Below are 288,358 nucleotides of genomic sequence, written 5' to 3'. Positions count from 1 at the left end.
ATCGTGTACAGTGGCTACATTCCTGTCAAGTCTTTCTGCAGTATCGCAGAAGGAACATCCAGTTTCTCGTAGCCTTATTAAACTACCTTCTTCAAACACATGGTGTTTCTCAGGGATCAGTCACAGAGCCACTCCCATTCAGATTATATGTAAATGATTTGCTTTCAGTAGCTACTGATAATGTAATCATGTATACACATGGCACTAGTCTCATAGCAGGCAATGTTTGAAGTGAGTTTTTCTCAAAATATATGTCACCAATATATACTTCAGTGAAAAGAATCTAGAAATAAAGCATGCAAAAAAGCTAAGTCAAATGGGACTCCTCTTATGCTTTGAGATCCAATTATAAATTAAGTAGGTTGTCGTAAATTACTAGATGACACGGATCAAACATATGAACAAAATCTGCTTAAAAGTAAATACATGCTTAAGAAAGAACGTGTCCACAATCGAGATAATATGAACAATGTACTATGCTTATTATACTGACAACTATCATTTTGAACCCTAGTATGTTGAAATGTAGCAAACAAACACATACTAAGCTTTGTAACACTAGAGAACAAAGCAATTACGCGCATTGCGTATTTTCCACCATAAAAGTACTGGCATAAATGTAGTCGGAACTATGCAGCCGAACTCGAGTACCTACAAATATGAAACTAAATGTAACAGAGATCATATATACAGATAACTTTGTTTAATTGACAAGACACAGAAGTGATTATTACATGTTGCACAACCAACTTCCGAGTAACACGAAAAACATAGAAAAACACTACTATTAAGACATAAATTAAAATGTTATTTAGCAATATAGTGTCCATACAATATTAAAGAATATCTTTATTGCATTAGAATCTAAAAAGAGAGAAAAAATTCAGTTCATTATTCAAAGCAATTAGTCAGCAAAAATTTCTGTTGGTCGCTTTCCTTTCCTCATTTCGACTACTTACGGAAGCTAACACTGCTTTGAGAGGAGCTAGCAAAAGAAATAGTGGTGATATTAATCAAGATGTATTGATAATATGTTCATTGTGGGAGGTTCCACAAATATGTATGTATTGAAAACTTATTGTTTATTTTACCATCTCAGCTTTTTTTGCTAATAAATAAACACACAAATAAATGTGCTACTGAGATGGCAAAATAAACAATAAATTTTAATCAAGATGGTTATAAACAGATGGTTTAAGGGGAAGGGGGAGAAGTTGTTTTTATGGTGCTGTGTACTAATGCACATCTGCTTGCAAAATAGCATCTTTCTTTGAACAAAGTTTGCTTTTAATGTTGATGTATTGTAGGTTACCTGAAAACTGTTTTATATAATTTTGATTGTACCTATATAAATGTATGTTTTCAGTGCTTAGTATTAGTTGACATCTGTGTAGAAATAATGTTTTAGGCTTGTTAGAAATTTCCCTGTCCTGTGCTCCTGTACCGAGGCTTATCTATGAAACCCAACCATAGTTGGTTTAAATCTGTATGATTATTATGTGTATATATTAAAAAATTTGATCCACAAACAACCAAAACCACCAACACCACTAATACTGCACTCTCTTTAGTGACATATTCCTAGTCTAGTTGGGCTACAGCACCAGTATAACATGACTATGAGTATCTGTTTGCATGTTCTGGAGGAGGACCAGTTTGTAGCCTGAAGTACTGTGTTCCCGTTCATCTTTAGGTACACTTTTTGACATAAAACTCGACCGGTGGCCGCCCGCTGCAGAGGCTAAGTCCGCGCCGATCGCAACATGGGACAAATAAACTGGCCAACTTGCTAATTCTCTAAGTCCGGCAATCTGCACAATCTGGCAACACTGTAGACTGCGGCACTTCCTGGCGGAAGTCTTGTCCCATGTAAGAGAAACCATACACTGTTTACGCCCGAGGTATAGCGGTACCGTGCGTTGTTTCTGTCTACAACGTCTATGGATCGGAACTAGCTGCCGAAAATTTTTATAGCCTCTTCCAACTGAATGTTGAAGACACGAATGTAATGGTAATAGAGATTCAATCTATTTCACTTTCTATCACTCCGATAGCAAACTTTTATCCAGTAACCATTTTGCGGCAGATTTCTTGCAGAGTGTCCTCCTCTGGACGTCGCATGCGGCAAAGCTCCGGGATCCGCTTGCCGGCTACCAGCAGAGGCGGTGGCGACAGCAGCGGCGCGACACTCCCCCGTTCTTTATCGAAAGCGCCTGCTACCGCTCATCGATTTTGATAATTTAAAAGGCTTTATTATTATTAAATGTTACTCCATAGAAGATTTCTATGATTTCAATTCACGCTCGAAAGCAACATAGACCGACGCCCTGATTAGTAGATGGGTACTGTATTACATTCAGAAATGTTCAAATGTGTGTGAAATCTTATGGGACTTAGCTACTAAGGTTATCAGTCCCTAAGCTCACACACTACGTAATCTAAATTATCCTAAGGACAAACACACACATCCATGCCCGAGGGAGGACTCGAACCTCCACCGGGACCAGCCGCACAGTCCATGACTGTATTACATTAATCGGCAAGAGCTGCGTATGGACCGAAATTAATTTAACCGACTTAGACGAAATTAAACCACCGCACTACATTCGATGAATTTATAAATGCTTCATACCTCTTTCTTTTCCTTTCAAAGTCCATTATTTGTGCAACTTTTGGCCAATATTCGGATGTTTTTGTCAAGCCAGAGTAAGCGTCTGTGGTGTAAAGTGTATTACAGTTTTTTTGTTTCATTCCTTATGGTAAGTCTATGCGATAAACTGTGTAAATACCTTCCAATGCATGCTCTGTAGCAGTGCAGGAACACTGCACATTTGGAGTTCCATGTATGGATTCAGGAAGTATTTAATGTTGATCGGAAGTGATAGTTAAGGTCATCAGATTTAAACCAGAAAAAGTTATCGATTTTGAGGTTTCATGGAGTGGAAAGGAATTGCTAACGCCGGTGTCAGCAAACGTCTACAGTTAAATGCTATTGCAAAATTTAAGAGAGAGGAACTATATCTACATGTTCACTTCATAAACAAACTCCTGACATGTTAGACCTAAATGACGAACAAAGCTCAAATTCGAACCGTTGACAGTAGGTTTGAATCTTTTCGGAAACTATTTTACAGTGAAGCACCTTGGCATTTGCAAAACAGACATTCATGATATTAACAGAATTTACTAAGTCGAAATTGCGAGAAGATTTATCTGTAAAGCATCCTTCAGATTTAGCAGTTTGCAACTCCATTAGTTAAAATGGAAAATAAAACGTTGTGTTCAGCGGCCTTCACCGAGTTTGGAACTGCCATTTCATATAGCACCAGCATCGCAACGCATAAGGGAATCGCTGAGCTAACGACACACTGGCGGCGACAGGCGGACTAGTCATTGCGATATTGCCTGAGCCTCAAAATGCAACATTAAACACACAAACAGCTGTTACTTATGTGAAGAATGCCGTTCTTGGAGTCCAGAAATTAAATATACTTTCTATGTGTCTCATCTTACAGTGGATTATATCGTATGAGTCTTCGATGTGAAAAACGAATTCCAAGTAAATTTAGCGACGTAATGCCGGGCTACACCCGGAAGTAAATGCACTCTCACAGTGTTGACAAATACTTGCTACGACGCTGCCAATTCTCAGCTCTCTTACGAGACAGCTCTTTAGCGAAATGCTTGTCGTGATTGTCCGATACGGTTCTTCAGAGGGGAGACGCGCGTGCACGTTTGGTTTTTATGCGGCGTTCTCCCCTGATAGTTTCTGACGTCGCCTTGTGGGCTATGTATACATTTGAAGCATTCAATTATCATTAATCCAGAATGAATTAAGTTTCAGCTTCTGGCGTGGAAGAAGACTGTTGACGCCGACATTATATCATTAAAACGCAGGGAAAGCAAAACGGATGATTCAGTGTTTCTCATTCAGCATAAAGCATGTGAGAGAATTTTCCGTAACGTTCATAATCATATCAAAATACGAACGAAGTAAAAATACATCGAAAGCTTATTTTAACTGAATATAATGTAAGATATCAAACACTTTGCACCTCGATGTCGAATGTGTCCACGTGCAATCTTTTGCAGCATACATATAGAATGTCATGATTGCCACGAGTCTTAATAAATATGTTATTATGGATGGAAGTAACAAGAGAAGCAATCAACAAATTTTTAATTCCACATGGCATTCATTTAATTTGAGATTTAAGAAGAAGTAAAGCTAGATATTACTTTCGTTAACACGAAAGATATGCCGCACATATGGATAACGAGGAAGTTGTGTCTTCACACGTTTCCTCCTTTGTGTATGCTCTATTATATACTAACAAGGGAACCTCCCCATCGCACCCCCTCAGATTTATTTATTCGTTGGCACAGTGGATAGGCCTTGAAAAACTGAACACAGATCAATTGAGAAAACAGGAAGAAGTTGTGTGGAACTGTGAAAAAATAAGCAAAATATACAAACTGAATAGTTCATCACACGATAAGCAACATCAAGGAGACTGTTAACGCAGGAGCGCCGTGGTCTCGTGGTAGCGTCAGCAGCTACGGAACGAAAGGTCCTTGGTTCAATCTTCCATCGAGTAAAAATTTTAATTTTTTATTTTCAGTTTATGTGACAAACTCTTACGTTTTCATCACTTTTTTGGGAGTGATTATCAGATCCACACGAAAACCTAAATCGGGCAAGGTAGAAGAATCTTTTTACCCATTCGCCAAGTGTACAAGCTAGGTGGGTCGACAACATATTCCTGTCATGTGACGCACATGCCGTCACCAGTGTCGTATAGAATATATCAGATGTGTTTTCCTGTGGAGGAATCGGTTGACCTATGACCTGGCGATCAAATGTTTTCGGTTCCCATTGGAGACACACGTCCTTTCGTCTACTAATCGCACGGTTTTGCGATGCGGTCGCAAAACACAGACACTAAACTTATACAGTGAACAGAGACGTCAATGAACGAACGGACAGATAATAACTATGCAAAAATAAAGAAAGTAAAATTTTCACTCGAGGGAAGACTTGAACCAAGGACCTCTCGTTCGGCAGCTGCTCACGCTACCACGGGACCACGGCGCTCCTGAGCCCACAATCTCCATGATGTTGCCTATGTGGCCCATGGACAACTCAGTTTGTTTATTTTTTCACAGTTCCACACAACTTCTTCCTGTTTTCTCAATTGATCTGTGTTCAGTTTATCAAGACCTATCCACTGTGCCAATTTATAACTAAATCTGAGGTGGGTGCGATGGGGAGGTTCCCTTGCAAGTAGCCTAATCATTGTTTCCGTGATGTTACGCTCTTGTTTGGCCCCTAAACGATGAACAGATTCCAAATGCATGTCTCTGCATGAAAGTAGTTGTTCGAACCCTTCCTGAGCTGTTTTTTGTGTATTTGCTTAGAATTCATTAAGCACACCCCCTCGAGGGTTAGGTCTCCAAACTAAACCGTTTTTTATCCACTGGCATAATTTATTCAGACAGCATCAGCACAAGACATCAAACAAAGCCTTCCATTTACAGATGCAACACACTTAACCAGCAGCTGACCCAAGAGTAATTCACGGTCATGGTCCGAAATTAGCAGCTCTCTGCTACTGTGGCATAGTCTGTACTACATTTTCGATTCCGCAGCACCAGTTTATCTGGTAACACTGTTGAATCAACAGGAGTAGTTGCAGAGTTGTGCCAGCGTATCTGTCCTCCTATTGACATCTTCATGTATCTCCCTTCTCCTAAAGCGTTGATCACGAGGTGCCGAAGTAAATGAGTGTATTCTGCATGACGTAACATTCATTATTCCCTTCTTTCATAGCCACTCTTCATGTGCATCGACACCAAATAGGGATGTGAAAACTCTTGCGAGTGAGAGAATGACAATAATAATCGTAACAAGAACAAGCAAGTAATGAATGAAGTTCATTGCAATGGAGAACGAGAATAGCTGTGAAAATAAAAATCTATAAAAATAGGCTGATCGTTGAGCTGGCACAATGCAAATACCTTCTTAGCATTTTGTTACTGATTTAGTTCTGAATGTTTGCAGAGAAAAAGGAAAATTCGGTACTTCTCGCTAGTGTAATATAATGTGAACCAGCAACTACCCTTTCCTTAGAACACGACTCAAGCAAGTCCCAAGTAGTTACCAAGGTACTGCTGCATTCTGCTCCCTGACATTGTTCTGATGACGGTTAATGTAGATAGTTTTGATTATGAAAGACGAAACATATTGCTGGTTAGTTCCTAGGATCGCAATATTAAATTTGCGTTGTAGATGGTACTTGAACATGACGACTAACCAGATGACTCATCAATATAAAAAGACAATATTATGACAGTTTAGCAGGACTACTCAACATGAATTCTGAAATTGGGTGACTGACCGCAAAGGTGCTAAATGTTGTCAAGAATATACAGAAGTCTCAATCGCATTAATAATATGAAGATCGTCTTCGACAGCTCGCCATTTTCACATTGCTATATCCACCCCACTCCAGACAGCCCTCGGTGGAGATGCACTAAGCTGCCGATGTAATTGAAGGCCTTCAAACAGACAACAGACCACAGATTGAAAAATACAAGCGAATTCTCTTGCAGCGTAAGCTTATTGTAACTAAACCTCAAATGATTGTCCTATTCAAAAAAGTAAAATGTTACACACTGTTGACGTCAAACGGACATTTTCTACGTTCTGTCTTGTGTCCTACTCATCTATATTATCAGGTGTACTATCAAAATGATTAGGTATAATGGTTGCTAAGGTAAAGCGTTGATACCAGATGGTGGGTTCACAACAACATTGATGAAAAAATAAAACACAAGTTCGCAAAAGTGCAGTTGTGCATTTTCGTACGTTTTCACCTCCAGATCTACCACAGATAATGCATACTAACAAACTTGGTCACTGTCCCTGTAATTTTTGCCCTCTTATTTCGGACAGAGTTAATGAACAAAGTAAAATTCGTGACTCATAGATGTTTCGAATCCGTTCAGTAATTTTGATGTGACTTAAGATTAGTGAGGTCTACGAACATGGCAACTCCTGCCAGTTTCCTAGAACACACTTACATGTGACAGGTAGCACCTGATTTAAAACTTACCGAAAGGAATTGATAAGACACATCTTTTGCAGCAAACCTGGAATTGCTTTCGCAGGCAACTACCGTTTTATAAAGGAATTCCTGCATAAACTCACTCATTGCCATAATCGCGGCTGCAGTAGATAACTGATAACTCACAATGTGAAGGATGAGACAAGGGATACATTCTGCATGAAATGACCTTGTACTCACAAAATATTACTAAATCAATAAGATATCATCAGAGGGAATATTCACAGTATTTCATACAGATGACAAGAAAAGTCAGGCGAAATTAGCAGGATAAATCGGTCCCACAGCTGCAAATCATTGTTATGCCAACAGGGTTGCCAAAGGATGCCTACAACATTGCAGTCTGGACCACGCTGACAGCAAGAAGAACGTGTTTTCGTAGCCTGAATATTTCATGATAGGATCCAGACATCCAATCTATCGCGAGAGAGTCTGCTCTCCAAATTTTAGATATGTGGTGTGGCCATGTGCCTACAATTTAGTAAAAACCCTCTGACTGTTATTCCCATTTATGTGATTCGGATGACGAGAAAGCTCTACCATGGGTTATTTATATGTCTACTGAAAGCAAGCGACATAACATAATAGCAGGAAGCCTGTCGTATACTTTCAGATAAGGTTTCCTGAGCGTCAGATATATATGATATTAGCATCCTTATCCCATCAAAAAGGATTTCTTGTTATTGAATTTTACATACATTTTAATACTGAAGGACTCAGGTTTCTTGCTTCCCACATAGCAAACAATGGCTACCACTCTCGCTGTCGCATGTCATAACCTAACCTATCACCTGGTTTAACTTCGACTACAGTTCGTTATCCTTAAACATATGCCTTTACTTCAAAAACTACAAGTATCATCTCTAGGTAATGTTCACTGCGGGATTACTCAAGAAGCTATTCGAATAGAAGCGAAAATCGTTTAGCGGATGAGAATTATATTTCGGGGTACACCTCAGAACGAAAGAAACAAAATAACAGTAAGAGCAGCAGGCTCATCATATCGAGCGTGGGCACCGTCAACGCAGCGCCCTGAATTTGGCCATATTCCTCAGAATTTACTTCCTGATAGCCCAAAGGCGCTGTACTTCAGAAATATCAGCCTATTCGCACGGGAATTACTATCCACATGTAATTGCTAAAATATCTTGCTACGTCAGGTATCAGGTATCTGTTATCAGACGCTCGATCTGAGCTGCTGATTTTTATTGAACCAACCTGCTGTGTTTAGGAAACCGATCAGAGCAACTGGATGAGTTTATTATTTTGGTATAATGTATAAAAACCCACTTTTCCCACTTATCTTACCCTAAATAGTCCACGATTGGGTAGAGAGCAAGGCAAATAGTATGCATTGTGGATAGAATGGGAGTGAATATTGAAACGAAATTATTAGAATCATGGGAAGGCAATAATGTATCGATATGCAGTGACATGAGAGTTTTCTGAGGTACAGGTCTGTCTCTGACATTGGAGAGAAGGGGGCTAGGTTTGTCTGTATTCTTACGTTAAGCTCATTGAGTAGAAAAGCGCGGGCAGATTTCATTGTGTGCTGGGAAGAAGACAGCCGGGAGTTTCAAATGCTTGAAATTCTGGAGCCTTGATTCGCCAGGGTGCACACCACCGTCGCCGTAGGCAGGGGGACAGCGGTAGCGCGGTAAGAGAAAGGCACTTGCCTGGGGACGACTGAATCAGCCGGATGGACTGAGGAAGTGGCGGAGCAAAATGCTCTGCGCAAAGGGAAAGGAAATCAGTTATTTAAGGCTCTAACGTTCCACGTCCACCTTACGTGGTAACATTCTCTTTCAGAGTATATTTAAATATAATATTTTTGAGGGAACCAAATTGTTTATAGACAGGTAAAAGATAGGCCAATGTGAGAATACTATGTCGCGATTGCGAAGAGTAAGTTGAAAGTTAACGGAATTTGATATTTCGATTTAGTAATTCGGTAAACAGTAAAGTGTTAGAATTCAATTGCAAAGCAGGTACGACACAAATAAGATACATGTGACGAGCTAATATAAAGACCTGGCACTCACCACATGGGGCTGATGAAGAGTGGATGACAGTGCTAGGAACCATTAGTTTATAATTAGGAATGTGTTGATTTACCATAATTCTTTTTAGTAATGGTCAAGTTAAATTGATGATTCTGGTTAGTTTGTTTCAAAATCTGATCTGGAAGTGTAGGAAAATATTATCTCGTGACTTTAACTAATCAAGCTGCTAACAGAAATTCATGGTAGAAAGTAATGCTCTTAATTTTGATCTGAAAGAATTAGTTTTCAAAGAAGCCATTTGTAGCTTGTGTGTGTTTTAATTGACGAGTATCTGAACTTCATGGATAAAGGCAAGGTTGCTAATTTAATATGAAGGAATAAGAAGTCACCTTTTGTGGAATGAATCAGTAGAAATTTACGTGTGAAGCTGATTTTCAGAACAACTGGATTTGAAAGATACGTGGGAATCACTGAGATCGCTTTCCTGGATTAAAAAAAGGGGAAACAGTAATTCGTGTTGCCATGCTATACACGAACTGTAAGTACTGTCAAAAGTTCTGTGTGTGTATTTATGTATCTTTTGGAGGGGAGGCTTTGGATGGTATATTATTTAATGGTGCCGACATGTAATTAGGAAATCAGTCTAGGTAACCTGTGAAGGGCATTTTTTCAGTTGAAATAACGTGCCGCGCACGAATATGAGGGGAACTTAAGTTTCGGAATCGCGACCGCGTGAACTTTCCAGCCACGCGCGACTTAGTTAACATCGAGGCACGTCAATAAATGAGAGGTTTGATTGAAGAAGTTAGACTTTTTCTAGTACTGGTCCGCGTGGAGATATGATCATTGCTTTGCCCAATGGTAATAAGAGTGATAGTGTGTTGCTGTGACGTTATGAATCAAGTATTGTGGGCTATCCTCCATTCCTTCCCGTGGGTGAGAAACCATAGGAGTAAAATATCTTTATATGTGCTGTTACAAGGATCAGCTGTTAGGAAATTTTATCCCGTATCTTATTGGTAATACCGTCATTATGTTTGGAGAGATGAAAGTAAGACAGAATGAAGGGAAATAGCTTACAGGACGGAGGAGGAGTTATTATGCAGGCCTAGTTACGATTCCTGTTACGTATTTTCTTTAAACACAGTCGGGTGATTAACAGTGTACCAAATTTGGGGTTAATACTACAAAATTAAACATTTATCTGTTGCGCGTACATTTGTTTATTTATTTCTTTGAGTCAAGAATTTAATTGGTAGTTATGTGTAAGAATCACGTTGTGACACATTTAATGAGAATACACATGGACGATTTAGCATTAGTACGTTTCCGGAACACTTTAGGACCTCGCAACTGGTTTGGCTTTTATTTTTCTTTCAGTACCCTACCCATCCTCCCTCGTTGTCTATGATTGCTCGAAGGCGTCGGGGAAATGTTAAGGCTAAATTCATCGAGAGATTGTGATCGTTTATCTCCCATCATGTATTCTCTATATTTTCCCCACAGAGTTTCTGAATTCCTTGACCCATATGGTAACGACCTCGTAACCTCCGCCCACATATTTCCGCCGGCCGTTGTGGCCGAGCGGTTCTAGGCGCTTCAGTCTGGAACTGTGCGACCGCCACGGTCGCAGGTTCGAATCCTGCCTCGGGCGTGGATGTTTGTGATGTCGTTAGGTTAGGTTTAAGTAGTTCCAAGTTCTAGGGGATTGATGACCTCAGACGTTAAGCCCCGTAGTGCTCAGAGCCATTTTTGAACCACATATTTTCAGTGGGGTTGAGGTCTGGTTATTTTGGCACGAAAGGAAGAAGTTTTATTCTCTGCTGACCTTGGAACCAGTTCTGGACAGCTCTGCTATTATGAATCGGGCTATGGTCCTGTAAAGAAATGATCATCCATTAACTTAGATATTCTGACTAATACTATGAATTTGCATACTGTGAAAAAATTTGACTACTGCATTGGCTATGTAGTCTAAGCTACAGGTTTATATATTATTTGGAGGATTCCACATTGCAAAATCCTTTGCTGATAGCTGTTGACAAAAACCTACATTGACAAGGGGAGGGTGCTGGGACGGGGATCAGAATATAGTTTAAGGCATCAGTTATAAGACGCAGGTAGGACTTCTTTCAGAATACGCCATCCTCCTATGCTTTGGTAATGATGAGGTGGGGTGTAAGTTGTTCAATACAGTGCAGCAGTCTGTTGAACTGTTGGACTCTGTTGCATGGTTGTAAAGCTAATCTGCTTCGCTTATTCAAAATGATTGCTAGCCTTCACTATACAATTCTTTTTTCTATATTTCCACTGACAAAGATATATAGAAGAAAGAAATCTGTTTTATATCGATATATTCTCCATGGACTTTACACGTGCTCATTCACTCAATGTGTTGCATTTACGGAAGGCGACCGTGGCCGCTGACGTCGCCTGTTCACACCTCGTGTCAACGCGGCCCGCGCTCGGAGTAAACGCCTACAGTTGAGATAGACAGCTGATTTCATTAATGTTAGTGAAATAAGTCATACCTTCATATTAGTGAGAACTAAATACCACTACGAGTATGTATCTTTATGTAATGCTCATTGCTCAAGAACAATTCGTGTATGCAGCGTTGCTGTTATGACTCCGATCATAAAATTTGTAAATCGTAACCCAATTCATATATTTGCATGCGCCTATGGAATATTAAACATGAAAACAATTTGTTTCTTTGTCATATAATTTTTAATCAAGGCAATGCAGGCAGTTGTCAGCTGATATCAAAATTGAATGTAAAGGAGGAATTAAGAAAAAGATTTACGAGAAACAAATCTCTTTAACAACTGTGTACTATCTTGGAAACTTGCTGATGCGGCTATCTCACAATTTCAAAGGAAGAGAAAACCATCCTGTCCACTTTCTGAGGACGATATTTCCTGACAGAAAGCACACTAGGGTGAACGGCTTTAGGTTGAGACACCAGGAACCACAAACTAAGTCACCAGTACGTTCACTCTCCGATTCCTAGCCCCGTCATCAGGCACTTCCCATGTCAAAGTGGATGGCAGAAACAAGCGCGAATGACCGGGGATTAGGTGATACAGACCTCGCCTCTCCTGTTTGACAGATGTGTTATCATTCACCCATGCCAGGAGGTGAGGAAATACACTTACGAAACATTGAACACATTTTAGTTTTACATGTGGACATTACTGCGCAATTATATTCTAAGTTTCGACAAGTTAACTGGAGAAAAAGAGTGTATACCTTGGGGGATATGTCATAGTTCATGATTGTAATGTTAGTAAAGTACTGTAAAGTATATTTTATCTTATGCTTAACTTTAAAAGAAAAATCAGCCAAGGCATTCAACAGTGAAAAGTACAGCATGCCTCCAAGAAACATACGAATATCGTACAATTTTAATAAAAGGAAATATAGATCGGTTTATTGGGGCAGGCCTATTAGGGAACAAAATAAGAATAACTAAATCAGTTAAAGGTTTGTATGTGCTGCTATTTAAAAGAGAAGAAATGAACTGATAAAGAAATAATTCCTTCATTGATATAGGAATGGTTCGAAATGGAAGGTATAATTTTACTATTATAAAAAACTGGCCTGGACTGAGTTGATTGGTTCCAATTTTTGAATACATTAGACCCCAATAACAAATATAAACGGAATAAAATAGGAATATAAAGTCTGGAAATGAGTATGGGCATCCTTTATCTACATATCTGCTTCGAATACAGGGTATTAAAAACAAGTAATCCACATTTCGAGAGCTGATAGGACGGACAGAAACAAGACAAACATATCCACTAAACAAGAGAAATGAGTCTGAAATCAATATCTTAAGAGCACTGAGCACTTCTTCACCTTTACTATTGTCAAACACATCTGTTGTTCTACTTAAAACACTTCTCTTGTACTGAAGAAGTGCGTGTAGCTCCTACAATATGCAGGTTGTCTTCTTTTAGTCCATATACCGACTCGCAAAGTATGGAAAACCACTTTCCTTAACACCGTGTGCATCTATATATATTACAGAAGCAATGCAAGCAACAGAACAGGAAATATTAACAGTTAAATTCAATTGTGAAAAGATACGCTGCATCACATATGTCAACAATTTCCTAATAGTTCCAGATTTAGACAGAATAAACAACATTTTGCAGGTATTATCTGAAAATCGAGAAAAGAATAACACTGGAATGTGAGAACAACAAATGGTAATGGCAATGAGAAAAAGTAATAAACATATGAACACAGCAATAAAAACTGATGGCATTAAAAGTACAGCACTTCAGGACCAGAATGAGAGAAACAGATGCTTAACAAAAGTAAAGCGAAGAACAGAGATAACAAACCATTTATGTTTACAAATAATATTCTTTGAAGTAAACATACAAGTGATAGAAATATAGAAACACACTGCAAAATGGATGATGTGGAGTACTCTTCTTTGGAAGTGAAAGATGGGATCTGAAAAAATAAAGTATGGTCCGCCTACAGGTCACAGGATACTGAATGTAGCAGAAAATGACTAAAACAAGGTAGAAGGAGATACTCTTATAAGAATTAACTGTTGAGAGAAGCCTAAGAAGAGAAAATGTAATGGCTGGAAGCATTGTCCTCGTGGGCGATATACCGAACGCTAAAAACATTTGCGTGTTAACAAAAATATTCACAAATTCAAGGGTCACATTTATTTATCAGATGAGGGATGAACTACTAAAACCATGATATAGGGAACTGTTTATATTTATTATTTTGTGTCTACTACAAATGTAAAGTCACTAACTGCATAAACTGATAAATTTATGTAGAAAATTTCGTGTCTCACTTCAACAGGGGCGTCGCTACAGGAAAAAAAATTTTTATCATCCGATAAGATTACTCTACTCCAGTCAGTCGATATATTCTGCTGAAAAACCCATGCGGTCAGCCCTCTGATAATCAGTTAATTGCTGCTTTATAACAGCTTTCCGACAATATAATCCGACGTCTTTCAGTCTCCTCATAACAGTCTTTCTGCTGCCGGGAAACTGAGATAGCTATTTCAGGGCACGGCTACTGAGGAATGGATTAGCATGTATATTCGCCAAAACACGTTGATCATCTGCTGCGGTAGACACAATGAGCCGTCCACTTACTCTTTTCCGCCCTATATAGCCCCTTTCCTTGTATCCTTTCCACCAGCATCTAGCTGTTTTTGCCGGTACTCCACACCTTTCTCCAGGTTCTGATGCCGAATAGCTGCCTTGCTCAATCAGTGCAACCACACGCACACTACTCTCTCAATTCCACTGCGACTGCATTGCGACAGTTGCCCTTGTGATGCTACTACGCGTTTTATAAAGAGAACCATTTACAACTCAGTGAAGAAAGGAAGACTGACAAAATAAAAGAATATCTTTTTTCAGTTATCTGTCACATACAAACAAACTTCGTTAAAATACTTTGTCAAGGATCACTATTAAGAAAGAAACAACAGTCATTAGGCAAGATATTAAACGAACGGCTTGTATGGTAGTCTTGCGCTGATGCTGTATGAATAAATTATGCCAGTGGATAAAAAACGGTTTAGTTTGGAGACCTAACCGTCAGGGAGGGGGGAGGGGGGGGGGGCCACAGCAGTCTGCATCATGAGTTCCAAGCAAATACACAAAAAACAACTCAGGAAGGGTTCGAACAACTACTTTCATGCAGAGACATGCATTTGGAATCTGTTCATCGTTTAGGGGCCAAACAAGAGGATAACATCACGGAAACAATGATCACGATACTTAGTATATAATAGAGCATACACATTTCATTTCAAGGAGGAAACTTATGAAGACACAGATTTCCTCGTTGTCCATATGTGCGGCATATCTTATGTTTAACAAAAGTAATATCCTGCTTTACCTATTCTTAAATCTCAAATGAAACGAATGCCATGTGGAATCAAATATTTGCTGATTGCTTCTCTTCTTGCTTCCATCCATACTAACATATTTATTAAGACTCGTGGCAATCATGACATTCTATATGTATGCTGCAAAAGATTGCACGTGGACACATTAGACATTGAGGTGCAAAATGTTTGATATCTTACATTATATTCAATTAAAATAAGATTTCGATGTATTTTTACTTTGTTCGTATTTTGAGATGATTTTGAACGTTACGGAAAATTCTCTCACATGCTTTATGCTGAATGAGAAACACTGAATCAACCGTTTTGCTTTCCCTGCGTTTTAATGATATAATGTCGGCCGGAAGCTGAAACTTAATTCATTCTGGATTAATGATAATTGAATGCTTCAAATGTATACATAGCCCACAAGGCGACGTCAGAAACTATCAGGGGAGAACGCCGCATAAAAACCAAACGTGCACGCGCGTCTCCCCTCTGAAGAACCGTATCGGACAATCACGACAAGCATTTCGCTAAAGAGCTGTCTCGTAAGAGAGCTGAGAATTGGCAGCGTCGTAGCAAGTATTTGTCAACACTGTGAGAGTGCATTTACTTCCGGGTGTAGCCCGGCATTACGTCGCTAAATTTACTTGGAATTCGTTTTTCACATCGAAGACTCATACGATATAATCCACTGTAAGATGAGACACATAGAAAGTATATTTAATTTCTGGACTCCAAGAACGGCATTCTTCACATAAGTAACAGCTGTTTGTGTGTTTAATGTTGCATTTTGAGGCTCAGGCAATATCGCAATGACTAGTCCGCCTGTCGCCGCCAGTGTGTCGTTAGCTCAGCGATTCCCTTATGCGTTCCGATGCTGGTGCTATATGAAATGGCAGTTCCAAACTCGGTGAAGGCCGCTGAACACAACGTTTTATTTTCCATTTTAACTAATGGAGTTGCAAACTGCTAAATCTGAAGGATGCTTTACAGATAAATCTTCTCGCAATTTCGACTTAGTAAATTCTGTTAATATCATGAATGTCTGTTTTGCAAATGCCAAGGTGCTTCACTGTAAAATAGTTTCCGAAAAGATTCAAACCTACTGTCAACGGTTCGAATTTGAGCTTTGTTCGTCATTTAGGTCTAACATGTCAGGAGTTTGTTTATGAAGTGAACATGTAGATATAGTTCCTCTCTTTTAAATTTTGCAATAGCATTTAACTGTAGACGTTTGCTGACACTGGCGTTAGCAATTCCTTTCCACTCCATGAAACCTCAAAATCGATAACTTTTTCTGGTTTAAATCTGATGACCTTAACTATCACTTCCGATCAACATTAAATACTTCCTGAATCCATACATGGAACTCCAAATGTGCAGTGTTCCTGCACTGCTACAGAGCATGCATTGGAAGGTATTTACACAGTTTATCGCATAGACTTACCATAAGGAATGAAACAAAAAAACTGTAATACACTTTACACCACAGACGCTTACTCTGGCTTGACAAAAACATCCGAATATTGGCCAAAAGTTGCACAAATAATGGACTTTGAAAGGAAAAGAAAGAGGTATGAAGCATTTATAAATTCATCGAATGTAGTGCGGTGGTTTAATTTCGTCTAAGTCGGTTAAATTAATTTCGGTCCATACGCAGCTCTTGCCGATTAATGTAATACAGTCATGGACTGTGCGGCTGGTCCCGGTGGAGGTTCGAGTCCTCCCTTGGGCATGGATGTGTGTGTTTGTCCTTAGGATAATTTAGATTACGTATTGTGTGAGCTTAGGGACTGATAACCTTAGCAGCTAAGTCCCATAAGATTTCACACACATTTGAACATTTCTGAATGTAATACAGTACCCATCTACTAATCAGGGCGTCGGTCTATGTTGCTTTCGAGCGTGAATTGAAATCATAGAAATCTTCTATGTAGTAACATCTAATAATAATAAAGCCTTTTAAATTATCAAAAGCGATGAGCGGTAGCAGGCGCTTTCGATAAAGAATGGGGGATTCGATAAAGAACGGGAGAGTGTCGCGCCGCTGCCGTCGCCACGGCCGCTGCCGGTAGGCGGCAAGTGGATCCCGGAGCTTTGCCGCATGCAACGTCCAGAGGAGGACACTCTGCAAGAAATCTGCTGCAAAATGGTTACTGGATAAAAGTTTGTTATCGGTGTAATAGAAAGTGAAATAGATTGAATCTGCATGAACATTACATTCATGTCTTCAACATTCAGTTGGAAGAGGCTATAAAAAATTTTTGTGGCAGCTAGTTCCGATCCACAGACGTAGACAGAAACAACACACGGTACCGCTATACCACGGGCGTAAACAGTGTATGGTTTCTCTTATATGGGACAAGACTTCCTCCAGGAAGTGCCACAGTCTACAGTGTTGCCAGATTGTGCAGATTGCTGGACTTACAGAATTAGCGAGTTGCCCAGTTTATTTGTCCCATGTTGCGATCGGCACGGACTTAGCCTCTGTAGCGGCCGGCCGCCGGTCCAGTTTTATGTCAAAGAGTGTACCTACCTACAGTTCAATGCCTACTCTATACCATGAGTAGCTTCCTTTCTTTATTCCATTGTTCTTATTCTACCCAGGATTTCCACCTGAAGATTTCCCTAACACTAATGCTTCTCTTCCTGCCTAACAATGTATACCCAATCACTCTAGAAATTTCATTTGTATCCTTAATTCAGGTATTTTCATTTGCTTTTTATTTGTCTCCAATGAAATCATAATACTTTCTGTTCAAAACCTTGGAATTAACTAAATCCATGGAACTTTATAAAAAAAAATTTACAAACCCAAATTTCTACAACTGCACATTCTTTTAATACCCATTACTAGATCCACAAGGATATGCATATTAACCACATTCAACTGTAAAGGAAGGACATAAACCAAAAATAGTGCATCCATTCCAATTAATAGATTCAGCTTAGATTAATCTTGAAATCTGCTAGTATTTCATAATAGGAGAAATTTCAAATTTCAATAAAATAACTGCAGCAGTTCTACCTGCAAAATCTCAAATCCAAGAGTGTGTCGAGAATCCACTGATATTTGTTTGCATTGTTTTATTTTATTTTTCAAGAAAACCACTTTTCCCCTTCTGTGCATTTGAGTTCAAAACAGTAGAGCTGGGCTTTTATATGGAAACTTCTAGCTTTTATACTCATGTTTATCAGTCTCAAAGGATGTATGTATTTTTAGACAAACAAGATTCTAAAGATGTATTGGTAACCAGCATTGGAAGGGAGTTCTGCGATTTTTGTGTTGTTGGTATACAAATACAGGAACCTGCAGATAACAAAATTGAACTGTCATTTTTACTTACCACCTGGAAATATATTTGCTGACGCTATTTCATCCAAAGCTGTCTGAGTATCATACAGGATCTGGTGCAATTTGCAACGATTTCTTTCAAATTTTCTAAAGTCTTGAGGAATCTTGCTAAGCATGTCGAAAATTTTCAGAAATAATCTGGAAGTTCTAAATCCATCGGCACAGACCTCAATGCTTGTTCATTGAAGTACAACTCCAGTAACTTGATGAAACCACCACTGTGAACCTATACATGAACAGTAAACATGAACCAAGTACAATTTACAGTACCAATACAATCACAAGTACACAATAAAATGATCAAAGCCTAAAACACACACACACACACACACACACACACACACACACAAGAACTAGTGCAGCAGTGTGAGAATTTAACTACATTATGTGCATGAAAGTTTAACGACAATTCTAATCTTGTTTATGTGCCTGTTGATCATTATACGTGCAAACCATATGGTGAGTTTTAGCTTTGCTCCACCCATTATTTGCATTCTACACAGGACTTTGCAGCATCTGATTCATATCATCATCATCATCATCATCATAATCCTAGGATTTAAGTGCAGCTTGGTGACTCAGGGGATAAGTTACAAATGATGAATCCAATGTGATGCTTGAAGTTTTCCTGGCATAAAGAGTATTCCATGAAGTTTTGGGATTGCAGCCAGATGATGTCAACTTCTTGTCACAATATTTTGGCTGACAACCGTGCAACCATCTTCAGGTGAGTGTTTAGACTGGAGATTGCTAGCTCACATCACTAACTTAACTTTAAAAAAGACGCAGATTTGCATATGCAAAGGCAGCTGCTACATGAGCGATCTGTATCGAGTTTCATGCCCTCTTTGAGTATTGCTCCATCTACGGCGTGTGGGCGGATGCGTAACTGTGATACTACAAGTGCACTCTGTCGGTATGCAGGTAAGTGGAGTTAAATTAATAAATAAACAAATAAAAATAAATTTAGTTGCCACAAGACGGGTCACTAGTCATAAAATGTTTGCTTTCTGTAGGTATTAAATCACTTGCCTTTTGCAGCTGAGTATGTCAGCCATAGCTGAGCATTGTATATCCACATGACAATCCATGGATTATTCTGCCACAGAAGTCTTGGCCTTGACAAGATCCTTCTGTGATTCAATTACTATGAAACTGAATTCTTCATTTGTGTGGGCATATTGTCCGTAGCTGCTTTACAGTTCCTGAGGGTATTTTTGTTCTGCCATTGGAATTACAAGAAAACGCGTGGTTTTTTTTTTTTTTTCACTTTATCGAAGTAAAACATCATCAGTGATCCGTAATTAAAGATATTTATAATTTGATTTGTCTTTAAGATCAAAAAACAGTTCATTAACAATATGTTGCTTTTTACTTACTGTGCTTTCTGCTCAGTTTCTCGACTATATCAGGATATATAGCCCGCTAGCACATCTTTGCAGTTTTTCTTTCTTAGACACTGATACTTATAGACTAATTTTTAGTTTCTCTCTGGGACTATGCATTTCTCACATTTTACACAGCTCACTTCTTTGCACACCACTGTTTTCTGTTTATTTTTTATACTTTGAAGTGTGTATTGTGGTTTGTAGTGTTGCCTGCATAACATTGCCTCTAGTTTGTCTTTGACCTATACTCTTTTTTACTTTTTTGTATTTTATTTAATTGTATGTGCGTAATTCTAGTTAATTATGTTGCTGTGTATTTACATACTGTGTAAGAGTATACAGTACAAATAATTCAACATTTGCAGATCATCTAACACAAAAATGCCACAGACCAAGCAATATTGAAAAAGATATGAATATGGAAAGTAGACACTACATAAAGTAACTGAAAAAATTACATGAAAAAGAAAAGAGCCTGTTCCATTGTTCCCACCCACACAACAAACCCCCCACCCCTCTCTATATTTCATTTCACTTCTTGCTCATCACCTTCTCCTCCAACTCTCGCTCCATCACACTACTGCACTCTTATGTTCACACTCATCACGGCTTCTCCCTACCCTACCAAAAAAAAATTACTACTACTCCTTCACTACTCTTACACAGTATATAAACACACAGCAACATAATTAAATAGAGTTACACACATACAATTAAATAAAATAAGAAAAAAAAGTGTATAAGTCAAAGACAAACCAGTGGAAATGTTATGTAGGCAACACTACAAACCATGATACACACTTAGAAGTATAAGAATAAACAGAAAATAGTGGCATGTGAAAAAGTGTGCTGGGTAAAACATGATAAATGCATAGTTCTGCAGAGAAACTAAAGATTAGACTGTAAGTATCAGTGTCTAACAAAGAAAAACTGCAAAGATGTGCTTGCAGATGGCATTTCCCGATGTAGGCGAAAAACCAAGCAGAAATCACAGTAAGTAAAATGCAACATATTGTTACTGAACTGTTTTTTGATCTTAAGAAAAAATCAAATTATAAATATCTTTAATTACAGACCACTAATTATGTTTTATCTCCATAACGCAAAACGTGTCTGGTGCAAAAAAAGAACACATTTTCTTGTAGTTGCAACAACAGAATGAAAATACTCTCAGGAATTAAGAAATCAGTGGAAATACGTTTAGCAGAAGGTCGTATTGTGATGACTGCTTTCAACTGGATAAGGCGTGGGAACCGGTGATTCCTTTAATAGATACAGAAAGGAAACTGACTACTGAAACGTCCAGTGACAACTAATTATATTAATTTGACACCTGAATTTTAACTCTTAGCCCACATTCTAACAGAGAGCATGCATGTAGTATTATCATTACACACATGCCTTGTGCCATAGGTGGAGCAATATTCAAAGAGGGCGCGAAACTCTACAGATGTCACCCATGTAGCAGCTGCCTTCGCACAACTGTCTCCATATCAATTTTTTGGGTATAAAGTTTGCAATATGAGCTATCAACCTCCAGTGCTAAACACACACATGGCAAGAAGTCAATGTCATCCAGCTGCAATCTCAAAACTTTATGGAATAATGAATTCAGTAGTCCGAAGTTAAATCCCCAAGTGTCCTGTGTTTTTTGTCAACTTTTTTCACATATGGCAATGTTTTTTTAATGTAAAAATGCCAAGCTGCATTGTAGTTCTCAGTCCTCGTTAAAGTCGGCTTTAACAGCAAAAGAATGCAAGGGCATACCACCTACAATAGTGTCATGTCTAGTGAAGTACTGAGGTGTTCACAACAAAATTTGGGTTATGAAAAGCTCTACTTATGGGATTCAGTGGGCTCTACACAGGGATCTTGAGCAATGTCACTCAAATATGATGAGTGTTTAAAAATAGAAAAGTTTAAAAATTTCCATAAAAATTTGGAAAACCACACATGTACATGTACGCTTGTGAAAATGTGTATTATCTCGCTTATTAAAAACTGTAAAATAAGAACAATGATAAGAGAGATAAAATACCAGAGGAGAAATATTTGCCTTGTTGGTCACTAATCAAAAAGTGAATGATTAAGACAGCAACTTTGGAACACAACACAACACAACGTCCAACCAGAACATTTAGGATGGAGTTAAGACAGTACATGAAACTGTAAAATACATGACACACTTACATGCTAAAAGCTAAGACAAACACTTAAAATGTAGTATCCTGAAGAGTGTATGACATACTTGTCACAAACATATGCAGATTCCCACTGGAGCAGAAAACCCCAGATAAGTGCTCTATGTCCTACACACAGACCGATGAATGTGGCTTCATCCCACCTCTGCAATCAGAATGTGGAATACCACAGCCATGTTGTTGCTTTCACTACCTTACCCTAGCAACTGTAGCATGCAAAGGGAATCCTGTATGTTCCACACTATTTTCTCCATTGGTGTGATTGCTGAAAGGTCTGAAGACTACTAATGGAGTTGCAACAGGTGAGAAACATCACCCCTCATCATCTTAAGTGTCTTGAGATGAGGATAATTTGAGATACCAGCACATACTGAAGCATATAGACAGTCTTTTTTGTCCTTGTAATCGGACTGCACCTATGTGCTTGTGCCATCTTGACCACAGCATACAACACAGCACATAAACTGTGAAGATATCTAGTACATGGAACCTCAAGACACTGACAGAGTGCATCTGCATCATCTACATCCACATCTACACTCCACAAACCACCATGAGGTGCATGGCATAGGGTATGCTCCCACGGTACCAGTTATTAGGGTTTCCTCCTGTTCCATTGAAGTATGGAGTGCACGAAGAATGATTGTCTGAATGCCTCTGTGAATGCAGTAATTATTCTAATCTTATCCTCAGGATCCCTATGTGAGTGATGTGTAAAGGTTTTAGTATATCCCTAGAGTAATCATTGTTGACAGACTTTTTGGGATAGTTTATGTCTATCTTCAAGAGTCTTCCAGTTCAGTTCCTTCAGTACTTATGTGACACTCTCCCACGGTTTATACAAACCTGTGACCATTCATGCTGTGTTGTTCTGTATACGTTCAATTTCCTCTGTTAGTCCTATCTGGTATGGGTCCCACACACTTGAGCAATATTCCAGAACTGGTTGCACGACTGATTTGTAAGTGATCTCCTCCCTAGACTATTGTACATCCCCAGTATTCTAATGATAAAGCAAAGTCTACCACCTGCTTTACCCTGAACCTATGTGACCATTCCATTTCATAGCCTTAAAAAGTGTTACAACCAGGTATTTGTATAAGTTGGCCAATTCCAACAGGGACTCACTGATATTATAGTCATAGGATACTACGTTTTTCTGGTTTGTTAAGTGTAAAATTTTACATTTCTGAACATGTAGAGCAAGTTGCCAATCTGCATCATGTTGAAATCTTATCAAGATCTGACTGAATATTTATGCAGCTTCTTTCAGATAGTACTTCATCATAAATAACTGCATCCACTGCAAAAAGCCTGACTTTACTATTAATATTGTCTGCAAGGTCATTAATATACTACATGAACAGCACGGGTCCCAATACACTTCCCTGGGGCACACCTGAAGTAACTTCTAAATCTGACAATGACTCTCCATCCAAGATAACATGCTGTAACCTCACAACCAAAACGACCTCATTCCAGTCGAGAATTTCACTAGATATCCCATATGATCATACTTTTGACAATAAGTGCAGGTTCGGGACCGAGTCAAATGCTTTTTGGAAATCAAGAAATACTGCATCTACCTGGTTGCCTTGATTCACAGCTTTCAGTATGTGATGTAAGAAAAGTGCAAGTTACGTTTCACATGATCAATGTTTTCGAAATCCATGCTGATTGACACTGAAGAGGTTATTCTGTTCAACATACCTCATTATGTTTGAGCTCAGAACATGTTCTAAGATTCTATAACAAATCAACATCAAGGATACTGGACAGTAGTTTTGTGGATCACGTCTACTACCCTTCTTGTAGAAAAGTGTGATCTGCACCCTTTTCCAAGAACTGGGCATGGGTTTTTTCTTCGAGGAATCTGTGATAGATTATAGTTAGGAGAGGGGCTAACTCAGTTGCAAATTCAGTATACAATCTGACTGATTCATCAGGTCCTGGAGCTTTGTTCAGTTTTAACAATTTCAGCTGTTTCTCAACACCAATGACACTAAGCCTTATTTCATTCATCTTCTCAGTGGTACGAGGACTAAACTGGGGCAATTCTCCTGCGTTTTCCTTTGTAAAGGAACATTTGTAAACGGAGTTAAGCATTTCAGCTTTTGCTTTGCTACCCTCAATTTCAGTTACTGTCTCATTTGCTAGGGACTGGACACTAACTTTGGTGCCACTAACAGCCTTTACATATGACCAGGATTTCTTGGGTTCTGCGAAAGATCAGTTGACAATATTCGTCTTCTCCCCAATTCTATTCAATACCTCATTCAGCATATGGGTAGATCACATAACTAATAAGGAGGTATTTAATAGAATTGGGGAGAAGACGAGTTTGTGGCACAACTTAACTAGATCACCAATTTAGTACTGGAGGACAGCGTGGAGGGTAAAAATCGTATAGGGAGACCAAGAGATGAACACACTAAGCAGATTCAGAAGGATGTAGGCTGCAGTAGGTACTGGGAGATGAAGAAGCTTGCACAGGATAGAGTAGCATGGAGAGCTGCATCAAACCAGTCTCAGGACTGAAGACCACAACAACAACGCATCTCTATCTATAGCCCTATGCTTTGTTTTACACATATTATGCAGTAATCTCTATTTCTTTAGAAGTTTCTTTACAGTGACTGTATACCATAAAGGTTCCCTCCCATTATGAACTGTTCTACTCAGTACATATCTATCCAGTGTATGGTCAACTGTTCTTTTAAACTTGCGACAGAGTTCCTCTACATGCTCCTGCCCTGTGCTGAAAGTTTCAAGTGCATCACTGAGATATGACACTAAAGATTTTTTTTTTATCTGGGTTATTTATTGAACATAGATTTCTGCTTGTTTTAGTTGCCCTTTGCACTTAAGTAATCATTGTTATCACGACCACTGTTACTAGTTTCGATGTGGACATCCTCAATGAGGTCAGGTCTAATTGCTGCCATTAGATCCAATATGTTTCCACCATGAGTGTGGATCCTAACTATCTGCTCTAGATAGTTTTCGGAGAAGGCATTTAGTAAAGTTTCACAGGATGTCTTTTCATGCCCACCACTAACAAAACTGTAATCTTCCCCATTAATTGCTGGTTGATTGAAGTCTCCACTGATGATTATGTTATGATTGGGGAACTTACTTACAAGTTAATTGAGGTCTTCTCTGTTACATCAGCAGATGAGTCTGGTGTGTGATAAAAGGATCCAATCACCCTTTATACTCAGTCTTGCCCAAGCACTCTCTCATGTGTCCACAGCTCGAGGTCTAGTGACTAGTGTTGCTGCCTCTGGATCACAGGGTCTCGGGTTCAATTCTCGGCCGGGGTGGGGATTTTCTCTGCCCAGGGATTGGATGTTTGTATCATCATCATCATCATCATCTGACAGTGGCTAGATAGGACTGTGTAAAAATTGGCCTGAGTAAAAAATTGGGACTTTGTACGGGCACTGATGACCGCGCAGTTGAGCGCCCCACAAGCTAAATATCACCATCAACTTTCACATGTAGCTTAGATTTCTATCTCAGTGGATCTGATTTTCTTGTCTACTGTGACAAATATACACACTCCATTTCCCATTTGCCTATTCATTTGATAAACACTTAAATTTTCCCCAAAAATCTCACTGCTGTCAATTTCAGGTTTCAACCCGCTTTGTGTACCTTATTTATGTGAGCCTCGCTGCTTTCATGAGTGCTTTACACTCTGGCACTTTGTTGTGAATGCTTCAGCATGTTGAATGTGGCCTCCAGTCATACACATTGGTTGCACCTAGTATCCTTTCCTGTCCCTTGCTGCCATTTCCCTAGGGGGTACCATCATTCGCCATGCGTTCAAACTGCCAACAATTAATACATCCCCACCCTTTTGCATTTGTTGCCTACTGACACCCGACAAAACAGGTTTCCCCAAAACAGGTGAGGTTAGGTGAGTCCCACCAGCACAGTTTCAGTAAAAGACAGCACCTCAAATTTGTTGGTTAAAGGGATTGGTACAACACCCAGAGTCCTCCCTGGTCCCCTTCCACCCTGTACAGGACACCTAGATCTACCACTGACGCACCAGTAAACTGCAGAAGAGAACTCATCTGTATACACTATGTTGGAATATGCGAACTTTTAATATATGACAAAATAAAGCTATAAAAATCACATTTACATTGGTTTCCTCTCTAAGATTTGTCAAACTGGAAACAATTCTAGGCCTTCTAGGCAGCCAAGTCAGTGATTCATCTAGTAATACACTAACGCTCACCACACAAATTTGTAAAATTACCAACTTTTTGCCTAAGTTCCGATTACTCTCACATTACATAAAAGTTGTTCCATGGGTGGGTGATGAATGAAATTCAAGGCTGGTGCATGGGAAACAAAACTGGCCCTGTATTGTAGAAGATGGTGGTAAGGATGCAACATATGAGATGTCGAAAGACCATAGGAGTGACAGAGACCTTAGGATCCTGAAATAGTTTGATCCTAATCCGTGGTCTAAGCACCACCCAAGGGAGGTGTGGGAGGAAATATACAGGGTGCAGTCCAGTGAGTGGAGCTGGAGATCTCGACAGAGGGAAGTGAGGTGCATTCCAAACTGCAATCCCACCTGGGGGCGTGTATCAGGAGGGAGACATCCCTTGTGTGCAAAGAGGACAGGGTACATGGGATGTTCAGGAAATCGACAAATGATGACTGCGTAAGAAACCAGGAGTTGACTCCATCATATTTGTAGAGCAGGAATCCCCACTTCTGTGAGGAGACTGTCAACGGGACTAGTGCGAAAGGCGCAAATAGCTTGGCACACACCACAATGGTGAACAGGGTCAAGTATTTTCAAAGTGGAAGGAGCTGCTTAGCCATAAACCTGAGTACCATAATCTAGACTGGACAAGACCAGATCATGGTAAAGATGGAGAAGAGTAGCACAATCTGCACCCCAAGATGTGTTTGCCAGGAGGCAGAAATCATTAAGCTTCTGCATGCATGTAGCCTTCAGGTGATGAATATGGGGTAGCCACATCAGCTTTTTATCAAAAATAAGGCCCAAGATGTGAGACTGTGGTACATCTACAAGCTGGTCAAAACTGGAAGCCGTGGGAGATGGTCCATGGAGAGGCCTGTTGGATGGAAACGTTGACTTACAATGTCTGGGTAACCACAGGCCTACAATGTCTGGGTAACCACAGGCTCAACAGAAGTTACAAGCCCATTGATGGCTATGAGGAAGAGACTGACACTTAACACAGAGCCCTGTGGGATACAGTTCTCCTGAATCCAAGGCGTGCTGAGAAGTGCCAACTTGAACGCAGGAAAGCCGGTGGAACAAAAACTCGCAGATAAAAATCAGAAATGGGTTGTGAAAGCCCCAGTCATGGAGGGTAACTAAAATGTGATGGTGCCAGGCTGTGACATATGCCTTATGTAGGTCGAAGAAGACCACAATAAGGTGCCGGTGATTAGTAAAAACCTGTCAGATTGCAGTTTTCAATCTGAGTAAATGGTAAGTTGGAGACAGTTCTTCCCGAAAGCCTCACTGACAAAAGGACAAAAGGCCCTGAGATTATAGTATCCAACATAATTGGAAGCTAACCATCCTCTCAAGCATGTGCATTTTCAACTTATCATGGCATAACGAACAATCCATTAAATTTTGGGCATGCAGCCGCACAAATAAAATTTCTTCCACTGATATTTCTGCCATGTGTCACCTGGCCAGAATATCAGTGGAAGATATTTTATTTATGCAGCTGCATGCCCAAAATTTAATGTATGATCTTCTCAAGCAATTTACAAAGTACATTCATCAGGCTAATCGGGCAGTAGCTGTCGAGAGATGACGTGTTCTTCCCAGGTTTAAGGACAGGTATAACTATAATGTCCTGCCATTGCAACAGGAAAGCACCCGTGAGCCAAATGCTGTTGAAGACCGTGAGTAGATGTTGCCTCTAGGCAATGTCCAATTGTTGGATTATCTGGTTGTGGATGGAATCTGGGCCTTGGGCCATGTAATGTGAAGAGGTAAGAGTCTGCAAGAATTCCCACTCAGTGAAGGGTGCATTATAGAGTTCAGTGTGGTGGGGGCTGCAACAGATGGGTGTGTGCAACTCGGGATTTCTGCCGGAGAAAGGTAGCTGGAAAGGAAGAAGATGCTGATGCTGTCCCAAAGTGTCACGAGGTGTTCTGCAAGGACCAGTGGATCAGTACAAAGAGCACCTAGGAGGATAAGAGCCTGGACTATTGACTGTGGCTGGTAACCCAGGAGACTGGAGCTTGGACCAAAACTGTGATGAAGAGGCATATGTCCCCAGGGAAAAAACAAAGCAAGCCCAGCACTGCTTTTTACTCTGCGTAATAAGGAACAAGCCTTAGCAAAGACACACTTAAAAGTAAGGAGGTTGGTCTGTGAAGGATGTCATTTAAATCGCTACAGCATCCTTCCAAGGACCTGGACAGCAACTGCTACATCCTTGGTCCACCACAGTACTGGTTGACGAAGAGGGGGACCTGTGGATAGCGTGACAATAGTGCCAGCAGCATGAAGAGTAGTGGCAGAGATGCCCTGCACCACTGCTTCAATACAATTCGAGAGAGAGGTGTCGAAGCACACAGTAGACGTATATAAAGGCCAACTGGCCCTGCGGAATGAATAGTGTGGGGGCCTGTATGCCTGGTAGCAGCAGATGAATGATAGAATCACCAGAAAGTGGTCACTGTCACAAAGATTGTCAAGCAGTGACCAGTGTAGGGAAGCTACGAGAGCAGGGATGGAGATAGTGAGATCAATAGCAGCAAAAGGTTCCATGAGCAGCAGAGAAGTGGGTAGGGCAACCGTCATTGAGGAGACAACGTCTGTAATAAGTTGGTCAATTAGGAGACCCCTATCCGTGAAGTGGCACTCCCACACAGGGGAGGTTTCCCTCCCGAGGAGGGGAAATGAGGGCAGGAGTCGCTGTATTAAAGTAGATAGTTCAACATAAGGAAGTGGCCTACCTGGAGGGAGGTAGACATTACGAACGGTGATTGCCAGAGTCATTTGTATCATAACCACTATTGTTTCCAGGTTGGTATGAAGGGAGATCCAATCACTAACCACATCAGAATGAACCAAAGTGCAGACCCCTCCAGATGCTATCCCGGGGCTGGCACAGTTCCGACAGAAAGACCGATAACCACGAAATGATGGACAGTGGTCATCACGGAAGCACATTTTTTGAAGAGCAAGACAGAACACAGAATAGCAGGAACCAAGATGTTGTATTTCCTGTGGGTGATAATAGTACCCGATGCAATTCCACTAGAATATCATGAGGTGAGAGTCCAGGTTAGACACAAAGGAGCCAACGGGAGGTCATATCACTCGTTCAGTGGTTGTCATCAACAAGGACGGAGTGATTGGTAGGTTTAAAAAAGAGGGGGGGGGGGGGGGGGGGGACCAAACTGCTAGGTCATCAGTCCCTCGTTCTGATTAAAATAACTCCATGAGGGTAGGAGTAAAATAATCAAGGCATACAAAACACAACTAGAAGAAAGGAGAAAACCACAAGAATGACAGAATAGCAACAAACACTAAAATGGACAAAATCAGAGAAGTAAACCACACAGAGACACAAGAAACATGCAGAATAGATCAAAACAAAACAAGAGAGCAGATTACCATGGCTGGTTGATCATAAGAATAAAAAGGAAAAACCAGTCACTCTACAACACATTAACACCTCCAAGCTAAAACCATTGGGTGGAAGACACAAGAGGGATAAAGGACATGTGCTAAAACTTAGTTCAAATGATAAAACCCAAACTCACGAATAAAACATAAAACTAAATCAGCCGAAGAGGTATTGTCAGATAAAATTAGCAGCAACAAGTCCGGTAACCCAAGATTTCATCACAGGACAGTCAAAGTGGGACAGTGCACCAGAATATGGGCCACTGTCAACCGGGTGTCGCATCGAAAGTGAGGAGGGTCTTCACGGCACAAAAGGTAGCCGTGGGTCGCCCAAGCATGGCCAATGCGGAGCCGGCAAGAGAACCACAGAGTCCCTGCAAGAGACCTACATGGAGGACTTGCGCACATTCATAGTCTCCTTAATGACATGCAGTTTGTTGTACGTACTGTTATGCCGTTCTGTCTCCCAAAGCCGTAAAACTCTGCGGCGTAAGACAGAAGGCAGGTCAGTTTCGGAGATCCCAATCTCCAGAAGTGGTTTCCGTGTAGCCTGTTTGGCCAGCCAGTCAGCAAGTCCGTTTCCTGGAATTCTGACATGTACTGGGGTCCACACAAACACCACTGAACGACAGGACAGTTCCAGGGCATAGATGGACTCCTGAATGGACGCTACCGAAGGATGGCGAGACTAGCACTGGTTGACAGATTGTAGGCTGCTCAAGGAGTCAATACACAGGAGAAATGACTTGCCAGGGCATGAGCAGAGGTGCTCAAGAGCACAAGATATGGCCGCCAGCTCTGCAGTGTAATCACTGAAGCCATCTGGCAACGAGTGCTGTTCAATATGTCCTCCATGAATATATGCAAAGTCTACGTGACCATCAGCCATCAAGCCTTCGGTGTAAACCACTTCATGGCCCCGGTACATGTCGAGAATCAAGACAAAGTGATAGCGGAAAGCCGCAGGGTTAACGGAGTCCTTAGGGCCATGTGAAAGGTCCAGAAGAATCTGTGGCCAAGGTGTACGTGAATGGACCTCAAGGAAAGGTGGTAATGGGAAGGACTGCAGTTCAGACAGAAGGGACCGGACACGAACCTCAATCGTAAGCCCTGACCTGGGCCACCAATGCGGGGGATGAACCGCCATGGTTGGGAAAAGGAGATGGTAATTCGGATGTGCAGGAGAATTACAAACATGTGCATCATAACTGGCAAGCAGTTGTGCATGCCAAACCTCCAATGGAGGGATTCCGATCTTCCATCAGGACACTGGTTACTGGACTTGTTTTAAAAGCTCCCGTTGCTAGGCAAACACCACAGTGGTGCACTGGGCCGAGTAAATGCAACACTGGGGCGCCACCAAACCATAATCCAGACTCCCATAGTCAAGGAGGGATTGAACAAGGATTCTGTAGAGCTGCAGCAGCATAGAGCGATCTGCACCCCAGTTGGTGTTGCTCAGGCAGCACAGGGCATTGAGGTGCTGCCAGCACTCTCATTTAAGCTGAATAACGTGAGGTAGCCAAGTCAACCTGGCATCGAAAACCAGTCCTAAGAATCGATATGTCTCCACTACAGTGATGGGATCGTTATTAGACAAAGTTCGGGTTCCGGATGAACAGTACGATGCTGACAGAAGTGTATGACACACAACATCGTGTCTGAAAACTGGAAGCTGTGGGCTAGAGCCCATGACTGTGCCTTTTGGATGGCTCCGTGTAGGCACCACTCAGCAACACCAGTACTGGAGGAGCAACACGAAATGAAGAAGTCATGCACATACAGAGAAGTGGAGACCGATGGCCCTACAGCTGCTGCTAGGCCATTAATGACCAGTAAAAACAGAGATACACTCAAACGGAGCCCTGCAGAACACCATTCTGCTGAATATGGGGGGAACTATGGGAGGAACCAACTTGGATATGGAAAGTACGGAGAGGCAGGAAGATTTTGATTAAAAATCGGGAGTGGGCCTTGAAGACCCCACTCATACAATGTGACAAGTATATGATGTCGCTAGGTCGTGTCATATGCTTTGCGTAGGTAAAAAAAGATGGCAACCAGATGTTGGCTTCTGGAGAAGGCTGCTCGGATAGCAGACTTGAGGGACACAAGGTTATCATTGGTAGAGCAACCCTGGCAGGAGCTGCCCTGACATGGAGCCAGTAGGCCATGTGACTCCAGGACCCAAACCGACTGCTGACACACCATACATTCCAGCAGCTTACAGAGAATGTTGGTGAGGCTGATGGGCCAATAGCATTCCACATCAAGCGGATTTTTAATAGGTTTTAGCACTGGAATGATGGTGCTCTCCTGCCATTGTGATGGAAAGATGCCATCACACCAGATCCGGTTGAAGAGGACAAGGAGATATTGCTTGTAGTCAGACGAGAGATGTTTAATCACCTGACTGTGGATCCGATCTGGCCCAGGAGCTGTGTTGGGGCAATGTGCAAGGGCAATGAGGAGCTCCCAATCTGTAAAGGGTCCACTGGGGCATGTAGTGAACGAGAGGATTTTGCTTTCCATCCACCGTTTGAGGTTGCGAAAGGCTGGGGGGTAGTTCCCCGACACAGAGGCTCAAGCATAGTACTCAGCGAAGTGCACGGCAATCGCGCCTGCGTCGGTAGAGAGCACGCCACTGATGTTAATGCCAGGGACACCTGTTGGGGTCTGGTACCCAAAAAGATGTCTGATCTTCACCCAGACTTGGGAAGGTGACGTATGCCACTCAATGGTCGACACGTACCTATCCCAACACTCCTGTTTCCATCGTTTTAAAAGCAGGCGAACGCGGGCACGGAGCCATTTAAAGGCTATTAGGTGCTCTACGGAAGGGTGCCGCTTATGTCACTGTCGAGCTCGCCAACACTCCTTAATTGCCTCAGCGACCACCAAGGGACTGTCTTTTGCGGGGGGGGGGGGGGGGGGGGGGGGCACCCTAAAGAATGAGGGATCGCATTTTCCGCCACAGAAGCGATCATTGTAGTGATCACCTCAATCACAACATCGATGGCACCATGTGGGGGACATTCAACAGTGACAACAGAGGTGAATGCTACCCAGTCTGCCTTGTTTAAGGCCCATCTGGGTAGGCGTCCATGGGCATGATGCAGGGCAAGTGACAGGAAAATGGGGAAGTGGTCACTACCACACAGGCTGTCATGTGCCCTCCAGTGGATAGATGGGAGAAGTCCTGGGCTGCAAATTAATAAATCAATGGCTGGGTAACTACCACGAGCCACACTGAAATGTGTGGTCACCCCAGTAATTAAGAGGCAAAGGTCGAGTTGAGAAGTAAATTTTCAGCATCTCTGCCACGTCCAGTAAGCATGGTGCTATCCCACAAGGGGTTATGGGCGTTAAAACCTCCCAATCAATGCAGGCAATACGTTCAGGGGTACCACACCATCTGGAGGGAGATATACACTGCAGACAGTTATTTCCTGCATCGTCCACATCCTGACAGCCGCAGTTTCAAGAGGAGTCTGAAGGAGCACAGGTTCACTACATACCAACTTCAGGACATAAATGCAAACTCCACCTGACACACTATTATATTCACCATGGTTCTTTTAATATCCCTTTAGCCACAAAGGGCAGGGATCTGCATTGCCGGGAACCAGGTTTCCTGGAGGGCAATGCAGAAAGCAGGTCTAAAGCTTAACAGTTGCCATAGCTCAGCCAGATGGTGGAAAAAACTGCCACAATTCCACTGGTGGATGACGTCATCATGAGACTGGGAAGCCATGAAACACTCAATGAGGCAGTCTATGCCTCAGGGTCACCTGCTGCCACAGATTTATTTCCTGAACAGGCTATATCCATTGTGTCTGAGGGTCTGGCGAGATCTAGGTCCTTAGTGGATGCCAGAATCTTCATTTCATCCTCAGAAGCAGAGATTGTAGGCAGCAGTGGTGTGGGTGCCGCCACAATCCCCTTGGTTTTGGGGTATTCTTTCTGGATTTCTCTCACTGATCCTTGTGTTTCTCTGGCTGGGATCATGTCACTGATTCCGTGTCACTGATTCCGTCTCCATGACGGAGGATGATCGTGAAGCCCTACGACCAGCTGCTTTTGGGCGCTGGTGGATGTCATCTTTCCCACTAGCAGTAACCTGGGAAGGGAGTGACCCAAGGGAACCCTTCCTAGCAAGGGCAGCCAAAGAAGACTTATGCTTCTCCAGCTGAGAAGTAGAGACTGATGTCCCTGATGGTTGGGGGGGCCAGTGCTCCCGAGGTAGGCGGTGCAGGAGCAACAAGGAGGAAAGTTCCCCCCCACCATCAAGGGGGCAAGTGTAGTCTTCCAGCTCCGAGAGCCGACTAGAACTTGCGGAACTGATGGGGCTACAACTGTTCTCGTAGCAGCGGCATAAGAGGTGGTCCTAGCCACTGGATGTAGGTGCTCAAATTTCCTCTTATCCATCGGCCCTGTGTCTTGTATTCCATGATTTTCCTTTCTAGCTGTAAAATCCTGCAGTCTGGTAAGCAAGGGGAATGATGCCCTCCACAGTTGACACAGGTGGGAGATGGTGCACATGGAGTATTGGGATGGGGTGGACGTCCACAATCTTGACATGTGATGCTGGAAATACAGCAGGAAGACATATGCCCGAACTTCGTGCACTTAAAGTATCACCTTGACCCTCTCAGGTAATGTGTCACCCACGAACGCCAAGATGGAGGCACTGATGGCAACCTCATTATCCCTCAGACCCCGATGGATGTGCCAGACGAAATGAACTCCTCATCACTCTAAATTGGCACACAGCTCTTCGTTGGACTGCAAAAGAAGGTCCCTGTGAAATATGATACCCTGGATCATATTTAAGCTCTTATGAGGTATGAGGGTAATGGAAACCTCCCCCAGCTCGTCACAAGTGAGTAATGCCTGTGACTGGGCAGAGGATGCCATTTTTATCAAGACTGACCCTGACAGCATTTTGGACAAGCCCTCAACCTCCCCAAACTTGTCCTCTAAATGCTCTACAAAAAAACTGAGGCTTCATCAAGACAAAGGAGTCCCCATCAGCTCACTTACATACGAGGTACCGGGACGAATAAGCTTCGCTGCCATCGTTAGCCTGGCGTTCCTCCCATGGTGTGGCCAGGCAGGGGAACAATCTAGGATCATACTTCCTTGCATTGTACTGAGACTTGGAATGCTTAGAGACTGCTGGCATTTGATCAGCAGCAAGTGGTGACGTTGTACGCTTCATCGTGCGTCATCAGCTGCCACCCACTCCGACCAGGGGCCCTCCCCACGGGCGCCACCCAGCCTCAGCAAAGGCCACCTGGCAGGATGGCCATTGCTCGGAGTCCCTATGCCCCAGGGTGACAGGCATCTACTCCTTGGCATATGTGGGGAGTTAACGGCGCAGGCATCAGCACAGCGATCCCTGTGTAGTCAGGGGGTTACAACCAACAGAGTACATGACGGCCCCACCACAACAGACTGGCTACCGTGCTGTATATGAGGTGCAAAGAATTCCATGGTCATCGTCAGTGCAGAAAACAACACTGCATAGTAGGTGGAGGAAAATGCGTACAGGAAGGTGTCCTCACCCAAGAGATGGAGGATGAGTGGGACTGCAATGCCTTGATGAGAAAGTAGGCTAAAGATCTCAATGCACAATGGACATGATGCACCATGTAAGGCACCCTTCCCCAATTGGCTTGCTCTTCAGGAAAATTTTGAAAAATGGAGGTCAAACCCAACAGGGGAACTTCACATAAAGGTCGAAAGATGAGAGACTCCTTTTACTTGCCTCTTATGACAGGCAGGAATACCTCAGGCCTATTCTAACTCCTGGTCCTGCAGGGGGAAGGATGGCGTGTATTCATAAATGAGAGATCAGACTCAGGTTGCGAAGGGGGAGATTGCATCTCCAGGGGCACCAGAGGACCATGTCCTGGAACTTCTCCTCCTTCTCCTCCTCTTCCTCCTCCTCCTCCTCCTACAGAGGTGGATGGGGTAGAGCACAGAGGGAGTACAGGATTCTGTAAGATCAGGAACTGAAAAGGAGGGGGGGGGGGGGGGGGAGGCCATCACTGGCAGATGCCGAAGGAGGGGGCACTACTTCTGCAGGGGAAGGGGTGTGGCTCCCAGAAGGGAGGATGTGGGAACTGCAGGAGAGGGGGAGAGGAGATATAGACAGGGCTGGGGTAAGGAAGAGGTAGTAGGGGGTAAAAGCATGTAACAGAGGTAAAAGTTGAATAAAGTGACACTGGATGGAGTCTGTAGTGTTTTGGTGAGCCTCAGCGAAAGACAGGCGATCCAAGAACTTGGTCACTTGGATCTGGTGAGTGAGGAGAGTGACGTTCATGACAATTGACAAACACAGGCAGCGGAACAAATGGGCTTTGCTCATGGAGCGGGTGTCCACAGTCACCACACAGAGGGTCCATCGTACAGGGGAAAGACATATGCCCAAAACGGAAGCACTGAAAGCACCTCATGGGTAGTGGGACGTACAGCTTCATGTCACATCTATAACACATAACCGTGACCTCCTTTGGGAGGGTACCCCCTTGAAAGCCAGAATCTACGCACCAGTATCTGTACAGTTGTCTTTACGACCCTTCTGCACATGTCGAACAACATTAATGCCATGTTGCTCCAGATTAGCTCAGAGTTCCTCATCTGCAGGATGAGGTCCTTATGAAAAATCACTCTGTGGACCATATTCAGAGATTGGTGCGGGATAATAGATACTGGGACACTGCCAAGACAATGACAAGCATGACTGGGCGGCAAAAGAAGCTTTTATCAACTGTCATCCAAAGACGGCAAGCATGGCCCTCCTCCCATGGTGCAGCCAGGGAAGGGAAGGCTGCAAGGTCATACAAAGTAGCATTCAATGATTCTTCACCACTCAAGAGAGATGGCCATTTGAGAACAGCCAGATTTTTGCACCTCGATACACTTCGTGCACCAAGCATCCACCCTGATACTACCCACTCCGATCAAGTGCTCTCCCCATGTGCACCACCCAGCCACAGAAAGGGTCGCCTGGCAAGGCAGCCATTGCCAGGAGTTCTGATGCTCCAGGAAGACAAGCAACCATTCCTTGGCATACATTGGTAGGGAACAACTCGGGTGTCAGTAGTGTGATCCTTGTGTTGTCAGGGGCTCAGCCAAATGGGTACATAAGAGCTCCATCACACGGACTGGCTACATGTGCTGGTGACCTAGAGGGATGGAGAGGGCACTAAGCGGGGAAGGAAGGGGGAGGAGATGATGATGATGATGATGATGATGATGATGATGATGATGATGATGATGATGAATGGTTTGCGGGGCACTCAAACGCAGGGTCACTAGTGCACATACAAAGTCCGAATTTTTACACAGCCCAATTTCTGGATACATTCCAGTCTAACCACTGTCACGAATGGTGGTGATGAAATGATGAGGACAACACAAACACCCAGTCCTCGGGCAGAGAAAATCCCCAAGACGGCCGGGAATCGAAACCGGGACCCCGGAAGTAGGGAGAGGAATCCACACCGTAGACAATAGGGAGGGAGTTCTTCCCCAAATGGATCACACTAAAAAAAGAAAATTTAGACATGGAGGTCAAACCTCAAGTGGGGACCTAAATGCCAAAATGGATGAAAGAGAACAGGCAAGAGGAACAAAGCTGCATGCAATATTACAGGGAACCAGGTGGATAGCCAGATCGACATTAATCTGAACACCGAGAGAGGAGGAGGGGGCAGTGAGGAAGGACTGAGGATAGGGAGGGAGGGGCAGAATGAAGGAAATGCAGGCAAGAAAGGAAGAATGGGCTACTACAATAGCTTGGGGCTCCATGTGCGCCACACACCAACTCACAAAAGTACCTTGAGCCCTGGGGGGGGGGGGGGGGGGGGGGAGAGGGGGCTGAAAATATTGAACTGGTCCTAAATGCCCCTGTGGACAGCCTACTTTCTTCTCAACAGACTGCATTTGGTACCTTAAGGTATGATGGTCTGGCAGATCCATACATCATGCATCCACTATCAAACAGAACCTATATAAAGGTGTATAAAACTGGAGCAAACAACCTCAGTGTCAGCTCACTGCAAAGTTGGGAGAGTAACTAAAACCTGATGTGTCATTCCCAAAGAAAGAGTACTGAATGGGACCCTTCCGCATGGGTAAAATTCTATCTATAGTTATTACAAATACCATCACACCTAAAACACTACCATGAAGCACACTACTTCTTACAGGGAATCATCAATAATGAAGGCACCTACATGCCTCCCTATGCATGAAGCTGTCTGAGGTAATGGATTGGATTGTTTGGGGGAAGAGACCAAACAGTGAGGTCATCGGTCTCATCGGATTAGGGAAGGACAGGGAAGGAAGTCGGCCGTGCCCTTGCAAAGGAACCATCCCGGCATTTGCCTGGAGCAATTAAGGGAAATCACAGAAAACCTAAATCAGGACGGCCGGACGCGGGATTGAACCGTCGTCCTCCCGAATGCGAGTCCAGTGTGCAACCATGTGCCACCTCGCTCGGTGTCTGTCTGAGGTAATAGCCTCCAAGTAATGTCATACACCTTCTCCAGATAAAGAAATACATGTTTACCTATTAGGCGATGTCCGATTGAGGAAAACCTATTGTGTAGCTTTATCTTCAGACAGATTATCTGAGATCTTTCAAAACCACAATGAAAGCAATTTAGGACCCATTTGGAATTAATACAAAGACCAGATAGTTGACCATCTACTGTACAATGCTTCCTAAGTAGTTAATGTGGTAACTAACAGTGGCTTGGGGAGACTCAGTCTTTTCAGGCTTAAGAAGAGTTAAAATAGGGCAATTCTATGTCATTGACGGAAGTTATTCCTATTATTAAGTTAAAAATGTCAAGAATTTTGTCATAATTTCCAGTGAGGTGCCGTAAAGGTTGTAATGGATTTTGTTATGATTTGGTGTCATGTTATGAGTCAAAGGAAAGGCTGACTCCAACTCCCACATGGTAAAAGGGCAGTTGTGAACTTAATTATAGAGAAAACTGAAGTCCTAACCATCACTTAGCAGCCCCATGGAAGTTGCAGAAAGCTGTACTTTGCACAACAATGATGGGGATTCTGACAAAATGTTCAGCCATACTCTGGGCTCTATCTCCTTTCCTGGTCAGGAGAATTTCACTCTTCATTACAGTACAAACATGGCACCTCTGGCCTCTTCCTGAAATGGTCCCAATGGATTCGCACACATCAATTGACAAGGGTGGTTAACAGTATTCAGAAACTGTTGCCACACTATGACCTTGGTATTTCAACATCCTGGCACATTCTCTCAAGTCAGCCAGTCTTTCAACTAGAAATAGCCACCTACATGCCTCCAATTGCTGAACAGTATTTGTCACTCCACCAGAGGCAAACTGTCCTCCTCTTCCTCCTTAGAACTGTATAATTGTGTGATGGATGCTTCACCACCATGACTGATGTGTTGGTAATGTGATCCAACCTCTCTTGAACACAAGTTGACTATAGAACCCAGTACCCTGTTTGCCTTGATGAGCACCCATATTGATGTTTTTATATTCCACAGATATATGCACTAAATATGTTACTCCTTGCCTTTTTCTCTCCATTCAGTGAGATGGGGAATCTGTTGTGAGATCTGTTAGCTCACTCAAACTGATAACATCTGTATTGTGATCATCATTGTCGAAGAGGTGTCTGTCATACGAAATTTTACTTTCCTTAAAATTTATCATCTTCCTTACTCTTGCTCCTCTGGTGAGGGGCTATTGTGTGCTATTGCTGTTGCTTTCTTTGTGAGGCAAATGTATTTTGAAAGACCTTCAATTAATTACTCTGCCATGAAACATGAAGTGTTACAGCAATTTTCATGCACAAAAACATTGGTCTCTTTCACTGACTTCCCTGTAGCTGGTGCAAAACTTTTGCAACTGGCAGATTGTGCAAAGATATATGCTCCTCTAATGACACCAAAAGATTCTGTGGCTGACAGGTGCTACTTTTTTTTTATTTTATTTCTTAGAGAGAAACATGGACCTCTCTTCAACATGTGATACTTTCTTGTACAATGAAAACACATTTGGTGTAAAGGGTGTGATGTGTTCTGTATACATGCTGCATTTGCTACAGATTACTTGTTCCTTATAAGTCTGAGACAGATCAGAAAGGGCATATTACAGCTATACGTTTTATTGACTTCAAAATTTTTTGTCAAGTCGTTGAGGACTCTTCATATGTAGAAAGGGATCCCTTTCTCAAAATTTCCGATATGAGCCTTTTGTTTGCAATTTAATTTTTTTCCATGAACCTTCTTCGCCCAGTTCTTCTCAGCAAGGTTACAGTAGAGCCATGTCAGGCATTAAACAAAGGCAGGAATGCAGAGAAAGACTGCAAAAACGATGTAGTTCTCTTTCATGCTGTGATGACCTACATAATTCATACACTTTTGATGAACCTTAAAATTTTACAAATTTTCTGCCAATAAGAAAGAATTCATCAATTTGTATTCACTGCATTGGACAGATTAGATTAGATTAGATTATTACTTGTTCCATAGGTAATGAATACGACACTTTGTAATGATGTGGAACGTGTCAGGTTAATAAAAGATGTCTGTACAAGATATTACATTACACAAAATATTGCATGACACTAATGTTTAAGTTTCTTTTCTTTTTTTCCCCCTTAATTTATATCTAAAAATTCAGCCAATGAGTAGAAGGAGTTGTCATCTAGAAATTCTTTTAATTTATTTTTAAATGTTAGTTGGCTATCTGTCAGGCTTTCGATGCTGTTTGGCAGGTGACCAAAGACATTTGTGGCAGCATAATTTACCCCTTTCTGTGCCAAAGTCAGATTTAACCCTGCATAGTGAAGATCATCCTTTCTCCTGGTGTTATAGCTATGCACACTACTATTACTTTTGAACTGGGTTGAATTATTAACAACAAATTTCATAAGTGAACATATATACTGTGAGGTTACTGTGAGGATCCCTAGATCCTTAAACAGATGTCTGCAGGATGACCGTGGGTGGGCTCCAGCAATTATTCTAATTACACGTTTTTGAGCAATGAATACTTTTCTACTCAATGATGTATCACCCCAGAATATGATGCCATACGAAAGCAGTGAATGAAAGTAGACATAGTAAGCTAATTTACTGAGATTCTTATCACCAAAATTTGCAATAACCCTAATAGCATACGTAGCTGAACTCAGACGTTTCAGCAGACCATCAATGTGTTGCTTCCAGTTTAACCTCTCATCAATGGATACACCTAAAAGTTTTGAAAATTCTACCTTAGCTACAGACTTCTGTTCAAAGTCTATATTTATTACTGGAGTTGTGCCATTTACTGTACGGAACTGTATATAATGTGTTTTATCAAAATTTAAAGAGAGTCCGTTTGCTGAGAACCACTTAATACTTTTGTGAAAAACATCATTTACAATTGCATCACTTAGTTCTTGGTTTTTGGATGTTATTACTATACTTGTATCATCAGCAAAAAGAATTAACTTTGCATCTTCATCAATGTGGAATGGTAAGTCATTAATGTATATCAAGAACAGTAAAGGACCTAAGACCGAACCCTGTGGGACCCCGTACTTGATGGCCCACCAGTTTGAGGAATCAGCTGTTGTTTTAACATTACATGAACCACTTATTTCAACTTTCTGCATTCTTCCAGTTAAGTATGAATTAAACCATTTGTGCACTGCCCCACTCAAACCATAATGATTTAGCTTATCTAAAAGAATTCCATGATTTACACAATCAAAGGCCTTTGAGAGATCACAAAAAATACCAATGGGTGAGGTCCGGTTATTCAGAGCATTTAATATTTGATCAGTGAAAGCGTATATAGCATTTTCTGTTGAAAAGCCTTTCTGAAAACCAAACTGACATTTTGTTAGTACTTTATTTTTACAAATATGGGAGGCTACTCTTGAATACGTTACTTTCTCAAAAATTTTTGATAGAGCTGTCAGAAGATAGATTGGGCGGTAGTTGTTGACATCTGACGAATCCCCCTTTTTATGCAATGGTTTTACAATGGCATATTTCAGTCTATCGGGGAAAACACCCTGCCCCAAAGAGCTATTACATTCGTGGCTGAGAATCCTACTTATCTGTGGGGAACCAGATTTAAGTACCTTGCTGGAAATGCCATCAATTCCGTGAGAGCTTTTACTTTTCAGTGAGTTTATTATTTTACTGATTTCAGAGGGAGAGGGTGGTGGAATTACAGTTGTTTCAAACTGCACAGGTATGGCCTCTTCTATTAGTAGCCTTACTTCTTCTAGTGAAGATCTAGATCCTATTTTCTCCACAACATTTAAAAAATGATTATTGAAAATATTTTCAATTTCTGATTGTTTGTTAGTACACTTGTCATTCAGTTTTATGGCACAGGCTCTTGGTTGCCCTGTTTCCCTTTCAATAATATTCCAAATTGCTTTAATTTTATTATCAGAGTTACTGATCTCAGACATGATACACATGCTTCTGGACTTTTTAATAACTTTTCTTAGTACCGCACAATAGTTTTTATAATATTGAACAATTTCAGGGTCAGTACTCCCTCTTGCTGTTAGATACAGTTCTCTTTTACAGTTGCAAGATATTCTTATTCCTTTAGTTAGCCAAGGTTTTTTATGTTTTCTTGGAATTATGTTTAACTATTTTATTGGGAAAACAATTTTCAAATATACTTAAAAACGTATTGTGAAATAATTTATATTTGAAGTTTGCATCGGGTTCCTTATACACTTCATCCCAGTCTAGCAGCTGTAGGCTTTTCCGAAAGTTTTGCAATATTTACACTGTTAATTGAACGCACTGCTTTGAAAGTCTGATTTGATATACTGCATGGAGCTATGTCATGTACTGTAACTAGCTGTGCACCATGATCTGAAAGACCATTCTCAACAGGATAAGCATTTATGTCCTTAAATTTATCTTGGTCTATAAAAAAGGTATCTATCAAAGTACTGCTGCTCTTTGTTATCCGAGTAGGAAAATCAATGACGGAGCTCAAATTGAAAAAAACTGAGTAATACTAAAAGGTCATTCTTCCTATTACACTCTTTCAGGGAATCAACATTGAAATCCCCACAAATGATAATTTGCTTCCCCCTGTCTGACAGATAGCACAACAAAGCATCCAAGTTTTTTAGAAATAGCTGGAAATTCCCTGAGGGGGACCTATACACTGTTACAATTATGAAAGTGCCATCATTTAGTTTAAGTTCAGTGGCACATGCTTCTACACAAAAAATTTTAATTTCTAAATTTTTTACACTGTGGAAGCTTTTGATATCTATGGCAACTCCTCCTCTCATCATATTAGCTCTATTTACATGTGCAGCTAATTTTTACCCATTGATGCTAACCTTTTGCATATCAGTGACAATGTGATGCTCAGACAGGCATAGTACATCTATTACATTCTCAGTTTCTGTATCTTCTCAACAAAGCAGAAGCTCATCAATTTTATTCTTCAATCCCCCAATATTTTGAAGAAATATACTAACATTATTTTTCACTTTACTTTTGTGAGTATCTTGAACTTTTTTAACATCATTAGTACTTGCCTGGCTGAGTTTCCCACAGTACTTGCTGTAACCTCTATGGATTTAAAGACTGCCATAAGAATGAGGGTATCCATTGACTTCAAGTTCTGAATATTTACAAACACAAATCGTGTAGTTACTTGTTCAGTGTTTACATATTTGCATACAGATAATTGTTTTATTATGTGTAGAGTAACCCAAGGCACTAACATGCACCCGGAATCTCAGTTTTAGAAAAACTTATTAGTTACAAACAGGCAGGTTATTATAAAAACTTATTTTGCCCATCTGCAGGCTTCAAATTTTTTGCAGTGTACTAATTTTTCCACCAAAACGTTAACTCCATTTTGTTCTTTGGGCAAAGGTAAATAGGCTCTACAGTGCTGTTATTTCGTGTTTTGTGATGATTTGTATTAAGATCAATAAACCTTTAATCACAAAAAAGGAACCAGAACAATATGTTCATAATGTATGGACAGTTGATGCAGAAACATCAACAATTGATGCAGAAAATATAATACTAATACCGAAAAACAGAAACTCTGCAAGCACCAACAAAAGTCATTAAATTTGTGCATAAAATTATAGGAGACTCAATATTTATAATAATAAACCAATCTTTTAAATGTGGATGTTTCCCCAGATTTGCTAAAGTGCACAGAAAAAAATGGTGTTAGGAAAAGGGTTAAGAGAGGATATGGGAAATTATCATGCTCTGTCTGTCTGTCTCTCTCTCTCTCTCTCTCTCTCTTCTTCCAGTTCTGCCAAAAATATTCGAAAAAGCTGCTACTATCCAGTTCGAAACTTTACTGAAAATTATGAGATTCCGAAAAATCAATTTGGCTTCCAGCTTGGAGAAAAGCTGTTGTCATCATGGTCTTCAGTCCGAAGATTGATTTGATGCAGCTCTTCGTGCTAGTCTATCCTGTGCAACCTTTATCTCCAAATAACTACTGCAAACTACATTCATTTAAACCTGCTTACCGTATTCATCTCTTAGTCTCCTCCTACAATTTGTACCCCCCCCCCCCCTCCCCCAGCCCACACACACACACACACACACACACACACACACACACACACTCTCTCACTCTCTCTCTCTCTCTCTCTCTCTCTCTCTCTCTCTCTCTCTCTCCCCTCCCCCCCCCCTCCAATACTAAACTGACAATTCCTTGATCTCTCACATATCATCTCCTGTCAACTGATCATTTGAGGCACTGAGAACCATAAGGGTCTAAAAAACATACCACCGTTGGAACCATGTGTAATCAGATATCAGAAAAACCAGTCAGGCAGCTTTTCATGAATGTTCATATACATGTTGTGGACCTACAGCACAGATGAATCTGGATCACTGTAATATCAACAGATGTCAGGAGAACAGATACTTCCACAACCCCACAATCAATCACTGCTGTGCTTTAGACTAGAGATGGGTAGTTCGCAAACAAACGGGTTCCAAGGAACGGTTCACCAAGATGAACGAAAGGACCGAGAGGAATGATCGGTTCATAGTTCACTTCGGTCGCGGCGGTCTACTTATAGTTCCCGGGAACGAGGAACGATCAGTTCATAGTTCACTTTGGTCGCGGCGGTCTACTTATAGTTATCGGGAACGAGGAACGATCGGTTCATAGTGCACTTCGGTCACAGCGGTCACTTCGGCTGTTCTTGTTCCAACCTCGGTCCCGTGCTCATCTCAGTCTTGGTCTCCCTCGGTCGCACTCATTGTTCTTCGCGTGACCACCTGTCTCAGTTCCACTGCCGACTGCTCTTAGTTGTTCAGTATCCAGTTGTTCGTTTCGTTCACTGCGCTCGCCCATTTTACATGTGTTCCAAACTGTTCTTGCACTTGGTTCTGGCTATGCAGCGTCCACGGCCGGGAATTAAAAAGTATTTTATAGTTACGTAAATTACATAAAAATTACGTTGTATCTAATAGGTAGGTCTTTTCAGGTAACAAAAGGGCATATCAGCTCACTTCATTATATCAATGAACAGCAGAAGACATACTTATAACAAGGCAAGTTTTTTTTTTTTTATTCATATATTTTTTGGTTTCATCAACTTGATTTAGTAAGTAACTTTCAATAATTTGTTCAATTTTTAGTGTAAGAAAATTCATATAAAACGATTTTCGTGTATCTTTCATATACAAAACATTACATTTAGGAAGGCTCTAATTATTTTTAAGTTTGGTTGTTTCCAATTTGCATTACCTGCTAGTTAATACAAAACATTACATTTAGGAAGGCTCTAATTATTTTTAAGTTTGGTTGTTTCCAATTTGCATTACCTGCTAGTTAGGTGGGTTGTGGGTCATTTTGGCTCAGTAGGAAAAGCGGTGCCTCTCCATTTGAAAAAACATAGATTGCCATAAAATTGTATTTACTTATCATCTCAAAAACATTTGTTCAGAAGGAGCTTTCAAGCCAAAAACTTTATTACTGCAAACTTAAATATTATTATTATTATTATTGCTGCATTAACTTTAATAATGCAACATAAAAACCTAATTTTTACTAAGCGTGTGACGCAAGTATGATGAGAAAACCACATTTTATTTTATGCTTCCATAAAGTCTCTACTTGGTGCCCTGCATCCTTCAGTCACCTACACTACTAGTTTTCAGTTTTTCATAAGAACCATATACCAAACACAAATGAACGGTGAAAGAGTAAAAATGAACAGTTCCCAAAATAGAACGATCAGCAGTGAACTAGTTCCCAAGGATGAACGAGTTTGCCCATCTCTACTTTAGACCCTTACAGTTCTCAGTGCCTCATTTGTTTTAGTCAAGTTACACCCCAAATTTCTTCTCTCCCCATTCTATTCAGTACCTCCTCATTAGTTAGGTTATCTAGCCACCTAATCTTTAGCATTCTTCTGTAGCACCATGCTTCAAAGACTTCTATAATTTTCTTGTCTGAACTGCTTACCATCCACACTCACTTCCATACAAGGTTACACTCCACGCGAATACCTTCTGAAAAGACTTCCTATCACTTCAATCAATATTTGATAAATTTTTCTTCTTCAGAAACGTTTTTCTTGCTATTGCCAATCTACAGTTTCTATCTTCCCTACCTTAGCTATCTGAAAAGACTTCCTATCACTTCAATCAATATTTGATAAATTTTTCTTCTTCAGAAACGTTTTTCTTGCTATTGCCAATCTACAGTTTCTATCTTCCCTACCTTAGCTATCATCGGTTATTTTATATTTTTACCGGCCAAAACACAAAACTCATGTACTACGGTACTTTTAGTGTCTCATTTCCCAACCTAACTACCTCAGCATTGCCTGATTTAATTCGAATACACTCCATTAACCCTGTTTTGCTGTTGATGATGTTAATTTTCTATTCTCCTTTCAAGACACTGTCTATTTCATTCAACTGCTTTTTTAAATCCTTTGCTCTCCCTGAGAGATTTACAATGTCGTCGGCAAACCTCAAAGTTTTTATTTCTTCTCCCTCGACTTTAATCCAGTCTCTAAATTTTTACTTGGTTTCCTTTACTGCCTGTTCAATGTACAGACTGAATTACATCAAGGATAGTTTAAAACCGTGTCTCACTCCCTTCTCAATCACTCCATCCCTTTCGTGGCCTTATTTTAGACTTTTAACTGCAATCTGGTTTCTTTACAAGTTGTACATAACATTTATCTCAATGTATTGTACCCCTACCACCTTCAGAATTTTAAAGACCATACTCCAATCAACATTGCCAAATGCATTCTCTAAGCCTACAAATGCTATAAACAATTCAGTTCACAGTGTGACTGCTGTATGATGTTTAATTACTCACACTGTGCAGTTTACTGCTTGTTTTAGCAAAAGGGATAAAACATATATTTTGTTACAAGTCTTAGCATCAGTAACGCATTGTGCATTCCTACCTTTCTCTGCTACCCAAACAATTCCTCTCTCAGGTTGTCTTCCACAAGTCATCCCATTCTTCTGCACACAATGAATTAGTATTTTGCAACCATGAGATATTAAACGTATGGTTCAGTAATTTTCACATCTCTCAGCACCTACCTTCTTCAGTAGTGTGATTATAACATTAATCTTTAAGTCTGACTGTAATTCACCCTGGTCTAGTTTAGTTTTATTGAAGACATCTTTATAATCTGGACCCAAGGCCAGGACGTATTATTCTCATTCCTCCACAACCTTAACACCTTCTCTCCCATCCACTTCATCTGGTCCTCCTCCGCCCATCGTGCCACCTTCCTAGATGTTGATCTCCTCCTCTCAGATGACTCCATCCGCACCTCAGTCCACATCAACTCCACCAATCACCAACAGTACTTTGACAGTTGCCACCCCTTCCATACCAAAAAATGCCTCCCATACAGACTGGCCACCCATGGTAGGATGCATCTGCAGTGATGGGAACTCCCTCACCCTGTATGCTGAGGGCCTCACAAAGGCCTTCAGCAGACAACCAATACCCTCCAGCCCTAATTCACAAACAGATCTCCCATGCCACATCCTCTCACACACCTGATCCTCACAGCCATCCCAAGAACCAGCCACAATAGAGCACCCCCTTGTCACCCAATACCACCCCGGACTGAAACAACTGAACCACGTCCTTTGTCATGGATTTGATTATGTATCATCATGCCCTGAAATGAGGGACATCCTACCCAAGATACTTCCCCCTCCCTCTCCCCAAAGTGGTGTTCTACCACCCTCCCAACCCCCTACAACATTCTAGTCCACTCCCACCCCCAATCCCCTGCCATAGGGATCATACCCCTATGGAAGACCCAGATGCAAGACTTGCCCAATACACTCACCCAGAACCACCTACTACAGTCCCGTCACAGGCTCATCCTACCCCATCAGAGGCCAGGCCACCTGTGAAAGCAGCCATGTTATATACCAGCTCTGCTGCAACCACTGCATAGCATTTTACATTGTTATGACAACCAACCACCAGTCAACTACAATGAATGGTCACCACCAAACTGTAGCCAAAAACAAGGTGGACCACCCAGTGGCACAACATGCAGCAGAGCATAACATGCAAGATTTCAATAGATGCTTCCCCTCAACCCCCTCCCTGCCTCCCGCCTCTCTCCTGAGATTTATCTGTTTGCCTTGGTGTTCCCCATCTGCATTCAATATTTGCTTTCTTACAGCTCCCCATCAATCTCATATTGTAATTCTATAGACCATTTTACACAGTTGTTGCCTACTGCTCCCTTTGAAACTCTCAACAACTTCTTTTCGTTTCAACACATCCCTGTGCCTCTTTTTACTTTTCTGCCCTTCCATAGCTTCTTCAGGTTTAAGCTACATTTCATAACTAATAAATTACAATCAGATACAGATCTATACCTGGAATTGTTTTGTAGTTTCATACCTGGTTTCTAATTCTGCCTCTTACCATTATATAAGAATAACCAAGTCTCTTGCACATACTATTTTTTTTTCCTTAGTTCTTGAACCAAGTGTCACCAATGATCAAACTGTGTTCTTGCAAAATGCAATCAGATGGCTTCCCCTTTCATTCCTTTACCGCAGTCCTTCTCCTATTTTTCCTTCTCTTCCTTTCTGTCCAAATCCAATCTCCCACCACAATTTTCACCTCCTTTAATGAACCGGATCATTTCTCTTAATTCATCACACAGTTTTTCAATCTCTTCATTATCTGCAGAACCAGTAGGTGGAGGCCCATGACTGTGTGTACCTTGATTATGGCAACTTTTACACAATAATGATAATAGTTGCTCATTCAGGTTCCTATTTTCTTTTCCATTATTAATTTTTTTCGTCTCATCAGTCTTCTGAACAGTTTGACACACACCATGAATTCCTCTCCTGTGACAACCTCTTCACCTCAGAGTAGCACTTGCACCCAACTTCCTCAATTATTTGTTGGATATGTTCCAATATCTGCCTTCCCCTACAGTATTTACTTGTTACTACTCCCTTGAGTACCGTGGAAGTTATTCTCTGATATGTTAATACCTCTCCTCTCATCCTGTCAGTTTCTCTCATCAATATTACTCCTTAGTTAGTTACTTAGTTTCATATTCCATGGATCATTTTACACAATACATCATATTGATGTGGACTGAATAATTTTACATTCACATCACAAACTAACTCCTAAACATGGCTACATGCTTTTTTCCCTTCAATATACAGACGAGAGTTAGTAATTGTTAACCAGCAACTTTAACACATTATAATAATAGAAACTGTTCTACAGAATAGAAGGAGTTGTCAAGGAGAAACTTTTTCAGTTTGTTCCCAAATTTTACGTTGCCGTCTGTCAAATATTTCATATCACTGAGTAAGTGATGAAAAATTTTTCTTGTAGCATTGTGCACCTCTTTTTATGCTAGAGACAACATTAATGCGGAATAGTGAATGTCATTTTTCCTTCTGGTATTGTAATTATGTACATCATTATTGCTTTTAAATTGTAGTGGATTATTTACAACAAATTTCATGAAGGAATACATATACTGTGAAGCTGTAATCAAACTGCCCAACTGCTGAAACACAAGTCAACAAGACAATCGTGGGCAAGCATCACATATTATTCTAACATTTCTGAGCGACAAAGACTTTCTTAAAGATGAGGTGGCCTAGAACATTATTCCATATGACATTGTTGGATGAAAATATGCAAAATATGTCCACTTATTGATTTGACTCTCCCGAAGATTTGCAATGACTAAGTGCAAATATGGCTTAGCTAAAATGTTTAGTGAGTTCCAAAATGTGCTTTTTCCAATTTAAATTCTCGTCGATATGGACACCTAAGAATTTTGAAGTTTCCACCTCACCAAATGTTACACTTGTCATTGGTGTAGTACCCCTACATATTCAGAACTGAACATGTTTGAGTCTTTTTAAAATTGAGACAATTTGCGGAAAACCGTCAATGATACTTTTGAAAACATTGGTCACCATCTCTTCTATTTCTGTATGCATGCTTGGCAATCCAATACTAGTGTCATCTCCAAAAAGAACTAATTCTGCTTGTTATACAGGTGTTCGGAAATTCCCATTACAAACTTCTAGGACTTGTAGAGTGGAGTGAGTACATACCACTTTGAATAGAAAGCCATGTCCAGAATTGTACCATTTCCATTCTACAATGGTTTCAATTCAAATCTGAAACACGTCCATGGCTGCTGAGGGAAAGAGGAAAGTCCCAGAATTTCTTGTCTGGTATAATTGGGTAGACAGGATGATATATACTACGTCTGATGGTCACATGATATCACTTAATGTCTACCTTGTTGTGAGATCTATTCAATGCCTGTGCATCTCTGATACAGTAAACATGGTTTGGCACATTTTCAAAATACACAGACACACTCCTTGTGTATGGTGAAGCTCAAGGTAATGGAAGAGCTGCTAGTCGGCTGTATCACAAATGCTTTCTGCAATGCAGCACACCATCATACAAACTTTTTGCTCAAGTTATGCAGCAGCTCCAAGAAACATGTACCTTCACTGTGAGGATGCAGGACTGTGGTGCTCCATAGCAACATCGCACACCTGATTTTGACAAAGAAGTACTGCATTGCGCTGAAGAGATCCCCCTAACGACTACTCAAACAAAATCGTGTGCAATGGGTGTTAGTCACAGTATCATCTGGGACATTCTGTGTGCACAATGATAACATCCGTACCACTTACAAAAGGTACTCTCAATGGGTCCAGCCTATTTTCCAAACACATTGCCTACTGCACATGGTAGCTGCACCTCTGCATTGACACAGACCTGTTTCCACATTGAGTTCTGTTCACAGGTGAGTGTAAGTTCATTAGGGGCTGTGTTCTGTATTCACAAAACAGCCATGTAAGGACAGACAAAAACTCTCATGCCACACATCACAGCACCAGTTTGGTATTAATGGGGAGGGCAAGTATTCTCAGTGGTCATGTGACTGGGCCATAACTCCTTCCACTCAAACTAGCTGGTCCTGCACACTTGATCTTCCTAGAAAACAAGAAACCTGTGCCATCATGAAATGCTGTTTCAGCATGATGGTGCACCCCTTCACTCCTCACATGCAGTTCACGGGCATCTCGGCAGACAATATGGTGTAAGACGGATAGGCTGGCCACCACGATCATTATATTTAACTCCTCTGGGTCGTGTTCAAAGCTTAATTTACGAGACTCCTGAGGAGAGAGAGGAAGATCTGCTGGCACGAGTTTCAGCCACTGCACAAGAAAATGAAGAGACATCAGGTGGGATGAAGAGAGTGTACCAGAGTATGCTTCGTAGGTACATTGTCTGTAGCAATGCTGGTGGACATTACATCGAGCTGCTGTTGTAATGCATAAGTAGTGTTCTGTATGTACATAATGTTGGCTTTTTTGTTTTGGAATTATGTAAACACATAGAGTTTAAGTGTTAATACAAACAAATGTGCTTAAGTGACAAATGTATGCTTAATTATGTTTCCTTTCCAATTGTTACCTAGTAACTGTACTGCGTCATGCCCAGCTCAGTTCCTCAACCAGGAGTGGATAAGTTGAAACTGTCATGGAATGGAAATCACTCCCCTCTACAAGTCCTAGAAGTCTGTAATGGGAATTTCTGAACACCCTGTATATTTGACATGAGATGGTTTATACATATAAGGAACAATAGTGTATCTAAGACTGCTTGGGGAACACCACACATGATTTCTCCCTAGTCAGAGTAACATCCCAGGACTATATTGGCTGAACTACTAAGTACAATTTTATGCAATCTTTTTGTTAGATAGGACATTATCCATTGTTGGGTATACCCTCAATCCCATACAACGTTAGGAGAAAACTGTAATTCAGGCAGGCAAATTCCTTAGATATGTTACAGAAAATACCACCCGGTGCTATTTTATTTTTAGTAATTGTAAAATTAGGTGAGTGAACATGTAAATGGTATTCTCATTAGAGCAATTCTTCTGAACACCAAACTGTGATTTGCTGTAGATATTATTGCCATTCAGGTGAGATACTTGGAAAATGATGTCCGCAGTGAAACAGCTCTGTAGTGATTGACATCTCTGCTATTACCTTTCTTAAAAGAGATTTGGCAATGGTATGTTTCAGTCTCTCTGGAAAAATTCCACGAGTTTTTGATTAATTACAATTTCAGATAAGACCAGGCCTATTACAAGGAAACAAATCTTTTGCACTATTGCAAAAATTATCAAAACCAGATGAGCTTTTATTTTCACAAATTCTGAGGAGAACCACCTCATTTCTTATCTGTCCACCTAATTTTCAACATCCTTCTGTAGCACCACATCTCAAATGCTATGATTCTCTCCTTTCCTGGTTTTCCCTCAGTCTGTGATTCACTTCCAAACACAAATGTGATTAAAATGTACATCTGGAAGATACTTTCCTCAAATTAAGATCTACATTTGATATCAATGGCCATCTTTTGGTCAGGAATGCCCTCTGCCAGTTCTAGCCTGCTTTTTCATTCGTTTTCACCTTCACTGATGATAGCAACCCCATCAGCAAATCTTAACATTGATGCCATTTGAACCTGAACTTCAATCCCACTCTTGAACCTTTCTTTTATTTCCATCATTGTTTCTTTGATGTATAGATTGAACAGGAGGAGTGACAATCTGCACCGCTATCTTGTAGCCTTCCAAACCTGAGCATTTTGTTCTTCGTCTTCTATTATTCTTTTTCCCTCTTGGTTCTTGTACATAATGTACATTATACATCTTCCTTTATAGCTTACACCTATTTTCCTTAGAGTTTCAAACATCTTGCACCATTTTACACTTTTGAATTTCTTTTTCTAGGTCAAAAATCCTATGAATTGTTGTAATAGTTCTTAATTCTTGTTTCTATTATTAACTGCAATTTCACAACTTCCGTCTTGGTGCCTTTACCTTTTCTAAAGCCAAACTGATCAACAGATTCCCAGTTTCCTTTTCTATTCTTGTGTGTGTTAATCTTATCAGGAACTTTGAAGCTTGAGTTATTTAGTTGATTGATTGATAGTTCTCGCTCTCATCTTCCCTTGCTATCTTCTAGTTTTGGGTAGATGATATTTCTCCAGCTGTCAGATGGTATGTCTCCAGTTTCATAGATTCCAAAAAATAATTTGAATAGTCAATTTCAGAAATTCCAAAGGACTGTTGTCTATGATTACTGCCTTATTTGGTCACAATTCTTTCAAACCTAACTATGACTCTAATACTGGATCCACAATGTCTTACCTCCTCTTCTAGCAATTCTCCAAACAGTTCCTCCTGTAACTTAATGGTTGTGTACTGTGGCCTGTATAGCCATGAACATAAGCTGGACAACAATGTCAGTATCATTCTAAAATTCTCTGGTCAACATCAGTTAAAAATCAGTTTTCTTGATTGCCATTTTTCGTTTACCAGCCATAGAAACAAATCTTCATATTTACGTCAGTCCTAAGTGACATATTGCTGTGTTCCTGGCTTTTCCTGAACATTTTTGTACTGCCTTCTTTCACTGATCAGTTTAAGCATTTCTTCTGTTACCCATGGTTCCTTTGCAGTTACCTTCCTTGTAGCTATTTTCGTCTGACTTCTGTGATTTCTCTTTTTAGAGATTTCCATTCCTCTTCAACGAACTGCCTATTGTCATATTCATTACCACAATATCTACAGCCTAAGAGAACTTCAAATGCACCTCATCACTCCTCAGAACTTCCATATCCCACTTCTTTCCACATCATTCTCCTTATGATTCTTTTATACTTAGATCTACTCTTCATCATTACTGAACTGTGAGCCAAATCTGTATCTGCTCCTTGGTATGCCTTACAATCCACTATCTTATTTCAGAATCACTATATGACCATGATGTAATCCAACTGGAGATACAGGAAGCCATATCTAAAGGCATTTTCCAAGCAAACTTCCTCCTCTTGTGCTGCTAATCCTTCATTACACCTATTTGATTTTATGTTGATAATCCTGCATTCACCTGACTAAAACTCATGATTTCATAACACGAAATTTCATCAATTCCTACAATAATTTCAACCTACTCATTTCTCTTTCCCAACTGTCTAACCTACTTACACAGTTATGGGATCTAAAATTCCACACTGTGACCAACAGACCGCTATATTTTTTTTGAGGACAAGATCATCATCCTCAGCAGTGCCACATCAATTTCCAAATGGGGGACCATTTTACCTCATACTGTTTTAGCCACAAGGGTGCAATCACCATTGAAATAAAGTAGAAATATTACAGTTTAATGTCCTGTTGATGATAAGGTCATTAGAGGCCCAGCACAAGCTTGAATTGGGGAATACACTCGGTTGTACCATTGCATAAGAACCATGCCTGAATCTACCTTATAGGAATACAGAAATGGCAGAAAACCTAAATCGGGATGGATGGACAGAGATCTGAAGCACCAGCCTCCTGATTACAAGTCCAATGCCTCACCTCGGGTCAACAGAAACATCCGATCTCACGCGTCGGCTTTGACCCGTGACGTAAGGGTGTTGTGGTGTGTGACGTCATTACGGCGCGGAGTTTGGTTTGTGAGTGTGGCGTGTTTGTAGATGTCGTGTTGTTGTTTGTTGTGCCCTCTGGTGGTATGTTCATGGTTTTCGTTTGTTTGGTGTGTTGGGCTCAGTTTGCTGTTGCTCAGTGGTGAGTGCTGCGTGCGTCTTTTTGAAGCGGAATTTGTATCAGTGAGTTAACGGGTTTGTGTGATGGTTAATGTAATGATGATTGCTGTACGTCGGGTGAGTTTGTTATTAAGTGTATTCGGTTGTGGTTTTTTGTTCAGGAATGGATATGAAAGACCAGATTAATAGTTCTCGGTTGAGGGCTATGATGGGGGACACAGCTTTAGAGCTGATTAAATTCCTTCAGCAATTTGGCTTAATTGCCGAAGTCGTGAAGTGCGGTATGTGCCGTGAACCAATGAAATTGGTTAAAGTTCCGGCCTGTCGGTATTGAGATGTTTTTTGTGTTGCATTTGGTTTTTGTTTGTGGGTTTTTTATTTTGGGGTTGTGGGGGGGAGGGGGTTGAGGTGTGGGTGGGTTGGGTTTTTCATTTGGTTCAGTATTTTTTCGTTGGTTGTGTGTGTGTGTGTGTGTGTGTGTGTGTGTGTGTGTGTGTGTGTGTGTGTGATTGTGGTGGCCAATCTAGTTTGTGGGGCTGGAACTTTCTTGTGGTAAGTTCCCTTTTTTTTGTTTTTTGCGTATGTGTTGTGTATTGGGGTATAGGGAAGTGTTTCATTGAAATTTGTGGCTGTGAAGGTTGGTATTGGTATTCGTATAGGGAGATGTTTTTGAGTTACATAGGTCAAGGGTAGTGGTCGATCCTAAGCTGTTGAGCTATATAGTTGGAGGGAAGTGTTAAATCTCAATGTTTGGTGGAGTATGTTGATTTTTGTAATGGGAGATGGGATCGGGCGTTGCTGTTGAGCTATATAGGTCAAGGGAAGTGTTCGATCCCAATTTATGGGATCGGGAGCTACTGTAGATCTATATAGGTCAAGGGAAGTGTCCGATTCCAGATAATAATGTGTTTTGTGGTATTTGGTGAGTTTTGTGATGTCGATTTTTTTCGTCGTCTTGCGTGGTTTTGTATGGCGGTGGGTGGCTAAATTTGTTTATATTTAGTTTCTCCCCACCCAAAAACCCCCAATTTCCCACGCTTGTCCCGTTAGAGTCATTAGACTTTTTGTGAAACCTGTGTGTGTGTGTTTTTCTATGTATTTTCGTCTTTGTGATACGTATGCAACGTTTTTATATCCGCCATATTGGAATTGTCGTTTATGGTCGTTTCCGCCATATTTGTGACGTCATGGGTCAAAGCCGACGGGTTGGATCGGACGCTTCCGTATTTCCCTCACCTCCACACTCTGACACAGTGACATCATTAAACCAGAGATGCATGTTGTTGGGAAAGATAATGACCTAAGTTTCTCCTTTCTCTTGGCATTGACACACAACCAGCATAGCTTGCATTAAACTGTTCACACTTAACATTTGCATATCTTCAAACAAAGTCCCTAAGCATTAAGTTACTGCAAGTCAAACAAGCTGGTGGTTTATTAGCCATTATTATACAATATTTGGTATTGCTGACTGGAATATTCACCACAAGAATTGAATTTATGTTAGTAGGAACAGTTTAAGCTGCTACATAACATCTGAAGGTTTATTGACAGCATATTTAATTTGAGGAGAATACTGAATACAAATTTTTATTCCTGGGTCTGATATGGGTAAAGTGATGTACTTTTCATTGCTACTGTAAGAGTTGAAACTGTGCAAAGAAGGTGAAGAGTATAAAAGCATACAAAGTGTCTACTGGACACTTTTCTCAGATAATACACCCACAACTTGATTAGTGATGAAAAATATCGCCATGTCATTTCAGCAGCCTTCACAAATGCTGAACAGAATAATTATTAATACAACATTATCTGGAATATGGTGACATATTTTGTAAGTATTATTTTGTCAACATCACTGAGTTTTTCAAACTAGAATAGAGTGCTGATGGCAAGTTAGATCTAAAATATTACAATACTTGTGACATTATTCTCAATACTTCTATTATCCAAAAATGTGAAAGAAATATTACAGGCTTCAGTGTTTCATACATAAGCCTCATTTCCTGTCCCTTATAATTGACACCTAAGCAACAATAGAAACCCAAAATGTTCAGAAATAGCACTCCTTAAACAGTAATTATTCTTATAAAGTTTAAATTTGAAATGGAAGTGCAACTAAACTTGTTCATTCTGGATTCATCTTGGGTTCTTCTAATATCACAAGGTGTATCAAGTAGGGCAAAAACTTATAATTTGTGATCTAGTTAACAAATGTAGAACGAAATACGTTCATGATACCATATAAACTCTGCTTCGTGAGAATATAATGCTACACACTTGTTTGTTTCTAAAGAGCAATGCAGCCACACAATTTCAGGAACCATATTAGAGGTCTTTTTAATTATCAACAGTGTAAGATATGAGAAAAAAAACGTAAAAAATTTTACGATTTCAGGAGAGTAGGCTAATGGAAAAAGAAGCACACCACAACTTTTTGTGAGAACTCATCACAAATATTCGATATTCTCTTACATTCGTTTCTTGAAAAGCTGGTACTTAAAAAGTAACAACAAAAATGTGCAAACTGGTAGTGTGTCTTCTGGAAACTCAATGTACGTAAACAAATTATAATACTGGGTGGGCGAACGTGATGAACAAATGCGGAAGAAAAACACTGTTTGTTTCTCTGGGAGTCAAAACATATGAAATGGTTACTAAAACCATAATAACGTTAGGTCAAACGATGAGTTACTCATGTGATAAATAGTGCTTATAATCTATACAAACAGTGATAGTGTAATGCGTAATTGCAACTCACTAATACCAAGAGTTAAAATTCGTTATTCCACGAACATATCGCGACAGTTTCTCATAAAATAGACAATTTTAGTGAAACTGCACAAGGCAGTCTAGAAGAAGAGCATACACATCAGCGTAAGAACGTACAGCGAGTATACCAGTACGTGTACAAGAAATTTTAATACGGAGGAAGTGTCAACGCACGAAATTTGAAGTACATGCACAAAATTAAGAAGGTCTTTCAGTGCGTTGCATATTAATATAATACGTCGTAACGAATTGGAGTCAAATTATTATCACTAAATTTACATTTCTCTTCCATCATTAGTGCATTTTATCTTTTTGTCTGCACAGCAATAACTACAGGCAACATACACCTGGTGTTTGGCTTGTGTGCCCTAGACTTACGCACTTTAGTACACACTCTGGTATCCAGTTCCTGATCGAAGTGTTTAAACAAACTAAAACCATACAAATTACCCTCATCTACAATTGGGATAAATTTTGCGGAAATTTGAGTATACCGCATGCCTGGCACATTCTACTGTTAATTAAATTTTATACATTTACTGCAGTCTCAAATGCTGCGAATTATTAGAACCGACAATCTGAATCGTTCATAACCGGGTAAATTAGTCGCTTCAATCAATTTGTCAACAATTAAAATGTCTCAGTATATTAAACTGAGGTATCACAATGACTTTGTATACTATTAATGTATTACAACAGCAAACCTGAGGCTTCACAAAACAGCGAGACGTAACGATGCAATGCTAATATATAACCAGCCACACTCAAAAATTTAATGCCACAAAAACTCATCCCTCCCTACTAGCTTCTGTACACCAAATGTTACAAAACAAAACACAACACTGGTGCAAAGAACTTTAGCTGTCAGTGAAAGCTGTCAAACATGCAATTATTCTATTTTCTCTCTGAAAACGGCAAGTCAAACCTCGGACGAATGATGCAAAGTTCCCTATTTTCACCATATTGTTCAAATTAATTTTTGAGGAGACATTCAAAAAGTAGCCACTCCAGCAGTAACAAATACGGAAAATATTCCTCCCAGACACTTAAGACCAGTTCACACCGGCCGTCACTTCACGTCACGCCAAAACAATCCACAATGCTTATCAAATAGCATTATTCAGACAGGTCGTCAACAGACATGGCGTATGCACACGCTCTATATTTATTGACATTAGTCCCCAGATGGCAGTTATAAAGGCTCGTTTAAGCTGAGGCAACATCTTGCAACATTGTGACGTGCCACGGAAATGTGGCGTGCGTCGTCCTGTAGTATGCTGCAAAAGACAACATCTTGCGGCCTATGTTGCATGCGGCAGGTTAAATTATATAAAAGCAACAGAATTTGTGCCACACTGAGTAGGTCTTGCAGGAAAATGGGTGATAAAGTGATTATGGCAGCTGCTTACTTGGTCATCGCACATGCAGCTAACAATGGAAATGAAAATAAACGGAAAAGGAAACGATGGTGGAAGAGATGGATATTTAAAGAAGTCCCTCGAACGAGTATACCAGGAGATCTAGCAGCAGAAGATGGTGCATTATATTTTAATTTTACGAGAATGTCCAGTGAAGACTTCAGTTTTTTACTACAGTTAATTACACCTCATATTTTAAAGAAAGATACCAATTGCTAAGACAGTATTTCACCAAGAATTTGACTGGCCATCGCATTACGATTTTAAGCCACTGGGGATTAGTACAAGCCACAAATGTACTTATTCAAAGTATCATATACCCTCATAGTGCCAGAAGTATGTGAAGGTATTTCATCAGTGTTGAAGAATTACATAAAGGTAAGTACACAACATTCAATACTGATTTTATGTAAATAATTTTTAATTTCATTTTTAAGTAAGCAAATAATTGGTGCAAAGTATTTCACTTATTTTTTAAATCTCAAAAATTGATGGAGCTCTTCTGATGTACCTGGTACTTCAAAGAATTCTTCACTCTCACCAGTGTCATTGTCAACGTACACAATTTCGCTGTTAGCTTGTGGACAGCTTATTTCTGCACTGTTTTCCGATACGACAACCGGTAATGATGTGATGCTGGGAGTTTGCTTCTCATACTTCCCCCCAAGTTGCTTATTTCCAATGTTGTGGTTCACATAAGTTTGTGTTGTGTGGGAAAATTTTCTCATTTCATTGGCGATGAACGCTCCATACACACTCCATTCATCTCTGTTGTTAACAGCTCTTTAAATCTGGTAAGCTTCCTCAACTCGAGAATCTCTCTCCAATGGGTTTAGTAATTCAATTTCTCTGCGTTTCTCATGAGACGTAGTTGGTGTTTGATCCAGACTGCCTTCAGAAGGCTGACTTGCATCTTCATCTTTGGTCTCTGTGTCATCATTCTGAAGAAGTAGAGAAAGTAATGATAATGTTTTATTTTTCAGATTCCAAAGGATACTGAAGAACAGAAGAATATTGCCAGGAATTTCGAAGTGAAGTGGAACTTCCTTCTCTGTGTAGGTGCCATAGATGACAAACATATACAAATTATATATCCTTCCAATACTGGAAGTGAGTATATTAACTACAAAAAGGCGATTGCAAACGCAAATTACTGCTTTGAGTATGTGCATATTGGTTGTCAGGGCCATGTATCAGATGGAGGAGTTTTTAAGAACACTTTGTTTCCTAAAGCGTTAACGGAAAATAAATTAAACATTCCTCTCCAGAATATCTTTCAGGAAGAGAAAATTTGACACCATATGTTGTAGTAGCGGACGAGGCATTTCCATTGACAACAAATATAATGAAACTGTATGCTGGTCAGTAACCAAGGTCGGAGGAAAGAGTATTTAATTACCGACTTTCTCGCGCACGACTTACTGCCGAAAACGTTTCAGAATAATGTCCTCTGTTTTTAGTGTTTAGGAGGCCATTGTTACTTAAAGTTGAGAAACCTGAAACAGTTACAAAAGCTTGTACGTAAGTCCATAATTTTTGAGGCAAAGTGCAACATCCAGAACTATTTATTTGCCCCCATATAGTTTGGATACAGAAGATGTAGATAATGGTGTAATTACTCTTGGAGAGTGGAGAGAAGCTAGTCGCAACTATACAGTCTCAACGAATATATCAAAGGTATCTTGAAGACCTTCCTGTGATGCACAGGGAGTACGAGAGGAATTCAAATAATATTTTATGACACCACATGGAACGGTTGTGTGGCAAAAGAGATATCAATAGAATCATCATGCACCACTGTATATTAATTATGTTCGTACTACACTGTATATTCATTTGCGTAAACAAACAGAATTATCTAGATGAACTCAAACTTTTTAGTTATTTTTTTCCTACAAACGTGTTTGTGTGGTCCACTGTAGTAAAATAAAATTAGAAATTACTGTTTATATCTATCGATTACATACTTATTCGAAAGAATTTATTAGGAAGTACTATATGTAGCTTATTCATTACAACAATGTAAAAAATGGGACTTTTTAAGAACATAATAAAATTTCCAATTTTACAAATATACTTATTAATAATTTTGTTGCCATGGATTGGTGTAATACAGATCTCAGTTAAAAATATGAATAGTTAATGAAATCGAGATATTTACAATTGAGCTGTCCATTCCTGCACGTGGTTCCGTCACATCTAAGATGAATTTTAATGCTTCATATATGAACCTTTTTTTTCGTATTAGCCGCTGAGCTGCTTTTTTTAATTCGTCACGCGCGTGTGTTCGCGATGAAACGCGCTTCTCAGATTTTTAATCTTATTCCTTTCAGCGTTCTCATTGATTTCCTATTTTAAAGCGAGATTTTATGTAACGTCTCTTGTCACTACATTATTTTTATAATTACTTTCACGTATGTTCCACAGAAGCTCAGTTTGTCTGTAGTCCTCTATGAATGCTAAATACTTACGTTGATTGTTGTTCAGACATTTAAACGGAAAACGCGGTCAGATTTCACAGAGAGCAGCTTTACAGTTTGCGAATGCGACGAGACGAATCTATCGAGCAGTTGGCCGACAGAATTCGGAACATCAACGCTCAAACGTACCAGTTAGTAGAAGACGAAAATGAAAATCTCATTCAGTTGTTCGAAGCCGACCAGAGAGCCTTGGACACATTCATTCATGGATTGCACAGAGAGGAAGTAAGAAAAGCTGTTCGATTGGCACGATGTAAAACGTTTCAGGAAGCAGTAGAATCAGATGTTGGTTTCGTTGAAGCACTAAGACGACCGAATGAGATGCAGAAACAAGAACGCAGAGTTTTCAACGCAATAGTATAATGCTATAGATGCAATAAACTGGGTCACAAGCGTAAGGATTGTAAAGAGACTCGAATCTGCTATGATTGCAGGATGCCGGCTCATGTTTCAAGAGATTGTCGCAACAAGAAGAAAGGTAATGCGAACAACATATAATCTGCCAGATCTTTAAGCCAGTACGGGGACGAACGGGCCACCACTCCGCCCGCCCCTTGCCAGAGACAGTGATTCCTGTTAGTTCCAGTGAAAATCAGACCGAAAATGACTTCGTAATAGATGCTGTACATCGTGGGAGACACACCAAACTACTTATTGACACAGGAGCTCCGACCTCATTAATGTGGTGTGGCATAGATAAACGGGATAAATTGAAACCGCCGCTATTAAAAGTGCGAGGGTTAAACGGAGGAAAACTGCGTAACTGTGGTGAAGTTGATGTAGAATTAATTCTTGGCCAAGGCCAAGATGAAGGTGAAGATAAAGATAAAGACACAGCAAGGGTGCAAGTAATTTCAAATAACGAAACGCGTTATGACGGTGTACTTGGATTTGATTTCTTGTCCGCTAACGAGGCAGAGATATTTGTCGCAGAAAGAAAGATCAGACTAGGCCATAGCAACTACAACCTAGGAAATCGTTCTTCAGATCATAATCAAAGGAGCAGCAAACTGACGTCGTGGGAATGGACCGCCCAAACGATGCATCAGTTTAAACCTTCCGAGTCGATGTTCAAATTGATTAGCCTCAGAAAATTCCCAAGGGAGCAGGAAAGACAATCTACGTTGCAGTTAAGTCACCCAGATGCAAGGAAGGAACTTTGTTATTAATTGAGCGCTCCGAGAAAAGTAAGTTACTGGATACAATGCATTGTTACGTTGCTAGAAGTGTAGGTGTCGCTACAATGGTGAGACAGAATCTCGCAAAAGTCTCAGTTACAATAACGAATATGAGCAATGAGGATGTTATTTTGCCACGAGGAACAGAAGTTGGTGAAGTGTCGAGCGTAAGTAAAAGTGACATAATTCAGATTCCAGATGAGGTAACAAATGCTGCAGTTATAAACACAGATTTTTATACCAGTACCGCAAAATTGCAATGAGGAGACGAAGTTAATAACGAACTGAAGTGCAAGATTTGGAAGAAGATAAAACATTTGACAGCTGATGAACAGAAGATTTTAGCGCCTGTTATGTTGGAGGATGCAGATTTATTCCGAGATCGTTCAAATTTACCTGTCACTCATTTAGTTCAGCATTGTATTCATACAGGGAATGCAGCCCCAATCACACAGAAACCTGACAGAATAACATTCAGTCAAAGAGAGTTGCAAGAAGACATGATTAAAGATCAATTAGAAGCCGGAATTATAAAACCAAGAGATCCTTCAGACCCACCATGGTGTTCCCCTATTGTAATTGTAAAGAAGAAATCAATTTCTGAAGAACCACAGTTTCGTTTTTGTGTTGGTTACCGATCTTTGAATGCTGTGACCATACTCGACATTTACCCCTTACCAAATTTAGTGGAAACCTTGGATTACTTGCGCACATGTCGAATTTTTTCTGTATGTGATTTAACAAGTGGTTATCACCAGTTAACAGAGCATCCAGATGATCAAGCAAAAACTTCATTTGTAACAGCAACAGGAGTATACAAGTATCTTTGTATGCCGATTGGACTTCATAATGCTCCAGCTACGTTTCAACGCCTGATGGATTCAGTTTTACGAGGGCTCACCACAATACAAGCACTTGTTTACCTTGATGATGTAATAATTTTTGGTGAAAACATGAAGCAGTATACTGAGAGACTACAAGCTGCTTTTGAGCATATAAGAAGCATAACCTGTCTTTATCAATAGATAAATGTCATTTTGTACAAAGTAAAGTTAACTATCTTGGTCAAGTTATAACCAGTGAAGGTGTTCGACCTGATCCAAAATTAATTGAAGATGTGCAGAATTTTCCTGAACCACAGAATTTGAAAGAACTACAATCATTCTTGACATTATCAAATTTCTACAGACGATTTATAGCCAGTTATGTGAATATAACACATCCAATGACATAGCCACTGGTGGAAGAAGCCACATTTAATGGGTCAACAGAGTGCAAAACGGCGATGGAAGAACTTAAAACTGCTCTAACCACAGCCCCTGTGTTAGCCTATCTGGAGTTCAGTAAACCTTTTATCCTTTCAACAGATGCAGCCAATTTTGAGATAGGTGCAATCTTGTCTCAAGAAGCTGGTGGTCATGAACATCCAATCTCATTTGCTTCCAAACAATTAAACAAAGCAGAATGTAATTACACTACTCCTGAGAAAAAGATTTATGCTTTCATTTTTGGTGTAACACATGACAGATGTTTCTTAACAGGAAGAGAATTTACAGTTATTACAGATCATGACATGCTTAAATGGTTATTGAGCTTAAAGGATCCAAGTTCCATATTAACGAGATGGGTGTTAAGACTGAGTGAGTACCAATTTAAAGTTATTCACCGAACTGGTAAACAACATGTGAATGCTGATGCAATGAGTCGAAAAGTCAATGATTGTGTTACAGTAAGTTGAGAAGAAGAGTTAAAGGCAAGTAGAAGATCCACAATGCAAATTATGGAAAAATGATCATTTTGTCTCAATAGATGGATTATTGTACAAAATCACTAGTAAAGCAATCCGCCTAGTTATTCCAAAAAGCATGAAAGAGCAAATCATGAGATTCTTTATTATCAGGACATTGCAGTAAAAAAGCAACAAACATTAAAATAGCTCAAATGTTTTGGTGGCCGAGCCGCAAATCTAACGTTTACGAGTTTGTTTCAGAATGTGATTCCTGTAAGTGGCAGAATACTGTAGGAAAAAATGGAGCACCAATTCAAGAACTGACAGTGACAAGTCAACCCATTGAACGAGTACAACTAGATGTTTTAGGACCGTTGCCTAAGACTAAAGATGGAAACAAATACATATTGACAGCGTTGAATCATTTCTCTAGATACCTTCACATGATACCAATACCTGACCAGAGCGCTGAGACTATAGCTAAAGTATTTGTAAAAGAATGGATTCTTAAGTTTGGATCACCATTAAGTATAATAAGGGATCAAGTGAATTAGTTAAACAGACTTGTAAGGACTACACCAGCACACCCCGAAAGAAATGGAGAGTCGAGCAAGTCCACAGAACAATTATTAAAATGGTTAGCCATTATGTGAGCAGCAAACACGACAATTGGGATGTCTGTTTACCGTACTTGGTAAGTTGTTACAATGCCAAAATGCACAGATCAACTGGCCTAAGTCCATATGAGATCGTCTACAGAAGAAGAATGCATCCACCCTTGTACTTTGCACTATCGACTGCTGGAATCAGCAATGAACACATAAGGGATCTAGCACACAAACTAAAGGAAGCATGGAGGTGAGTGAAACAGCGAAATTATCAATCCTTTCTTCAGAAAGCAAGACAAAACGACAGCCAAGTGGCAGTGCCACAGTATCGAGTTGGAGATCTTGTGTATATGAGCAACGTGGTATTAAAGAAGAGTCAAGTCAAAAAGTTTAAGAAGTTTTAGAAAGGACCATATCCAATCTTGAAGGTGTTGTCGCCAGTCACTCTTAAGCTCCAACTGCCCTTTCGTTCGATTGTCGTTCATGTCAATCATGTAAAGCCATTACTGGATAGGTTTCCTATAGTATCAGGACCGACCGGTAGGCAGACCTGCTGTTCTCAAACATAGGAAGCGAGAAAAGCGAGGTCGCAGTCCAGACTTTCAGGCCAAGGCATCGCCACATTCTGAGCGATCCTGTTCCAGACACCCCTACAATTTGCGTAAACGTGTGTAATGTGTAAGAGTGCAATGCGTATCTTTATTTCAGCCATGTTCTTATGTGACGGTGTTGTGAAAATTTGGTATTGAAGCTATTACACGAGTGCACAAGTGAAACTAAACCTTTTATTCCACAGGTTACCACAAGAAACTCATTTTTTTATGTTCATTGTTAACTCTAGTATTCAAGACTAATTAACCATGTTCATTTTTATTCTAATGTTTGCTGAAGTAATAGTACCACAGAGTAAATGTGTTTTGTTTAAATCACGAGACATGGTAGTTTCAACAAGTAATGCAAAACTTGTCCTCAAGTACAGTCTGAGTGAAATCCAACAACAGTTCAATTCTGTAAAGAAGCAAATTGATCTAATTTTGGAAATGGGTACATCTTGGTATAATAACTGTACCACAGCCAAAATGCTGGTAGAGTCTACATTTGCTAATCATGAACAAGAGATTTACTGTTTCTTAAAGCTTTTTCCACACAAAACTTTAATTAGGCGTACATGTGCCTGGTTTGATTTTGGAGAGAGTATCCTTCATACTGTATTTGGTACTGTAACTAGTCAAGATCTACTGGAAGATAAAGGCAAAATATTAGCTCTTGAACAACATTCCAGTACAGATTCAACTAACCTCTCTAATGAAATCATCATGTTAAAGAATATGCAAAGAACCATTACTAACCACACAGTTTTTATTGAACAGATTGTAAAGCAATTTATCTAATATTTCCACGTAATTTGTAATGAAACGATGAGCACTACACTAACCCACAATTCCTAAATTACTATCACAGCTATAAAAATATACAGGAGGGAACTGCTTGTGGAAAAATTTCAATGAAAAAATAATATGTAATGCAGAATATAGAAGCAAGTTGTTTGGTTGTTATAAAACACAAAACTGGAAGGACAGACCAAAATATACACTACTGGCCATTAAAATTGCTACACCACGAAGATGATGTGCTACAGACGCGAAATTTAACCGACAGGAAGAAGACGCTGTGATATGCAAATGATTAGCTTTTCAGAGCATTCACACAAGGTTGGCGCCGGTGGCGACACCTTCAACGTGCTGACACGAGGAAAGTTTCCAACCGATTTCTCATACACAAACAGCAGTTGACCGGTGTTGCCTGGTGATACGTTGTTTTGATGCCTCATGTACGGAGGAGAAATGCGTACCATCACGTTTCCGACTTTGATAAAGGTCGGATTGTAGCTTATCGCGATTGCGGTTTATCGTGTTGCGACATTGCTGCTCGCGTTGGTCGAGATCCAATGACTGGTAGCAGAATGTGGAATCGGTGGGTTCAGGAGGGTAATACGGAATGCCGTGGTGGATCCCAATGGCCTCGTATCACTAGCAGTCGAGATGACAGGCATCTCATTTGCATGGATGTAACGGATCGTGCAGCCACGTCTCGATCCCTGAGTCAACAGATGGTAACGTTTGCAAGACAACAAACATCTGCACGAACAGTTCGACGACGTTTCCAGCAGCATGGACTATCAGCTCAGAGACCATGGCTGCGGTTACCCTTGACACTGCATCACAGACAGGAGCGCCTGCGATGGTGTACTCAACGACGAACCTAGGTGCACGAATGGCAAAACGTCATTTTTTCGCATGAGTCCAGGTTCTGTTTACAGCCTCATGATGCTCGCATCCGTGTTTGGCGACATCGCGGTGAACGCACATTGGAAGCGTGTATTCGTCATCGCCATAATGGCGTATCATCCGGCGTGATGGTATGGGGTGCTATTGGTTACAAGTCTCGGTCACCTCTTGTTCGCACTGACGGCACTTTGAACAGTGGACGTTACATTTCACATGTGTTATGACCCGTGGCTCTACCCTTCATTCGATCCCTGCGAAATTCTACATTTCAGCAGGATAATGCACGACTGCATGTTGAAGGTCCTGTACGGGCCTTCCTGGTTACAGAAATGTTCGACTGCTCTCCTGGTCAGCACAATCTCCAGATATATCACCAACTGAAAACGTCTGGTCAATGGTGGCGGTGCAACAGGCGTATCAAGGCCGTTATTGCGGCCAGAGGTGGTTGTTCTCGGTATTGATTTCTCAGGATCTATGCACCCAAATTGCGTGAAAATGTAATCACATGTCAGTTCTAGTATTGTATATTTGTCCAATGAATACCCGTTTATCATCTGCATTTCTTCTTGGTGTGAGCAATTTTAATGGCCAGTAGTGTAGTAATATAAAGACCGAAGACAGGGATAAAATAACAGAAATCGCTCAGGAACTGATCAATTTTGTAAGTGACTATTTATCTGACATAATGGAGAAGTTGCAACAAAAAGTTCGTAAAGCACAAAAAACATTCACAAAGAATTACACAACAAGCACAATGACATTATTCCCCACAATAGGGTTTCTAATCAGGAAGATAGTTCAGTATTTAAAAAATAAGAACTGAGCATGCATATTGAGAAGATGCCACCAAGTGGAAATTCTTAATGTAATTATGTCTGAGTTTCTTTAAAAAGTGATAATGCTGTTTGTAAAATCTGTGTAAAAACGGTGAAAAGCGGTATCCTGTGCGTTGACTGTAAGTACTGGTATCACAGCAAATTTGTAAAAGTAAATCTGAAGTATGTAAACGGCGAGCATGACTAGACATGCCGCCAGTGCTTCGTAAATATAGCGAAAATCAAAATAATGAGTACCCTAAAATCAAAAGAAAAAAATTATTAGTGTGACAAAAGATGATTTAGAGTTAATCAGTAGAAAATATCAAGAACTTCAGAAGAAATATCAAGATCTGAAAGGGAAATATAAAGCACTAGGTTGGTATTATCGCCAAGCCAAAAACAACGTTGTTTTTAACGGTCGTTGCTCGCAGAAAACATGGTGTGTGTTGAAGAAAACAAACAAGCAAGCACTACATGCAAGTACATGTACAGTCCCAGTGATACCGCTACCAAATAAATTCTCGGCTCTAGACAATGATTATTGCAATACAACAAAAAAAAGGCGAATCAAAACGCAATGACAAAACTTTCGATAAAGGGTCAAAAAAGAACGTAAAGAAACGAAGATGCACGAAAGGGCTCCTCCTGAATGACGACAGTGATAGAAAAGATCTATCCACTCTTTTCGTGAAAATACATATTCATTACTTCACAATAAGGTTGTCTGTAGCACAAAAAGCGGTGCACAAAGCTGTAACAACAATTTTTGATCACATACCCAATTATATAAACTTTGTGACAGACAGCAAAGTAAAATTTGAAAACAAAGTGAGACATGTTCTTCTTGACGACTCTTTCTTTTCTGTAGAAGAATTTCTGTTACTATAATGTGTACAAGATGGCTGGTAGAAATTACTAACTCTTTCATTATATCTTTTCTTTGCAAAAATGCTTAGAAAAGTTCACAATGTAAACATATGTACAAATTAATTTGCGATGTAAATATAAAATGATTCGATCCACAACAGTACGAGATATATTGCAAATTGATCTATGGAACTTGTAACTAATTCGTGAAGATCAAAACTGGAGCCACTTTAAATGTAGTAATGGAGAATATTTCAACATAAACATGTCAACTAAAACAAGACGATCTTCTAGTGATTTTAGACCGTGGAAACAACGTGTATAAAAACGAAAGCAAGACAGCCCAGTGCTGTTTTCAAAACATATTGCCAAAAGTGTTTCATACAAACATCATCGTCATAAAAGTTCCAGTGCTACATGATTTGTGTCACTGGTCGTGTGTTAATAAGGAATTTCGGTATTACAATTGCGAGCTAGAGGCACTGTGTAATGAGCTCAACTATGTGAATATGCTAGAACCAAGTACAAGGCACCATGATGATCACAGAGTCCGCAGACTATACTGAAATAGAAAACCAAAGGACAAGCTAGTTTCCCAAGTGAACTGTCGAAGAAAGATAATAATGAGGAGAGTCCAATTGTCTTTATTACAACCAGAAGACTTCTTTTTAGGATAGATGACCATAAGAATAGTGTTCAGCGATGTAATGCGGATTAATATGAGCCCCTTTCACATGAAGAAAAGTAAGACTGTGAAACAAGGAATCAGTTAACAAGGCAGACGACAGATCTCGTGTTCACAGGGAAATTAAATTAAACAGAAAGTGCAATAACGATAGTGATAAGCATATAAATAGTAACAAGCGTTTATAATCAAAACAAAAGGTGGCTAAACAACAAATTAGATTTACTGTCTGTCGACATAAATGATGCTGATGCTATTAACAATCCTCATGTATTATGTTTCAGTGAATGTTGTATGAGAGGTGAGGTCGAAAGAATGTAGCTGAGTGGTTACTGTATAGCAACACATTGTTGTAGAACTATCTTGGGGAAAGGTGGTGGTGACATTTATGTAAAGAACCATTGTATGGAGAAACATAGTGACATCTGTGAAGTAGAGAACAGTATAAGTGAATTATTAGTTGTTGTTTTAGAACTTAATAGCTCTACTAAGAGAAACATGAATGTATCCCTGAGGTGGCTACATTCCCTTTTCTGCCAGCTGTGCTGAAAGTGCAAGAATTTAATAGTTGCATGTGATTTTTAACGTCAATTTCCTAAACGAGAGCAGTAGTGAAGTAGATTTAGAACATCTAGCTGAGTCTTTTAACGTGGTGACAGTGCTAGATTTTCTGACAAGGGTGACTGATAACTGTGAAAGTATGATTGACAATATATTTATAGATAAGTCAAGAGTCAACAGTGTCAGTATACATCCAGCAGTTAATGGTATTTCTGATCATGATGGTCAAATGCATCAATCTGCGCAACAGTTCTGTTCATTCTTGGAAATAATTTAGGAAAATAAATAATGAGATACAAAGAAATTTCAATTATAGCCTGCAAGAGGTAGACTGGAGTCCAGTTTTCAATTAAACAAATGTAAATAAAAAGTATAATATGGTTTTAAATTAATTGATGTTGCTTTTTGAAACGAGCTTTCCCAAAAAATGATTAAAAACAGCCTGACAACAAGACATGACTCACTGCAGGAATCAAAACATCCTGCAGAACAAAGAAGATACTATATAGTTCTCTCACAACTTGAAATGACCCAAAGATACAGCAGTACTTTGTTGTAGCACCTTGAAAATGTAATAAATAAGTTTAAGGGTATGAATATAAAAACTGAAATTGAGAAATCAGAAAACAAAATCATTTGGAATGTGATAAAGAGGGAAACGCAGAAAAACAAGGACATGATGCATACAGAAATAAATAAAGTGACAATATTGTGAAGAAACGTGAAATGGTTGCATAAATTTTAAACAAACGTTTTTTTGACAGCAGTACAGTAGGCTGTCTGTAAATGATCTGTTTATGAAGCAAAGGCTCTTCTACTGAAAGTTATTACCAACAGAACACCACAGATTTCTGTGTCTCATGTTTCAGCAAACGAGATAGAAAGAATAAGTAAGTCAATAAAAATAAAAAATCTCGGGGTGTGACCAATATTTCTGGTAAAATATTGAAATATTGTTATAAATATGTAAGTCTAGTCTTATGTAACATATTCAGCACATCACTGTTAGAAGGAATATCTGAACTATTTAGCCAGTTGTAGGGAAGCAGCCTACTCACGCCGTAATAAACTCACATCAGTCTTTCCATTGTGTGCCAGCCAGTCTGCTGTAACTAGCTCTGACGTCATAAATGTTGCGCAATACTTTAAAAATCAAGCAAATAACCTAAAACTTTTCTAGCATGTCAGAAGTAATACTAAATTAATGTGTGTTGAATATCAGTTCGATAACTTAAGCCATTTTCGAAATTTGGACGTTTTTCTGTAAAAATCATTGGCGCAACAGAAAAGAGCTAGAGACTTCAAAATTTATATTTAAATTCATCTTTCATAATAATTTAATAAAAACAGTACTTTGGATTACACAAATTAAGATTTTAGTGGAAATTCATGATTTTCTGGTTTTCGTCTCAAAACTTAAGGAAGCAAGATAGATTAAGTAGGCTAATAAATAAGGCTAGGATGTTTATATTTAAGTAGGTTGGAGATCCGTTATAACTATGAAGATGTGAAAAGTTTCATTTGAATACCTATAAAATTATAGCGATAGCGTATCTCCAAAGGGCTAGTTCACAGCTCGTCTACTGCGTGCAGTGTAATTAAATTAATTCTCTCGCCCAAAATATTTAAGTTAGCCACGTCAAAATTTTATATCAATACTTACCTGCGTGCTGAATGCACATTTAAATTAAGAGCTTCATCGGCCATCAGCTAGAGAAGCTATGATTTATTTGGTAACTTAAAGTGGTGCACTACTAGCCCAGCGGCTAGTCGGGAGAGCCGATTTGATCAGGCGTTCCCTCAGCCGTCCACACCGCGGCTTTATATATCAGAACGCTGCGTGAGGAAAAAAGGCCCCAGTTCTCTCCAGATGCTGAATAACACGCCATCTGTGTCGGGAGCCGCGTCGCGTCGGTATCACTGCTACAAACAGCCTCGGATGCCGTATTAAGTTACTCGAGATGCGCGTAACCAGGAAATCATTTTCAAGTGAAGTATTAATTCTGGGATGATTTTCATTATCTAGCTTCAGTTTGCGTATTGTCGTATTTTCACGTGCTGTCGCGGGACAGACATTCTACCAATTATTTAGCGTGGCGTTTGATGAAATATTATCATCAAATTATGGCGAGCATTCATTTTAACATTTAATTCGGACATTTATAGTTGCATCAGCGCATTAGACTCTGAACTGCTCTGTTAGTTAGGTTGTATGGATACTTGTGTTTTTCATCTGTGACTTTCAGAATATACTCAACTATTTTAGAAAATCGTTTTTGATTATAAATCCCGGACAATCTCCTATTTCCTCAGAGCTATAAGCTGCAGCTATAATTGTATTCTCAGATGAAGTGGGCACTAGGAATTCTAATTACAGGCTTCATATTTTGTTAAATCACTTTCTGGTTGCTAAAGTGTAATTAGAGAGCCAGTGTTGAGAACGGCGAAAGACAGCATAAATAACATTCTAAATAATAGGAACTGATTCAACATATGCTCCAAACATTTATACAGCAACCATATTTTTCCCAAAACACGCCGCCCTACATATGGTGCATCGGCCAGGAAACAAGCTGAGTAAAAGTGAAAGTGATTTTAACTATTCGTATTCGCGAGTGAAATGCGACACACAACTGAGCATAGAACAGTGGAAGTGTTACGTGTGCATGTGGACGACGCAATTGGATTAACAACGCATCTGGATTGACGGAGCTGGCACTGAGTCTAGCGGCATCGCGAGAAGCCAGTTTCGCCGCACCGCAGTCGTCCGCCGGAGCAGCCGGAACCGCGCCTGCAATTGCGGGTCACGCAATCCCGGTACGCCGGTACGCCGCGCAGACAACGTCGTGCAGAAGGAACTAAGTTAAGTGAAAAGCTGTTAAAAATTTTACTAACCTGCACTAAAAGACTGTCGGCGATGGAACCGCCAAAAGAAACTGAGGTTAAACTTAGATCAGAACCTATGTCTGTTGAGGGAACTGTAAATCCAGACAATGGTTCAAGTGTAAACATGCATGAAAGCAGTAATGTTAAAGTGAAATATGAAGTATTGTCTCCTGACAGTAGTGTAAAAAGGGGCAATGATTCAATAGTAGAGACCCCTGTAGTAAAGCAGAAATTAGAAATTGTAAATTTATTGGATGATAGTTTCTCTGATGAATTAAAAATGAAACAGTCATCAGAGATGGTAGAATTTAAGAAGGAGCATTTAGATATGACTAATCAATCAGAAGTTTCATTTAGTTTTGATGATTCTGGTGTTGGAGCTAGTTTCTCGTCACCTGAGTGTGATAAAAAGCCAGCTGGTGAGCAACCCAAAGATATTGGGGCTGTTGATTTAAATGTTATATTACAAGCAATAGCTGCCAGTAATGCAAAAATGACAGCTGAATTAAAGTCTGAAATAAGTGAACAGGTCAAAAGCAGTAACGCTGAATTAAAGTCTGAAATAAGTGAACAGGTCAAAAGCAGTAATGCTGAATTAAAGTCTGAAATTGTGGCCAGCCAAACTAGTTTTAATAAACGATTGGAGTTAATGGACGATACCTTCAAGGCTGGTTGCAATAAGTTGAAAGAGGATCTAGACAGTTTGAATTGTAAAATTGATTACAATCATGAGGATATTAAGATAAAGGTTGCTCAACAATTTTCTGAAATGTATAAAACAGTAAAATCCGAAGTTGTTGAGGTGCGCAAAGACTTCCAAATGGAAGATGCGAAGCTGGAGCACAAGTTAACAGAAAAGATCGAGGCGGAATCTGAACTGTGCTCAGATAGGTTTAAAGATGTTAATATAAAAGTAAACGTATGTCAAGCAGACGTAGATGCAATCAAAACTGATACTACTCATATTGTACAGAGAGTAGATAATGTTGAAATGAAATTAGAAAATATTAGAACTAACATTGCTAACATTGAGAGTAAAGTAGCTTCAGTAACTTCTGGTAATGGTAGTATACAACAAGTTGTAGCTGCAAACGCCGCTTTTATCGGGTGTCGGCAGTTCTTGCGGTTCGATCCAGATAAAAATATCCACCCGCTAGATTTCTGGAACGATTTTGAAGATGTGATTCCACCAACTTGGTCTGAACGAGAGAAATACTCATTTATTAGAAGCCATTTAGCAGGTGACGCCATGCGTTGGTCAGCTGATGTTATGTTGAAGTGTAAAACATTAGCGGAGTTTAAAACAGCTTTCATTAATGAATATTGGTCTAACAATAAGCAAAATGAAGTGTTGAGAGAATTTTGGAGTGGAAAACGCTTCAATGCAGGCAAGGAATCAATTAAAGTGTTTGCTAGGTCATGGATTTCACGTTTGTCACATTTGGCGGAAAAGCTAAAACCAGAAATGATTATACTAGGTCTTGAAGCCAAACTGCCATGGTATTGGCAAACTAGAATTATATCTGCCCCTAGAGACAATCTGGATCGTTTCATTGAATATTTGGAACGTGTAGAACGTGTTGCTGCCAATGAGGAACAAGCACGTAATAACAGAAATGCTAATAACAATAGTAGTAATTTTAGGAACGAGCAAAATGGCAATGTAAACATCAGGACAGTCGGTGTTCGCCATCCTAAGAGAGGTAGGAATTGGGGAAATAATTATCAGAACCAACAATGGCATCCAAATGACAGTAATGTTGTTCCAAACAAAATTATGCAGGTAAACAACAGTGCGGAAGGCAATGCTGTGACAGTTAATTATAATGGAAATAAAGGAAACAGTAGTAGGCCGAGGCAGGAAAACTAGTTCCCGTCTATGAGGACACTGGCGCTCACCAGGCGGTTACTTTTCCTAAGACAGTAATTACAATAATTGGTAAGACAAATCAGAATACTCAAACTGAACATGTGGATGAAGAGTCGGTAGCATCTAAGAATACAACAGAAATATTAGATCACTCACAGTATTTGATAGATACCGTGTTAGAGACGCTTTCTAAGTGGGAAGAGAAAGAGAAGGCGCAGCAGTGTAATGGGAGGGAAGAGCTACAAAATACTGAATTGTCAGGTGAAGAAGCAGAAGAAATTCATGCTTATATTTACGATGAAGATGATGTGCTCTTATCTAAAGTGCCTGTGCAGGATGTTGATAATGTACTAATAGATTTAGGACAGGAGATAAGTGAGAATGTAGAGGGTAGGCTGTTGGGGATTGATGAACCCAGTAGCTGTGACCAGTTGTCACTTGAGAAGGAAACCGACGATAATGGTGAAAGTGGTTTAGCTGTAACTAGTGTTATGCCCGGTCTGGAGGCACAGAATCGCTCAGACTACAGTAATTTGGGTCATGTTCAGCAAACTAAATGTAATGAAGTCGTGCAGTGTTTCGATTTAAAATTAATAGACCGACTGGATAAGGCAGCTGAAAATGTAATTCAGGAAACCCCTACACACTGTGACCTAAATGTAATGAAGACAGATGTCGATCACTTTAGTTGGAGACAAATCCAAAAGGAACTATTAGATGAAGTTGAGGAACCACCTGTACAACCTAGAATAAGCCACCCTATAATAATAGTGAATATGTTGGGTATCAATGTACGTTGTCTCTTAGACAGTGGAAGTGAGGTGAGTGCAATATCTCAGTCCTTCTTTGATGCATTACCCGGTAAAGACAAGCTTACAGTAATGAGGGTATCAGGACTAAGAATAATTGGTGCTACTGGCAAGGTGTCAAAAACGGTAAAGCAAGAAGCTTTACTGCCCTTTAACATTAATGGTAATTTAATTGATCATCCATGTTTAATTGTAAACAATCTCAGTATTGAGGTTTTAATTGACATAGATTTCTTGTCAAAATATCAGAGTGTTGTTGACTTTGAAAGAAGCCAGTTAAAAATGGTCTTGCCAATAACCGGAGTAATTATAGTACCTTTTAGTGATAAACATGTAGTAACTACTGATGAAACTTGGGAGCTGCCTATACGAGTTCTGAAAAATAGGAGGTATTGGGATGAAGGTGTTAATCTTAGTACAAGTAAGCTAAACACAGAAGAAGAAGAAGAAGAAATTATTTTGGACAAAATAGAAGCTAAATTGCAGGAAATCGATAAAATTTCAGCTAATCAGAAAGAAGAACTGAGACAGGTTCTAAAAAGGCATCATAAATTATTTTCAGATCGACCTGGACTGGTCAAAGGTTATGAATGTCAATTAAAGGTGAAACCTGGCCAAGTGTTTTTCAGGAAGCCATACCAAATACATGTAGCTAGGAAGGAGGCAGTTCGAAAGCAGATACAGAGAATGCTAGAGTGGGGTGTGATTGAAAAAGCGGTCAGTGAGTACAATAATCCTCTTGTTGTTGTACCCAAAAGAGACGGGAGTTTCAGATTGGTCTTGGACGCTCGTTGGTTGAATGAAATAGTGGTTAGGGAAAGTGATAGACCGCAGAACATGGACGAGTTATTGCAAAAGTTCCGGGGAGTAAAATTCTTAACTTCTATGGACATCACGTGTGGATATTGGAATTTGCCACTGGCGGAAAGTTCAAGGAAGTACACAGCTTTCTTGTACGAAGGAGTTTGTTACCAATACCGTGTGGTACCTTTCGGACTTAATATCTCTGTTTGTGCCTTCGTAGGTGTGATGTGCCATGTTTTAGGACCAGCTTTAAGTAATAAAATAACAGTCTACGTAGATGATCTGTTAATAGCAACTCCTACCTGGGAAGAACACATAGCTTTATTAGAGGAAGTGTTAGAGGCTATTGAGAGAGGTGGCATGAAACTAAAGATTGAAAAGACAGAGTGCGTTAAAGAGGAAGTAGGTTTCTTGGGATATAGGATAAGTGGAAAAGGTATTCTGCCTGACCCAGGCAAGCTAGCAGTCATTGAAAAATTGGAGGCTCCCAGAAACAAGAAGCAGTTGAGATCGATGTTCGGTCTTTTCGGCTTCTATAAGCGTTTTGTTAGTGATCAGGCTTTTAATGCTCCCTGTCTTCACCTCCTGCTGAAAAAGAATACCCCTTGGGTCTGGACAGCAGAATGTCAACAGGCGTTCGAGGTGCTTAAACAATCTTTAATTAATAGTCCAATTTTACATCATCCTGATTTTGAAAAACCATTCTGTATGTCTGTTGATGCTAGTGGCTATGGTATAGCTGTGGAGATATTCCAAGTAGAAATAGAGAACGAACAAGAAGTGCACAAGACTATAGCTTTCGCAAGTCGATCTTTACAGGCAGCAGAGAGAAATTATGGCATCTCAGAACTAGAGGCATTGTCAATTGTATTTGGGGTACAGAAGTTTCAGCAGTATCTATTAGGTCACAAGATAATTGTTTACAGTGACCATAAGGCGTTGACCTTTTTAAAGACCTGTAAGTTGAGGAATTCTCGTTTGGTAAGATGGTCATTGTATCTCCAGCAGTTTGATCTTGAGGTTAGATATATTCAAGGGAAAGACAATCTGGTAGCTGATGGGTTATCTAGAAGTGCGGAGCTCTGTGATGACGCGGGAATTACAGCAACAGACCTAAATGAAGTTCGAATGTTTGCATTGCACGAAGTAAAGGAAGAAAGTGCATTAAAGAGAGTGATTAAGAACTTGAGACGTGAGCAGAATGCAGATGACCAACTGAAATTAGTGAAGAGCTATTTAGGAAATGCGAACTATCCTAAGGTTTCGCAATACTATTGTCTGCATAAGGGTATTCTGTTTAGGAGGAAAAAGGTAGGTGTTTCTGAGTGGAAGCTGTGCTTTCCCTCACAACATGTAGACTTACTAATCGACTATGTACACCTGAGGTATGGGCACTACGGTGCAAAGAAGTGCATTGCAAAATTAAAAGAGAAGGTTGTGTTTGACAACATGTACCGCTGTGTGGCCAAGCGTCTAGCATCTTGTGTAGTGTGCCAGAAAGTACATGCTGCTAACACCAGAATACAAGGAGATATGCATTCAGTAGAGCCAACTGAAAACCTAGAATTACTGGCTTGTGATTTGTTTGGCCATCTTCCTGTTTCGAGAGGTGGTTGCACCCATGTTTTTGTTATTGTGGATGGATTCAGTAAATATGTTAAGCTATACCCAATTAAAAGAGCAAATGCAAAAACATTGGTTGAAAAGTTGGAAAAAGATTTCTTCGTGAACGTTGGCGTTCCGAAGAATTTGCTGTCAGACAATGGGCCTCAATTTACTTCTGATAGATTTAAGGAATGTCTAGATAAGGCCGGCGTGAAACATCTGAAAATATCTGTGTATTTCCCCCAAGGAAATATGAGTGAACGTATTATGAGAGAATTGAATAGGCTTTGCAGAACTTATTGTGCTCGGAAACACTCAAGTTGGGCAGAGCACATTAAGTATTTTGAGAATGTAATTAACAACTTAAGACATGATGCAACTGGTTTTGCACCTTGCGAATTGATGTTTGGCCAAGAACCGCACAATGTGATTGCAGATATGGTAGAATTCCCTATTCTAACGCAAATATCCACAGACGAAAAGAAATTAAAGGCTAGGGCAAATATAAGAAAAAGAGCGTTGGAAAGGAAGAAGCGTCATGACGCAAAAGCTGTACCTACTAGCTTTGAAATAGGTCAATTAGTACTTGTCAAAACCAAAGAAAAATCAAAGAAATTAAATGCAGAAACAAAGAAATTCATGTTCGTATACCAAGGACCTTTCAGGATCATAGGAAAACCACATGCCAATGCATATAGGCTAGAGTACCCTAAAAGTAAGAAGCTATTAGGTCTCAGGAACGTGATCGACCTAAAGAAATTCATAGGTTATGAATGAATGCTGTAGGGAGGAGGTTTTTCTGTAACCTCTACACAATGTGGCAGCTGTGCAGTCCCAGCTGTGTGAGATCTTCTTTCCATTTCAGGTCTCACTCATTCTTCATCTTTCCTATCTACAAAAATTTCTACATCTTCTTTCCAACATTAAATTTTCCGGTATGAATATCAAGCCATGAGTTCTGGAACCATTCTATCCACCGATTAGTGAAGAACAAAACCTGATATGACAAACCTAACAGTGAAATAAACAACAGAGAAGTATGACGTAATTATGATAAAATGTATTTGAGTAACAATTATGTATAGAACCATGGTAATATTATAAGTACAAAGTTGTTGTTTTATTGGAAATGGTCCCACAATAATATTTAAAAAGATGTACAAATCCGTGTACAAGCAGGATCTGAAGTGGTAGTGAAACCTAGTGTTTGCTGTAGAGCTAACTAATAAATAGTAAGAGAGAGTGCTTAGTGTTATGAAAAATATGCAGATAATTTGTAAGAATAAACTCACCTTGTGTAGCAAGGAATAGCAGTGTAATAGAATTGAGCAGTGTTTGTGGTTGAGACATGAAGGACACGTCCCTGAAGTATTTATAAGGTTGGAGCTGGCCATTATTTTGGTGTAGTGTGTGACAGGATACACCTACACGTATTGAGGTTATGAGTTGGAGGCGTGAATGCGACCATAGGTACCCTTATGTTAGATGAGACAGAGCAGCTCATGCTGTCCTATAGGTTTAAGGAATTTGGCATTACGCTCGTCCATAATTACTTGATGCAGTTTAGTGGTAGGTCGAGAGAGATTACCTGTGGTTTCAGCGTCCGATCGAGTGGAAATGGATTGCCACGTGAGCAAACTAATCAGCTGCAATACACTATGGATATGAAATAAATGTGCTATCCTATGCTTTAAATATTAATAGAGTGAATGTTAAATAAGTACATACACTAGCAAAGTAAATAAGTAACATAATGGCAGGCGTGAAACATTATTTTAGCTCAGCATAAATACACTTCGAGTATGTAAGTACCTAATTGCAGATGTGGAACTGACACAGCAGCAGAGGACCAATAAGTGGATTTTGTAATCAACTAAACGTAGTGTGTTTTGAACACTCAGAACTGTACTATTACCAAAAGTCACTCACATGTACAAAGAAGCTGAGAAAACAACTACTAATCAAATGTACTCATACTATCTCTGAGAATAAGGTAATCAAATATGAGTCAGCTAAGTGAATAAAATACAAATGTATCAGGAATGTACCGAGCATTGGTTCAGTGTTCCGACCCAGAAATAATAAATTGAAATTAAATAGGATTCATGATTGTATGCCTTGAGCATAGATTTTCTCTAGTACATGACTAAAGGCGTTTTGAGCCATTTGTTTAACGATTTTATGACAGTTAAGTAACCATAAGAGTAAAATTGAAAAGGTTCTGTTAACTTTGATCCAGAAAAATATTGAAGGATTAAATGTATATATCCCCATTTCATTGTGACCCACCCTTAGATATTAAGTGAACAGAGTCTGAGGCACTCTTTTTGTTTGTTCTACAGGACAAACCAGATAGTGGCAGCCTGGTAGCTGCGTGAAAGCGTGGAGTGACTTGGACACAACTCACAGTGACCCCTCCCCTTTCCCCATGTAATTTAGAGAGAACGTGAAGGACGCACACCATAGCAACTCCCCTCCTCTACCCTTGTGAATGGAAGTGTAGGACGCCAGTCAAAGCGGCTACAACCACGTGTGTAAAAATTATTTGTAAATTTTCTTTCAGGTTTAGAAAAGACCGCTAAGAGATAATCATCTGTTTATGTATCATGTTATTTTCTTTGAATTTGTGTATGTAAAAATGTATTTAATGGAGTTAAGATTTTCATAATTTTACATATTTTTATGTGTTTGTTTGTCTAAGGCAAAATGTATGCCAAAGTATTTCATGGACTTTGCTTAAAAATTTGAGTAATAATGTTGCTTAAGAGGCAGTGAACATGCCCGCAATTTAAATAATTAGTGTAGGTAATCAGTTTTCTTTTAGTGTTTCTACATGTTTACTTTTCATTTTAAATTTTCATAGGAAGTTAAGCTGTACTCTTGCTTCCCTTTTTGTAATTAAATTTTTTTTTCATTCATTAACATTCAAAAACAAAAAAAATTTAAGTAGAGGGTGATCTAGGGAAGCAGCCTACTCACGCCGTAATAAACTCACATCAGTCTTTCCATTGTGGGCCAGCCAGTCTGTTGTAACTAGCTCTGACGTCATAAATGTTGCGTAATACTTTAAAAATCAAGCAAATATCCTAAAACTTTTCTAGCATGTCAGAAGTAATACTAAATTAATGTGTGTTGAATATCAGTTCGATAACTTAAGCCATTTTCGAAATTTGGACGTTTTTCTGTAAAAATCATTGGCGCAACAGAAAAGAGCTAGAGACTTCAAAATTTATATTTAAATTCATCTTTCATAATAATTTAATAAAAACAGTACTTTGGATTACACAAATTAAGATTTTAGTGGAAATTCATGATTTTCTGGTTTTCGTCTCAAAACTTAAGGAAGCAAGATAGATTAAGTAGGCTAATAAATAAGGCTAGGATGTTTATATTTAAGTAGGTTGGAGATCCGTTATAACTATGAAGATGTGAAAAGTATCATTTGAATACCTATAAAATTATAGCGATAGCGTATCTCCAAAGGGCTCTTACCTGCGTGCTGAATGCACATTTAAATTAAGAGCTTCATCGGCCATCAGCTAGAGAAGCTATGATTTATTTGGTAACTTAAAGTGGTGCACTACAAGCCCAGCGGCTAGTCGGGAGAGCCGAGTTGATCAGGCGTTCCCTCAGCCGTCCGCACCGCGGCTTTATACGTATAATAGAACGCTGCGCGAGGAAAAAAGGCCCCAGTTCTCTCCAGACGCTGAATAACACGCCATCTGTGTCGGGAGCCGCGTCGCGTCGGTATCACTGCTACAAACAGCCTCGGATGCCGTATTAAGTTACTCGAGATGCGCGTAACCAGGAAATCATTTTCAAGTGAAGTATTAATTCTGGGATGATTTTCATTATCTAGCTTCAGTTTGCGTATTGTCGTATTTTCACGTGCCGTCGCTGGACAGACATTCTACCAATTATTTAGCGTGGCGTTTGATGAAATATTATCATCAAATTATGGCGAGCATTCATTTTAACATTTAATTCGGACATTTATAGTTGCATCAGCGCATTAGACTCTGAACTGCTCTGTTAGTTAGGTTGTATGGATACTTGTGTTTTTCATCTGTGACTTTCAGAATATACTCAACTATTTTAGAAAATCGTTTTTGATTATAAATCCCGGACAATCTCCTATTTCCTCAGAGCTATAAGCTACAGCTATAATTGTATTCTCAGATGAAGTCGGCACTAGGAATTCTAATTACAGGCTTCACGTTTTGTTAAATCACTTTCTGGTTGCTAAAGTGTAATTAGAGAGCCAGTGTTGAGAACGGCGAAAGACAGCATAAATAACATTCTAAATAATAGGAACTGATTCAACATATGCTCCAAACATTTATACAGCAACCATATTTTTCCCAAAACACGCTGCCCCACACAGTGTTCGTTAATAGAAAATATGCTACAGCTAGTTTGTTCAAGCCAGTACTGGTGTCAATTAAGTAGAATTCTCTCATTTGTGGTACATTTAGGTACATTCCCTTTACTGTACATTTTGGTTTTTTGTTCATATCTCTTTATAAATTATGTGTTTCATTTTGCTTATCGAATTCAACAGTCGTTTGTTCTAAAATAGTGGTGTATATAAGTGCCCACAAATTAATAGTGCTGAGGAACAGTACTATTTCTTTCATGATTTTTGCTATTTCGTTGAGCACTAAATTAGCTGACAATTTCTTTCTAAATCATTTACATGTAAGATGTCAGAAATTTGCAGCTTACGTCATTTATATACAGGGTGAGTCACAAACTATTGCCACCTAGAATAACTCTTAATGTATGATAGTAGCAGAAACGTTTGTGGGACAAATGTTGCATTGGACAACGGGGTGCATAAAACGACGTTGTTTTTTTGTTGCTAGGTGGGGTCGCATTAGAGATACGAAGGTCAACTTTTTAAATGGAATGCTATAGTTTGGTACTCATTTTCTGACAGCAGCTATTGAGGCAAATCCAGTGATGTGAAACAGTAAGGTCTTTGAAGACCAACGAACGTCAGAAAGGTGGCATGAACATCCATTTACAGAAGTTGTTCGAAGTGATGACCATTAGTATCAATGCAGTGCTGCAGTCTTCTTATCATGGATTGAGTGGTATTCCTTATCACTGTGGCACTTATCGAAGCATGCGCTCTCACAATTCTCTCTCGTATATCGTGCAAGTTGTAAATATTCGCCGAACACGGCGTATCCATCTAACGTGCCATTGACATGTAAACACCGTTCAACGGTTTCGCAATACAATACTAATAGGAACGGTAAGACTAATATCGTTGAATCAAGCTAAAGTGATTGATGTATTCCTTCGAAGAACAAGTCGATATGCTTCTCACTTACAAAGAATGGCAACAAAATTCGGTGAGAGCTAGAGACTTTACACTGAAAGACATCCTTAACGTACTCACCCTAAACTTCGTGCATTTAAATAAGTGTATGATAAATTGAGAACAACTGGATCTTTAATGCATCGGAAACATATCTGGCAAAGGAAAGTTGCTAACGAGGAAAAGGAAATTGGTACTCTCGCCACTGTGTTTCGAGGTCCTTGTGTTAGTTCACGTTGAATGGCAAGGGAATTTGGCATGAGTCAGAGTAGTGTTGTTCGTGTTCCGTATTGCCATAAATATCACCCTTACCATATCAGTCTCCACCAAGAATTAAATGCTACAGATTGTATGTGTCGAATTGAATTCTGCTGATGGACTCAACTTGAGGTTCATAGGGATGAAACATTTATTACTTTAATTTTATTTACTGACGAGGCTACTACATTCACGAACCATAGAAATGTTAATTTGCATAACGTGCATTATTGGGGAACTGAACATCCATGTTTGCCGTGGCAAGTTGCAAAGCAAAAACTGTGGTCAGTGAATGTATGGTGTGGGATTCTGGAGGACAGAATTATAGGCCCCTATTTCATCGAAGGAAATCTTAATGGTAGGAAGTACACCACATTCTTGCAAAAAACATTAGGTCTGTTATTGGAAGAAATACCTTTGGGAACAAGGAACAGAATGTGGTATCAACACGATGGGTGTCCGGCACATTTTTCGCTGATGGCTAGAAATATGTTGCAGAGACAACTACGAAGTCGTTGGATTGGACGCAGAGGAGATGTGCCGTGGCTGGCTCGTTCGTCAGACTTGACGCTTCTGGATCTTTTCTTGTGGGTATTCATAAAAGACATTGTTTATAAAGACGTTCCTAGTACACTTGAAGATATGCAAGAGAGAATTGTCAGAGCATGTGCTTCGATAAGTGCCGATGTGATAAGGAATACCACTCAATCCATGATAAAAATATTGCAGCACTGTATTGATACCAATGGTCATCACTTCAAACACCTTCTGTAAATGGACGTTCATGCCACCTTTGAGACCTTCGTTGACCTTCAAAGACCTTACTGTTACACATTGGATTTGTCTCGATAGCCGCTATCAGAAAATAAGTGCCAAACTATAGCATCCCATTTAAAGAAACAAAGTTGACCCTTATATCTCCGAAGCGACACCACATAGCAACAAAAAAGCCAACATCAAATTATGGGCCCCATTGTCCCATTCAACTTTTGTCCCACAAACTTTTCAGTTTCTATTATACTTTTGGAGTTATTCTTTGTGGCAATAGTTAGTGACTCACCCTGTATAGCAGATACGTTTTTAAAATGTCTGAATATTTTCTTATTTATTAGTTTGTTGCACATATTTTCTGGTTTACACAGGACCACTTTGGTAAATCATGTTAACGAGGAACGTTTAACGGAAGTACATGGGCATGAGTTGGCAGACTCAGACATTTCTTTAATTCTTAACAGGCAACAGGCGGTTAGTTTTTGTAAACATTGCATGAGTCATCAGACAGCACAATGAAATACTCATAAATTCCCTGAATATCTTTTGGCAACTTCATGACTTCACGAACTTTAGCTAATGAGGCACCTTACTAGATGAATCCTGCTACACTCACACTAGGTTCTTCACTTATGACATGGCTGTCAGTGCGAATTATAAGTATTCTTTATTGTGATTCCTGATAGTATCGATATTGCATGTCATTGTCTTGAGGAACTGGTGTGAAATCACATTGATTTTGTCTTTCTTCTTTAGTAATCATTCAAAATTATTTTATTTAACTTCAGTTGGGAAGCGTGGCACCAAATCACCAAGGTCATTAAAAGTGCTTTTTCACAGAAATATCAGACGACCTCTTAGTTACAGTACTGATCTCTGTAATCCAAGGGGGCACAAACGACTGCTATCTAGCTGAGGTCTGCATGACTCACATTTCTGACGTAGAAAGTAATCAAAAATATTTTTCGCGAAAGAAACCATCTGCCCACACTGACAGTGTAACATTTAGTTGCACTGCATATACACCTTACCAGTCTTTGCTGTTTTCAAACTTTTTTGCAGAACTACACTCTCTCACTTTCGTGGGTAGCAGTGATCACGTCTCTGTTTTCTTAATGTTGGTTTCACTAGTACCTGTACTTGTAACCAACTCCTTTTTAGCTCATGTTTCAGGAACATTTGTTTTAAGAGCTATACCAGCCAATTTTCACTGGACTTCACTGTAGACGAGAGAAAGAATCATGATCACAATTAAATACAACACTACTGATGCTGCAAGGAAACAAAGAACTCTGATTATTTGTATGCAGAGCGATTATGTATTACCTATTTCACTCTGGCTCCTTGGCATCGCCTTCATCTTCTTATGACCATGAAAGTCTCTCTCCATATCCTCCACCCACTGTGGCATTTCGCTCTCACCTCAAGCACTGTGGATTCTTTGCTCCAGCTCCCCTATATGGCCTACAATATAATTATCTAATAATAAAAAACATATACACACAAAAACGACGGGAAACAAAAACATTTTTTTAGAATATACACTTACATGAGATCTGTGATAGCTCCTGCATTCTCCAGCACATATCCCTTCCTGTCCCCTTCCTTTGTATGCCAGGAAATCATCTACATCTACATGGATACTCTGCAAATCACATTTAAGTGCCTGGCAGAGGGTTCATTGAACCACATTCACAATTCTCTATTATTCCAATCTCGTAGAGCGCGCGGAAAAAATGAACGCCTATATCTTTCCATAAGACCTCTGATTTCCCTTTTTTTATCGTGGCGATCGTTCCGCCCTATGTAGGTCGGTGTCCAGAAGAGAGAGTTGGTGATTGCAATATCGTGAGAAGATTCCGTCGCAACGAAAAACGCCTTTATTTTAATGATTTCCATCCTAAATCCTGTATCATTTCTGTGACACTCTCTCCCATATTTCGCGATAATACAAAACGTGCTGCCTTTCTTTGAACTTTTTCGATGTACTCCGTTAGGCCCGTTGCACACTTAGGCTCGTTGCACACTTACGCGGATGGTCCGCACTCCGCGTTCCGCGCGCGTTTGGTAGTCACGTATTCCAATGGGGCACCACACAGTTACGCGGACGGTCCGCAAGCGGCGGAGCCGTCCGCGAAACCCTTGCGTGCAAGGGCTTCGCGGACCGTCCGCGTCAGTTGAATACACAGAAACAAGTTGGTGCGTGCACAGTCCTGCGGATACCGCGCGCAGTAGGAGCAGAGCACCTCATTTCAGCCATAGCGTTCGACTAGTGTGGTAAATACGGGTGTGATTTAAGAAGTTTCCAGAATGTCTTGTGAAATCGATACAGACATGTTAATTGCCGAAGTTGAAGGAAGGCCTCACCTATGGGATCCATCGCATGGGGACTACAAGAACCGTAAAATGCGATTGAAGGCGTGGCTAGACGTCTGTGCAAATATAATATTCGGCTTTGAAGGTCTGAACGAGGCAGATCAGAAAAAGTGTGGTAAGTAGAAGCATATTTTCCTTGTGTTTTTATTTTAGTTCTATACAAAATACAATGATTTACAATTAGGCCTATAGAATTATAGACATTCACAAGTTCAGTTTATGCACAATACAAACATTTATTATGTAGAAAAACTGTACACAAGCGCAAATGTCTGTCATTGAGATAAGTGGCATGTGTTCAGTGAATTTTTGATTCCTGCCAGGGCACAGCTCCTCTACCGACAAAATATTCTGCAAATTTATCTCGTACAGTATTACCCGATTTACTGACAGGTGTAGTTCCTGCCACATCTTCGAAGCCGGTAACATACAGGGTATCTTCAAAGTTGTATCCGTCTCTTACTCGAACAAAATTATGCAAAATGCAGCACGTTTTGACAATAGGTACTGCTAGATCGAGCATGTCTTTCTCAGTGGAGAGAAGTCTTCCGAAGTAAGAGTAATTTCAGATGTGCCACTGGGGAGTGTTATGGGATCGTTGCTGTTCACAATATACATAAATGACCTGGTGGATGACATCGGAAGTTCACTGAGGCTGTTTGCAGATGATGCTGTGGTGTATCGAGAGATTGTAACAATGGAAAAGTGTACTGAAATGCAGGAGGATCTGCAGCGAATTGACGCATGGTGCAGGGAATGGCAATTGAATCTCAATGTAGACAAATGTAATGTGCTGCGAATACATAGAAAGATAGATCCCTTATCATTTAGCTACAATATATCAGGTCAGCAACTGGAAGCAGTTAATTCCATAAATTATCTGGGAGTACGCATTAGGAGTGATTTAAAATGGAATGATCATATAAAGTTGATCGTCGGTAAAGCAGATGCCAGACTGAGATTTATTGGAAGAATCCTAAGGAAATGCAATCCGAAAACAAAGGAAGTAGGTTACAGTATGCTTGTTCGCCCACTGCTTGAATACTGCTCAGTGGTGTGGGATCCGTACCAGATAGGGTTGACAGAAGGGATAGAGAAGATCCAACAGAGAGCAGCGCGCTTCGTTACAGGATCATTTAGTAATCGTGAAAGCGTTACGGAGATGTTAGATAAACTCCAGTGGAAGACTCTGCAGGAGAGACGCTCAGTAGCTCGGTACGGGCTTTTGTTAAAGTTTCGAGAACATACCTTCACCGAAGAGTCCAGCAGTATATTGCTCCCTCCTACGTATATCTCGCAAAGAGACCATGAGGATAAAATCAGAGAGATTAGAGCCCACACAGAAGCATACAGACAATCCTTCTTTCCACGAACAATACGAGACTGGAATAGAAGGAAGAACCGATAGAGGTACTCAGGGTACCCTCCGCCACACACCGTCAGGTGGCTTGCCGAGTATGGATGTAGATGTAGATGTAGATTGACATTCAGGGGCCGGTGAAAAACCCTCCACTTGTGGCTTAATATTCCGGAAGTACATTCAATAAACCTTCGGGCTCGGGTAAGTCGGTAATTGAAAATCTTATTTTTGTGAGTCATGTTTTTTCGCGCATACGGCCTTAACACATGTTGTGTTAATGCGAAGCCTTCGTCTGCCACAAGAACATATGGTACTGGAGTGTCGTGTGTACCTGTCAGTGGCTTTGGTGGGGGTAACGCTAATTTTCCGTTTTCTATTTTCCTCCAAAAGACGCTGTTTTTAAAAATATTTGAATCACAGTTCCTTCCGTATCCTCCTACATCAATGAACGTGAAACAATAGTTAGTGTCACAGATGGCCATAAGAATAATGGAGAAATAATTCTTGTAACTGAAGAAAAGTGATCCACTTTTGATAGGTTTTACTAGACGAATATGTTTTCCATCCAGGGCTCCGATGCAATGATGAAAATTAGCGACATTTTGGAAACCATGCAGGCATGCATTCTTCTCTTAACGTAGTCCAAATAGTGGCGCTCACCTGCCTTGTAATCTGTCGAATTGTTGATGCACCCATTAAATAAGAGTAATGGAGATCTGTAAATGTGTTTCCCCTTCCAGGATACCTGTAACGTGTAAAGCATATATTTGATACTTACGTACATTCACAGAGGAAAGTAGAATTAATTCTAGGTATTACGTCGGCTACGCTGACATAAAACCTTAGATGTATTCCTTCTCAAAATAATATATGTACGCGTCCTTCGTAATAAAAGACTTATCGACCTTGTTATTTCAGTTGACAAGGTCCAGACGAGATGGAAAACTGCACGGGATGCCTATTTTAAAAGCCTCACTAGAATAAAGCAAACGAGGTCCGGATCAGCAGCAACTAAGAGACCAAAATACATCTACCATGAGCAGTTACACTTTCTTGACCATCTCCGAGTTGCACCGACAGAGAGTAACTTTGACTCAGTATCGGTCGTGCAAGATAATCTGTATAACAACAATGCACTCGCAGAAAACAGTCGAGACGAACCCTCTGAAGAACAAACCGATGATGTCCGACTGAATTTCAACACCGAAAAACAATCCTTCCAGAGGAAGAGGCCTATCAAGAACACAACATTTGAAGATAATTTACTTACATTATTAAAAGATGGTAAGGAAAAAGAGGAAGACGACGACCGAGCAATCTTTGTTTCGCTGTTGCCCTCTGTGAAGACATTAAATATTGATCAGAAGCTATTATTTCGTACTCAGGTACTTCAACTGCTTATGTCGATTAAGCACACAAATCAGGCTAATTTAAACATACACCCCCCAGCTCCCATCAGCTCTTTCCAGTATCCACCGACCTCTTTTACCTACGCCCCACCTTCAATATCCCAACAGCATCCTAACCAATCAATGCCGTACCGCGAGGATCCGTCCGTACAGACACAAGTTGCGACTCGCCATCCCTCTCCAGCCCAATCAACGTCATCATCATCTTGGGAGATGTTATAAAAATTATTGGAATTCAGTAGTAATACAATACAAATGTAAAATTGTCTATTGCCAAACGAATGTAATACATAGCTGTAGCAAAGCTTTGAATGATTAAATATATTATTAAAGTAATCGTCATCCGTATACATATTCATATTCTTACCTTAAGGTTACTGCAACTCGTTCTGTCTGAGTAATAGGTATCCTTCTGAGACTTTCAATTGTCAGGTTGTCTTGTATTTTGCCGACAAGCTCGTCAAAGCAACAAATAGACATACGAAAATATGTATGTATTGTCTTCGTCTTTGCGCAATTCGGAATACAGTGTGACGAACGCTCCTTTCGTACATCTTCGTTCCACCATAGGCTGCACCCAAAACCGTCTCTCGCGCGTGGAATTTCTCTTTTTGTATATCATATAGGCTGAAATGACTTTTACTTGCAGCGAGCTCATCTCTATAGATCCGATCAAACAGAACGATGTGTTACACCACAGATGAGATGCAGCACAGTGCAGGGAAGACCTTGTTCACTCGACTGCACAGAACCGCGCGCATCCGCTCGACTGTGTGAACCATGACGCGGGTCCGCCAACCGCGCGCGGAACACGGAGCGAGGACCATCCGCGTAAGTGTGCAACGGGCCTAAGTGTGCAACGGGCCTTAATATAGATAAGTCCTATCTGGTAAGGAGGATGGACATGCGTAGTGTAGGCAGTCTCCTGAGTGGGTCTGTTACATTTTTTTAGTGTCCTGCCAATAAAACGTAGCCTTTGGTTAGCCTTCCCCACAACATTTTCTATGTGTTCTTTCCAATTTAAGTTGTACGTAATTGTAATACCTAGGTATTTAGTTGAATTTACGGCTTTTAGATTAGACTGATTTATCGTGTAATGGAAGTTTAACGAGTTTCTTTTAGCACTCATGTGGATGACCTCACACTTTTGGTTATTTAGGGTCAACTGCCACTTTTCGCACCATTCACATATCTTTTCTAAATCGTTTTGCAGTTTGTTTCGATCTACCGATGACTTTATTAGTCGATAAACGACAGTGTCATCTGCAAACAACCGAAGACGGCTGCTCAGATTGTCTCCGAAAATCGTTTATATAGATAAGGAACAGCAAACGGCCTATAACACTACCTTGGGGAACACCTGAAATCACTTCTGTTTTACTCGATGGCTTTCCGTCAGTTACTACGAACTGTGACCTCTCTGACAGGAAATCGCAAATCCAGTCACATAATTGAGACGATATTCCATAAGCACGCAATTTCGCTACGAGCCGCTTGTGCAGTACAGTGTCGAAAGCCTTCCAGAAATCCAGGAATACGGAATCGATCTGAAATCCCTTGTCAATAGCACTCAGCACTTCACGTGAATAAAGAGCTAGTTGTGTTTCACAGGAATGATGTTTTCTAAATACATGTTGACTGTGTGTCAATAGACCGTTTCCTTCGAGGTAATTCATAATGTTCGAACTCTATATATGTTCTAAAATCCTGCTGCATATTGACTTTGATGATATGGGCTTGTAATTTAGTGGATTACTCCTACTACGTTTCTTGAATATTCGTGTGACCTGTGCAACTTTCCAGCCTTTGGGTACGGATCATTCGTTGAGCGAACGGTTGTATATGATTGTTAAGTATGGAGCTAATGCATCAGCATACTCGGAAAGGAACCTAATTGGTATACAGTCTGGACAAGAAGACTTGCTTTTATTAAGTGATTTGAGTTGCTTCACTACTCTACATTACTCATGTTGGCACCTGTTCTCGATTGTATTCTGGAATATTTACTTCGTTTTCTTTTGTGAAGGCATTTCGGAAGGCGGTGTTTAGTAACTCTGCTTTGGCAGCACTGTCTTCGATAGTATCTCCATTGTTATCGTGCAGATAAGGCATTAGTATGTGAAGTAATAGAGCATGGATAACTTAGAATTTCTGATCTGGATCAACATTTAAAATTAAAAGCATTGTACTCACCATAGCAGCAACTCCTTGCCTTGGGAAGAGAGCTTCAAAATAATTAGTAGGAATGGTATTGAAAATACGTTCGTCATTCCTTCTTGTTGGCAAATAAATCTATCACTCTTGAGCTGACATTTACAATTTTGCACACAACTGACCTTTCACAGGGTAGCTTTCCTAAGGCACTGAGTCGCTTTTCTTGCATAGTGTTTCGTAGAAACGTTTTAATTTTCTTGAGCAGTGAAAAGCAATGTCCAGAATGGCAACGATATTAGCAATTTCAAAGCTTTAACAGTCTCTTCAAAAGTATCACATAGCTCATCTTTTAGAATCTGCAAAAGAAATGGAACTGCGCAGGAAACTGCTCTCATCTCAGTCCTATCATAGGAGACATGAACCTCTCTCTTCAACTTTCTTTTCTTCAAAAGTGAATGTGTGTCGTAATCACAAGCGAATTGTCTGGCAAATTTGTTATGTATTTGTCAAACTGATTTATATCAAATAAGTTGGTTGCAATAAGGTGTCCAGTGAACTGAAAATGTAATTTTATTTTAGAACAGATGTCACTGCATGCTTCCAAAGCATCTCTTTTTTATAACTATCAACAATCTGTGGTCTCTTGGCAGGCGTTGTTTCCTCATTTTCAAAACTAATATAGTAAATGATGAGGACAACGTCACCTCTGACGTTTTGCATTCCCATTTCAAAGTACTGGATGTCTCGCTATGCTTTAGTCATTCCAGTTACCTTCATATGAAATTGATTAAAAAGTAGCCCATTTGCCTCGCCACTCATAACGTTCGCGCTGTCATAACTCTGAAATATTACTTTTGCTCCATTATCGCCAATTAAGTGCTCAGTTTCTTTCAGGATATTCTACGACATAGCATGAGCTTCTTACTTTATGTATTAACAAGGTCATAATCTTTCAGTTACGAACTTCGACATGGTACACTTCCAACAGCAGTAGTTCATTCCGAACGGTCATAGAAATAACTTTTTAACACTGATGTTTGACTGAAATGTTTGGAGTTCTTTATCCAATTCTGCACTAAATTGAATTAGCTCACAAAAACTTCCTGTATTTTGATAAGTATCAAATTCATCGTGGCCCCTGGTAGCCAGTTCAAAGCAACACAGAGCTAAATACAATTAAATTCAATGTGTATCAGTTCTATTCTACTTGTTTATTGTGGCTGTTAATGTTTGCCTATATTGGGAAATCAATTTCTGCTGAATGTTGGTTTTGCTTGGAAATGAAGGACTCAGAACGTTATTCAAGTGTCACTTTGATGTTTCATGTAGTTCCATTTTAGTCCATTTATGACAAATATCAGTTATTCTGGAATTACTTCAATAAACATCTCCCTGAAATAACACGCAAGGTAAACAGAATACAGCATCGTTTTCTTCACAGTCACAAATTCATTTGTTTTTTTTTCTTTGGTAAATTTCTGGATTTATTTTGTTTGTTAGTACAGATTCAGATTCGGGAGTGGCCTAGCTTGCGTTTTTATTTTATTTTTTTCACTTAGTCTCCTGCTGGAAAATGGAATTTTTAATAGTGCGCTTACTTTGTTCATGTTTATATTTTCACAGTCAGATCAATTTTCACTTAAAGAAAACACACTGTAAACAGCTATGTTGTGAAATATACAAATACAAAAATAATGCCTCTGATGTGATTCAGAATCTAACAGCATAATTATCTTCGAAATCATATACTTTATTTTCAATAATATGTAAGTGTATTGTTTCTGTATTCGATTAAATTACACATTAATTTGCGTTTCGAATTGTACTAGCATTAACTTGCAGCAAGATTCTAACACTGCATAAATTGAATTTTCAGCCCCGAGTGTATTCTACCATTGTCGCTAGGTGGCAGAATCGTGCACCGCAGGCTCCGTATTGTACTGCTGCCTAACGAAGGGAACGGAAAGCTCTGAGTCAGAGCAAGCTTGGCGCAACTGACACCTTAGAAACTGATAGCTTAGCCTTTTACACAGCGCTTGCGAGCGTAGACAGTGTCAATCTGAAGTTGGCTCCACGCTTCTGAAAACTACCGGGTGGAGCGCGCGCATGCAGCTTGACGCGCCTCTTCAAATCACGGACCACATTCTCGGAAACACTGTTTTTTACGCAATTTATATCGGCTTCTGTTTCTTTCGTTTTCATATAAGTGGGGCCGTAACGCAGCGGTACTACCATACAAACCGCCCCTGTCGCACAGCCAGTCTGTGCCGAGACTTCTTTGAGAGACCTCGGGATTTTTGATTCTTTGGATAGTGATAATCTCGCTAAGCTGCCTGATGTCGGGATATCTGTGCAGATGTTAACTTTGCTATAGTTAGTGTATTTACTATGTAGCATTTACTAAGTTGAGCAACAGCAACAACTACAGCAGAAGTTGAAGTAGAAGTAGAAGCCGAAGATGAAGATGAGTTTACGGTAGAGCAGGGAAGTGATCCTATTCTGTTCGTGATGATAAATAGTAAAATAAGGTGAGCCGTTAGCATCGTGTAGTATTAGTTTCTGTTACAGTGTAATTAATCAATTATATTGAGGATTATTTGATTTTAACACACTGTTGTTGACAGAGTTTAGAAACTGGGAACCTGGATGACAGATTTGATTCGCTGATAATTGTATGCATAGAATCCCCTTTATTGCAGTCTGATATCAAAGTACACATTCGCGTCGCGTGTCAATCGCTAGTACTTGCTTGTATGGGAGAACTCATTCTAAAGCTTGATTTGAACTGCTGTGCTCGGACGATGTTTCGGGCCATGTATGTATTCCATAGGTGTGAGGGGTGTCTACTGTCATTATTCTGTAATTAAAGTTTAACTGATCTAATACTGTATATTTGCAACTTGTCTAACTTCCACTAGATTATTTTGACCGGAGAGCGATGGGCCCTTTATCGATAAAAATGCAGGAATCACTGTTGTATATTTATATTTCTAAATTGGCATGAATTGATTGTTAGTATATCTAGAACGACAAGTACCAACAGCTTGAGTCCTGAGCATAAAGATAAACATATTTGGACATGGACTAAAGTTGTCACCGTTCAGCCCAGCGCTACTTACGATCATCTAGTTATTTCATTTCACCAGAATTATATATAATCCAGGTACGGGTGTATGTGACAAATCCATGGATTTTTTAAAATATATAGCTAGGGTGCGGTCAAGTGTTTTGTTTGTTCTGTTGGTTGGCTGTCAGACGTTGGAATGCTGCGTTTTGGAGTGTAATGCAGCGCCTCTCCCCTGCCTCTCCGTCTCTCTGATTTATTGCATATAAATCTGACGAATGGATTTTTAGACAAAATAGCCAATGTTGAGTAACGCCTGGAGCACCTGCCGCACAAGAGTTGTGTTGCAACTGGTTTAAGCATGTGGGGCTTAATCTTAGTCATTGTTTCATTCCTTAACTATTTGTGGAAGTTGAATGGATCCTCAAAATAAAAACAAACCTGAGGTCATGGAAAGTGCCATACATAAGTATTAAGCACAGTATTGTTGCCAAAGCTCGCTGCGGTGCAGTGGTGCCCAACCTTTTGGTTTACCTGGACCACAGTGGAGGAAGATGAATATTTTTGGACCGCACGTAATATACATAACACCAACAGTAGCCACTGAGCAAAAGAAAAAAAAGGGGAGGGGGGGGGGAGTTGGGGCGCAATGGGATCGGGATAAATTAATGAGGGAAGAAGGAATAGCATCGTGTTGCAGGAATTTCAAATTGAAAATATTAAATTTATCACCGGTAGTGACATAGGTGCTCACTTCTCGAACCACACTGATTTTAGCTGCATGCGAGCCGTGGGAGGGACACCTCTTCTGTGGGGGTGAAGGGAATAGAATGGATAGAGCCAGCATCTGATTGTAAGTATTTATGAAAGTGAAACTGCCGTGTTTTCTAGGTAGATACAAACAGTTTTCTAATTATGCCGTAAATATCAATGTGAATGTATTTGAACAAACAGTGGCTGTAGTCAGATAAGTTAACAAAACAAATTCTATAACAAATTAAAAAAAGCTTATTGCAAATCATATAAAGCTGAAACGATAATGTAAAGTTATACGAGAGGTGTCATTTCTGAAAGTTGTGATTCCCCATCTGTGCTCTGATGTGTAATGTCATTGAGATGGCGGACTACCCTGTGTCTCAAGCATATACAACATGGCAACCATGATGGCACTCATTTCACCAGCGAACACAGATAACACATGAAACAGTTAGCTCCGGCAATAAAATGAAACTAACGAGACAGCTGTGGGAAGTAGGGAGTTTTCGGCAGGGACAAGCTAAACATACCACAATAACAACACCTTTCTGAAATGAATATTAACCCAACAATTAAGTACACAGGATTTTCAATGTTCAGCACAACCAAAAAAATGCAAAAACGAAAATCTCGGCATTGTTAATTTCGTTTAATGTACATAGCTCAAACGAAGCCCTCTGTACCAAGAACCCGCACATAACTTTAAAATCTGGTACCGCAAACTTCACTTGACTTATATAACCCATACGAAACACACGATACCATGAACCCATACATAACTCCAAAGCCCGATACTGCATTTTTTGCTTGACATACATGGCAGCCCCTAGTACCAAAACCCAACACACTTAAATTGTCAAATCTATTAAACCAGACCTTCAATACCTGTATTTGTTAAAAATAAAGTACACATTACAACAAGCCAAAACTCACTCACATAACAAATATCAATAACATAACATAACCAATATCTGCAATACCTACTAACAACAATAAAACCCATATACCAAACACTGGCAAGAAAACAATAAATTAATGAAAACTTGCACCACCACCAATTTCAGTGTACACAAACAAAGACAAACATAAACATTTATTACAATTTAAAAAAAAAAAAATCTCATAAAAATAGTTACGTGCTGAATCAATCACATTAATCTAGGCTGGCCAGTGACCAGCATCCTGCTACCCCCCTCCCCACCTTGTCCTCAAGCTACGCTGTAGGTCGTTCTTTCTTCATAACTTTCATTGCATCAAATAGCTTCCTATTGTATCACATTTGTTGGCTTCACTGATACAAAGCCAAATGATCCCGTTTTAACATCACCTACACTGCAGTTCAGTTTGTCTAGGCAACCATAATTAAATAAAAGTAGTTATAAACTGTTGACATTTGATGTCCCAATGTAACTAATACACTGAACAAAATGAAGGACATTACTATAAGCTAGGAATGTTGTTGTTGTGGTCTTCAGTCCTGAGACTGGTTTGATGCAGCTCTCCATGCTACTCTATCCTGTGCAAGCTTCTTCATCTAGTACCTACTGCAACCTACATCCTTCTGAATCTGCTTAGTGTATTCATCTCTTGGTCTCCCCCTACGATTTTTACCCTCCACGCTGCCCTCCAATACTAACCCCCCTGCGGGTTTGGGGGTTAGAATAGGCCCGCGGTATTCCTGCCTGTCGTAAGAGGCGACTAAAAGGAGTTTCAACCGTTTCGGCCTTCCATGTGATGGTCCCCCTTGGGGTTTGACCTCAATTTTTCAAAATTCTACAGAAGTACGAGCCTTTTGGGGAAGGACGCCTTACGTGGTGTACGACTGGTCCTCAGTGCACTAAGACCTTGGCACTCAGCATTGTACCGGCGTTGTAACCATACCCATTATTCCTCAAATTGGGCCTAAACGCCTGATGGGTTGTACACGTCACGCCCATAGTGCGTCCCCATCTGCACCTACGATCATGATGGACTTTCCATGGCACCAGAAATCCAGCACGGTAGCCAGCCCGTTGTGGTGGGGTCGTCATGTACCCTCTAGGTTGTAGCCCCCTGACCACACAGGGATCGTACTGCCGATACCTGAGCTGCACCCTCCCCACGTCGGCCAAGGAGTAGATGCCCATCTCCTTGGGGCATCAGGACTCCCGGCAGCGGTCATCCTGCCAGGTGGCCCTTGCTGAGGCTGGGTGGCGCCCGTGGGGAGAGCCCCTGGTCGGAGTGGGTGGTATCGGGGCGGACGTTTCGCAGATGAAACGTCAACACGTATCAGGTCGCTCTGCGGCCGAGTCTTTCAAAAGGAAAGGTACTGTTTCTAGTTCTGGTTCTCCTGTCCTTTCCCCCTTGGCCACTCCCTGGGAGGAGGGACAGGCCCGCCGGCTTGGGGCAAAGTACTTCCCCCGCTATTTGGTCTGTTCTCGAACCGATGGGGGGACTTTTGCCACCTCCAAGCCCATGTTCTTTATTCAGCACATTGAGGACATCTTCGGGGAAATTGAGGCTCTCGGTAAGATGTGTTCGGGGTCCGTTCTTATAAAGACCACCTCCGCCACACAGTCGGCGGCGCTCCAGGCGTGCGACCGCCTAGGGGACATCCCAGTGTCCATTGTCCCGCATCTGGCACTAAATAGGACGCAGGGGGTTATTTTTCATCGGGACCTCCTGCTGCAATCTGATGAGGAGCTCAGGGCCAACCTGGAGCGCCGAGGCGTGCATTTCGTCCGGCGAGTCCAGCGCGGCCCCAAAGACCGTCGCATCGACACCGGGGCCTTTATCCTCGCCTTCGAGGGGGACGTTCTCCCAGAGAAGGTAAAGGTGATGTGCTACCAGTGCGACGTGCGACCTTACGTCCCGCCTCCTATGCACTGTTTTCGGTGTTTGCGCTTTGGGCACATGTCGTCACGGTGTGAGGCTGAGCCCCTTTGTGGCGATTGTGGGCGTCCTCTTCGTGAGGAACATACATGCACCTCACCACCTCGGTGCGTTAATTGTCCTGGCATCCACTCGCCTAGATCCTCAGACTGCCCCGCATATCAGAAGGAGAAGAAGATACAAGAACTCAAAACTTTGGATCGTCTCTCTTATTCTGAGGCCAGGAAGAAGTATGACCGCCTCCATCCCGTGCCGTTGACCACTTCGTTTGCCTCAGTTGTGTCCACTCCTTCCGCGGTATCCGCGGGGGCAGGCAATGTTCACATATCAGTATAAGCCTTACTGAGTATATAGCTAATAAACATGGCTAAAATAAGTTGTTGTAACACCTGATATCATGTGTAGTATCTGTCTTCTTACATAAAGTCTTAGTTTTTGGGCTTGTTAGGAGACTGAGAATTTTCTTCCATTAAAGACTTTTTAACAAATTTCTTCCTTTTTCTTAATTATTACTCAGTGTTTTCAGGCTGTAAAGAAAATGTAGTCCAGACTGTAGACTTACATTAGATGCAAATGAATGAGATTTTTTTCTATCCAGTATTTATTTTATTCTTTCTTACTCTAAAAATCCCCTTTCCATTGCAGGTGAAGATCATATAACTTTGGATATATGAAGATGAGTGTTCCTGGAAGTCACACTAGTGAGTCTGAAGCATATTCAAGCTCAGAGGTAACATTTTACAACATTTGTAAATATAACACTTGCCTTTTACCTTAATGACATAATACATGAACCACTTTAGTAACTGGATTCATTAGAAGTCTGTGATTGGAATACTCCACACATTTCATGTACTGGGGCTGGAAGAAGGTGCTACTGAGGCAATGAAACTAATAGCCTAAATAAAGTTTTCAAAAGTAATGGCTGATAGTATATATTTCTACAACAGCAGTATATATTTCTACAACAGCCCCAAATAAAACTCATATTTTGGCTAGCAGATAGAAAACTGGCATTATATGGTGTTTTCGCAGTAGTCTTCAAATTTCTGATGATACATTGCCAGCAAACGGTATGAAGACAGCCTTCTTATCATCTTCTTCCATGTTCTCATCCTCCGTGTCTGTAAATCCTCTATAATGCATATTATTGTGTATTTGGCATGATAGTATTTATTTAATAATAACCGTAGAGATCTCATTGGCTGTATAGTAAAATGAGAAGTGATCATCAGCCCAAATATTGTAACAAACAAAACAATGTTTTGCTAAATATGAAAATACTTTGAATCTATTCGGTTTCTGTCATCGATCCTGTCATTGGAGAGTGGTGCCCTCTATGGACTTCTTTGTACCTGAGTGACAATGTTCATCAGGCCAGCTATCCATCTCTGCGAAGGTGAGAACATAAGTGATTCAGTAACACCTGACATCATTCATTACAATATGAATGGAACCAAAACGTTGTTCAGTCCTTCTAAATTCCTGGACCTCTAGTAATATGTACAGCTTACATTTTTATTTGTGGAACGTAACATTTAGGTCCTTCTGGGCTGGCTTGTGACAGATGTGACAACATAACGTGAAGCGGCAGCTACCTATCAGCAGAGTACCTGGTCTGGCTGTCCTGCTCCCTGTAATTCTATGATGGATAAGGTTTTAAGAAAGAAACTTGTTACTACACACTTGGCGAATCAAGCATCACCAAGGACATAGTCACAGCTCAAATTCTTTTAAGGCAAAGACATGCTTACTGAGGACAAAGAAAACTGTCTCGAGTGTATTAAAACGTAGCATCAAGTTGCCTACCATAAAACTTCCATCATTTAATGGCTATATAATGCAGTTCAGTATTTTTGACACATTTGCAAGTATTGTTGTAAATAATTGGGAATTAGAAGACATTGCTAAGTGTCATCATTTGCTTAGCTCATTAACGGGGGGGGGGGGGGGGGCACATTCTACGTGGGCATGTTGAAAAGTAACGACTCTGAATTTTTTTATGTGAAAACTATTACCAAGCTTTTTAAGTAAAACAAACATTATAGGTCTTCATGTCTACATATGTGTATCCCTGTGCCACTAGAGGGCTCCAAATTATAGCGTATAACATAATATTGTGTCAGTGGTGCTGTTAGGCAAAAACTGAACATTGGTGACGAATCAGCTTTGCGAGGTCTCTTTCACTTTCCAGTCAGAAAAATAATGTTACATTACATGAGCTGAATTATACACTGATAACAATTATACACAAATCTTATTATTGTAATATGCACTGAAGTGCCAAAGAAACTGGTATAGGCATACGTTTTCAAACGCAGAAATATGTAAACAGGCAGAATAGGACATTGCGGTTGTTAACCCTTATATATGACAACAAGCATCTGGCGCAGTTGTTAGATTGGTTACTGCTGTTACGATGACAGGTTGTCTAGATTTAATTGAGTTTGAATGTGGTGTTATAGTCAGCACACAAGCAATGGTACATGGCATCTCCACGGTAGCAATGAACTGGGGATTTTCCTGTACAACCATTTCATGAGTGTACCGTGAATATCAGGAATCGAGGAAAACATCAAATCCCCAACATTGCTGTGGCCAGAAAAAGGTCCTGCAAGAATTGGAGCAATGCCAACTGAAGAGAATCGTTCAACATGACAAAAGTGCAAACCTTCTGCAAATTGCTGCAGATTTCAGTGCTAGGTCATCAACAAGTGTAAGCATAAGTGTGTGAATCATTCAACGAAAAGTCATTTATATGGGCTTTTAGAGCCGAAGGCCCACTTGTGTGCTCTTGATGACTACATGACACAAAGCTATACGCCTCGCCAGGGCCCGTCAACACTGACATTGAACTGTTGATGACTGGAAACATGTTGCCTGGTCAGACGAATCTCGTTTCAAATTGTATCGAGTGGATGGACGTGTATGGGTATGGAGACAATCTCATGAATCCATGGACCCTGCATCTCAGCAGGGGACTGTTTAAGCTGGTGGAGGCTCCTTAAAGGTGTGGGATGTGTGCAGTTGGTATGATATTGAACCTTTGATATGTCTAGATACAACTCTGACAGGTGACACGTACATAGACATCCTGTCTGATCACCTGCATCCATTCATGTCCATTGCGCAGTCTGATGAACTTTGGCAATTCCAGCAGGGCGATGCAAAACCCCACATATCCGGAATTGCTACAAAATGGTTCCAGGAACACTCTTCTGAGCTTAAGCACTTCTGCTGGCCACCAGACTCCCCAGACATGAACATTATTGAGCATATCTGGGATGCCTTTCAAAGTGCCTTTCAAGAGAGATCTCCACCCCGTCATACTCTTACAGATTTACGGACAGCCCGGCAGGATTCATGGTGTCAATTACATCCAGCACTACTTCAGACATTAGTCAAGACCATGCCACACCATGCTGCGGCACTTCTGTGTGCTTGCGGGGGCCCTACACGATATTAGGCAGGTATACAAGTTCCTTTGGCTCTTCAGTGTACAATGATTATTGCAATGACACAGAAATTACATTAAACAAACACACATTAAAATAAATCAAACTTCTGGCTTTTCACCTCACTGAATTTTTTTAAAAATTACATCTTAGTTAATACGAGCCACTATTTCCGCTTCAATTGATGGTACTGACAACACATATAGTCTTTCTTGGCATATTGTGCTTCTTAAGTATGTCTTAATAAATTTTAACTTTGAGAAATTTCTTTTGACAGAAGCTGTACTGACCAGAACTGTGAACATTATTCTTATTGTTATGTAAAGCTTTGAATATACGTCTTCCAAATTATTTTCTAATATGTTCTGAATAAGTTGTTTTGCATCTTTGAGTCTTGCAGGTTGGATTTTAAAAGTTGGAGTTCCTCATAAAGTTTGAAAGGCTGTGTGTTGCTATTTTCACCTTCTCGAAGTATTTTACCTTAATCATTACAATGTTTGCGAAGCTCATTCTTGGATAACAATTTCAAATAATTCATATAGTAAATAAAACCAAAGCATTCAAAATTCGTTGAGCACCTTGAATCAACATTGTGTTGACTATTATAGGGTCTATCATTGTGTTAAAAAAAGCTAACTCTGTACTGCATTTAAGCAGATTGTATAGGTTCATTAATTTGTTCATAGCTGAACATTCATTTTTTCTGTGATATTCTTTTTCTTTTTTAATCTGAGACTCAATTTCAGAACTACCCTTTTCTACAAACAATCAAACTTCTGCAGTGCTTGTTTCAAATCCTGTGTTATGGAATTATTGACTATAGTCAGGAGATGAACATAAAGTATCAATAGCGATGTTGAAGTTCCCTTGAACCGATTGCCATAGTTTACTCACATTGTTGACGCATAGTAAAATCCCATACCACATGTGTATTGCAACAATAAACTCAAAAGTTAACATTTCCTTCAAGACTGCATCTTAGTCACTAAGAGTTTTGGAATCATCAGTTCTATTTTTCAGGTCACTTACACTTTTGAGGACATCATCAAATTGCAAAAATATCATTTTTACAGCTTCGATTCCACTTTCCCATCGTGTTTCAGACAGAGGTTTCAGTGTCAATTTCACTTTAGTTTTTATAACATCCCCACACTTGTTTGATTTTGTAAAAAGCATATAAACTGTATTGATGGGGATGAAAAACATTTTAGCTGTTGTAGAATTGTTAGTGGCATCCAGAAAAAGCAAATTTCAACAATGGCATCCACATGGTGTGAGCAAAGCTCATGGATTAATATTGAGTATTCTTATTCTAACACATTTATTAATGCCAACCATATTGACACTATTATTGTATGATTGTTCTCAACAGTCTTGGCCATTATCTTCTAGTTCCTTTAAAATGTTAATTGTTAAATACTCTCCCGTTGTTTCTGCGACAGAAATAAACCCAACAAAATCTCTCTCTCTCTCTCTCTCTCTCTCTCTCTCTCTCTCTCTCTCTCTCTCTCTCTCTCCAGTTGAGGAATTACAAAATCTTAATAATATTGACATTTACTCCACACTCTAATTGCTGGTACTGTCGAGCATGAAGGCATAATATTTTGCTTGTTTGACTGTTTATAATTTCTTTGAAAACAGATTTGGACATTAATGTAATTAATTCATTTCGTATATCATGGCTCAGATAATGCTGACAAAGTTGCTTTTCGTTAATAGGTTGCAAGTGCTCTTTTAGTGTTAGATCATATTTGGATAACAGTTTAAATAGGTCTATAAAATTTCCACTCTTTCTGCTATCATTCAGGTTAAGGGGTTCTCGATGCTCCTAAATGCCAGATTGTGTGAAGCTAACAATTTTATAATATCGTTTAATCTTTCAAACAAGTTATACCAACACTTTTACTATTCCCTTATCAGGCTCTTGTTTTCCTTATCTATTGTTTTTCCATATTTGATTCCTTTACAGAACTCCATCCATCTAATCATGAACTTGTGTCCTTGACTTTGTTCATCCCTTTGCGATATCCTACACAGATCTTTCCAGTGACAACATCCTTCTTTTACCATCTGTGTCTGTAAATGTGAAAAAAGTCGACATGGAAAGCAATAAACTTTGTCGTGAGATATGGGGTAAGCTAACCATCTGTGATGTAGCTTTTCGCTGTTACTCAATTTTCTATTGAAATGATATTTAGTAAAATGTCTTTTACTTGCATCTTTGGGGTAACTTTCATCAGGTTTCTCTAGGTTTTGCTGGGCACCATTTCGAATTAAAGCATGACGCTGCAAATCTGTTACTGGAAATACCCACTTTCCCGGATCTAATTCTATAAATGACACTCTTATATGAACAGTTTTCTCTTGATTATAACTTTTGAAGTCTTTATTTAGCTCACAATCTTGGATCACAGTAGTTTCACCCAACTCTGATTTTTTATCAGAAAGGGTAACAGATTCATTTGACCCTAAAGCTGGTTCTGTTTCAGAAACTGAAGGCACGTGGATAAGAGCTTCATCTGAGGCCTCTGGAGCAGTTACACCTGAAGTTTTCATAAGAAATTTTGTCATACTCAAACTCATAGCTTGTTTGGATATAATTGTCTCGGCTCTTTTTTTCCACTGGGTTCCCAGTTTCTCCATATGTCTCTGTTAGATCATCATGTCTGGAGGACCATCAAGAGACATTTGTTTTGTGCTATGTACTTTGTTAAGTGCAGTAGTGTACTTAAAGTTCTCAATGTCATAGTATAGAGCAAATAGCCTGTGCGATTTATCATACACGGCAGAAATTTTTTTTTTTTTAATACTGTCATGTATGATAGCAGCCAAATAAATACGCCAGTCAATGTATTTGTATACTGATTTACCATAGGAGAGGTTCCTTTAGTATGTATAGCTGAAATTGATACAACCACACCTTCAGGGATAAAAGACTTGTTCACTTGTACCAGTCCAATAACTTGAAAAAGAATGAAGTGTCACTTGGTAAGGTTGGTTTCAGAGAGCTGGCATTACTGGCCACGACAATGGTCCTGCCTGTATTCTCTCTTCCATGGAGCATTGTTGCATTTGCTTTTTGTTGGATCGAAGTGCAAAATTCAGAAAAACTGTGCATCCCAAGTGGGCTGTGAATATGTGATAAAGAGAAGTAAGTGTATTTTCCGTTTAACATGCATCTTTCTTTAATGTGGCTATCAGCTTCCTCTCTGAGTATGTAATTTAATAATTTATTTAAAAAAATTTTTTTAGTCTGTATGAATGACTAAAAGTCTCCTCAGAGTCCCATGCATTACTGCCATCTAGTGCGCATGTGCTGATTCAAAACAGGTAATCAGACGTGAATCGTGTAATGTAATAGGCCTACTAGAACCAGTCTGCAGTTCCAAACTTGTATGCTTAGCGTGCTGCTGCATAGGTGTACACCTTAGATGCATCTTGTAGTGGGGCTTAACTGTCATAATGTTGCCGGACGACCTTTGATAAATACTACTACTACATTCGTACGGAAATAGAGACGGACATCTAAGTAGCTAAAATTTTAACAGCTTCAACAACTTTTTTGCGAGGTCCCCACAGGTGTGAGGCCGTCAGTGGTCGCCAACATCTAACACCAACACTGCTGAGTGTAATGTAACTATGTAGGTGCATGAGAAACTGTGTGCTGTAATCAAATTTCTAATTTGAAGAGTTGTCCACACATGGAGCACCCTTTTTTTCAGTGTGACAATGCCAGTCGACACGCCAGCACTCCAACAATCCAGCACCCTGGGTTCACTGTCCTCAGTCATCCTCCATGCAGTCCCGACTTGGCCCTATCCAATTTTCATCTGTTTCCAAAACTTAAAGAACACCTTCATGGGCTTCATTTGGACAGTGATGAAGCGGTGCAAACAGAGCTGAAGTTTTGGGTCCATCGACGAAGTCAAACATTCTACACTGACTGTATCAACAAACTGGTCTCTCATTGGGAGAAATGTCACAAAGGCGACTATGTTGAGAAATAAATATGTAGGCATGAAGAATAAAGATGTAGAATGTTAATATATTTGTTTTATTTTAAAAGCTTTAAGAGTTTTTACATTAAAAATTCGGAGGCGTTACTTTTCAGCATGCTCTCGCAATTGCTCATCTTCAATGTAACACTAACTTTAAGGTAGGTTTTAATTTGGTTTGTAGCATATACAATAATGCTCAGTTGACTGCACCAGCAAATTTGAAGAAACTGTTAACACTACTGTCAATGAAAAAGGCATGCGTAAGCGAACTTTACGCAGTAATGAATGGGGCTTCAAGCAGTACGCATGCACTAGTGGCATTACAACTAGATGTCTCTTTGCAAGAGACAGTTACATCACAGCTCCTTATAGAACAGGCTGAACAGTCAAACTTGTGCCTTTCTCAGAAACAAACACAAATAATTAGAAATTGTCAAGGCTGTAGTACCACAACATCATGGCGTACCTGGTATAAACATCTAAATGCTTCCAACACCAACCAGTTTCTGCATTCGAGATGACTAACATTGCTTCTCTTGGTTTATACTAGCTTCACATGTTGTAGACGTGTAGCAAGTTCAAGCAAGTCACATGTAGTGAGGGGAATGCCATTGTGATGCACAACAACTTGTGGTACAATTGTCTGAAGAGTGACACATAGCTTCTAACTGCTATAGTTGTGGAAAAACCACATGTTGCTACATGCTGAAACACAATGTTCACAAGGTGGAACATGGAAGGATTGTGCAAATTACATGCAACAGGGGCACAATAACAAACGTAAGTCAAGTACATTGAAGGTTAGCCCAGGCAAATGAGTGCTTGTTGCAACAGCAAGAATAAAGTTGCAAGATAGCAGTGGGGAAATGGAACACTTGTTTTGTTCTGTTAGATTCTGGGTTACAGTCATGCTTTGTATTGGAAGCATGTGAGAATGTCTCAGACTTCAAAAGTGGCACAGCAGAGTACCAATTCGAGGAAGAGGTGCAACCCTCGCAGAAACAAAGTGACTCTGTACAAGTGGGGTCTTCCATGAGGAACGTAATGTTGTCTGTTGACTGATAAGCTTTGCCAAGGATAAATGACACCTTGCCGGAACGAATAATTGATTCCAGTACATGGAACTTACTAAATGTAAAACATTATGATATGGAGTTTTGTTTGCCTGGCAAAATTGATGTATTGCTAGGAGCAGAATTTTGTCTGTACATCAAAATTCATGGGCTGTGTTCATATGAACTGATCATCCTGTGCTTCAAGAGACAGAACTAGTTTGGGTCTCATCAGGAAAGTATCAAACAATAGAGTACATCAGTTCATAACTGCAGATGGTTGCATCATGCCTTAGTCAGTGACGTTCAAACAGTTGAAGAAATTCTAGAGCATGGAAGAACTACATCAAGGCACATTGGTGAAGGAAGGGGGACATACTAACAACACTTTGTGGAACATGGAACACACAACGAAAGATTCCACGGGAAAATTCGTTGTCAGTCTTCCATTCCAAAAAGAGCCAAGTCAGGTAGGTGATTATTTCAACAATGCAGCGAATGCTTCTATCAGATTGAACAGACGAGTGAGACAGCTGAAGCTTAAAGGTGAGCTACATTGAGTGCATGAGGCAATATGAAAACATTTGTTGGGGCCCATGTGGCAGAGATAGAGGAAACCACAGCAGTCATGCTATGGAACCGTATATCTGCAGTGGAGAACTCAACTCATCTGACATAGCCACAAGTGTCTCCTGCAGATCTGCAAGAAAACAACCTGTGGTAGGAGAGACCAGACTGGCTTAAAATATCACTTCACGGCCTGTATTAGACACCTCTAATGTTTATGCAGTTGAGGAGGTGCCAGAGGAAAGAGCTAAAGTCCTCTGTCACATTAGCAGAGCAATTAAAGATGAAGAAGGCATCAGTTCGCACTTAATTTCTCAAGAATCATCACACTTTGGCAGGATATGGGGAAACTGGAGTAAAGTCCTTCAAGTACCAATTATAGCAAATGATGGGAACTAAATGTCCAATATTTGAAGAAATGAGAACCCTGATGTATCAAACTGATGCTTGCTTAAAGTCTCATCTTCTCGCATCACTATCTTGTGAGCCTAGTGATCCCCAAGTTCTTACCCCCAGATAGATTCCTGACTGGAACTGCAGTCACAAGTATCCCTCAGCCAGATTTAGGGACAGCAAAACTGAGCTTGCTCATAAGTTGGGGACTGGCAGCAAGGGTTTCAGATCTTTTGACAATGCTGGTCATCTGACTACTTATATCATCTGCAGCAACAGGTCAAAGTGGACAGTCCCCTGTCAGAATGTCCAACCTGGCGCATTGCTCGTAGTAAGGGAAGATAACCTGCCACCCTTTTGCTGGAAGTTGGCCATAATTGGAGTACACTCTGGGTGTGACAGGATGGTGGGAGTGGCCACTACTTGCACACTGCAAGGGGTTTCAAAGAGCAAGCTGTGTCCTTTACCGAATGAAGTGGTACAAAAGTGAACAAGTGAATAGGGTATTCAATGGTTTTTTTAACCTTGTATATTTTCTTTTCCTTGTTGTGTGTGTGTACCTTGTGGCAGACTAGGTGTACTTTGTCATTTTTTTATGTTTCAATGTACTTTTTGTTTATGTGTTATGTGTTTATTAACAGAATAGCTGGTTTATAGACTCAGTGTAGTATTTCCATATGTTCTCTTTCATGCTTTAGTAGGACTTTGTGTTCCTTGTATTGTTTTGGAAAGAATTTAATATTTGTTTGGTGGTTGATACATTTGGTCTCTACCATTGACCGGGTCACTGGAGAATGGCTCATGCTCTGGAGTTACTTGTACCTGAAGGACAGTGACCTGCAGGCCACCTGTCCAAGGGCACATAACGGTACAGCCATTGCTGCGAGGGTGAGAACAGTGGTGAAAGGAGACTCAGTTGGCTGGCATAGCTTATGGCCCATGCGCCATGTACACTAAATGGCAAATATGTATCTTTTGTTTTTGAATAATAAGTGACTCTTTAACATATCATCATTCATTGCAGTCCTAAATTCGTGTTCCTCTGGTAACATTTAATGTTTGTTTTCGTTGCAGATGCTAACAGAATGACTTGGCTTGTTATTGTTAAAGTTATTGGTGGGGGGGGGGGGGTTGTCTCCAACATTTTAATTGTGAATCAAAAAAACAGTGCAACTACACAGTTTGGATAATTAGTGTGTTGCCCAAGGTGAAATGCAAGTTACATACCTGAAAAACTTTCAGGGTCAGCCAGGGAGCAAACACTTGAATTGTCATTGTGACCATAAAAGAAGAAATAAATACACTGTTTCCAAGACCACTCACATTGAGACAACTTATTTACTGAGCTGTGGAGTATGGCAGCTGTCTGCTACAGAGGTCAAGATATTGTCAGATTCTTGTCACCACCTCATATGTGTTTATAAAAAAATATGTCCAAGGTACACATTTGGTGTTGCAAGTAACTGGTCTAGGTGAAATAAAATTAATCATTGCCTGTTTCAATTGGCCACCAAATTCTGCTATAACAGTTGTAGAATCGTTCAAAGAATCTCTATGCTCAACAGAACAGACATACTCTGATCATGTAATATGTGCTGGAGGCAGCTTTATCCTACCAAGTAGAGACTGGGACATCTATGGATTCATTGCAGGTGACACAGACAGGCAATCATGTGAAGTAGTTCTGAATTCTTTCTCTGAAAACAAAGTAACTAGTGTTACAGCCCATACACTGCGGAATATTTTAGACTTTGTCACCACATACACACCTAATGTTATCGACAGTATCAGTATAGAGACAGGGATTTGTGACCGTGATGCCGTCATAACAATGACAGTTGCTAAACTTAATAAATCCAACAAAAAGGCTAGGGAAATTTATATGCTGGACAGAGAAGATAATCAGTTGTTACCATTCTATTTAGACATTGAATGAACATCATTTAGTTCCAATATGACGGATGGACAAAGTCGAAACTGGTTGTAAATCATATTCTGGTGAAGTATGTGCAGATTAAATGGATTATCGATGGTAAAGGTTCAACATGGTTTAATAACAAAATTTGAAGAATGCTGAGAAAACAGAGATTGTGGCATTCTTGGTTCTAAAAAGAACACACAAATGTCAACAGACAAAAATTAGTAGAATTTCATGTGTCTACAAAAAGATCAAAGTGCAAAGTATACAATAACATCCACTGTAAGATGTTAGTGTAAGATCTTGCCAAGAATCCCAGAAAATTCCGATCCAACGTAAAATCACTGAGTGGATCAAAGGCTTCTATTTAGGCACTCTTTGATCAATGTGACATGGCTATAGGAGACAGCAAAATGAAATCTGAAATTTTGAGTTTCATGTTTTTTTTTAAACAGTTCATGCAAGAGGATCATACAGACATGTCATCATTTGACTGCTGCATGAACTCCCACATTGAGGGCATAGAAACAGCATCCCTGTCATTGAAAAGCACCTGAAGGAGTTGAAAACAAAAAAGTCACCATGGTCAGAGGCACCCCAATTCATTTTACAGAGAGTATTTTAAATGTTGAAAAATGTAAGTTAATGCAAATTGTTGGGTAAAACAACCGCATAATGTTTGAATACAGTGTTAGTGGTGTGCTGCTTGACACGGTCACAATGATTAAATATCTAAGCATTGTGCTGCAAAGTGATATTTCAGAAGGAACGTATGAGATTGGTCGTGGGAAAGGTGAACGGTTTATCGGAAGAATTCCTCGAAGGTGTAGCTAATTGATAAAGGTGACTGTACATAACAATTATATAACCTGTTGTTGAGTACTGCTAAAGTGTTTCGGATCCCATCCTCACCGGGTCAGGTTAAACGAAGACACTGAAGCAATATGCACGCACGTATGCTGCTAGATTTGTTACCGGTAGCTTTCATCGACACAAGAGTGTTACGGAAAATCCCGGTGAACTCAAATGGAAATCTCTGCACGGAAGATGATGATCTTTTTGTGAAAGATTGTTGAGAAAGTTTAGTGAACCTTTGCAGAACATGTTGTCACCAGCTTACATCTCTCAAGATAACTTTGAAGACAAGATAACAGAAAGAGGGGCTTGTGCAGAAGCATGTAGAGTATAGACAGTTGCTTTTCCCTCACTCGAGTGGAACAAGAAATGGAATGATTAGCATCAGTACAAGGCATCCTCTACCGTGCACTGTATTGTCGCTTGGGGACTATGTATGTAGATGTAGGCCTCACATGATTGTGTTACAACAATCTGCAGTCACACTGTCCTGACCCTACTGTTGAGTGTCTATTCTACAGAGTAAAACCACCACAACCTTCTGCTACATTATTTAACCCAATGCACACCAACAATTTGAATTTTCTACAGTACAATAAGTTACACATCGTCCAGTTAGTACACAGTGCTGCTGTCACATTATCAGTGACAACTGACACATGTGGTGCCAAATCATACTGGCAGTTGGATCTGGTCCACCTCTTGATGGCTCCAGCTTGTCAGTCAGTAGACTTCCCATTCATGCCCCTCTGTCGATGAATGCTTTAAGTTCATTGGGTGATAAATAGCCACCATAAACCTATTTATTAGTTTAATTTGTCGTTCTGTAAGTGTCACAGGCTGGGACGGAGCTGCCACATATGAGTAAGCGTGTGATCTGGCACTATCGTGGAATGCTGACGAACTGCGGTGTCAGTATACGTCAGCCGCAGGGCACCTCAGTGCACACCGTAGTTGCGTTGCATTGTGTTGCTGGTGCCCGAATGGGTAGAACTGTTTCCAACGTGCGTGGTTTCAATGCAGAATTTGTCTTTTTTGATTCACAGTGGAATCTTGACAAATCCGTATTTGTTCACGGTAGGGCATCAAATACAATTATGACAGGATGGTGTAGTGAGCTTGTTGTTATAAATGTCTATAGAAATAGTGTGGATGGTTAATGACTCATAGTTTGCATATTTATGTACCTCATGGACCCCTGCAATAATCCTGACAAATGCAAACGGAGGTCCTCTGCTGAGGACACAAACCTCACGACTGCTGTATAGAAGTGGTGTCAGCGTGGGGATCAATTATTATGAAAACCTGCAGTCCTGAGGACTGCGGCAACGTGTGAACTTCCGAGAATTTCAGAGTTCCTGGCATATCTCCGTGGTGAATCGGAAGTAGCAGTGTGACTGTCATCTGACAATATGGGGTCGGGTTAACTCTCTCAAATTTGGCTATAATATGAAAGGCAGTGATGGATTTGTGAAACTTGTACTGTAATAGTGGTATTGTTGGCGCACATAAATTGGTATGGCAGAATCGAATGCGGGTAACACGGCCAATGTCCAAACTGTTAAAACAGTTTACAAAAAAAGATTCAGCGGTTAAAAACAGAGAGAAGTGAGAGCAGCCTTCCACATGACTTGTCAGATGACAGCTCTTGCAGTGCTGGCCTCATAAAGAATTTCTCATTATTGCCATCAGTACTAGTGTTTAGAGGTAAACCTGAGAAAGACGTAAAAGTATTCTTCCGTAAACTCGAAGGAACTCCCTTGTTGGGTTCGTAGACTGACTCGGATAAATTAGCAGTTGTTAAATTAAGAATTGGGGACCACAAAAGATTTCATCAGTGCAGAGCTGACTTGCATGAAATCAGAAGATTACAATGAATTCAAATGAACAATTTTTCAGAGATTCAAATGCAAATATGAAATCATATTCTACAGAGAGCCACTCCATAGTCTGCAGATGTGATGTGACAACTCCATTGAGCAGTATGCTGACAGAATTTGAAACATTAATGCTCAAACATACGAGCTGGCAGAAAACGGGAATGAGAATCGCATTCAGCTGTTCGAAGCTGATCAGAGTGCTTTAGACACATTCATTCACAGTTTGTGGTGATGAAGAAAGCAAACCAGTCAGACTGGCATGATGTAAGGCCTTACAGGAAGCAATAGCAGCAGCTGTTGGCTTTGTGGAAGCATTAAGGTGGCTGAATGGTACGCAAAAAGAAGAGCATCGTGTATTCGACACAAATGCAGTGTGTTACAGATGTAACAAGCCTGGTCATACACGTAAAGATAATAAGGAGAAATGAATTTGCTACAGTTGCAGGATACAGGGCCACTTATCAAGAGATTGCCATAATAAAAGAAAGAATAATCCGAGCAACGGACAACTTGGCAGATTGTTAAATGAGTATGGGAACATGTGTGCCACTACATCGTCTACCCTCTGCCTGAGACAATGATTCCTGTTAGTTCTACTGAAACTGAGATTGACAATGACTTTGTGATAGGTGCTGTATATTGTGGATGACAGAGCAAGCTCCTTATTGACACATTAGTACAGACCTCACTAATGTGGTGTTACATTGACAAAAGGGATAAATTAAGTCCGCCACAGTTACATGTGAATATTTTAAATGACGGGCAGTTACGTAACCAAGGAGAAGTTGATGTAGAATCATGTTTAGGCCAAGAAAAATACATGGCAAAATGCAAGTAGTTACAAACAATAAAATGTGCTACAATGGTTGATTTCTTGTCTGCTAATGGGGCAGAGAGGTGTCGCAGATAGAAGGATCGAACCAAGCCATAGAAACGACAACCTAGGAAAGGTTCAAACACTCTGAGTTGATGTACAGGTTGATCAGCTTCAGCAAATTCCCCAAGGAGCCGGAGCAACAATGTATGTCGAAGTCAGGTCACCCTGATGCAAAGAAGGAACTCTGTTATTAACCGAGCAGTCATATAAATGTGAGTTACTGAACAGAATGCATTATTACATTGCCAGGAGCTTAGGTGTAGCTGCAAATGTTGTTGTTGTGGTCTTCAGTCCAGAGACTGGTTTGATGCAGCTCTCCATGCTACTCTATCCTGTGCAAGGTTCTTCATCTCCCAGTACCTACTGCAACCTACATCCTTCTGAATCTGTTTAGTGTATTCATCTTTTGGTCTCCCTCTACCATGTTTACCCTCCACGCTGCCCTGCTGGGTTAGGGATTTTCTCTGCCCAGGGACTGGGTGTTTGTGTTATCATTTCATCATCATCATCATCATCATCATCATCGCCATTTCATCGTCGTCGTCGCCGTTGCCATTTCTTCATTGCCTTCACCATCATCATTTGTGACAGTGGCTAGATTGGACTGGGTAAAAAATTTGATTGTGAGAAAAATTGGCACTTTGTACGGGTGCTGATAACTGCACAGTTGAGCACCCCACAAAACCAATCATCATCCAAATGCAATAACCACAGCAGTCATTTAACCCTTTCCAAACCTGGTAGGAACCCTGGATTACTTGAGCAGACGTCAAATTTTTTTGGTTTGTGATCTAACAAGCAGATATCATCACCTGACAGTGCATGCAGATGATCAAGCAAAAACTTCATTTAGCACACAAAAGTGTATAAATACTTGTTTATGATATTTGGACTTTGCAATGCACTAGCCACATTTCAGCATCTGATGAATTCCATTTTAAAAGGGCTCACACCAACACAAGCTGTTGTATACCTCGATGACATAATAATTTTCAGCGAAAATGTGAAGCAGCACACGCAGAGGCTTTAAGCTCATTTTAAGCATTTAAGAAATGCAGATCTGTCCCTGTCCATAGATAAATGTCACTTTGCACAAAATCAAGTGAACTACCTTGGACATGTTATAACTAGTGAAGGTGTCCGCTCTGCCTGAAAATTAAGTGAAGCTGTCAAGAATTTTCCAGAACCACAGAATTTAAAGGAATTACAATCATTCTTGGGATTAACAAATATATCTAGGCATTTCATAGCTGGGTATGCAAATATAGCACGTCCGATGACAAAACTATTGAAGAAGGGAACTACATCCAGTTGTAGGTGTTTTAAATTTTGCTATTTGTGGTATTTTGTCTCAAGAAACTGATGGTCATGAACACTCAGTATCATTTGCTTCCAGACAATTAAACAAAGCAGAATGTAAGTATACCACAACAGAAAAAGAGTTTTGTGCTTTGGTTTTTGGTATAACACACAAAAGATGTTGTTAGACAGGAAGAGAATTCAGTGATTACAGACCATGCTGTGCCTAAATGGCTGTTGAGCTTAAAGGACCCAAGTTCCAGACTAACTAGATGGGCTTTAAGACTGAGTTAGTTTCAATTTAAAGTTATTCATTGACCTCGCAAACTACACGTAAATTCTGACACAATGGGCAAAAAATATGGAAAAATGACCATTTTGTCAAAATAGAGGGATTGCTGTAAAAGATCACTACTAAGGGAAACCGCCTAATTATTCCAGAAAGAGCAAGAGAGCAAATCATGAAGGAACATTATACTTTATTATCTGGACACTGCAGTAAAAAAGCAAAAAAGTTTAAAATAGCTGAGGTATATTGGTGGCCAAGATGTAAAGCTGAAATTTTTGAGTTTCTTTCACAATGTAATTCCTGTAACAGATGGAATAATTTGGGAAAAGCTAAGGCACCATTACAAGAACTGTCAGAGACTAGTGAACCATTCGAAAGAGTAGGACTTGATGTCATTACACCTTTACCTAAGACTACAGATGGGAATAAATACATATTGACCGCATCAGATCATTTCTCCAGATATCTTCTTATGATACCAGCACCTGATCAGAGTGCCGAGACTGTGACTAAGGTTTTTGTAAAAGAGTGTATTCTAAAGTTTGGATAACCGTTAAGAATAATCAGTGACCAAGGATCAAATTTTGTGAGTGAATTGCTTAAACAGACTTGTAAGCTAATGCAAATAACACAGATAAGAACTATGCCAGGATGCCCTGAAGGAAATGGACACAGTGAGTGAGTTCACAAAACAATCATTAAGATGGTTAGCCACTGTGTGAGCAGCAAGCATGACAATTGGTAAGTGTGTCTTCCGTATGGCATGAGCACTTACAATGCAAAAGTGTGCACATCAACTGGCCTAAGTCCATATGAAAGTGTATGTGGAAGAAGAATGCATTCACCCTTGGATTTCGCATGATTGACTGCTTGAATCAACAATTAACATGTAAGGGAATTAGGGGAATGAAACAAAAGTCATCAATCTTTCCTGCAGCAAGTGAAACAACACAATCGCCAAGCAGCTGCACTGCAGTATCGAGTCAGAGATCTTTTCTACCTGAGCATTGTAGTGTTAAAGAAGAGTGAGGTCAAAAAGTTTAAGAAGTTTTGGAAAGGACCATATCCAATCTTGGAGATGTTTTTGCCAGTCACTCTTAAGCTCCAACTGCCTTTTTGTCATTCACCTGATTTGTGTAAAGCCATTTCTGGTCAGACTTCCTGAAGATCGCGAGACAATGACGATGAGGACTGAGTGAGGGGCTGATTAATTGTTCTTAAATCCAGGACACAAGCAGCACGAGTTCATAGTCCAGACTTAGAGGCTGAGGTGTCACCATATGCCGAGTGATCCAGTTGGACACCCCGACAATCTTCATAGATGTGTGTAGTGTGTGAGAGAGTGTAAAATGTGTGTTTATCTCAGCCATGTGCATATGTGAACGTGTTGTGCAAATATAGATTGCAACTCCCCCCAGGGGGTCCACAACTCTTTCGTGGATACGTGCGTGGCTAGCACGGGACCCCGAGCTAGTGCGGCTCTCTTTCCTTTCCGGGCTGCATACCTTCCTTTTCCACATCCTTCCCCAACCCCTCCTCCTCCCCCCCCCCCACCTCTGCCTCTCCCCTTCCCCTTCTCCCCCTCTGGGAGTATGTGTCGTGCCTACGTCCAGAGATGGATGCTTCTAACTGTAAGACAGTCTCTCTTCTTCGCTTTCCATGCTGGAACGTCTCTGTCCTTCCTTTGTCCTTCTCTTTTCCTTGCCTCTTGTCTTTACCCTCTTCTCCACAGTGGCATTTGAGACCTCTCTTCTTTCCTTTTCTTTGTTCCTCCCTTTCTCTTTTTTTCCTCCCTGTGCGTGTCTGAAGGCCGACCCACACATTCCCACGCATAGCCGGCAACTGGGTAACACATAATTCCCAGCCCTGGGTAGACAAGTAGAACACTTACATACCCCCTGGCAACGGCCAGGCCCAGGGAGGGGCGATTACCCCAGCTGGTACCTTCTGAACGTGCCGATTGGCCCCTCCGTCCATTTCTCAGAGGTGTGACCTGAGGTGTGAACAATCTTCTAAGGTGGGAGTGCCCTCAGAGAGGACCCCCACAAGGAAGGAGCACACCACAGAGACACCGGTAATCATGGGGGATACTTCTGCAATGGTTTCCTCTACATCTACGATGTCTGCTCACAAGCGAACATAAATGAGTCTCAGCCACAGACAATTCTTCCGTCAGTGCCACAGTTCCTTGCTGTTTCTCAGTCGGACGAAGGTCAAGACTTCTCCACAGTCAACCCTTTCATTATTCAGAAGGGTGTCGACACAATTGCAGGTCCTGTAAAGTCTTGTTCCCGATTACGAAATGGCACCTTGTTGTTAGAAACAGTCAGTGCCCTCCAGGCACAAAAATTGCTGCAAACTTCACTGCTACACACCTTCCCTGTCCGGGTGGAAGTGCACCACACTTTAAATTCATCACACGGAGTGGTTTAGACACGTTCCCTCGACGGATTGTCTGACGAGGAAATTCGAAACTACCTGTCTGACCAGGGTGTAACGGCTGTTCGAGTCATGAAAAGGGTTGACAAGGACTTGGTTCCAACCCGTACTATCTTCTTGACATTTGACAGAGTTCAACTTCCATCAAACATTAAAGTGGCCTATGAGAGAATTTCAGTTCGTCCAATCCAGACAAATGCGTTACGTGTGACAAGGATGTCCATGAGGGTGCTTGTCCACCTCCATCCCCTCGTTGCATCAACTGTATGGGTGACCACGCTGCTTCCTCTAGAGATTGCCCCATTTTCAAAGATGAACGGCTTATTCAGGAAATCAGAGTGAAGGAAAAGGCGTCTACATTTGCTACTCGTAAGGTATTCGCCAGTCGAAAGCCCACTGTGCCTCTGGCAGGTAAACATAGCACTTTTCTTGCATCTCCTCGGCCTACTAAGGAGGCAGCCACGCAGACTTGTAATCTCACCTTTAGTGCCACGGTCGTCAGATCGGCCAGTGCGAAGATCGCCGGTTCAACCTCCCCACTATCACCTGCTGACTCTACGGCTCACCCTTCATTGGCTTCTGCTAAAACACAAGCCCCAAAATCAGACACCCAGACTTCCAAAAAAAAGAGCCTACTCGCAAAAATTTTTTACGTACCCCGACAACACAACTATCGATTCCTCCCTCATCTCAACGTCCTGTTTCCAAGAAGGCTCATAGGGAAACAAGTTCCTCTCTTTCTCCACCACGGTGGGTCTCATCTACAGTGCCACCTGGTGGTAACTGCGCTCGGCCGTGTTCCGTGTCGCCAAGGTGCACTCACTGGTGGCCGATCTATCGGGCGATCGCTGGTGGCAGGACCTGCCCCCGAACAACCTGTGGATCAGGATCTTCTGCCTTAGGCTGAACGTCGTTCCACACTGTCGGCCACTGGCTCTCAGCAGTCGTTGAGTTGAGAGCAACCGAGGTGAGATTCTTCCCTTTCCTGTCCACCCTCTGTCAATTATATATTGGAATATCCATGGCATTAGAGCCAATTTGAATGAATTGTCGATCCTCTTACGATACTACTTGCCAGTCATCTTGTGTCTTCAGGAAACAAAGCTGCGTCCCCATGATCGCTTTGTTTTCCCTCATTTTCAGTCAGTCCGGTTTGGTCTCCCCTCTGTTGATGGCACTCCAGCACATCAGGGAGTTATGATTCTTCTCCATGATACTGTCCATTATCACCCAATCCCCTTAAACAGTTCCTTCCAAGCTGTTGCTGTCCGTCTTTCACTTTCTGGATACACCTTCTCTCTTCATACCGTATACATTCCATCGTCCACACCGATGGCAAGAGCTGATCTCCTTCATCTCCTTGGTCATCTCCTGCCCCCCCTATTTGCTGGTTGGGGACTTCAGTGCTCACCACCCGCTTTGTGGATCTCCGCGTCCTTGTCCACGAGTCTCTGTATTGATTGACCTCTTCCACCAAGCGGATCTTGTTTGCCTCTACACTGGGGAACCTACATTTTTGTCTGCCTCCACTATGAACTTCTCTCATTTGGAACTTTCGGTCGGTACTGTTAAGCTAGCTCGGAATTATGAATGGTTCGCTCTTGCTGATACACACTCGTGTGACTATTTTCCATGTGTCCTTCAATTGCAGCCACAACTGCCATCTATGCTCCCGAGACGCTGGAAGTTTGCCCAAGCCGATTGGATGCTTTTTTCGTCTCTAGCGACATTCGATAACCGTCACTTTCCTAGCGTCGATGATCAGGTCACTCATGTTACAGAAGTTATTCTTACAGCTGTGGAACGTTCAGTACCTCGCACCTCAGATTTGCCCCGGCACCCCCCAGTTCCTTGGTGGAACGAGGCATGTCGTAACACAATATGTGAGGGGTGACGTGATCTTCGCATTTTCTGCCACCATCCTCCTTTGGCCAACTGTATCCACTATAAGCAGTTACGTGCGCGATGCCGTCGCTTCATCAGTGGTAGCAAGAAGGCAAGCTGGGACTTCTTTACTAGCTCTTTATCACCTTCACTCCCTCCTCAGAAGTTTGGAGTCACATTCGCCGGTTATCTGGCGCGCCTAGTTTCTCCTCGATCTCTGGGCTCACTGTCACGCATGATACCTTAGTGGACCCTGTCGCAATTTCTAACTCATTGGGTCAACACTTTGCTGAGATTTCGAGCTCTTCAAATTACATGCCAGCCTTTCTCCCGAAGAAATGTGCAGCGGAAGTGCGACCTCTTGCTTTCTCCTCACACAATAGTGAAAGCTATAATACTGTTTTCTCCATACGGGAACTCCAACACGCACTCTCTTCTTCTCGCTCTTCCACCCCAGTGCCAGATGGTGTCCACGTCCAAATGTTGCTGCATTTATCATTCCATTGTCTGCGTTACCTCCTTCACCTTTGTAATCGAATTTGTATCGACAGTACTTTTCCCAGAAGATGACAGGAAGCTATCTTCATTCCTGTTCCGAAACGTGGAAAAGACAAACATCTCCCCTCTAGCTATTGTCCCATTTCTCTCACCAGTAGTGTATGTAAGGTTTTGGAGCATATGGGGAATTGCCGTTTAGCCTGGTGGCTGGAGTCCCGAAGCCTTTTAACACCTGCCCAATGGGATTTCTGAAAGCATCGTTCTGCAGTTGACCATCTTGTTTCTCTCTCCACTTAAATCATGAACAATTTTCTCAGGAAACGTCAAACGGTAGCAATATTTTTTGATCTGGAGGGAGCATATGATACCTGTTGGAGGACAGGTATCCTCCGCACACTGTTCTCTTGGAGCTTTCAAGGTCGGCTGCCCCTTTTTATTCGTGAATTTATGGGAGAGTGCACATTTAAAGTGCGGATGAACAATACTCTCTCGCGTACTTTCTCCCAAGAAAACAGGGTACCCAGGGCTCTTTGCTAAATGTTGTACTGTTTGCCATTGCCATAAATCCAATTATGGGTTCTCTCCTTCCCGATGTCTTGGGCTCCCTCTGTGTGGACGATTTTGTGATATACTACAGCTCTCAACTGTCCAGCCTTCTTGAAAGACGTCATCAAGGATGTTTCAATCACCTCCACTCTTGGAGCATCGAAACCGGCTTCTGCTTTTCTGCCAGTAATACCGTTGGCGTCAATTTTTGGCGTTGTACGGATTTTATTCCGCTTTCCCTACATCTAGGCCCTGTCGACCTACCGTTCGCGGACGTCGCTAAATTCTTGGGACTTATGTTTGACAGAAAACTGTGCTGGGCCTCCCACGTTTCCTATCTTTTGGCTCGCTGTCTGCGATCCGTCAACACCCTCCATGTTCTGAATGGTACCTCCTTGGGAGCGGACCGAGTGGTCCTTCTCCGCCTTATCACGCCTTAATGCACTCGGAATTGGACTATGGAAGCATAGTTTACTCCTCTGCTCAGCTGTATAGTCTTTGGCGTCTTGACTCTGTCCACCACTGTGGATTGCGTTTATAGCGTCTGCTCCATGACCTTTGTCAGCTTACCAAGGATGGTACCCCTTCTCTCGTTTATCGTCGGGCATTTGCTGCTCTATGCACACAAATGAAGGATGCCACATTTATTTACACTGACGGCTCAAAAACATCTTTGGGTGTTGGGAGTGCCTATGTTGTTGGCGATACCCCTAATCGATATCGGCTTCCCGACCAGTGTTCGGTTTTTACTGTGGAGCTTTACACTGTTCTCCAGGCTGTCCAATACATCCATCGCCATCAGTGGATACAGTATATTATATACTCAGATTGGCTCAGGTACATGAAAGGTACATGAAAGGAGCCTCCCCGAAGATCATGACAACGATCGGGCGTACCCTGGGCAACGTTAGGCCTGTGCCTAACGGCCAATCCTTTCAACACCAAGCCACCACAAAAAGGCTTTTATCAAAGCCAGCGCTAAATATAATGTCCATAAACATTGAAGGGCTCTCTCATGAGAAAGAAGTGCTACTTGCTGTAGCATGTAAAACTCACAACTGTGATCTCTTACTAATCCAAGAGACCCACATTGGCCCCACAAATAGAAGACCAAAGATCCACGGAATGAAATTAGTAATTGAAAGACCACACGAGCAATATGGCAGCGCAATCTTCTCCAAAATGGGCTTAGGTACTATATCTGCAGAACTGACATCTCAAGAAGACATCGAAATCTTGACTGTAGAGTTACAGTCCTGCACTGTGACGTCTATATATAAGACACCGAGCAGGGAGTTCAGATTCAGTGAGCCAACCAACTTCAACTCACAACCAACGAAAATAGTAATGGGCGACTTCAACTGTCATGGATCAGCCTGGGGGTACAGGCACACAGACAAAAGTGGGGACGACCTAGAAACTTGGGCAGACTCAACTGGCCTTAAATTAATACATGACCCCAAACTTCCATATTTCTTCAACAGCAGCAGGTGGAACCGTGGATACAATCCAGATAACATCTTTGTCAGCGAAAACGTAGCACATCAAACCAGGAAGGATGTGGGAGAACCCCTCCCACATACACAGCACCGAGCTATATTATGTCTGGTTGAAGCAGTTGTTAAACCAGCAACCACCCATTCCCAAAGACGTTTTAATTTTAAACGTGCCCTATGGGACACATTCTCTGAAGAACTTGACAAAGAGGTGCAGAACCTTGATGCTAGCCCAGAAAAATATGACACTTTCATCGAATTAGTTAAAACTGTCTCCCGAAGAAATATCCCCCGAGGCTGCAGAAATAGTTACATCCCTGGACTTGACGGAAACTCAAAGGTTCTTCTGGAACATTACCAACAGCTCTTCGAGGAAAACCATTTTTCAGAGGAAACAAGTATGGCGGGAGAAGAACTACTCCAGGCCTTATCAGCCTCAAGAACAATGAAATGGTGTAATCTAATCACAAACCTAGACATGAAACAGAATAGCCGAAAGGCCTGGCAACTTCTTAAAAACCTCAATAATGACCCCTCATCTAATACACAAAATTTGCATAAGGTCACATGAAATCAAATAGCAAATCAACTTCTACTTAATGGTAAAACCAAGAGGAAGCACCCAGGAAAGAAACTACAGAGAGGCACTCAAGAGAAAGACCACCTAGGCACCCCCTTTACTCTGAAAGAATTAGAAGATTCCATCTCCATAATGAAAATTAATAAAGCCGCTGGCCTAGATGATCTACGCCCAGAACAAATAAAAATGTTCGGACCTGTTACCAGACGGTGGTTACTAGATATGATGAACAAATGTGTTCTTGAAATGAAAATCCCCAAGACTTGGCGGAAGGTAAATATAGTAGCTATACCAAAACCTGGAAAAAACCCCACAGACCCTAAAAATTTTTGGCCTATCTCCCTGCTTTGTCAGCTCTATAAAGTCTTAGAAAGAATGATCCTTAACCACATCTCAGAACATGTAGACAAGAATATAATTAAAGAGCAAGCAGGATTCCGCCCAGGAAGGTCATGCTGTGGACAAATCCTCAACCTTACACAGTACATAGAAGATGGATACGAGCGGAAACAAATTACAGGTGCAGCCTTTATCGACCTTACAGCAGCTTACGACACCATAAACCACAGTAAGTTAATATCAAAAATATATAACACCACCAAAGACTACCGACTGGCGCAATTCATCCAGTGCCTGTTGCAGAATAGACGGTATTTTGTCACGCTGCAGTCAAAGAAGAGCTGATGGCGGACCCAGAAAAACGGCCTACCTCAAGGTAGCATCCTCGCCCCATTGCTGTATAATATTTATACCAATGACCAACCGATCAGCATGGACGCTCGCTCCTTCATCTATGCAGATTATACAGTCGTTGCCACCTAGGGAAAAACCTTTGAAGTAAATTAACTTTATTGATTGAAAAGCTGGGTGACTATTATGATAATAACCACCTCAAGCCAAACCCAGGTCTGTGCTTTTCACCTACGTAATAAGGAAGCAAGGAGGAAACTCAACATAAGCTGGAAGGGACAACATCTATCTCACTGCGACACACCAAAATATCTTGGGATTAAACTTGACCGTGCTCTCACCTACAAGGAACACTGTTTGGCCACAAAGATGAAAGTGAGTGCCAGGAACATCATCATCCGCAAGCTAACAAATAGCAGATGGGGAGCACAACCTACAGTTCTCCGCACGTCAGCTTTAGCTTTATGTTTCTCCACTGCGGAGTACTCGGCACCCGTTTGGCAAAATTCCACCCACGCTGAACAAGTAAATATAGAATTGAATGAGACTGGATGCATCGTGACAGGATGCCTCCGCCCAACTCCCACAAAGCAGCTGTACCACTTCATGGGCATAGCCCCGCCAGACATCAGAAGAAGGACTGCCGCAGAAATCGAGAAACATAAACAGGAGATAGATCCCAGGCATCCAATGTTCGGATACAATCTTCAACCTCGCCGACTTAAATCAAGGAAGAGTTTCCTACGAACAACTGAAGCAACTCTTTTATCGCCTAGAGCACGACGAGAAGAGCTGTGGCACAATGTGGACCCAGGAAGACCAGGGAATAGCCCCAGGGAAGAACCCACAGCTGGCTCTGAATTCCCATATATGACCTGGAAAGCCCTGAATAGACTACGAACAGGCGTATCAAGATGCAGAGCAAACTTGGAAAAATGGGGCTACATCAGTGCAGACGAGCCCTGCGAGTGTGGAGAACAGCAAGACCCACAACACATACTGGTCTGCAGGAAACTAAACAACCCGTGTTTGACTCAAGACCTACTTGAAGCAAATGACAAGGCTGTTCAAGCTGCAGTGTATTGGGCTTCACGTGGGATATGAAAATCGCTGTTTCGCATCCTTAGCGCTTATCATTATATGTTACATACTTTTCTATATTATTGTAGTTAATTTACCTTATAACCATGTATTATTGTATTATAACTGCTTCTCTTGCATTGTAATATAATTTATTTTGTAAAATGGTGATGTCTTGGATACAAATAAAAAAAATAATAAAAATTTGCTCAGCTCTCTCCCCAGTCTCCAAGCTCTCTACCATGTCCACTCTCTGGTCCACTGGATTCAGGACTGTCTCCACTTGCTCCACTTGGGGGGGGGGGGGCATCTCTGTGGCATTCCTCTGGATCCGAGGACACGTTGGTATCCGTGGAAATCAGGCGGCCAATATAGTGGCCAAGGCTGCAGTCTCCCTTTTTCAACACTGGACTCGCATTCGGGAGGACGACGGTTCAATCCCACGTCCGGCCATCCTGATTTAGGTTTTCCATGATTTCCCTAAATTGCTGCATGCAAATGCCGGAATGGTTCCTTTCAAAGCGCACGGCCGACTTCCTTCCCCGTCCTTCCCTAATCTGATGAGACCAATGACCTCGCTGTCTGGTCTCCTTCCCTAAAACAAGCAACCAATCCCTTTTTCAGCCTGCTGTTCGCATGGTTCCCTTCGCTGATCTACATTGTGTTTTATGTCGTCGTGTTGCTCTTTTGGCACGCTCATTGGTCTACGCTTCCTAATAATAAATTGCAGGACGTGAAAGCTCTTCCCTGTGCTTGGACCTCTTCCTCCCAAACTCGTCATTGGGAGGAGGTAATTTTAACTAGACTCTGGATAGGGTACTGTCTTTTTGGCCATCGACATCTTTTAAGTGGCAATCCTCCCCCACTTTGTTCCCATTGATCTCAACTGTGGACAGTGAGACACATTTTACTTGAGTGCCCCTATTTTACTCCGCTATGTGTCCGTCTACAGCTGTCGCCTGATATATCTTCCATTTTAGCAGATGACACGCGCTCAGCCAATTGCGTCCTTGGGTTTATTAGTGTCAGTGAGATGACGTTGGTCATTTGAAGCTCTTTTTGGGGAAAACAACCCACCTTCTATACTGGTTTTCTAAGCTTTCCTTCTGTTTTTTAGTTTCCCCACTTGTTGAGTTTTGCTCCCATTGCTGCTGATTTCCATTTTTTTTATTTTTATTTATTTAATTTTTTTCCCCCTTCCTTTCCTTAAGACACAGACCGGGCACTAATGATAACAGTTTTGCGCCCTAAAACCATAAAAAAGAAAGAAAGAAAGATTGCAGCTATTATATAAGGTGCGCAATTGTAACTAAATCTTATTCCACAGGTTACCATAATATACACATTTGTATTATATTCATTATTTAACTCCAGTGTTAAGAACTGATTAAGCAGGTTTGCTGTAGTTCTAACTTTTACCATGACAATGTGTTCCTTTAATGCTATAGTGGTGGTGGTAGTAGTAGTAGTAGTAGTAGTAGTAGTAGTACCACAGACAACAGGTATTTTGTTTGGACCACTCTGACGTGGTAGTTTCAACAAATAATGATAAACTTCTACTTAAGTACAATTTGAGTGAGATTCAACAATAATTCATTTCTTTAAAGACGCTAATTGATTTGGTTCATTCAGTCATAGATAATGACACAGTTTTAAGAATAGGAACATCTTGGTATAACCGTTGGCTTACCATCAAAATGTAGCTAGAGTCCACATTTGCTAATTATGAAAAAGGGATTAGCTGTTTCTTAAATCTTTTGCCACACGCTACTGTGATCAGGTGCAACTGGTTTGATACTGGAGGAGATTTCCTTTGTACTGCATTTGGTACTTAAAGTTTTAGCCCTTGAATAACAGTCTAATATGAATTCAATTAACCTGTCTAATGAAGTAATTGTATTAAGGAATAAGCAAAATACCACTACTAATCACTCAGTTTTTATTGAACAAATTTTAAAGCAATTTATTACGCATTTCAACATGATTCGTCATGAGACGAATGCACCAACCGCGAGCTGTTTGAAGAATTAAATGCTGTTAGTGCTCACTTAGATTTAAACACTCTGCTTTTAAGAATTATTGACAATCTATCGAATGCTAGAATTGATGCTTTTAATTTAAGAACAGCTCTAGAAAGTTGTTCAAATGATTGCTTAAACAGTGTACTATTGCATCCAGATCAGTCCTTACAGATATTATTGTTAACTGAATGTAAGTTAGATGCAACATCTACTATGATTTGCCCTGTTAATTCTTATAATTTATATGCTTACTACAAGTTAACTAAAACACACTCTTTAACATTTTGAGATGAATTAACTGTTATTGTTTCTATACCCATTCCTACATCAAAGCATAATTTTTAAATGTGTAAAATTTGTACTTACCCTGCCATGTGACAACAAGCAGGCCTTCATTTCATGTGTCAGCTGGAGGATTACTTACTAATCAGCATGGATCAAAGGTATTTTTAGTATCTGTAAATGAGCATGATCTGTATACATGCAAACATAGTCATAAGGTAATTTGCCCACAATTGTCAGTAGTTTTAGATAGTAGTGTATAGCTATGAGAAAGAATTGTTAATTTATAACCCTCAGAGAGATTATCGCCCTAGGAAGTTAATGTATTTGTATCACCACATTTCTTGAACGATGTTCTGAATGTGCAATTTACTCTTTCAATTCGACTTTTGATGGCACGTTTACGTGTACAACTTCTGATACTCTGGATCAACCTTTCACATTCAAATTAAATGATAGTGGATTAATTTTAAAAGCCACCCACTGTGATCTATCATGGGATCTGTTTGATATGCCTTCTGTATTGCCAAATACTTTTCATGCAGCTGGATAGCTCTCATTAAGGAGAATGTTACCAGTTCACTATAACAAATCGTACATACTAACATGTGCAAACCATTCCCTGTCCATTTTTCCCAAGGATAATGATTTAATTATGGGATATCCAACTAAACATAATGATTACTAATAATGAGTTACATTTCATTCAAGCAGTAAATAGGATTAAGTCTTTCGAATCTTCAAGTAATATTAATCCATATATAGTTGTCAGTTTTGTGTTCTTCTTACTTTTATTAATTTGTCATGTCTACAGCATATGTTGTGTACCAAGTAGTGATTTTAAAAGCTTGCTCGTCAGTACCAATCATTACTGTGTCTATAAATGGAGATAAATGTTGCAATGCCTTCTCACGCCACAACTGGTGAAACAGGTCCGCCGGCTGGTGTGGCCGAGCGGTTCTAGGCGCTACAGTCTGGAACCGCGCGACCGCTACGGTCGCAGGTTCGAATCCTGCCTCGGGCGTGGATGTGTGTGATGTCCTTAGGTTGGTTAGTTCTAAGTTCTAGGGGACTGATGACCTCAGAAGTTAAGTCCTATAGTGCTCAGAGCCATTTGAACCATTTGAAACAGGTCCATGCTCTTCTCAAGCCACATTTGGTAACCCTCCTGTGGGTCCGGGGGTTAGAATAGGGACTAAAAGGAGTCTCACACATTTTTGCCTTAATGTCATGGTCCCCCCATCAGGTCTGACCGCCATCTTTCTAAATTTTCCCGAAGAGCGAGCCAATTGGGGAAGGGTGCCGTAAATGGTGCATCGAGTCCATCATCCATTGAGATCTTTAGCCCACTTTCTCGTGCAGTCCCTCTGATTCTCCATCTCTTGGGTGAAGACACCTTCGTGGGTGTCGCTTTCTGCGCTGACAATGACCATGGACTCCGTAGCACCTCAAATCCAGCATGGTAGCCAGTCCATTGTGGGGCCGCCATGTACCCTGTTGGTTGTAGCCTCGTGACAACACAGCTATCACTCTGCTGATGTCTGCACTGTTAACTCCCCACGTATGCTATGGAGTAGATGCCCATCTCCTTACACATCAGGACTCCCAGCAATGGCCATCCTGCAAGGTGGCCCTTGCTGAGGCTGGGTGGCGCCCGTGGGTAGCCCCTGGTTGGGGTGGGTGGCATCAGGGCGGATGACACACTATGAAGCATAGTACATCATCTCTTGTTGGTGGTCTGCCGCCAGCAGTCTCTAAGTGGGCAAAGTCTAACTTCAGTACTAAGAAATATGATCCCAAATTGTTCCCCTCCATGGCCACACCGTGAGAGGAACGCCAGGCTAAGGATGGCAGTGAAGCTTATTTGCCCCGGTACCTTGTATGTACGAGAGTTGATGGGGAATCTTCCATGTCCATGAAGCCTCAGTTTTTTGTGCAGCATTTTGAGGACAAGTTTGGGAAGGTGGAATGCTTGTCCAAAATGCACTCTGGATTAGTCTTGATAAAAACATCACCAATTTAGAGTGGTGAGGTGTTCATATCGTCCCGCGCATCCATTGGGGTCCTAGGGATAATAAGGTTGCCACTGGTGCCTTGATCTTGGCCTGTGAGGGTGACACATTGCCTGAGAAGGTCAAGGTGATGGTCTACCACTGTGATGTCAAGCCATGTATCCCTCCCCCAATGCGGTGCTTTAAGTGCTGGAAATTTGGCCATATGTCTTCCCACTGTACTTCCTGCGTCACATGTCGAGATTGTTGATGTCCATCGCATCCCAATGCTCCATGTGCCCCGCCTCCCATCTGTGTCAACTGTGGAGAGCATCATTCACCTTGCTTGCCAGAATTAAGGATTTTACAGAAATAGAGGAAAATCATGGAATATAAGACCCTGGATCGACTGACGTACACTGAGGCTAAGAGGAAATTTGAGTGCCTACATTCTGTGGCTATGACCACCTGTTACACCGCCACTATGAGAACAGTTGTCACCTTATCAGTTCCTCACTTTTCTGTAACGTATCAGAACCAGAAGACTTCACCTGCCCCCTTGATGGTGGGGGGGCACGTCCCTCCCTGCTGCTCCTGCACCACCTACTTCAGGAGCAACACCCCCCCCCCCCCCCAAACCATCGGTGATGTCCGTCACCACTTCTAAGCTGGAGAAGTGTACAACTTCTTCAGCTGCTCTTGCTATGAAGGGGTCCCTTGGGGTCACTCCCTTCCCGGGTTTGTGCTAGTGGGAAAGATGACACCCGCTAGTGGCAGAAGAGCCCAAAAGCAGCTGGTCACAGGGAGAAATCCAAAAACAAAGTCACCAAGACAAAGGGAATTGCGGTGCCACCCACACCACCGCTACCTCCGAGCTCAGCGTCTGTGGTTGAGGTGGAGATTCTGGCGTCCACAAAGGACCTAGGTCTCGCCGGACCCTGAGACAAAATGGATATAGACTGGTCAGGCAAAAAGTTGGTGGCAGCAGGTGACCCTGAGGTGTAAACTGCTTCATTGAATGTTCAATGCCTTCCCAGTCTCACGATGACGCCATCCTCCAGTGGAATTGCTGCGGTTTTTTCCACCACCTGGCTGAGGTATCGCATCTGATAAGCTTCACTGCTGCTTTATGCATTGCCTTCCAGGAAACCTGGTTCCCAGCAATGCGGACCCCTGCCCTCCTCAGCTATAAGGGATACTACGGGGACCTTCACGACTATAATAGTGTGTCAGATGGAGTTTGTGTTTATGTCCTGAACTCACTCTGTAGTGAACATGTGCCCCTTCAAACTCCTCTTGAAGCTGTGGCTGTCAGAATAAGAGCGAGGCAGGATATAACTGTCTGCAGTATATCTTCCTCCAGATGGTGTAGTATTCCTGAATGTATTAACTGCACTGATTGATCAACTCCCCAAACCTTTCCTACTTTTGGGAGATTTTAACGCCCATAACCCCTTGTGGGGTGGCACCGTGCTTACTGTCAGAGGCAGATGTGTCGAAACTTTACTATCTCAGTTCAACCTCTGCCTCTTAAATACTGGGGCTCCCACACATTTCAGTGTGGCTCATGGTAGTTAATCGGCCATTGATTTATCAATTTGCAGCCCAGGACTTCTTCCATTTATCCACCATAATATCAGTGTGATGGTTGAGCAGGTGACTAAAATAGTTGTTTCTGGGGCAGAAAAAGCGATCCCTCACTCTTTAGGGTGCCCCTGGTGTAAGGCAGTTCATTGGTGGACGTCGGAAGTCACTGAAGCAATTGAGGAGTGTCGGTGAGCTCTACAGCAGCATAAGCAACACCATTCGCTGGAGCACCTCATAGCCTTTAAATGGCTCCGTGCCCGCGTTCGCCAACTTATCAAATGACGGAAGCAGAAGTGTTGGGAGAGATATGTCTCAAACATTGTGTGCAAGACGTCACCTTCCCTAGTCTGGGAACAGATCAAACGTGTTTTCGGGTACCAGACCCCAACAGCTGTTCCAGTTGTTACCATAAATGGCGTGTTATCTACCGAGGCAAACGGGACTGCCGAGCACTTTGCTGAGCACTGTGCTGGAGCCTCTGCAGCGGAGAATTACCCCCCCCAGCTTTTCGCACTCTCAAACAGCAGCTGGAAGGGAAAGTCCTCTCGTTCACTACACGCCACAGTGAATCCTATAACGCCCCATTTACGGAGTGGGAGCTCCTCAGTGCCCTTGCACATTGCCACGACATGGCTCCTGGGTCAGATGGGATCCACAATCAGATGATTAAACATCTCTCATCTGACTACAAGCGACATCTCATCATCTTCAACCTGATCTGGTGCGATGGCATCTTTCCATCACAGTGGTGGGAGAGCACCATCATTTCGGTGCTCAGACCCAGTCAAAACCCACTTGATGTGAATAGCTATCAGCTCATCAGCCTTACCAATGTTATTTGTAAGCTGTTAGAATGTATGGTGTGTTGGCAGTTGGGTTAGGTCCTGGAGACACGTGACCTACTGGCTCCATGCCAGGACGTCTTCTGCCAGGGTCGCTCTGACACTGATAATCTCGTGTTTCTCAAGTCTGCCATCCGAACAGCCTTTTCCAGACCCCAACACCTGGTTGCTGTCTTCTTTGATTTATGAAAAGTGTATGGCACCACATGGCGACATCATGTCCTTGCCACATTATACAAGTGGGGTCTCCAAAGCCCGCTCCTGATTTTTATCCATAATTTCCTGTCGCTTCATACTTTCCATGTCCAAGATGGTGCCTCCCATAGTTCTCCCCATATCCAGGAGAATGGGGTCTTGCAGGGCTCTGTATTGAGCATGTGTCTATTTTTAGTGGACTTTAATGGTCTAATTGCAGCTGTAGGGCCATCCGTCTCACCTTCTCTGTATGCAGACAACTTCTGCATTTCGTACTGCTTCTCCAGTACAGGTGTTGCTTAGCTGTGCCTACAGGGAGCCATCCACAAGGCGCATTCATGGGCTCTAGCCAACGGTTTTCAGTTTTTGGCCGCCAAGTCGTGTTATGCACTTGTGTTAGCGTTGTACTGTTCATCCCGGACCAGAAATGTACCTTAACGATGATCCACTCACTGTAGTGGAAACATACTGATTCTTAGGACTGGTTTTCAATGCCCAGTTGCCTTGTTTCGTCATCCTTCATCGGCTTAAGCAGAAGTGCTGGCAGAACCTCAGTGCCATCCGCTGCCTGAGCAACACCAACTGGGGTGCAGATCACTCCACGTGGCTGCAGCTCTACAGAGCCCTTGTTCAATACCACCTTGACTATGGGAGTCTGGTTTATGGTTTGGTGGCGCCCTCAGCATTGTGTTTACTCAACCCAGTCCACCACTATGGTGTTTGACTAGCGACAGGAGCTCTTAGGACGAGTCCAGTGACCAGTGTTTTTGTGGAGGCCGGAGTCCCTCCATTACAGGTTAGGCATGCACAACTGCTGACCAGTTTACACTGCATACGTTCATAGTTCTCCTGCGCATCCAAATGGCCATCTGCTTTTCCCACCCACGACAGTTCATCCCCACATCGGTGTCCCAGTTTTGCGCCCAACAAAAAAAAAAAAAAAAAAAAAAAAAAAAAAAAAAAATATCGGTGTCCCAGGTCAGGGCTTCCAACTGCAGTTTGTGTCCTATCCCTTCTTTCTGAACTGGAGTCCTTGCCTTTACCACCTACACTTGAGGTCCATTCACGTAGACCTCCATGACGTACACCCAGGCCGCGGCTTCGCTTGGATCTTTCACATGGCCCTAAGGACTCTGCTAGGACCGCGGCTCTCCGCTGCCACTTCCTCTGGATTCTTAACATGCACCTAGGCCATGAAGTGGTTTACACTAACAGCTCGATGGCTGATGGTCATGTCGGCTTCACGTATGCCCATGGAGGACATCTTGCCCTATGGATGCAGTGTTTTCACTGACGAGCTGGTGGCTGTATCTTGTGCTCCTGGGCACATCCGTTCATGCCCTGGGGAGTCATTTCTTCTGTTTACTGACCCCTTGAGCAGCCTACAAGCTATCGATCAGTGCTACCCTCGTCATCCTTTGGTAGTGATCATCCAGGAGTCCATCTATGCTCTGGAATGGTCTGGTTGTTCAGTGATGTTTGTCTGGATCCCAGGTCACACCAGAATCCCAGGCAACAAACTTGCTGACAGGCTGGCCAAACAGGCTACTCGGAAACCGCATATAGAGATCAACTTCTCTGAAACTGACCTGCTTTCAGTACTACACCACAACGTTTTGTGGCTTTGGGAGATGAATTGGCATAACCTCAGCATGCACCACAAACTGCATGCCATTAAGGAGACTACAAATGTGTTGCAGTCCTCCATGCGGGCCTCTCGCAGGGACTCTGTGGTTCTCTGCCTGCTCTGCATTGGCCGCACTTGGGTGACACACAACTACCTCCTGTGCTGTGATGACCCACCTCAGTGTCAGTGTGGCGTCCGGCTGACAGTGGCCCACATCATGGTGAGCTGTCCTTCTTTGGTTGCCCTGTGATGGACTCTTCAATTACCGCACTCACTGCCATTAATTTTAGCTGATGACACCTTATCAGCTAATTTAGTTTTATGTTTTATATATGATGGTGGGTTTTATCATTCTGTGTAAGTGTTAGTGCCTGTCCTTTGTCCCTCTGTGTTCTCCACTCTAATGCTTTTAGGGTTTTTTTTAATGTCTCGCAGAGTGGCTGGGTTTTACTTTTTATTCTTGTGGTTGGCCAGCCATTGTCATCTGCTCTCTTGTTTTTACCCCTTCTACCTGTTTCTTGCTTCTCTCTGTGGTTTTCTTTTCCTGTTTTGTCCATAGTAATGTTGGTTGTCCTCCTGTCGTTCTTCTGATTCTTCCTTTCTTCTGTTATTATGCTGTACCTCTCCTTTCTTTTCTTCTTTCCGTTGTGTAATTATTTTACTGGCAACAAGGGACCGATGACCTTGCAGTTTGGTCTCTTCCCCCCCCCCCCCCCCCCCTTTTCCGTCCCCCTCCTGCCCTCTTTTTAAACTAATCACATGTGGTAGCTCATATTCTTTGAGGGGTGTGATGTAATTGTCACAGGATTGGACACAGCCACACATGTGGTTAAGCATGCGAGTTGGCATTATTGTGGAATGGTGACGAACTGCGGTGCAGTAATGCTGGCCGCAGAGCACCTCCATGCACATGGTAGTCGTGTTGAATTGCCTCACTGGCCGCCTGCACAGGCAGAACTGTTTCCAATGCATGTGCTTTTGATGCAGAATTTGTCTTTTTTGGCTCACAATGTAGTCTTCACATCCAAATTTGTTCATGGTAGGACTTCAGACACAGTTATGACAGGACGGCATAGTGAGCATGTTACTATAAATGTATTTATAGAAATAAAGTGGAGATGGTTAATATCTCATAGTCCATGTATTTCTGTACCTCATGGACCCAATGCTCTCAATAATCCTGACAAATACCAAAGGAGACCCTCAGCCGAGGACATAAACCTCATAACTGCCTTATAGTTCAGTTTCATTGTCTTGCAAAGTTATCTTGGGTTTTCATAGATACTGTGTCTACTATTCTATTCAGCCTAGTTGGTTATCTTTGTAGGAATGACATTATATAACACCATAAGTTACTGTTTAAATTATTCTGTAATATGTGACCAGTTTGTCAAGGAATTGTTATTCAGCACCTGTTGTAAAAATGTCATAACTACAGAAAAATTTCAGGTGAAAAGAACGTTTCAAAATAATAAAAAAATATAAGCAACACTTACAGTTTGTGTTAATAGCAAGAATTACAATATACATAAAAAAGAACACAATGTCAAAAACCACAAAGTAAAAATTGGCTTCTCTCTAACTAAAAACTACAACAAAACTAATACATAGCATAAAGTATAATAATGATCCATATTCAGACTCTGAAATGTACAGAATAACATGCCAGGAGTGCTCCATGTTCTGCCTGGGACAAACAGGTGAAGAGTTCAACACCAAGTGTACAGAGCACATTAAGGACTAAACCCATCAGCAATAGCACCACCACATGCACGCAGTAAAAGAAACCCATTTGGAAAAGTGGAGCAAAATGACAAAGTTGCCCATTGACTAAATAAAGGTCATAAAATGGATCTTACTGGAACAACTGGAGATATATTCACATTACAAAAAACATGAAAAGCTGAAAACTTAATCAGTAAATTTCTTCAGCTGAGTATACCTAAATATAATAAGGACACACAGAAATACTTACCATTGTAAATATATATAAGCAGGTAATGATCCACATTATTAAGATAAACACCCTCTCTATGAAAGTATACATACTCTGTGGATGACCTGTAATGGAAGGGAAAATCCTCTTGTTTTCTACATGCCACAGTGAAGCCTATAATGCCCCATTTATAGAGTGGGAACTCCTCAACACCCTTGCACATTGCCCCGGCACAACTCCTGCACCGGATTGGATCCACAGTCAGATGATTAAACATCTCTCATCTGACTACAAGTGACATCTTCTCGTCATCTTCAACTGGATCTGGTGCAGTGGCGTCTTTCCATCACAATGGTGGGAGAGCACTATCATTCCAGAGCTCTAACCCAGTCAAAACCCACTTGATGTGGATAGCTACCAGCCCATCAGCCTCACCAACTTTATTTGTAAGCTGCTGGAACATATGGTGTGTCGGCGGTTGGGTTGGCTCCTGGAGTCACATGGCCTACTGGCTCCATGTCAGGGTGGCTTCCGCCAGTGTCGCTCTACCACTGATAATGCCATTCGAACAGTATTTTCCAGACGCCAACATCTGGTTGCCTACCTTTTTGAACGTGGCAACTTCACATCCTTGCCACATTGTATGAGTGGGGTCTCTCGGACCCGCTCCCAATTTTTATCCAAAACTTCCTGTCGCTCCATACTTTCCATGTCCAAGTTGGTTACCCAGCAGTATGGTCCCTCCCCCCTCTTTTAAACCAACCAGCCACAAAGGACATGGCCATGCAGACTCGCGACCTCAAATACAGCACCGTGATTGTGAAATCGCCCAGTGTCATGGTAGCATCTCTGTGTCCTTCTCCTCCAGCTGTGCAACAAGCTAGCAAATTTCTGGCACATTGTTGGCTGGAGGGACGTAAAAGGACTTCATGAGAGTATTTTTTCTGTCATTTCTGACCTGCTGCATGTGCAGCAGATGATTTTGCAACCAATAATGTTAGATCCAGCAACGAGGAATTACAGCTGCTCTTGAAATGACTGTGTCCACTTGTTTTCTGTGCCCAGGAAACAAAATTTTATGCTCACGACCACTTTGACCTCTCGCATTTCTTTCTGGTCTGCTTTGATCTTCTCCATGAGGACGGCATTCCATCCCATGAGGGAGTCATGGTGCTCATCTTGGATGATATTCATAGTCAAACCATCTCACTGAACACCCGGCTGCAAGCTGTTGCAGTCAGCATTTTCCTTCCTCACTTCAGCTTTTATCTTTGTCCTGTCTACATCCCTCCATCACCTGGTGTCACCAGGACAGACTTTCTTAAGCTTACTGAGAAACTCCCTCACCCATTTTTGCTGCTCGGAGAGTTTAATGTGCACTGTCCCCTTAGGGGCTCTCTCAGAATCTCTTGGGTGACCTCAATCAGCTCAACCTCATTTGCATTAATGCTGGAGCACCCACATTACTTTCAGACTCCACACACACATATTCCCATTTGGATCTCTCGTTCTGCACTGCCCAGTTTGCCCATCATCTCAAGTGACCTTTTCTCTCTGACATGCACTTGAGCAACCATTTCCCAAGTGCTGTTCGTTTGCTGACTCCCACCACTCCAACGTGAAAGCCCAATTGGCAGCTATCTAAGGCCAACTGAGACTTTGCTCCTCTTTGGTGAACTTTGGTCATTTTGCCAGTTGTGAAGCCATGGTAGAATACCTTACAAACATTATCGTTAGTCGCAGAACATTCCATTCTTTGCACTTCACCTTTACCACACCATGTTCCTGTCCTGTGGTACACTGAGGCATACTGTGACGCAATTCATGCATGGAGACATGCTCCCAGCATTTTTAATCATCATTTTACAATGGTGAACTGTGTTCATTATAAACAGTTGCATTTGCAGTGTCATCGCATTCTTAAGGATAGCAAAAAAGCTAGTTGGATTTCATTTACTAGTTCTTTTAACAGTTCCACTCCCTCTTTGGCCATGTGGGCCAAACACTGATGGCTCTCTGGACCAAGGTTCATTCCCCAATTTCTGGCCTGACCATAGTGGATGATGTCATTTTGAACCATATTGCTATTGCAGAGATTTTGAGCTACACCTACTGTCACCATGCCTTCCTCCATCAGAAGTGAGTGGAGGAGTCTAAGGTGATACCCATCCTCTCAGAATCATGAATTCTACAATACTGCCTTTACTATGTGAGAGCTAGATCATGCTCTTACATCATCCCAGTCTTTTGCCCCATGGCCGGACAATGTTTCCACTCGGATTTTGCAGTGCCTTTCTCTTGCAGGCAGGCAGTTTCTCCTTTGTACATACAGTCACATCTGGGTGCGTGGCGTGTTTTCCAGATGCTGTCTTGAAGCCACTGTCATACCAGTATCTAATCCTTGTAAGGACTAACACCTTCCTTCTATCTACCACCCCATTTCTCTCACCAGCTGCGTTTGCAGGGTAATTGAATGTATGATTCATGCCTGGCTGGTTTGGGGCTCCAGTCTTGCAATCTACTAACCATTGCACAATGTGGATTTAAACATACCATTCTACAGTTGACCATCTCATCACTTTGTCAACCCATGTCAGGAATAATTTTCTGTGGTAATACCAGACCACCGAGTGAGGTGGCGCAGTGGTTAGACACTGGATTCGCATTCGGGAGGTCGACGGTTCAGTCCCGCGTCCGGCCATCCTGATTTAGGTTTTCCGTGATTTCCCTAAATCGCTCCAGGCAAATGCCGGGATGGTTCCTTTGAAAGGGCACGGCCGACTTCCTTCCCCGTCCTTCCCTAATCCAAAAAGAGACTGATGACCTCGCTGTTTGGTCTCCTTCCCCAACCCAACAGAAAAAACAGAAATACCAGACCGCGCCTGCTGCAGGACTGGTATCCTCCATACTCTCTACACATGGGGCTTCCATGGCTGCCTGCCCTATCTCCTTCAGGAATTTTTAAAAGACACAGTTTTCAAGGTACGTGTGGGTTCCACCTTGTGAGATGCCTTTATCCGGGAAAATAGTGCCACAGGGCTCCGTCCTGAGCATCGTCTGCTTTGCTATCACCATTAACCCTATAATAGTCTGTCTCCCATTGGGTATCTCCGGCTCCCTTTTTGTTGACTATTTTGTGATCTATTACATTTCTCCACGAAGTTGTCCCATGGAGCGGCATCTTCAGTGATGTTTAGATTCTCTTTACTCACGGAGCATTGACAATGGCTTTCAATTTTCTACTGACAAAACCATTTATATGAATTTCCGGTAGTGCAATGGGTTTCTTCCACCATCTTTACGTCGTGGGCCTGTTGCTCTTTCATTTGCTGAAACTATGAAATTCCTGGGGTTCATGCTCAATAGGAAACTTTCTTGGTCCTCCCACGTGTCTTATCTGGTCGCCTGCTGTACACAGTCCCTCAATGGCCTACATGTCCTCAGCCGTACTTCCGGGGGAGCAGATCAGACCACATACCTCCCTCCTCCATTTGTACTAGTCCTTGTCCATTTGAAACTAGACTATGGGTGTTTTGTTTATGCATCTGCATGTCCATCCCTCGTATGTTGTCTCAATACTTTCCACCATCGTGGCATCTGTTTTGCCACTGGTGCCTTTTACACTAGCCCAGTTGAGAGTCTGTATGCAGAAGCTGCTGTAATGCCGCTGTCGGACTGCTGTGATTTTCTCCTCAACAGATATGCATGCTATTTGTTTTCCGTGCCTGGACTCCCATTCCTCTTCTCTGTTACCTCCTGGAGTTCACTTTCAGGTACTGCTCTGGCAGCTTAACTTCACACTGGGTGAACCCTTTACCACCTTGGCTTCATGCAGTGGTCCATGTTCACCTTGGACTTCATTCCCTTCGTAAGGACACTAGTCCAGATTCAGTCTGTCACGCTGTAAGTTTCTCAACCTGCACACAGAACTTAGCAATAATACATTTGTATACATTGATGGCTATCGGACTGACCGTGGTGTCGGGAGTGCCTTCGTTATTGGCACTGACCTTTCTCAGCATCGGCTTCTGGAATGCTGCTCAGTATTTTGCCAGTATCTGCCAGGAAGTTTCATACCAGCGCACACTCCGCTGCAGAGTGAAAATCTCATTCTGGAGACAAGCTTTTAAGTTATGTCATCTGCTTCGATTCTCTCCGTGCTCTTCAGAGCCTCTGTGTGACGTACACAGTCCATCTCTTAGTGCAGTAGGTCCAAGAAAAAGCTTGCACTTGCTCACTCTTGAGGGAGCCACTGTGATGTTTGTGTGGTTCCTGTTCATGTTGACTGATGGGAAATGAAGCTGCTATCGCTGCTGCCAAGGGTGCAGTCCTCTTACCTTGGCCTGCTAGTTCTTCCATTTCTTCCCATGGTGTCTGTTTTGTTGTCTGTTATCAGGTGATGTCACTTTGGTGTATTGGGCACTGTTGTTTGTCATTGCCTTTTGTTAAATGGTGATCCACCACCACTTTGTGCTCATTGTACTCAACCTGTAACATTTCATCATTACCTGAATGTATGCCCTTTTTTTTAACCACTTACATTATAATGTATGTTTGCTGTCTGAGTTATCGGCTGTTTTAGCGAACAACATGTGGGCTGTAGATTGCATTTTATTTTTGTCTGTTGTAGCGATATAGTGAAGGTCATTTAATCTTGAGTTTGCAACCTCCCATGTGTCTACAGCGTATTTTGTGGGCCTTTCTCCAAGAGGAAATCCTTGTTTTTAGCTGTCATTCCTTCCATTGATTGGGCTTAATGTGTATTCACTTTTAATTCCTTTTTTGCCTTCATGTTCTAATGTTCTGATGTGGGCACATGTGACCTTAGTTGTTTTTGCACCCTAAAACAAAACAAAACAAACCTCTCCCATCCATCTTCTTGGCTTTCTGAATGCACTGTACCACAGCTTCATCCAAAAAGAGGATGTAACCAGCTTTGGATGCAGCTAATGATACATACTGTGCTGTTAAAAACAAATTTGTTTGACAGCTCCTTTCCTTTGTTACTTGGCAATAAATATTTGAAGCTTATTTTTGGTTGTATCAAGTTGGAATTATGATTATAAAGAAGTGTGTTTTATGTTAAGTGAGAGGAATATATACTGCTTGGTAATAGCTTCTACAGCCATTTTATATTGCCTACCTTGGGTCACATTTGCAGCTTTCCAGTTTCTGATTATGTATAATGAAAATAGATCTACAGATTAACTAGTAAATTAAATTGCCATTGCCATATATTAATAATGATTTTGTAGTACCTTCAGGAATAATTATAATACAGTCAGCTGTATTGTTCCAGGATGAAGAGTCAACAGATAATGCTGATGAGAGCTCTTCATCTTCTGAAGAAGAATTGAAACCTATCAGTTCCTTTATCAATAACAGAAGGAAGATGTTGAAAGTAGCATTCTCTGCAGTCAGTGAAGATAAATTAAAAGCAATAGTTCCTCCTTTTCTCAAGGTATGTCTCATTGCTCTGTTATCTATCATCTCCATAAAAAATAAAATTTTCTACATAAAGAAGGGTGTTGAGTCTTTGACTAGCATTTATATTGTATGTAAAAGGTTTGCAGTTCTGGTATGAAATTGTCTTAAGTAGGTAAAGTAGAAAATAGTATCTGTGCAAGAATAATTTGAGCGCTTAAAATTAGTAGAGCATATCATTATTATGTTATTCTAGAACGTGTTTTGCAGAAGCATCGTAATGAGGAATTAGACTGCTAACATGGCATGGAAATACACTTTCAAAAAGATTAAGGAGTTGCTGATTTTGCAATGCAAAGTAGCAACATTGAGTGTTGTTATGAAGAAGAAGAAATGGAACAGTCTTTTTTTATGAGCAAAACAGTGATTTAATTATGCTCATGAGAAGTGAAAAGTAATTAACAACAGAAATACCCCAGCTCAATTAAATCTCAATAAAAAGATTTTACAGGAATGTCCAATCTACGACCCCTCAGTCATTTATCTATAAAAATCCAAATTTGTATACAATAAATGTTCAAAAGTTAACGAATGTAAAGAGTACAAAATCCCAAATCGCTGAAGAAACTGCAATGTGAAAAAAAAAGAAGAAGAAGAACCATTTCTTACCAGCAGGGCCATTAGAGGTATTATTAGGTAGAAAGTTATACATTTACTTGAAACAATATGTTGACACACGCAATACTCACATAGCCAGAAGCTGCTGTGTTGTTGTTTGTTCCTCCCTTATTCCTCATCAGAGTGCAAATTTAGAGTTTAAATGAAGTGTTAAAACACAACAGTGTGAAACAGTATGCATAATAGACGAGGGTACCATCTACATGTTACATCATTTTCAGTGTATCTGAACTGCAATACTTAAATACTAAAGTTCACTGCAGTCACATCAGTTACACTCCACATTTACACTTCAGTGACGACTAAGTGAAGAACATACAACACAGAATTTTTTTTTTTTTAAGGAAATAGGACTCCACAAATACTTCATGTGTCAACGTACACTGTTTCAAGCAAATACTTATCATTATACCAATAATACCTCATTTACGATTTTTGTGGTCCTGCTGATCATAATTGTTTGTTACACACTATTGTTTCTTCTGTGACTCATGTTTCTTTATTCTGTAGATTCATTAACCTCAGAGTGTAAAATTTTACAGGTAAATGATATTTTAAAATCATTATTTGGTTTTAGTTGTTTGAGCTAGGGCACTCGCCTTGTTAGATGAACAACAGATTTACAGGTTTGTGCTCAATCATCAGTGGACAGTTGCATTGACAGACAGCAAATGTAGGTTATAAATACATAGGTTACAATGAACCCATCATAGTGTGTGTATAATGAGTCTGTTGGAATTGGAAACTAAAAAATAAAAGTTGTATCACCTGGGAAAGCTCAATAACAGAATTGCGTGACAGAGATGAACATTTAGACTTGCAGTAAATGTTTTAAAAAATATATGGTTCTTGATTCTGCTGCTAGATTATGTTATGTGGGTCCACGATATTTCTTTGAAGCAACTGTGAGATATCTTTAAGTTGTTGCTGCTCATTACTGCTGGTGTCCACATTGCCGTGATCTTATGAAGGCCTTGTCCAGAAGTTACATGTGTGTGACAGACTATTGTCCTAACAGGTGACAGTAGCATGCCCAAAGCTTCCTATTGAGAACTGAGATGTGGCCTTCCACACGTGTGTGATATTTTAGTCATTGCTGCCAGGCTTCACTGTAGGTAGGAGCTGAACCAAAAATTGGTAGCTATTTGAGTCCTCCACTATGATGTGCTATTCTCCTTTTCCTCATTGGGCTCTAGTGGCAGCAGGTGTAGGGTTCTAGGCTGTACCTAGCTGGAATCCCAAATGTATAATGATGGGGTTACCATGTGTGAGAATATTAATCGTATCCTACAAAAACATGTCTCAGAATTATGAATCTCAGGACATCCATATGTATTATAAGAGGAGGGAGAGAGAGAGAGAGAGAGAGAGAGAGAGAGAGAGAGAGAGTGTGTGTGTGTGTGTGTGAACCACTGGACCGATTTCAACCAAACTTGGTACATTTATCCCTTACTGTCAGGCGACAAATGTTGTGGGGGTAAGAACCACCTACCTATGATAGTTCAGGAGATATTATGCCATAAACAATGAGATTCATGAAAATATTTATTACTTCTGTGCTACCAATTCTATTTGCAACATATTTTGGTGACACTATCCATATATGCCGCTGAATGTACCTACACAAATATATCATTGTAAGACATACAATTCAAGAGATACCACACTGAGATGAGTGAAAAAATGCCACATCGGGCATGAAGTTTTAATACATACTCCTACAGTTGAGGCAACTTGAGGAAATCTGACACCTGGCAGTGCTTTTGACAGCTTTCAAATGTGAGCTGCAAATGGCTGTGGGCGAAAATGATAGCAGTCTATAGAGCTGTGAAGAGGCGTTATATAGAGTGGTTTATAAAATTGTGTTGCAGGCACATGAAGCACTTGAGGCCACCATACAGAAACTTTCAGAGATTGTGTGTCTTGATTTGGATACTGTACTTATACATTTTGACAACTGTCACTTATGTCAACTCCCAGTTTGAAGATGAACTCACCTAGTTGGAAACTTGCAACTTGCAAAGAAAGTGAAAAGATCATTTGAGGATGTAATTTTTGTCTTTTCATAGAGAACAAAGTATTCTGTGTTAGGACACTGTTATGCTGCTTCATATTTATCCAGTTAGCCCACACGTGCATGACTGTAGTATTTGTTGCAAATGGCATATGACATTCTGCATTGACATAAAATTTCTTATGCTCCTAATTTCTGGAATTCCTGACAATTGCCTCAGTGTTGCAGGTGGATGAAAGACACTAATGTTTTGTATGTTGAAGATTCTTCCTATTCTTAGTGTGAGGTGGCTTGCAGTACATTCCATGCCCCAGCTTTCTGGGGGCTTTGCCTACTTCCTAAATGTCCATTTCCTATCTTTTTTTTTTCACCACGATTATAAAATGAATATTTGGGTAAGGTTAAAAGAAACTCTGAAGAAACATTGGTACTGTTTCTGTTACACAAGTGCACAGTGCAAATGTGTTATGTTTTTAAGACTGCTGACTGCAGTGCTTTCTCTTCATAGTCCTCTTCAAAATAGTTTATGACTATGGGAGGCACCTTGCTCAGTCCTGTATCGCTGTCTACTTGCTCGAGGTCCCAGTCCTTGGAAAAGGAGTATTGTAAACTATTTAAATACACAAAGTCATGATCGTAATTAATTTGGTTGTTTTCATTTTTAGATGACCATTTTCAGTCTTCTAAAAGATTATCTTCAGATCTTACATTCTGTGAAGAGAAATAAAACATAATCAAAGTGGACGCTAAAATAAAATAATGTAGTAAATAAGGGCTGCTTACATACCATTGATGACTGTAGGAACAGTAGGCGTGGAGCAGGTCCATAGAGAACACTGCTAAATACAGCTTGGCAGGGGGTAGCTAAATAGTGCAAGCCCTGCCCATTGTCTCTGAAATAACATCATTGGTAGCCGATGGCCATGAGACTTGATCACATTGTGCGAAGAACATGTACAGGGTGGGGCAAATAAGTGACGTGGACGAGTGGATACAATTGGACATGAATGTGTGCATATAACCACACCCCGTGACTACAGTTACTTCCAACAGGATGGAGTACCTGCCCATACAGCTGGCCAAACCTGGGAGCACATTTGCACACCTTTACACCTGACAGAGTTGTTAGTAGAGGTCTGTCTGGTCATGGCCATAGCTGGCCACCTGATCTGCCAGTGTGTGATTAATTTGTCGGGGGAGCCCTCAAGTCTAAGTTGTATCACAACAACCCTCATGGTCGTCAAGAACTACAGCAGAATATTTCAGATGAGATTGAACAATTCTAGCAGTCCAGCTTTGATCCACTTTAGCAACTTACTGATCAGATCTCAAAAGTGCAAAGAGATGAATGGTGGTCACTTTCAACATCTGCTATAGTCAGGTTAGTACTGTATTTCTGTTCCTTTGCTGTGTTTCTTTGTTTACTGGAACTCTGTTCTCTGTGCCACTTTTATTTGCCCCACCCCTATTAGGGGTATAGTTACGATTATTTCAGTCCTTAAGAAAACAGCAGCAGATATTTTCAAGTTATAAAGAATAACACATTATTAAAAGCAACAAAATAGAAAAACAGTCACTACCCAGTGAACAGGGCTCATTTAAATGAGCAGGGCCTTCTGGTAAACTAAATGTAGCAAAAATAGTCAGTAGGATGCCAACTTGGTAACCAAGGAGACAATATATGTTCCACCATTAGTAAAACCGGTTATGATTTCCCACTGGCAAGAAGAATGCCAGCTAGTAACTATGGAAACAACGTGGGATCAATAAGTACCGTCATGTGCCAACAGATGTATGTAAACATCTGCAGCTAGTGTAATACATTTAAGTAATGCATATTTTACATAAATTAGCTACTTGCTATGCCATTATGTTTGCCAAAATATGATTGTTCTGTGTTTAGATGGCCTAGTCATTGCTTACAAGGAAAACTGACACCTAAAGCATGGATTAAAAGATATACAGCCACTTTGCACCAGTGTAAGATACATGTAGTTGCCATACATTTTATATAGTGTAAGTATAGTACTGTACTGGTCACGAAAACTGTGTGAGGTAACGGGCAAGTTGTGGCGCCCTGAAAATATTCTATGTTCGGAGTTAACATGGCAGCGCTGGTTCCTCTTGGCGGGCCGTGGCTCGTCGGTGGCCACGTGGTGCCGAATGTTAGCTGGGGTCCAGGCTGACCACGTGGCTGGGAATTCCTTGGTGATGCTGTGCCGGTGAAAGTGACTTGTATGCCGAGAGTGCCAAAGATGGTGGACTTTGTGAAACCATCATGGCAGACATTTCACAGTTCGTATAGAAATTAATAGTAGCCAATGAATCATGATTCCTCAAAAAGAAACATGTACATTACCATTATTTGCATGATGATTCTGATGGTGTCATCAGATTTTCAATATCTTTATTAGTTTAAAGTTTAGTATCTGACGATAAATGATACAAGTAACACCCAGCAATGAATTTCCAAAATCTAAACAATTCATCTGATTTTGTTGATTGATGTGTCTTTAGAAAACAGTTAGTGTAAACCTAAATTGGTATAAATTACAGGCATGTAACTTGAATAGTACATGAGTTATTGGAGGTCAAAGAAAGCACAGAGACATTAGGCTACTAGCTTACTTCTGTTCTATTCCTTTGATATATGTTTATTTAATTTGTTTATGTATTTAATAATGTGTGTTATAGCATGTTTATGGTCCAGCCATAGGAATATTTATTTAGTTTCAAGTTATGTAAATGTAAATCCAGTATTTCGAATACGTTTCATTATGTTTGTGAGTGTGAAATATTGAAAGTTTTGGTTGGTTTCATTGTCTAGGGTGGGAGCGCTCTAGCCAATCACAGCGATCGTTCCAACAAGGACACGTGTAGAGACTGTATGGAGGTGGGGGAGGAGCATTATTTTGAGAGAGGACAGAGGAGTTCTGGTCAGTACAGAAGAGGACACAGGAGAGTCCTGGACAGTATGGCATGACGGACGCACGGTTGCGGGAAAGACTTGGAGAGTGGAGCAGTTTGCACATGGTCACGGGAGATAGAAATATTTCGTAGTGCCGACTTGTGCACTTGTGAGATTTCTGTGGCTTCTGCAGTGAAGACGTAGTATGCGTTTAGAAGTGAATATCATGTGGGCTATGTTGTTCTTCATAACTAATTATGTGAAATAGGAATCTATTGTTTCCCTGTTATTCAACTTATATTTAATTTAATTGCTGGACCATCGACACCAATAAGTGTTTTATAGTAATAAAGGGCATTCTTAAAGATACTTCTGCTATCGTACTCATCATTTAGTCGTTAAAATAGTACCTGCAGAATTTATTTAATTGCAATCTTTCATGTATAAATGTTTATGTTACGTTCAGAATTCGCAATTGGTGAGTGATAGGAACCTTCGACCATTTGATTCTTGTGTATATTCATATTGTATACTGTAGACTCGGCAGTATTTGGCTTGTAATGCGGCAACTACGTAGCCCAGCCCCTAGACAATGAAACCAGCCAAAACTTTCAATATTTCAACTCTGAGTCAGAGGGTACGTAGTTGAGGGCCACCATTTCATTTTAACTTGAAAGCCCACGACTGATGACGACCAGGAGAGCGGTGAGCTGACCACGTGCCCCTCCGTATTCACATCTGGTGATGCCCAAGAGCTGAGGATGACACGGCAGTCGGGTGGTACTGTTGGGCCTTGAAAGCCTGTTTGGACAGTGTTTTCTTTTTTGTTTGTTTGCTTGCTTGCAGGTTCAATCTTTCATATTACAAGTAATAACCTAAATATATACCTAACAGTTCTGCAGAACCGCTTTCACTATACCACTTCATCACTGTTATTAATCATTCTTTGTGGCTAATACTTAACTATGTTCCAAAATCATTTGGATTCTTGATGTATGCGTGTATTTTGTTTTTTCATAAAAGTGACATATATTTCATTATCCATTATGTAAGACTGTATTATTATATTTGTAAACAGCAATGTGGCCATTTAAATGACAAATGTTATCTCCATGCAAACAAAACACTATAACAGACTGCAAATTATATGTACATATATAAATATTTACCAAATGGTCATACAGGATAGCTCTTACTGTACCACCCCTTCACTGTCATTAATTTTATTGCTCTTTGCAACTAAAACTTATTTCAACCTTGAATCTAGTGCAGGCTTGATATATACAAGTATCTTCCACTGGTACAAAGTGGATGTGTGTTGAAATCCATGCTTTAGGTCTGCATTTTCATTGTAAGCTGTGACTCGTCCATTTAAACAAGAAACAATTATATCTGGGTGAATGTAATGACATATCCAGCAGCTAATTGATGGAAAATATGCATTACACAAGTATATTACACAAGCTGCAGATGTTGGCAGATGACTGTACTTACTGATTCCACATTGTTTCCATGGTTATTAGCTGGGGTCCTTATTTCCAGTGTGATTTCATAACATGTTTGACTAATGGTGGAATTGTCTCCTTGGTTACAAAGCTGGTGGCATCCAACTGACTCTCTCTGCTATGCTAATGTTTACCAGGAGGCCCTGCAGAGGGCAGCACTCGTTTAAATGAGCCCTGTCATTGGGTAGTGACTGTTTCTTTTCTATTTTATCACTTTTTAAAATGTATGTTATTCTTTATAAAATCAAAATATTCCATGTTGTTTTCTCAAGGACTGAACTCCTCATAATTATACACCTAATACACGTTCTTCGCATAATGTAATCATGTCTCACGGCCATTGGCTACCAATGACGTTATGACAGAGACAATGGGTGGGGCTTCTGCTATTTAACTACCAACAGCTGAACTGTATTTAGCAGTGGTGCAGGTGGACATTCTCCACACAATCTGATCGTATGGTCATCGATGATATACAAGCAGCACTTTTTTACTACACTGTTTTATTTTAGTGTCCATTTTGATTGTTACTGAAGCTTTATGTTTTATTTCTCTTCACAGAAACTAAGATCTGAAGATGATCTCTTAGTAGATTGGAAACAGTTATCTAAAAATAAAAATAAACAATTGAAATGTGTTACAGATAACTTTGAAACTAGGGCAGGCAGAGCTAAAGTAGTTATATGTAATTGATTGAAAAATTCATACCGTGCAACAGATGCCTATTTACAGATGTTAAAACTTTTAAAGTATAAAATTGAATGAAAAGTCCTATGGTCTGCTGTAGCTGTATTTATTTAAGTCAATTAGAGATTCACACAACTGGTTTTGCAACATTAAAGTTGCATCTTCTGGTGTATATCTTTACACAAAATTAATATTTTGATAATGGGGAAATGAAGTTACTTCAGATATCGTAAAGTACCGAGTGAAAAAGACTTAAACAGTGAAGAAAATATTATACATTTAGTTAGAAAACTTGATATAGATCACATAGGGCCCACAAAGAATGGGCCTGCATGTATTTAATAAATAAAATTTGTAATTTGATTCCCTAAGAAGATTACTTACAAATGCTATGTCATTTGGTATAGGGAGTTGTTACAGAATGTCGCAGAGTAACAGTTGCTGTGGCTAGGCAGAGTTCTCAGCCTTCCTCAATTGATAAAAACCACCATCAGTGATGAATGTCCTGCCTGAAAAGCTAAAAGCTAAGAAATACAATTAGGAATAAAAAAATGATACTTGATTAAAAACAGTGAAGCAGTAACTAAAATAAAAAAAAAAAGATTGGGACAGTCCCCATGTAACATAGAACAGCTGTCAGAAATGGGAGTGACCTGTGTTAAAATCATGAACTGTCATCACTTTACCCATTAAAATATGTTCCTGTGGGCCTTCGTAAAGCAACAGACCATGCCCTTCATAAATGTTATCCAGTTGTTGTTCCATATTACATGGGGACTGTCTCCATCTCTTTTTTTTTATTTTAGTTACTGCTTCACTGTTTTTTTAATCAAGTACCAGTTTTTAATTCCTAATTCTATTCCTTAGCTTTTCAGAGTGGACATTCATCATTGATGATGGTTTTTGTCAATCGAAGGAGGCTGAGAACTCTGCCTAGCCACTGCAACTGTTACTCTGCGACATTCTGTAACAACTCCCTATACCAAATGACACAGCATTTGTAACCAATCTTCTTTTGGTATGAAATTACAAATTTTATTTATTAAATACGTATAGGCTCAATCTTCGTGGGGCATATGTGATCCACGCCTAGTTCTTAACTAAGTTCTTAACTAGACGCATAATATTTTCTTCCCTGCTTAAGTTTGTTCACTCAATACTTTGAGATTTCAGATAACTTCATCTCTCCATTATCAAAATAATAATTCATAAAATTTTCTGCACGGATACACACCAGAAGATGCAACTTAAAAGTTGTGTGTGTCTGTAATGAACTTAAATAAATACAGTCACAGCAGACCATTGGACTTTACATTCAGTTTTATATTTTAATAGTTTTAACACCTCTAACACTATTACAATGTATGAATTGCTCAATCAGTTTGTATACCTTAAAAGTGATAATGACTGTATGTATTGAAATAAGTTATAATATTGTAGAGATTGCTGTTTTTCCTGGAACAATGTTCCAAAAAAGGATAAGGAGTATGTTGAAGGTAGGAACTTGGCCATAATATCATCCTCAAACTTGCTGACAGTGAGTTTCAAAGAGTTTACAGAAATGAATTTTTGTGATTAGAGACAATGTTGACTAGCACTGCAGAGTGAACTCCTACAGTTGCTATTTGCCAGCAGCAACCACCTGAAGGTGGCAAGCAGTTGCCTCAAGGTAATATTGTGGGAGTTACACCATGTGATAGGACAACAGACCTGACAATTGTATATTCAACAGATGCACTGGGAAAGACTAAAGTGTCACAATATGTAAAATGTTGTAAGACTTGACAGTAATAAATGAATGCAAAAAGTGAAATACTTAATAAACAAAAAATATTAAGCATTTAGACTTTGGTGTTGAATGGTGTCTAAAAATGGCTGTGATTGTGTGTTCTATGTTAATGATGATGTGAAGTTCAAATGTAGATAGTAGAGTCAATGTATAAAGGTATGGCATACTGGTGAACTGAGGGATGAGTCTTTGCATTCTCTTCATGCTGGAAATTCAAGTCTGGGAGAAATTTCAAGCAGACCAACATTATTATTTTTAGATATTTATGGAGACTATATTTTATATTTATTTATTCTTGGTAAGATTTGGGCTTTGAATGTTGACTCAAATCTAGCTGTATGTTTATTGTCTCAACAGTTAAAACGTACAAAACATATTGAATAGAAATTATCTTATGACACTATATTGCATTACAGAAAAGCTGATACTGCAGCAGCTACTACTCCTGCTGGTGCTGCTACTACCAATAATACTGCTGTTGTTGTTGCTAGTTTTGATGATGATAACTTAATGAAGTACTAGAATTATAGCATAATAATTACAGTTAGTCATGTCGTTAGTGATAATTGCACTTAGGCTGCGTTCACACTGCCGGCCGGGCCGAGCCAAGCCTGGCCGGGCCACCGCCCGCTTTGATATCAAACACATGGTTTTGAATTGCGGTGTTCACACTGGTGGCCGGGCCGCGCCGACACGGCGTGAGCCTCCCGGAGCCGAGCCGGCGACATCCCGAGTGTTTAATATTGCCGGCGCGAGCCGACCACAGGCGCGAGCCTGTGGAGCAGCACTACAGCTTTTGCAGTACACGCATCACATGTCTCCCTTCTGCTTTCATCACAAGTGTGACTGAACACGTCTTTTATTTTAAGATGTTACCTCACATTTCACAATCAGTGAGGAAAAATTACGTTTATTATAATGATACATGCGAAATTACTTTTATTTCATTTATTTAATCTACCGTATTTACATGCATTTACAACAATAGCTTGCCAGCGATCGCGGCATTGCCGCCACTGAATAGTTCGCATTTACTTGTAAATGGAGACTGATATGAGTGTCACTGAGGGACGGAACTGTGTCTCTACCAGATGACAATGCATTGTAAACTCATGCTGTGGCACGTTACTATAAGCTGTTCTCTGTGACATCTTTTTGCGATGTTCTTACTTTAATGAATGCAGACTAACATATACATGACACTAACTTGTGTCCATCAATTTGGTATCAGAAATTCGGCTAGTATGACAGTAATGATGCAGTTTCCAGATTATGGAACGAAGTAACCAAGGAGTGTGTTTCAGATAGTACACACAAATATAAATTATTTTCCTCTTTAATGTTATTTGTTTTATTTACAGTGAAATGAGATACACAAAAATACAGCAAATAGCTAAGTACTTTCAATTCCAAAATTTATTTTTGAAAGATTTTTTAATTATTTTAAGTTGCATTTTTAACAAAATTTTCAACAAAAGTGTTCCTGACAGTTTTCATATGTAATGTGGAATTTCTGTGGAATGTGGCACCAGCTGTCTGCATATCAACATTGTTACAAAACTTTTCAGCTTCAACATTGCATCCTTCTCTGTCAATGACAACATTATGAAGTAGACAAATGCACTTGACTATGTGATCAGTTACGTCAATGGATGTTTCAATTTCCTTCCTCAGTAGTCTCCATTTATTGGTCATTATACCAAATGCACATTAGACAACTTTTCTTGCTCTGGAATGCATATCATTGTATAGAATCTTCTCGTTGTCCAAATTTCTGTGAGGAAAAGGTCTCATCAAATTCTCTAATAAGGGGTAAGCTTCATCTCCCAAAATGACGTACGGTAGTTCCTGACACATTCCTTCAAGTCTTGGTGGTGGTGGTAATAACAGCTCCCCATTTGTAAGTTTCTTATATAACATACTTTCTTTAAACACACCTGCATCAGACTGTTTACCGTAGGCACCAACATCTACAGCTATAAATTTGTAATTTGCATCAGCAACTGCTTGGAGTACAATCGAATAATACTGTTTGTAATTGTAAAACAAGTTGCCAGAAAGTTTAGGACATTGGACACGTATGTGCTTCCCATCTATACATCCAACACAGTTTGGAAATCCCCATCTTATATGCATTTCACTGGCAATTTCTTTAAATCGAGAAACAGTTGGCATTGGTAAATGAATGGGAGCAAGTGACTCCCATATGGCCATACAAACGTCTTTCACCACCACTGATATGGTGGACACTCCTAATCGGAATGACGATGCTAGTGCATGAAAGGAGATGCCAGTGGACAGATAACTGAGAAAAAAAATCGTAAAATGTGTTACTCAAGTGTGGTGTTGGGCGAAGTTTTTACAGTTTTGTTTGCACAGTAGATATTTACTTAGTCCATGTCATTTCACAGTTATACAACAATAAATAATTAGACATTTTCTTGCACCCTTCTATATTCTTTCAATTAAAATAATGAAATCGAAATGCAAAGACCTGAGAGACAGTTACAGAGAATAACTTGTATAACTTGGCAAAATAAGGTCATGTGATCCAGGGAATAGTATATTAAAATGCAATTCCACTCGGGCTTTGTTCTGTCATATGATTTTTCTAAGTTCCAAGAGCTATGCACAGTTCCTTATCAGTAGAAATAGAACCACTGAGGCAAAGGGCATTATCTCAAAACTCTTCACCTATCAATCTGTCTATCTTACAAGGTAATGAAAAGAATTCTGTGAGGTCATCAATGGCTCCACATGATGAACCATCACCACTGCCAAGCGCTGCATCATGAAGAAAAAAAGAAGAAAAAAGTTGGAAAGTTCTGAAGGAGTATTTCTACGATTCTTCATTGAAGGCACATCAAGACATGACCCAAAACGATGATACATACCACTTCCTGAGGAGTCTCAGGAGTGCAATAAACTCCCTTTCAGTTCAACGGTAAATGTTTGTGAAGCTTAAAATACAAGAGCTTGTTTATAATGAATTGGAGGCAGTGAGTGCAGTGCCAGGTTCTTCAAAACAATGACTGCGCTAATTCAACTTACTTCTTCATTACAGACAACTTTGCTTTTTGTATTATATTAATGTGAAACTGTATTCCGTTTTGTAATTGTTGCCTGAAATGTTCTTTGATAGTGATACATGTTATTACTCAATCTGCAATACAAATAAACGTTTTTCAGGAACGTTCTTTATTATTGTAATGAAAAACCTTTACTAAATGCCAGTCGATATTCTTAGGGAGAGTCAATGTCCACCTTATTACAATGTGCTCAAAATTCGACGAGTCACCATAATGTGAAAACAATGAAATCATTGTTACATAAGACGGTTCTAATTGGATAGTGGTGAAAAACTTCTGGCTGCACCTTTGTTATCTTCGACTTTCAGCTGCTAATGAATTAAGATCCTTTTGCCGCTGGGGACAAGACCACCAAGGGGAAAAAATACACATAAGCAAACAGTGACACACACATCTTGTTCTTTTACACTGCTGTGAACTAGACGAGAATACAACACATCAATCGACAATAATTCATTTACTTGTCCTGCTGTGCTTGAGGCTATGCTGAATCCATGCATTTTCTTTCAGTTACAGTAGAAAAATCGAAATGGCAGCACCTTACAGGAAACGATAACTTAATCATTTCGTCGTTAAATGATCCAGTAAAGCGTTGATTGAAACGCTGTCCCACTCAGCCTTGGTTTCATTGCATTCATTTCCTAACTTGTAAGAGCTATCCACAGATCTTTCTAAGTGGAGATAGGGTCGATCTAAAGAATGTAATTATTTACAGCTTGCGGTACTACACTTATGTGAACTGCAAAAGCGATAATACAAAAAAATGAACTTTTTGCGCCTTAGTCAAACTTAGACATAGAAACATCTGTAAATGTATTTATATTTTTTAACATCTGCTGTTTATTATATGCAACTAGAAAGAAATCATGTAGAATGTTGCAAGGTTTTATTACAATGCATCAGGAGCAAGATCTCATCTTAGATTACTATACTCTCATCTTTTAGTTCGAAATACGAAATGTACATTATACTAATTGTAGGATGTTGATGATGACAAATAATTGTTTGTCTTTTGTGATGCAACGTGTGGCCAATTATAAAAGCATACCAGATGATTGTCCAGTAGCAGAGGGAAAAATTCTTATACATTTGGACTTATCTAGACAATGAGACCATTAAAATAATATGAGGGACCGCCACTAGGTCTGCGCTGATCACTAGTAATTAGTTTTTTTCTGTCCTGCATTATATGACTACACTAAACCAAGCTGTAACTGCGCGAACTCCGTGGCTTGCAGATGCAGCACTGACGCCACTGAATAGCTCGCATTACTTGTGACCAGAGACAGATATCAGTATCATTATCATTTCAAAAACTTTTTGGTACTTTTAGCTACATTTCATTCCCAACAATGTATTGTCTAAAACGGATCTAACAGTAAGCTACCCGCTACATAACTTTTTCACTACAAGATTTGTAAATCAAGTGCACAATGTTGACAAATAGCATCGTTTCACAATGACTGTTAAGAAATATGGAAAGATAAATGATTAAATACGAAGCTAAGATGTTACACTACCACGTGTACAAAAATCAGATTTTTTAGCCACATACTTTCTTCAAAATCGGTTGGGAAGCGTTACGAAACTAAGAAATCACGTGAAACAAAAAGTAGACTTTTTCTTTTTTCATGATGTAAGTAACACTTTTAAGGAAAAAATTAGTTCATGAAACGATGTGGCGAAGTCTTATATACAGCTAAGAATTTTTAAAACATGAAAATCGGAGAAGTGGATTTTCCCCCATTTCGCCGTCCCGGCTCGACGCGGCGCACAATGTGAATGCACTACTCGTCGGCCTGAGCTGGCTAGGCACGAGCCGAGCCAGTACGCGTGATCCCCGCCCGGCCCGGCGCGGCCTGTCCGGCACGGCCCGGCCCGGCTGGCAGTGTGAATGCAGCCTTATTGTAAGGCACACATGCACTCACAGTCCCCCCCCCCCCCCCCCCCCAGAGAGAGAGAGAGAGAGAGAGAGAGAGAGAGAGAGAGAGAGAGAGAGAGAGAGAGAGAGAGAGAGAGACCAAAACCTTTAGAGTCAAAATTATAGATGACTGAGGGTCCCAAACTGAGTAGTTTAGAGATCCGGAATCAGAGGTAAGAAATAAATGTTCATGTAATCATGAATAAGTGATGTGTGGAAGTCACGTGTTTGTAAACTGCTTACATTGACATACAATTGCCTGCTGCATTGAGGTTGGTGATGCAACCTTTAAAAGCAATGAACATTCATCTCTGATGTGTTCACAGTGGAGTTTAGTACTGTTTATAATTCATAAGTGATTATTGAAGATGGGAGATGAGTTATTACAAGAACTTGCTATCATACCTGTGATGTAATGATTATAAAGCATCCGCCTTGATTGCAAATAGAAACTGGATGTTGATCTAGGTTTTGGCACAGATAACAATGCCTTCTTCGGAACACACTAAAACCACAAACTGCCTAAAGATGCATGGTCCAACATTAATACAGAATGCCCAAAAGTGCAAAAGACTCGCATAAAATGTGAAATAAATGGTACGTGTGTACCATGTCAATAGCTGTACTTAGCTCAAATGCCATGGTACACACGTACCATTTATTTCACATTTTATGGAAGTCTTTTGCACTTTTGGGCATTATGTATTAATGTTGGACCATGTCTCTTTAGGCAGTTTGTAGTTTTAGTGTGTTCTGAAGAAGGCGTGGTTATCCGCGCCAAAACCTAGGTCAAATCCGGTTTCTATTTGCAGTTGAGGCGGATTCTTTATAATCATTAAATTATTCACAATTGCTGATGCACTGCAATGTTAAAAGTTCTCAGATACCTGTAATGGATGATGCAACATGATGTTGTGCTCAGAAAGCTGAACCAAAATGTTTTGCTGTAGGCATTGGAAGAAATTTTATCACCACGGATAGAAGTTTATGGTAAATTGTAGTTTTAGCAATAAAAAGCTGTGTGAGGTTCTCAGCAAAGAATTGCTTACATATTAGAGTGTAAGAAGATGGTGTTGGATTGTATAGGAGAAGATTTATCGATAAACACTTGGCATCTTTCCTATATGAAAAGCACACTATGCAGAATAACATACAGAGAGTACTGGTTGAACATCATAAGCATTTTGCCCCTATTTCAGATCTGTGGGCTGGTTGCTATAAAGTGCAAGTGGTCTAAGATCAATAAAGAACTAAATATTCATAACTGACCATTTATCTCAAAGTGCTAAAAGTTATGGACAATATATAAAGCGTTTCTATAGTCAACGTAATTGTCTTGAGAGCTACAGCAACTGTTGAGATAATTAAGATAATTACATTTTTTGCTCCGTCTCATTTGCATGTTTAACCAGATTACATGTTTCAATCACTCTGGATCATCTTCAGATCTAAAACAAGTTGAAACTAAATATGTACCACCTAATATTTTATATTAAGTAGAAAAGACAAGAACTGTACATAAACGTAGAATTTATCTAAGTAGTTGTGTCAGCAGCCCATCTTGTCTGCTCAGAACTACGTATCAGAGTACTGTGTTTTGCAACTGTGGTCAGTGTTTTAAATATGTATATGTTGAATGTGGGGAAGGGGGGGGGGGAGGAATGTGGTGAGACTGATAGGGAGAGGGGAAAGGAAGCAGGGAGGGGGTTAACAAGAGAGGTAGTGCTAAAATTATAGAAGTATAATTATCTAAAAATTCTCATTGAAACACTAATAATGTAGAACGAGTGTGTAAAATGTGAACAGCATAAAATAGCAAAATTATAAATGGAACAAAGGGGAACTGTGAGCATGCTAAGACCAAAGTTGCAAAACACTGTACTCTGATACGTAATTCTGAGTAGCCAAGACAGGGTCTGACACAACTACTTAGGTAAATTCTGTGTTTGTGTACAATTGTTGTCTTCCCTATTATTGTAAAATAGGTACATGTTTAGTTTTACATTGTTTTAGATCTGAACATGATCTAGAATGATTGAAACATGTAAACGGATCAAAAATGTGCAACTGAGACAGAACAATAAATGATAATTTTCTTAGATACATAGAGGGTGTCCCTTTATTTTGAACACCTCAAATTACTTTTTTGACCAGAAGCAAAATTAGAAGTAAATGATGTTAACTGTCATGGGTCATTAACCAGTGTGATTGGCTTTCATGTTACTTTGGCCACAATGAAGATATGAATAGCAGTATGTCTTAATTAAATAGCATCTTATATTTTTATTTGCTAATCCATTTCCTGTCCTCAAGACCAGTTCAGAATTGTATCATGTATTCACGTAAACATAACCTCCAGCTTAATGAGAAACAGAAAGTGTGGTCTGTGTTACCCTTTTGTAGTACTGCAATCCATTATAGGCATAAAAAGAGGTAGAATATTCAAAGGTGCTCTAAGTGGTGACCATGGATAGTGATACACTGGTCCAGGCATTGGATGGAAGAATTCACCACTACTTCTAGTGTTGCCTGCTGATATGAATTACAAGCAAGCATGATACATTCCTGCAGGTTCTGTGGAATGGTTGGAATATCGCTTTGGACAACATCTTTCATGCATCTCCAATTCATGGTGTAAGTGTTCATGATAGGGACGCAACTGATAATTTGATGTACAATGGTGTTATGAATGCTAATCTTCTGTTGAAGCTGCCGTGTGTTCACGTGTAGATTCATTGCAACAGGAACAAGAACAGCAACTTCAGCAGCTTCATCTGTGCAAGTTCTACAGTGATTGTGATGCCTTAGGTTGAGGCTTTCCATTTCCTGAAACACCAGAAGAAGAAAAAACATCATCCATTGAGACAGTTGATTCTTGTCAGAATATAGGTGTCTCTAGAATTCCTCTAGCTGAGTTCCATTACACGTACCTTCAACTACAATAAAAGAAAAGTAATGAGGATGCATTTTTTAATTGTGGGCTGCCTTGACTGTACAAAATATTGTTTAAAAGTGCTACAGTACTGCACTATATGTACCTGTATTGTAAATCAGAAAACACTATTGCAATTATTGTTTTGCTAACTTTCATTCTCCATAGATGACTAGCAATTCTACCTTCTCTGCATTGGTGTGCACTGTACATGCTAAAACCTGTAACTTGAAGGCCATTGACTGAATAACCACTTTGCATTTTCCCTAATTTTCCATTGGTTTACTGTATACTGCAGCAGTTGGAAGAGTTACATTAATTCAGATTACGCATACTGTGTACTAGGACATGAGAAACAGTCAGTTTTGAGTTAACATTTTTAACAGTGGCATGTTTTTGTGTATGGTATACTGTAATACATTTTTGAACAGATCTTGAGGAGAGGAAGCAGATTACAATATAAAAATTACAGGGTGCTACTTAAAAAAGAAATGCTGCTATTTGTATCTTTGTAATGAACAAAATAGCAAAAAGGAAATTGGTCTAATTAATGTCCCCATGGTGGCTAAGCAACACAAATGGGGCTAATCTAAAAAGTAAGGTTTCCTATTTCCTTAAACATACAAAAAAACTTTTATTTTATGTAATATTAAAATCATTTTTTAAGCAGATGTGTCTAACCCTTTATCTTACCTGGGCCACATTGGAATAAGAGGAGTATTCTTGGGTTGCACATAATATACATAACACTAGAAAAAATAGACTAGAGAGAGAGAATAGCATCATGCAGCAGGAGGGTCATATCAAAAATATTTGATTTATCATAACTTTACATACACAGAATTTTTGTGTGATAGATGCTCACTTCTTTGGCCACTTTTAATACCTGCTTTGGGCCTCATGCAGTCCGCAGGCCATATGTTGGACACCCCTGTTTGAAAAGTTGTACCTTTATCTATTTTTCTACATAATTTTCATTTTGGTTGATGCAATGTTGTAGATGCTGTGACAGTTTTTGCATACCTTCCTCATACGAACTCACCACTGTGTCATCGAGAAGGCATGGAACCTTGTCTTTCATCATTGGAGGTGAATTGCCCTTCAGGTGGTAGTCACTGTGTGCCACATCCAGATTACAGGGTGGGTGGGTGATGGTTTTCCATTCAAACTTTAGCAAGAGAGTGACAGTTTGTCAGGTAATGTGTGGATGAGCACTGCTCAAAATTTTCTTCTCCATTTCTGGATTGCTTGTCTCATGTTTTTTGATGGTTTACAGTACCAGTCTGCATTTTTTGTTGTACCACCAGGCATAGTCTACTGATGGTATCCCCTTTTGATCTCAAAAGACTTTACTGGCAGACTGTGTTTGATTGAATTTTGTGAAGAACAACACCACTGATTGTCATTTGGTCTTATGTTTAAAGTGGAATGCTCAGGTTGGAGTTCCATTCTCAACAGCTATTGATTTGGAACTGAACATCCCAGTGGGATGCATGTATGCTTGTTTTGGTATGGGGGAAACCACCAATAACAAAAGTGTGGCCAACATTCTCTCTGCATCCCCAATGTTTTGAAGCCCTTTCCTTTGCGATTATTTGAGTAAGTCAGCCCTCTTCCTCTGCTTGTTCAGCTTGTGACAAGGTACTCATAATTACCCTTATAGACCATCAAAGAAAACCTGTGTAAGATACCATAAAGACACTCAAAACACTTTTGAACCCCGACATTCCACATACCTTTCGACCGTGCTGCTTAGAAATTGATGGGCTGAATCTAATCATTTAGCCAACAAGAGAATTTGTAGCTCGCTTGTAAAATGTACAGCAATCTGTTGTTCTAGGCAGTACATGAATTTTTAGTGGGGTTGCTATTTGGGAATTAGACGAATAATTTCTGATGTATGATTGCTGGCAAATGCTACTTGTGCTGAGTTATCGCAGTTATGGCAACTGTCATTTTGCAAGAAAGAGATACAATGTCATTGTCCACATTGAAATGGGAGAAATCTCATTGGCCAACAGTTTTAGATCATTGTCACCATGACTGAAAGACCCATTTTTAGATAAATAAAATTTATTTCCAATAGAAATTTTTTAACTTGATTAGATTATGGCCAATAGTTCTTCTCTTATGTCTAACCAGGCATTTGCATATTTTACACTACATTCATTACAACAAGCACAATACAAAATTAAATCTAATATAGACCCCAAAACTTAGAAATTATTGGGACATAAATAACATGGGGTGGGTGGGGGGGAATAAAAATAACACACAGTTTATATTTATACATCACAGGCCCAACAATAAAGGCAAATTACAGCCAGATGACCACAAACTAAGAGAAGAGGTGGAAGAATGGGAAGGGGGGGGGGGGGGGAGAGAGAGAGAGAGAGAGAGAGAGAGAGAGAGAGAGAGAGAGAGAAGACTAGAAGACTGTGACATGAAAGACTTATAAATGACGAGAGAAAGAAACATACCTGGGACAAAATGAGAGCATACATTTCACTGTTTCGACCGGGCGAAGCTGGCCAAATAAGTTAATTTTTGAGGGAAGACTTATGTCTCGAGAACACCGCAGACCCTCCTTTCCTTGTAGTCAGATTGTCATAAGGTTTCCTGATGTTTACAGTAAGTGTGATGCTATGCGTGACTTATACAAGCATGAATGTAATTTATCTGATCAGAGAACTCATTTCCAGACCTCTGTGGCCCCCCTTTTTATCTTTCTTCACCCAGTGTAATTTGTCAACTTTCTGGACAGAAACGAGGAAATGTACCTTGCATGCAACTCTCCATATGTCTGTGAAATTCAGTGCCATACAGGCTTTGTTCATAAATACTTTGGAAGGAACTGGCATTGATGCACTGCAGCATTTTCTGTCTAGTAGGGAAGTGATTAATGACAATTTGGAACACGCACTTACTGCTGCATTCTATTGTGATCATAATTTTGCTGTAATTCTGACAAGACTGTTTTTTTAGATCAAGGTTTCTGTTACTGCCCAGTGAACCTGTAGGATAGTACAAAGCAATGCACTAAAGAATTTTCATACTGTTTCTCAATATCATGTTTAGGATTTTGCTCATGATCATGCTCAAAGGCAGATCACCCTTTTTGCCACACTATGTGCAGGACTAAGTCATGTGATAGAGGACTTAGGGTCTTTATATAAGGACTTTATAAAAGAGGACCCTGTAGTGACAGTGGGTGGGGCATATGACATAGGTGGTGACTTGCAAAAGATAGCTTCCCCGACTCTTGGCACCAACATACACTTTGTTGATCTGTTCCGGCGTCATGATCCGCCACACCTTGATGGAGCTATTAGGCTAATCAGTGTGGGGTTAGGGATGGCACTGAGGGCAGCAAACTTGCTCATGTTTCTCTGGTGCCCGTTGGGACAATCAAGAGGTGGGGTTTCACTGGGCATGGCCTACATATAAACAGGACTGGGAAGGGAAGATCGGCACAACTGATTCATGAAAGTATAGGTTGTGGATCTCAGGCCACACATGGTCCAATACCTGTTGTCATGGGTAGGAAAAGTAAGTCTTTTTTTAGGATGAATCCAGACAACAGGTTCCCCTGCCAAAAGGATATCTCCAGCACTTTAAAACATACTGAAACACTCACTCACAAGACAGATTTCAACACTCTAAATATCACACATACCAGATGTCGCAAAGAAAAACAAACAATTGGAAAGAGTAACATGGGGCATTTCACAGACTTAACAATCCTCCATCAAAACATGCAATCAATAAAAAATAAAATACAACTATTCGAAGTTGAGCTCCAGTCTTTGAACTGCACAGTAGTTTATGTTACTGAGCACTTGTGTAGAGACAGAAATCCAACATGTAGTCTTATCATCTTATGAAAGGACAAACGTGCTGCAGAACTGCTTCAAGGGATGGAGGATCATGTATTTATATCTGAAAAGGAACACATTTCAAATCAAGACATGACCTCAGTACAGCAAGTGAAGACAAACACTTTGAAATATCAGCTATTGAAATAACAGGGCTTTGATACCACCAAGAAATTAATCATTTTGTGTGTGTATAGCTCTCCCAGTGGTAGTGTTGGCACTTTTTTCAATAAATTAACAGAATTTCTAGATAAAGTCTCAAGTACAAAGGTAAACATAATTCTGTATGGGGACATTAACATCAACACTAATATCATAAATGAATCCAGCAGCACCTTCTTAAATATCCTTAAAAGTTTTGCTATGTTCCTATTGGTCAATAGTGCAACAAGGGTTACTACAACGACTGCATCAGTAACTGACCATGTGACCACAAATATAGACAGGAAAAAATGTGATTTAGCTGTAAAAGATCTCAGACTATCAGACCATCCCTGTCAAATAACAACAGCAAAATCGGGCATCGGATCATTCCCTAAACTACAAGCCTAGAAACAACATCTATCAGAAATCAAAATAAAAGATTTTTCAAAGGAACTTGCAAAACAAAGCTATGATGAAGTGTATAGGGAAACCAATGTGAATATGAAATTCTCTAAATTTTCCACATTATTTACATTGAACTTTGAAAAGGCATTTCCAAAAGTATGCATGTCTACATCAACGTCTCACAAAAACAGATCAATAACCGCAGGTATTAAGAAGTCCTCCCACATTCTTACACCTCAGTTCCATGAAAAAGCTGCAATAATCCAGAATTCTTAAATTTCTATCATGGATACAAAAACATCTATAGGAAGGTGCTGATTGCTGCAAAAATGTCATTTAATTACAAAATAATATATAATGAAGAGAATAAAAGCAAATCAGTCTGGGATGTTATAAAAAAGGAAATGGGGAGAGGCAAAGGAACGCAGAATAACATACCGCTAAGGGAGGGGGCTAGGGTAATAAATGATCCACAACACTTAGCAAACTGCGTAAATGAATATTTTTCAAGAATTGCAGAGAAATTACAACAAAAATTCCCCCAAAGAAATATAACACATGTAAATAATGTTGCACTAAATACAGTGATGTAATTTCCAACCACAGAGAATGAAGCAAACTGTTCAAAAACTAAAAAATAAAGTCATTAGGCTTAGATGAAGTACCAATGTGTGTACTAAAACAATGCATAGAGATAATGCAAGGCCCCTTAACAAATGTAATAAATGAATCCTTTGCATCAGGGCCATTTCCGGAGCAGTTAAAACAGGCAAGAGTTGTACCTTTGCTTAAGAAAGGTAATGCACATGATGTAGAAAATTACCGGCCCATTACCATGCTGTCACCATTCTCAGAAATAATAGAAACAGTTATGAAAGGCAGATTAATGAATTACTTGAATAAATACAATATTTTAAACGAATCACAATTTGGTTTCCGAAGTGGCAAAAATACGGAGTCAGCCATAGTAGAGTTCACAAAGGTTTTACTTGATGCTCTTGACAAAGATGAGTGTGTCACAGGCATATTTTTGGATCTTTATAAGGCCTTTGATACAGTTGACCATAAGATTCTATTAAATAAATTAGAAGCATTTGGAATAAGAGGGGTAGCTAATGACTGGTTTTGATTATACCTAGCAGATAGGGTACAAAGAGTAGAGATAACACACACTACAAATAGATCTAAACATTTACTAAAACACTTATCAGAGCCAAAATACATTAATATATGAGTTCCGCAAGGTAGCATATTAGGACCAATAGTGTTCCTGATACACACCAATGACTTTGCCAGTAGTGTTACTCATGGTGAAAAAATTCTCTTCACTGATGACAGCAGTATTATGGTCACTGAGAAAATAAGAGAACTCATTGCAGAGAAAGCAAATGAAGCTCTCGAGGTAGTTTATGACTGGTCAATAAGCAATAAAATGAAATTGAATATAAAGAAAACTAATGGCATGAATTTCAGTTTGAAGAGGGAAAATGACAATGTTAAATTGAATGTAGATGGCACCTCTATTGACTGTGTAATACATGTAAAATTTCTAGGAATGAATATTGATTCTCAGTTGAAGTGGTGTGAACACACAAAGGAACTTGCAAACAGAATGTCATCAGCATTTTTATGCCCTTAGAATCCTATCATCAGTGTGTAACATGCAGTGTCTTTTAGTTACGTACTATTCATATGTACACTCAATTCTCGGCTATGCCATTCTCTTTTGCAGAACACGTGCACAAAATATGAACACAATTTTCAAACTACAGAAAAGAGCCATGAGAATCATAACCAAAAATGGTAGTCGAGCTCATTGTAAAGATGTGGTTAAAACACTGGGGATTTCAACTGCTCCGTGTGAATATATTTACCAGTCAGTTGTACACATCAAAAATAACATTGGTAATTACTGCACAAACAGTTCTGTCCATGATCATGGAAAAAGAGTTAGACTCAACTTACATTTGCTAAGAAAAAATAAACCTAAAACTCAAAACAGCATTTTTTACCAAGGAATAAAACTGTACAATAAATTACAAAAGAAGGTAAAGAAATTGCAAAAATACACTTATTTAAAAAGACAGCTAAGAAGTACCTGTTATGTGATACATTGAAGGATTACTTAGATAAAACAGAGTTGGGGTTCGGTTAAAAAACGTTATACAAAAAAATACACTACTGGCCATTAAAATTGCTACACCAAGAAGAAATGCAGATGATAAATGGCTATTCATTGGACAAATATATTATACTAGAACTGACATGCGATTACATTTTCACGCAATTTGGGTGCAGAGATCCTGAGAAATCAGTACCCATAACAACCACGTCTGGCCGTAATAACGGCCTTGATACACCTAGGCATTGAGTCAAATAGAGCTTGGATGGTGTGTACAGGTAGAGCTGCCCATGCAGCTTCAACACGATCCCACAGTTCATCAAGAGTAGTGACTGGCGTATTGTGATGAGCTGGTTGCTCAGCCACCATTGACCAGACGTTTTCAGTTGGTGAGATATCTGGAGGATGTGCTGGCCAGGGCAGCAGTCGAACATTTTCTGTATCCAGAAAGGCCCGTACAGGACCTGCAACATGCGGTCGTGCATTATCCTGCTGAAATGTAGGGTTTCGCAGGGATCGAATGAAGGGTAGAGCCACGGGTCTTAACACACCTGAAATGTAACATCCACTGTTCAAAGTGACGTCAATGCGAACAAGAGGTGACCGAGACGTCTAACCAGTGGCACCCCATACCATCACGCCAGGTGATATGCCAGTATGGCGATGACGAGTACCCGCTTCCAATGTGCGTTCACCGCAATGTCGCCAAACATGGATGCGACCATCATGATGCTGTCAACAGAACCTGGATTCATCCGAAAAAATGACGTTTTGCCATTCGTGCACCCATGTTCGTCATTGAGTACACCATCGCAGGCGCTCCTGCCTGTGATGCAGCGTCAAGGGTAACCGCAGCCATGGTCTTGAAGCAGATAGTCCATGCTGCTGCAAACGTTGTTGAACTGTTCGTGCAGATGGTTGTTGTCTTGCAAGCGTCCCCATCTGTTGACTCAGGGATCGAGACGTGGCTGCACGATCCGTTACAGCCATGTGGATAAAATGTCTGTCATCTCAACTGCTAGTGATACGAGGCCATTGGGATCCAGCACGGCATTACGTAATACCCTCCTGAACCCACCGATTCCATATTCTGCTAACAGTCATTGTATCTCTACCAACACGAGCAACGGTGTCGCGATACGATAAACCGCAATCGCGATAGGCTACAATCCACCCATTATCAAAGTCGGAAACGTGATGGTACGCATTTCTCCTCCTTACACGAGGCATCACAACAATGTTTCACCAGGCAACGCCGGTCAACTGCTGTTTGTGTATGAGAAATCGGTTGGAAACTTTCCTCATGTCAGCATGTTGTAGGTGTCGCCACCGGCGCCAACCTTGTGTGAATGCTCTGAAAAGCTAATCATTTGCATATCACAGCATCTTCTTCCTGTCAGTTAAATTTCGGGTCTGTAGCACATCATCTTCGTGGTGTAGCAATTTTAATATCCAGTAGAGTAATAGTAATGAGTATAAAATATCCAACATTCCACATAACAACTTCACACTGTTTTTTCCTTCTTTTTTCCTTTTCTAGAAAAACTTACCCCCAAGCTATGCATTGTACAATACTAACACCTCTTCCTCTTTCTGAGCTCAACACTTCACACATTATAGAGGGATGCTGACTCAGTTTTTCAGGATAGCAAATTGGAAGTTGTGGTACAGAAAATGGCCCAGAGATCACTAGTGTGTGTGTGTGTGTGTGTGTGTGTGTGTGTGTGTGTGTGTGTGTGTGGTGTTATGAAACAATGTGTGTGTGTATAGTGTGTGCAGTGACTGATAGTGAAATATGAGTGAACAGTGTGGCATTACATTATTGAATAAGTTATTTGTAAAAAAAGTATTGTATACCAGGAGTAAATCTAAGGATATCTCTAACTAGAAATTTGTAAATGTATGTTTATACAAATTAACTTATTTGACATGTCCTATATCCTTATAAAAAGAGATCTATGGATGAATAAAGCTGCTGCTGCTGCTGCTGCTGCTGCTACTACTACTACTACTACTACTACTACATCTGCCTTGTGCCCAGTGTTACACATGGCAAAGAAGATAGACACTTAGTTAGCTATGCTATTTTGTTGACACACTGCACACTAATTTAATCTTTTGAAGATGTTCTTACTTGTCGCTCCAATCCAATCCAATCCAATCCAATCCAATCCACTACCTTCCATTCCAGCAGCAGGTGTTCCAAGTTATTGATACCTTCAATAAGCTAGTTTTTTTAATGAGGTTATTTTGCGGTTAGTATTTTGGTGGTGATGAAGGGAAAAGGGGCCATATGCCACAGCACAGATTGGAATTCCAGCGTTTGCTTCGTATGTACATAGTCAAACCAGCATATTGTATTAATTCATATTTGCTTTTTGATAAGTGTGAATGAGTGAATTTCCATAGATTTAGAAATGATTTCTGTATTTGTGAATAATTTCTTTGTGTTATGATGTATCTACAGTAATTATTCATATGTTATAGCTGGAAAATCTGGTGCACCTTTGCAAGTGACATTTTAAAATTTTTTCCTTAAGTATTTCTTGATATTTGTGTAGGAGTAATGGCTGTGACTAAGTCATTCTCTTGTTAACCAACAATTATCACATTTCCCTTGGATGCTATCTTAATATCTTTTTATTTGTGTCATTTCTTAAATTCACTATTGAAATAGTTTTTCTCTTCAGGATGCTACACTTGATGAATTGAAGATAATCTGCTATGAAGAGCTTTGTAGTCTTACAGATGAAGCTTTAAAGTCAATTTTGGAAGGTTAGTAAGATATCTATATGAAAGTTTGTAAACAGTACTTGACTGTTGTTTTGCTGCTGTCACTGCATAAAGATACAATCTCTGCTTTAACATACCCTTCACTTTTGAAACACCCAAGAATCATATTGGTAGCACTTAATTTCACAATTCTTGTATTCAGAATATTAGTAAAGAGTTGTTAGTCTATAGATCTATTGATAATATCATTTTGTGAAGGTATTTTGCCAGAAATGAGACATAACATCTCATAATTGGCTTTTCTATTGGAATGTTGTCTTAGTTGAATATAATGATCTGACCTCATCCCAATCAATAATTTCTTCTATTGTTTGGCCACTGCAGAGAACATAGTAGAATTACACAATTTCATTGCAAAATTGTTTCATCCTAAAAATTTGATTAATTGATTAAATCAGTAGAGGCAGTATTGTTTTCTGCATTGAGTTGTTAAGCAGTGAAATTAGTAGTTATCAGTATTGTTTGAAATACACTGCCAGAAAAACTTTGGACACCCTTTTAAAGGTTTACAATTCGCTAGAGATTTATGGAGTACATAAAATTATTACATTTACAGATCAGTAGCACAAGTGGTTCTGAGGTACCCGGTATCGACCAGTGCCGAACATTCATATTAGTACGTGGTGTAGCCTCTACGGGTGACAATGCAGGTGCTAACTCTGGCATCCAGTCAGTCGTACAGATGGCAAATACTGTTGTGGAGTGTGTTATTCAAGCCTGCTTGACCAGGTCACGTAGTTCTGTAAGAGATGTCGGTTCATGAGTCGCAAGAGTCACTTCTCGTTCAATTATATCCCACTTATGTTGGACTTTGAGACAAGTCTGGAGATTGAGATGGCCAGGGAAGATCCTGCACATCTTGCAAAGCACATTGAGTTTCGTGGGCTGTGTGTGGGTGAGCATTATCCTGTTGGAACTACACATCACCTTCCTGTTAAAAGAGTGGCAAAAGAACGGGTCTAATAACATTCAGCATGTACCGAGCCCTGGTTAGTGTGCTGTGTGGATATCCATAGCCTTGTCCAGGGCCGTGAGAAAGTTAATGTGACCAGTGATACCAGCATCACTGCACAACTGACATAGCTTATCCAACTCGTGTGACAGTTCTGCAAGAGGACCACCCTCTGCTCGGAAGGCTACAATTTGACCCCATTCAAACTCGCTCAGTTGGCTGTAGAAAGCAAGAGTGCATTTCCGTGGGATGGTTGGCTGCTTGCTTCACATGCTTGCAACCTTCTGTTTGTCAGCATTCACTGTTAAAGGGTAGACACAGATGGCACTCTGGTAACTATGCCACTGTGCTGTCTGCAGGAGGACAATGTTGAAGCCGTTATCAGTACATCTACCATCCCTCAGGAGGCATATGCCGTCATCGGAATAAAATCGATGTCGTCTTTGCGGGTATACTTTTTTTCCCCAGCAGTGTATATAGAGGGGGAAAGTTTTGCAACTATGGAATAAGACCTGTGTCTATCTAAAAACAACTTCCTGAAAAACATATTGATCTCAGATTAGATGTGCACTAATTATTAGTGTTTTCAATCATTTTTATAGAATTACAGATTCAGTTCAGTACAGTAAACTAATAACATCAATAGAGACCATAAAATAATATCCATCCTGTGTTAATTTGTAGAAATGTCAAGCTAAATTTGGAGACAATGTGGTTCCTTTTTGTTTTTTGAGTAACTATGTATAGCGAAAGTTTATCAGTTTTCAAAGTTATTTTGCCAGTGGTTCACTGCAATCAGTTTCATGAAAGGACAGTAGTTTTGTCGTCTCATGTTGATAGCTACTGTGTGATGGGAAGTGATACAGTGCAGATGTTCTGAGGTAAGTCAGCTGTAACCAATTTTGAAAGAACTGGCTGACATATGTTGGGACCTGAGAAGCTGTAACGTATGTAATTTTAGTCAGCCACCAGCAAGAAAATTGTGTTGTGTGTAGAGAGGCAGAGTCCATATCGCTAGTGTGGCAAATGCCTCAGGTGATGTGTTCAATATATTTGCTATAGGAGATGTGTGAGGTTTAAACTTTGATTATTACCTGTTACCTGGTAATTGAACTTCATAGAATCTGGCAACATGTGTCACTCTAAGCTCACAATGGAAGCTATCTTCCTACTTCACTAGTAAGAGTGCGTCTGCGTTTGAAAGTTGTGAAGATTTTCGTAGGAATTACAGTGAGACTTTGTAATATTTGTCAGCCACCTTGCAGTTAAAAATTGTGAAAAATGTTTCTGGTTTGGTAGTAAATTGCAATGTGGCAGAAGTGAAACTTTTATGAAAATGAGATGAGATTTTTGTTTTTTATGGCACACAGAAAATTTATTTTGAAAAACAAACTTCGTTTTGTGTAACTTTTTTTTAAAGAGACTGTAGTATTGTTATAAGTTGTATGTACTTAGTTTTTGAAAGAATTGTAAATGGCTCAGCCATAGACTTCTTTTAAAAACAGACAATAGAAGCCCTATTTAAAAATGACTTACTAGAACTCCATTCCATGAACTAATGCACAATTTCAAAACTTATCTACATGAATAAATAATATCAGGTAGGATTGCTGATATGCCTGAGAAATTGAATACAAAGTTAGGATCAATGTGTGTTTTTTCTGTGTGAGGACCAACAGATCCCCAACAGTATTACAGAGCAGTATAAACCTATTTGTTGTAGTCTCCTCAGAGTATGAGCCAGCCATTTGAAATATAATCTTATGGTGGATATACAATGTAAGTATTATTTCAATATTGTTGTGGTCTTCAGTCTGAAAGCTGGTTTGATGTATTTCTCAATGTTTTGAACATGGCTGTGATCAGCAACCGTAGTTAATTACTATGTCACAGATTTCCAGCCACCCGGTTGCAAATAGAATTTAAAATTCTTCTATCAATGCTAGTCTACCCTGTGCAAGGCTCTTCAGCTCTGCATAACTACTGCAACCTGCATCCACTTAAACCTCCCTTCTATAGTAAATCCTTAGTCCCCCCCCCCCCCCCCCCCCCCACACACACACTCTTCCCTCCATTGCAAAACTGATGATTCATTGACGACAATGCCGTAGGAGTGTCCCATCAACAACCTATCCCTTCTTTTATTCAAATTGTGCCATAAATTTATTTTCTTCCCAATTCAGTACCTCTTCATTATCTGATCTTCACATTAAAGCTTCAGCATTGTTATGTACTACCAAATTTCAAAAGCTTCTCTCTCTTATTGCGTGAAATGTTTACTGTCCATGTTTCACTTCTGTACCCACCTCCTCTCCAGACAAATACCTTCAGAAAGACATCCTAATGTTTAAATTGACATTAGGTGTTCACAAATTCTTCTTTTCCAGAAATGCTTTAGTTGCTATAGCCAATCGGCATTTCATATCTTCTCTACTTCATTCACTATCAATTATTTTGCTGCCCAATAGCTAAACTCATCCGCTACTGTCAGTGTCTCATTTCCTGACCCCCTGCGGGTTCGGGGGTATGAATAGGCCCGCTGTATTCCTGCCTGTCGTAAGAGGCGACTAAAAGGAGTCTCAAACTTTTCGGCCGTATGTGATGGTCCCCTGTTGGGTTTGACCTCCATCTCTCAAAATTTTTCCGAAGAGCGAGCCGATTGGGGAAGGGCGCCGTACTTGGTGCATTGTGTCCATCTAGCGATCCGACCTTTCACCAGCTTCGTTGTCGTTGCATTGCTGTCCTGCCCGCTCTCCATCTCTTGGGCATGGATATGTTCCTGTGTGCACTTTCCACATTGCGCTGTGCAGTGCCACTTTCTGCACTGATGGCGACCATGGACCACATGTCACCTAACATCCAGCATGGTAGCCAGTCCGTTGTGGTGGGGCCGCCATGTACCCTGTTGGTTGTAGCCCCCTGACAACACAGGGATCGCTCTACTGATGCCTGCGCCGTTAACTCCCCACGTATGCCAAGGCGTAGATGCCCGTCTCCCTGGGGCATGAGGACTCCCGGCAATGGCCATCCTGCCAGGTGGCTATTGCTGCGGCTGGGTGGCGCCCGTGGGGAGGGCCCTTGGTCGGAGTAGGTGGTATCAGGGCGGATGACCCGCAATGAAGCGTGGTACATCATCTCTTGCTGGCGGCCAGCCGTCAGCAGTCTCTAAACGTTCTCGGGCTCAATTTAATGCTCAGAAGTACAATCCGAAAACGTTCCACCAGTGGGAAGGGTGACGGCCGCCAGTGGCATAACTCCCCACCAGCGGACGGGCGTAGGGCTTCACGATCCTTTGGCCACGCCGTGGGAGGAGCGTAAGTCTCAGGATGGAGGTAACAGTTTTTCGCCCCAATTCTTAGTTTGCACGAGAGCTGATGGGGAGTCTTTTCTATCGACAAAGCCTCAGTTCTTCGTCAAGCATTTAGAGGACAAGTTTGGAGAGGTGGAGTGCTTGTCCAAAATGCGCTCTGGGTCAGTACTGATACAAACGGCATCCTCCGCCCAGTCACGCAGGTTACTTGCTTGTGACAAGTTGGGGGATGTTAACGTTACCATTACACCACATAAGAGTTTAAATATGGTCCAGGGTGTTATTTTCCATAGGGACCTACTTTTTCAGTCTGATGACGAGCTGCGCGCCAACTTAGAGCATAGAGGTGTCCTTTTTGTCCGGCGCGTTCATCGGGGTCCGAAGGACAATCAGGTTGCTACCGGTGCCTTCATCTTGGCCTTCGAGGGTGATACGTCACCGGAGAAGGTCAAGGTGATGGTCTACCGTTGTGACGTCAAGCCCTATATCCCTCCCCGGATGCGGTGCTTTAAGTGCTGGAAGTTCGGCCATATGTCTTCCCGCTGCACTTCCAGCCTCACATGTCGAGATTGCGGACGCACATCACATCCCAATACTCCATGTGCCCCACCTCCCATCTGTGTCAACTGCGGAGAGCATCATTCACCTTGCTCGCCTGACTGCAAAGTATTTCAGAAAGAGCGCAAAATCATGGAATATAAGACCCTGGACCGACTGACCTACACTGAGGCCAAAAGGAAATATGACAGACTCCATCCTGTGAGAATGACATCTTCTTACGCATCTGCTACAACAACTGTGCTAGCCCCATCAGTTTCGAGACTTCCAGCCAGCTCGATGAGCAGTACGACTCCCCCTGCCCCCTTGCCCGTGGGCACCGGTTGCTCCTGCACCACCTATCTCAGGAGCAACATCCTCCCACCTGTCAGCCGGAGAAGCGTCTAACTTCTTCGGCTACTCTCGCCCGTAAGGGTTCCCTTGGGTCCCTCCCTTCCCAGGCTTCCACCAGTGGGAAGGGTGACGGCCGCCAGTGACATAAGTCCCCACCAGCGGCCGGGCGTAGGGCTTCACGAACCTCCTCCATCCCGGAGACTGAATCGGTGAAGCCTTCCCAGCCGGTGAAACCCAAGGTTCAGCGAGAGAAGTCCAAGAGAAAGACCTCTAAGGCCAAAGAACTTGCGGTGGCACCGACCCCACCGCACCCATCGAGCTCTGCGTCTGAGGATGAGGTCGAGATTCTGGTGTCCGCTGAGGACCTTGATCTCGCCGGTCCCTCAGACGCCATGGATGTCACTCGCACGGGTACTGAATCGGTGGCAGTGAGTGAACAAGTGGCGTAAATTGCCTTCCCAGACCCTTCACGCCTTTCTCAGCCATGGACAATATCGTCCTCCAGTGGAACTGCAGCGGTTTCTTCCACCATCTAACTGAGCTCCGACAACTTATCAGCCTTCACCCTTTCTTCTGCATTGCTCTTCAGGAAACTTTGTTTCCAACAATGCGAACCCCCGCCCTCCGTGGCTATCGGGGTTATTATAAGAACCGGGCAGCTTATGAAAGGGTGTCTGGTGGCTTCTGCCTCTATGTCCTTCACACTCTGCACAGCAAGTCTGTCCCTCTCCAGACACCTTTAGAGGCTGTCGCTGTTCGGGTGTGGACGCCACAGGCTGTTACCATCTGCAGTCTTTACCTTCCACCGGATGGTGATGTCTCGCAGCATGTCCTGGCTCCACTGATAGCCCAATTGCCGCCACCTTTCTTGTTACTGGGTGACTTCAACGCCCATAACCCTCTGTGGGGTGGGTCAGTGGCAACAGGTCGTGGCGCCACCGTTGAGCATTTATTGTCGCAGCTCGATCTCTCGATTTTAAATGATGGTGCCTGCACACACTTCTGTGTGGTGCATGGCACATACTCCGCCATTGACTTTTCGATCTGTAGCCCTAGCCTCTTACCGTCTGTCCAATGGAGAGTGCATGACGACCTGTGTGGTAGTGACCACTTTCCGATCTTTCTGTCACTACCACAGCGTCACTCTTCTGGGCACCCTAGCAGATGGGCTATGAATAAGGCTGACTGGGACTTGTTCTCCTCCACTGCCGCTATTGAGCCTCTCTCTAATGATGACATTGATGCGGTGGTTCAATCGGTCAACACCGGCATCGTTACTGCCGCCGAATCTGCCATTCCCTGTTCTTCTGGGTCCCCTCGGCAGCGTACTGTGCCTTGGTGGTTGCCTGAGATCGCTGCAGCCATTAAAGATCGCCGGCGGGCGCTACAGCATCACAAGCGACATCCCTGCATTGAACACCTCATCACCTTCAAACGACTGCGTGCGCGGGCCCGCCGCCTTATCCGCCAAAGCAAGCAGGAGTGCTGGGAGCGGTATGTGTCCACCATTGGTCTCCACGTCTCTCCATCGCAGGTCTGGACCAAGATCCGTCGCCTCTAAGGCTATCAGACCCCTATCAGCGTCCCTGCGCTCTCACTGAATGGAGCAGTTTGTACAGACTCTGACGAAATAGCCAACAGCTTGGCAGAGCATTTTACTCTTAGTTCCGCTTCTACCAATTACTCACTGGCCTTCCGCTCCATTAAAGAGCGGATGGAACGTCGGAGCCTTTCTTTTCGCACCCACCATTCTGAATCCTACAATGCTCCATTCAGTGAGTGGGAATTTCACAGTGCACTTGCCGCTTGCCCTGATACCGCTCCCGGGCCAGATCGCATCCACTGTCAGATGCTGAAACACCTTTCAGTGGACTGCAAGCGACGCCTCCTCGACCTTTACAACCGTATTTGGGTCGAGGGTGCATTTCCGTCACAATGGCGGGCAAGTATTGTTATCCCTATTCTGAAGCCTGGCAAGAACCCTTTGGACGTGGACAACTACCGTCCCATTAGCCTCACCAATGTTCTTTGCAAGTTGCTTGAACGGATGGTGAGCCGGCGCTTGACTTGGGTACTGGAGTCTCGGGGCCTTCTGGCGCCATCTCAGGGTGGGTTCCGTAAAGGCCGCTCCGTCGCCGACAATCTGGTGAGCCTGGAATCGGCCATCCGTACTGCCTTTGCCCGCCGTCAGCACCTGGTCGCTGTCTTTTTCGACATGCAGAAGGCGTACGATACGACATGGCGTCATAACATCCTTTCTACGCTTCATGGATGGGGTCTTCGGGGCCCTCTGCCGATCTTTATCCGCAATTTTCTGTCGTATCGTACCTTCCGCGTGCAAGTCACGGCCTCATATAGTTCTTCCCACGTCCAGGAGAACGGTGTGCCACAGGGTTCTGTTTTAAGTGTCTGCCTGTTTTTAATAGCCATTAACAGGCTCGCTGCAGCCGTGGGTAATTCTGTCTCCGCTTCCCTGTATGCTGACGACTTCTGCCTTTACTACAGCTCTATTGGCATTGCAGCTGCTGAACGTCAGCTACAGGGCGCAATCTGTAAGGCGCAGTCTTGGGCTGTAGCGCATGGTTTTCAGTTTTCGGCTGCCAAGACCCACGTTATGCATTTCTGCCGGTGCCGAACGGTCCATCCAGAGCCGCGGCTTTATCTTGACAATGAATTTCTTGCTGTGGTGGAGACCCACAGGTGTTTGCGTGTCGATTTTGATGCCCGGTTGACTTGGCTGCCTCATATTCGGCAGCTTAAACAGGTGTGCTGGCAGCATCTAAATGCTCTGAGATGCTTGAACCACACCCGCTGGGGCGCCGACCGATCTACCCTGTTACGGCTCTACCAGGCGTTAATCCAGTCTCGTCTGGATTATGGGAGCCTGACTTACGGCTCAGCATCCCCATCTGCGTTGCGCGTGCTGGACCCAATCCTCCATAGCGGGATACGCCTTGCCACTGGTGCCTTCTGGACCAGCCCTGTGGATAGCATACTTGTGGAGGCAGGTGTCCCTCCACTGCGGTTACGATGCCAACAATTTCTGGCTGCTTATGCTGCCCATGTTTTTAGCTTGCCCGGGCATCCAAATTATCGTGTCCTGTTTCCGCATTCAGTCGTTCATCTGCCAGAACGTCGGCCCCGGTCGGGTTCTCCGATCGCCGTACGCGTCACAGAGCTTCTCTCCGGGCTTGGGTTTTTCCCTGTTCCACCTCCTTTCCGGGCACCTCTGCGTACACCCCCGTGGTGTGTGCCTCGCCCTTGCCTTCGGCTCGACTTGGCACTGGGCCCGAAGGACTCAGTCCCTCCAGAGGCCCTCCGCCGCTGCTTTCTTTCAATCCTCGCAACGTATCAGGGCTCTGGCATTGTTTACACTGACGGTTCGATGGTTGCTGGTCGTGTCGGTTATGCGCTAACTCTAGGGGAACATTCCGAACAACGTTCCTTGCCAGCTGGCTGCATCGTTTACACTGCTGAGCTGGTCGCCATCTTTCGTGCCCTAGAGTATATCCGCTCCTGCTCAGGTGAGTCCTTCGTTATCTGTAGCGATTCACTGAGCGGTTTACGAGCTCTCGACCAGTGTTTTCCTCGTTCTCGTCTGGTGATGGCTATCCATGAGTCCCTGCATACTCTTGCGCATTGCGGCCGCTCTGTGGTCTTTGTTTGGACCCCAGGCCATGTTGGGATACCCGGCAATGAGAATGTTGACCGCCTGGCGAAAGAGGTGACCAGTACACCATCTCTGGACATTGGCCTCCCGGAGACAGATTTGCGAGCATTCCTACGCAGCAAAATTCTGGATCTTTGGGACACTGAATGGCGCGCCCTGCCTTCACGAAACAAACTTCGGGCCATCAAGGAGGCTACCGGTGTGTGGAGCTCCTCATTGCAAGTCTCTCGCAAGGAGTCTGTTGTCCTCTGCCGGCTGCACATTGGGCACACATGGATGACGCACGGCCACCTATTGCGACGTGGGGACCCACCTTTATGTCGCTGCGGCTCCGTTTTGACAGTGGTCCACATTTTATTGGACTGTCCACTTTTAGCTGTGCTCAGGCAGTCGTTCGCACTGCCTGACACGCTCCCTGCCCTTTTAACAGATGACTCTGCTATGGCTGACTTAGTTTTACGTTTTATTCGGGCAGGGGGTTTTTATCATTTAATCTGAGTGTTTCTGTTTTATTTTATTGTTTTGTGTTGATTCTGGCCTTTGGCCTACGATTTTAAACTGATTTTTTAATGTGTTTCTAAGTGGTTGGCTTTTCCTTTTTTATTTCTATGGTCGGCCAACCACCGTCACACTCTGTGTGATTTTAGTTCGTTTTGTCTGGTCTTTGTCTAAGTTTCTTTTGTTCTGTGTCGTCTGTGATCTATTCTGTTAATCGTTTTTATTCTCTGTGGGTGTTTTTAGTATTTGGCAAAAGGGACCGATGACCGTCACAGTCTGGTCCCTTTAATCCCACAAACCAACCAACCAACCAACTCATTTCCTAATCTGATTACTGCAGCATTGCCTGATTTAATTCCACTACATTCGATTAACACTGTTCCCCTCAGGGGCTCAGCATTTGTTTGCTGGGTACGGGCTTGTTGACCCCAGGATTCCTGATCTGGATCTGGTAAGTGCCACCAGTCTTGTCTCACTGTAAGTTCTGAGCATACTTCAGTAACCACCATGTGGCATGTCGGTGGAACATTGTGTTCGCCACAGGGAACGGGGAGCTTGGCTTGGCTGTCCAGATTATGAAGATGGGACAAAAACCTCAATCTCAAGATATACTGCGTGCTGATGAAATACATGGCTGTCCTCCCAGTGTGATGGGTGTACCACCTGGGAATACTCACAGCCACTCATCCAAACAAATGAGAGAGGCTGGTTGTCCTGACAATCAACTTTCTTTAGTAATGGGGCTCAAGGAATCTTGTAAAACAAAAAGAAAACTGTATCTGTCAATCCGAAACAGTTCCGATGTTGATGCTATAGCACATTACAAGAAATACTGCAAAATATTAAAGACTGTAATACGGACATCAAAGCAAATATATTACAAGGAAAAGATAGTCATATCAGATCACAAAATAAAGACAATATGGGATATAGTGAAGGAGGAGACCGGTAGAACCAGACATGAAGAGGGACAAATATCATTAAGAGTAAATGATACATTGGTGACATTTCATAACTATTACTGAAAAGATGGAGTTGTCAGGTTCTGTAGATGTTGGTGTGGAATACCTCAGACGAGACATTTCAAGTAACTTCCATAATATGAATTTGAGCCTCACTACCCCAGCAGAAATAATGTCCATCATAAAATCTTTAAAATCAAAAACATCTAGTGGGTATGATCAAATATCAACAAAGCTAATTAAAGAATGTGATTCTGAGTTAAGTAACATTTTGAGCTATCTGTGTAACCAGTCGTTAATCGGTGGAATATTTCCTGACTGGTTAAAATATGCTGAAGTTAAGCCACTGTTTAAGAACGGAGATAAAGAAATAGCATCAAATTTCCCTCCAATTTCACTTTTGCCAGCATTCTCAAAAATTTTAGAAAAAGTAATGTACAATCGGCTTTATAACCATCTTCTCTCAAATGACATACTGTCAAAGTCACAGTTCGGATTTATAAAGGGTTCTGATATTGAGAAGGCTATCTACACTTACAGTGAAAATGTGCTTAATTCTTTAGATAAAAAATTGCAGGCAACTGCTATGTTTTGTGATCTGTCAAAGGCATTTGACTGTGTAAATCACAATATCCTTGTAACTAAATTAGAATATTATAGTGTAACAGGAAATGCTGCAAAATAGTTCAAATCTTGTATCTCTGGCAGGAAACAAAGGGTGTTATTAGGAAAGAGACATGTATCAAGCTATCAGGCATCATCCAACTAGGAACTAATTACATGTGGGGTCCCACAAGGTTCCATTTTAGGGTCCTTACCTTTCCCTGTGTATATCAATGACCTTTCATCAGTAACATTACCAGATGCCAAGTTTGTTTTGTTTGCCGATGATACAAACATTACAATAAATAGCAAATCAAGTGTAGTCTTAGAAAGATCAGCTAATAAAATATTTGTGGACATTAATCACTGGTTCCTAGCCAATTCCTTGTCACTAAACTTTGAAAAAACACACTACATGCAGTTCAGAACTTTTAAGGGGTGTCCCACGAGTATATGCCTAACATACGATGACAAGCAGATAGAAGAAGTGGACAGTGTTAAATTCTTGGGATTACAGCTTGATAATAAATTCAACTGGGAAAAGCACACCACAGAACTGCTGAAGCATCTTAACAAATCTCTATTTGGAATGCGAATTGTGTCAGACATAGTTGATATAAAAATGAAAAAGCTGGCACACTATGCTTACTTTCATTCCATAATGTCATATGGGATTATTTTTTGGGGTAATTCATCAAGCCAAGCTAAAGTTTTCCAGGCACAAAAACGTGCAGTAAGAGTTATATGTGGTGTGAACTCAAGAACATCCTGCAGAAGCCTGTTTAGGGAACTAGGGATACTTACTACTGCTTCTCAATATATTTATTCTTAAATGAGATTTGTCATTAAAAATATATCACTTTTTCAAACCAACAGCTTAATTCATGGAATCAATACTAGAAATTAAAATAATCTTCACAAGGATTTAAAGTCACTTAGTCTTGTACAAAAAAAAGTGCATTATTCAGGAACACACATTTTCAATAACTTGCCAGCAGCCATGAAAAGCTTAACAACCAATGAAATTCAGGTTAAGGGTAGCCTAAAGGATTTATTGGTGGCCAACTCCTTCTACTCCATTGATGAATTTCTCAGTAGAACCAATTGATTTTACAACTTCTGCACAATTTCAGTGCAGTAATGTGTTCATTGTAAATAAGTATTATAGTAGTTGTATTACACGTTTATTACCTTATTAATAAATAAAACAACAGTTTTTATTTTAAATTCAGTGCATTAGTTTTTGTAAATTGATTCTTTCATACAGTGTTCATTAAAAAATGATGATCATTCCACTTGGGACCTGTGGAATGGTACATTAGATTATTTGTTTGAGTTGTAAATATTTGTCATGTACTGTTGTTTTCTGACATGTTCTACATCCTGGAGGACCTCCTCACTACGGATCAATTGGAATGAAAGTAAATCTAATCTAATCTAAACCAGAATATTTTTGCAGTGATCAAGAGGAAGGAGAGGATGTTCGAAAAAGTGTCCCCCTTCTGTATCCGTAAGTGCTTACTTGGTACCTTCAAGTCTATCAAGCAATGGTTCTTTGCTGGTTGAGACTGACAGGGCAAAGCAAGTGGAAGGACTTAGGAAGTCACAGAAACTGGGTGACTAAAGCATAGTTGTTGAGCTACATAACACCCTCAACTCCAGCAAGGGTACGGCCACATATTGTGACATTATGGACGTGGGTGCAACAGAGCTGAAGAAAGAAGAATGGGTATCACAGGGGACAGGGAATATGGAGCAAAGCACACACAGGAATAATGGAGAAACTGAGAAGACAGCCACCATATTTGTAACCCTCAATTCTCCAGTGCTGCCCGAACACCAATGGCATACCAGTCTTCAAAAATAATGTCAGTAAAATGGAAATGACACTCACGTCTTCAAAGAAGTAGCATCCATCATAAAATGATTAAAATCTAAGTATTTCATTGGGTATGATAACATACCAACGAAGTTAATCAGAGTGTGCTCATGCAAGTTGAGTTCTATTTTAAGTTATTTGTGTACTCAATCTCTTATCAGTGGAACATTTCCAGACTGGCTAAAATATGCTGAAGCTTAGCCTCTTTACAAGAAGGGGGATAAAGAGATATCATCAAACTATTGAACAATTTAACTTTCGCTGGATTTGTCAAAAATATTTGAAAAGGTTGTGTTCAAGTGTCTCCTTAAGCATCTGACTGCAAATAATATATTGTCCAAGTCACAATTTGGATTTCTTAAGGGTTCTGATATAGAGAAAGCTATTCACACATACAGCAAGAATGTACTTAATTAATTAGATAATAAATTAGGGGCTACTGGCATTTTCTGTGACCTGTCAAAAGCCTTTGACTGTGTGAACTACAACAGTCTCTTAAGTAAATTAGAATATTATGGTGTCACTGGCAATGCTGTGAAATGGTTTGAGTCATATCTATCTAACAGGAAAGAAGGGTGTTGTTGTGAAATACCTGTGCCATAAGCAGTGTCTTCATCTGATTGGGAATTAATTACATATGGTGTTCCTCAAGGTTCCATCTTGGGTCCATTGCTTTATCTTGTGTATATTAGTGACCTCTCGTCTGTTACATTGCCAGATGCTAAATTTGTTTTGTTTGCAGATGACAAACATTGCAATTAGTAGCAAGTCAAGTACAGATTTGGAAATAGTTGCTAATCAAATTTTTATTGACATTAATAAATGGTTCAGAGCTAATTCACTATCGTGAAACTTTGAGAAAACCCACTATATGCCATTCAGAACCTGGAAGAGATTTCCTTTCAGCATGTGTATAACATATGAAGATAAGTAGTTCAAAGAGGTTGACAGTGTTAAATTTCTGGGATTACAACTCAATAATAAATTCAGTTGGGAAGGTCATACCACAGAATTGCTTAAGCACCTAAACAAGTCAGTAAACAAGTCTGTATTTGCAGTGAGAATGATTTCAGTTATGGGAGATACAAATATAAAAACAACGTTCATACTTTGCTTAATTTCAGTCTATTGTGTCATACGGGATAATATTTTGGCGTAACTCATCAAACTGAGCAAAAGTTTTTAGGGTGCAAAAGCATGTGATAAGAATTATTTGTGGTGTAAATTCAAGAACATCATGTAGCAACCTGTTCAAGGAACTTTGTATTCTAACCACTGCTTCTCAATATATTTATTCCTTTGTGAAATTTGTTGCAAGTAACATCTCTATTTCCAACCAATAGCTCAATACATAGTATCAATACTAGGAATAAAAACAATCTACATAAAGACCTAAAATCACTTACCTTGGTCCAGAAAGGGGACCAATATTCAGGAACACAGATTCTCAATAAATTGCCAGCAAGAATGAAAAACTTGGTTTCAGAAAAAGCAAGGTTTAAACAGTGTTTGAAAGACTTTTTGATGGGCAATTCCTCCTATTCCATAGATGAATATCTTAACAGAGACTGTTAAACCAGCTTAAGTAACACTGTCTGTTAGACTTCAGTTTTGACAGCACTTGGTCACAACAGTCAAGATTAGGTATTGATGTGTGATAAATTTATTAATAGTGCATAACAATGTTTCATTCTGACAGCGTGTAATTCTGTAAATATTAGCTATTCCAGTTACAGCATTGTATTCACATATTTTGACAATCTCCTAACAAATGATCTGGGTGGTAAGTATTATATTCAAATGTTTTATGTTTTTATGTTAAACTTTCGGACATGTTCCTCACTTACAAGAATCATCTCATTTTTTGGGTCTGTGGAATGAAAACTGAATATAAGCTAAACTAAGTGTTTCTTTGACCTAGGGTTGGGTCTTATGAACCTAACCCTGTTCGGTGTTACATATAATGCTGAGTTGCAAATGTGAAGTGACCTGTGGCAACTGCTGTGGAAAGGCAGTGCATGAAGCTTGAACTGACTGCCTGTATCCAACAATCTGCATTAACTGCCCTGGGAGCCACCCAGTCTGGAGCCGAGTTTGGAAAATAAGTGACCAAGTGGATCCCCTATGCAGAAGTCAGAAAAGAACATAAGACAACAAAACCCCCAGTCTTTGCCACTTCTCTTATGATTCCATGGAGCAGAAACCTGTTCCCAAGGTTGACGCTTTCATGCAAATGATGTCCAGCATACCACTATCCACCACCAGCAACTGTACTGGCTAAAGCAAAGTTGGTAAAGACATAGTGATCCAGGCAGCTACGGCAGAAAAGACTAACAATTTTTTCGCAGTGAGCATCATGACGGCACCCCAAAAGCAGAGTGTCTCTCATCAAACCACTTTTCCCCTCATCCATGAATGGAAAGTGCACAGAGAAAGGAATTAGGGAAAGTGTGTCAGCATTTGGGTTGAAAGCTGTCCCTGGTGCCACCATATGTCATTCAGATACATCTAAGTAATGATGAGGTCATCTTTGATTTTAATGCCTCATCACTGGACCCAGGCAATTCCCCATTCTAAAAGTGCCTCACTACCTCAGCTCAAGGATAGGGGTAAATCAAAACCACACTAAAGAAATGGCTCCCATGCTTTAGTGGAATATGAATGGATACAAGACTCATCTTGAGGAATTGAGACTCCTTGTACAGGACAGATATTTTGCCTCTGTCTCAAAAGATTCATTTTAAACAGGCTAAAGCACCTGTACTTCGATCCTATCACCTCTACAGAAAAAATGGACTTACTGGTGACAAGGTGAAAGGGAGAATAGCAGTGTTCGTCAAGGACACTTTCCATTCCTCACCTGTGCCCTTAATTACAACACTACAAGCAGTTGCTGTTTGGATAGTGGCTCCTGTTGCTATCATGGGTTGTTGTGAAAATCTACTGCCCCATGAGTCTGTTGACCATGAGGTCCTCGCACATCTTCTTGATGAATTACACCACCCCTTTCTCCTCCTAGGACACTTTAATACACACAGTGCACTATGGTGTTCTAACACCACTTGCCCCAAGGGTTGGATATGTGATGATCTGACACGTGCTACAGATGTCATACTGATGACAATGCAGCTTAATGGGGAATGAACGATGACTTGCAGGATAGTGACCACTATCCAATCTGGATCCGTCTGCCCAGTGGTGCAGATACTGAAAGGAAGCTGCCAAGATGGTTGTTCAGAAAGACTGACAGGATGCATGACAGCTGTTTTCGAGTGGTGGGATGGCATCCAGGATTGGGTGGATCAGATTACAGCTATGATTCACCATGTTGCTGATGCATCCATCCCAAAGTCAGTGGGAACACATAGGAGGATGCCTGTTCCTTGGTGGTATGATGAGTGTCGTCCTGCAATCAGGAACAGTAGGGCAGATATGTGCAGATTCAGTCCCTGCCTTACAGATGAAAATATTGCAACCTTTTTGAATGGGGAGGGGGTAAAGACAAGAAGAATAATTCAGGAGAGTAAGCATAGGTCTTGGCAAGAGTTCCTGAACTACGTTCATAGGTCCATATCTGGAAGTAAAGTATGAGTGAAAAGCCACCAAGATGATCTGAAGGTGCAACTCTCAGCCAACAATAGCAGCTATAAGAGAAATGGGGGGGGGGGGGGGGGGGAAGAGATGAGTGTCTCTTCTAACATCACTGAGAGTCATAGCTCAGACAATGGCTGAATAGTAGAAGTCCCTTATGGACAATTTTAGCCAGGATCCAGATTTCTGTTGATATCAGGAAACACAGGAGAAGGTCAATATTGATTTCCATTCCACCAACATGGAGAAATACAACCATCCTTTGTCTCTCTGGGAGTTGGAGTCCACATTGTCAGTAGCTCACGATGTGATGCCTGGACATGACCTGATGATGTACAGAATGTTGAAACAGTTGGACCTGCAGTCAGAGGTGGTCCTCCTTCAGCTCTTCAATGAAATTTGGATGATGGGAGACTTTCTCAACTTGTGGAAACAGTCTGTTTTAATCCGAATTTTAAAACAAGAGAAGGATCTGATGAACCCTGGTGGTTGTTATAGCATTAGCCTGACAAGCTGCATAGGAAAGACAATTGAGCATATGGTCAACCGGCACCTAGTATGGGTTCTCAGAACCGGATCCCTGCTAAGTCGCTCCCAGTGTCGGTTCAGGAGGTATCACTCCACACTCCATAACCTGGCCCTGCTCAAAGCAGCAATTCAACAACCTTTCCTCCATAAGCAACATCTTATCAGTGTCATCTTTTATTCAGAAAAGGCTTTAAGATACTTTGTGGAGGCATTATATTTTGTTGCAGCTCCATCTGTGGGGTTCTGTGGATGTCTACTTACCTTTATTTGGCCCTTCCTCTCACACGTATTTTGGATACGAGGTTGGACAGATCCTATCTGACAATTGTAAGTGGGAGAATGGTGTCCCTCACGGGGATGTTTTAAGTGTCATGGCATTCACCATTGAAATAATCAGTATTACATCCACAGTGTGACGTCCTGTACTGTTCCTTGTTTGTGGATGACTTCTCCATCCTTGACTAAATCTAATATCTTTGGACTTCAGTAATCTTTTAGTAGTAGTATTTAGTGGTGGTCATAGTGTAAAGCAGTTGTTAGGGCTGCGTGCCTAGTAAAGTGATACTTTTATGAGAATGGTAAAAATTAGGTTGAGAGCCAGGCAAATAGACTATTAAGCACAATAACAGAAAGCATGTGTGTATGTTGGTGATACTTTTTTCAGAGCTTTCGGGGCAAGCAGCTGTCTAATTTTCTGTTGTTATCTGATGTTTAACATGGGAATCAGTATGGTGCTTGTATTAGGAAAGGGTGTATACAAGCATACTTACATCATGAAAATAGGCAAATTTCAGTATCATAAACAGTGTTTGATATAATTTTGCATGTGAGCAAATATTTCTTTCTGATGATTGACGTATTGTATGACTTTGAACTTGACCGTCTGGTATTTACAACTCCTCTGCACCAATAAATCCTCACAATCTTACTTAACAGTCTGTAGTGGGGCTCTGTGTCAAACAATTAATGGAAATCTAAGAACATGGAATCTGCCTATTTCCCTTCTCATGGTTGGCAGGATATGGTGCAAGAAGAGCAAGCATAGTTTCGCATAAGTGATGCATTCTAAATCTGTGCTGATTTGTGGATACAAGCTTTTATGTCTCAAAAAACATTTGTTGTATCCAAACTTACACTATGCTCAAGAGTTCTGCAGAAAAATTGATGTTGATGATATTGGTCTATAATTTTGCAGGTTCATTCATTTATCCTTCCTATATACAGAAGTCGCCTGCAATTTTTTCATCCGGTTGAGACTTTCCACTGGCGAGAAATTTGCAGTAAGTGTGAGCTAAATAAGGAGCTAATATCAGAGAGTGCTCTCTGTAAAACCAAGTTCAGATTCCATCCAGACCTGGTGATTTACTTGCTCTCAAGTCTTTCAGTTGCTGCTCAACACCAGGGATGCCTGTTTCTACATTCTCCAAACTGGAGTGTGTGCAGTGTCAAACAATAATACATCTGTTTGATCCTCCTATGTGAATGATTTTTTTAAACCACAAATTTAAAATTTCAGCTTTCATTTTTCTGTTTTCTCTTGTCACACCAGACTAGTCAACAAGTGACTAGATAGTAGCTTTTGACCTACTTGGTTATTTTGCATAGGACCCCAATTTTCTGTTCTTTACACCAAGGTGTGGTGGTGGAAGCCGTCATATGCTTTCCACTTGATCTTTTGTAGGTCCACAAATTTCTACTAACTTTCGCCTGTCAACATTGCTACATTCATTTTTGAACCAAGATAGCAACAATTTCCACTTCCTCACCATTTTCCAAATGTTGTTATTAAATCATGGTGGGTCTTTTCTGTCCTTAATTAACTTACTTGGCACATACTTCTCCAGAGCATGATTTACAATCAATTTAAACTACGTTCGTAATTCCTCTATGCCTCTTATTGGAACTAAATGACGCACATTCATTGTATAAGTAGGATGCTGACAACTGCCTATATGCTGTTTCAGCATAAAAACTCTTCTAGCCTTCTTAATGGAGTTTTTAACTTTCTTAACCCTTACAGTGACATGATCACTAATGCCTGTCCCCCCCTAGGGGGCTCGCCACTCTTTGCCGGGTTTGTGCTTGGCAACCACGGGGTCCCAGCCTTTGTACCATTTTTGTGCTGCATGTCTATCCTCTTGCTGTTCTTTTTCCACTCCCTTGGGGAACATGTCTGGGATGTTTTTGTGAATGTTGTGCATTCTGTCGCTGATGTCAGAACAGTCTTACCTTTGTTTTTTCTCCCCCTTTTCCTTTCTTTGTTTCCCTTCTCCTCGCGTTCCTCCACTTCAGTGTTCGAGGATCCTCTTTTTCCTCTTCCTCCCTGTGTGCACCTGAAGGCTGGCCCATGTGTCTGACATGTAACAGGTGGCTGGGTAACATGTAATTCCCAGCCCCGGGTTGACAGGTAGGGTTTGCACGTAGCCCCTGCTACAGGCCAGGCCCAGGGAGGGGTGACTGCCCGAGCTGTAACCTTCCCAAATTGCCGATTGGTTCCTCTGTCAGTTGTTCGGGAGGTGTGAACAATAACGTAAGGTGGGTGCACACCCTTGTGAAGGGGGCCCTCAATTGGAAGGAGCGCACCATTGGAGACACTGGCAATCATGGTGGATTTCCTCATGATGAGTCAATCATCTTCCCACTCGACATCTACAAAACAAATGTAATGAGGCTAATGATTCAAAGATCCTTCCCGCTGAACCACGGTTCCTCGTGTCTCATGTACTGAAGATGGTCAGCCTTTCACCACGGTAAATCCATTTATTATACAGAAAGGTGTTAATTCAATTGCCAGCCCTGTGAAATCCTGCTCTCGGCTACAGAATGGCACTTTGCTTTTGGAGACCACTTCTGATTCTCAAGCACAACTACTGCTTGTTGCCTCACTTCTCCACGGTTACCCTGTTCATGTCGAGGCCCATCGAACTTTGAATTCTTCACATGGTGTAGTTTGCACCAGGCAGCTCGACGGTCTGACCGAAGCCGAAATCCAATCTTACCTCTCTGATCAGGGTATCACTGCCATCTGTCATGTAATGAAAAAGGTAGATTCCCCCTTAGTGCCCACCTGCACTCTTTTTCTCACCTTTGATAGAGTGGTGCTTCCATCAAAGATAATAGCAGGCTATGAAATTATCACAGTCCAGCCGTACATTTCAAACCCGATGCGCTGCTACCAGTGTCATCATTTCAATCACACTAGAATGTCTTGTCGACAGCCAGCCCAATATGTTTCCTGTGGTAGGGATGCACACGAGGGCGATCGTCCGCCTCCTTCTGACCGCTGCATCAACTGCAGTGGTGGCATGCTGCCTCCTTTCGGGATTGTCCCATGTATCTTGATGAGCGGGCTGTCAAAGAGATTCGAGTAAAGGAAAAAGTGCCTTACCCAGTAGCTCGCAAGTTACTGTCTAGATGCAAACTCTGTGTCCTCCCGTCTGGTACCTATAGTTCTGTTCCTTCTGTTCTTGTTACCCCTCACTCCATGAAGGACATGGCCACCCAGACGTATGACGTCCAGTTCAGCTCTGAGGTTGTGAAATCGCCCAGTGTCAAGGTAGCATAACCATCCCCCTGTCCCGCTGTGCAACAACCCGTCAAACTCTTGCCTCAAGGAGTGAAGCCACCAGCTACACAACCAGTGGGCAGGAAAGGACAGGAGTACTACTCCCAAGAAGACTTCCTCTGTCCCTCCAGCCAAACAACACCCAAGTCTTCCAGTAACCAAAAAGGCTTGAAGAAGTCCACCAAAGGCAAACGGTCTTCTCTGTCGCCAACTCAAAGATCCTGTTTGACGGTGTCTCCACGTGATACTGTAGCCTGGTTGCTTTCCGATTCGTTTTGACCTTCCACCTGAGATTGACATTTCATCTCATGGGGGCGTCCTGCTGCTCATACGGGATAAAATTCATAGTCAACTCATCTCCCTGACTACCCATCTTCAAACTGTTGCTGTTCGCTTTTCCTTCCCCACCAGACTTTTTCCTTCTGTACCATTTATGTCCCTCCGTCATTCAATTTCATCAGGACAGACTTCCTTCGGCTTATTGGGCAGCTACCTCCCCCATTTTTGCTGCTCGGTGACTTTAATGCACATCATCCCCTTTGGGGTTCTCCCAGGACCTGTCGGAGAGGTGCCCTCTTGGCTGACCTTCTTAACCAACTTAACCTCTTCTGCCTTAACACTGGGGCACCCACTTTCCTTTCCAACTCCTTGCACACGTATTTCCATTTGGACCTATCCTTTTGCACTGCCCAACTTGCCCATCGTGTTGAGGGATCCATTCTTTCTGACACCTACTCGAGCGACTGTTCCCCGTGTGCTCTGTTCACTGACTCCTACCCCATCCGCGTGCACGCCCAAATGGCCTACCTTAGTAAGGTTGACTGGTAGCTTTACTCCTCCCTGGCGACCTTCGAAGAACAAGATTTCCCCAGTTGTCATGACCAGGTGGACTATCTCATCACTGTTATCCCTACTGCTGCAGAACCTTCCATTCCTCGCATATACTCTTTACCATGTCGTGTCCCAGTCCCTTGGTGGACTGAGGCATGCCGTGAAGCAATTCGTGCACAGAGACGTGCTCTCTGTGTTTTTAACCATCATCCTATGATGGCAAACTGCATTCATTATAAACGGATGCGTGCAAAGTGTCGTCACGTTCTTCGGGATTGCAAACGGGCTAACTGGATTTCATTCACTAGTTCTTTTAACAGTTCCACTCCTTCCTCTGTCATGTGGGCCAACCTCCGATGGCTCTCAGTGTCCAAGATCCATTCCCCCATTTCCGGCGTCACAGTCGTAGACGATGTTATCGTGGACCCTATTGCTGTCTCCAACACCTTGGGCCACCATTTTGCGGAAGTTCTGAGCTCTTCCCACTATCACTCTGCCTTCCTCCATTGGAAACATGTGGAGGAGGCTCGGGCGATAGTGTTCTGTTCTCTGAATCCTGAGTGCTACAATGCTGCATTTACTATGAGAGAACTCGATCATGATCTCAATTCATCCCGATCCTCCGCCCCAGGGCCGGATGCCATCCACATTTAGATGTGGCAGCCCCTTTCTCCTGCGGACAAGCACTTTCTGCTTAACACATACAACCGCATCTGGGCAGAGGGCACGTTTCCCGGGTGCTGGCATGAATCCACCGTCATACCCATACCTAAGCCCGGTAAGGGCAAGAACCTTCCTTCTAGCTACCACCCCATTGCTCTTACCAGTTGCGTATGCAAGGTCATGGAACATATGATTCATGCCGATTTGGTATGGTTGCTTGAGTCTCACAGTTTACTGAGGAATGCACAGTGTGGATTTTGAGCACGGCGTTCTGCAGTTGACCATCTTGCTACTTTGCCCACTCATACCATGAATGGTTTTCTGTGGAAATTCCAGATTGTGGCCATGTTTTTCTATTTGGAGAAGGCCTATGACACCTGCTGGAGAACTGGTATCCTCCGTACTCTTTAGATGTGGGGCTTCCGTGGCCGCCTGCCCTGTTTCCGTCAGGCATTTTTACAAGATCGAGTTTTCAAGGTGCGTGTGGGTTCTGCCTTGTGGGACACCTTTATCCAGGAAAACGGTGTGTCTCAGGGTTCCGTCCTGAGTGTCGTCCTCTTTGCTTTCGCCTTTAACCCTATAATGGCCTGCCTGTCTCCTACCTGGCATCACTGGCTCCCTTTTTGTTGACAATTTTGTCATCTATTGCAGTTTTCCACGGACCTGTCTCACTGAGTGGCGTATCGATCATCTTTACTCCTGGAGCATTGACAATGGCTTTTGCTTTTCCACTGACAAAACCTTCTGTATGAATTTCTGGTGACAGAAGTGGTTTCTCCCACCATCTTTACATCTTGGGCCTGTTGCCCTTCCGTTCATTGAAACTACGAAATTCCTGGGGCTTATGCTTGGTTCTTCCATGTATTTTATCTGGCTTATGCTTGATAGGAAACTCACTCTCAATGGTACTTCTGGGATGTTGATCGAACCACCCTCCTTTGTTTGTACCAGTCCTTCATCTGTTCGAAACTTGACTATAGTTGCTTTGTTTATGTGTTTGCACGTCCATCCCTCGTACGCCATCTCAACACTAGCCACCATTGTGGCATCTGTTTGGGTGTGGGTGCCTTTCACACAAGCCCAGTTGAGAGTCTGTATGCTGAAGCTGCTGAACTAACCCTGCCTTACTGCCGTGACTTTCTTCTCAGCAGGTATGCATGCTGTTTGTCTGCCATGTGTGGCCACCCATCCTGTGCCTCCTTCTTTGATAATTCCTTTGTCAGTATAGGGCTCATCCCTCTTTTCTGTTACCTCCTGGAGTCTGCTTTCAGCACTTGCTACGGCGGCTTAACTTTACACTACCTTCACCTTTGCCAGTGGGTGTGAACCCTTCACCACCCTGGCTTCGAGAAGCAGCCAATGTTGACCTTGGCCTTCATTTGCTTCCTAAGAACACTACTCCAGCCTTGGTGTATCACCTTCAGTTTCACGACCTTCGCATAGAGCTTCGAGATAGTACCTTTGTATACACTGATGGCTCTTGGACTGACCATGGGGTTGGATGTGCCTTCGTCATTGGCACCTGTGTCTTTCGCTTTTGGTTTCCAGCACACTCCTCAGTATTTACAGCCGAGCTCTTCGCCTTGTATCAGGCCACAGAGTACATCTGGCGACACAGCCTTTTCAGCTGTGTCCTCTGCTCAGACTCACTCAGTGCCCTTCAAAGTCTATGTGCACTGTACACCACCCATCCCTTAGTGCAGCGGGTCTAGGAAAACTGTCAACTGCTCACTCTTGGTGGAGCCCATGTTATGTTTCTGTGGGCTCCTGGTCATGTTGGTCTGCCAGGAAACAAGGCTGCTGACACTACTGCCAAAGCTGCAGTCCTCATACCTCAGATTGCGAGTACCTATATTCCCTCTGATGATCTCTGTGTAGCCATCTGCCAGGAGGTGGTGTCCCTTTGGCCTCACCAATGGTCCCCCCTTCATGGGAATATGCTCTGACTTAAGCCTCTCCCAGTGGCTTGCACGACCTCTTGGCCTGGGAGTAGGTTATTTGAACTCTGCTGCATATTGGGCACTGCATTTTTAGCCATCGGCATTTGCTAAGTGGCGCTATCCCACCACTTTGCCCACATTGCACTCAAGTTTTAACTGTGTGCCACTTTGTGATGGAATGTCCATTTTTTTACCTTTTACATTCCCATTTGGGTTTGCCGTTTGAGTTATTGGCCATTTTAGCAAATGACATGCAGGCTGTCGACTGTGTCTTACTTTTCATCCGCCAAAGCAGTATGGCAAAGGCCATTTAATTTTTAGTTTTGGTCTTCTGTTTCTGTATGGTGTCTTTTTTTAGCCCTTTTTCCACATGCCTGTATTTAGCTGCCTTCTGTTACATCAACTGGGACTGGCGTATAGTCATTTAACTCCTCTCTGTGCTCATGTTCTATAGTTTTGACTTGGCCACGTATGACCTCAGTTGTTGTTTGTACCCTAAAGCAACAACACAACACAACACAACACAACACAACTAATGCCTATCTCTATACTGACACCGTTCATTAAGGTCGGGCCTGTTTGTAACTACGAGGTCTAAAATTGTACTGGGCACCCCCTCAGGCTGGGAATTTTAGAGGGCATGGAGGCTGAGGAGACGAGGTAGTGACACTACAGATGCAGGAGGCAGAGCTCAAAAGCTGGTGTGGGTGGCTTTCATATGCCCTATTGCGCCAATGAAACAGTGTTGTCTGGAAGCGTATTTATTGCATGTGATTTCACAATAGGGGTTTTCTTCTCCAGCACAGCAGAAGACATGCTGCATTGCACAATCAACAATGCAGTACAAAATGTATTTTAGTTGTCCCGTAAATGAACACCTAACATGTGTGCAGAATATCAGCTACGATACTATTTGGATTTGATTATTATTCTGTCTGTTGTTATGGGGATCTGGAAGAAGAAGAAGAAGAAGAAAAAGAAGATAATGATGATTTTGAGTGATCTTATCCTACGTAATTCATCATCAGCATTGTGTCATGGCAACAGTCAGGCCCTGTGGGAAGTGATATATGCTTTGCTTAGGAGGTGGTTCCCACATTCTGGGTGACCAAGGATGTAAAGTAATTTGTTTCTGGTGAAGTAATGGTATGGTGTTCCCCCCCCCCTCTCTCTCCCCCCTCCCCCCTCCTCCCCCCCTCCCCCCCTCCCCCCCCCCACCAGATGTAGCCATTTCTACATGATCCATAATTGTACAATAGCAATACTCCTGCAACTAGAATTATATTGTGATCCAAAATCTTGTAATATCTCAAAAATTCATAAAAGATTAATTAAATAAAAGTAGCACAAGTTTCTCTGCAAATAGCCAACCAAATACTACAATTGAACAGGACTGACATGCTTAGGAGGTACGACAGAAAATACCTCAAAGCAGGTATACCTGTACATGGTTTGATGAGGAATGTGCTGAAGTTTCTGCTAATGGAAAGATAATAAGAATGAAATTCCTACAAAATCCCGATAATAAAAACAAATCCTCCTTAACCCAGAACCATAAAGCTTGTTTCTCTGCCATAAAAAGAAAATGGAATTTCAGTTAAGGAAATTTTGAAAAGGAAAGATGAGTAGAGTTTAGTGTTCTCTCAATAATGTCATTATGGACAGTTCTCAAGCTTGGATAGGAGAAGGAAATTGGCTGTGTCCTTTTCAAAGGAACCATCATGGCATTCAGCTTAAGCAATTTAGGAAAACCATGGAAAAAGAAAATTTGGATGGCTGCTCGTGGAGTTGAACAGCTATCCTTCAAAATGCAAGAGCAGTGTCTTACCACTGCACTACCTTGATCAGTGGGAAGTTTTGATTAAAATAGGAAATGGCAAGACAGACAGACACAAGGGCATCTTTCTGAGCATGTAAAAGCTGCATAAATGGAAAAAAAGATTATTACAATTAGAAACTGGAAACTATTAATGGGACTTAAACATACAAAAGACAGATAGAAATGCTAGTTTGAAGAACTATTAATAAAGTAGTGGTACTAACACAAGCAACAGCGATACACAGTTTTGAACTGCAGAAATACTACTTGAGGAATCCTCTGCAAGAAGTGAAAGTAAGTATACAGTTGCTAGAAAGGTATGACACATCTGACAGCTGATATTTGGAAAATGGGGGTTTACCTTTACTTGGGAAACTTAATAATCTGAGTGTCCAGTGTAATGGGGGTTCTGAAAGCTGCGATCAGATAAGGTTAAATGAAAGTTGGGAAGATGATAAAATTCCAGAGGACAGGGTAGATGTTTGATTTACCCAAAATACACTGTTGGAAAGAAAAAGTTAGTACACCGTTTTAGAGGTTTCCAATTCACTCAAGACCCATTGTTGCAACAGTGCACATGGAGTACATGAAATTGTTACACTTATAGATCAATAGCACATTTGGTTCTGAGGTACCAGGTATTGACCCATGCTGAAACACCCTTTGTAGTACCTGGTGTAGTCTACATGGGTGTCAATGCAGGCTGGTACCACAACCACATCTATTCCAGATTTAAGTATGGTATTTCTAGAGGACAGAGGGAAGAGGATGGACACAAATCCAGGAACGACAGGTACAAGGAACTCATGAGTAGTTATAGAACATACATGCTGCTACTTACTCTTGACAGTATTGATAATGGTGGTAGCACTCCCTCCAATCTTGTTTCTGACACCACTTGTAGAGGCCTGGGGTGTGGGCACTAGAGGAGCCATTCTTCTAGTTTGTCAGGATAACATTTGCCTCTCCCATCTGGGTATTGTGGGTGCAGTGGGGTGCTTAAAAACTATATTGTTGCAACAAGCTAGGTGAGATACAGGTGCACACTCTTGTCTGGTGACACTGCCTGGAATCAGTCCATGGCATCTTCATGTCAGTGTCCCAGTGGTGGACATACCTGAAGGTCATGCACATTGTGGGCTGCAGAATGCTTACACAGTGCTTAGTAGCACCAGTTGAAGCTAGTGCAGTATTCTTTTTGCAGGCAGACACAACTGTGCTTAGCACAGCCAGCTGTGGCCGCGTGGAGGTAGTAGCGTGAAGGTGGGCGGCACAGTGTCCTGAACTCCGGACCTTGGTTTACAAATGGCAGGATGATGATGATGATGACAGCTGTCCAGCATATGCTGGAGTTTCCAGCTGCGCAGCAGCCATCTAGTTATGGTCCCCAAATTGAATCTGTCTTGTGGCTTCATCAGTGGGTATAAATAATTCCCTGATGATTGGCTGTCTGGTGGTGGAGGAATGCGACACCAACTGGCATAATGTGTGGGGCACATTGCAGGTCAGCTGTGTCATCAGCTCCATGACTTCAGGGCGGTAATTGGGATACAATGTCCCAAATTTGCTTGTCACTGCAGTACTCTGTCTATGTCTGTACCACAACACTTTCCACTATACTGTGTATACAGAATAAGTAAAAATTTTTAAATTGCTAGCCTTCCTTTGTTGTAATTACAGTAGCTAACAGCGTAATTCTTTTAAATTGTGTAATCTAACTTGCTATGGCTTATCAGCAGTGGTTATGGCTGTTACTGCTACTGGTTTAGAGCCATTCTGGTTGAGTTTTTCCAGTTGATTGCATGATAGTTCCCAGTGTCCCAGCGATATGGCATGTTCGCAGTGACATGCTTTAAAGATATGCTAGGTAATAGTTAATTAGTGAGGAGAATTAGATGTGGTAGTTCCACAGTTGTCTTAATCCACCATGCTTTTAATCTCATTTGTTCAGGTTCTTCAGCCCCCCCCCCCTCCCCTACCCACCTGTGTTTCCCCCTTGCATACGAGAAATATCAAAATACGGCCTTGAACATTTCTACTGTGTGCATATTGTAGCTACACCACATGTACAAAATCTGTGCATGTGTACGAGGAGCCTCGCACAGGTTGTTGCACCTGACAGCAGCCTCTCACCGACCTTAGCAAAACTTCTTGCCATGCCACATATTGCCATTTAGACTGTTTTGCTTGAGTGGGAATAAGAACATTATTTCTTGTATCACTTGTTAATTATTACAGTACTTGCAATATGTAAACAAATTAGGAGAATAAGCATAAAATTAAAAATTACAGATCCAGGGGTGTATTATTGAGTTCTCATTGCACAGAAAGTTGGGGCACTGATAGATGTATAAGCAGCTTTAGGCATGCCCCAGAGAAGTATGTTGGAACTCTTGCTGTTAATGCTGTATGTTAATGACCTGGCAGAAAATATTAATAGTAGACTTCTTGTTGCTGATGTGGTTATCTGTAAAGAAGTACTGTCTGAGAAAATTTGCTCAAATATGGTATGCAGTCATATATTGAGAAGATTTCAAAGTGGTGCATAGATGAACAACTTGCTTTAAAAGTTCAGAAATGTAAACTTTTGCACTTCACTAAATGCAAAAATGTAATATTCTGTTAGTAAAATATCAGTGAGTCACAATGGGAATTGGTCAGCCCATACAACTTGAAGAAATATGAAATGGAATGATCATATGGGTTCAGTTGTGGATGAAGCAGGTGCCAGACTTTGGTTTGTTGGTAGGATACTGAGAAAATGCAGTCAATCTAGAAAGGAGATTGCTCAGGAAACAATTGTGAAAATCACCTTAGAATACTGCTCAAGTGTATATGGGACCCATACCAAAAAACACAAATGGTCAGAGGTTTCTTAGACCCAGGGGACAGAATCAAAGGTTTACTGTAAAGCCAGAAGTGGCAAAGGCTTGAAGATGAATGCCAACTGTCCCATGAGAGCCTACCTGCAGTTTCAAGAACCAGCAGAGCACGTGTGGAATCTAGAAATATACTGCAACCCATTACATCTCACTCCCGTAAAGACAGTGAAACCAAGATTAAACTAATGACTGCACACACAGATACATATAAGCAAACATTTTTCCCATTCTCCAGATGTGAATGGAACTAGAAGAAACCATAATAAGAAAGTTGTTCAATAAGTAATGGTCCACATTTTTCTCTCATACATCAGTATGTCTTGTCCCTGTCCTCTTTTTCTACATAGTCTCCATCATGTTCTATGGCCGTACACCAATGGTGTGGAAGAGCATGTATTCCCTGCTGGTAAAAGCTCTTGCCCTGTAGGTGTAACCTTGTTTTCACTGCATGTCTCCTGTAATGATCAGTGACAGAAAGGTCTCTCTGTTGATCTCAAAACACTCCAATAATTCAGATCAAGTGGCCTTTCTTTGAATCTTGTGGCCCACTGTGAGCATTCATGGAACCCTTCATTAGCACATCTTTGAATATCTGAGTGTCTTGATCATTCCAGATGCACTTCCAATGCTGACCGACAACTGTAGAGCCAATTGTCGAGTTTTGATGTGCCAGTTGGCATGAATAATGGCATCCGCACGATTCAGCATGTCTGGAGCATTGGCTGTGACAGGATGATCTGAGCATGGCTGATCAAGGAGCACTGTTTCAGCGTTTCCTGAGGCTGTAACTTTTTTTACCCATCACCCAACTGTACTCCTATGAACTGCAGCATCACCATACACTGCACACAAATATTTATGGATTTTCACAGCGGTTTCTTTTTCTGCACGCTAGAATGCAATAACAGCACACTTCTTGTAATGTGAGTCGTATGTAGACGCTATTTTGACACTGTACTATGGCTCTGCCATGTGCCAAACAGTTCAAAACTTCAGTGTCGCACAGAACAAACATCAAACATGCAGCAACAACAAGAGAGTCTATCTATGTATATTAATGATTTTTTTAAAAAATGTGGGGCATTACTTATTGAACGACACTCGTACATTTACAGCTGGAAGTACTCTCTCCATGTCCTTCACAGATTTGCAGAGTCTGGATGTAGAAACAGATAAAAAATTGCAAGAGAGAGCACTGTCAGACTAGTATAGTTATATTCTAGGAAATTTACATTACACTCTAGCACTAGGTACCATCCAATTCTGTTCAAAATTAAAAATACTCAGTAAAGTATTAAGTTATTTTGTTAATATCTCAGAATTACCAACTGGAACCTTGTGCATTGGGACTGTTGCTACTAACCTTCTACGAATTCCAATTTGTGTAGCAATCACTTCAAAATGCTGTTCACTGCAAACCAACCTCAAAGAATATTTATATTCTTATCCCTTCCTATGGAAGTATCTGCTGCTCCTCCTTGCCTATCTCATCCACAAATCTGTTTGTGTGAACTCTGAATTTACCATAAAAAACGTGCTTCCTTCACAACAGTTACTACTGTGACTCTTCCACGACTGACAGTATCCATCCTTACAGATTCTGCTACCAACCCAGGCAGCAGCCTCCCTCCTTGGTCCACTGAGGTGAAGGTTATGACTTGTAAAACAAACCGGAATCAAATTTAATTTGAATCAATGACAAAAGCAGTTGTCTCTTTTCATGTTGATATGATAATGTGAAAATACTTTTGGATCATCACTTATTACAGCTGTTCTATAGACACCATCTGTTTTTATTCAGCAGTCAATAATTGTGTTATAATATTTTTCATTTGTTTGTTATTTATACAATTACTTGATTTTTCTGTGACAGTTGGAACAGCCATCGGGGTGCATTACTGTTGTTCATGTTTAGTGCTGTTATCAGGCTTGGTAGGGTGTACAAGGGGTGCGAGCAGTGTCAACTGTTGGATCACTGCGAAGGACACAGAGATGACGTGCACTCACATAAGACAGCATTATCAGCACATAACAAGAGTTTGAAAGGGACCCTACTGTGGGTCTCCATTTGGTTGGCTGATCAGCTTGTACAGTATTCAGATCTGTGAAGCATTCAGATGTGGTAGTGGCCAGATGATGGACTGCAAGGGACTGTGAGAGCAGGCATAGTAGTTAGCACACTGGACTCGCATTCGGGAGGACGATGGTTCAATCCCGTCTCCAGCCATCCTGATTTAGGTTTTCCGTGATTTCCCTAAATCGTTTCAGGCAAATGCCAGGATGGTTCCTTTGAAAGGGCACGGCTGATTTCCTTCCCAATCCTTCCCTAACCCGAGCTTGCGCTCCGTCTATAATGACCTCATTGTCGACGGGACGTTAAACACTAACCACCACCACCACCACCACCACCAGAGCATGCATACTCATCATCAAGGTTCCATTGACCATGTCTAACCATCACAAGAGAGGATCACCACATTGTGCATCAAGCACGTGGTAAATACTGCACACAACTGCACCTGCCATCTGAGAACAAGTAATGGACTCACTGCAACATTGTCTGTCATACTGCACCTTTGGTCAGAGACTAGCAGTAAGCCAGCTATGAAATTACCATCCCATGCACATGCTGCCATTAACACAACACAAATGTCTGTGTTTGGAGTTGGGATATGACTGGGAAGCATGGACTGCTAATGAATGGCATCACATTGTGTGATGAACTGCGGTTCTGCACTATTCCAGATGATAAGGGGAGCCATCAGGTGTGACTTCGGCCATGGCATGGGGAGCCATCAGGTGTGACTTCGACCACGGCATGGGGAGCCATCAGGTGTGACTTCGGCCATGGCATGGGGAGCCATCAGGTGTGACTTCGGCCATGGCATGGGGAGCCATCAGGTGTGACTTCAGTTATGGCTGGTAGGGATTGAGGGAACTCTGACGACACAGCACTGCAGCACAGTCACCTGCATCCTCATGTTACCTCTTGTATGACAGTATCACCGTCCAATTTTTCAAGCACAGTGGTACATGTCTGTCTGAACTGTCTGTGCAATAGTGAGATACTCCTGTGGCCTGCAGGATTCCCAGATCCATCTCCAACAGAACATGAAGGACTAGCTCAGACATAAACTTCAACCTAGTTGTTTCGATGCCCTTCCCATCCAAATCAGTGCTTGCATGCCAACCAGAGGGGGTTGCATAGTGGTAAGTGGGCTCATGCTGTCAAGTTCTGTTTAAATTTTGACTCAATTTTGTAATCACTGAAATAACATTATATACCCTCTCAACCTGTGATGTTTGTTTCTGTTTCTTCCTCCCTCTGTTGGTGCTTCACCTTTTTTTTTTTTTGGTCAGGCTGAATATGAATGAAACACACACAATAGTGTTGCACATTGAGTAACTCTTCTTTGGAGTAGATGGAGTTGTTGAGCAGATATGATTTGAATTTGAATTCCAGTTAATCTGACAGCTATTGTTATACACTGAATGCACTAGTTGTTAGAATTTACAAGTTTGTGCATCATGTATGCAGTTTTTGTATCACAATTTGATCTTTGATTCTGTGGATTCCAGTTTATGCTGAAAATGTATTTTTTAACTGAATTGTTTTCTTGATTCACTTACAAAGGTTTTTGGTTCTTGATATTTGTTCTCGAAAGTTTGACGGTAGTCATACACATATTCAGTGGTAGCTATCATCTGTAGTAACTGAATAAATGGGTGTGATTTCTTCCAGGTAATAATTGGGATGAATCATCAAGTTCGGAGGATGAGAAAACCACAAGCAGTACCGAAATCGGTAAGTTACATATTCTGTATATTTTCATAAATGAATGAAAATATTTGTTAAAAAAATATTTAACTGCTTTGGGAAGATTGTAACTGGTACATATTGTTAAAACATACCTGTTTTCAGTGTCAGTCTGTAGTTGGTGTACATCTCTGATAAATCTGACTTTGAGTTTGGATTTTGCTTAAAAGCAGAAGCTGTAGTCACAAAGGAGACAGACATAATATACAATGATTTTCTTATAAGTGATTGGTGCGCTGTTGTCATCTGTTAGTATACTGCAGTTTTCACTTAATCGTTTTTTGGTGACAGTACATAGTAAGCGGAATGTATTACAAGAGAGTACATAATTAAGACAAAAACTCCAGCTATCTAAATTAAAGAGCCATCATGTTAGAAACAAACTTTATTTCTTTACTGTGGTTTCTATTTTTCATCTTCCTTTAAACATTGTTCCATGGAATCTTATCAAAGGTGCTTCTCAAAACTTCAAAGCAACACTGCCTAAAAGTTAAGGTATTTCTCACTTTCTCTCCACATGTTAATACAGTAAGGTTCTTCATCAATTTAAGTTCTGTTAAGTGTCCCCGAAACAATACATCCAGTTACCAGGGTTAGTTGCTTGGAATATTCACAATAGCCCCTTGCGGGTCAGGGGGTAAGAATAGGCCCGAGGTATTCGTGCCTGTCAAAAGAGTCCGCCTGTAGAGTTTGACCTCCATTTTCCAAAATGTTCCTGAAGAGCGAGCCAATTGGGGAAAGGCATCTTACATGGTGCACAATGTCCATAATGCACTGAGACCTATCGCATCCTTCAATGACGTGGATCTGCACTTCTGCTCATTCTCCAACTGTTGGGCGAGGTCACCCTCCTGGGTGCGTATTTTTCCATCAACTGTGTAGTATCGTTTTCTACGCTGATGATGATAATGGACTTGGTTGCTTGGTTACAGCTGATACCCAGCACGCTAGCCAGTCCGTTGTGGTGGGGCTGCCATGTGCCATGTTGGTTGTGCCCCCTGACCACACAGGGTTCACTCTGCTGATGCCTGCACCATTAACTCTCCACGTATGCCAAGGGGTAGGTGCTCATCCCCCTGGGGCATTGGGACTCCCGGCAATGGCTATCTTGCCAGCTGGCCTTTGCTGTGGCTGGGTGGCACCCATGGGGAGGGCCCCTGGTCGGAGTGGGTGGCATAAGGGCGGATGATGTGTGCTGAAGCGTAGTCCATCATCTCTTGTTGGTGGTGAAACACCAGCAGTCTCTAAGCGTTCATGAGCTCAATTCAATGCACAGAAGTATGACCCCAAATCATTACCCTCCATGGACACACCATAGGAAGAACATCAGGCTACGGATGGCAGCGGATCTTATTCACCCTGGTACCTTGTATGTTTGAGAGCTGATGGGGAATCTTTCATGACGATGAAGCCTCAGTTCTTTGTTCAGCATTTAGAGGACAAGTTTTGGGAGGTGGAGGGATTGTTCAAAATGAGATCTGGGTCAGTCTTGATCAAAACAACATTCTCTGCCCAGTCACGGACGTTGCTCGCTTGTGAAGAGCTGGCGGATGTTTCTGTAACCATCATGCCCCATAAAAGCTTAAATATGGTTCATTGTATCATATTTCACAGGGACCTTCTTTTGTAGTCTGATGATGAGCTGCGCTCCAATTTAGAATGGTGAGGTGTACAGTTTGTCCGATGTGTCCACCAGGGTCCGAGGGATAATCAGGTTGCCACTGGTGCCTTCATCTTCGCCTTCGAGGGTGATAGATTGCCCAAGGAGGTCAAGGTGATGGTCTACCACTGTAATGTAAAGCCCTATATCTCTCCCCCCGATGCAGTGCTTTAAGTGCTGGAAGTTCGGCCATATGTCTTCCTGCTGTACTTCCAGCGTCACATGTCGAGATTGCGGACGCCCATCACATCCCAATACTCCATGTGCCCCGCCTCCCATCTCTGTCAGCTGCGGAGAGCACCATTCGCCTTGCTCGCCAGACTGCAGGATTCTCCTGAAAGAAAGGAAAATCGTGAAGTACAAGACCCTGGACCAACTGACCTACATTGAGGCTACGGCAAAATTTGAACGCCTGCATCCTGTATGTATGACATTGTCTTATGCCACCGCTACAACAGTTCTGGCACCATCAGGTCCACTATCCCCAGTCACTTCTCAGAGCCGGAAGACTACACCTGCCCCCTTGATGGTGGGGGCCACTTCCCTCCCTGTTGTCCCCGCACCACAAGCTTAGGGAGCAACACCTACCCCCAACCATCGGGGATGTCCATCCCCACTTCTAAGCCACAAAAGTATAAGTCTTCTTCAGCTTCTCTCACTAGGAAGGGGTCCCTTGGGTCACTCCCTTCCCAGGTTTCTGCTATTGGGAAAGATGACACCCACCAGTGGCTGAAGAACTCAAAAGCTGCTGGTCGTAGGGCTTCACGTTTATCCTCAGTCTGAGCCAGTGAAATCCTCCCAGCCAGGGAAACCCAAGGAACAATGAAAGAAATCCAAAAAGAAGGCCCCTAAGACCAAGGAAATTGCGGTGGCACCCACACCACCGCTACCAACAAGCTCTGCGTTGGAGGATGGGGTGGAGATTGTGGCGTCTGCTGAGGACCTAGATCTCGCCAGACCCTCAGACACAATGGATATAGACTGCTCAGGCGAAAAGTCGGTGGCAGCAGGTGACCTTGAGGTGTAAACTGCCTCAGGGAATGTTCCATGTCTTCCCAGTCTCACGATGACGTCACCCTCCAGTGGAGTTGCTGCGGTTTTTTCCACCCCCTGGCTGAGCTACGGCAACTGTTAAGCTTTACACCTGCTATCTTCATTGCCCTCCTGGAAACCTGGTTCCCGGCAATGTGGACCTCTGCCCTCCATGGCTATAAGGGATATTACAGGAACTGTAGCGACTATAATTGATTGTCAAGTGGAGTTTGCTTTTATGTCCTAAACTCAGTATGTAGTGACACTGTGCCCCTTCAAACCCCTCTTGAAGCTGTGGCTGTCAGGATAAGTATGACACAGGAAATAACTGTCTGCAATGTATTCTTCGTCCAGATGGGTCAGTACCCTTGAATGTATTAGCTGCAGATATTGACCAACTCCCTAACCCTTTCCTACTTTTGGGAGATTTTAACACCCATAACCCCTTGTGCAGTGGCACCAGTTTTTACTGGCCAAGGCAGTGATGTAGAAACTTAACTGTCTCAGTTCGACCTCTGCCTCTTAAATACTAGGGCCGCCACACATTTCAGTTTGGGTCATTGTAGTTACTCGGCCATTGATTTATCAATTTGCAGCCCAGGACTTCTCCCGTCTATCCACCGGAGAGTACATCTACATCTACATCCATATCCATATCCATATCCATACTCCGCAAGCCACCTGACGATGTGTGGCGGAGGGTAACATGACGACCTGTGTGGTAGTGACCACTTCCCCATCTTCCTCTCACTGCACTGGTGTAATGCCCAGAGATTCCTGCCCAGATGAGCTTTAAACAAGGTGGACTGGGAAACTTTCACCTCTGCTGTCACTGTTGAATCTCCCCCACACGGGATCATCGATGTGGTGGTTGAGCAGGTGACTACAACAATTGTTTCTGCGGCAGAAAATGCGATCCCTCACTCTTTAGGGTGCCCCTGGCATAAGGCAGTCCCTCGGTGGTTGACGAAAGTCTCTGAGGTAATTAAGGAGTGTAGGCGAGCTCTACAGCGGCATAAGTGGCACCCTTCCCTGGAGCACCTCATAGCCTTTAAACGGCTCCGTGCCCACATTCACCAACTTAGCAAACGACGGCAACAGGAGTGTTGGGAGAGATAAGTCTCCACCATTGGGTGACACACGTCACCTTCCCAAGTCTGGGCAAAGATCAACCGTATTTTCGGGTATCGGACCCCAACGTGTGTGCCAAGTGTTACCATAAATGGTGTGTTATCTACCGACACAAACGCGATTGCCGAGCCCTTTGCTGAGCACTATGCTGGAGCCTCTGCGTTGGAGAATTACCCCCCAGCCTTTCACACTTTCAAACGGCGGCTGGAAGGGAAAGCCCTCTCTTTCACTACACGCTACAGTGAATCTGATAATGCCCCATTTATGGAGTGGGTGCTCCTCAGTGCCCTTGCACATTGCCCTGACATGGCTCCTGGGTCAGATGAGATCAACAGTCAGATGATTAAACATCTCTCATCTGACTACAAGCGACATCTCGTCATCTTCAACCGGATGTGGTGCGATGGAGTCTTTCCATCGCAATGGCGGGAGAGCACCATCATTCAAGTGCTCAAACCCGGTGAAAACCCACTTAATGCGGATAGCTATCGGCCTCTCAGCCTCGCCAGTGTTCTTTGTAAGCTGCTGGAATGTATGGTGAGTCGGCAGTTGGGTTGGGTCCTGGAGTCAGGTGGCCTACTGGCTCCATGTCAGGGCGGCTTCTGTCAGGGTCGCTCTACCACTGATAATATTGTGTCCCTCAAGTCTGCCATCTGAATAGCCCTTTTGAGATGCCAACACATGGTAGCATACGACATGACCTGGTGACATCATATGCCACACTGTAAGAGTGGGGTCTCCGCAGCCCACTCCCGATTTTTATCCAAAATTTCCTATCACTCCGTACTTTCCGTGTACAAGTTGGTGCCTCCCATACTTCCCCCCATATCCAGGAGAATGAGGTCCCGCAGGCTCTGTATTGAGTGTGTCTCTATTTTTAGTGACCGTTAATGGTCTATCAGCAGCTGTATGCAGATGACTTCTGCATTTCATATGGCTACTCCAGTACTGGTGTTGCTGAGTGTCGCCTACAGGGAACCATCCACATGGTGCAGTCATGGCTTCCGGTTTTCTGCCATGAAGACGTGTGTCATGCATTTCTGTCAATGCTGTGCATTTCATATGACTACTCCAGTACTGGTGTTGCTGAGTGTCGCCTACAGGGAACCATCCACATGGTGCAGTCATGGCTTCCGGTTTTCTGCCATGAAGACGTGTGTCATGCATTTCTGTCAATGCTGTGCCATTCATCTGTAACCAGCACTTTACCTTAATGATGATCCACTCACTATAGTTGAGACCTATCAATTCTTAGGTTTGGTTTTCGATGCTAGTTTGACTTGGCTTCCTCATCTCAGTCAGTTTAAGCGGAAGTGTTGGCAGCACCTCAATGCCCTCCGCTGCCTTAGCAACGCCACCTGGGGTGCAGATCACTCCATGCTGCTGCAGCTCTACAGAACACTTGTTCAATCCAGCCTTGACTATGGGAGTCCCCCCTGCGGGTTCGGGGGTTAGAATAGGCCCGCGGTATTCCTGCCTGTCGTAAGAGGCGACTAAAAGGAGTCTCAAATGTTTCGGCCTTATGTGATGGTCCCCTGTTGGGTTTGACCTCCATCTTTCTAAATTATTCCGAAGAGCGAGCCAATTGGGGAAGGGCGCCTTACATGGTGCACTGTATCCGTCGTGCATTGAGACCTTTAGCTGGCTTTTTCGTCGTTGCAGTGGTGTCCCGCTCGTTTTCCATCTCTTGGGCAAGGATACGTCCCTGGGTGTGATTACCACGCTGCACTCTGCAGTGTTGCTTTTAACTGCGATGATGACCTTGGACATTTTTGCACCTAAGATCCAGCACGGTAGCCAGTCCGTTGTGGTGGGGCTGCCATGTACCCTGTTGGTTGTAGCCCCCTGACAACGCAGGGATCGCTCTACTGATGCCTGTGCCGTTAACTCCCCACGTATGCCAAGGAGTAGATGCCCATCTCCCTGGGGCATCAGGACTCCCAGCAGTGGCCATCCTGTCAGGTGGGTATTGCTGCGGCTGGGTGGCGCCCGTGGGGAGGGCCCTTGGCATCAGGGCGGATGACCCGCAATGAAGCGTGGTACATCATCTCTCGTTGGCGGCCAGCCACCAGCAGTCTCTAAGCGTTCGAGGGCTCATTTTAAAGCTAACGTTTATGACCCCAAATCGTTCCCATCCCTGGCCACACCATGGGAGGAACGAAAGGCAATGAATGACAGTGACGTGTATTCGCCCAGGTATCTCGTCTGTACCAGAGCTGATGGTGACTCGTTTCTATCCGTGAAGCCTCAGTTCTTTGTAGAGCATTTAGAGGACAAGTTTGGGGAGGTGGAGGGCTTGTCCAAAATGCGCTCTGGGTCAGTTTTGATAAAAACGGCATCCTCTGCCCAGTATCGCAGGTTACTTGCTTGTGACAAGTTGGGGGATGTTAACGTTACCATCACCCCACATAAGAGTTTAAATATTTTCCAGGGTATTATTTTCCATCGGGACGTACTTTACCAGTCTGATGACGAGCTGCGCGCCAATTTAGAGCCCGAGGTGTACATTTCATCCGGCGCGTTCATCGGGGTCCGAGGGACAATCAGGTAGCTACCGGTGCCTTCATCTTGGCCTTCGAAGGTGATACATTACCAGAGAAGGTCAAGGTGATGGTCTACCGATGTGACGTCAAACCCTATATCCCTCCCCCGATGCAGTGCTTTAAGTGCTGGAAGTTCGGTCACATGTCCTCTCGCTGTACTTCTAGCCTCACATTACGAGATTTTGGACGCCCATCTCATCCCGATACTCCATGTGCTCCGCCTCCCGTCTGTGTCAACTGTGGAGAGCCTCATTCCCCTTGCTCGCCGGACTGCAGTATCTTACAGAAAGAACGCAAAATCATGGAATATAAGACCCTGGACCGACTGACCTACACTGAGGCTAAGCAGAAATTTGAACGGCTACATCCCGTGCGCATGATGTCATCTTATGCCTCCACTGTCACTCCTGCTCCAGCTCCTTCAGCTGCAAGACATACAGTCAGCTCTGAGTCAGAGGACCTCACCTGCCCCCTTGACGATGGGGGCCCCTTCTCTCGCTGTTGCTCCCACACCATCTACCTCGGGAGCAGCACCCACTAAACCACTGGGGACACCAGTCCCCACTTCTAAGCCGGAAAAGCGTAAGTCTTCTTCGGCTTCTCTCGCTCGGAAGGGATCCCTTGGGTCACTCCCTTCCCAGGTTCCTACCAGCGGCACAGCAGACACCAACCAGTGGCTGAAGAAGCCACAGGTCGCTGGTCGACGGGCTTCGCGATCCTCTTCGGTCCCATAGACTGACTCCAATAAGCCCTCTCAACAACGGCAACCAAAGGAACAGCTAGAGAAAACGACTTTGAAGACCCGTAAGACCAGGACACCTGCGGTGGCACCTACTCCACCGCTACCTAAAAGCTCTGCGTCTGACGATGTGGTGGAGATCCTTGCGTCCGCTGAGGACCTCGATCTCGCCAGTCCCTCAGACGCAATGGATAGCACTTGCACGGGTGCTCCATCGGAGGCAGCAGGTGACCCAGCGGCGTAATCTGCCTTCCCAGTCCCGTCACGCCTTTCTCCGCCATGGACAATACCATCCTCCAGTGGAACTGCAGCGGTTTCTTCCACCATCTAGCTGAGCTCCACCAACTTATCAGCCTTCACCCTTTCTTCTGCATTGCTCTTCAGGAAACTTGGTTTCCAGCGATGCGATCCCCCACCCTCTGTGGCTATCGGGGTTATTATAAGAACCGGGCAGCATATGAAAGGGTGTCTGGTGGCGTCTGCCTCTATGTCCTTCACACTCTGCACAGCGAGTCTGTCCCTCTCCAAACACCTTTAGAGGCTGTCGCTGTTCGGGTGTGGACGCCACAGGCTGTTACCGTCTGCAGTCTTTACCTTCCACCGGATGGTGATGTCTCGCAGCATGTCCTGGCTGCGCTGATAGCCCAATTGCCGCCACCTTTCTTGCTATTGGACGACTTCAACGCCCATAACCCTCTGTGGGGTGGGTCAGTGGCAACAGGTCGAGGCACCACCGTTGAGCATTTATTGTCGCAGCTCGATCTCTCGATTTTAAATGATGGTGCCTTCACACACTTCAGTGTGGCGCATGGCACATACTCCGCCATTGACCTTTCACTCTGTAGCCCTAGCCTCTTACCGTCTGTTCAGTGGAGTGTGCATGACGACCTGTGTGGTAGTGATCACTTTCCGATCTTTCTGTCACTACCACAGCGTCACTCTTCTGGGCGCCCTAGCAGATGGGCTATGAATAAGGCTGACTGGGACTTGTTCTCCTCCACTGCCGCTATTGAGCCTCTCTCTAATGATGACATTGATGCGGTGGTTCAATCGGTCACCACCAGCATCGTTACTGCCGCCGAATCTGCCATTCCCTGTTCCTCTGGGTCCCCTCGGCGACGGACTGTGCCTTGGTGGGCGCCTGAGATCGCTGCAGTGATTAAAGATCGCCGGCGGGCGCTACAGCGTCACAAGCGACATTCCTGCATTGAACACCTCATCACCTTCAAACGGCTGCGTGCGTGGGCCGCCGCCTTATCCGCCAAAACAAGCAGGAGTGCTGGGAGCGGTATGTGTCCACCATTGGCCTCCATGTCTCTCCATCGCAGGTCTGGGCCAAGATCCGACGCCTCTATGGCTATCGGACCCCTGTCAGCGTCCCTGCGCTCTCACTGAATGGATCAGTTTGTACAGACTCCGACGAAATTGCCAACAGCTTGGCAGAGCATTTTGCTCTTAGTTCCGCTTCTTCCAATTACCCACTGGCCTTTCGCTCCATTAAAGAGCGGATGGAACGTCGGAGCCTTTCATTTCGCACCCACCACCCAGAATCTTACAATGCTCCATTCAGTGGGTGGGAATTTCGCAGTGCCCTAGCCTCTTGCCCTGATACCGTTCCTGGGCCAGATGGCATCCACTGTCAGATGCTGAAACACCTTTCAGTGAACTGCCAGCGGCGCCTCCTCGATATTTACAACCGTATTTGGGTCAAGGGGGAGTTTCCGTCGCAATGGCGGGAAAGCATTGTCATCCCCGTTTTGAAACCTGGAAAGAGCCCTCTTGAGGTGGACAGCTACCGTCCCATTAGCCTCACCAACGTTCTTTGCAAGTTGCTTGAACGGATGGTGAGCCGGCGCTTGAATTGGGTACTGGAGTCTCGGTGGTCTTCTGGCTCCGTCTCAGGGTGGATTCCGTAAAGGCCGCTCCTTCACCGACAATCTGGTGAGCCTGGAGTCGGCCATCCATACTGCCTTTGCCCGCCATCAGCACCTGGTCGCTGTCTTTTTCGACATGCGGAAGGCATACGATATGACATGGCGTCATCACATCCTTTCTACGCTTCATGGATGGGGTCTTCGGGGTCCTCTGCCGCTTTTTATACGCAATTTTCTGTCGTATCATACCTTCCGCGTGCAAGTCGCGGCCTCATATAGTTCCTCCCACGTCCAGGAGAACGGTGTGCCACAGGGTTCTGTTTTAAGTGTCTGCCTGTTTTTAATAGCCATTAACGGGCTCTCTGCGGCCGTGGGCAATTCTGTCTCCGCTTCCTTGTATGCTGACGACTTCTGCCTTTACTATAGCTCTATTGGCATTGCAGCTGCTGAACGTCAGCTACAGGGCGCAATCTGTAAGGCGCAGTCTTGGGCTGTAGCGCATGGTTTTCAGTTTTCGGCTGCCAAGACCCACGTTATGCATTTCTGCCGGTGCCGAACGGTCCATCCAGAGCCGCGGCTTTATCTTGACAATGAATTTCTTGCTGTGGTGGAGACCCACAGGTGTTTGCGTGTCGATTTTGATGCCCGGTTGACTTGGCTGCCTCATATTCGGCAGCTTAAACAGGCGTGTTGGCCGCATCTCAATGCTCTGCGATGCTTGAGCCGTACCAGCTGGGGCGCCGACTGATCTACCTTGTTACGGCTCTACCAGGCGTTAATCCAGTCTCCTCTGAATTATGGGAGCCTGGCTTATGGCTCTGCTTCCCCATCTGTGTTGCGGGTACTGGACCCAATACTACACAGCGGGATACGACTTGCCACTGGTGCCTTCCGCACTAGTGGAGGCAGGTGTCCCTCCCCTGCGGTTACGGCGCCAACGTTTGGTGGCCGCTTATGCTGCCCATGTTTTTAGCTTGCCCGGGCATCCAAACTATCGTCTCCTGTTCCCGCATTCGGTCGGCACCAGTCTGGTTGTACGATCGCGGTCCGCGTCAAAGAGCTTCTCTCCGGGCTTAGGGTTTTCACTGTTCCACCCCCTTTCCGGGCCACTTTGCGTACTCCCCCATGGTGTGTTCCTCGCCCTTGCCTTCGGCTCGACTTGGCACTGGGCCCAAAGGACTCCGTCCCTCCAGAGACCTTCCTCCACCGCTTTTATTCCATCCTTGCCACGTATCAGGGCTCTGGCATTGTTTACACCGACGGTTCGATGGTTGCTGGTCGTGTCGGGTATGAGCTAACTCTAGGGGACCATTCCGAACAACGTTCCTTGCAGGATGGCTGCAGCGTTTACACTGCTGAGCTGGTTGCCATCTTTTGTGCCCTAGAGTATATCCGCTCCTGCTCAGGTGAGTCTTTTGTTATCTGCAGCGATTCCCTGAGCGGTTTACGAGCTCTCGACCAGCGTTTCCCTCGTTCTCGTCTGGTGATGGCTATCCATGAGTCCCTGCATACTCTTGCCCGTTGCTGCCGCTCTGTGGTCTTTGTGTGGACCCTCGGTCATGTCGGTATCCCGGGCAATGAATGTGTTGACCGCCTGGCCAAACAGGCCACCAGTGAACCCACTCTAGACATTGGCCTTCCGGAGACTGATTTGAGGGCGGTCTTACTCCGCAAAGTTATCTCGCTGTGGGTCGCTGAATGGCGCGGTCTGACCACCCGTAACAAACTCCGTGCCGTCAAGGAGACGACGACTGTGCAGCACTCCTCGCGCGTCTCTCGCAAGGAGTCTGTCGTCCTATGCCGACTGCGCATTGGGCACACACGGATGACCCACGGCCCCTTATTGCGCCGTGAGGACCCACCTCTATGTCGCTGCGGCTCCATTTTATCTGTGGTCCACATGTTCTTGGAGTGTCGCTTTTAGCTGTGCTCAGGCAGACGATCGCACTGACTCACACGCTCCCTGCCCTTTTAACTGATGACCCTGCTATGGCTGGCTTAGTTTTACGTTTTATTTGGGCAGGGGGTTTTTATCATTTAATCTGAGTGTTTCTGTTTTTTAGTGTTGATTCTGGCTTTTGGCCTCCGATTTTAAACTGAGTTTTTAATGTGTTCTCGGTGGTTGGCTTTTCCTTTTTTTTTCTCTATGGTCGGCCAACCACCGTCACACTCTGTGTGATTTTAATTTGTTTTGTCTGATCTCTGTCGGCGTATTTCTTGTCACGTGTCGTCTGACGTCTTTCCTGCTGTTCGTTTTTATTCTCTTTGGGTGGTTTTAATTTTCTGGACAAAGGGACCGATGACCATTGCAGTCTGGTCCCTTTAATCCCACAAACCAACCAACCAACTATGGGAGTGTTATGTATGGTTCAGCGGCACCCTCAGCATTGCGTTTGCTTGATCCATCGCACCATTGCGGAGTTACGACTAGCGACAGGAGCTTTTAGGATGAGTCCGGTGACAAGCGTACTGGTGGAGGCTGGAGTCCCTTTATTGAAGATCAGACATGCACAACTGCTCGCCAGTTATGTTGCACACATTAATAGCTCTCCTGAGCATCCTAATTACAGTCTTCTTTTCCCAACCTCGGCGGTTCACCTCCCGCATAGTCGGCCCAGGTCAGGGCTAACGATTGTGGTTCACGTGTGATTGCTTCTGTCTGAACTGGAGTCCTTGACTGTACCACCACTCCTCAAGGTCAATTCACGTACACCTCCGTGGTGTAGCTGTAGGCCGAAGCTTCGCCTGGACCTTTTGTGTGGCTGTAAGGACTCTGTTAACACTGCAGCCCTCCACTGTCACTTCTTATCGATTCTTGAAGTGTTCCGGGGCTCTGAAGTGGTTTACACTGGTGGCTCAATGGCTGATGGTAATGTCGGCTACGCCTTTGTCCACAGAGGCCATATTGAACAGCATTCCTTGGCCGATGGCTGCAGTGTATTCACTGCAAAGCTGGTGGCCATATCTCATGCACTTCAGTATATCCGTTCATGCTCCGAGGAATCGTTTCTTCTGTGTACTGTCTCCTTGAGCAGCCTACAAGCTATCAACCAGTGCTACCCTCGCCATCCTTTGGTGGCGTCCATACAGGAGTCCATCTATGCCCTGGACTGGTCCCATCATTCAGTGGTGTTTGTGTGGACATCAGGACATGTCGGCAGCCCTTTCAACGAACTTTCCGACAGGCTGGCCAAACGGGCTACACGGAAACCACCTCTGGAGATGGTCATCTCTGAACCTGACCTTCGTTCTGACATATGCCACAGGTCTTTTCAGCTTTGGGAGATGGAATGGCATTACAGTACACACTACAGATTGTGTGTCATTAAGGAGACTACGAATGTGTGGAAGTCTTGCATGTGGGCCTCTCGCAGAAAATCAGTTGTCCTCTGCGGGCTCCGCATTGGCCATGCTTGGGTGACCCACGGTTACCTCTTGTGCTGTGAAGACCCACCTCAGTGTCGGTGTGGCGCCCGTTTGACAGTGGTCCATATTCTGGTGCACTGTCCCCCTTGACTGCCCAGTGACGAAAGCATGGGTTATCGGACTTGTTGCCTCTACTTTTATCTGACAACGCTGCAATGGTTGATTTAGTTCTACGTTTTATTCGTGGGAGTGGGTCTTATCATTTGATGTAAGTTTTAGCGCATGTTCTTTGTCTTTCTGTGTCCTCCACCCTAGTGCTTTTAGGGTGGAGGTTTTAATGTGTTGCGGAGTGGCTGGCTTTTCCTTTTTTATTGTTGTGGTCGGCAAGCTACTGTAATCTGCTTTCTTGTTTTACTCTCTTGTTTCTTGCGTCTCTGTTGTTTTCTTTTCCTCCTTTGTTCCTTTTAGTGTTCGTTGCTTTTCTTTCATTCTTGTGGTTTTTCCTTTCTTTCCATTTTGTGTTATATGTCTTGTCTGTTTTATTTTCACACTTGCAGCATTGTTTTATTAGGAACAAGGGACCGTTGACCTCCTAGTTTGGTCCCTTCTCCCCTTTTTTAAACTAACCAACCAACCAAGCTATTCACAGGACTATAGAAGTGAGCAAAGGTGGTATAATTCTTTTGGAGATTATAATATCTGGTAAATTAGGCAAATAAACATCAAAGTTCAGCAACCAGAGAGCCCTTTAGAGAACATGCACTGGCAGAATGTGCTATACCCCACTGTACTCCCGTTTTAGTTTTGCAACCAAGTGTTAAGTCAGTGGTAAAATCTGTGTTTGGAATAGAGAAACAGTAAACTAGTGCTTATTAATATCTGAGTGTGGTGTACTTTAGTGGAAGAGCACTTAGATAAATGTTGAAGAAACTGCTCTGCATTAAGTACATATGAATGATGATAGAGATCTGAGTTTTGAGGAGTGTTGAGGGCGATATCTGAGTCCCTGCTGTTATGGACAATAATACTTATGGAAGATATTGCTCCCTGCATCTGCAGCTTCCACCTGACCTCTGTGTCATATTAAATGCTGAACACTTCTGGGAACTCAACATTTAATGGCTGGGTTTTGGTTTGGGTAACACGAGTCCTCCATGTCATTAAGATCTTCGTGTGCTTCAGTGACCACTACTAGGCACTGTGATGGAACATTGTGTATTTACAAGAAAGGAAATCATGACCTAATGTGAGGTTACTTGAATATATCTAGCAAATAAGTTGAGGTGAACAGTGCGATATGAATGGGCACAGAGGCGAAACACTTCATAGTGGGTAACTGTTTGAGCACTTGCAGCCCTGTGATTGTATTAGATGTGCTTATACTCCTGGGCCCCTCACTGAGATTACTTTTTTTTCCTAGCCCCTTGTAGGGTATTCATGAGTCCTAATAACTCTTTAAAAAAGAGAGAGAGAAAGACAGCTTTGCAGGATGATGCAGGATCACTAAAATTAGTGAAAAAATTAATGATTACCGCAATACTTCAAAAGATGCCCCCCCCTCCCCCCTCCCTTCCTCCAAAAATCATTCCACGTTGCATTTAAATGCAAAATTTCTTGGAAAGGCCCCAGTTCTGACAGACTTGCCCAACACACTTAATTACGAAATACTTTGTGATGTGGGAGACTACCAGGTATTTGGAGACTTGAAAAGTAAGAACAGAAGGGAGTTGATGTCATTAATATAACAGAAAAGTGACATACTGGAGCTTCAGAAGACAGAATTTGGGTAGGCATTCACCACCCTGGTATTCCAAAATTCATTAAAATAGGCTTTACCTCTCTCCATCTGTCTGCTGTGCTGAATCCAATAGTATGTTTCAAATCCCAGTGTCATACCATGTTGTCATATGAAGATTACACACTGTATGGAAAGTACAGACAGACTGCCCTTGAAGTAAGTATGTCATATTCATCTCTCTAAGTTTTTGTTAATTCTTCTGGTAATCATCATATTTGGAGTAGGGAAAGCCCTGTCTGTTTGGAGAAGTAAAAATTGCAAAAGAAAATATTGATCAGCCATATCCTTTGATTAAAAATGCAAAAGGCCTGCAAAGTTTTAGAACCACCTGCGTATAGTAAAAAAATTTGACAATGTGTCTGTGTGTCTCAACACACACTGTCAAACGATACAATCATCAACAATTATGAGAAGGATAGAGCGCTACTCACCATAAAGATGACAATTTGAGTTAGACAGGCACAACGAAAAGACTGTTACACACTAAGTGCAGTTCAGAAAAGCTTGCAGTGGAGGGGAGGATCCAGATTGCCTAGGCTATGAAGCAGCCATTAAAATCAAGGATGTTATGTTAAGCTGTATGTTGAGCCACAGGGTGGGCTGCACTGCTCTTTGCCACAGTTTGGCAGTAGCCATTCATCCCGGTAGACAGCTGGTTGGTAATCATAGCAATCTAAAAAGGTATGCAATGATTGCAGCAGAGCTGATATATAACACTGCTGCATTCACAGGTGGCTCAGCCTGTGATGGGCAGGATGAGCTTGTAACAGGACTGGAATAAGAAGTGCTGCATAGGTGTATTGGCTAGATCTTGCACCTGGGTCTGCCATATGATCCCTGTGGCAAGGGACTGGGATTGGGAGTGGCATAGAGATGGACTAGTATGTTGTGGAGGTTGGATGGTTGATGGAACAACACTTTAGGAGGGATGGGAAGGATCTTTGGTAGGATGTTTATTTCAGGGCATGATGATAGATAAAGCCCAGATGAAGGATGTGTTTCATTTGGTCCTGTATGGTGTGGTACTGGGTGATGGAGGGGACGCTTCTTTGTAGCTGGCTCTTGGAGGTGATGGCGGGATTGGGGGTGTGTGGGTATATAACACAGGTAATCTGTTTACAGTCTATGTTTGGGGCACAGTGCCTGCTGTGAAGGCCTTTGTGAGACCTTGCTTTGCTCTTGGCCACAGTTTGTCAATGGCCATTCAGCCTAGATTGTAGAGGATGGCCAAAATAAGAGGCCTCATGTCTTACAAACAACATACATATAATTCACTCATTTATTGTAAATTCAGAATACAGAGTAGTAAATTGTTATTATGGAAAAAAAAAAATACTGTACATTCAGCAGATCAATAGTTCACAGGAGGTGCTGAAAATGTTCACCATAAACTTCGATACACAACTCAGCATCTCAACATGTTTCTGGAAACTTTTGCCAAGTCATTTGATATTATTTCTGCAATCACATTGTAAATGTTTGTTTTCAACTCTTCAATTCTATGCATATTGTCACTGTAGACATTACCATTTAAATTACCCCACAAATAAAAATGACAGACAGACGGATTGGGCAATCTAGGAGGCCATAAACTTATGGAAACTGTATGTTCTTCTCTGAAAGCTTCATGGACATTTGACACTGAAACCATTCAAGTATGCTGCATAGCACTATCTTGCTGGAAAAATGTATGCTGTTGTTCTTTGTCCATTAACTGTGCTGTGAATGGTTGGAACAATTCCGTTACATGCATTTGAGAGTTTGTGGTGGTGGTAAAGAAAGTGGGGCGTACAATCCATTGACCTGAAACTGCACACAAAACACCTACTTTCAAATCTTGCAGAGGCACCTCAAAGCATTTCCTATGGTTGCCTGTTGACCAATAGCATCTGTTTTGAGACTTCACGTACCCACTAAAGTGAAACCATATGTTGACTGAGTTGAAGTAAAGATTTGGATCTAGATAACCGGCAGTAACGTGTGAGTAACCATTTGCAGTAGTGTTGTTGTTGTTGTTGTTGTTGTTGTGTAAGCCTTAGGTTTTAATGCTTGCATTATTCGTACTTTCTATGCTCACTTACGTAACAGCTACAGTATGTTCTAGCATGATGTTAGTCTGAAGTTTAGTTGGGAGAATAGACATCCAGTTCATTTCCATGGGCTGCTTAACATTGTCTTTTCCAGCAAACAAACTTTATGTACGCATTTACGTTTGGCATTAGCGACTAAACCTGTTGCTCTAAATTTAGTAATAAATTTCCACACAACACTTTCTGTAGCACCAGCTACCTCTGGACATTTTATCATGAACCTTTCATTTAACATTTTAAATGATTTACATCCAAAAAAAGTTTCAATAATGAATACTCTTTGTTCAATTGAAAAAGGCCTTCTGCAGAACTGTATTCACAACAAGCTTCAAACTGAATACTGACAACACAGCACTGATCACTAAATTGCTGCTTGACATCGTATGAAATCACCTGACCCTACTCGAGCACCACCCTAGTGTTAAGAAATAACACCACCCAGATGTACCCAAGTATCACATTCAGTATAACATGGGGCTCCTTTTATCATAACCATCCCATAGTAGGGAAGGCGAATGGTCGACTCCATTTTTTTGGGAACTTTTAGGAAAGTGTGGTTCATCTATAAAGGAGATTGCATATAGGACACTAGTGTGAACCATTGTTGAGTACTGCTCGAGTGTTTGGGATCTGCACCAGATCAGATTAAAGCAAGACATCGAAGCAATTCAGGGGCATCTTGCTAGATTCTTTACCGGAAGGTTCAAACAGCACGCAAGTGTTACGGAGATGCTTTGGGAACTCAAATGGGAATCACTGAAGGGAAAGTGACATTCTTTTTGAGGGGCTCTATTGAGAAAATTTAGAGAACCGGTATTTGAGGCTGACTGCAGAGCGATTCTACTCCCGTTAACGTAGATTTTGCATAAGGACCTTGAAGATAAGATTAGAGAGATTTCGTCTCATACAGAGGCTTAGAGACAGTCATTTTTCCCTTGCACTATTTGTGATTGGAACAGAAAAGGAAATGACTAGTACTAGTACAAGGCACCCTCCACCATACACCATATGGTGTGTTGCAGGGCATGGATGTAGATGTTGATGTCGATAGGTGGTTGGTAGTCATACCAATATAAAAAGCTCTGCAATGATTGCAGCAGACCTGGTATATGACATGGCTGCTTTCACAGGTGGCTCAGCCTATGATGGAATAGGACAAGCCTGTGACAGGGGGCAGATCTCTCACCTGGTTCTTCCACAGGGATATGATCCCTGTGGCAAGGGGCTGAGACTGGGAGTAGGGTAGGATGGACTACAATGTTTTGGAGGTTGGGTGGGCAATTGAACACCATCTTTGGAGGGGTGGGAAGGATCTTTGGTAGGATGTCCCTCATTTCAGGACAGTCAACAGTATGTGCAGCTGTAAGTGTAAATGCTAAGATATAACAGTTACTATGCCTGTGACCACCTTCGGGGGAGGGGGGGACACCTGTGGCCACTATGTAAAACTTTGTGCACTCTAGTACTTCATCTCAGCATGTTACTGAAAGGAGGATAAACAGTGTTTCATGTACTAAACTAGCCAATCATCTATAATTGATGATATACAGTGTACCCTGTGGAATACAACAGCCAAAGAAATTCTGTCAGATAGTGCCACACTGTAACTGTCAATTTCCATAACAAAATGAAAATGCAGGAAAGATTCTTACTGCTAAAGATGGAACATTAATGTGCACAGGGAAGACTGCCGCCTGTGCTTATGTCTGCAACAATTAAATTTTAATGTGCACAGCGTACTGTGAGATTCATCATCTGCTTACCTCAGAGATTAAGATATTGAGTCTTGTGGTGTTTTGAGAGCTGTGTTTGCTCAACATAACTCACTAAAAGTGCCCTACACATTCTCACATAAAAACTGAAAGTCACTGGATTTTTCACGGAGGGTTTGGGGTACAGGACAAAAGATGTGCTTGTAAATCATAAAATGCCACTTCTCCTGTCCTCGTGTGAGGAGATCCATAATCTTTTCTAATCAGACTCGTGGCATATGTTGTAGAAACTACCATTGGTGCATGTTGTGACTTCACCCAGCCACAGCTTTCTCAGTGTAAATGTGTTGTCTTAATACTGGAAATAAATTCATTTGTTTGTTGAGCAATCTACACTGCTTGACAAAAACAGTGATACATCAAGAAAACTTGGTAAGATGTCATTGTCACTTTGTACATACACACCACTGGAGGATATGTAAATGCTTATAGTTGCAGTTCTCTAGGACAGGTTGAATGGCCACCAGAGTACATTAGTATTCTTTATGTTTAGTGTTGTTACCAGGCCTGGTGAGGTGTATAAGGGGAGAGAACAGTATGTTGAGTGATCCCTGTGAAGAACACAGATATGCCATGTACCCATGTGAGGCAGCATTATAACTACCTGACAGAGTTTGAAAGGGGTCTCATTGTGGGTCTCCATTTTGCCAGCTAGTCAAATCGTGTAGTATCCAGATTTGTGGGGCATTCAGGTGTGATAGCCTGATGTTAGATTGCATGGGAACATGAGGGCACTCACACTTGTTGTCAAAGTTCTGGTCTACCACATCGAACCACCACAAGGGAGACTCATCATAATTGTGCACGAAGCACATTATAACACCTCCACATCTCCACCTGCCATCTGATAGCGAGTAATGGATTCCCTGCAAAAATTGTGTATCATCCCTCGCCATTGATCAAAGGGGGTGCAGTGTCATACTTGTAAGTAGGCTAATACTGCCAAGTTATTTGTGAATTGGATTCAATTTTGTAATCATTCCAGTCACATCACATACCCTCTCAGCCTGTGAAGTTTCATTTTGGCTCCTCCTCTTCTTGTGGGTGCTCCTGTTTTTTCGGTCAGGCGGTGTGTATAAAACTGTATTTACTTAGTGCCATTTCTCTGGAAGTTTTTAGTTTATGCATAGATCATTGTTATTATGAAATGGACTAGTGCAGAACAATATTGATTGTAATAAAATAGTAGGAAATACACACATAAAAAAAGTTTGTTGGGATGAAACTAATGTTGCAATTTTTCATCAGAGTACTTCACCCGAGGAAAAAGTACAGTGTAAAACCAATGAAAATTCTGTGTACTGTTTCCTACAAGTTTTAAACAGCTGTTCTTCTCAAGGACTGGCCAAAGAAATAATACAAGAAATAACATTACAGGAATATGTTACGCTAAATAGAAGTATTCAGCATTACATTGTGCACTGAATGGCAGGTTAGGCAGGCAGCATTGGAACTGTTAATATATAACAGTCTGGGAGAATAATGTGTTATAGAAGAATTATCCCTCTCCTGTGTTTGTGGAATGCTGAGATTGGATTGAACCAAGTTAATCACAGAAATATATTTGTGTGTATATTCAAATGGATTCTTGAAGTAAGTGATATTATTCATGGAGTTGGATGTGTACCCAAATAGGTACTTGCTGTAAGTGGAATTATTCATGAGATAAGGAGTGTACTTCACAATGAAAACATTCTGAATATGGAAGGAATGACAATGACTGAATCAATCTATTGTTGTATTCTTGTGCTGTGTGTGAACAGTAGTGCACAGGTGCCCCCTGCTATAGCAAGAACAAACATGATGTACAGAACGTAGTACTTTATAGAGCAACACGTAAGATGCAGATTGTGCATAGCAATGAAAACTTTGACTGGAAGACAGTCATACAGCATAAAGAAAAGGTCTAGCACTCATTAGCGATCGCTTAAATAATGCTGCTCTTTGGCGGATGACTAGAGTGCGTCAGGGGGCTGACTGAGGTGGCCCATTCAAACGAGCCTGTGAACTGTATGGATGTGCACTCTCTGAAATTGTGTATGTCCTGAGTGAAGATACATCACTGCTGCCCCCCTCCATACCTCACCCCTCCCCCAAGACTTAACAAAACATTAATATTAAAAAATCCTGAAGAAATATCACTTTATACTCCAGAGAATCAGTTATGGTACAGTTTAGAATCAGGGGGTATCTTGATTTTCCTGACAAAGCTCAACATTAGTTGATATAGCAAATGTTTCATCCAGTTCTGATAGCAAAGGTTTCATCTAGATCTGGACCATAGCAGAAACTGATAACCACAGGCCTTAATCTGTGACCCATGCAGGGATTAGCAACAGGGACACAGTGATCATCTTCATTGTCTTGGATGTACCCTATATCGTTCATAAGTATGGCCTCCAAAGATGAAATAATTATTCATCAGGCTGAACAACAGTTCCAAAAACTAAACACTTGTTACTTGTTCTGTTGGTTCTTAAGTTGACTGTTCCAGTATTTGCAGTTGGTAAGTAGTTTCCCCTTCTTCTTTCATACTGTTACTTCTCTTTCTCAGTTTGAATTTGCCATTTAGTAACTTACATGCACCTTTCATATTTCTATTTTGTCATAAGGTGAGAGTACGGTGTGATCTTTTGAACAGTCTAGAGGGAAATGTATGATACAGGGAAAGTATGTCAGGACCTTATTCTTGCTGCATTCTTCAGCTGACCACATACATACTTCAATCATTGCAGGTCATTACTGTTAGTATGAAGTTCCTTTGTTAGAAAAGATAAGTCATTTGTGCTTTTGTGTTATGCTGTCCATTTTATGTGATTTTAGAAACTACATATTTATCAGAACAGTTTCATTGCTGAAATGTTTTTTATTAGGTGATAAGACTTACAGGCATTTTGTTTGGTCCACAGTTTATTATGTGGAGTGCCATGTATCATAATTATGTTGTATGTAGAAATTATAAAAATATCCTATAACTTCACTATAGAAAAGTTAATGTGTACAGCCATTTTGTTCAGAAGTTATTGCCACATCCTTGGTATCCGTGGGACACATGACCAAAAAGTTTAATAACATTGAGAGACCATCTTTACCATTTTCTAGTTTTATTTTGTGCCTATTGAATAAAATTTCTCCAATAACTGAAAGCAATCCATGTAAGAAAACTTGAACAATGTGTTTTGTTTACCATATATGTGTGAGTTCCATGTTCTTACCATTAACTATTTTCATGGTGCTGTTCAGACTTTTATAGGAGTTTTATCAGCCATTTGCTTAACTGTAGGTTGCTGAATGAGTGTTTCTTTTAATCATGCTAAGTGTGTTTTGTGCTTTCATTCAATTACTACAATATTTTTTGTATAGTGATGGAAAATCATTTGAAATGAATACCATGTCTCTTTCTTTCTTTTTCCTCACAGGCAGCCATGAACCGAGAACAGTTTGTGGATTGGAGTAAGTAATGATAACACTAAAGGGAAATTAAATATTGAATATCCCCAAAATTAAAGACCTTTTTTTTTTTTTTAATAAGAATGTTGTAAGAAGAAACTGAGTGTGAACAACAATAGATATTAAAATTGTACTTCACAAGATGGAACAAACGACTTGGTGTAACTGGTAGACATACTAAGTACTAAAGATCATCTCTTAAGCTCTTAAAATTGTTGTATTCTTTCTTCTGAAGCTGAATTAAGAAGCAGTGTATCAGAATGCTGACAAAGAGGCTTTTCACCCAGAAGCTTGTAACTTGCACAGCCCCCATTCAGAAGAGAGCAAGGAGGCAGAAGCATAGGAAATGATGATTTGTGGGATCTGGGATTGTCTCCATAACTCTCTCTTATATGTGTTGTCCAGTAAAGACTGACACTGATACCATTGAGGCAATATTAAAGAAAATAGCATTTCCTCATTCAATGTAGGCATTTTTGAGTAATATGCATGTGTTTCATCTTTTCATCTGCTCCTAATAGAAATAATTGATAAGGAAATGTGTTTGCACTACACATCAGTCATTATGCGATTCAGGGACTTGAGTTTCTGCCATGCCATCATAATCAGAAAATACATGTGTAGCGTTTTATCAACCTATGGTAGCCACTCAGTTCAGGACTCATTGAGTTTATGTCCCACTGATTTTTCCATTTTAGTTTTCTGGAATGTTGCCAGAATTGGTAGGCAAGGTGCAAATTTTGTGCAGAGAAATTTAAGGTGGGAAAAGTGATAGGAAAATTGCAAGGTTCCATCCATGTAGTAAATTGTGATGTATTAGAGCAGAACTCAGGCTTACACTAAACCTAAGTTTAATATCAATTACATTATTGTGTAATATAATCCATACAATTTGTCAATGGCCTTGCTGCAGTGGTAACAAAGGTTCCTGTCCGGTCACCAAAGTTAAGCACTGTTAGGCTTGGCTTGCACTTGGAAGGGTGACCATCTGGGTCTGCTGAGCGCAGTTGGCAAACGGGATGCATTCAGCCCTTGTGAGGCCAATTGAAGAGCTACTTCACTGAGAAGTAACAATGTTATGAAAAGGAAAGTTGCTACTCACCATATAGTAGAGATGCTGAGTTGCAGATAGGCACAATAAAAAGACTGTCACAAATATAGCTTTCGGCCAGTAAGGCCTTCGTCAGAATTAGACAACAGACACAGACATACACACTCACGCAAATGCAATTTGTACACATGACTGCAGTCTCAGGCAACTGAGTGCCACACTGCGAGCAGCAGCACCAGTGTGTGATAGGAGTGGCGACTGGGTGGGGGTAAGGAGGAGGCTGTGGCGGGGGAGGGATAGTAGAGTAGTGGTGGCGGACAGTGACATGCAGTTGGGTAGAGTGCAGGGACAAGGTGGAGAGAGGGTAAGGCAGCTACGTGCAGTCAGAAGGTTAGATGGAGAGCAGCAGAGAGGTGGGGGGGGGGGGGGGGGGGGTTGGGTAGGGAAAAAGGAGATAAGTAAAAAGACTGAGTGTGATGGTGGAATGAGGGCTGTGTAGTGCTGGAATGGGAACAGAGAAGGGGCTGAATGGGAGAGGACAATGACTAACAAAAGTTGAGGCCAGGAGGATTTACATGAACGTAGGATATATTGCAGGTAAAGTTCCTACTTGCACAGTTCAGAAAAGCTGGCGTTGGTGGGGAGGGTCCATATGGCACAGGCTGTGAAGCAGTCATTGAAATGAAGTATGTCATGTTTGGCAGCGTGTTCAGCAACTGGGTGGTCCACTTGTTTCTTGGCCATAGTTTGTCAGTGGCCATTCATGCGGACAGACAGCATTTTGGTTGTCATGCCCATATAGAATGCAGCACAGTGGTTGCAGCTTAGCTTGTAAATCACATGACTGGTTTCACAGGTAGCCCTGCCTTTGATGGGATAGATGATGATTGTGACCAGACTGGAATAGGTGATGGTGGGAGGATGTATGGGGCAAGTCTTGCATCTTGGTCTATTACAGGGCTATGAGCCATGACGTAAGGGGCTGGGAGCAGGGGTTATGTAGGAATGGACGAGTATATTGTGTAGGTTTGGTGGACAGCAGAATACCACTGTGGCAGAGGTGGGAAGGATAGTGGATAGGACACATAAATGTCTTTCTTTTATGCTATGCCGCTCCCCACTTTCCACTGCCCTTCGTCTAACCTCCTGGCTTCACATAGCTGCCCTGCCCTCTTTCCATCTCGTCCCTGCACGCTCCCCAACAGCACGTCACTGTTTGCCACCCCTACCCTACTATCCCTCGTCCTCCCTGCCCCAGCCTCCTCCTTTCCCCTCACCCAGTCGCCACTCCCATCATGCAATGTTGCTTCTGCTTGCAGTGTGACCTTTGATGCCTGAGAGTGCAGTTGTGTGTGTGTGTGTGTGTGTGTGTGTGTGTGTGTGTGTGTGTGTGTGTGTAAGGGGGGGGGGGTGTCTAATTTTGAAGATGATGTTACTGGCCGAAAGCTATATTTGTGAAAGTCTTTTTATTGTTCCTATGTGCGACTCAGCATCTCCGCTATACGGTGAGTAGCAGCTTTCCTTTTCATAATACTGTTACATTCCATCCTGGGTTTTCCATTGATTGATTTTTGACTGAGAAGTAGCAGCTGGGGTATGAAAACTGACAATGGGCGGGAGAGTGGTGTGCTGACCGCGTGCCCTCCAGTCCGTATTCAGTGATGCCTATTGGCAGAGGATGACCCGCAGTCGATTGGTACTGTGGGGCTTTCTGAGGCCTTTTCAGGTGGAGTTTCATTTTAGCTATTGATTGATATAGTTATTAGATGTCCTCATGAGGGATATTGTGCGTAATTCTGTCCAATTGGTATGTTAGATTCTCACAATACTGAACTGGTTGGAGGGCCATACCCACAATGCTCAAGACATTCTTTGAGGAGATATCCAGGGGCCTTGCTGGTCAAAATATTTTAATAATCACGAAGATAATCAGTAGAAACTCTCGTCATATGCTGGCAGGCATAACACTCGGGTGACAAAAGTTATGGGATACCTCCTAATATTGTGTCGGATGTCCTTTTGCCCAGCTTAGTGCAGCAGCTTGATGTGGCATGGACTCAAGAAGTCATTGGAAGTCCCCCACTGAAATATTGAGCCATGCTGCCTCTATAGCCTCCTGTAATGATCGAAGTGTTACTGGTGCAGGGACCGAGCGAGGTGGCGCAGTGGTTAGACGCTGGACTCGCATTCGGGAGGACGACGGTTCAATCCCGCGTCCGGCCATCCTGATTTAGGTTTTCCGTGATTTCCCTAAATCACTCCAGGCAAATGCCGGGATGGTTCCTCTGAAAGGGCACGGCCGACTTCCTTCCCATCCTTCCCTAATCCGATGAGACCGATGACCAAGCTGTCTGGTCTCCTTACCCAAACCAACCAACCAACCAACTGGTGCAGGACGTTGTCCGTGAACTAACCTCTTGATTATGTTCCGTAAATATTCAGTGGAATTTATATCGCGCGATCTGGGTGAGCAAATCATTCACTCAGACTGTCCGTAATGTTCTTCAAACCAATCGTGAACAATTGTGACATGATGCATTGTCATCCATAAAATTTCCATCATAATTTGGGAACATGAATTACACCCCCCTGCGGGTTCGGGGGTAAGAATAGGCCCGCGGTATTCCTGCCTGTCGTAAGAGGCGACTAAAAGGAGTCTCAAACGTTTCGGCCTTCTGTGATGGTCCCCTCTTGGGTTTGACCTCCTTTTTTCCAGATTTCCGTTGTTAGTGCGTGCCATTTGGGGAAGGATGCCTTACGTTGTGTTTTTCTATTGGTCCATCATGCACCACCATCTTGCATGTTACCTATTGTCTCCTTCTTGTCTTGTGTGCAATTCTCTTCTTAGCGCCCACGACAACTGTGGACCCTTTCAACACCTAAAATCCAGCACGGTAGCCAGTCCGTTGTGGTGGGGTCGTCATGTACCCTCTTGGTGGTAGCCCCCCGACCACGCAGGGATCGCACTACAGATGCCAGAGCTGTTTCCTCCCCATGCATGCCAAGGAGTATGTGCCCATCTTGTCTGGGGCACGGGGACTCCGGGCTACGGGATATCGGCCAGGTACCCGTTGCTTTGGCTGGGTGGCGCCCTTGGGGAGAGCCCTCGTTCGGAGTAGGTGGCATCTGGGCAGATGTGGCGCAATGAAGCGCAATAAATCACACCAAGCTGGTGGTCGCACGGCCACCAGCGCCTCTAAGCGAGGCAGAGTTGACTTTGATGCTGCACAATATGGCCCTCAGTCGTTCCCCTCGTTGCCTGCGCCATGGGAGGGACGTAGATCTAGTGCCAAGCGGGAGCCTTATGTACCACAATACCTTGTCTGCAGCAGGACTGATGGTGACTCCTTTCTTACGACGAAGCCTCTGTTTTTTGTGGAAACCTGGAGGATAAGTTTGGGGAAGTGGCGGGGTTGTCTAAAATGAGGAATGGGTCCATCCTCCTCAAGACGTCTTCCCCAGCCCAGTCACGAGCGTTGCTCTTGTGTGATAAGCTGGGTGACGTCCCTGTTACCGTCACTCCCCACAGTAGCTTAAATATGGTCCAGGGGATTATTTACCGTCGTGACCTCTTGTTACAATCCGATGACGAGCTGAGAGCCGACTTGGAACGACGTGGTGTACATTTTGTCCGTCGTGTACATAGAGGACCCAAGACTAACAGGGTGGCCACCGGTGCCTTTATCTTGGCCTTTGAGGGTGATGTCTTGCCCGAGAAGGTCAAGGTAATGGTTTACCGTTGTGACGTCAAGCCATACGTCCCTCCCCCGATGCGGTGCTTCCAGTGCTGGAAGTTTGGGCACATGTCCTCCCGTTGCCCATCCAGCGCCACATGTCGAGATTGCGGACGCCCCTCTCATCCCGATTCTCCATGTGCGCCTCCGCCTGTATGTGTCAACTGTGGGGAGCACCACTCTCCATGCTCGCCGGATTGCCCCGTTCTTCATCAGGAGCGGAAGATAATGGAATTTAAGACCCTGGATCGGCTTACTTATCGAGAGGCAAAACTGAAATTTGAAAGGTTGTATCCTGCTTCCCTTCGCCCATCTTATGCTGCAGCCACGTTATCGTCGCCCTCGCGAGCGACGGTTGTTGCCTCATCTGTGCCGCCTTCAGTGGGCCCTCGGGGCCGTGCATCTCTGTCTGCCCCCCTCGTGTCTGGGGGCAAGCCTTCCTCTGTTGCCCCCTTAGCGGTTGGGGGCAAACCCTCATCTGTCGCTACCCCCATGCTTACTTCAGGGGTGACATCTCCTCCAAAACCGGGGGGCTCGATCCCTCCCCCTCCTTCTCCGCCGGCGTTGCCTCTGCCGGTTCCTCTCTTGTGGAAGGGGTCCCTCGGGGCTCTCCCTTCCTCCGTTTCTTCTCCTACCCAGCCGGATGTCAGCCAGTGGCTGAAGGTTCTGCCACCTGCTGGTCGTAGGGCTTCTGCGTCGTCGTCAGCCTCCGATGCTGCTTCAGAGAAGCTCTCCCAGCCCTCTCACCCTAAGGGCCGACGCGAGAAGAAGGAACGGAATGTGTCCAAGAAGAAGGACGTTCCGGTGGTTTCAGTACCGCCTGCTGTACATAGTCCTGGCTCCGGGGATGAGGTGGAGATCCTCGCCTCTGCCGCGGATCTCGCCCTCACGGAACCCTTGGGGGCCTTTCCTATGGACACAGCTGACTCTCCTCTGATGGCGGCAGTTGGCTCTGAGGCGCCGTCAGCCTCTTAGTCGCATTCACGCCCTCCCAGTCCCTTCCTGCTTCCATTCTCCAGTGGAACTGCGGCGGTTATTTCCGCCACCTGCCTGAGCTCCGGCTGCTTCTGAGTGTTTCCCCTGTTCTCTGCATTGCTCTGCAGGAAACTTGGTTTCCTGCAATGCGGACCCCCGCCTTTCACGGTTATCGGGGATACTATAAGAACCGTGCTGCCTGTCAACGAGCGTCAGGTGGGGTTTGCCTCTTTGTTCACCACTCTGTCTGTAGCTCGCCAGTACCCCTTCAGACGCCTTTAGAGGCAGTTGCTGCCAGGGTTGAGCTCTCGCCGGCTATTACTGTTTGCTCTGTTTACATTCCTCCGGATGGGGAGCTCCCCCGACATGTCTTGGCTGCGCTGCTGGCTCAACTCCCACCACCATTGCTGCTTCTGGGCGATTTCAATGCCCACAACCCTCTATGGGGTGGGACTGTCTCCGATGACCGCAGTCGGGCCGTGGAGCATTTGTTGGCTCAGCTCGACCTTAGCCTCTTGAACACCGGTGCTCCCACGCATTTCAGTGTGGCCCATGGCTCGTTCTCGGCCATCGATCTCTCTCTTTGCAGCCCCGGACTTGTCCCATCCCTCCACTGGAGGGTGCATCCTGACCTGTGTGGTAGTGACCATTTTCCCATCTATTTGTCACTGCCCCAGTGTCATTCTTCTGGGCGCCTGCCCCGCTGGGCTCTCCACAGGGCTGACTGGCCGGCTTTTACTTCCGCTGCAACCATTGAGTCTCCCCCACAGGGTGACATTGACGAGGTGGTCCGTGTCTTAACCACGTCAATTATTTCGGCGGCCGAGGCTGCCATCCCCCGCTCTTCTGGACTCCCTCGGAGGAAGGCTGTAGCCTGGTGGTCGCCGGAGATTGCTGAGGCTATTCGCGACCATAGGCGGGCTCTCCAGCGTCATAGGCGGCACCCGTCTCTAGAGACCCTCATCGCCTTTAAGAGGCTCCGTGCCTTGGCCCGTCATCTTATTGCACGGCGTAAGCAGGAGTGCTGGGAGAGGTACGTCTCATCCCTGGGCTCCCGTGTCTCCCCCTCGCTCGTGTGGTCCCGGATCCGGCGGATTTATGGATAACAGACCCCTATGGGTGTCCCTGGGATCTCCCTGGACGGCGCTGTGTGCACGGACGCTGCCGTCATTGCTGAACACCTTGCTGCGCACTTTGCTAAGAGCTCTGCGACTGCAACTTATCCCCCCGCCTTTCGCTCTCTCAAGGAGCGGGCCGAGCAGACGCCATTATCATTCCACACGCGTCGTTCTGAAAAATACAATGCTACTTTCAGCGAGAGGGAATTCCTCGCTGCCCTCGCTGATTGCCCTGATACAGCACCAGGACCAGACTGCATCCACGCGCAGATGCTGAAGCATCTCTCCAGGGACTGCCAGAGACACATCCTCACCATCTTTAACCGCATTTGGAGCGCGGGAGTGTTCCCGTCGCAATGGCGAGAGGGTGTTATTGTCCCCATCTTGAAACCCGGTGCGGACCCATTGGCGGTGGACAGCTATCGTCCCATTACCCTCACCAACGTTTTGTGCAAATTGCTTGAACGTATGGTGGGGCGGCGTTTGTGTTGGGTGCTTGAGTCGCGCGGTCTCCTCGCTCCATCCCAGGGTGGCTTCCGTCGGTGCCGGTCTGCAGCGGACAATTTGGTGCGGCTGGAATCTGCTATCCGTATGGCCTTTGCCCGACGTCAGCATCTCGTTGCTGTCTTTTTTGATCTGCGGAAGGCGTATGACACCACATGGAGGCATCACATCCTTGCTACGTTGCATGAGTGGGGTCTTCGTGGTCAGCTCCCGGCTTTTCTTCAAGCCTTTTTATTGCGCCGCTCTTTCCGGGTGCAAGTGGGTGCCGCCTCTAGTTCATCTTATATACAGGAAAATGGGGTCCCGCAGGGCTCGGTGTTGAGCGTCTCCTTATTTCTAGTGGCCATTAACGGTCTGGCTGCAGCCGCGGGGTCGTCAGTGTCTCCTTCTTTGTATGCCGACGACTTCTGCATCTCATTTAGCTCCACGACTACGGGAGTCGCTGAATGCAGGCTGCAAGTAGCCGTTTGCAAGGCGGCATCATGGGCTCTGACTCATGGTTTTCAGTTCTCTGCAGCCAAGACTCAAGTTATGCACTTCTGCAGGCGTCGGACGGTCCACCCTCATCCTGAACTTCACCTCGACGGCCACCTGCTTGAAGTGGTGGACACTTGCCGCTTCTTAGGACTCGTCTTTGATGCCCGGCTCACATGGGTTCCTCATATTGCTCAGCTGAAGCAAAAGTGCTGGCGGCACCTCAACGCCCTCCGCTGCCTGAGCCACACATCTTGGGGTGCGGATCGCTGCACGCTGTTGCGATTATACAGAGCCCTTGTGCAGTCCAGGCTTGATTATGGGAGCCTGGCCTATGGGTCTGCATCACCCTCAGTGTTGAAGTTGTTAGACCCCATACACCACTGTGGGGTTCGGCTTGCAACTGGCGCTTTTCGTACGAGCCCCGTGGATAGTCTACTGGTGGAGGCCGGGGTTCCCCCGCTGCGGATTCGCCGCCATCGACTGCTCGCTGACTATGCTGTCCACGTGCATTGCTCACCAGTCCATCCCAATCGTCGCCTGCTTTTCCCTGCCATGGTCCTCCATCTGCCCGAACGGCGACCTCGGTCTGGGCTTTCCATAGCTGTCCACGTCCAGTCCCTGCTGTCGGAACTGGGGTCATTCCCTCTGCCTCCCTTCCGGGTCTGTACACCTACGCCTCCCTGGTGTTTGCCCCAGCCGTCCGTCCGTCAGGACTTGGCACAGGGACCCAAGGACTCAGTTCCGCCTGTGGCCCTCCATCGCCGTTTTCTTGTGCTCCTCACCTCATTTTCGGGCTGTGAGACTGTCTTCACTGATGGTTCCTTGGTTGATGGTCGCACTGCCTACGCTTTTGCTCACGCTGCCCATGTTGAACAGCGCTCCTTGCCGGATGGCTGCAGTATTTTTACTGCAGAGCTGGTGGCCATATTGCGCGCTCTTCAGCATATGCGTTCCTGCCCAGGTACGTCCATCGTTATCTGCAGTGACTCCCTGAGCAGCCTCCAGGCCATTGACCGCTGCTATCCCTCTTCTCCTGTGGTAATCTCTATTCAGGAGTCCGTTCCACCATTACCCGCTCTGGGCGTTCGGTGGTCTTTGTTTGGACGCCAGGTCACGTTGGCATCCCGGGGAATGAACGTGTCGACAGGCTGGCCAAAGTGGCGATCGACGCCCCAGCTTTGGAGATCAGCCTTACGGCTCGCGATCAGCAGCTGGTGTTGCGCCGTAAGGTGCTTGGGATGTGGGCTGCTGAGTGGCGTGGCCTGACATCCCCAAATAAACTGCGGGCTGTTAAGGAGACGACCGATGTGTGGCGGTCCTCCCTGCGGGCTTCTCGCAGGGACTCTGTAATCCTGTGTCGGCTCCGCATCGGCCATACCTACCTGACGCACGGCCACCTTTTGCGTCAGGAGGATCCCCCCATGTGTCGGTGTGGGTCCCGGCTGACGATCGCCCACATTTTGTTGGAGTGTCCCCAACTGCGCACCCTCCGGCAATCTTTTAATCTCCCGGGCACTTTGCCTTTGGTTTTATGCGACGATGCTTCCATGGCTGACGATGTTTTAAATTTTATCCATGGTAGTCCTTTTTATGGTTCCATTTAGGAAGGTCCTGCACCTTTCCCTTTCTGTGTCTCTTGTCCTCGAGTCTCTCATATTTGGTTGCAGATTTTAGTGTGTCGTAAGATGGTTGACTCTTTCCCTTTTTTTGTTCTCGTGGTCAGTCAACCAGTCTCCAGCCATCTTCTTTTCTTCTGTTTCTTTCTGTCTGGTGTTTATCTGTACTCTTCTTGTCTGTCGTGTTCATTGCCTAATTTGTGTTCTTTTAGTGTCTGGGGGGAAGTCCCCTTCCCCTTGGGGTTTTACCTGCTCCGCGAATTTATGTCTCGCCTGTTTTTGGAATGGGGGACTGATGGCCTTAGCTGTTTAGTCCCCCACCTTAAACATCCCAACAACCACCACCACCATGAATTACATGAATGGCAGCAGATGGTCTCCAAGTAGCTGAACATAACCATTTCCAGTCAATGATTGATTCAGTTAGACCAGAGGACACAGTCCATTCCATGTAAACACAGCCCACACCATTATGGAGGACAACAAGCTTGCGCAGTGCCTTGCTAACAACTTGGGTCCATGGCTTCACGTGGTCTGCACCACACTCAATCCCTACGATCAGCTCTTACCAACTGAAATTGTGACTCATCTGATTGGGTCACTGTTTCCCAGTCATTTAGGGTCCAACAGGCTAGGAGAGGCAATGCAGGCGATATCACACTGTTAGCAAAAACACTTACGTCATCTGCTGCCGTAACCCATTAATGCCAGATTTTGCTACACTGTTGTAACAGATACATTCATTGCATCTTCCGTATAGATTTCTGTTGTTCTTTCATGCAGTGCTGTTCATCTGTCAGCACTGACAATTCTACCCAAACACTGCTGCTCTCGAGAGGTAATGACTGACATTTGGTATTCTCAGCACACTGTTGATACTGTGGATCTTGGAATATTGAATTTCCTAGAGATTCCTGTAATGGAATGTCCCATGCATCTAACTCCCACTGCCATTCTGAATTCAAAGTCAGTTAATTCTCATCATCTTTTCACGTGAATCACCTGAGTACAAATGACAGCTCCGCCAATGCACTGTCTTCCTACACCTTGTGCATGTGATACTACTGCCATCTATGAGTGTGCATATCACTATCTCATGACTTTTGTCACCTCAGTGTACATGAATATATTGGAAAATTAGCCTATGTCTTAGCTCATACTTATTGAGAATTCACGCAGTGCATTGTCTCACATGACAGAAATTGTGTGCCGGTCATCCCTGTTTGCAAAAAGTGTAAATAAATGTACTTCAAAGTCTGTAAGCCAATATCCTTATCGTCTGTTGCCGGATTGTAGATTCATATGGTAAGCATGAATATTGTGACTTTCATGGATGCCATTAAGCTGCTCTTAAGAATCAGCAGGGACTTAGAAAAACCACATGTAAAGCACAATCTTTTTTCACAATATCTTGAATATAGTGGATGCAGGTGAATAAGTGGATTCTGTTTACCTAGATTTTCAAAAGTCATTCAGCACTGTACGACATTATTGACTGCCAGCTGACCTGTGATCTTGCAGGATGTTTTCATAAATTTGTGATTGCTTGGAGAACTTTTGATTAATGGAACCTACTTTGTTGTACTTCATGGTGGTAATTAACATACATTAAATTAGTATCTGCTGTGCTCCAGTAATGTGTAACATGGCCACCAATATTCTCAACATACACGAATAATTTATCAGATAGGGTATCCAAATCTGAGTGATTGCTGACAAAGATTTATGACTTACCGGAAAATGGTTATAAGAAAATGCAGTATGACTTAGTATCTCTTCTTGCTGTGCTGAATTTTAATTCTCTTTAGATGTGGATAAATGCTAGATAAATCCTATAACAAAGAAAAAGAAATCAATAGTACCTCATTAGATAACCACTACACTTCAGAAGCCTTTTACATTGTTTAAATACCTATAGCTAATACTAATAATCTACATGAAATGGAGCAAACAGTTTTAATCAGCAATAGGGTAGGTGAATGGTAGAATTAAATTTGTTTGAACAGGTTGTATACGACCCGGGACAATCGGGAGATCCGGGAAAAACCCGGGAATTTTTCATCCGGGAGAAACCCGTGATATTTTTAGAATTCCGGGAATTTTTCATTGTTTGAGTTTTCAGGTAATTTTTTGTAATTTTGACTGGTAAGAACCGATACTCTAACAAAGGATAGTACTGCATCCCGCTACTGCAGAATAATACTTCAACAATAAAATATAAACGAGAGAAAAAAACGAAAATAACTTTTGCAAAGGAAATGCGCCAGATACAACAACGATACACAGTGCTCATGCAAGCGTCTGTCAGTTGAAAATGTGTCACAGGCGTTAGGAAGACAATGCATTGCTCCATAACAACTAATTGCTTCCAATGAGCGTGAAGTCACAACTGTTTACATTCGATTTGTTTTAGCAGTTACACGTGGGCTCATGCGCATGCGCAGTACAGTCACATTTGAGTAGTAGATTCTCCCGTTTCTGGCTACAGGAATGTGGCTGTTGGCTGTGCAAGCAGTCGCAGCAAGCAGCTAGATGCTACCGGGAAAAGGGGGTGCCAAATCAATATTCTTGAGGAAAAAAAACTTGTTTCACAAAGTGCCTAGCATCCAGCGCACGTTTGTCTATCGATTATTCATATGATTTTGAAACGCTTCCCTGTTGGTTTTTGAACTTTTTTGAACCCATTTTAAGTTTATTTCTGAATGAATCATAAGTTGACTTTTGAATGCATGCATAGTGTACGTTATGTCTCTATCAGGAGAATCCTCGTCGCATCTAGAAATAAACTTTCCGCAGACAAAAGGGGGCGGGGCAATACGAGCTTGAGGGAGTAAAGCCGAACGGATGAATGCCAATCGCTGTCTGATTATGTGGTTGATTGGGTTTGCGAATGATCAGCATTGTTATAATTACTAGCGAAATCCGTAGGTTCAGACTACCAGAATGGAAATAAACGACTAACAGGAATAACAGGTGAGAAAGATTACATATTATCTTCTCGGTGTATCCAAGAAAATGAAATTTTGACAGAAAATTTTTGGCCAGATCGCTACCAGTTGTACAGTCCCCGGCTAGCAGACGTGTAAGTTCTATTCTGGAAGTAACTCGGAAAACGTGTTGTTCGAACACGTAATAACGCCTAACCGGAAAATAATCACGGGATAACTAAACCTGTGATTCTGACAGGGTTAGAGAAGTTAATCGGCGAACAAATTTTGACAGTGGCAGGAATACCTACAGAATTGGTGATGACAAGATTGTTAGAACGAGGAAGGAGAAGAAACGGGGACATCACACAGATTATGGAAGAATAAGACAATTCCAAATTTATATGAGAATTTCGTAATACTACTTTTCGATCTCATGCTGGAGAAGCTGGTGCGTATGAATGAAATGTGAAACTATTTCCTAACATAAAGCCTTTTGCTTGTAGTAGGCCTAATAGGCATTTGATATTGGTACTTTGTGGATTATATTCTGTCGTGTTATAAAAATGGCCATTTGTGCCAAAACAGTCTCGTTTATTTGGTGTGTTATAAATTGCTGCCATATTAGAAAGGCTTATTTTGTTTTATCTAGCAAACAGAGACAAAATAGACGATCGAGAAACCACACCAGTCTCGGGTATTATTTGTATTAACAGCTTTTTCAGCATTAGATAATGAAATTTCGATTTTTCATGTAGCAAAACGTTTGACAAGGTAATAGATTCTTTCGCAGAAAGGAAAGCACGCCATGTAAAGCTGTAGCAAGATTAGAGAGAAAAAAATGCTAGCAGCTAAGGTTTGAAGAAATGTGTAATTTCTTGCTTATCTCTTGTCAGTAATGGTTTTATATATCCTATATTTAATTTTATGTCACACAAAACAGCACGTTATTAACTAATAGGAAGCAAGGAGTTCAGAATTTCTGAAGAGTTCTTGTTCTCTCGATTACAAATAATCCCATCCGCTATTAATTGCGAGATTTTTTTTAAAGAGGGGCAGGCTGTCAAACCGGCCGACTGGGAGCAGGAGAGTCACCACAGGACGTTTCATTTCCACTCGCCTGAATATAGTTTGGACGTGCGGTAGAAAAATGCTTTATGAAGTAGAGGCATGGCACTGCACTTTGGCATACTTAAGACCAAATAATATGCCTTACATTTCCTCGAATACATATGTTTTATGTTTCACACTTTTCAGGAAGATGTGCGCTACAAGATGAACATATTTTGAAAATTCGATTTTTTTTAGTATTGACTCGGTTCGCAAATGTCGTAGATCCGGGGATGAGGCGCAGAGCAGTCTGAGTTACAGTGGGTAGTCTCCACATGACCCGTGTTTCCATTTAGTGATTTTGCTGTTTCCTCTTCGTTTACTCTCACGTCAAATGAAAACAAAACAGATATCTGTGGCCGGGAGCTATCAAGTGAATTAAAACACATTCACATAATTACGGAAGGCCAAGATATGTCATTAGTTTCAGATTTTATTTTATTTCCACCTTTCTGACAGCAAGCGTTAATCGCCTTGCAGAACAATGAAGTTATTTTTGTCTGTTTGCCAAAGAAATTTGACTTTTGGTAACCTTTTCCGCAAAGGCAGTCCATGTATTTGTGCCGGCCGGAGTGGCCGAGCGTTTCTAGGCGCTACAGTCAGGAACCGCGCGACTGCTCTGGTCGCAGGTTCGAATCCTGCCTCGGGCATGGGTGTTTGTGATGTCCTTAGGCTAGTTCTAAGTTCTAGGGGACTGATGACCACAGCAGTTAAGTCCCATAGTGCTCAGAGCCAAAGCCATGTATTTGAGACGATATGTTTAATTCCTCAGTACTGGCTAGTTTCAACTGTACGCTACATTTCAAGTGCACGTTTTCATTTTCTAGCACGTACCGGTATGGCATTATGTCATAATAAAGAACCAAACATGATATAATACAGTACTGGTGCTCCAAGAAAATTTACATCCCGAGAACACACTGAAAAGCTTAATATGAGGTCGAGGTCTACTTCATTGGGGATCCGGACATAAGAATGTGTACTTTAAGTATGCACTTTAAATGTGCACATTTTAATATTGTTCACGAAATTCCGATGCTCTTGCAGTATCCTCTGATGTCTTGTTTCTTTTATGACATATAATGTATGATCTTTCAATGTTTTACACGTACGTACAGACAGGCTTCCTACGTCATGGTAGCTACCCAAGCGCGGTGTCGCCTGTTATCTGCGCTTTCTGGCAACTGCTGAAACGAACCAATTTCTAACAGGTCGCGGGAAAATATTGCTAATAGTGGTTTGAAAAGCGTTACTTTCAAAGTAAATATCCTTTTACGTAAGTTGAACTATGTGCAAGAATGTACCATGAATTTATTAAATCACAGAGCGTTGAACTCTCATTTAGAAATCAACTTTTTGATGACGCGCCATTTAGAATAATTTCGAACCCTGAAGATCAGACATTTATGTCATTATTAAAAATTTTACTGTCACATTTGTGTGATATATCTTAAAGTGTAACACGCGCAAAACAGATCAACAATATATGTGAAAGCTTAGCTTCTCTTGAAGCTTGAGAATAATATTATATGCAAAAACTTTGCTTCTCTTGTAGCAACACTATGTATATTAATTTAAACTATTAACTTTCCCTGTTTGTGTTCGTGCTTCTTAACAGTGATGTTGCTGTTGGCTGACTACATCACGTGTCATATGCTCTGAATATCCGCTGTCATTGGCTGCAGTGTTGCCAATTTAGCAGCTGTGTCCCTAGAAATGGCGACTTTTGCCTTCGTCTTAGCGACAAAAAAAAAACTTTTTAGCGACAAAAATTATTTAGCGACTTATCTGGCGACTTTTGTAGTACTGACGACTTGTGAAGTACAAATCGAAACTATTTTGGGCCAGTATTTTCATTAACAAAACTAAGATTTTAACTATAGAATGGGTCCTACCACTGACTCTGTTCTAGATTTACTAAGGTAAGTTAAGTTCTTAGCAGATCATGTAGCATTGTTCAGCATTTAGTAAATCTAAATGTGGGAATTGCCTACAGAGTAAGAAAACCATGACTATAGAACAATTCATTATTCATTACCCACTAGCCTGTTATCGTCGATAGCGTGTCGATCTATAATTCTTCAACTTTTGAACTTACAAAAAACATACGTAATATTAAGTATAATAAAATACATTTCTGTCCAGCAACCTCTAATTTTTCGAAATGTTAAATCGCAGTCAAATTATTACCAGATGCACAGTGGTAACGCAAGAACAATTCGGTGGGGGTATCTCAGACATTATTACGTTTTAAGCAATGAACAATAGGACTGATATCGAGTTACCGAGTGAGTAGCTTGTTTCATGACCTCTAGTTCACCTGAGTTTTAATGTATTTTCTGTGAGTATAAATTGGTGAAACCTATGTTGTGGTGGCTTACATAATGGATTTACCGCAGAAGAAGAAGCAGTACGCTCAAAAATATCGGGATGCGTGGGAAGTAGAACCTGAATTCAATGGGTGGCTGAAACCAGTCGTTGGAGACTTATCCAAGGCAAGATGTCAAGTATGTGCAACAGAGTTTTATGCTAAATTGTGCGATATTAGAAAGCATTCGAAAACTATTAAGCATAAACAAAGAATTGATTTTAAAAAACACACAAACCACCTTGCCTGTGAAAATTCTTCCGAAAACTGCAGTTAGAATAGTAAGCAGAGCGGAAGGCGGCCTTTCTCTATTTATTGCTGAACATTGTTCTATTTTAGCTGTAGATCATTTAGGAATACTGTGCAAGAAGGTGTTTTCCGGTGATGAGGGCGCTAAAAACATGCAATCACATCGTACAAAGTGCACTAACATTAAAACTGAAGTTTTGGCTCCATATTTTACACAATCATTGGTTGAAGATATAGGTAACCAAAAATAGAGTGTACTAATAGATGAATCCATAGATGTATCAATATTGAAAATGCTAGGTATCGTTATACGTTACTATAGTGTAAACAACCAAACCATTAGATCAACATTTCTCAAACTCGCTGTAGTACAAACTGCAGATGCAAGAAATCTGGCTGCTGTTCTTGTGAATTCTTTGAAAAATCTCAAACTTCCAATCGCTAATATGGTAGGAATTGGCACAGATAATGCTTCTGCAATTGATGGAATAAGCAATGGGCTTTTCGAACAACTCAAGAAAGAATATGGTTTGAAGCATTTGGTATTGATCCGTCACATTTGTCACTCTCTTCAGCTTGCAGTTTTGCATGCCTCAGTGAATACCATACCTGCAAACATAGAGTTTCTTGTACGGGAAATCTACAATTGGTTCTCCATTTCACCCAAAAGACAGGAGGATTATAAAAAGGTTTATGAGACAATAAATTGTGGAAAACGGCCACTAAAATTTTTGAAGGGCTGTGCAACACGTTGACTTTCAAGTGAACCAGCAATACGAAGAATTCTGGAACAGTGGGAAGAACTAAAGCTACATTTTTCACTTGCCATGGTTCAAGACACTTGTTACACTGCCGATCTTTTGTACAAGATGTATTGTGACGACTCAAATCATATTTACATGTTTTACCTTAAACATGCTTTAAAAGACGTACAAATAGCAATAAAAGCTTTTGAAGGAGAAGACAATGACCCCACTAAATTACTAGTTACACTAGTATTTCTCATGCAGTCACTCGGACAAAACATAGTTTTTCCAACTGTTGATTTGTTGATAACACCAGTTCCAAGCGAATATATGTACGCAAATCCGAAACTTGGCTTTATGTTTGAACAGAAATTGTCAGAAGAAAATAAAGTTTATTTGAAGAAGAGATGCATTCAGTTTAGTCTGAAACTCATAAAAGAAATTCAACAAAGACTGCCAAGTAACGTTACGATCCTGAAGAAAATAATTCTGTAGCTGATGTAGTCAAAGAATTGGGTTTTAGTGGCGATTTCATAGACGGTATGCTGCAAGAATGGCATAATATCGACTTCATTAGGTGGAATAACACTACTAACACTGTTCGATTTTGGAATGAGGTTTTGCAGTATAAAAATGCCGCAGGGGAGAATCCTTTTTCTTTGATTTCACAAGTAGCAATGACTGTTCTATGCCTACCGCATTCCAATGCAGAAGTGGAAAGAATATTCAGTTCTATGAAGATTATAAAAACTAAACAACCTAAGAGATTATCGTTAAAGACAATTAATGCTTTGATCATATTGAGAGAGCAGCTGAAGAAACAAAATAAAGATTGTGCATCTTTTGACATACCGTCAGACGTATTGGAGCTTATTGGAACGAACAAAAGTTACTCCTTTGCGACCAAACCAGTCGAACTGCGACATCATCTTTTGAACGAAGTTCAACCCTCTACATCAAATACAGTTCTGTCAGAGCATGAAACAGAAGAGTTATTCGATCTTCTGAGTGACGACGATGAATAGCTCACATACCGGTATGTATATATTTTGTAACCTAATTTGAGTTCTTGCTTTCTTTTGTTACAAATATAGTTGTATATTTCTAGTATATTTGACTACTGCGATTGAAAAAACAATTAATGTGTCAATTATGATAACATGTTTAATTAAACATTAACGTATTTTATATGTATGTTGTTGCAAGTGATGCGTCATTTAATTAAGACAATATAGCAAGTACGTATGAGACAATTTTTATTAATATTTTTTTACCCCCCCCCCCCCCCCCCCCCCCAACTGGCTTATTGCACCATTCACAGCACGAAATTTTCAGTACACCCCTAGTAAAATCAGTTTTAGCGATTTTCTAGCGACTTTTGATATTGAATCTAGAGACTCGGGTTTTTTAGAGTTGGCAACACTGATGGGCTGGCGAGAACACGTGACATGGGCTACGAACGGCCTACAAAAGTGCATCAAAATCTCGAATTCAATGATTCGGAAAGTAACATGCGTTGTTTGGTGGAATTCCAGTGTATACTTTCGTAATACGAAAATACGCAGCGTACATGTTGCTGCACATCAAAGATGTTTCCAAAATGTGTCTTTTCCCCTAAATTTCGTTTTCTAAAGTGCCGGGAAATTGTACGCCCGTGTATAAAACCATAACCATTCAAAGGATTGATAACGGAAAATAAACTGTCACCCGGGAGAAATTGTACTTTTAACCGGGAAATCCGGGAATTTTTTTTCCATGTCCACGTATATACCCTGTCGAAGGATTGGGGGAAGTATAGTGCATCTGCAAAGAAATCTGCAAGCAAGATGCTAGTGTGACCAATTTTAGAGTACTGATTTAGCATATGGAATCTTTATCATATAGCTATGTCAGCAGAAACCACACAATTCCTGAGAGCCACTGCTAGGTTCATAATAGGTCAATACAGCCTGTATAAAGCTGTAACACAGATGCTAGGTTGAACACAAATGCGGATTTTTTGAAGATAGGTGGACATCATCTTCCTCCTCCTGCCCTCTTGTTCTGTCTCAATCTTTTGCATTATCTTCAAAATTGTTGCTGGTGTCATTCAAGGATAGCTGGTTCTTCTGATTTCAAACTCTCACAGTTAGCTTCATGTGTTTAGTCTTCCAAGCTATTTTGTATCCAGCAGATCTTTCATTACAATAGTCTTTGTAGTGGAATGGTTTTAGAGGACTGCAACTGGTTCATAATGCACAAATAAACAATTTTTTTCTGTATCACCCACACATTATTTGTGTTCAACACAACAGTCAGTAGTCATGTTATCATCATCTGGTGAATTTTTTACTTTCTTGATTTTAAATATACCAAAAGGAAAACTCACTTGAGAAAACTGTAAAATTAGGAGTCAGACTGACTGGCCAGTGCTTACCTTTAGGAGATGACATTCCCAGAAGTACCTATAGACATTTAAGCGTAGGGGGGAAAAAAGAAAAAAAAAAAAACAGTAACTAGCTTTTGGAACTGTTAGTTTCTTCCTTTAGGGAGAAAAGGTGGATTGGTGGGGGAAGGTCAGAAAATCTGTAGTAAAGAAGGGGTGATAGAGATGCTCTGCCCTCACTACTGATGATGGAGGGATTAAAAGTTCCAGAAGATAGGTGTTGTTTCTGCTGTTTTTAAATTTGTCAGTTGGCAGTACTTGAAATGTTTCCTTTTGAAGATAAATACAGACCAGACATTCAACCTGCTCTTTATTTTAAATTTCACTCACGGCATGTCCATGTGATGTGTCTGGCAACCAACAGTCTGGAGATAAGGTGTAGTTATGTTGCAGTTATGCCGAAGTGCTTATGTTAGAAACAGCACTGAAAAATGTCAGTAAAATTTCTGCATGTAACAAAAAACTATATGTGCTGTATAATAATAATAATAATAATAATAATAATGAAAGAAAAAATCTGCCATAGCACACAACTTGTTTGTTACTATGCATTCAGATACATCGTTTTTTGGCAGCTCACGTTAGGCAAAGGTGTTAGCTGTTTTCAAGCTGACAAGAATTAAATTGAAAAAGATTTGAAATGTTTAATTTATATCGGATGTTCCTTATCTGTACCATTAAAATACTTTAATTAAGAAAATTATCTTTGATTAGCATCTTTAACAGCATCTTATTTCCAAATATGCAGCTTTGTATAGGTTTTTGGCAATTTTACATATAAGAAATGCACTACTGTGCAAAGGTTAAGAATGAAAATAACTTTTACATGAAGTGTTACTGCCAAGTAACAGTGTTTGATGAAACTTGGTTCCTTATTTAGAAAAAAATGATACTGTATACTACAGAAGTTACATACACAATGAGGTAAAGAGAAATGACACTTTTATTGAAAAACAGTAATTACACTGAAGTTACTGTGGTTTCTGATGGTCCTCTGGATGTTAGAAAATATGGGACATGATTCTTAATAGGGTGTATGCTCACTATGGACCGCAACACATGCTCTGCAGTGTGCTCCCATGCTGGCCACAAGGTTGGTAAGGAGTTATTGTGGCAAGGTGTTTCACTCCTCCACCAGCATGGTTGGCAAATTCTGGATGGTTGTTGGTGGATGTGGACATGCTGCATTGTTTCTCCCCAGTGCATCCCACATGTGCTCGGTGGGATTTAAGTCCAGGAAACGGGCAGGACAGTCCATTCAATGAATATGCGCCATTATACCACAACACCTGGACCACCAAAATGATCATGTTTGACAATTTTCTTGGAAGCATTATGTGTCTATATAAGGCGAGAAGTGGAAACACATGATGCATTGAGACCCAATGTCAAACATGACTTTTTTGCTGGTGCAGGTGTTCTGTTATGGTGTGGGGAGGCATCATGTTCCACAGGAGTACTTACCTCCAAATCGTTGAACATGATACACTCACTGGTGAACATTATTTTGACACTCTACTACTTCCCCAGGTGCAAGTTTTCAAGGGTGCTTTTGGCCCTGACTTAATTTTTGTAGAAGACAACACGACTGCATCAGACAGCAAAGGGAGTCTTGTAACAAGAAATTATTCGCCCTCTGCTTCACACCCGCTGTGCAGCAAGCTATGTAAATTTAAGTATTAACTGTGTTTTTCTCACTTGTTGCTTCTTTTTCTGTGTGTTTTTGCTTTTAGGAAGCTTTAATTTTCGAGTACTAGTAATAGCGTTCCATAGATTTCATGTTTGTTTTGAATACAGTCAGAGAGAGTCCCTTTAGTCAGCTGTAGCGCCAGTGTCATCGTAACTGATGTCTGCTTCACATCTGCTGTGCAGCAAGCTACGTAAATTTAAGTATTAACTGTGTTGTTCTTACTTGTCACTTCTTTTCCCGTGTGTTTTTGCTTTTAGGAAGCTTTAATTTTCGAGTACTAGTAATAGTGTTCCATAGATTTTGTGTTTGTTTTGAATACAATCCAGAGACAGGTAGTGCTTATTTTCATTGTTTTCAACAAGAAGTGTTTAGTAACCACAGTTTAGTCAGCTATCTGCCACCTTTAGTGAATTAGCAGTCTAGCTAAAAGTTGATTAACTCTCTACAGTAAATTGTTGGTTTCTTAGGATGGATAGTATGTGTGACTGCTGTGTACGGATGCAGGAGGAGCTGGCCACTGTTCGTGAGCAGCTGAACGTCCTGATGGTCACACTCAGCTGTCTTCAGGCTGCTGCCTCGGAGTGTAGTGGCAGTGGGGAATCTGGTGCATCGCATGGTACACCCCAGGTGTTATATGCTTCACCCACGGTCCTGCTGTCGAGACATCTTCACGGGTACCGGGCACGGTTGGGCCACCCTCTCCACAAGGGGAGTGGCGTGTTCAGCGGTGTTCACGTCGCTCGAGACAGAGGGTAAATGTGGAGGCTGGCTGTGTGGCATCGCCCGCTCTGCCTGTGAGTGGACATGTGGTCGCTCCTTCAGTAAGGTCCGAGCAGGCACACGAGAGGGAGGGGTTTATTAGTGATTGGGAGCTCCAATGTTAGGCAGGTGATGGAGCCCCTTAGGGAAATAGTGGAAAGGCCAGGGAAGAAGGCCGGTGTTCACTCTGTCTGCTTGCCGGGGGGTCTCATCCGAGATGTGGAGGAGGCCCTGCCAGCGGCGATAGAGCGCGCTGGGTGCAGCTGACTGCAAATTGTTGCTTATGTCGGTATCAATGACTCCTGCCGTCTGGGTTCAGAGGTCATCCTCAGTTCATACAGGCAGTTGGCAGAGTTGGTGAAGGCAGAAAGCCTCGATCATGGGGTGGAATCTGAGCTAACTATCTGTAGTATCATTCCCAGAACTGACAGGGGTCCTCTGGTTTGGAGCCGAGTGGAAGGTTTAAACCAGAGGCTCAGACGATTCTGCAGAGATCTGGGGTGCAAATTTCTTGACGTCCGCTATCGGGTGGAGAAATGTAGGGTTCCCCTGAATAGTTCAGGCGTGCACTACATGCAGGAAGTGGCTACAAGTGTAGTGGAGTATGTGTGGAGTGCACATATGGGTTTTTTAGGTTAGAGAATTCCCTCCCTAGGCCCGACAAGACGGCTCCTGAGACTCGACAAGGTAGTAGTAGGCAAAACGCAACAGGGAATAACAATATTAATGTGGTAATAGTAAACTACAGGAGCGTCTACAGAAAGGTCCCAGAACTGCTCTCATTAATATACGGTCACAATGCCCACATAGTACTAGGGACGGAAAGTTGGCTGAAACCGGATGTAAACAGTAATGAAATTCTAAACTCATATTGGAATGTATACCGCAGAGACAAGCTGGACAGTGAAGGGGGAGGCGTGTTTATAGCGATAAAAAGTGCAATAGTATCAAAGCAAATTGATGGAGATCCGAAATGTGAAATAATGTGGGTGAAGGTCACGGTTAAAGCAGGCCCAAACATGATAATTGGATATCTCTATAGGGCCCCCTGGCTCAGCAGCTGTTGTGGCAGAGCACCTGAAGGAAAATTTGAAAAATATTTTGAGTAGATTTCGTGACCATGTTATAGTTCTGGGTGGAGATTTTAATTTACCAGATATAGACTGGGAGACTCAAACGTTTATAATGGGTGGCAGGGACAAAGAATCCAGTGAAATTTTTTTAAGTGCATTATCTGAAAACTACCTTGAGCAGTTAAACATAGAACCGACACTCAGCGATCATAAAGCGGTTACTGCATCGATGATTTCAGTCATAAATAGAAATATTAAAAAAGGTAGGGCGATTTTTCTGTTTAGCAAAAGTGACAAAAAGCAGATTTCAGAGTACTTAACGACTCAACACAAAAGTTTTGTCTCAAGTACATATAGTGTTGAGGATCAGTGGAAAAAGTTCAAAACCATCATACAGTCTGCATCATAAGAGATGGAAAAGAGACACAGTGGTACAACAACAGAGTTAGAAAACAGCTACGGAAGCAAAGGGAACTTCACGTGAAACATAAACATTGCCAAAGCCTTGCAGACAAACAAAAATTACAGGAAGCAAAATGTAGTGTGAGGAGGGCTGTGCGAGAGGCATTCAACGAATTCGAAAGTAAAGTTCTATGTACTGACTTGGCAGAAAATACTAAGAAATTTTGGTCTTAGGTCAAAGCAGTAAGTGGATCAAAACAAAATGTCCAGACACTCCGTGACCAAAATGGTACTGAAACAGAGGATAACAGACTAAAGGCCGAAATACTAAATGTCTTTTTCCAAAGCTGTTTCACTGAGGAAGACTGTACTGTAGTTCGTTCTCTATATTGTTGCACAAATGATAAAATGGTATATATCGAAATAGATGACAGAGGGATAGAAAAACAATTAAAATCGCTCAAAAGAGGAAAGGCTGCTGGACCTGATGGGATACCAGTCCGATTTTACACAGAGTATGCGAAGGAACTTGCCCCCTTCTTGCAGTGGTGTACCATAGGTCTCTAGAAGAGCGTAGTGTTCCAAAAGATTGGAAAAGGGTACAGGTCATCCCCGTTTTCAAGAAGGGACGTCGAACAGATGTGCAGAACTATAGACCTATATCTCTAATGTCGATCAGTTGTAGAATTTTGGAACACATATTATGCTCGAGTATAATGACTTTTCTGGAAACTAGAAATCTACTCTGTAGGAATCAGCATGGGTTTCGAAAAAGACGATCGTGTGAAACCCAGCTCGCGCTATTCGTCCATGAGAGTCAGAGCGCCATAGACACGGGTTCACAGGTAGATGCCGTGTTTATTGACTTCCGCATGGCATTTGATACAGTTCCCCACAGTCGTTTAATGAACAAAGTAATAGTATATGGACTATCAGACCAATTGTGTGATTGGATTGAAGAGTTCCTAGATAACAGAATGCAGCGTGTCATTCTCAGTGGAGAGAAGTCTTCTGAAGTAAGAGTGATTTCAGGTGTGCCGCAGGGGAGTGTTGTAGGACAGTTGCTATTCACAATATACATAAATGACCTTGTGAATGACATTGGAAGTTGACTGAGGCTTTTTGCGGATGATGCTGTGGTATATCGAGAGGTTGTAACAATGGGAAATTGTACTGAAATGCAGGAGGATCTGCAACGAATTGGCGCATGGTGCAGGGAATGGCAACTGAATCTCGATGCAGACAAGTGTAATGTGCTGCGAATACATAGAAAGATAGATCCCTTATCATTTAGCTACAATATATCAGGTCAGCAACTGGAAGCAGTTAATTCCATAAATTATCTTGGAGTAGGTATTAGGAGTAATTTAAAATGGAATGATCATACAAAGTTGATCGTTGGTAAAGCAGATGCCAGACTGAGATTCATTGGAAGAATCCTAAGGAAATGCAATCCGAAAACAAAGGAAGTAGGTTACAGTACGCTTGTTCGCCCACTGCTTGAATACTGCTCAGCAGTGTGGGATCCGTACCAGATAGGGTTGATAGAAGGGATAGAGAAGATCCAGCGGAGAGCAGCGCGCTTCGTTACAGGATCATTTAGGAATCGCGAAAGCGTTACGGAGATGTTAGATAAACTCCAGTGGAAGACTCTGCAAGAGAGATGCTCAGTAGCTCGGTACGGGCTTTTGTTGAAGTTTCGAGAACATACCTTCACCAAGGAGTCAAGCAGTATATTGCTCCCTCCTACGTATATCTCGCAAAGAGACCATGAGGATAAAATCAGAGAGATTAGAGCCCACACAGAGGAATACCGACAATCTTTCCTTCCACGAACAATACGAGACTGGAATAGAAGGGAGAACCGATAGAGGTACTCAAAATACCCTCCGCTACACACTGTCAGGTGGCTTGCGGAGTATGGATGTAGATCTAGATGTAGAATGGTCTAGATTGGACTGGACTGGACTGGAGTGGACTTGACTGCCTGTCCCTTTTCTTAAATCCCATTGAGCACAAGCATGCTTGGGATGCATTGAAGAGACACATTGCAGCGTGTCCACAAGCACCAGTGATTATCCTGCAGTTGTCAACTGTGCTGGTGGAGGAATGGAACACACTACCACAAGAACTCCTTACCAAACTTGTGACCAGTATGGGAGCATGTTGCAGAGCAGGAATTGCCATCTGTGGTGATCTCTCACTGTAATAAGAACCATGTCCTGCCTTTTGTAATAGCCAGGGGCTATCATAAATCATGGTGACTTCAGTTTAAGTATTGTCTTTCCGTAAAATTGCCATATATGTTCATCTCATTGCATATTTCTTACAGTTACCTTCTGCACTATGCTGTAGCTGTTCTTCCTATCTATATTTCATCAAGCTATTTTACTTGGCAGTGACTCATCCTGCGAAAGTTACTTCTGTCCTTCAGTTTTGCACAACAGTGTATTTTTAATCCAATTACAGATGATGTTTCTTTTTAAAATAAAAGTACATGTAGATGTGCAAATATTATTTGTGGTATATTGATATTTCCAGAACATTGAAAAAGCTTTTTAAGCAAGATTAAAGAAAATTTTTCTGTTTTGTCATTAAGTTTTATCCACTTTGCTTATTTACATAAATTTCAAGCTCTTCCTGTAAGACCTCTTACAGTTTCATTGTATTTGGGTTTTATGGTCTTTTTGCTTTATTTGTTTTCAAACTCTTGTAACTTTTTTGTTTGTGACTATTGTGATCTGTCATGTATTTTGTATCAGGCTGTGCTTTTATGAGCGTTGTTCAATAAGTTATGCAACCCCCCTTTTTTCTGAAAGCAGGTTCATTGTATTCTGGGTTTTGATACGCCATATTATTCCCCACTATTTTGACTGCAAAACCCTATTTTTCAACATACAGTTAACCATAGATTATCCACAGGCAGATTATCTGCTTTGAGGATTATCCATGGCCTATGTCTCCCAATTTTATTTTATTTAATTAACTAATTTTTTTTAAGTGCTGAAAATTTTTCTCTTACCCAGGAGTGGTTGCTGATGAATGATGATGTCACACAACAACACAATTGTGGTAAACAATGTGTTGCTCAGAAACCTCAAGCAGCGGACTGTATTGTTGCAGTGGATACTGTAGTCATTTGTTTTTTGTGAATGTAAAACAGTGTCTGAAAAGTGAAAACATGTTGTGCTGACAATACAGCGGAAATTGGAAATACTATGTATACTTAAAAAGGGAATCTGGCACTGATTTACGGTGTGGGTGAAACTGCAATCCATGATCTTAAGAAAAACGAAGGCAAAATAATTCAGTTTGCTAGCAGTTCTGACTTGTCTAAAGGTTTGTCAAAGCAGAAGGCTATGAAAATTTATACATATGCAGAAATTGACAAAGCCATGTTGGAATGGTTTCAGCAGAAAATAGCACAGAGGGTACACAACTATCTGGACCAAACAGGTCCAGTTTTCCTTCAAAACGTTGGGGATTGAAGATGATTTTAATGCCTCTTCTGGCTGGCAAACAAGGTTTGAACAGTGTCATGATATCCAGGAGATTGCTCATGAGCAACCTTAGCTGCTTTTTTGAAAAGTACTCAAGGGTGTGAAACCGTCGACAAAGAAAATATTTCTGAATGGTTTGACATAGACTGCTCAGAGCAAGGTCATGAGATGTTGAGTGATAGTGCTATTGTTCAGAAGGTGCAAGGGAAATCCAAGGAGGTGAATGGCAGTGATGAACATGGCAACATTCCTCTAATTCTGGAAACAGTAATCAGTGATGTATCAGCACTCCAATTGGCCAAGGGATTACTGGACTACCTGGAACAGTAAAAAGATGCTCCCCTTTCTGACAAGTTGGTGTTGGATATAATTCTTGGTGTGATACGTAAAAGACAAGCTACCTCACTGAGAGAGAAATTAATTCAAAAGTATTTGGTTTCAAAATAGTGTAGTGTAATGTGAAACTGGCTCACACTCTATTATTTTTAAGTACTGTATTCTTGCACATAATGTGATGAATAAAGTAGAATTTATTGTAAACATCAGTTAATTAATTTTTATCCACAGTTTTCAGCTCCCCGATTATCACAGATAATAGAGTGTACATGGTAATCTCCATTAAATGTGCCGGCTTTACCCCACATTACTGGAAGGGCCTGTACACCTGCATGATACCACTGTGCTGGTCGACATAGGAGCCAGTGTCTTGCGGCATCAATAACTTTCCCATCATCCATGTACTGCTTCCAACAGGGTGCTCCCTTCATTGGACTAAATAGATGGAAGTTGGAGGTGAGAGATCAGGGATGTAGGATGGACAAGGAGCAACAATCCTGTGAAGTTTTGTGAGCACCTTTCGGGTGCACAGACTTGTGTGAGGCCTTGTGTTTTCGTAGAGAAAGAGTTCACTTGCACACACTGAAGTCATTTCTTCAATGTAATGAGGGTAGCACAGCTGTGTGTAACTGGTCGGCACGCTGGAGTTTGGACAAGTGTGTGCGACCTGGTTGCGACGCTGACAGATGCCTCGCCCAACTACTCGGTGGTCTTTGATTCACTGCTAGGTCTCCATAGACATTCTGCAAGCACCTGTGAAAATCTGTGATGCTCAGATTTTCTCCCAAAAGATACTCAATGGCAGCTTTCTGCTTGGAATGCAAGTCCGTTACAGACACGGAATTTAACGAAACTATAATAAGAGCTGAAATTGGAATATTTCATCACTTCCCACAATAAATTCTGCATTTTACAACTGAAATAGGCTGGGAAAAAAGTGTGTTGCATTAATTGTTTAAAGCCCCTCCGAACATTGATATTACACATATAACATGGTATGATCAGGGCCATCTTACATCAAACCAGGGTTTCACACAAACAGTTCCTTTTTTGCATCATAGATATCTAAGAAACAATAATTTTGCTATGACAAATAGTATTAAACTGATTTAAGTGTCTAAAGTGGCAATGTTAAATAATCCTGACTGTGAACTAATAAAGTTAATACTGGCAGTACTTTTACTACTTCAGCTGCTGCCACTAATAGTGATCGATCAGGATGATGATGATGTTGTTGTTGATGATGATGATGATAGTAATAGTAATAATGATAATGACAATAGTAACAATAATGATACTGACAGATGTAGAAAGAATTTATAGGTGAACAAAATAGATATTTTCTGATACGGCAAGCTCTGGATAAAGGAAATTTAATGAGACTGCACCAGCTAAGCATACTGGTAAATGAGCGAGATCAGATTGGAAAGATGATGTACAGGTGTAACAAGTGCATAAAGGGACAATGGCAATTCTTATTGGTGCTCAAGTAGATATGTCGTTAACTGTCTTCTGAAGCTGGAAATGTTATTCTGTTCTCTAATATAACGTGGGAGTTTACTCCGGAGTTGCCTTCCTGCTACTGAGAAAGACTTCGAGAAAGTGACTGAACAACGAAGTGAGACAGAAAGGATTTTTACTTCTTTGGCAATTGGTGTTTCTGCTATGTTGTTCAGAGAACTGTGTTAAGGTCGAGAAGAGATTCCACAGACGGTGTATGTTGATAAGATGGTAGAGAAGATAGAGGGTATAGAAATCTCTGTTTCTTTTTCAGGCAAGAGGGAAGAGATTTTTATATGTTTGTAGAGCGTGGAGAGATGCTGATGTCTTCTTGCACATTACAGTTATGTGCTCAGTCAAATTTTGATTTCCATGTATTATTACACCTAGACTCTTGGCTAAAGGAGAGAAATTGATATTTATCCCATTTAGGTTCAAAGATGGTAGGGATTCCCAATCTTTCAGGCTAATTAGCCTAGAATGACCAATCAGTACTGCTTGAGTTTTGGATGGGTTGAACATTAAACACTATATCCTGTGCCTGTTTTGATAGTGCACACAGGTGGGTATCAAGATTCTCAATAGCTGTCTTCAAGTTTACTGGTTTTGCACTTGGATACAACTGCAGGTCGCTAGCATATGTGTAGTATTTGCAATAGGACAAAACTGATGACACATCATTGACATATAATGAAAAAAGTGGAGGAACTAGTACCTAGCCCTTGGGGATGCCTGATACTACCTGACCCCATTGAGACTTTATGGTGCTGGACATGATGCATTGGTGGCGAGATGTCAGGTATGAGTGGAACCCTTGCTCTGCACTTGGCTGAGAAATTTAGGCTACTAAGTTTGGCAATTAAAATGTTGAAGTTGACAGTGTCAATGGCTTTGAAGATGTCTTAAGAAGCACGTAATAGTTGCCCCTTGTGCATCCGTGGCAAGCTTCAGGTCATCTGTTACCTTTATTAAGGCGAAGTTTGCATAAACTGGTTGGTATTTGTCTAGAAGGTCATCTGTAGTTAGTTTGGTAGCTGGTCGGGTGTCCGTTTTAGGTAGAGGCTTATCGAGTTCCTGTTGCTAGATCTCAGTGAAAACAGCTGTTGTTAATTAGTAGTTGAAGATACCTCTTATAGTGGGCAGAAGTGGGTCAGTAATAAGCTTCATCATTTGGACTGTGATGACATTGTGTTCAGTAGATGGTGATCTGATATGCATGATGGCTTTTTTTTGACAGTATTGCAAGTAACATACTTTAGATAGAATTTTTTGTGGTTACAGTCATTTACCCCATGAAGTAATCACCTATTATATTTTTCCTATGTGTTTCAGTTGTGGTTGTAGGTAATTTGAAGTACCAGTTCTGTTCTTTGGCTGGGACAATGGAATTGGCTACAGCTTTTACTTTGCCTGTTCCAAGACCATGCAGGTTTTTCCATAGGACAGCTGGTCTATATGTGTTGTCAGTTAATGCATGGGAATGCCTGAGTTTTGAATTTCTCACAGTGTAACTGGCTCTGTTCCACTTCTTCTTGTAAGTATTAGAATTTTCAGGCATGGGTTGCAGTTTGTATGCCCAATGTGCAGTGTCTGAAACTCGTGAGCTGCTTTAGTTCTTCAGTTAGCAAAGATGCAGGTTTCTCTCGTACTTTTCCAGTCTTTAGGAGAGCATATTTGTCATATACTTAAGTAAGTTTGTTAGTACGAGTGTCATTCAGTAATTAGAGAGACAGATTGGTCTGGGGAAAAAACAGTTTGTAGGGCATGTTTGGTACTTTTATGGCTTTAAATTGGCATCACTGGGATGAACCCTGATCAGCTGATGTATCAACATTGTTTTGTGTATAATCTCAAAAATACATTTCAAGATGGCGAGTCCACTTGAAACGTCCATGTTAGTTGAACAACATTCTGTTATTTGTTTTTTACTTACTGAAGGCGAGAAACCAGTTAATATATACTGTAGAATGTCTAAAGTTTATGGCGAAGGTAGTATGAATCATGCAAATTTTTACAAGTGGGTAGAGCAGCTCAAAAATGCTCGCGACAAACACTGTGCTGGCCGACCAGTTGCAGTTTCCGCTCCCTGACTTGAAAGTCGAATTGATGACATTATTTGTGCCAGCCACCATGTGATTGTGGTAATGATAGTTGATAATGTTCAAGTTAGTACTGGTACAGTTCATAACATTATCTGTAACAAGCTGAAGTACCGCAAAACATGTGCGAGATGGGTCCCAAAGGAGTTGACACGGCTACACGAGGAAACAGGTTGAGTGTGTGCACAGAGCTAAATGAACGTTATGAAAGAGAAGGTGAGCACTTCCTCGACAAAATTTTAACTTGTGATGAAACTTGGGTTCACTATTATGAGCCAGAAGCAAAAAGACAAAGCATGGAGTGGAAGCAAACCAACTCACCTGTCAAGAAAAAATTAAAAACCCAAAATGTTGATGGTGTTTTGGGATGTTGAAGGTCCAGTTTTTGATTGTCTCAAAAAGCAGTGTACAATGAACAGCAGATACTACTCAGATATGTTTCAAACAAGGTGACACCAGCTATGAGAGGGAGAGACGACGTGCATCTCAGAGGAGAGATGTTGTTCTCCAGCAAGAAAACGCACGTCCTCATATTGCTCAACTAACCCATGAAACCATCGACAAAAATGGGCTGGGAAGTACTGCCTCATCCCCCCCTACAGTCCTGATTTAGCACCTAATGATTTACATTTGTTTGGTGCACTGAAGGAGGCATTACTTGGGAAGAGGTTCCAGGACAACGAGGACCTGAAAAAGTTCTTGGGTAATTGGTTCAAACATCAAGATAAAGAGTTCCTTGCAGCCAGAATAAATAATCTTGCAGCCCATTGGAACAAGTGAATAAATGTTCAAGGGGATTACATTGAAAATTAGGGAAAGTGTTGTTTTGTAAAAATAAATGCTTTTTTCCTCCAGACCAATTTGTCTCTTTAATTATTGAATGACCCTCGTAAATTGATAGTTTCTCATTTATGACTGAGAAGGGAAAAGAAGATATCCCCCAGGTATTTCTTGTGCCTCAATTGAAAGTTCAAATAAACTAATACGTTTTAAGTCAGTTTCTTTCTGGGACATTTTAGTGAGTATGTCAATGAAAATTGTCATGAGCACACACCAAGTGCAGATATTCGAGAGGTAAGAATTACTCTGTTTGGGGATTTTGTTGCGACTATATTTGAGAGTGTGCCTATAATGTGTATAATGGATAGGAGAAAGCTGAGGTAATGATACATTTGAAAAAGAAAGTATCCACTTAAATTTCACCCTGGAAGAACTATTACATAGAAATTTTTGTGTTAGTGTTACCACCTATAATTATAAGCTCATATGTTAATTTGAGGCTTGAAAAAGCAGTTTTGAAGCAGGAAAACCTGCCTACTTTAGGTGATCTGTAGAGGACACACATCAGACTCTTGGAGGCATTCAAGTGTTTGACCTTTATGAACATATATTCCATTTATTTATCTTCATTATTGTTTGATGTGTGTGAACTTGTTGAGATGATCTGACTGAGATCGGACATTTGCTTGTGCGATGTGGAGCTTAATGCAGTCTGATGCATAACTCGTAAGGATGCTGCTGCTGAACATTAGCGACTCTTAGGCTGCACGAGCGGGGGAACAAAGCATAATGGAGCACTCTCAGGTGGGGGAGCACAGGTTCCCGGAAGTGAAAGCAGCAAGTATCTTAAGGGAGAAGGGAGGTTTTGTGGCCAAGGCCAGCAAGCTTTGTAGTGGTCGTTAAACAGCCAGCTGTTAACAGGAAAAGAAACTTGCTAAACAGGGCTGGAATAATTTGTGCACAACAGTACCAAAAGCAAGATAAATGGAATAAAAACAGAGTGCAGTTTTAATGTTTTTAATGATGATTAACGGCAATAATATGATGATAAATTGCTAAATAAAAATGGAATTACAACAATAATTGTCTGAATCATAGCCCTATGCTGATAGTCAAGTAATAGTGAACTAATGAACTATATTGGTATTGGAAGTATGAAAAGTGAACAGAAAGTGTTAAAAGATTGTTTCATTACAAAAATGAAAACACAGAAATAAACACATGAACTAGAGGCAGCAAGAATTGACATGTTTTTAGCTCTTAAAGCACAGGCATTCTAGTTCACCTGCATTGTAGATTGGTCTTTTCCCATTTTCAGTCTTCAGCATTATCATGCTGTCATTTATGCACATGTTTTACCATCCAAATCTCGAGACCACACATTTCAAAATCTTTCAGTCTTTCGGAGGTGAGATCTTTGTGTATTGTCAGACCTGACTTTTCAAGTTTCTTCTTCACTCTGAAGATTTCAGATCTTTTCCTGTATGACACAGACTTCACTGTCATGAGTCTATGTTTTGAAGATCCTGGTGTGTCATGCCCCACTCTGATTTCTGTCTGTCATTCAGTGTCACCTGCAGGCCTAGCTCCTCTCATCCAAGATTGATCACTAATTCATCTGTATTCTCTCTGTTGTTCTCAGGAATCCCAAACGGTTTGAGATTATTGCATCTCTAGTGGTGTTAATGTTTGTCAGATTTCTCGATCAGCTTCTGTTTGAGCAGTTGTGCCTTATTCTCGGTTTCTTTTAAAGATTTGTTCAGAGCATGGACCTCACTAGTATTTTTTTTCCAGTTTCCTGTATTTTGGCCATCACTGCTGCAGTGGTAGCATCAGTGACAGCATCTGTACAACGAGCCTGAGCATGTCTTGTGACTGGATCATGGCACTCCCCTCAGCCTTCACAAGCACATCAACATGGCGGATGCCAGGCTGTGCAGCCACAGCTCCCAGTGTCGGCTCGACCCCAGAACTATCTCCAGACTGACTGATGGTGATTCTGCACATTGTTTGATGGTCGTTCATTTTAAATCCAGTTCCAGGTTGCAGATTCTTAAAATATAATGCTAATGTGACACTAGGCACTCACCACTTTATTCTTGTGATATATAGAGTGACCTAACTGCATACCACCACCTCAAAAATTCAGATAAACTTGCATCTGCCACCATCTTAGTCACATTTGACAAACATGCTGTGTGACTGACATAGAACATTATTTCTTATCCACTCAGTCTGCTATCAGGATGATGAACCCACCACCGTGGTGAAGACAGGTTGCCCCTCTACCTTCAGGCAGGCCAATGATTCCGTCATGGGATTGTGCCACAGACTTTAGTTTTAAAATATTATATATTCCTTTTTATGAAATCTGATTTAGCAGATTTGTCTGACTGACTATAAATATAGTCAGTTATTTGGCTATTTGTGGTCAATCGCTGTGGTTTGAAAGCGCACCCAAAGGTGGCCTGCAATGTTAACAGTGGGCTCCACAGAGAAGTGCACCAAAGGAAACTTTCCTTGGCTGCGCGTAATGGAGCATGCTGCTGCATGGTGCAGAGATTTAATAGTTGTGGATACTACACCCCTTTTCCCTTTTGGATGTGGGGAAGCATCCACTGTGAACGAACGCCACATCCTTGGGGTCATTCTCAGAGTCCTCAGTGACATTGGTGACTCAGGGCCAAGGAGCATACAGATGAAAATGCCCCGGCCAGTGGTGAAAGTTGTTATGATGTGTACCTCAGCAGCAGGGCAAGTGGAGCAGGAGCAGCCAGTGGCATGTCTTCATCTTTTTCCGGAATTACTCAAGATTGGTGACCAGGCAACATCTCATAGTCCGGGAAGTTCAGCTTCTGGGGCTGGGCGATGTCTGGGGTAAATTGCTCTTGTTGGGGTGTGATGTTGGTCAGCTGGCTGTGGGCAAAAGGCATATATAAGTCCAGTGTTACACTGGCTGGGTGGCATGGGGAGGATAGGAACAAGGTGACTTGTAATGGTGGTGTGGAGAGGGAGACGGAAAAAACTGTTTGGAATCTAGTTGTGGATGAAGGTTATTTGCATGTCGCAGATCCTCCCGGTCTGGAAACTGCACCCCAAATACCTTACGGCCCTGGTGCTGGACAATTGTTTCTGGAATCCAGGCTGATTGCTGACCAAATCCTTTTGCCCACACCAAGCTCCCAGGACAGAACTTGGAAGCAGGCAGTGGTGGTGCTTGCCGTGATGCCAGCATGAGCGGGCTCAGGAGGGTCCAGGGCTGCTGTCCATGGAGAAGTTTTGCAGGACTTTAGTCTCCGCTGAATGTGGACCAATAACTGCTCAAAAAAAGAGTTAGTTACATATCGGTGGAGTGTTCCTGAAGATATTTCTTCACCTGAGTTTTGATAGTGCGGACCATCCTCTCGGCTTCTCCATTAGATTGCGGATTGAAAGAGGGTGTTGGAATGTGGTGAATGCCATGCTGAGTGCACAAACCACGAAACTCCTCACTAAGAAATTGTGGATCATTGTCAGTTACGAGCACTTCTGGTAGACCTTCAATCACAAAATTTTTGCGAAGGCTATGATAGTGTTGGCTGTTAATGTAGCATTGCATTAGACAATGTACAGAAATCAGGAGTAATTATAAACCACTATCAAGAACAGGTGTTAAACACTGGCCTTGCAAAATCAATGTGTACCCTCCCCCAATGGTGAGCACATGGTGGCCAAGAAGCAAATGAATGTTGTAGGTCTGTCTGCTGGCTTTGGCAAGATAGACATGTTTGGGTGAGTTGTTCAATCTCCTGGTTCATACCCGGCCAGTAGGTGAAACTACAAGCCAGGAGTTGAGTTTGGGATCCCCCACCCCCACCCCACACCACCACCACCCCCTGCCCCCAGTGGCCTTGGTGCAATAATTGCGGGATGTGCTGGCATAAAGAATAAGGAATGACTACTTGTGGGTGTCCCTCATCAGAAAAGAGTAGAATTACTTTGTTAATCAACATGAACTGATGGCGGACATTAAAGAACTGACAGAATGCCGTTGAAGCCTCGGAAGGTGGTTGTTCGGGCCATCCATGAAGTATGTGACTCTGGACTTGTTGGAGTAACTTGTCGTTACAGGTTGTGTCTGCGACCCAGTAGGTGGTAATGAGAAAAGACTCTATGGCAGCTTCTGCCTCTTCATCAGTGTGAAAATGCAGAATTTCTTCTTTGTCGAACTCAGTACCAGGTCCCCATGGAAGGTGGGAGAGGGCATCAGTGTTGGCATGCTTCAGTCGTGTTGCAGAAGAGAATCTCAAACTGATAGTGCACCAAAAATGAAGGCCAGCACTGGAGGCGGTGAGTAGTTGTGTCTGGAATTTTTGATGCTGGATCAAATAAGGAGATTAGCAGTTTATGGTCTGTGATGAGGTGAAACTTTTACCAAAAACAAAAATGTGGAATTTCTTTAATGTGAAGATGATGGCCAGTGATTCTCCTTTTTGGGAGTACCCACATTGGGTGTCAGTCAATGTTTGCAATGCATATGCCGCAGCATGCTCAGAGCCATCCACTTCCCTATGTGCCACTTCTCTATCTGCTTTGTTGGATCAAAACGTGCAAGGCATAGAGCCATCAACAACTGAGATTTCAATCTGTGGAAGATGTGCATGCAAGCTGGTGTCCACTGGAAAGACACCCCTTCTTTGCATAACTGGGACAAGGGGGCAGTTTCAGTTGCTGGTGAAGGTAAGAACTTTCAGTAACACGGTATCTTCCCCAGAAAGGAATGAAGTTACTTAAGCTTTGTTTGTCTGGGAAGTTTGATTATGGCTTCGACATGTTTATCCAGAAGACGAATGCCCGAGCTGGAAATGATGTGGCCAAGTTACTCAATCTCAGTCTGGAAAAAAACATTTTTCTTTTCTGCATTTTAGGCCAGCCTCTCTTAAGATGCCAAATAAAGATTTCAAATTGCAAAGGTGTTCCTCAGTGTTTCTCCCTGTTACGATAGTGCTGTCTAAATAGTTAATGCAGCCATCCATTTTGAGTCCTAATTGTTCCAAAAAGCATTGAAAAATGGTGGGGGCACTTGCTATACCAAAAATTAGGCATTTCAAATGACAAAGTCCTTGCGGCATGTTAAGTGTGAGAAACTGTTGAGATTCTGCATCAAGGGGAAGTTGGAGGTATTCATCCACTAGGTCTATTTTAGAGAAGTAGTTTCCACCTTTAAATTTTGGCAGTGGTTCTTCCATTTTTGGAATAGGATATGTCTCAATCTCTGATTGGGCATTGATAGTTACTTTAAAGTCACCACGCAGGCTGATCTTCCCGGATGGCTTTCGCACTAGGACTAATGGGTTAGCCCCTTGACTAGAAGGAATAGGTTCTAGAACTCCAATTGCAGTTAGGTGATCCCGTTATTCCTGTATCTGATCTCTGAGAGCTAATGGAATAACGCAGGCTCGAAAGTACTGAGGCCATGCATTATGTTTCACTGCGATGTGTGCCTCAAAATCCTTTGCAGTAAAAAGTTCCTGGGTGAACAGGTCCTCATTATCCTGGTAAAGTGTCTCTAGGTCCGAGTACAGAACATCTTCAGATACCAAATTCACAGAATCATCTATTGAAAATCCAAATTTCTGAAAAGAGCCAAGTCCATTCAAATTCTCAGCAGAATTGCTGTTAACGACTAAGAAGGTAATGTGGTGGGTGACATTGCGATATGTTGTTGGCAGCTCGACCTCTTTGTTTCTTGCAAGGGAGGAGCTCCAAGCTTCAGGTAGGTACCATAATCCAGAATGCTCACGGCTGCTCTGGTGTCTATTTGTAATTGAACTGGTTTGTCTACAATTTGCACTTTTACGAAAAGCTTATTGGAGGTCTCTTAATGGTCTATAGTGACTACCAGATTAACATCCATCTATTGGACAGGAGGCTGTCTTGCTTGACAGGACTTACAACATACAGAAGCTAAATGGCCATTGGCAGAACAGTTTGGGCAATAGGCCCATCTGTCAAGACAGTCTTCATGTTGATGTATTTAAAACAATCTGGACATGATGGCAATCATTTCAGTACCCAAGACCGGTTTGATCAGCTCGAGTCGGCAGGAGGACATTGTTGGTTAACGGTACAGCATCCCATCTGTACCATTGCTACGTCCAAATCGCCACTAATGTGGCCATTGACTGCTGGCTCAGTTGTGTTAATTATGACTGATATGTCGATCCAGGACTCCAATTTCTTGCCTGCTGCTCGGGTCACTTCAAAGCTTTGTGCTAAGTCCAAAGCTTTGTCTAATGACAGTCCTTAGAGTTCAAATGCCTCATGCTGGAAATCCCTGCCTGGAGTACCCCAGATGATCATGTAACTGATCATTTGTTCTGTATAGGAGGCCTTACTTCTAGGGGTAACAAAATGACATTTTCACCATAAACCTTGAAACTCTGCATCTCATTCTCAGTGAGTCTTGTTTGGCTATTACTTGCATTGCTAAAATGCCGTCTGGGAGGAAATAACATGTCTATGCTGCTGGTGTTATTTAGTCAGCAATGAATGAACACTTGAAAAGGTGAGCTCTGAAAGCTTAGATAAGGGAGCCAGTTTGCACAGTAGCAGGTAAATCTCAGGCTCTGGCCAAGACAGAAATGAAGATTTCATGAGGCTGCCATCAGTTACATTGAGTGCATGGAAATGCTCAAGTAAACTTGATTCAAAGGCTTCCCAATCCTATAAATCCTCATCAAAGGAAGGAAAAACTATGTTGCTTGCATCTGCAGTAAGCTTTAAAAGAGGTGGTTGGAGGGTGATCAGTAGCAGCTTATGGTTCTCATCCTGCTTATTCATAAGTTGCGTGAGTAGAGCTTCCAATGTAGATGGTTGCTAGCTCATCACCATTTTATTGTGTTATAACCAGGAATAATATAGTAAATATATCACCGTTCTATGGTTTATTGACACAAAACTGATATAGATAATTGTGTTACAAAGTCCCAAGTTGTAGATGAACACTTTATGGAAAATTATATAAATTGATGGTAGCTATACCAGTGTCTAGGAAGCGCAAGTGAAACACAGAATTCCAGTGGAAATCACAAGTCTGTTGGCACACTAAGCCTAGTGAACGCTGAAGTCTAAGTTCCATTATAGCATTCAGATTCTAAGTCCAGGGAGCAGCCAAATCAACATCGAACAGCAGGTCCACTGTAGTATAGCACTCCAGCGTTGTGGAGTAAAACAGCATGATGAGAACTGGCTTGTAGACGTCAGTAGTGGTGTTAAATAAGGCTCCATAGTTAATTTAGCCAATGACTGGGGTTGCTGTATATTCTGAGCAGCCAATCACAGTGTGTTATGGGTGGCCAATCTCTGGTTTGAAGTGCTTGGGCACGAAGGCAGCCTGCGATGTTAGCAGTGGGCTGTGAACAGAGAAGTGTAGCCAATGATGCGTTTCTCAGCGGCGCGTAACGGAGCGTGCGGCTGTTCATTGCAGAGATTTAATAGTAGTGGATACGACAGTCTAATTCTGGATAAGTCTGTGTAACGTTATTCAGTGCCAGAAGTCATGAACTGTAAGACTAATTTGTTTATGCATATCCACTTATAAGGAATGCAACCTTTTTTTTTTTTTTGTCCAATTTTGGTTGAAAAAATGTGGAATTTGCTGTGGGACTTCGTGGAATATTCCTGGTATACTTTCATGAAGTTCAAATAGGTGGCAGTCCTATACATAGCCTTCAAAACGGCATCTATAATGGATGTGCATTCCAAGCAGAGAGCTGTCACTGAGTTTCTTTTGCCAGAAAACCAGAGTATCACAGGTATTCGTAGGTGGTTGCAAAATATCTACGGAGACCTGGCAGCGAAGAAAAGCCCTGGGAGCCCGTCATCTTCCCAACAAGGTCACGCAAACTTGTCTGATCTGCCATTTGTGGGCCGCATGCACACAGCTGTGACTCCTGCAATGTTGGAATGCGAGGAAATTCTCATCACAATCAAACACTTCACTGCACAACCAGAGGTTTGTGTTGGTAGCCCTGTCACAAGTCTGTACACCTGAGAGGAGCTCACAAAACTTCGTTGGACTGTTCTTCCTCATCCACCCTACAGCCCGGATCTTGCATCTTGTGACTTCCAGCTGTTTGACGCAATGAACAGAGCACTCTGTGGGAATCAGTATGTGTATGATGGGGAAGTTATTTATGCAGCAAAACACTGGCTCCGATGTCGACCAGTAGAGTGGTACCATGCAGGTATACAGTCCCTCCTAGTAAATTGGTGCAAGACTATCACATTGAATAGAGATTATTTTGAAAAATAGGGTTTTGTAACAAAAAGAGTAGGGAATGATTTGGTGTATTGGAACCCTTAATATAACCAACCTGCTTTCATAAAAAAAGTGTTTTGCATTACTTACTGAATGCCCCGTGTAGTATGACTGTGAATGACACGCACATGGTGCTGCAGGTTGGTTAATAATGTGGTGTTGATGTGTGGGGATTGTCAGTTGTTGTTTCACTGGGGTAAATTCAGTGGGACAAAAGGAGGGATTGCCAGTGAAGCTCTCCTATAGGTGTATAGGTTATGTGTAAAATACAGGAAAATCGTAGAACATGAGGTGAAGATTTATGCTCTTCAGGCAGAGATAGCCTGTTACCCCATTTAATAAGAATACGAGATAGGCTGCAAACTAAGTTCAGTGGGGGGGGGGGGGGGGGAGCTTTTCATAAGAGATCGCGTAAGTAGTAAGATGCTTACGTAGGTTTTGCTGATAAAGTGTACTCTAATCGTAAAACTGAACAAACAAACATTAAAATACCCACAAATTCATAATCTCTTCTTTCTATCTAGTAACACTATAAGTTATCAAATTGTTCATGAAAGTTCCCTGTTTGCTATAACTGTAACAAGTATTAGATTTTCCAATTTGAGCTCAAAAGCACATAATTCTAGAATTTATTTGTTTTTATGTTCCTGTATGTATTTTAATTGTGAGTGGCACTTTATCCTTTACCCGTTATGGAACTACAAGAGTATGCAGTTAATTTATAACTGCTTACATTAAGATTTTCTTTTACTGTGGTTATATAGTGTTCATAAAGAAATACAATGTAACTTTATTGGGTTATTTTAAACAAATTAACAACTAATATGCTGTAATTGTTACCTCTCCAATAATCTGATAGAGAAAGTTCAATTCACTCTCCCTTATATTTACCTTACATCAGTTGGAACTCCATCGATTCAGTGTCTTTAATACTGTCCAAATGAATTTAACCTAAAAACAGATCTCACCTTAGCCTGAATAACCTTTGTTGGTCTTATGTCAAAGTGATAGGTGGATCAAAACAAAATGTCCAGACACTCTGTGACCAAAATGATACTGAAACAGAGGATGACAGACTAAAGGCCGAAATACTAAATGTCTTTTTCCAAAGCTGTTTCACAGAGGAAGACTCTACTGTAGTTCCTTCTCTAGATTTTCGCACAGATGACAAAATGGCAGATATCGAAATAGATGACAGAGGGATAGAGAAACAATTAAAATCACTCAAAAGAGGAAAGGCCACTGGACCTGATGGGATACCAGTTCGATTTTACACAGACTATGCGAAGGAACTTGCCCCCTTCTTGCAGTGGTGTACCGTAGTTCTCTAGAAGAGCGTAGCGTTCCAAAGGATTGGAAAAGGGCACAGATCATCCCCGTTTTCAAGAAGGGCCTCGAACAGATGTGCAGAACTATAGACCTATATCTCTAATGTCGATCAGTTGTAGAATTTTGGAACACGTATTATGTTCGATTATAATGACTTTTCTGGAGACTAGAAATCTATTCTGTAGGAATCAGCATGGGTTTCGAAAAAGATGCTCGTGTGAAACCCAGCTCGCGCTATTCGTCCACGAGACTCAGAGCGCCATAGACACGGGTTCACAGGTAGATGCCGTGTTTATTGACATCCGCAAGGCATTCGATACAGTTCCCCACAGTCATTTAATGAACAAAGTAAGAGCATATGAACTATCAGACCAATTGTGTGATTGGATTGAAGAGTTCCTAGATAACAGAATGCAGCGTGTCATTCTCAATGGAGAGAAGTCTTCCGAAGTAAGAGTGATTTCAGGTGTGCCACAGGGGAGTGTTGTAGGACCGTTGCTATTCACAATATACATAAATGACCTTGTGGATGACATCGGAAGTTCACTGAGGCTTTTTGCGGATGATGCTGTGGTATATCGAGAGGTTGTAACAATGGGAAATTGTACTGAAATGCAGGAGGATCTGCAGCGAATTGACGCGTGGTACAGGGAATGGCAATTGATTCTCAATGTAGACAAGTGTAATGTGCTGCGAATACATAGAAAGATAGATCCCTTGTCATTTAGCTACAATATATCAGGTCAGCAACTGGAAGCAGTTAATTCCATAAATTATCTTGGAGTAGGCATTAGGAGTGATTTAAAATGGAATGATCATATAAAGTTGATCGTTGGTAAAGCAGATGCCACACTGAGATTCATTGGAAGAATCCTAAGGAAATGCAATCCGAAAACAAAGGAAGTAGGTTACAGTACGCTTGTTCGCCCACTGCTTGAATACTGCTCAGCAGTGTGGGATCCGTACCAGATAGGGTTGATAGAAGAGATAGAGAAGAGCCAACGGAGAGCAGCGCGCTTCGTTACAGGATCATTTAGCAATCGCGAAAGCGTTATTGAGATGATAGATAAACGCCAGTGGAAGACTCTGCAAGAGAGACGCTCAGTAGCTCGGTACGGGCTTTTGTTGAAGTTTCAAGAACATACCTTCACCGAAGAGTCAAGCAGTATATTGCTCCCTCCTATGTATATCTCGCAAAGAGACCATGAGGATAAAATCAGATAGATTAGAGCCCACACAGGGGCATACCAACAATCCTCCTTTCCACGAACAATACGAGACTGAAATACACTCCTGGAAATTGAAATAAGAACACCGTGAATTCATTGTCCCAGGAAGGGGAAACTTTATTGACACATTCCTGGGGTCAGATACATCACATGATCACACTGACAGAACCACAGGCACATAGACACAGGCAACAGAGCATGCACAATGTCGGCACTAGTACAGTGTATATCCACCTTTCGCAGCAATGCAGGCTGCTATTCTCCCATGGAGACGATCGTAGAGATGCTGGATGTAGTCCTGTGGAACGGCTTGCCATGCCATTTCCACCTGGCGCCTCAGTTGGACCAGCGTTCGTGCTGGACGTGCAGACCGCGTGAGACGACGCTTCATCCAGTCCCAAACATGCTCAATGGGGGACAGATCCGGAGATCTTGCCGGCCAGGGTAGTTGACTTACACCTTCTAGAGCACGTTGGGTGGCACGGGATACATGCGGACGTGCATTGTCCTGTTGGAACAGCAAGTTCCCTTGCCGGTCTAGGAATGGTAGAACGATGGGTTCGATGACGGTTTGGATGTACCGTGCACTATTCAGTGTCCCCTCGACGATCACCAGTGGTGTACGGCCAGTGTAGGAGATCGCTCCCCACACCATGATGCCGGGTGTTGGCCCTGTGTGCCTCGGTCGTATGCAGTCCTGATTGTGGCGCTCACCTGCACGGCGCCAAACACGCATACGACCATCATTGGCACCAAGGCAGAAGCGACTCTCATCGCTGAAGACGACACGCCTCCATTTGTCCCTCCATTCACGCCTGTCGCGACACCACTGGAGGCGCGCTGCACGATGTTGGGGCGTGAGCGGAAGACGGCCTAACGGTGTGTGGGACCGTAGCCCAGCTTCATGGAGACGGTTGCGAATGGTCCTCGCCGATACCCCAGGAGCAACAGTGTCCCTAATTTGCTGGGAAGTGGCGGTGCGGTCCCCTACGGCACTGCGTAGGATCCTACGGTCTTGGCGTGCATCCGTGCGTCGCTGCGGTCCGGTCCCAGGTCTACGGGCACGTGCACCTTCCGCCGACCACTGGCGACAACATCGATGTACTGTGGAGACCTCACGCCCCACGTGTTGAGCAATTCGGCGGTACGTCCACCCGGCCTCCCGCATGCCCACTATACGCCCTCGCTCAAAGTCCGTCAACTGCACATACGGTTCACGTCCACGCTGTCGCGGCATGCTACCAGTGTTAAAGACTGCGATGGAGCTCCGTATGCCACGGCAAACTGGCTGACACTGACGGCGGCGGTGCACAAATGCTGCGCAGCTAGCGCCATTCGACGGCCAACACCGCGGTTCCTGGTGTGTCCGCTGTGCCGTGCGTGTGATCATTGCTTGTACAGCCCTCTCGCAGTGTCCGGAGCAAGTATGGTGGGTCTGACACACCGGTGTCAATGTGTTCTTTTTTCCATTTCCAGGAGTGTAGAAGGGAGAACCGATAGAGGTACTCAAGGTATCCTCCGCCACACACCGTCAGGTGGCTTGTGGAGTATGGATGTAGATATAGATATATTCCATCAAGTTCAGATCAACCTAATTTTGTTGGCAAGACATCATTGTGAGTTCACTATGGTGCTTCTCAAACCACTGTAACACAATTCTAGTCTTGTGCTGCACACAGTTATCCTGGTGGAAGGTGCCATCACCACTGAGGAATACAACAAGTGTGAAGGAAAGCTGGGATCAGCATAAGTGTTTACACAGTTCATAGCTGTCATGGTGTATTTAATTACTAACACAGGTCCCATTGAAACCCAGGTAAACATCCCACATAGCATAATATTGCCCACAGAGACCTGTGTCCATGTTGTGGTACATGCTTGAGCAGCCATTCACCTGGATGAGGGCATATGTGGACACAACCAACACTCTGGTCTAACAAGAAATTTAATGGATTTGACATGGCAACACATTTACATTGAGCCACAGTCCACTCTTGATGATCCTGTATCCACTGCAATCATATTTGGCAACGTCACTGGATTAAAATTAAAACATATGTGTGTCATCTGCTGTGGAGTCCTGTGTTCGATAATGTGCACTGAATGGTGTGCTCCTAAACCCTTGTGCTTGCATCAGCATTGTACTGTATCATCATATCTGCCACATATTGCCACCTACCCTGCTTTACAGGGTGACCAAGCTGCTGACCTCCATGTTCTGTGATGAGGTGTGAACACCCAACACCTTATTGTGTATTTATGGTTACACCATCCTCCATGCACTTTCCACAGACACTTTACAACAGTAGCATGCAAACAGGCCGACCGAAGTGGCCATGCGGTTCTGGGCGCTACAGTCTGGAACCGAGCGACCGCAACGGTCGCAGGTTTGAATCCTGCCTCGAGCATGGATGTGTGTGATGTCCTTAGGTTAGTTAGGTTTAATTAGTTCTAAGTTCTAGGCAACTGATGACCTCATAAGTTAAGTCGCATAGTGCCCAGAGCCATTTGAACCACGCAAACAGCCAACCAGCTGTGCCATTTCTGAGATGCTTCTTCCCAGGTGCTGGGACATAACAATCTGCCCTTTGTGAAAGTTATGTCAGTGGATTTCCTGCTTTGCCACCCATATCATCACAAAAATGACTCCCCATTCATCTCTGCTCCTGCTATGTACTTACTTAATATGTTACATGCCCACTACATCACCAGATGGCGCTCAGTCTTGCAGTGGGCAGTGGTTATAAAGTTTTGGCTGTATGTGTGTGTGTGTGTGTGTGTGTGTGTGTGTGTGTGTGTGTGTGTGTGTTTGCTATCTTAAGTTTAACAGTAGTCTTCAAAAAATGATCATTCTATATTACATAAACTATACAGTTCTTCCCATTCCTGTCAGTCCTTTCACATCCCAAAATATGTTAGCCACAACACTTCCAACAGAAAGATTTGCAAGATTATGTATGCAGTGTTTGCGGTTTTTCAGAAATAAGTACCTCTCAAGTGATTTTTTAGTGTTGAAAAATGTACAGGAAATTGTTCTGCAGCCTGAGATACGGTATTGTAAGTAATGTTGTTTTCATTAAGTCTTTCATCACTTTTCTAATAGAGTTCCTTTCTCATTAGTGGTGCCTATTTACTTCATTCTGTCTACATCTACAGCTATACTCTGCAAACCACTATGAAATGCGTGGCAGAGGGTACATCCCGTTGTACCAGTCACTAGGACTTCTTCCTGTTCCATTCACATATGGAGCACATGAATACGGACTGTTTAAATGCCTGTGTGCAGACTACAATTAATCTTATGTTGTCCTCATGACCTGTATGGGAATGATACATAGGGGTTGTAGTATGTTCCTAGAGTCATCATTTGAAACTCGTTCTTGAAGCTTTGTATGTATATGCTTTCTCGGAATAGTTGATATCTTATGTTCAAGAGTCTGCCAGTTCAGTTTCTTCAGCATCTCTGTGACACTGCCCTCTGGCTCAAACTAACTGTGACCATTCTTCTTGCCCTCCTCTGTATATGTTCAGTATCCCCTGTTAGTCATATTTGGTGCAGATTACCATAGTATTCTGCCAGTAATCCAAAGTCTGCCACCTACTTTACCTACAACTAAACCTATGTGATCATTCCATTTCTACAAGTGTGGTGGTTCTATGGTTAGCACACTGGACTTACATTTGGGGTGAAAGCTGTCATCTCTCTTTCAACTGATAAAATTAGTGTTCTAATTTGTAGTCGAAATAGCAGAGGGTCAGGTAAAGGTGCACTCTAGTAGAATTTTGGCTTGATAACATGTCTGAGTGGTTACTCATCACTCCATTTGTCATACTTTGGCCAACTTGCTCTAGAATCGCTAGATTTTACTGAGTTTACAAGCAACTGATAAAAATTGCAAAATACGGCAACATTAGTGAATAAAATAGAATAATGAAGCTAAGTAATTAAAGACAAGAAGTGGTTATGACTGAAAGTGAATAAAGTTCGTTTTATTCTATAAAACTGAATTCACTAGTGAGTGGTGCCCTTACAATAAAAGAGGTAAAGTAAAACGGTTTTGACAATAACACTTTGTCAGCAAGTTTCATTTATGTGTGCGTGCAGTAATGCTAGCAGTACTTGTGATCTGAGCAATGCCTACTTCCATACCAAGCAAATATCATGCATTGGTGCTCAGTTTCAAAGTCTGGAAGCACATAACTTCCGGGAAATAGGAAATTATAGATTGTTGTTTAATTTGGTAGTCCCTGAAAGGCAATTACAAAACTGTGCAATGATGTATTTAATTTCTGTTTAGCACTGCTAGTTCCCAAGAATTTAATTTAAACAGGCTTTACAGTTCACTTCAGCACATTGAGACACACACCGCAAAACATAATGTGTCGCCGGCTGGAGTGGCCAAGCAGTTCTAGGCGCTACAGTCTGGAACCGCGCGACCGCTACGGTCGCAGGTTCGAATCCTGCCTTGGGCATGGATGTGTGTGATGTCCTTAGGTTAGTTAGGTTTAAGTAGTTCTAAGTTCTAGGGGAATGATGACCTCAGAAGTTAAGTCCCATAGTGCTCAGAGCCATTTGAACCATTTTTGAACCGTAATGTGTCGGCTAACTTTCTAGTACTCATTGAAAGATAAAAGTTCTTGCAGTCTATCAACAACTGTCACTTGTGAGTAATACATTACATTGAGAGTACACCACATAGTGGAAAACTTAGTCTTTCACATGTGGCACAGCCAATACATCAAACAAAATGTATCTCCAGCACTGCCTATTCCGAACTAATCACCAACAGACAATACCCACAACTGCCACATAAAAAGACCCTTTGCCACTGATGTGTCTCCCTTGTATAATGTTGCTGACATCACACTTGTCTATTCATTACAATGAAATTTACTTTTATGGTCACCTTTTAAATATTGCAAATAAAACATTAAAACTCCATACATACAGAGAGCCCTCTTCCTTGTGGTCATTTGCCATCTACAAACTACTTTATATGTCTTGCTTTCCTTGTAAAAAAATCGTACATATTGAAACCCTTTTCCAGTATTGGTTTGCACAATGGAACATTAAAAAAAGTGGCCAGTTGTTCGGCATTGTTTTTAGATGACCTTTCATCTCGTGCCTTCAGAATTTACAATATGTGCACCATACTCATATCACAAAAGCCTTTGTTAATGGCGAATTCAAATAAATTTAAGAAATCTGTTGAAAACACTGAATGCTGTAAAATAACTAAGATAGGAAACAAGTAATGGATGTTCCTACACTATGCTGACTTCATAATCCATTTTACTGTGGAGAGTTGCATATTCTGGCTTAATATGTCTAACTGCAAAATTGTTTATTGCTTGTAATGTTAAAAATATTAAGTTTATCGTATCATGGAGCTCACAGGTTACAGTATAAACAAGTATATTTCATTTTCCACCTCGTTTGAGGTCGTAGGCTCTTAGATTCTCCTACAATTAATCAGTTAAGGAATTAATAGAAATGACATATGTTAATGTTGCTCTAACTTGTGTAGTGTTTCGCATATAAAAATATTGTAAGCAGTGATGGACTCATCACATTATCATGCTCAGTCTGCTGGAGTTAATGTAGCATTACTGAGTTGTGTGACACTAAATATCCAAAATTTTTGCATAGACATATTTTATGTCACACTATCTCCTATGAGGGACAACCTCAGCCATAAGCAGACATCTTGAATAATAACTGCTTGGCTGCTCTTGTAAACGATTTATTCAATGACCGGTTTTGTAGCCTAGAAGAAACGTCATCAAGTTAAATATGGTGAGCCGTGACAAAGTTGCAACACGGATGGGAGTGAATGTTCCTTGTCTGTGACTTTATCTGACAATCCACTAATTCCAGAACGAGATTTTCACTCTGCAACGGAGTGTGCGCTGATATGAAACTTCCTGGCAGATTAAAACTGTGTGCCCGACCGAGACTCGAACTCGGGACCTTTGCCTTTCGCGGGCAAGTGCTCTACCATCTGAGCTACCGAAGCACGACTCACGCCCGGCCTCACAGCTTTACTTCTGCCAGTATATCATATCAGCGCACACTCCGCTGCAGAGTGAAAATCTCATTCTGGAAACATCCCCCAGGCTGTGGCTAAGCCATGTCTCCGCAATATCCTTTCTTTCAGGAGTGCTAGTTCTGCAAGGTTCGCAGGAGAGCTTCTGTAAAGTTTGGAAGGTAGGAGACGAGATACTGGCAGAAGTAAAGCTGTGAGGCCGGGCGTGAGTCGTGCTTCGGTAGCTCAGATGGTAGAGCACTTGCCCGCGAAAGGCAAAGGTCCCGAGTTCGAGTCTCGGTCGGGCACACAGTTTTAATCTGCCAGGAAGTTTCAATCCACTAATTGTTTCATCTATTAATAGACAAAGAAACTCAGTCCTGTCCATGTTGCAACTTTAATGTCACCATTCACCATATTTAACGTGATGATGCTGCTTTTATGGAACAAAACAGGTCATTAAATAAATTATAAGAGCAGCAAAGTGGTTACTTTTCATGATATTTTATTTTAGTTAGTATTCTCACTGTGACACCCCTTCTGTTCCATGCATGTGTATGTGTTGTATTTGGCAACAGGGAAATTCACTGCATGTCAAGTGTTTCTCACGCCTCACTGTTTACCAGGAAGCCAGCAGCTGTGCTTAAGCTCCGTCCACTGGGATGGACTATCGCCACCCATACTGCCAGGTGCACGCATTCAGAAACAAGTGCTCCTTTGAATGCCCTCAGCATCTGTTACCTTATAGGCAGGACGATGGTTCAAATGCCCATCCAGCCAATCAGATTTAGGTTTTCTGTGATTTCCCTAAATCATTCCCAGCAAAATCTGGGATGAGTCCTTTGAAAAGGCCAAATCTAATCTCCTTTCCCATCCTTTTGTATTCCGATGTCTTGCCTCATGTGCTATGACCATGATGTCAACAGGACATTAAATTCTAATCTTACTTCCTTCCTTTTTCAAACATGCAGCACCATTGATATGCAACACCTTTGCACAGAAACCATGATGAATGTTGTTTGCTATGAAGTTTTTCTCTGTAAAGATCATTTCCACATACATGGCTAATGGGATTTCCATTTCCGTAATTCATTTTCAGACAAACATGACTACATTTGAGATAACTTCATATATTTGGAGTCATTATTTTCACAGATATTTGATCCAAATGCACTTTTCAATTTTATTTACTTATATTTTTGACATGATTAGATGTTGTGTGGTGTATTCTGCACAGTTATCTGTTTTACAGGGCTTTCGACTCGGAAGACACTATCACTAGCACCGATTCAAAGAATAAAGACATCCTAGAAATAGGAATCTCTGAGGAGGAAGTGAGTCATTTGCTTAAAGGTATGTGTTGTTCAAAATACTAAAGGACGTGTTTAACTCATCAGATTTTTTATTTGAATGTGAAGGTGATTTATCACAATGTGAGGTACAAGACACAGCTGTGAATAATTACAACAGACTATTGCAAAATCTTTTAATAATTTATGTTTCTATTGCACATGATGCTGCCAGTTGTTGATAAGGTAGGCTTACATTGCCGTGCAGCTGAAGTGCTGTTGCAACAAAATAATATTTTAAAATGCTTTGCTAATTTTGTGTAATTGGAATTATTTGGGAATTGATAATAGTCATGCTGATGGGTGTTAGGTAAGATTTGGTACTGTATTTATTTCCTCATGTTGACAACTCAGAACAGATATGAATAGATTTTTTAAGGAAAAGGCTTTGTCTTGTGGGTTTTAGTGCAATGAATCCTAATATAATTGCAAAAAATGTGTCACTGGACACTTTTGTACAATTAACACTCCACATTTTTTTTTTTTAAATGCTCCGGCCGGTGTGGCCGTGCGGTTCTAGGCACTTCAGTCTGGAACCGCGTGACCGCTACGGTCGCAGGTTCGAATCCTGCCTCGGGCATGGATGTGTGTGATGTCCTTAGGTTAGTTAGGTTTAAGTAGTTCTAAGTTCTAGGGGACTGATGACCACAGATGTTAAGTCCCATAGTGCTCAGAGCCATTTGAACCATTTAAAAAAATGCACTCTTTACTCATTTTAACACTATATATTTCGTATATTATTTCAATTAATAATATGAAGATGAAACTTATGAAAGCAATTGCACTGCTTAGTATGTATCATAATTACTATCGCAAGCCTTGTAGCTCTTGTCCTTTATTTACAACTGTTAATTTTGTAACAGCTTAGCACTTCCCTTGCTTTTAGTGCCTGTGAAGTTTACAATGGCTAGTCATTGATAAAGCTGTCACAACTACTTTTGTTACATTTTAGGTGAGCTTGTGATTAAGAAATATTGAGGAACATTACGGATTTCATAAAGAAAGTATGTTTCTCATACTTCGAAAATAAATTTGATCATGATAAGTCATTTTGCTGCATGAGGTATTCCATATATGCATTGAAGATATCAGGGAGCCAAGCAAAAATTACAGTGATGTTGCTCTTGTAGTTTTGATGTAACTGGCTACAACTCAATATATAAAAAAGTTGTAATTTATCCTAACCATACATCTGTTATTTGGCCAGTGAACTCTAGTCCATATCTTCCTGTTCCTGAACTGCCAACAAAGTTTTTGATGATACCCTGAATAATTATAGACATATCCAATTTTCTGCAGATGAAGCGGGTCCTGGTGAGTTTTGTTGCACTTTGCGCAATTTAGAAGCAAAAATGAGAAAGATGAACTGCTTAGTTGGAAAGAACTTACTGGAGCAGGAACAGATATTTATGTGTATAAGAGCTCCATACATAGGAAAAGAGAGGAGCCATTTTATCTAGGTTTCAAAAATAATGATTCATGATTTAGTAGCCGGTCGCGGTGGTCTCGCGGTTCTAGGCGCGCAGTCCGGAACCGTGCGAATGCTACGGTCGCAGGTTCGAATCCTGCCTCGGGCATGGATGTGTGTGATGTCCTTAGGTTAGTTAGGTTTAAGTAGTTCTAAGTTCTAGGGGACTGATGACCACAGCTGTTAAGTCCCATAGTGCTCAGAGCCATTTGAACCATGATTTAGTACCTGCACAGGTGTGACAATGCCGCTAAACGAACTGTTGGCATGGGGTACTGTGTGGGCCCACAATGGTGTGACTAGAAGATGGGGGGACAGAACCCCTCAGCAAGAAAATAAAACTCACCATGTGAGTCTATCTGCAAGCAGAATTTCTGTACATCATAGAGATGTGCATGAGGATGAACACAACCCATGGCAAGTTCAGGTGGCTGACGATTGAGCACATGGAAATAGCACACAGCACAAGGTGCAAGGTGAGGTCGACAGTGGTTGAACTCAGCATTAGAATTGCCCTGCCCAGCTTACTGTCACCTGCAGATAAACACTTCCATCAGTGCCCATATGACAGGTTGCATACTAAATAGGGTATTTCTCAGATACTTTTGGTTTGATTAATGAATTTCAAATTAGCTATAAAAAGTAGCAGTAGATACTGTTAATACATTCTCCTAAAAGTAGTTTTAAGGCTGTTTCATTACACAGTGGTTACACTGTGCACCAGTACCAGTTTTTCATTCTTTACATAAGAAGTAAAGTTACAAAATGTACTGGAGAATGATTAATACAAATTATACTGGAACAGAACCATTATAACAGATAAAATACCACCACATAACAAACCTGGTATCATACTCACCAATAAAAAGAAGAAATTAACGCAACTAATCGAAATATCCATACCCAATACAACAAATATACAAAAGAAAACAGGAGAATAAATTGAAAAATACATCCAACTGGCTGAGGAAGTCAAGGACATGTGGCATCAGGATAAAGTTGACATTATACCAATTATACTATCAACTACAGGAGTCATACTACACAGTATCCACCAGTACATCAACGCAATACAGCTACATGCAAATGTATATATACAACTGCAGAAATCTGTAATTATTGATACATGTTCAATTACCTGAAAGTTCGTAAATACAATGTAACATACACCTTGCAGTTAAAAGGAAGTCACGCTTGATCAAGGTCCACGTCACTTTCCATTTTAACCAGACATAACGTCTGAGAAAGGAAAGATATAATAATAATAATAATAATAATAATAATTAATAAATAAATAACCACACTCAAATGTGCAGACTGCTGGCAAACCAACTGGATCTGGCGGTGCCTGTGACAAGCGTAGGGACCAATGAGATGGGGAAATGTAGGACAATGCCTGAATATATGGAATACATAGCTGGCAGGTCTGTCAGTTTACATGTGTGTGGCTCACAAAATAGACAAGAGATAAAACGACACAGCCAAGTGCAACTAGTTTTCCAGGAGACTGCACTGTTCAGTTTCTTGTCGGCTGTCAAGGCGGGCACCCTGTCTGCTGTACCTATTCATGAGTGTGGTTACTTATTTATTATTGTTCTCAATTTGTACTCAGTTCCCTCCATCTGTGTTAGCATCTGTTTCAGCTCCATGTGTTGTCTGATCTTTGTTTGATGCCCTGTGACAGACTGGCTAGACTGGCACATACTTACAATTTTTTAATTATGTGCATAATACAACTTTTCATAGCTTTACTTTGTTTTCTGAATGTCAGTCCCATAGTTTTCGTAAGCTAGCACATCCTCCTCTTGTTCACAGTTGGTGCAACCTGATGATGGAGCTTTAAGCTTCCAAAAACAGTTGTGCAATAAAAGAGACAAATTACACTATATGATCAAAAGTACCTGCACACCCACAAAAACAGAAGTTTTTCAGATTAGGTGCATTGTGCTGCTACCACTGCCAGGTACTCCATATTAGTGACCTCAGTAGTCCGTAGACATTGTGAGAGATCAGAATGGGGCGCTCCGCGGTTCTCATGGACTTCAAATGTGCTCAGGTGATTGGATGTCACTTGTCATACATCTGTATGTGAGATTTCCACACTCCTAAACATCCCTAGGTCCACTGTTTCTGATGTGATAGTGAAGTGGAGACATGAAGGGACACGTACAGCACAAAAGTGTGCAGGCAGACCTTGTCTGTTGACCGACAGAGACTGCCGACAGTTGAAAAGGGTCGTAATGTGTAATAGGCAAACATCTATACAGACCATCACATGCGAATTCCAAACTGCATCAGGATCTGCTGCAAGTACTATGACAGTTAGGTGGGAGGTGAGAAAACTTGGACTTCATGTTTGAGCGGCTGCTCATAAGGCACACAGCACACCAGTAAATGCCAAACAGTGCCTCGATTGGTGTAAGGAGCATAAACATTGGATGATTGAACAGTGGAAAAACTTTGTGTGGAGTCATGAATCATGGTACACAATGTGGTGACCCGATGGCAGGGTGCGAGTATGGCGAATGCCTGGTGAACGTCATCTGCCAGCATGTGTAGTGCCAACAGTAAAATTTGGAGGCGGTAGTGTTTTGGTGTGGTCGTGTTTTTCATGGAGGAGGCTTTCACCCTTTCTTGTTTTGCATGGCACTATCACAGCACAGGCCTACATTGATGTTTTAAGCACCGTCTTGCTTCCCACTGTTGAAGAGCAATTCGGGGATGGCGATTGCATCTTTAAACACGATTGAGCACCTGTTCATAATTCACGGCCTGTGGCAGAGTGGTTACATGACAATGACATCCCTGTAATGGACTGGCCTGCACAGAGTCCTGACCTGAATCCTATAGAACACGTTTGGGATGTTCTCGTAGTTGCACGGGAAAAACCCTAGTGTGGATGATCAACTGCTGCCTTGTTTGGATTTTGGAGTCCAGGCAGTTTCTTATTTACTTTCAGTGTGAGTTCAACATATATCAATCATACTTAGAAAAAGAGTCTAGATCACACACATCACATTTATTTATGTCACCTAGACTGTTTTTCTAAGTACAGTTGTGAAACTGAATGTTGTTTCCCCAAAAGTTTCCAAAATATAGCAATCCAGCATTGATAATCTGACCCTCCTGGAAGTGACTATACAACAGGCTTTCCTGTACATGTCACCTAATAGTTGTTTTCTTTGACCTTGAGATAGCCTGTGATACTACTAGGAGTCAAAATATAATTTGAGAGCTCCATGAATCAGCCATTCTTAGATTTTCCCTGCATTTCAATTGTTCTTTCTTTCCTTACATCATTTTATATAAAAGGTGTTTTAGGAGGAACATTAAATATTTTAGAAGGTGGTAATCTAGACTAATTTGAAGAAAACATAAAGTGTAATATGTGTCCTGCTTTTTTCAATCGGTTACATAGTTACAACTATAACAATGTAACCTAAACAAAAACTCACAGAAGCTGTTAAGCAAAGGCAAATGATTAAGTTCAAAGTTGATTTTTGTAAATTTCCCCCTAGCTTAAGTGTGATACTGGGAGAACATACTCATCCTTGTAACCAAAAGAACCTCTTGCAATAATACTGTGAGCTCATTTCCTTAACCAATTGTCTATCATACCAGACAACTCATTTACAGAGAAGCATTTGTGAGAATGTCTCCACAAAGGCATGTGGCTTTTCATTGGTCCACAGATGTGAGTTAAGAGTCTTATTGATACTGTCATAAGTGAAAGTGGCTTCGTCAGTAAACAGTATTAGTTGGATTACTCAGCAATTTTCTATGAGGCAACAACAATGTTCCAATCATGTACCTTCATTTCCTTCTCAGTGGTACTGAATCCATAATAAATTGTAAGGATAGTGGCCATTCATACCTAATATCTGCCATATCGTGTATGTGGCATGCTCATACACATAGAAATTATGCATGTACTTTTTGGGGGACTACATTTGACCAACTGAATGTTGTCTTTTTTTAACACACACTGTTCATTTGCATGCTCAGATGAGGTTTGACTGCTGGGCACTGATTGCACCATGTAACCTTTATCTGCTGAATTTTGGTGATCCTTAATTGAAACAGTTTTCTTTGCAACAATCAAACATGAGCAACACACTTCATTTGAAACCTGACCATGTTGCCTGAAATGGGAATGTGTCCTTTTTTGCCTTTATGACTAATTTTAAGTGAATAGGCTGCTTTGAGAGGATAACAGTTCATACCATTTATTTCATTTTTTTGAGTTTGTAATGCACTTCCTAACAGTGGTTAGACCCAATCGTGCTCATATTAGTATCTAAAATCAGTTCCACTTTCAAGTTTGCCATTTCTTTGTGGACTTTTCCAAATTATGCTTTGTAACAGTTCATGGGAGCCTTAATAATTGTTCAAACAATAATGTAACCCTTCAACAGTTACTGCTGAGTAAGGATGATGATACTTATTTTTTCACTGTTCTTGTGTGTCATTGCACAAATTTGCTGCAGATAAACTGATTAATCACTCACTGTTGTTGTATGTTTATCATCAACTGCTAACTGTTCATATATTTTTGGTGTGTGGATTGCATTGGACTATTCCATGTGAAACCCAAACAACTGCTGCCCTCACATTGCCTGCAGGCACATGAACAATGGCAGTTTGCATTGTTGAGCAAAACAGCAAGATAATGCTTCCCACAGGAAAAAGTATCCTCAACTATGAATATTCTAAGAACTAACCAATCAGAAAGGCTGCAAATGACTTCATCGTACCAACATCAGTAGCAGTATCCCTTACAACCAGTCTCTTGTAGTTCAGTGAAAACTTGAGGAAACACTCTTGAATTTGGCACCCTGTGGTTAGAAAATTATCTACTGTATTCTCTACAAGCATCAGCAGCAATTCCAATACAATAGTCATATACAGGTACTATACCAGCATTTGTAAATATGTGCAATGTGTCTCAAAGGTACAATAGAATTGCATAATAAATCACAATGACAATCACAGATGGAAAAATTCAGTTACGTTAACTCAAGCACAGCTTCACAATTTTGACTTCAAAACAAAAATGATAGTTGATAAATAAACTCATAGCAACTGGTGTAACAAAACACAAAAATGAAATTTTCTCCCTGTAAATGGCTATGTCTCTGTAACCAATAAAAATTGAACATGTGTTATATGGAATGTTTTACTCAAATAAGTCTATACTACCACCTACTAAAATATTTATTGTTCCTCATGAAGCACCCTGTATAGAATTGGAAATATCTTTTTGAGTCATCTTGAATAAGGGAATGGTTTGACTCAACGTAGTGTTGTAAGTGTGGCACTATTGTCAACTACTATTAACAGTATTACCACACTCGGCAAGGAACGACATCTAGTACTCCCTATTTGTGGATAACTTCTTTAGTTTTTAGATTATTTTCTAGCATTGTAGGTAGAAAGTACCAGCTACTTCTGACATGAGGGTGAAGGAATGGGCAGATAAAACTGGTTTTAGAGTTTTGACTGAGAAATCTGAGTGTGTCCTTTTTTTTAACTGTCAATTCTCTGTTTTTAAGAATGAGGGACACCATTTAAATTTTTAAAGAGTGCCTTCAGTTTCTGGGCCTTAATTCTGATGAAAATCTTACTTGGCTGCCACACCTGGCAAGTCTGAAGGCAATCTGTCTGAGAGCCCTAAATGTTTCGAAATGTGTTAGTCACAGGGCTGGATAAGCAGGAAAAACTTATCTGCTGGAGTTTTATCAAACCTTTGTACAATTCGAGCTCGGCTATGGATTTACAATATAACTAAATAGGCTTCCACTGTTGGTGTCTCAATGAGTATAATTCTGCTGGGTATTGTACTGCATCATTGTATAAAATACTTTAATTATAAACTATAAAACTGATGTTTTGGCCATCTTACAGTGGCCTTCCTCAGGGCAAGACTGGTTTGCGAGAAGGAAAGATGCCTCTATTTATTACAGATGATCGCTGTCAATATGTCATATCTGTAGAACTTGATTGGCCCTAGAATATAATACATTACTCATTACAAAAGGGAGAGCATAGGAAATAAGCTTGTTAGTGATTGATGACAGTCTGAAAATCACTTAAAAGCCAAATAGTCCACAGGTAGCTTCTTTACTACATTCTTCCTTTCACAATGACTAATGTATTACATTCTTGGGCCAGTAAAATTTCACAAATATAATGTACTAATACCGATGTCATCGTAAAACACCCAGAATAATTTTAATTCTTATGGATTTATGGGTCAGTTAGAGAATTATATTTAAAAATATTAAATGCCGCCCACCATGAGAGAATTAGGCTGGCCATCAGGGCATGTAAGATCAGCCCCATTTTCAGCCTCTCTGCTGAGGCTGATGAGCTGCTTCCTCACATCAGGTGGCAACTCCTTGTGGTGTGACACAAATGTAATACTCCCCACCCCAAACAGCTTACCACTATATTGATTGCCTGCATTTCAAACAACTCTTCTCCAACAGTCGCTGAGCAGTGAGGCCTTTTGGGATACATGCAAAGAATTTTCTTTTATAAATGCTTTTGACAGATACTGATGATTCATGACAAGGTTGCAATTAAATTCCCACTTGGCTTCTTAAGAGGCATATAATTATTTTAGACTCGGCTATATTTAAGAAAGAGTGCAGTCCAAATGTAATTTTTAAATCTGTTTTTATAATATTATAGACAAGTGCCACACTCTTACTGAAGTGTATACATATGGCTGAAAACAAATGAATACCCTTGGCTTTGGGTGGTATTCCCTGGCTGCATCTTCAGGTATTGAATCCCTGATCAGTTTAAAGTTTTTGATGCTGAACTGTATGTGATCCTGAAAGCATTGGAGCATATGAGACATCATCAGGCAAGAAGTTCATCTGTTCTGATTCTCGTAGTGTCCTACTAGCATTGGAACAAATGTACTCAGCAGATGAAATAATCTAGTTTCAATTAATGTGGGACAAAGTGCTCCCCTTTCAGCAGTAAGGGAAGCTGGTAACATTGTAATGGGTACCAGGGCATGAAAGAATTTGGAGAAATGAGATATCGGATGTAGCAGCCAAGAAGATCAACATAGAAATTGGTGTGCTCTGTGTAAAATTCTGGTTAAGGCTGTCATTCTGTTGTTGAGTTCAAAAGCCATACAGCTTTTGGGGAGGAGTGGCAAGCTGCATTACGTGAAGCCAACCATCTAGATGAGGTGTTCTGGGACTCTTCAGCAGAACTTGTAGCATAATATTCTCATTTGCCATATTTGATGACTAAAGGGTTTTAATAATGGGTCCTCCGTTAATGAGTATTTACCTGGAGGGAAAATCTTGGAGAAGAAAAGGTATAGATTCCACACGCACTCTGATACCTGAGTGGTTGTTTCCAGAACATAGTGTACACACTGTCAAGTGCAACTCCACAACTTTTCAGCCTGTAGCAGAGATTGAGACACAGCCAAACTTGTATTGCAACAATAAAGCAATTAGTTTAATTCCTTCACTTGACTCCACACCAGAGCACCCTGATCAGTGCTGAAACCCCACAAGTGAAGCTTGATGTCATCATTACCACCAGTCTCCAGAAAGAACTGGGAATAGTCTCCAGTCTCAAGCAACAGACATCATTGGTGCTAATATAAGTGACAATTTGCAACTGACTATAACCTGTGCTCTGAGTTGCTTCCAAGATGGCCTATTCCACAAGAGACACACACAGTGTGTACATCAGCTTTGTTAGCCTCCCATCATACTAATCGTGTAGGAGAGACCATTGTGTCCCTAATATTTCAAGTGCCTGCATCCAGCAGCCATTTCCTCCACCCCACACCTCTATGTGTCAGCCTGAATCTCAATGAAGTAGAGGCTGTTGCTCAAGCAGAAGAGATGAGGCTCATTGGTTCTTACCTCTTTGTCATATGGAGGCAATACACCAGATTTGTTTCGTAAAAGTGTGAGGCCTTATTGACACTTCCTACAAACAATATTTTTATGCAAAGAGCCCCACATCAGAGTGCAACCCACCACCAAAAGGTGATTGAGATTCTGTGTGGATGCCATAAACAATGGGAGATACTGCCGAGCTCTGTAACGCTTACTGCTGCTCCACCACAGGCACAGATGCTGCCATATGAAACTGGCTGATACTTACCAACGCAGCATCCAGCTTTTCACACACAAGTTATTTCTTAATTGAAGTAATGGCTGCAATCCAGGAAGGGTGGAGTGTCTCCACACCTGCACTACCGTGGTAATCATAACAAAAATTCTGCTATTACCTCTGCATTGGTTAGTTATTTGAATTGAGGTTATCACTGGATGCAGGGCTGTGATGTTGTCTATACGTTTAGGTATGATTACCCAGTAATACGGGCCAATTGAGAGATAGAAAGTGGACAGAAATGTTTGAAGAATAACAGGTTTAAGAGCAGAGGGCAAAAAGTGCCATGGCAAGAGCCACGAGAAAAAAAAAAAACTCTACAATAATCTGGTAGTAGGAGCAGTAGTGAATTTCTTGCTATCTGTGACTGATCATGTTATGTTAGTAACAGGTATCATGCATCTCGATGCCAGTGTCCTTGCCATCTGCTCATCATAGAGAGGTCAGTCATCTGTGTGGCGATACCATGTGCTACTGTGGTTGGTGCCACTGCTGTGTCCTGTCACAACTCAGTCAATGGGGTGACAGGGTGGAGTTGCTGTCCACTCATGGTTGCAGCCTGTTTCCCAGCATTATCACTTTAGGTAGTGTTGCAAGCTGTGACTTTCCCAACTCCACCTTGTAGACCACTGGTTGGGAGCTCCAGTGGTTCAGCCCTGCTTCCTGTCGAGATGTTCGGCTTCCTCCAGGGAGCTGCTGCTGTGGTACAGAGGATGGCCACAAGGTCTGCGTGTTGTTACTGCAACTGGTGGGAGGCTTCCTCAGCCTCTGCTGTGAAGGCAGCTTTGTAAGTGACCTCTTCTGCCTCGGTAGCCTTGAGGTGCACAGTTGCCTTCTTGATGACTACAGAAAATGGGGTGGTCGTCTGCTCCCCCCCTCTTACTTCTCAGGTGCTGGCTACACTGCCCTCTCTTCTGCTTGCAGCCAGTCCTCCCCACCACTGCCACTGGCGAAATTTTCCAGCCAATCACAACTGGCTGCTGTGTATCTGTGCCTTCATCTTCAACAGTTTTTCTTCTTGGTCATGGTCTTCTCGTTCCTGGCTCAGCTGTGACAAGAGAAGGCTGGGTAGCCATGCCAGTTTGCAATATACGGCCCAACACAGTTGGCACATGTAGAAGCTGCTTCTTTCCTTCTGTCATAGGCGCAGCTGTCATGCCTGTCTGAGTACTTGATGCATCTCAGGGCATTGCAGCAAAAACTTAGCCACATGTCCCTCTTCTTGGCACCTGAAGCACTGGGGCTTAGGGTCCAGGTCTGTAGGGAGAGATTCTATTTGAATCGAGAAGACTAGGAGCTTCTGAAATGTGAAGATGTCACCTGCCATTTGTATGGTTCTGTTAGATGATGATGATGATGATGATGATGATGATTGGTTTGTGGGTTGCTCAACTGTGCGGTGATCAGTGCCCATACAAATTCCCAACCTTTGCTCAGTCCAGTCTCGCCACTTTCATGAATGATGACACCCAGTCATCTCGAGGCAGGTGAAAATCCCTGACCCCGCCAGGAATCGAACCCGGGATCCCGTGCTCGGGAAGCAAGAATGCGACCGCGAGACCATGATGGCTCTGACAAATATTGACAGCTTCTTCCTCTTGGTCCGGTAATGCAGCTTGACTGCCACATCCTCCAAACCAGCACGCAACAGCACTTCTTTGACTACCACCTCATTACAGATCCAGGCAACCCATGGAGGAGCACTTTGGTCGTCTTGACACGGAGTTGTGGTGCGACTTCTTATTCTTGAGCACCTTTATGATGTGGGTGGCCACAGCGCTCTTTGACTAACCTGTAGTCGGGAATGCTTAGTGCTTGCAGCTGGTTTGTGGCATCAGAATCGACAGACTCAGTGCCGATTTCGTGCTTGCAGCAGCTAGCAATCTTGTCATAAATCTCTCTTGTACCTCTGCATTGTATTTACAAGGGAGGGACAGGTGTACGGTCATCATCTTTGTTTCATCTATCGGCATATCGCTGCATTTAATGACCAAAGGCCCCTTCACTGCTTCAGATTACTTCTGGCTGCCTCGTTTTTTGATGCTGCTTTGTGAAAACATGACAATTTTGCTCCTGTCATGGGAAAGACACAATGGCAATTTTCTTTCTACAAGTGCCACAGCACAAGCACATGCCACAGCTCTCCAACTGCCTCATTACTGTACCACACAACAACAATGTTGTCTCATTTCACTTGGTCAGGCTGAACTAACTTGGCTGCAGTCCCTAGTCTCATCTGCTAGTGAAACTCACACTTGATCATAGCTCCTGTTAAAACAAAAACAGCCAAAGAAATTAAAAGCACTAAACATAGATCAAAAGTAAGAGATCAAACTATGCTGAGCAATAACCTTTTCTTCGTAATTTACATTTGTTTATTCAGCTGGAAATCATGTGTTGATTCTGTGCTTCAGAATTTTTTTTTTTATAATATGAAATGTTTAACCTTTGCTGCTCATTAGACCAGTGTCTTTTGATTGCATGGTTAACAGAAATATTTAGAGCCTTAGCCCTTACTTAATGTTTTTTGAAGTTAAAGCAATGCAGTCAGCAAGCCTACAAGCTAGTGAAGTTGTCAGATGTGAACGTCAGACCTTGTTCCTTGGGTGCTGCTGCCAGCTGATATGTAAGAGAAAGTGCTTCACCATATTTTTACACTAGGAAATACTCATGAATTAAGGTCCATATGTAGTTAATTATAACCAGATTTAATGTATTAAATTAACCTCAAGACCTATACATATTTTATTTTATTCTTATCAGGTTACTGTTAGTTTTTGCATTTAGCTAAACATGACAATTCAGTGGTCCACTTTGGTTGTCATCTTAAGATGATAGGCACTATTTCAGTTTGTTGAAATGTTGCCGCACTATTGCAGCATGGTATCTCAGTTGAGGATAGTGTTCATTTGTACTGCTGCAATGTCTTGTTTAATATAATGTAAAATCTTATGGTAAACTCATCAAAAATACAAGTTATTAGTTGTTTTTTAGATGGTGTCCCACAGATTCTACATATTTATTGAACGTCACTCAAATTGAAACTCAAATATATTATGTACAAGCAATTTTGCCAGCCGTTGTGGCCGAGCAGTTCTGGGCGCTTCAGTCCGGAACCATGCGACAGCTACAGTCACAGGTTCGAACCCTGCCTCGGGCTGGATGTGTGTGATGTCCTTAGGTTGGTTAGGTTTAGGTAGTTCTAAGTTCTAGGGGATTGATGACCTCTGATGTTAAGTCCCATAGTGCTCAGAGCCATTTGCCATTTAAACAAGCAGTTGAAATCTCAAAGATACTAAGATTCAACCAATTTCAACATTTCAGCTCATACTTGTCACTGATTATTGGTCTCTCATGTCAGTTGATTCCTTATTCTTACACACGGGTTCTTAAAAATATGGATGGTATGCATAGTTCCCTGCAGTAAAAGAGTTTAGGTGTTTTTTGCCTAGTGTTGGTGCGAAATGACTGCCAAATGGTTCTCCATGCCTCTGATATCACTACCATATTCATTTTTCCACTGGTATGCTAAATGCTTTCAACACCCTGTTGTTGAGGTGAGATATTGAGATACACTGAACGAAATAAAGCTCATGCTTTTGGCAATTGCAGTTGCATTGACAGGCATAAATTCATAACTCCACCGCCTCCCTCTTTTGTCTGCACCCTACCCTACCACTGAGGACAGTTAGTATCAATTTTGTATTTTCTATATCAGTGTTGTTTGTACAAAAATTGGGTTGAAATATCTGTGAATATTTTTGGAAAGAAATAATTTTAACTCTAGTGTTCTTCCTTTTTTACAGAAATTCCAAATTCTCAGCATACTTCAAAGGATACTCGGGCTACGCCTTCACCATCACATAGTGTAGCATCAGTCAGTGACAAAAAACACGATATGTCAGATGATGTCTCAACAATTGACAAGGATGCCTCAAATATTGTGGAAGTTGACTCGGATGCCCCTGGTGGGGATTCGTTGGAGCTTGTGGAGCTCGAACATCGAGCTCGTTCAATTCGGTCATTGATAATGCAGTGTGATGCTGAAAGAGAGAATGTATCTGAAATTAGTGACAAGTCCGCAGGAATTGGTTCAACTGAATTTGATAATAGAAAACACAATATTTTAGATAGTATGACTGTGACCCAGAAGCATCAAGAATTAGATCCTCTTTTCTTGGTATGTGCATCTGGATCTAAAGTGGTCCTAACACCATGTAAGAAAAGTGGAACAGATTTAAACTGTAAAAGTAAACTTACAGTATATGAGAGACTTGGTCACAATGCAGTGCTTGTATCTGGTGATTACACAGTTTTGGAATCTAAAATTCCAGAAAACAATTCAACAGGAGCGGGACATGAAAATGAGAAAGGTGGTGATAATGAAACAGCTGAGTGTGACAGTTGCCTTCCTAGCACTCCAGAATCATCATGTATTCATAACTCTACAGGAGTAGAATCTGTCTTCCATAATACAGGTCCATTGCAAATAACTATTAGTGCACTAAATGGTGGCTCACTGTCTAGGAAAGATCTGCAAACAAATTCACAATCAGCAGAAAAAATGAAAGAAAAGAATATCCATAAAGTAGTGGAAACCAGTAAAATGTGTACAAAACTGCGTGAAAGAATTAAACGCACTCAACAACTTAAAAAATGTAAAGAAGATAATATTAAAGCAGAAACCATAATACTAGGAACAGTTGAGGAATACAAGTCATTAAATACAAAATAACATCAGAATTATATTGTGAAAATATTCATTTTATGTGAATTTGTGTTATACGTGTTGAATCGGATAAACCAGTAAAATTACCTATGTTATAGTTTAATGCCACTTCATAATAAATAGCCTCTTCAAACCAATTTTGACTAGCTTTGTTGATTGCCTGGACAACACATTCCTCAATCATCACACAAGTAACGTTAGATGATCATTTTATTAGGAATACTTTTACCCGTTATTTCTTGAACACACAGACAGACAGATGCTGGAATAACAGAAAACAGGGAAGTTGGACAAAGAACTGTTAACTGACCTTGGAAAGTGTTTTGTTAATATAACAACAACATATTTTGTACATTGTCTTCATAAAATGTTTTCACATTTGTTGCATCATTGCTGAACTATGCCAGCATCCTATTGAAGATCAGAATGTGATTAGTTGCTTAGCACCATGTATCAAGTGTAGCATGAACAGTGCAGCAATGTTAAGCCTGAAATGCGCATCGGTGGCAGTGACTTGGATTAAGATAGAGCAGGATTGAAATCTCCATGAGATTACACAAATTTTCATGCTTTCTATAAATTTCTTAAGGTAAGTACTTCCAATTATTGTTCCACCTGAACTTTTGCTCCATCTCTAAGGCCTAGTTTTCAGCAGGACATTTAATTCCATTCTTCCTCCCTTCCCTTTCACAATGCGTCTGTTAATTTCAACTTTATGTTGTTTGCCAAAGTTAATGTGCATATTACTGTGTGTTACTAACAATAAAAGTTTTTGTTTATAGAATGCACTGTGAAGTTTCAAATATTCATTGTTGTTTACAGATAATACACAATAGACTTTATAAACACTTAATACAGAAAAAATGGTGAACAGGAAACTATTTGGTTTTTAAAAAGGATTGCCAAATGAACAATCTATATTTGCCTTGACAGATGATGTACTAGAATTTGAAATCATTGTCAGTTGGGATATTTTGAGATATTGCTAAGGCTTTTGAGTGTGTGAATCATGATAGCCTCATGCAAAAGTTAAAATAATATGGAATAGTAGAAAGCAGGTTTGTGTCATTTACCTAATTTGCAATATGGAAAGCAGAATGTTTTGTATTCCCCAATTTAGACAAAGAAATTTATTTACACTTTATTGAATACATTTAAACACAGAATAAATGATGCATGGTTCATAAGAGCTACTGATCCTGTCATTTTTATCTGTCAAAAAAAAAGTGAAAATTGGCCTGCAGTCACTTTGCTGCTGGCTGGATATGCTTTGCTGCTTGCAGCTCACAGTGACCCTACTGGACGTAGGTGTAACAAGGCATATCAGTAGTGTGGATTTATCTGTTAATACTTCCTGCAGCATTACAAGATCCCTCTTCACTTGAAAATGACCTGGTGGATCCATTGGAGGATGGCATGGTGGCAATTTGTTGGTGCCAGATATAGTCCCAGCTGGCACCTTCTAGACAATGATGCTCTGGCTGGGAAAGGTGGTCAAGAAGCTGGAGCTGGCTGGTCAGACTGAGGTGCTGGAAGCACAGATGGTTTGACTACTGGAGAACCACGTCAAAGTCCACAAGGACTACCAGCAGCAGCACCAAATTCCCATCATGCCTGGTGAGATGGAGATCATGGCATGGAGCCAGCCACTGCTGAGGTAGCACGTTGAATGGTGGACACATCTGGCCGAAATGCTACAACCAAAGCTGATTCCAACACTTGCGGAGTAACACCCACAAAGTTGCCACCAAAAGCAGTTGGCAGCCTTGTTACTCCAAAATTAACTCCCGAATCCAACATGGGTCCACCTAAAATTACGCATCCAGATTGAGGTGTCCACACAAAATGGCATTGCTTCTTCAACTCAAGCAGACAGCAGTATTAAAGGTTGAGCAGCATCAGATATAAATGCTTTTGCAGACACTTCTCCAGACTTCTGCGATGGATGTATGTATGTCACACTGTGAGAAGCTTGGAAAGCGGTAAGAGCTAGCTTGGATGTGGCTGTCCTCCTATCCTTTGACATTTGGGTCTTAAAGGTGTGGACAAAACATAGCATCAGGTCATTGGAGGCTGGTGAAATGTAGTAGGAGTGACAGGTTCGATGCCACTACAGGTGCAGAATTGCTGGGAGGCAGCTGCCATAAACCTTGGGCCATTATCTGTGACTAAGGTCCAATATAAAATTTTTCCTTGACAGTTCTGTTGGTAGTAGTGATCATCATTGTCATCATTGAATGCTACAACGTGACAACATAGGGGAAGTGGGAGAAATTATTAACAAAAATGAGCCATGGATGGATGTAAGAGATGTGAGAAAGGTGCGGTAAAATCCACATGCCATTGCCAAGAGGATACCAGCTGAGGGGAATATGAATGAAGAGATGTTTGTTGGTGTGCCTTACAGGTCACCCAAATGCACACCACCTATGTTATGTTGTCATACATTCGTGGGCAGTACACATAATGGCGAACAAATTGTTTCATATGGGAGGTCCTCCAGCGATGAAGGAGCTACAGCATGCAGTGCTGGAGAATTATGAACCCATCTATCCGACAGTCGTCCTCCACCAGTAGCAGGATACCTCAGGAAATCTGGAGCTGGTGGCTTCATGTGAAAAAACATTAGAGGCCCGGCAGGGCTCAGGCTGTCCTGCTTGAACATGCTGGAAAATACCATGCTACAGGGGATTCTTCAGGTATGCTGCTGCGACATGACTAGAATTTATTGAGAAATCCTTCAAAGACTGCCAATATGGGAGTCAATCTAAAACATACAGTTTCCTGTCTGTCAAATTCCCAATATTGACCCATAGGGACTCTGGAGAGAGGAGAGCATCTGCGTTAGAATGTTGATGGCAAGGGTGGTAATGTGCAGAGTACTGGTAGCTGGATAAGTACAAAGCCCGCCGATAAAGACCACAAGCCATCCGTCCCGGCAGTTTACTCTTGGGTCCAAATAAAGACAGCAAAAGTTTGTGATCAGTATGTAAATGAAACTTATTTCTGTAAAGGAAAATATGGCTAGTGTTCTTGAGCTAGAGTTAAGGTTTTGAAATGAACACTACAGGCTTTTCAGAACCTATTGGAAAGTGCTTCCCTGATGCAGTAAGGAGAGGTATCCATTGCTGAAACCAATGCCAACTGAGGCTGGTGCATATTTAAATAAGGGGCTGACTTAGGCAAGTTTTGAAAATTTGGAATTCTTGTTGACAAGCCTTGGACCACTGAAAAATAACACACTTGCAGTGCAGCCGATTTAAAGGATAGGCAATGGAAGCTCCCACAGGAATAAACTGGGCATAATAGCTAATACTGCTGAGAAACAGCTGGCGGCCTTTCACATATTTGGGAACCAGCATATTTTTGATCATCTCAACATATTC

The 288,358-nt window shown here is 41.8% G+C and overlaps 3 protein-coding genes across 4 annotated transcripts in view; 2 read left to right on the top strand and 1 right to left on the bottom strand.

Moving 5' to 3' along the window:
* The window catches only part of LOC126248974 (dual serine/threonine and tyrosine protein kinase-like), a 317,035-nt gene extending 258,622 nt beyond the window's left edge, over positions 1-58,413 (bottom strand). The window contains exons 1-2 of the mRNA XM_049950529.1: positions 58,282-58,413; positions 18,368-18,601 (exon numbers count right to left, since the gene is read on the bottom strand). Coding sequence (XP_049806486.1) covers positions 18,368-18,491 — 124 coding nt within the window. The 5' untranslated portion in view covers positions 18,492-18,601; positions 58,282-58,413. The remainder of the gene's footprint in view (positions 1-18,367; positions 18,602-58,281) is intronic.
* A 28,435-nt stretch (positions 58,414-86,848) lies between these two features.
* On the top strand, positions 86,849-89,905 carry LOC126249482 (uncharacterized). Its single transcript, XM_049951134.1, has 2 exons — positions 86,849-87,029; positions 89,193-89,905. Exons 1-2 carry the CDS (start codon positions 86,849-86,851, stop codon positions 89,903-89,905), a joined length of 894 nt encoding a protein of 297 aa, XP_049807091.1.
* A 4,273-nt stretch (positions 89,906-94,178) lies between these two features.
* Positions 94,179-285,109, top strand: LOC126248973 (caspase activity and apoptosis inhibitor 1-like). 2 transcript variants are annotated; one of them, XM_049950527.1, is made up of 9 exons: positions 94,179-94,365; positions 99,174-99,258; positions 132,943-133,089; positions 140,105-140,266; positions 166,989-167,073; positions 199,418-199,480; positions 220,917-220,950; positions 270,525-270,625; positions 284,050-285,109. In XM_049950527.1, exons 2-9 carry the CDS (start codon positions 99,199-99,201, stop codon positions 284,976-284,978), a joined length of 1,581 nt encoding a protein of 526 aa, XP_049806484.1. In that variant the 5' UTR covers positions 94,179-94,365; positions 99,174-99,198; the 3' UTR covers positions 284,979-285,109. The 2 variants fall into 2 exon arrangements, with proteins under 2 accessions (XP_049806484.1, XP_049806485.1); XM_049950528.1 differs by lacking the exon at positions 132,943-133,089 and having other exon boundaries at positions 94,180-94,365.
* The last annotated feature ends 3,249 nt before the right edge of the window (positions 285,110-288,358 follow it).

Source organism: Schistocerca nitens, chromosome 3, assembly GCF_023898315.1.
Source record: "Schistocerca nitens isolate TAMUIC-IGC-003100 chromosome 3, iqSchNite1.1, whole genome shotgun sequence".
NCBI lineage: Eukaryota > Metazoa > Arthropoda > Insecta > Orthoptera > Acrididae > Schistocerca > Schistocerca nitens.
This window is presented reverse-complemented; position numbering and strand designations above follow the sequence as displayed.

Coding starts and splice junctions, on each gene's coding strand:
- LOC126249482 (XM_049951134.1), top strand. CDS start 86,849: ATGTCTTGTGAAATCGATACAGACATGTTAATTGCCGAAGTTGAAGGA. Junction 87,030..89,192: donor GGCAGATCAGAAAAAGTGTG/GTAAGTAGAAGC, acceptor TTGTTATTTCAG/TTGACAAGGTCCAGACGAGA.
- LOC126248973 (XM_049950527.1), top strand. CDS start 99,199: ATGAAGATGAGTGTTCCTGGAAGTCACACTAGTGAGTCTGAAGCATAT. Junction 140,267..166,988: donor TAGTTCCTCCTTTTCTCAAG/GTATGTCTCATT, acceptor TTTTCTCTTCAG/GATGCTACACTTGATGAATT. Junction 270,626..284,049: donor AGTGAGTCATTTGCTTAAAG/GTATGTGTTGTT, acceptor CCTTTTTTACAG/AAATTCCAAATTCTCAGCAT.